The 236,459-nt window shown below is 40.1% G+C and overlaps 3 protein-coding genes and 2 pseudogenes across 3 annotated transcripts; 1 reads left to right on the top strand and 4 right to left on the bottom strand.

Annotated features, from left to right (window-relative positions):
- Window positions 1–28,912: 28,912 nt before the first annotated feature.
- LOC130839985 (uricase) lies at window positions 28,913–122,117 on the top strand. The gene is made up of 8 exons (XM_057714910.1): window positions 28,913–29,010; window positions 93,327–93,545; window positions 100,023–100,139; window positions 100,237–100,315; window positions 114,907–115,093; window positions 116,663–116,786; window positions 118,765–118,848; window positions 120,985–122,117. Exons 1-8 carry the CDS (start codon window positions 28,960–28,962, stop codon window positions 121,057–121,059), a joined length of 936 nt encoding a protein of 311 aa, XP_057570893.1. The 5' UTR covers window positions 28,913–28,959; the 3' UTR covers window positions 121,060–122,117.
- DNASE2B (deoxyribonuclease 2 beta) lies at window positions 70,785–82,671 on the bottom strand. Its single transcript, XM_057745210.1, has 6 exons — window positions 82,559–82,671; window positions 79,456–79,633; window positions 77,052–77,133; window positions 74,585–74,746; window positions 73,031–73,228; window positions 70,785–71,134 (listed from the first exon to the last, which is right to left on the bottom strand). The coding sequence occupies exons 1-6, from the start codon at window positions 82,669–82,671 to the stop codon at window positions 70,785–70,787; spliced, it is 1,083 nt and encodes a 360-aa protein (XP_057601193.1).
- Window positions 122,118–126,776: 4,659 nt separating the features above from the next.
- Window positions 126,777–129,267, bottom strand: LOC130860412 (phosducin-like protein 3; annotated as a pseudogene).
- An 11,124-nt stretch (window positions 129,268–140,391) lies between these two features.
- Window positions 140,392–179,955, bottom strand: SAMD13 (sterile alpha motif domain containing 13). The gene is made up of 4 exons (XM_057702748.1): window positions 179,878–179,955; window positions 175,045–175,129; window positions 156,009–156,120; window positions 140,392–140,535 (listed from the first exon to the last, which is right to left on the bottom strand). Exons 1-4 carry the CDS (start codon window positions 179,885–179,887, stop codon window positions 140,392–140,394), a joined length of 351 nt encoding a protein of 116 aa, XP_057558731.1. The 5' UTR covers window positions 179,888–179,955.
- A 24,151-nt stretch (window positions 179,956–204,106) lies between these two features.
- On the bottom strand, window positions 204,107–204,684 carry LOC130860459 (60S ribosomal protein L9-like; annotated as a pseudogene).
- Window positions 204,685–236,459: the final 31,775 nt, after the last annotated feature.

The following is a 236,459-nucleotide window of genomic DNA, read 5'->3' on the forward strand; positions in this document are numbered from 1 at the left end:
TGTTAATCTGAGAAAAGCTGGTTATCTAGGAGAAAAGCTGTCCAGGCAAAGGAAATTTATAGCTCCAAGGCTCCTAGTGAGTAGTAAGCCTGGCTTCTTAAGGAAACACCTCGCGGAAGCCAGGAGTCAAATGAAAAAGGAGGAGAGTAAGTCCGGGTGGAGGTGGGGCTGGGGGGTTAGGGTGAAAGATTGTGTAGGGTTTTGTAAGAACTTTGGCTTTTATGTGAGATGCAGATTTCTTTGAGGATTTGAGAAAAGGAATGACTTGACTTACATTTTAAAAGTATCACTCAGACTTCTTTTGAGAAGGGACTGGAGGGGAGAGAAAGTGACTGGAGGGGAGAAATGAATGTCCTGAACCTGGGTGGTTCTAGTGGAGGTGGTAAGAAGTGATCAGATTCTTTTGGAAAGTAGAGTTCCCGACGATTGAATAAAAGTCCTGAGAGAAAGAAAAGAGTCATGGATGACTCCAAAATTTTTGAACTGAGTGACTGAAAGGATGAGATGGAAGAGACTTCAGGTGGAGCAAGTTTGAAGGGTAAGATCAAGACTTCAGTAATGGAAATGTTAAGTTTGAGACATTTATTTGTCATCACGTTGTCAGGTAGTCAGTTGGGATGTGTGATTCTGTAGCAGGAGAGAGGTGTGGACTAGAGATCAAAACCAGGGAGTCATCAGGGAATGGATAGTATTTCAAGCCATTATAGTGAGTGTGGATAAAGGACTGAAAAAGAGGAGATGAAGGACTGAATCCTGGAGCAGTCCCACATGAAGAGCTGGAGAGAAAAGGAGGACCTAATAAAGGAGAATGAGAGGGGCAGATCAAGACAGTAGAGTGACATGGAAGCCAAGTGAAGAAAGTGTTTCCCCAGTGGTTAAATTTTGTTATATTCCTCATTTTAATTTTATAAAAATGCCCTCCAAACAGAGTTCCCTTTGGTTTACTGTCAGCACTTGATTTTCCAGAAGTTGCGCCTTAATTTCAAGTTAATATATTTCAATATTGACATTGGGTGTTTTGATAATCTGACATTTTGGTGTCCATACTACATTTTTCACCTCTTCAAGTTCTTTTAAACAGGATATTAAAAATATCCAAACTGTCTTTTAGAATAGGGGCCCCACCAAAACCTACTACCAAGCCACAAGTCGAAAATAGTGATTAGAAGACAAAACCTATCATGTTTAGGTCCAAAACTGGATTTAAATTATACAATACAATAGAAAGGAAAAAATAGTGTTGAGCTAAGAAATCACTGACATACAGGTTTGACTGCAATAAATCATAAAGAATTAAGTAGTTTATTTAAAGAAGAATAATCAGATCAAAAGCAAGAAGGTAAAGGAGGAGGAGGAGAGACAGCAAGAAGAGACAAACCAAACTTTATCTAAAAAACATAGACTGAAAAAATACTTTGGAAGTCTCTTTTAGCCTTAATATTTTATCTCCCTACATATAATGCATTCTTTCCTTATAAGAATACAAAATAATCCTGAAATACATAACTGTCTTAAATTTATTCAGAGGTGCCATATAAATGAGACCAAAAGCTGTTTATAGAAACTGCCTTCATTGCTTATTGGTAATAATAGCTGTGTGAGTTGAATAAAATGATTTTTATGATCAGAATAAAATTCTTATCTGAAAGAAATCACAAAAGCATTGATCTATTCAGCAAATTTGTGTTTAATGCTACTCAATAAATGAATAGGGTAAGTGTGATGGAAACAGTGGGCTCTGTGTTCAGATCTGTGTTCAGACTTTGATTCAGTAATATGCTATAAGATCTCAGTTAAATCACATAATCTCTGTGAGCCTCATTTTCTTCATGTGTAAACTGGGCTAATTATATTTCCACATAGGTTGTTGAGATGATGTACATTAAAGAAACACACACACACAATAAATGCTAACTAGCTATTTGTATTACTTCTAGCTCTATAGACTAAGCTAAACATTGTTGAGAAAAAAGAGACATCATATTTGCCCTCAAGTAGCTTATAGTTCAGAATAAGATAAAACACAATTCTAGTGTGAGTATTCAGTAATGGCCAGTGTAGAGTGCCTTAATTTGAGGTCCAATTCTTCCATTTGCTTTTTCTCAGTAACCGCTTCATTGTTCATTATTTTCAGGGCCCACTCCTAATAGAGTATACATTATTTTAAAATAAAACACTTATTTTTGATATTTAATAAATATTTCTTACTTGTTTTAGTTCTGATATTTGGGAGACCCTGGAATACAACACTTTGACACCAGATGAGTTCAGGTGGTCCGAATACATGACCTAAGATTCTGTTGAGAAAAGTTGATCTGTATTTTACAATATGACTTAAGCTCTTTACATCACAGAAACCATGCCACAAGTACAAAATATTAATCCATTACATGAAAAAAAGGAATACCAGTTTTAGGGATGGAAGAATTTTTATTTACAATAACCCTTGACAAACACAAAGTAATAAATTAATGCTTTCTGAGCTTGAATTACGCCACTCAGTTTGTCGCGAAGAACTGTTAAAAGAAGAACCAAGACAGAGGCCACATTTTGAACATACTTTCAGACCAAACACTCAGTTATGCAACCAAAATTTAAACTATCCCGATTTCCCCAAAGTACTGACTCTGACCTAAAACAAAAAAGCTTTCTTCAGGTCAACATGATCTTATAGCTTCCCAGCAAATCGTTGTGGGCAATTAAGCTTACGTAGTGCTACTACCGTAAAAAGACTGAAGGTTCTAGTAATCACTACACACAAAAAAGGTGCTCCCTCATCCATGCTTCATAAACTTAGCTGTAACTGCCAAATGCTGAGCTTCTAACCGCGTTTCAACTCAGATTGCCCTGTTTGTGAGTAGTGTTTCTTGCTTGATAAAATGTTTATATCAAGTAAAGCTCTCTGAAATTTCTTTTGACAGAACAATAGAACTATTACAGAACTAGCATGTCATCTGTGAATGTTTCCTTGGTGCCGAAGACCTGTTTTTGGCACTTAAACTACTTATCTCATAGCAGTCTGAGAGTTCTCTTTTTTGTTTACAGTATTTTATACCCTAAGTTATCTTAGTGACTATTGAGGTTTGTTTCCCAGACTGCACTGATACAGGAAGTTGGTTGAGAAGTTATTGCAAGGATTTCATAGTGTCAATATGACTCTCACAATGTCAGCTCTCCTTTGAAAGAAGTTAAAGTCAACAGAGTAGAATGAATACAATTTTGTGAAGAGATAGTAGAGCCACACCCCCTCCTATCTGAAACTGAACTAGAATGACTCAAATACCAGGACCTCTCAGATACCAAAAACCTGGAGAGTGATTGTGTGGTAAATACTATCAACTCTATATACTCCACACTGTGAACTAGGCATAATACATATCCTGGCCTTTCCAGAAACTAGAAATATATTAGGAAACCAGAAGTTTTCTTCCAGAAATAGTTTGTGTCTTTGGAATAATTTCTAATCATTTCCCTGAGATTTTTAACGTTTTTCAGTAGACTATAAACTTGGCCGTCCGTGATGGTGTTAGCTGCAAGGACAATCCTCACTTTATTTTACAAGTAGCTTGATCCTTAGCAATAAGGTGAGCTGTTTGGAGAAACGGGTTTTTTTCTGCCTGTTAATATCCCCAGAGCACATATAGTTCCACCATATCAGAAATGGTGATACACATTTCTGATCCATACCTGACCAGGGAAAGCAACACCGCAATTAAAATGCCGTTTCACTAAAATGTTTCTTATTGTTTGAATTCATCAAGGGAGGTTTTGTTTATATCTTTGTAAGGTATATGGTGCCTCTGGGTGGTGGTTCTGACTATGGAGCAACCATACATATAATTTAAATATCAGCCTGCAATGGCTTTTGTATATCTAAGTAGTTGGTATTCTGTTGATTCATTCATTCAACAAATATTTATTAAGTTATATGTTATGCCAGATCCTCTGGCTATAGTATTAAAAAACAAACAAACAAACAAACCTAACTCCCTGACCTCAAAGAACTCCAGTGCAGAGATCCCAAGCACAAAAACAAATCCCAAAAGTATATAAGAGGTTCTATGACCACCACCTTGTTTTATAATCAAGACCAAATTTCCTCTCACATCTTCTCTAAAGAGCCAGATTAGGTGTATTTGTAAGTCCCTTGTTGGTAGCTCAGAATGTATTTTCCATAGATATTAACCCATGTGTAGTGATTAGATCACCCAGACCAGAGACACAAATATTTATTTATTTTCAGCCAATACTGTTTATTTTCCCCCATATTTATGTCTTAATTTTCCATAATGAAAGAAAGAATTACTATGTGAAATAAAATATTCTCTACTATATCATTTCATGAACATAAAATATAGCAAACATTCTGTACAATTATCAGAGTCACAGTATTAAAAATGAAAGCTAATGAAGTATAGTCCTTAGCTTAGGCTAGCAGTTTTCAAACTTTTTGTCTAAGAACTTTTTGTCCTTAAAAATTATTGGGGACCCCAAAGAACTTCCGTTTATGTGATTTATATCTATCTACATTTACCATGTAGAAATTAAAACTGAGAAAAAATATTTTACTTAAAAATAATAATAAACCCATTATATGATAACATATACACTTTATGAAAATGACTGTATTTTTCCAAACAAAAAAGCTAATGAGAAGAGTGACATTATTTTACATGCTTTGCAAATCTGTTTTATGTCTGGTTTAATAGGAGATAGCTGGGTTTATATCTACTTCTGTGTTTAACCTGTTGCGACATACCATTTTGGTTGAAGTATGTAAAGGAAAATTTGGCCTCAAACAGGTGTGTGGTTGGAAAAAGGAGGAGTATTTAAGAACTTTTTCAGATAGCCATGGATGTTATTCTTTGATATTACATTAAAATTTGACTAGTTGTAAGTTTTTTAAAGATTAGTTGCAATGTATAACCTGAAATCATATCAACAAGCTCTTTGTGCTCTATTACATTAAAATCTGTTGGTCTGTTTTGCATTTTGAATGGATCTTTTACCCTTGCATGGTTTTGTAACATCATGCCTTCATTGGTCATCTGGAAAATATTGGTGCACTGAGTTATGCATTCCTTCTAAAAGCTGACACACTATATTATACAATATCAAAAAATCACACGTTAAAACAACTGCTAGTCTCATCAGAAAAGTCTTCAGGTACTAGTAAGCTGTGAAGCTTACAGTGGTGGATAGAAGTTTTCTGAATTTCTGATTTTCTTGAATAGGGGATTCCTTTGGCTTCCAGGTCACTGATGGTAGTGCCCATAATGCAATGCAGGTGATACAAGCAGGGAATTAGTAGATTTGTGGGTGGTGAGGGCCTCTTGTTGATGTATACCTCCCAGGGCTATTTCTCAGGCTAGGCCATCTCACTGTTACCTCTTTTCATCTATGGACCCCTGAAACTCGCCTGACTTTTCCATTGCCACCATTAGTCAGCTAGAGCCACCTTATCATTAACCTGAATATTTTTCGGGAGTCTACTTATAGAGGCAATCCGAGGGGTGCTTTGTGGGGGTCCTTCTATCCTATTCATTTGTGCAAGATGCACATCACCATCCCACCCTATGATGCATCCTCAGGCAGCATCTTGGGAGAGCCAAAGTTTATACTATTAGTTGTTTCTGACTAAGGTTTTTCTTCTTTTCCACCCCACTGTGGAAAAAAATGCATTCTCATAGCCACTCCTCTTCTTGAGGCAATCAACAAACCTTTTCCATTTTTCTGAAGTTTCCTTTTTTTTTTCTTATAGCAACCAGATGAAATAGAGATAAAAGACTCCTTATCCTTTATCCCTTTACACTCTAATAGGGATGATAAGGTCTTATATAATGTTGGTCTTTGGCTCCACAAAAAATTGAAAGAAAGCTGTCATTTAAGGGGAGTAACAAAAGTCGGTGGCTTTGCTGGATTTCCATCAGAAGAGCTAGGAGGACCTCTGGGACAGAGAGGTAAGGAGTGGAAGAACAGTCTGAGGAACTGAAGATGTGTTCATAAGCTCAGCATTCGCAGCAGTGACATGGGCAGAAACTGCAGAACTGGATTATACTCTTTTCTGTTTTTTCCCTAAGTCACTCCTACTTACTAGATTAACAAGAGTAAAAAAAGTGGATAAAGGGTAAAAAAAGTGGGATAAAAGCCAGGTTCCAAAAGTTTCCACCATGTTCCAGTGCACTTCAGGGAGATTTTGTTGATTTAGTTTCCCTACAATTATCCCTTCTTTATTCTAAAGTCTAGAGTTTATGATGCAGATTAGTATATTCCAAAATTTACCTTAGTCAAAGGCACTATTTCTATGACAGAGACATGCTAGGAAGTTCCAGGGTTCTTCAGGGAACACTAGGTGCTAGAACATCTCATATTTGCTAAAACCTTCAAAAGGCACATAGAGCTAACTTGAAATATGATCCATGGCTCAGCAGCAATGACATCATCTGGAAGCTTGATAGAATGTAGAATCTCGGGGTCCACACCCAGACCAGCTGAAAGATCCCCAGGTAAGCCATAAATACATTAAAGTTTGAGAAACAGTGCTGAAGATGTGTTATATGCCCCACTTCTAATAATTTCCATTGGTCAAGCAGAGGCCTTGTTTGAGGCCAAAAATTTATGGTTGTTTATAGTAATATTTTATTGTTGTTAAAAAATATTATTTTTAAAATGATTGCATTGCTTGAAGGGAAGGTAGACTACTGTGGTGAGAACTACTGTGGAAAGCTAATATATTTGTTGGATTTTTCTAACTTAGTCCTTGCACAGACATGAAATGAGATTTAACAGATCACTTATCTGACTGGTAGGCAACTGATAAATCTAGGGACCTATGATTATACCTTGTCAGAACAAAATAGCCTTATTTTTCTTTCATGCGACTATCCACAAAAGTGATTCCCAAAGTTTAGTACCAGGACCAGCAGCATCCAGTCATCTGGGTACTTGTTAGAAGTGCAAATGCCTGGGCTAGCCCAAACCCTCTGAGTCAGAGACTCGGGATGGAACTCAGAAATCTGTATTTTAACAAGCCCTCTAGGTGATCCTGGTGCATGCCCAAGTTGGAGACCCACTGGTCTTGATCCATAATTATCTTCTGATACATATAAGCAGACCATTTAAGGTTTCGTTTCTCTAGTGTCCAAGGTAAGCTTCCTTAATTGGGAACCAAATCAGCCTCTTCCTGGGTCTTCGTTTGGAAAGTCTAGGTGCTCACACTAGGTGATAACAAAAGAATGATCACGTCAAAGTGTTCTCATGAATGTACCAAAAGAAGAAGAAGAAGAAAAAAAAAAAAGCCCCTCAAACAAAAACAAACAAACAAATGCTCTAGAAATGATGGTAGAGCTTGTATTGGTACAATCATCATCTTTAGGTAAATAAAAGAGATTAATGACTGCCTACAAAATCATCTTTATTTTTTGCCAGAATTAGTTAAGAATCTGATACTATGGTGTGCGTAGGTGGCTCTTGGACACTCAATTCATTTTTACTACTGCTCACATTAGTATTTTTACTGATTAGCCTCATTGCCCAGAAACGGCTGATTTTTTAATCTCAGCAGTGAAACATTTGACACTACTGCAAAATGCAATGTGGCATATGGATTGAATCCTGAAACAGAAAAAGACACTAGTGGGAAATGAATGAAATTAGAATAAATTCCAAAGTTAAGTCAATAGTAATGTACCAATGTTTGTTGTTAGTTTTGAAAAATGTACTATGGCAATGTAAAATGTTAACATTAGGGGAAACCGGGTAGGGTATATAGGAACTCTCTGTATTATTTTTGCAACATTTCTGTAAATCTAAAATTATTCCAAAATAAAAAATTTCTTAAAACTCTTCCTGACCTTTCACCTAACAAAGCTGTTGAAGTATTACCAGGTAAAAGAAATTAAAGAACTGCTCTACACCAACCCAGGCCACCCATTTGTAAGCAGACCGACATTGTTTAATTTGGTTGGGATGCCAGCAAAGGTACTAGGAGTCACAGAACACATTTACTATATATATAGGACAGGCAGTTAAAGCAGGAAAGGTGCTTCCTTTATTCTCCCTTTCTTGAACTTTTGTGCATAGAGTTTCCACTTGAGTACTTAGTACTTGGCGATATGTTGTGTTAATAATAATCCTTAAATCATTTCATGATGACTGTTCCCATCCACCCCCGCCCACCTCCAGAGCCCTGAATGCAGTGTGCTGCAGGAAGTAGGCAATCAGAGCTCAGATTTCTCTGACTAACTGACTGACTCAATGTGCTACCTGTAATTATATTTTAAATTTTAATCAGAGCAGTTCTAGGAACTCAAGGGGATAAAGTCAAAATCAACTATTCAAGTTAGGTTTGCATAAATTGTCTAGAGTGAATAGACTTCATCAAAACTTGTCAAAATGCAGAATTCATCAGTGGAAGCCAGAATATCAGAAACTTGAATCATCCCTATGAAATACACTTAAGGCTGAAGGTGAATAGTTTGTGGTGAAGTCAACATTTCTAAAATAAATTTTGAGCTGAACTGAAAGTTACCAGACTTACTTTTGTGCTTTTTAAAAATTGTATCTTATTTTTCAAAGTATTCAGGGATCACAAATATTATCTTGCTCTGGTTGTTGACATGTGTTGAGAAATTATGAAAAAGGCTTGTAATGGAAGAAACCATTTATTTCTCCAGTCTTCCTCCGTAGTATCTATGTAAAATAAAGCCAAAGCTATTTAAAAATACCAAGAATCATGAGACAGCTAACCTTAGATATTCTTAAAGAGTTTCTGATATATCATCTCAGTCCTCCTAAAATTCCTATAAGTTGATGCAAGGCAGGAATTTTCACCATTTTTCCAGTGGGAAAATGGAAATTCAAAGAGATTTAAAACAGCATCCAGATTAAACCACAAATTGTAATTCTTAGGCCATTGCTCTTTTAACTTACCATGTGTCAGGCCCTTAAGTCTGTATTACTTAGAATAAATGATTAAGTGAACATAACCCCATACAGCTGCATATAACTCATTTTCTTTTCTTGACTCTGCAGTGAATGTTCAGGAACAAAGCACTTGATGAAGTGAAATGTGGATCCTTTAAAAGAGGCAGATGCATGAAATTTGAAGCTGTGAATGTGAGAGCAATATTCTTTTTTCATTTAATTATTTCAACCCATGCTTTCTGTTGTGGAGATGGTAGAGCTTGTTACAATTTTGGCAAAATGAATTTAAGCAAAAAAAATATATATTTGAGGTACTGTTTCCCGTGTCGATAACAGAATAGGGAGATTTATCTCAGGCGTTCCCAGTTGTAGAAAGTGGGAAAGAATTATCTTTATGGCTTCCAGACGTGAGGTAATAAATTGACAATTATTTGGTTGATACAATTATAAAATTGTTGGTCAGAAGCCAGGAGAATTATTGATTTCTCTTCTACCTTTCTTTTTCAGGAACAAAATAGTTTTCAAATACCTGAATAAGATTTTACATTCATACCATTCATGAGGAGATTTAATATTTGTGCTGCTAAATGGAGGTTTACTATTTGAACAGTGCCTTCTAGCCTTATACAAAATGAAGATGCACCTAATGTACTTTACATAGCTGATAAAAGGTATTGTTGAGGGGTAGAGTCAAGATGGCAGCGTGGGAAGACTCAGAGATTGCATCTCCCCACAAATAGATTGGTTGCCGGAGGTGGGCAGGGGACCTGAGGCCCAAGGGGGACCTGAGGCCCAAGGAGACCTGAGGAATCCCTTAGCAACTTCGTAGGACCAGGGGGAAGTCAGGGGGGCAGGAAAGGGGAAGCTGGACGGGACTGGCACCCCTGGGGGGTGGCTGGGTGAGGGGGGAGGTTCTTACCTGGAGGGACCCTTGGGGGCTGGGGAGATCAGGAAACTGCAACTGGGTTTCTCCTGCCCAGGAGGCCAGGAGGCCTGCTGAGCTCCTGGGCCTGGGAGCCTGCTGGGCTCCCCAGAGGGGTCCTCCACTCTCCAAGGCCCCGTTTGCGCTGCCTGGGCCCTGGGGGTGTGGGAGGGAAGGAGGAGGGGCAAGGAGGTGGAGAGGTGGACTGGTGGAGGTGGGGGCTTTGAGATTTGGGGATGGGGAGGCGAGAGGGCCTGTTGCCTGCCCTCTTGGCCAGGGTGGCCGACTGGGCTCCCGGACCTGGTCCTTCATTCTCTGGACCCCTCTCCAGCACGTGGGTCCTGGGGTGTGGGGGGAGGGAGACAGGGGGAGGAAGAGAGGCAGACAGTGGGGGTGGGAAGGGATTTCTCCAGGTCAGAAAAATAGGGAGGCACCACCAGGTATTTCTTCTGGGTGGGTCCTCCACCCTTCAAGGCCCCTGTGGGGCATTAGTCCTAGAAGTACAGGAGGGAAGCAGTGGGAGGAGAAGAAGAAAGGCTGAAGGGGGGAGGAACCCTCTGGGATCAGAGGATCAGGGAAGAAGCGGAAGGCATTTCCACTGCCCACTGGCCCGGGAAGCCTGCTGGGCTCCTGAGCCTGGTCTCCAACTCTCCAGAGTCCCCTCCCAGACACATTGGTCATGGGGGCGTAGGAGCGTGCAGGGGAAGAGGAAGAGAGGCAGACCGGTGGTGGGATGTTCCAGGATCAGAGGACCAGAGGAGGTGCAGAGGACCTTCTCCCCTGCCCACTTGGGCCCAGCGGGCCTGCTGGGCTCCTGAGTCTGGTCCTTCAGTCTCTGGGGCCCTCTCCGGCTGAGTGGGTCATACAGGTGTGGGAGAGAGGGAGGAGAGGGGAAGAGGAAGAGAGGCAGACTGTGGTGGGGAGTACCTTGCAGGATGGAAGGATCAGGGAAGACATTGAGGGAAATCTCCCTACCCACTTGGCACCGGGAGGTCTGTTGTGCCCCCAGGCCTGGTCTTCAGTCTTCCAGGGGCCCCTCTCAGTCTCACTAGTTCTAGGGTGTAGAAGGAAAGCAGGGGAGAAGAGGAGAGCCGGGCAGGGTAGGGGGCCTTCTGGGATTGGAGGATCAAGGGAGGCAGGGAAGGTATTTCCCCTGCCCACTAGCCCTGGGAAACCTGCTAGGCTCATGGACCTGGTCTTTCACATTCCAGGGCCCCCTCCAGCTGCTTGGGACCTAGGAGAGTCAGGGGGCAGGGAAGAGGAAGAGAGGTGGACAGGGACCCTATGAGACTGGGAGATCTGGGGAAGAGCCGCAGGCATTACCCTAGCCCAGTTGGCCTTAGGAAGCCTGGTGGGCATCAGAGTCTGGTCTCCTGCCTTCCAGTGCCCCCTACAGCTGTGAGGATCTTAGGGGAATAGGAGGGAGGGGGTGAGGAAGAAGAGAACCCAAGGGAGAGGGACCCTCCGAGATTGGAGGACTAGGGGAGGTGCCTAGCATCTCTCCCACCAACTCAGGCCCAGGGAGCCTGCTGGGTACCTGGACCTGGTTCTTGTCCCCAGGACCAGAGGCATTTCAGGGCCCCTCTGCCTCATTGGCCCTAAGTCCCATTCCCCACCACCCCCAGGGCCTTTTCTAAGCATAGGCCCTGCCCATTGCCTAACTCCCACCCCCTTGTCAAAGCCCCACCCCCACAGCCAAGGCCTTTTCTGGCTTCTTTTTTTCTTTTCTTTTTCTTCCCACCTCCTCACTTCAGCTATTGCAGTTGTTTTACTTTCCAGCCGTTGCTCCATCTATTTTTTAAAAAGAATTTTTTCTAACACATCTGTTAGTTTCCTATTCTCATCATATTTTTTATCTTGCTATTGTCCTGCTGTTCTCGAACTTTTTTTTTTTTTCTTCTTGTTTTCCTGTTCCACATGGCTTGTGGGATCTTGATTCACAAGCCTGGGGTCAAGCCTAAGCTCCTAAGGTGGGAGTTCTGAGTCCAAAACACTGGACTAACAGGGAAACCCAGTTCCCAGGGAATATTCATCAGAATGAGGTCTCTCAGAGGTTCTCACCTCAACACCAAAGACCCAGCTATACTCAACAGCCTACAAACTCCAGGGCTTGAAACTTCAGGCCAAACACCCAGTGGGACAAGAACACAATCCTGCCCATCCAACGTGGGGGGAAAATGAGATGACAAAAAAAAATGTCACAGATGAAGGAAAAAGGTACAAATACACAAGACCGTATAAATGAAGAGGAAATAGGAAACTTGCCTGAAAAAGAATTCAGAGTGATGATAGTAAAGATGACGCAAAATCTCGATAACAAAATAGAGAAAATACAAGAAACAGTTAATAAGGACTCAGAAGAACTAAAGGGCAAACAAACAGTAATGGACAACAAAATAACCAAAATTAAAAATACTCTAGATGATATAAACAGCAGAATAACTGAAGCAGAAGAATGAATAAGTGAGTTGGAAGATAGAATGGGGAAAATAACTGCCACAGAGCAGGAAAAAGATAAAAGAATAAAAAGAATGGACGACAGTCTCAGAGACCCTGGTGACAACATTAAGCACACTAACATTTGAATCATAGGCATCCCAGAAGAAGAAGAAAAAAAGAAAGAGTCTGAGAAAATATTTCAAAAGGTTATAGTGGAAAACTTCACCAACATGGGAAAGGAAATAATTAATCAAGTCCAAGAAGTGCAGAGAGTCCCATACAGAATAAACCCAAGGAGAAATACACCGAGGCACATATTAATCAAACTAACGAAAATTAAACACGAAGAAAAAAATATTAAAAACAGGAAGAGAAAAGAAACAAATAACATATAAGGGAAAACCCATAAGGATAACAGCTGACCTCTCTGCAGAAACTCTACAGGCCAGAAGGGAGTGGCAGGATATACTGAAAAGTCCTGAAAGAGAGAAACCTACAGCCAAGAATACTCTACCCAGCAAGAATCTCATTCAGATTCGACAGAAAAATCAAAAGCTTTACAGACAAGCAAAAGTTGAGAGAATTCAACACCACCAAACCAGCCTGACAACAATTGCTAATGGAACTTTTCTAAGTAGGAAACACAAGAGAAGGAAAGACCTACAAAAACAAACCCAAAACAATTAAGAAAATGGTAAAAGGAACACACATGTCAATAATCACCTTAAATGTAAATGGATTAAATGCTCCAACCAAAAGACACAGACTGGTTGAATGGATACAAAAACAAGACCCTTACATGTGCTGTCTACAAGAAACCCACTTCAGACCAAGGGATACATATAGACTGAAAGGAAAGGGATGGAAAAAGATATTCCATGCAAATGGAAGCCAAAAGAAAGCTGGAGTAGCAATACTCATATCAGACAAATTAGACTTGAAAGTAAAGACTATTACAAGAGACAAGGAAGGACACTACATAATGATCAAGGGATCCATCCAAGAAGAAGATATAACAATTGTAAATATCTATGCACCCAACATAGGAGCACCTCAGTACATAAGGCAAATGCTAACAGCCATAAAAGGGGACATCGACAGTAACACAATAATAGTAGGAGACTTGAACACCCCACTTACATCAATGGACAGATCATCCAAACAGAAAATAAATAAGAACACACAAGCTTTAAGTGACACATTAGACCATCTCGACTTAATTGATATTTATAGGACATTCCATCCAAAAACTGCAGAATACACTTTCTTCTCAAGTGCACACGGAACATTTTCCAGGATAGATCACATCTTGGGTCACAAATCAAGCCTTGGTAAATTCAAGAAAATTGAAATCATATCAAGCATTTTCTCTGACCACAACGCCATGAGACTAGATATCAATTACCTGAAAAAAACTGTAAAAAATACAAACACGTGGAGGCTAAACAATACACTATTAAACAACCAAGAAATCATTAAAGAAATCAAAGAGGAAATCAAAAAAGACCTAGAAGCAAATGACAATGAAAACACAACAACCCAAAACCTATGGGATGCAGCAAAAGCAGTTCTAAGAGGGAAGTTTATAGCAATACAGTCCTACCTCAAGAAACAAGAAAAATATCGAATAAACAACCGAACCTTACACCTAAAACAATTAGAGAGAGAACAAAAAATCCCCAAGGTGAGCAGAAGAAAAGAAATTATAAAGATCAGATCAGAAATAAATGAAAAAGAAAGGAAGGAAACAATAGCAAAGATTAATGAAACTAAAAGCTGGTTCTTTGAGAAGATAAACAAAATTGATAAACCATTCACCAGACTTAGGAAAAAAGGGAGAAGACGCAGATCAACAGAATTAGAAATGAAAAAGGAGAAGTAACAACGGACACCGCAGAAATACAAAAGATCATGAGAGACTAATAAAAGCAACTATATGCCAATAAATTGGATAACCTGAAAGAAATGGATAAATTCCTAGAAAAATACAATCCTCCAAGACTGAACCAGGAAGAAATAGAAACTATGAACAGACCAATCACAAGTATGGAAATTGAGACTGTGATTAAAAATCTCCCAACAAACAAAAGCCCAGAGCCAGATGGATTCATAGGTGAATTCTATCAAACATTTCGAGAAGAGCTAACACCTATCTTTCTCAAACTCTTCCAAAATATAGCAGAAGGAGGGACACTCCCAAACTCATTCTACGAGGCCACCATCACCCTGATACCAAAACCAGGCAAAGATGTCACAAAAAAAGAAAATTACAGGCCAATATCACTGATGAATATAGATGCAAAAATCCTCAGCAAAATATTAGCAAACAGAATCGAACAGCACATTAAGAAAATCATACACCATGATCAAGTGGGGTTTATCCCTGGAATGCAAGGATTCTTCAATATATGCAAATCAATCAATGTGATACATCATATTAACAAATTGAAGGATAAAATCCCTATGATAATCTCAATAGACACAGAAAAAGCTTTTGACAGAATTCAGTATCCATTTATGATAAAAACTCTCCAGAAAATGGGCATAGAAGGAAATTACCTCAACATAATAAAAGCCATATATGACAAACCAACAGCCAACATCGCTCTAAATGGTGAAAAAGTGAAAGCATTTCCTCTAAGAACAGGAACAAGACAAGGGTGCCCACTCTCACCATTATTATTCAACATAGTTTTGGAAGTGTTAGCCACAGCAATCAGAGAAGAAAATGAAATAAAAGGAATCCAAATTGGAAAAGAAGAGGTAAAATTGTCACTCTTTGCAGATGACATGATAGTATACATAGAAAATCCTAAAGATTCTACCAGAAAATTTCTAGCACTAATTGATGAATTTAGTAAAGTAGCAGTATATAAAATTAATGCACAGAAATCTGTTGCATTCCTATACACTAACAACGAAAGGGCAGAAAGAGAAATTAAGGAAACTCTCCCATTTACCACTGCAACAAAAAGAATAAAATACCTAGGAATAAACCTGCCTAAGGAGGCAAAAGACCTGTATGCAGAAAAGTATGACACTGATGAAAGAAATCAAAGATGATACAAACAGATGGAGGGACATACCATGTTCTTGGATTGGAAGAAGCAATATTGTGAAAATGACTATCCTACCCAAAGCAATTTACAGATTCAACACAATCCATATCAAACTACCAAGGCATTTTTCACAGAACTAGAACAAGAAATCTTACAATTTGTATGGAAACACAAAAGACTCTGAATAGCCAAAGCAATTTTGAAAAGGAAAGACAGAGTTGGTAGAATTAGGCTTCCTGACTTCAAACTATACTACAAGGCCACAGTGATCAAGACAGTATGGTACTGGCCCAATGGTCTGGCACAAAAATAGAAAGGTAGATCAATGGAACAAAATAGAGAACACAGAGGTAAACCCACACACATACATGGGCACCTTATCTTTGACAAAGGAGGCAAGAATACACAATGGACAAAAGACAGCCTCTTTTTTTTTTTTTTAATAAATTTATTTATTTATTTTATTGGCTGTGTTGGGCTTTTTGCTGTGTGCGGGCTTTCTTTTTAGTTGTGGTGAGTGGGGGCTACTTTTCGTTGTGGTGCGTGGACTCCTCATTGCCGTGGCTTCTCTTGTTGTGGAGCATGGGCTCTAGGTGCGTGGGCTTCAGTAGTTTCAGCAAACGGGCTCAATAGCTGTGGCTCACGGGCTCTAAAGCGCAGGCTCCGTAGTTATGGCACACAGGCTTACTTACTCTGCGGCATGTGGGATCTTCCTGGAGCAGGGATCGAACCCATGTCCCCTGCATTGGCGGGCGGATTCTCAACCACTGCGCCACCTAGGAAGCCCAAAAGACACCCTCTTTGATAAGTGGTGCTGGGAAAGTTGGACAGCTACATGTAAAAGAATGAAATTAGAACACTTCCTAACACCATACACAAAAAGAAACTCAAAATGGATTAAAGACCTACATGTAAGGCCAGACACTATAAAATTCCTAGAGGAAAACACAGGCAGAATACTCTGACATACATGAAAGCAAGATGCTTTTTGACCCACCTCCTAGAATCATGGAAATAAAATCAAGAATAAACAAATGGGACCTAATGAAACAAAAGCTTTTGCACAGCAAAAGAAACCATAAACAAGACAAGAAGACAACCCTCAGAATGGGAGAAAATACTTGCCAATGAAGCAACAGACAAAGGGTTAATTCCAAAATATACAAGCAGCTTATGCAGTTTAACACCAAGAAAGCAAATAACGCAATCCACAAATGGGCAGAAGACCTAAATAGACATTTCTCTAAAGAAGACCTACAGATGGCTAACAAACACATGAAAAGATGCTCAACATCACTAATCATTAGAGAAATGCAGGTCAAAGCCACAATGAGGTATCACCTCATACCTGTCAGAATAGCCATCATGAAAAAATCTAGAAACAATAAATGCTGGAGAAGATGTGGAGAAAAGGGAACTCTCCTGCACTGTTGGTGGGAATGTAAGTTGGCACAGCCACTATGGAAAACAGTTTGGAGGTTCCTTAAAAAACTAAAAATGGAACTACCATATGACCCAGTAATCCCACTACTGGGCACATACCCAGAGAAAACCATAATCGAAGAAGAAACATGTACCATAATGTTCACTGTAGCACTATTTACAATAGCCAGGACATGGCAGCAACCTAAATGCCCATCAACAGATGAATGGATAAAGAAGATGTGGCACATATATGCAGTGGAATATTACTCAGCCATAAAAAGGAATGAAATTGAGTTATTTGTGGTGAGATGGATGGACCTAGAGTCTGTCATACAGAACAAAGTAATCCAGAAAGAGAAAAACAAATACCATATGCTAACTCATATATATGGAATCTTAAAAAATGGTAGTGGTGAACCCAATGACAGGACAAGAATAAAGATGCAGATGTAGAGAATGGACTTGAGGACACGGGGCTGGGGGGGGAGGGGGCAAAGGGGAAGCTGGGACAAAGTGAGAGAGTAGCATAGACATATATACACCACCAACTGTAAAATAGATAGCTAGTGGGAAATTGTTGTATAACAAAGGGAGATCAACTCGATGATGGGTGATACTTTAGAGGGCCAAGACAGGGAGGGTGGGAGGGAGTCGCGGGAGGGAGGGGATATGGGGATATATGTATAAATACAGCTGATTCACTTTGGTGTACCTCAAAAACTGATACAAGAGTGTAAAGCAATTATATTCCAATAAAGAGCTTAAAGAAAAAGGTATTGTCTATTTAATGTTTTATCTCAAATTAACATAAACATTTTAGCAATTGTTTTGAAACTAACATCTAACATAAAGTGGTCAGGTTTGATGTTCTAGATAAGAAAATAGTGTGTTATCTTTTCCAGAGGAACATTATATTGTCATATCAAACACTTAAATAGGGGTCATGGCATTGATCCACAGGCATCTTTATTAAAAATACGAGTCTCCCTAAATTTGGAATCATGTTTAATGAATATAGCACATTTAGTCTATACAAGCTATTAAGTAAGGTGGTTCCAGTCCTCGTTTATTCATTCATTCTATGTAAATATTGCTGAGCCCTCACTACCAAGCATGGGCCATGTGAGGAAGCCAGAGAAGCAAAACACAATAAAAGACCCCTCTCTGCAAGTAACTTAAAATTTAATGAAAAATCAAAACATACAAACATGAAGTGTTGTATCTCAATCCAGGTGTTAAATAGCCCTGGAAAAGAAGAGTACTGTAGGAATTAAAAGATTATATCTCCAGACATAATCTTCAATATTAAATAAAGTGAGAGCCCTGTGTTTTGCAAACAATGTATTATAATGGTTAGGAACACAGGTTTCTAAAAAAAAAATTGTAGTACAATATTATTATCTCAAATCATTAAACTGTGCTTAGATCTCTATGGCTTATTTACTACTCATTGTAAGTTTGTACCCAATGACACCATCTCTTTTAACAGCACCTCCTCCCCCCATGCCCTAGTAACCACCATTTTACCCTGGGTTTTGTTGTTGTTGTTATTTATTTATTTATTTATTTATTTATTTATTTATTTATTTATTTATTTATGGCTGCATTGGGTCTTTGTTGCTGTGCACAGGCTTTCTCTAGTTGTGCCGAGCAGGGGTTTTTCTTCATTATGGTGCACGGGCTTCTCATTGCAGTGGCTTCTCTTGTTGCAGAGCACAGGCTCTAGGTGCATGAGCATCAGTAGTTGTGGCACTCGGGCTCAGTAGTTGTGGCTCGAGGGCTTTAGAGCACAGCCTCAGTAGTTGTGGCCCACAGGTTTAGTTGCTCCGAGGCATGTGGGATCTTCCTGGACCAGGGCTCGAACCCACGTCCCCTGCATTGGCAGGAGGATTTGTAACCACTGTGCCACCAGTGACGTCCCTACTCTCTGTTTTTAATAGGTGTAACTGTTTTAGGTTCCACAAACAAGTTATACCATACAGTACTTGTCTTTCTTTCTGACTTATCTCACTTAGCATAATGTGCTTAAGGTCTACAAGGTCTAACCATGTTGTCACAAATGGGAGGATATCCTCCTTTCTCCTGGCTGAATAATATTCCATTGTGTATATGTACCACATCTTTTTTTAACCATTCAGGCATTAGTGGGCGTTTGGATTGTTTACATATCTTGACTATTAAGGAACATAGGTCTTAGCGTCAGCCATATCGGGGTTCCAGTCCCATCTTAATGCACATTAGCTGTGTTTTGGGGCATGTCCTAACTTCTCTAACCTTCTATTTCCTTCTCCTTAAAAAAAAGTAGATAATAAAAGCACCTAGCCCGATTAGATAAGATTGATAAAGAATCTTTAGCACCATCTGGCACTCAGTATGCTCTCACTAAGTACCTCCTATTACTACTAGTAGTCTATTATTATAATCAGAGAAGATTTCCCAGAGAGGACAAGAGCTAAGGTGGACTTGCTGAATGTTTGGGTTGAGTGCAAGCACTACCTCATTTGTCACTGACACGGAGGATAAGATATGATCAGTGATGCCTAGTTGGAGATGTACTCAATGACATTGGTAAATGCATAGAAATGCATTCATTCATTCACTCATTCATTCATTTATTCATCAAATATTTCCTGTGTGCTTTCTCATTGCTAGCTACTGTGCTAGGAGTCAGGAGTACAAAGGTTAAGTAAAACTACTCAGGCTCTTTTTTCATTGAACAAATATATAAAAATATACAATTATTATGGTAAGTGTTATGAAGGTATACACTGTGTTATGAAGGTATATACTGTGCTCTGAGTGTGGGTAGCAAGGGAATACCTACCCGGTTTAGGGAACAATTTCCTATAGGAAGTGACATATGAACTGAACTCTGTAGAGGAGTGGGAAGTGGGAAAGGAGGGGGTGGAGAAGGCTGTTCAGGTAGGAGGAACAGCATAGTTGAAGACTGATCTTGGTGCACCTGAGACCTGGACAGACCAGAGTGGGTGGAGTGCAGGGAGGGGAAGCGGGGCAGGTGAGACTGGAGGCAGGGTTTTATGGGCAGTGGTTAGTAGTCAAATCTTTATCCCAGGTGTGTTAATGGTAAGTCACTAAAGAGTTTAAGCAAGAGTGTGATGTGGTCAGATCTGTGCTTTGCGAGAGCACTGTAGCTGCTGTGTGGGGAGGGCCAAGAGTGCTGGAAGCAGAGCAGAGTCTCTATGATTGACTGTGTAGCCAGGTGACTGAAGGGACTGAATTCAGCAGGATGTGAACATGAAAAGATTCTACTTTTGTTGCTAACCACTGTCCTCAAATGTGTGATACAGTTTCCCTTCAAATGCCTTAATGGCATCTCCAGCAGATTATCATAGTTTGCAGATCATTTACTGTTATTAAAAAGTCCTGTCTGGCCTAGTCCAGTCTTATACCCAGTTTAAACCCCACTCAGTCCAGTTATAACCCAAGGACTGAGAGATGTCCCTGGAAGTTGGGCTGCTATGTGGTCTGTTTTCTTACCTTCTCTATTATTGGTTTTCCTCTGTTTCCTGGCCTATGGGGCCTGAATGTAGGGCTGGGGAAAAGTTACAAATGTTTCCCAATTAATTGGAGCTGCTGATGATATACTCTGTTTAGTAGGCATCCAAATGCTGCCTCTGTCTGATGAGACATTCTTCACTGGGTCCTGCAAGAGCTTCTGCCCAATTCTCTGATGTGGGAGGGGCCCCTCTTTTGACACCCTGCTTTAGCAATGTACACCACAGAGTCTTGGTGCTGGGGCCCCCTCACTTGGGCTGTGGCCCTCTTGGACACACACCAGCAGTTCCCTTCAAGTGTGGCTTTTTTCTTTGGTGTCTTCTGGGAAATCCAAGCATTGTACCACTCTAACTGATGTCACTTCTTTATTCTCCAGTTCTGTTTTTCTGTTGCTCAGGGTGGTGCTAAGAGTAAATTAGCAAGTCCACTGCCTAAGTAGATATCCAAGCCAGCAAGGAGATGCTTGTATTTCCTTCTTCCACATGTTTCTTGTCTTTACAAGAAAATTTTTTTAATATTTATTTATGTATTTATTTATGTATTTATTTTATTTATTTATTTATTTATTTATAGGCTGTGTCAGGTCTTTGTTGCTGTGCACGGGCTTTCTCTAGTTGTGATGCGTGGGGGCTACTCTTCATTGCAGTGCGTGGTCTTATTGCGATGGCTTCTCTTGTTGCGGAGCACAGGCTCTAGGCACGTTTGCTTCAGTAGTTGTGGCTCACTGACTCTAGAGCACAGGCTCAGTGGTTGTGGCGCACGGGCTTAGTTGCTCCGAGGCACGTGGGATCTTCCCAGCCCAGGGATCTAATCCGCGTCCTCTGCATTGGCAGGTGGATTCTTAACCACTGCGCCACCAGGGAAGTCCTACAAGAAATCTGATTGGTTTTCCTTACCTTGGCATGTGGGGAGGGAAAGAGACACATCATTTATCCCCAGGGAGTCTCTTCATGTTACTCTAGTGTGTGTGTGTATGTGTGTGTGTGTGTGTGTGTGTGTGTGTGTGTGTGTAAAATGCAAAGGGGAGGGTAGGGCAAACTAATGCTTGTAGTTGCAAAGCTAGTTCTGCTGCTTCTCATTAACCCACTCTTTAGATGATAGGGGTTCCTTGGTGCCTGTTGTTGTCAGCTTTGGAGCTTTGGTGGTAATTCTGAGAACACAGGGAGAGAACAATTTACCAGCCTGAAATATTGGCTATGGGAGGTGAGGGGAAAGAGAATCAAGGAAGATTCCCCATTTCTGACCTAGAAAATGGATGGATGGCAAGACAGTGAAAGATTAAAAAAAAAAAAAAGACCTCGTAGTTGGGGTAGAGGTCAGGCCCTGAGTTTGCTTTTGCGCACTTCAAGTGTGAGGTGGCATCTAACTGGAGTTATCAAGCAGGCAATTAGACATATAGCCTGGACCTCAAAAAAGTCTTAGCTGGAGGTATAATATGGGAGTCATTTGTGTATAGATAATAATTGAAAGCATTCATATGCATATAAACAACTAAGGAGGTTGTAGCATGAGAAGAACGGTAGGGCCAGGATTGATCTTTGAGAAACTCCAACAGTTAAAGAGTGAATAGAGGAGGACAGAAAAAAAAATGGCAAAAGATGCTGAGAAAGAATGGCAGAGGAAAACAAGTAGCGTGTGGTGGAATAGCATCCAAGAGAAGAGAGTGTTTCATAGAGGAGAGAGTCATCAACATGTTGAGTGCTCCTAAGAGATCAGGTTCAGTGAGAACTAAAATGTCCATTGAATTTAACAACCTAGAGACCATTGGTGACCTTAGTGACAGTCATTTCAGGGGAGTGGAAATGGAAGTTAGATCATAGGGGTTTAAAAAGGAGTGTGTTGGACTTCCTAGGTGGTGCAGTGGTTAAGAATCCACCTGCCAATGCAGGGGACATGGTTTCAGTCCCTGCTCCAGGAAGATCCCACATGCTGTGGAGGAACTAAGCCCGTGTGCCACAACTATTGAGCCCGTGTGCCACAACTACTGAAGCCTGCAACTAGAGAAAGCCCGTGTGCAGCAAAAAAAGACCCAATGCAGGCAATAAGTAAATAAATAAATATTTTTTTTAAAAAATTTAAAAAAATAAAAAGGAGTGTGCAGTGAAAAAAGGAAGACAGAGTAGAGAGAGTAGACAAATCTTTTGTCAGTTTGTTTGTGAAGGGCAGGACAGTGATAGGGTGGTATAGAGTGGAGGAGGTGGAATTGAGGGAGGATGTTTCAGAGGTAAAGAGACTGAGTGTATTTGAAAGCTGATGGAAAAGATCCAGTACACAAGGGCATTAGGAACTGAATATACAAAATGCAGTTGAGGTGGGATCCAGAGTGCAGGAAGAGAAATGGGCTCAGTTAGGAAAAAGGAAAGTAAGAAATAATTGGTATAATTTTATGTAGATGCGTAGGCTTCCATTTGGGAAAATTGAGGGAGTTTTTGACCTTTTTGAGTAGTAGAAGTAAGATCATAGGGGGAGATTTTAGCTAAATTGAAGACATGAGTATTCATTATTACTGCTTTACCATCATCTGTAGAAGCCCTTTGTAGGAAAAGGAGCCTTGGGAGACATCCTGGGGAAACAGGTCAGATGGGTGCCAGAGAAAAACAAGAACAGGGAGTCTAAGGGAGCAGCACATGGCTCCAGGAACCGCTGCAAACAGCCATGTGCTGCAGACAGCATAATGTGTAGGGAGTACATGCTTTGAAGCATGAGTTTAGGGAACAGACCCCCTGGCCTGGATCCCAGGAGATGTTTATCTGCTAGGCTCAACAATTAGAATTGTTTCTTCTCCTTGTCCAAATGTAAGCTCCTTCTCTTAAGATATTTACAAATTCATGTCTTCCTGGTCCTGGCAAATAAATATCAAGGACAAAATCTCAGAGGGACAGAGTCCACTCTTGGTTAAACTACTCCAAGAGTCAGTTTCATTTCTTCATTGCCACGGCAGCCCTTAGATTCCAAATTCCATTTGGCTTAAGACATTTTCCAAGGTTACATATGTCTCTCACCTGCCATGGCATCCTCACGTACTTTTCCAAACATGCTGGCATAGCAGTATTTTTCTCTAGCCAGGAATCTGATTTTAATCATTAATATACATCCCATCGAAAGCTAAACCTTAAGAGATTAGGGAGGAGCAAAGGTAATATTTTAGGATTTCAACAGTCTTGTCTTTTTTTATATAAATTTGTATTTATTTATTTATTTATTTATTTATCTGTGTTGGGTCTTCGTTGCTGCATGCAGGCTTTCTCTAGTTGTGGCAAGCGGGGGCTACTCTTTGTTGTGGTGCTCAGACTTCTCATTACGGTGGCTTCTCTTGTTGTGGAGCAAGGGCTCTAGGCATGAGGGCTTCAGTAGTTGAAGTGCGTGGGCTCAGTAGTTGTGGCTCACAGGCTCTAGAGCACAGGCTCAGCAGTTGCGGCACACAGTCTTTGTTGCTCCACAGCATGTGGGATCTTCCCGGACCAGGGATGGAACCTGTGTCCCCTGCATTGGCAGGTGGATTCTTAACAACTGTGCCACCAAGGAAGCCCCCAAGATTTTTTTAAACTCCTGCCTTTGCCCCAAACTAAAAGGCAATCCCCTTCCTCTCTCAGCCACTTCAAATTAAGTTACCTCATTGGACTCATATTTGGTTATTTCCCAGTCCCTAAGCTTTTGTGTGAGAAAGTATGTTCAAGCTTCCCTGGGTGGATTTGAATTTGTGTTTATCCTATTTCCCCCATTCATTTATTAGTTCCTTAAGGGTTGTTCTCTGCTCCAATGGTTTTGAACTGTTTCTTATGTCCTGATGATTATTTCATCAAAGAATCTGAATCCTAGTATGATAGAAACATGTTTTCATGCACTTTTTATTATACTTCTCATTTACTGTATTATTTTAATGGCCAAAAAAATTGTGGTAATATGGTAGGGTGTACATTTTATTGCAATAAGAATGGTGGCTAACACTTATTTAGCACTTTTTACATGCCAAGTGATGTTCTAAGTGCTTTACATCAGTGACCTATTTAATCCTCTCAACTATTCAATGTGTTGGGTACCATTATGGACCTCCCTTTTATAGATTAGGTGTCTGAGGCACAGAGAAGTTAAAATATTCTCGCCCAGAGTCACTTGGCCAGGGTAAGGATCCACACCCAGGCAATCTAGCTCCTGTACCCACATTCTTAGGGACAATGCTATAACATGATCCACCATATAAAACCAATGTTTTACTAGTAATTAAAAATATATAATTTGAACTCTGAACTTTACCACTACAGAAATCAAATGAAGACAAATAAAATCTGCAAAAATAATATCAGCAAATAAAATAGGGAGAAAATTGTGCATTGGGCTTGCAAGTGGACATGGGAATTAAGGAAGAGTGAATATTCAGCGATTCTAATGAAAACCTGTGTCCTACACACAGAGGAGAAGGTGATGTGAAGATGGAGCAGAGTTAAAGATGCTGACCTTGGGGACTGATGTAGCCACAAGCCTAGGAATGCTGACAGCCACTAGAAGCTGGCAGAGGGCTTTATCTTGAAGTGGTCATAGCCTTGAATACCATCCGTAGGCGACAGACCCCAAGTTTCTATCTCATCTCCCCCCTGCACCGCTCTCCCCGACTTCAGACTCCTTGCTGACTGCCTGCTAGACGTTGCTCCTTGGATGTCTAAATGGACATCTCCAGCTCAACCCGGCTCATCTCCAAGAGAGCATTCATTCGTCGTTGTCACCCAGGCTACTTGCTTCCTCATTTGTAAATAATAAATTCCTCAAGAACAAAAAAAAAAAAAAGAAAAGAAAAAAACCTGTGTCCTGCCTAGAACACTTTTCCTTCCCCACTAAGAGTCTGCATACCCCTAACAGAGAAATAATGTGGTGGTAAACATTCTGTATGTCTCCTGACTATACCTCCTGTATATGACTCGAAGCAGAGTGGGCCCTGGATGAGTATTAGTGTCTGATTGGGAAGTTCATTAGTTCATTCAACAACCATTTATTTAGAATCTACCCCCCAAAAGGTCAAGTATCTGTATGGGGAGGCAAACATATAAACAAATAATTACAACAGTAAAATAAATTTATCTGGGGATACCAAGATGAAGAAGAGAAGTGGTGGGGAAAGGATGATAGGGAGAAGGTATCCCTAAAGAGGGAGTGCTCGAATTGGGTGAGTGGGTTCTTCAGGCAGACAAGGAATAGGGAAGGCCATTTCAAGCCCAGGGAGTGGCATGTGTAAAGACTCGTTGGTGTGAATAAGATGATGTATTCAAAGAACTGCATGTCCCTTAGTATTATGGGGATGTATGGTGCCCGGAAGGAAGGGAATTGAAGATGAAGCTGGAGGGATAGACAAGGACTAGAAAAATATAAAGGAATTTGGAGCTTTATTGGAGAGAATGAAGGAAGAGTCAATGAATAGTTGTAAGCAGGGGAGTGACACGATGAAGTCAGTACTCAGACAAATTGAACTTCAACTTCTTCCAATTGATTTTCACATATGAACAATGTATTAAAAAGTAATCAAGCATATGAGATTTATATATATATATAAAGTGGCTGCCTGTAGTTGGCATATATTGTTTATGCCTGCCCGGCATCCATTCTTTCTTTCTGTCATTTTCTGTAATAGCATTTGATTTTCTTTTTGAGGGTTAACCCTTCCAATGCCTACCATTTCCTGCAAGTATCAGACAAGTTATTCTACCTTCTTTAGCCAAAAATTGACCAAGGGATCTGAGTAAGTTTCCTCCAGCTCCTCCAGGAATTTAAATTTTGTGAGGTGCGACTCAAGGGTGGGAAAAGATTGTAGCTGATGTACTTGGTGTCAGCACCCTGAAGGAAGCCCATACTTCCTGTTACTCAGGTCATCAAAATTACCGCAGTCTTCCTCTTCCTGAAACTAGATCTTCCCAGTTTTGGTTCCTTGAACTTCCCTATAACCTTCCAATAAATTCCACTTTTGAGGTGATACATTCTTTTCCTGCTCAAACCACATGCAGTTTGCTTCCAAGTGAAAAACCTTAATTTATACATCACCTGTAGGGATGATCTGCTTTACTTTTACCTGCTAACATTAGCTGGAAATTTTGTACTTAGTTTGGTATGCTCTTCCCAGCCTAGACACGGCAGACAGCCCTTTTCTCTCTGGGTCTCACCGCTGCACTAGAATGCTGGCAAGACATAGGCTCAGGTTTGCTTTGCTCTCAGAACCTGCAGACCTCCCTCTCTCCCTCTTCTCCCCTCAGCCACCAACCTGGAACAGAGGGAATCTCTGTTTATGACAGTCTTCTTCCCATTTTATTTCTCGCCAAGATACTTTTTCTATGTTTAGCACAGAAACATTCGTCCCCTTCACAAAACCATTGTGTTCTCTTAAGATCCCGGAAGAATAATGAAAAAGAATTGCAGGCCTCTTCTACTTTCCATCTTGTCTCAAATTTACTGAGAGGCAGTAATTACATCATTTTCTGTGTGCCCGAATTGGGAAGCAGGTTGAAGGTAGAAGAAATATGAAAAGACAAGGAAGAAAATAAAAGAGGAAAAGAAAAGAAATTAACACTTCAAAGTATTCCAGTAGTTTAACAGTAAAAATAATGGTACCTTTCAAGATATCTTCATTATCATTCTTTGTTTTTTCTGTGTGTGTATTTTGTTTCATTTTATATTTTATTCATGGATGGAGAGTGTACGTTTATTACTAGATGTATTGGGATGTTTTCCTGGGTACACAGTGCTGTACATAGTCACTGTAGTGCCAGCAATGATTACGTAGTGCTGTACATAGTCACTGTAGTGCCAGCAATGATTATGCCTGTGTCACAAGGTGAACAATATTTATGCATTTTCCAAATTATCGGAAAGAGCTCTGGGAAGCCACACTTCCCGGAAGAATGTATGGGACACAGCCTGTCCATCTTAAACATTGGCTTTTGGCAAGGTGGTGGTGTTAGTCATCTCCTTCACGCGTACCTTCTGGCGTTCGAAGCTTCCTGTATGTTCTTATGTAATATCAAATCCAGATGGTGGAGTGTATGGAGGTGGAACAAATGACTGTGAGTGTTTTAACATGTTTCATGACTGAACTTTATAATGGTTGGCTTTCTTTCCTAAGTCTCCATCTCTGCCACATTCTGTGACAGTTTTTACCAGGTTGTATAGAAATTCTTATCGAACCAGGGCTCAAGGGAGATAAATGGTTCAGCCTCTAATCCTGGTCACACTCTCAGTCTCTCTTCTCATATCCTTCCTTTCTTAGCCACAGAAACTTGGAGCTTTGCAGTGCAGAGAAGATGGAAACAAAGAGGAAGGAAAAGGAAAAAAAGCCAATAAAGGAAGCTGGAGAGAAGAATGAAAACTTGAAAGAGAAGAAGAGAATCAATACTCTTAAAATATTTTGAAAGTTTTAAAAAGCAAAAGATTAGAATTAGTCAACAAAAAAATTTTACAAGTGTCATTTATGCCTCCTCTCCTTTTACATCTTCCCCCACCCCACCCCACCCAAGCTCCCTGTCTCTCTTCTCCTCCCGGAGCCTTTCTGATACAGGACATTTTAGTGAACGCAGGACATTTCACAAAAGTAATGATGGTTTTGTATGTGTTTTTTCAATATATGTATTAGATCTATTGCTCATCATTACTCGGGATCCTCTAATTAAACAAGAACTGCTTCTAACTGCTTTATCATTACAAGTAATGAAGTTACCCTTCTTGGGAGATACTGCATGAGAGGGAGGGGGGAATCAGGATTTGAACCATCCTCGTACTACTCTCCTCAGCATGGAGGTAGCTTGTATCCTGGACCTCATAAAGTCATTTTCTAGCCTTGTTCATGTTTATATTTTGTTTTTTACAATTTCTTTTACCTGCACATCCTTGGTATTATTTGAAAACTTTTAACTGGCTTCAGCTCTTTGCTTGGTTATGAATGTAGCCAATAGTATTATAAATGGTACTTTGTTCAAGAGTGATGGCAAAGAAAGCCTAGTTCATTCCTTTTATTATAGATTTGCCTTCTAAGGAGAGGCTACCCTGAGATAGCATTATTTATGCTAGCAAATGTTACATGCTTTTGTGTTCTGGTATTTCTTTCTTTTCTCCCTTTCTTTCTCTCTCTCTTTCTTTCTTTCTTTCTTTCTTTCTTTCTTTCTTTCTTTCTTTCTTTCTTTCTTTCTTTCTTTCTTTCTCTTTCTTTCCTTCTTTCTTTCTTTCTTTCTCTTTCTTTCTTTCTTTCCTTGTTTCTTTCTTTCTTTCTTCCTTCCTTCCTTCCTTTCTTTCTTTCTTTCTTTCTTTCTTTCTTTCTTTCTTTCTTTCTTTCAACTTCCTGAGATAATAAATCTCTTTCATTCAGTAAGCTTAGGAGAGGAGGGTGAGAGGTGGCTTCATCCAATGATGGCATTTCTTTCTTTGGAGATTTGTTTCAGTAATTACCCAGGCTTTGATGTCTATGTTGCCATATTTGTTGACATTCCTAATGCTAGAGGTGATTTCCATCGTAAGCTTTTATCCTCATAATTTTACTTCCCGGAGGCCAAGGACATGCTCTGTGCCTGACTGAATTATGAAATACTGGGTTTGTCCAACCCGTCCCTCCACTGGCTGCACCACCCAGGACGCTGTGAAAATAAAGCTGCCACTGCCTGGAGGTCAGCAGTAATCCGCTGGTTCAGATTAGCTTAAACCAACATGAAACCCCAAAGTCCAGGCTGTGGAAGGTCACCTCTGAACCTCCTTGAAGTAAGTGTTTAACCAGGTTGTTACTTATCTTAGTGTTGGTCTCTGAGGTTCATTGGGTTTTAAAAGATCTGATGCCTGGTATAGCCTGTAGGACTTCACTGTATGGGGGTGATCATTACCGGGCTCTCCCTTCTTTTCTCTTGGTAAGAGCCTCTTTTTCCTTTGTTGCTATTTTATACTCAGTACCTTGGGAGAAACACTTCCTAGGAATTTCCTCTATTTTATGTCGTCTAGCCAAATATAAAAAGAGAATTGAATGGGAATGAGATGAAATTCAAGGATCGATTTATAAAATATATGTATTTTGTCTTAGGTTTTATGTAACTCACAGCCCATCTTTTTACTGTAATTCACCTAATTCTCACAGGTTACCCCCAATACTATTTATCATTCATTTATTCAATAAACATTATTAATGTGGGCATTTTGAAAATAAAGTGGGAGAGATTTCAACCAGAATATAAGCGCCATGACCACAGGATTTTGGTCTATTTCATTCAGTGCCATATCCCCAGCATCCAAAACAGTACCTGGCACATCGGAGGCACTCATAAGTATTTGTTGATGAATGAATAAATGAATATTAGTGCAATTTTTTGGAAAAAAGTTTATTTTAGCATAAGAAATATACTATGTATATTGGATCTGGGATTGTGAACAGCATGAAGACAATGATTAAGAAAATGACCCCTTGGGAGACTTGAAGCCCCTGAATGCCAGAGGAGGAATATTCCTTTATGTTCAGAGTGGGCAGCTATTTTATTGTTTTTTAAGGTTTATTATTTATTTATTTATTTTTGGCTGTATTGGGACTTCGTTGCTGCATGCGGGCTTTCTCTAGTTGTGGCGAGCTGGGGCTACTCTTTATTGTGGTGTGCGGGCTTCTCATTGTGGTGGCTTCTTTTGTTGTGGAGTATGAGCTCTAGGTGCTCAGGCTTCAGTAGTTGTGGCATGCAGGCTCAGTAGTTGTGGCTCTAGGACTCTGGAGCACAGGCTCAGTAGTTGTGGTACAAGGGCTTAGTTGCTCTGTGGCATGTGGGATCTTCCTGGATCAGGGATCAAAGCTGTGTCCCCTGCATTGCTAGGCTTATACTTAGCCACTACACCACCAGGGAAGTCCCTGGGGAGCTATTTTATGTTCCAGATCGCTTTTACCTCAAAGGAGACATGTAGTTAGTTTCATCTTTTCATTTTCACTCTTGTTTAGAAGGTAAAAAGACTCTGATCTATAAAAACAATGAATTCGTTTTATTAGTCTTTTCTGTGTTCATTTAATCCCTGTCTCGAAGGAATTCCAAGGTACCCACCAGATGGTCAGCTCAGCACAGAGGTTGTGAGCAGAGCCAGCCCTTGAGGCAGGCAGCATGTATGTCTGCACATAGCTCCTTAGCCAGTGCCAGCTGACTCTCACTAGAGTTTCCATGTTTGAATTTTCTATTCACTGTTCCTCTATTTGTGTATCCTTCTTAGGGTCAGCAGTAAAGAAAGAGGGAACTGAAGACGGGGACCTAGGATGTTGGTGGAGGACTTGGCTGGCACCGTCCGTCACCCACTTTCTTTCCTGTCTGCCTAGCTCAGAACATCCTTTTTTTTCCTTTGGTTTTCCAGCAGAAAAGTCAAAGTGGGAACCAACTGCCATTGGCACACCCAGGTAGAAAGGTACCGTCTCTTTCCTTTTGTAGTCACGGGAGCTGAGACTTCAGAGCAACTTTTTTGAGGTTATGCAGTGTCTGCAGTGGCGAGACCAGGAGTTTTGTTTGAGGCTTTTGCCATTAGATTGCTCTATAAAAATCACATAACACATTCTAATATTTTTGTATCTCAGTTGAAGTGTTATGAGATTTCATTATATAAGAACCTTAAGTTCTACACATAAATCTCTCTCCGGTCAGTGAGGCTTTGTGTGTTTTTTTGTTTGTCATTTGTTCATGCCCCGCCCCGGTAACTCTGAGTTCATCCAAGGCAAATGTTTCTAAACCAGCCTGTTAGAAAAGACACTGTGGTGCAGTGGGAAAAGCACAAGATTGCAAATCGGGGTCTCAGCTCTACAGTGGATTTTATTGCTGACCAGCTGAATCCAGACCCTGTGCTTCATTTTCTTGGTTTTTAAACTGAGGAAATTGCATGAAGTGAGCTGTAGCAGTACTTTCAGCTTTACTGTTCTACTTAGGCTCAAGACCTTTGGTCCCTCCTTTCTGCCTGTTTGAATAATGGAGTATAAAGCATTAGAAAGAACTGTTCAGTAAAAGTTCAGTAGCTGTTCAGCATCAGTTCAGTAACAGTTAAGTCTCAACTGAATAGAATCTAGACAACCTACCTGGTCTATAGAGGAGGGAACTAGGTGAGCTCAGAAAAGTCAAGTTACTTGCCTAGGTCAACAACTAATTAAGAGCAGAAACCTGACATTTTTATCAATCATGAACTTTTTTCTCAGAAAATTTCCCCTCAGGAGCTTGTGGTGGTGGTGGTTGTGGTGATGGTGGTGGTGGTGTTGCTGGGTGTAGAAGAAACAGAAGTTTTCACCAAAAAATGGAACTTCTATTTCTGCTCAGATGGCACTGTCCATTTTGATATTCCCTGCATATCTCTTTCCAAAGTGTTGGTGGCTGTTGTGCAGAAGCATGTGTTGGTTGCTTTAGGATTAAACACAGACCAGAAACTCCTAGAGAAAAAGACTACCCCTTTTCTTAAGAAACTAGCACCTTTCTTTAATTTCTTTTCCTTCTCACCACTTTAAAAATCATGCTTATTGTTCAAATGGTAAAGGAGGTTAGAAAAATCTGTTCAGACAGTCGAGAAGCAGGAGTTCTAGTCCAGCCTCTTCACTGGGTTTTGGAAAATCTGATGGATGACTAACATAAACTAATGTGAAGATAATAAAATTCTGCTCTACACACTGTTTTCCTGCTCTGGAAGGAGTGTTGTCTAACTATGAACTCATTATGCTGTCACAGGCCAGCTCTTCCTGACTTTTCTCTCTCTTTGATCCCAGTCCCTATTTTCTAGGTTACTCACACTTCAAACCTGAGTCATCTTTGGCTCGCCTCCCCCCCACTTCTCTGATACATTGGAGCAGTTGCTAAACTCCATGGATTCCTTCCTTGCAATGTCTCTTGCGTCAGTTTTCTTTCTTCATGCCTATTTTTCACATACGTCACATAGAGTCCTATTTTGTGACCAGTTAAGAACACATTTGGAGTCACACAAAACTGATCTGAGTCCTGGCTCTGCCACTTACCACCTATGTGTCTTGGCTTAATCTCCCTAACTCTTCATTACCTTATCTGTAAAATGGGAATCATAATTTTATCAGCCCCCAAAGATTTATTGTGAAAATTAAAATGACAGAATGTGGGTAAAATACTCAGTAGAGTGCCTAGCACATAGGCTTTCCACACATAATAGCAGTTATTACTGTTCACTCCTCCGCATCCATCCTACTTCCTGCTAGCAGATTCATCCTCTGAAAGCCTTGTTCTGACATTCTCTCTTCCTTACTCTCGAAGAGAGGCCACATCTGTAGCTGGACTGCCTGAGTAACCATTTACTAGCCGCGTGCTCTTGAGCATGTTTACTGACTTCTCTCTGCCTCAGTTTCCTTATCTGTGAAATAGCAATAATTGTATCTACCTCAAAGGGTTATTGTGAAGTTTATATTATTTAATATTAATAGTTCATATTTTAAAGTACTGGCACACAAGTTAATATTAACTTTTGATAAATAAAAACCTATGCCATCTTCTTATATTTCCTCTTTTATAAACATGCTCTATATTCATTTCTTTGGTCTTGCTGTTCCTTTCACCTAGAATGCAGGGTGGTTTCATGGAAAGAGTACTTGTAGCCCAGGGAGAGTAATAGGTTTTACTTACATGCCAGCTTTGACTTAGTAGTGGTTACGTGGATTACTTGTAAAATACTCTGAGGCTTTGTATGTTTTCAGTGAGAAGTCATCTAGTTTTGTCTCCCATGAGCCCTGAAGGGAGAAGTGGAGCTATATTCTTGTATTTTGCCACAATAAGAATCACAATGTTTTCATAATAAAAATACACAGTTTAGAGTGAAAGATAAATTTTCTTAATACTGAGGGCTAAAGAAAAGAATTTTCCATGGCTGTTCTCTTTATTTCATTTTATAATACTCTTCTGATTGTTTTATATACTCAAATTCATTTATCCCTCATTTACACACAACATTATAATACAGCATTTTCTGAGGTGGGTACTGTTATTGTCTGCATCTCCTTATTAAGATGAGGAAACAAAAGCAGTAGGAAGTCAAGTAACTTGTGTAAGATCATGCAATTAATAAATGGGAGGGCTAGGATTTGAAACCTGGTCAGTCTAGCTTCAAAGTCTACACTTTTTTTTTTAAGAACTTTTATTGAGATACAGTTAACAGACAATAGACAGCATACATTTAGAGTGTACAAACTGGTATCCCAATCTCCCAATTAATTCACCAGCAATCCTCCCCACTTTCCCTACTTGGTGTCCATATGTTTGTTCTCTACATCTGTGTCTCTATTTCTGCCTTGCATTTCCTCTTTCCTAGTTGTTAGCATTTGCCTTATGTACTGAGGTGCTCCTGTATTGGGTGCATATATATTTATAATTGTTACTCCTCTTCTTGGATTGATCCCTTGATCCTTATGTAATGTCCTTTCTTGTCTCTTGTAACATTTTTTATTTTAAAGTCTATTTTATCTGATATGAGTATCGCTACTCCAGCTTCCTTTTGATTTCCATTTGCATGGAATATCTTTTTCTATCCCCTCACTTTCAGTCTGTATGTGTCCCTAGGTCTGAATTGAGTCTCTTGTAGATAGCATATATATAGGTCTTGTTTTTGTTTCCATTCAGCCAGTCTGTGTCTTTTGGTTGGGGCATTTAGTCCATTTACATTCAAAGTGATTATTGATATGCATGTTCCTATTACCATTTTCTTAATTGTTTTTGTGTGTGTGTGTGTGTGTGTGTGTGTTTTTGTTTTTGTAGGTCCTTTTCTTCTCTTATGTTTCCCACTTAGAGAAGTTCCTTTAGCATTTGTTGTAGGGCTGGTTTGGTGGTGCTGAATTCTCTTAGCTGTTGCTTGTCTATAAAGCTTTGGATTTCTCCATCGAATCTGAATGAGATCCTTGCTGGGTAGAGTATTCTTGGTGGTAGATTCTTCCCTTTCATCACTTGAAATATATCATGCCACTCCCTTCTGGCTTGCAGAGTTTCTGCTGAGAAATCAGCTGTTAACCTTATGGGAGTTCCCTTGTATGTTATTTGTCGTTTTTCCCTTGTTGCTTTTAATAACTTTTCTCTGTCTTTAATTTTTGTCAGTTTGACTACTATATGTCTTGGCATGTTTCTCCTTGGGTTTATCCTGCCTGGGACTCTCTGTGCTTCCTGGACTTGGGTAGCTATTTCCTTTCCCATGTTAGGGAAATTTTCAACTATAATCTCTTCCAATATTTTCTCAAGTCCTTTCTCTCTCTCTTCTCCTTCTGGGACCCCTATAATGCGAATATTGGTGCATTTAACATTGTCCCAGAGGTCTCTTAAGCTGTCTTCAGTTCTTTTCATTCTTTTTTCCTTATTCTTTTCCACATCATTGATGATCACCATTCTGTCTTCCAGGTCACTTATTCGCCCTTCTGCCTCAGTTAATCTGCTATTGATTCCTTCTAGTGTATTTTTCATTTCCGTTATTGTGTTGCATATCTCTGTTTGTTTGCTCTTTAATTCTTCTAGGTCTTTGGTAAACTTTTTGATCTTTGCATCCAGTCTTTTTTCAAAGTCCTGGACCATCTTCACCATTATTATTCTGAATTCTTTTTCTGTAAGGGTGCCTATCTCCTCTTCATTTAGTTGTTTTTCTGGGTTTTTATCCTGTCCCTTCATCTGGTACAAAGTCCTCTGCTTTTTCATTTTTTCTCTCTTTCTGTGGCTGTGGTTTTCAGTTCCACAAGATGAAATACTACAGATACTGCTTGATGCTGCTGTCTGCCCTCTTGTGGAGGAAGCTATCTAGGAGGCTCATGGGTGCTTCCTGATGGGAGGGACTGATGGTGGGTAGGGCTGGGTGGACAGAGCTCAGTAAGACTTTGATCTGCTTGTCTGCCAGTGGGTGGGGCTGTGTTCCCTCCCTGTTGGTTGTTTGGCCTGAGGCCACCTAGCACTGAAGCCCACAGGCTCTTTGGTGGGGCTAATGGCAGACTCTGGGAGGGCTCACACTAATGAGCACTTCCCAGAACCCCTGCCACCAGTGCCCCCATCTCCTCAGTGAGCCACAGCTGCCCCCCACCTCCGCAGGCAACATCCCAACACCAGCAGGTAGGTCTGGTTCAGTCTCCTATGGGGTCACTGCTCCTTCCTCCAGGTCCTGGTGAGCACACTTTTTTGCGTGCCCTCCAAGAGTGGAGTCTCTGTTTCCCCCAGTCCTGTGGAGGTCCTGCAGTCAAATCCCGCTGGCTTTCAGGGTCTGATTCTCTGGGGATTCCTCCTCCTGTTGCTGGACTCCCAGGTTGGGAAGCCTGACATGGGGCTCAGAACCCTCACTTTAGTGGGTGGACTTCTGCGGTATAACTGTTCTCCAGTTTGTGAGTCACCCACCCAGCATTTATGGAATTTGATTTTAACGCGATTGTGCCCCTCCTACCATCTCATTGCAGCTTCTCCTTTGTCTCTGGATGTGGGGTGTCTTTTTTGGTGAGTTCCAGTGTCTTCCTGTCGATGATTGTTCAGCAGTTAGCTGTAATTCCGGTGCTCTTGCAAGAGGGAGTGAGCGTACATCCTCCTACTCCACCATCTTGATCCTAACTCCTCCAGAGTCTACGCTTTTGACCACTATACTAAATATGACTCTTGGTCCTTGGGTTACTTTTTAAGTAAATCTAATTTAATTAAAAAATAAGGTAACAATGCAATTTGAATACATTTAACTCCATACTTTCAGACAATTCTACAAAGGTCCAAATTCCTTTTTCAAATATGTATCTCTCTGAAGATTGGTTTCATCCAGTAATAAAATTAAGAGTATCTTGAGCAATGGATTCAAACTACTGCTTGCAAAACCCTAGGGTTGCACGGAAGTTTTTCTGGAGTCTGAGGGCTGATAAGTGGTGGGTGTAAAAGTGGCTCTGAGCCTGCATGCTCATTCCAACCCAGGTAGCCTTATCTTACCTACTTAAAATTGGGATTCTAAGTAAGATTTGTTTTGAAGAAAGATCTTTGCCTTTAAAAAGTGAAAAATCACTAATCAAGAGAAATAAATGGACAGCATATTTTGGGGGCAACTCTTATTAAATATTTATTTCTGGTCAGTGAGCTGCCAATGTGAATTTGGCAGTGGCGTGTGCAAAATTACACTACTGGAAAGAACCTGGAGTACAAATAATGTTGCAGTTATGGTCAGATACACACTCATTAATGGTCAGTGGCACAAAGGCCAACAGTAATATTCTCTAACAAAAACTGGAGCATGCAACTTAAACTCACATAATAGTCACTAGGATATTCCTGTACTCAGTGGCTCGTTTCTTGAATTTTAGTGATTTATATGTTGAAGCAAAGTATTAGGTCCTTGTAAACATCCCCCTCATTTCCCCTCCCCACTGCCCCAGTTTCCTTGTCTTTGTTGTTAGTTGAGAGTACATGTTTAAGCTCTCTTAACTCATGCATAATAGGAAAAAAATCATATTTGGCCTCAATTATTTTGTAGTATTTTTAGTGTTCAACTTTTTAAATTTTAAAATTTTATTTATTTTTTTTAAAAGATTTTTTTTTTAATGTGGCCCATGTTTTTTTAGTAATTTTTTTTAAAAAATTTATTTATTTATTTATTTTTGGCTGTATCAGGTCTTAGTTGCGGCTCACGGGGTCTTTCATTGTGGCACGCAGGCTTCTCTCTAGTTGTGGCATGCGGGTTTTCTCTTCTCTAGTTGTGATGTACAGGCTTAGTTGCCTCGTGGCATGTGGGATCTTAGTTCCCAGACCAGGGATCGAGCCCATGTCCCCTGCATTGCAGGACCAATTCTTTACCACTGGACCACCAGGGAAGTCCTTGATATGAACCATTTTTAAAGTCTTTATTGAATTTGTTACAATCTTGTTTCTGTTTTATGTTTTGGTTTTTGGCCATGAGGCATGTGGGATCTTAGCTCCCAGACCAGGGATCGAACCCTCACCCCCTGTATTGAAGGGCTGAGTCTTAAATACCGGACCACCAGGGAAGTCACTTGAGTGTCCAACTTTATGCCCAGATTATCCTGAGATTGGAAAAATTTCTTGTAATCTACTTTTCATTAAGTTAAAACACATGTCAAATGTCAAACAACAGTCACTATCAAGGCTGCAAAGAACAAAGAGCTTTATTTGGAGTCTTAAGAATTGCACTTCAGGAGATACAGATTTGGTAAAACCAGAAGAGTGTTCCAGGAGAGAGAAAAAGTCAGGGGCTTACAAAGGCAAAAGTCACATAGTTGTTAAAATTGTCTGGCAGGAATTATGATTGACTATGACTCAAGAAAGGAAATATTCATCCTTAAGGGGTAAGCTGTCATGAGTTATTTTAGGGTAAGGGTCCAATAAGTATTTTGAGTTTCTGGAACATTGGGAAGATGTTCTGGATGCCTGTATTAAGACAATAAGTGGTCAAAGTTCACATTTCATCTGGGCTGAGACACACATTTTCACACTTCCTCAGTGGCCTCCAAGCTCTATTTTAGAGAGCTCTGTTAGCAATACTGACACCATTTTAATTTTCCTTTTACACAACTTTGGTTTGGAATAGAGGAAAAATTGAAAAGCAACAATTGGAAGAATGCTCCTTGGATTTACTTTGAATACAATGAGGGCCCTAAACTGCCCTTTTCTTCTCCAGAATCCACTTGTGACAATGCAAGTATTGGGTCACTCAGGGTCTTTGATTAGACTTTTAGAAGTATGCTTCCAAAATATCATCTGTCTTCAAGAAAGGTACAGTTCTACCAGCAATCAGTTTTTCCATATCATAGGAAGCAGGACTGTGGTGCTAATTATTCAAAACTTTGAGTAAGTAGCTTATTTGGCCTTGGGATGCATTGCATTCCTGACCTGTAGAGGATTTCCCCTACCAATTATGATTTGCTTTAGGTGAGTGGCATTTAAAATGACTTTACTTTGAGAAGCACTCACCAGCTGGGGATAGGCTGAGTGGGTATGAGAGAATGCTGATAGCAGGAGAAAGTCTGCCTGGTATTAATATTCCATGTAGAAAATCTACCAAATAGAAATCCACATAGGGAATAAATGAGAGTTGATTTTACAAGTAAAACTCATTACTCTAGTTGATTTGTGATTTAGTTTATCTGTAACTCTAATCTCCATGGCATACCTCGTCAATACCTTTGTCTATAAGAGTGAATTAATAAGATACTGATAGAGCAGGAGAAGGGAAATCCTCAGTCCTCACCGCTGGTGCTGCCCACAAAGCCCTGGATACCTGCAGACTTAATTTAAATGAAGATTTCAATTCCTACTGAAACAAGTTGTAGAATTCAAAAGCTGTAGAATTTAAATGGCTACCTTTTTCATTTAAAGTTACCATTTTAAAAGCATTCCTGAAAGAAAACCTTCCTATGGAAGACAAAATCCTGATCTGAAACAAGGTTGTATTGAGTGAATATTCAAACAGAGCACCTTCCAGTGGGGTTTTATAAATGCATTTGTGTTGGGTTTCTTGCAACTTTGGTTCAAAGGTAATGAGTTTTGGAGAAGTTGGGCCAGTAGTCAAATGGAAAGTTATGGCTCTTTCCTTAGTGGTTTTGGGTGTATGATGATAATTCACAACCATGACTTAGCTAATGAAGTGGACTCTTTAGTTTTTCTGAGCAACACTGCCTCCTTGTGTAATGAGAATTACCTTCTAGTCCATTAATTATATAGTTTAAAGACATATTTTTTCATTTGAATTTAGGTGCTTAAACAACCCAAACCAGATAGGGTGCCTCATTGAAGAAAATCTCTTTGTGCCCACGTTCGATAATTTCCATTGATAAGAACAGCTGTCTTGTTTTCAGGGACTGTCTGCTCAATTTGACATTATCTATATTTTTTGCTCTTACTCCTAACCCCTCTCATTATGACTTTAAAGTGGTAGAAAGCAATAGAGAAAGTGGATGAAATACAAAGCAGTGTTTTTGCTACTCACTACATCATCTTTGGAAGTTTCCATTGGAAAGAAGATAGAAACTTTTGGATAAGTGACACGATCCACTAATCAGAAGATTCAAATTATACAGGTATTCTAACTGTATCAAAATCAGTTGATCCAAAGTAGTAAAGCCTGATGCATTTGTCAACGTATTTTCTCACCCTTTCCTACTTATTCTTGGTTCAAAAGATTGGTGCTGTTTGACTCCATGCAATTCATTCAACAAATATCTCTGTGCATCTGTTAGATACCAGGCTCTGTTTTAGATGCTGGAGATCCTGTGGAGAACAAAACAGATAAAAATCCTGCCCTCATAGAGATTATCTTCTAGTGAGGGAACAGATAAGAAAGATATTAAAGTAAAATATACAGTTGATCCCTGAACAACATGGGTTTGAACTGCATGGATCCACTTTTTATTTGGATTTTTTCCAATAGTAAATACTATTGTACTACGTGATCCATGGTTGGTTGAATCTGTGGATACAGAGGAATTATGTGTTACACACCAACTTTTGACTGCACGGAGGGTCGGTGCCCCTAACCCCCCTCTTTTCTCAAGAGCCAACAGTTCATTATTTTAGATGGTGATAAGTGCTAAGGAGAAAAAATAAAACAGAGAAAGGGGGTAGTGAAGGTGCAGAGTGAGGAGTGATATTACAGTGTTAGCTAGGGTGGCAGGGAAGGCCTTACTGAGGAAGAGATATTACAGTGAAGTGAGGGGAAGAGCAGGAATTGCAGACCACACCATGAGGATGTTTGGGAGAAGAATGTTGCATGCACAGGTAACAGCAAGTGCAAAGGTCCTGAGAAGGGAATGTGTGCCTGGCTTATTTGAGCGACAGCAAGAAGGCCAGCATGGCTAGAGCTGAGTGAACAAGCAGTAGAGTCATAGAAGGTAAGACCAGACAGAATCTTAGAGCCTTTGTAAGGAAATGAGGTTTTAGGCCATTGGGGGTTTTGAGCAGAGGAGTGAGATATTTTAACGTATTTTTTAAAAGAATAGAATGAAAACAGGTAAGAGTGAAAGTAGAGTGGATGGCTAGAAGACTGGATTTTGATTTTGTAATCATTCCATCATCTATTCTGGAGTGTGCATACCTTCATGAACCAAGAATTTGTTAGTAATATACAAGGTACTTGTCATGATCAAGGGTTTTGTTATTAATAATGAGTTACCATATAATAAAGTTGAAATACTGAGTAGGGAATAATTTTAGAATTCTCAATAGTAATCAACAAGGAAAATTTTGTTTGAACAAGCAAATGATTAGATTTGGGACTAGAAATGCAAATATGATTCTAATTCACATTCTGTGTTTGTAGAAACTTACCCCATTTTATAAAATTATGCCTTATGTAGAAAGCAACTTAGGACACTTAGGAATAGTTCATCTTCTAAGAGAGCAACCCTTTCCTGAAAGTGTTAATCTAGCCTAAAACTTTCAGCTAGGAAGATCTTTTGATAAGAAACAGAATAAAAACTTGCTCTCTTTCATACATAGGCACTCAGCCTTTGCACCAGTTCTACTTCCCAGCAGTCTTTGTTTACATTGCAACTGTTTGTATTTTCCTAAAATTACTTTAAATGTACTGCGTCACCATTGTACTCAATTCGCTTCTTTTAAAATTGGTGTTTGGAAAGCTTTAACATTATTACCCAAAAGCTAGTCCCTGAAAGCAAACCGTGATTTCTGTACACACTATTAATAAGGGCTTAACACATTTTTAGATTTGCAGAGATGCCTTACATAACCCTTCCACTCAGGAATCATTAATTTGAGCTTTAACATCTTTAATAGTGTGATGTTCAGCTAACACTGATGTGGCAACTCTCAAGGACACACCTCATGCCCCCAAAAAGATTCTCAGTGGCCTGAGGTAAGAAAAGCCTTCAATGATCCCATGACTTAATACTCACAAAAATCTTTCATTATATGTTCATTTGACATATATTTGCTGAACACCTACTATGTGCAAGCTGACGTGGGAGGATACAGATATTGAAGAATCAAAAGAAATAGTGTAGTAAATGTATGTATTATCTTCAGCTTATAGTTTCCTACTAATAACAACTTTATCCTGTTCTTAAGCATTACTATTCATAAACTGAAAATGAATCCCAATAACATAAAATATACACATATAGAATGTTCATATTCTGTATTGATCCTGGATTTGAGCATCACTGTCTTTTCTCCTCAGGCTTAGAATAGAGAAGGATCTATTGTCCCTTGTCCTTCCACTTCCCGCCCATGCCCAAGGTTCTTAAACATTTATTTCATCTCGTCTGATCATAGTTGCTGATTCCCTCTGATTAGCCAGCCTTGTTTGTTTGATACAAACCCAGTATTCAAGCCTTTGAGGAATTTCCCTGTCAATTCTAAGATGGATTACCACCTGTGTTCCCTCAATTATGTTTCCTTGGATACCAGAAAAAAAATTCAAGCGCTTTGCCTAAGCTGTGTTTAGGGCCAGTCTTGCTAAAGTGTGGAATTTACTAGGTGCTCATAGCCTTGTTCAAGGCGCTTCTCCATGGCAGGGCTTCAGGGCCCCCGTGATGTCCCTAGGCTCCTGGTGGTCCCCTCAGGATCACTTGATAGGTCTCCTTCTTCCCTAGAGCAATCTGAACCTCTCTGAGCCACCTTTCCTTCTTCAATTCTTCATCTAGAATTTTATAGTAAATTTTTGAGCAAACAAATCCTCGTGGATCTCCTCAAACCACAGTAAATCACAGCATTCCACCTATGGGGTAACTGCTCTGTAGATTTATAACCACAGTGTATTTTTAGAACTAGAAAGGACTTTAGCACTTTTCTGGTTTTAGTTTTGGTTTTGTTTTTTTAATAATCATGATCTTTGCTTAAAAGAAACCTTATTTGGAAATCTAGTATATAAAACAAGTAAGAGTAGAGCTGCGCCAGATGGAGGAGTAATGGGTCCCCACATCCTCCAACTTCTCACTCGCCACATCCCCAGAGCACCCCAGGGACTCTGTAGAAATACTCTCCCACAGGGACCTCTGAAAACCGCCTGATTTGCTAGATGAGGATTGCCCAAGAGCTTCATTTTGTATACTTCCTCCTGCTTCTTGGAGGTCTGACCTCTGTTCTCATAACCTTGAGGCTGTTATTTACCTGCCCCCAACCTGCTTGGAGGGTGAGGTGCCATCCCCCTGGCATCACAGTCTTAACAACACTTCGCCGTGGTGGTGGGTGTCATGAGGCTAGGTTTGATGGATAAGGGTCCTGGAAACTCTTCCAACAGCCTGCATACAATGCTAAGTTTTCTCTTATTACAACATTACACTCTTAAAAATATTTAACAAAAATAGAGACTTGTGAAAATGTTCTCCTTTGCAGTGACTGTGGTGAGAAAGCACTTCCCTGTGAGTTTGCAAAGACACAAAACATTTCTCATTCTCACTTCAGCTTTTGACCAGCAAAATCCAGCTGAATTTCCCTTCATATTAATAGTCTCTGTCCCTGGAGGAATCTAAGCCCATTTTCATTACTTTAATGGAAGTGGAGGGATGATTGGCGCGAGGCTGAGAGTGGTGATCATGTTTTGGAAAAGTCCATGTTTGAGAACACATTGTTCTATTTACTTGGCCCACAGGACAATTAGGACAGATAGAAGATAATCAGGAAGCTTGATGTAGGCAGCTTAATTTAGTTTAGGCTGCTGATTTAAAAATAAAACCCCATGTTTAATGGTGGGGGAAGAGGAGGGGAGAAAATAGAAGGCTCCTTTGTTTTTCATTGCTGGCAATTAGATTTTGCCATCATATTAGACCACACCTTTCTGGAGAGGCAATGGGGTATAGAGGAAAGTATGGGAGCTTTCGAGTCCTTTATTCATATTTTGGGTATGTGTCATTAATCTGTGCTTTCCCCTCTCTCCCTCCCTCCCTTCTTTCTTTCTTCTCTTGACAGTACTTTTAGACTCCTAAAACGTGCTTGGTGCTGTTAGTTGCTGGGTCATGACACTAAATTACACAGTATGGTGCTCACGGCTTGGGGAGGATTCCCATTCCATCTTTGCCATTTACGAACTGAGTGATTTTTGTCAAACCACTTCATGTCTCTGAGCTTCAGTTTCACCTTTTGTAAGATGGGAGTAATCGTAGCTCCTCACAGAGCAGCAACAAATAGATAATTAAATGAGATAGCATGTGCAAATTACCTCCACAGAGTGCCTGACACAGAGTAGGAACTTAAACAATGGGAGCCTATTATAGAGTTCCATCTTTATAGTCATTATAACCTGATATTTGGGTTCCTCTTACTACATTCTATGAGGAATTCTCTGAGGGTTTTGGCGTATGGACTCTTAATTTCATTCTGCCTCAGTCAGCGATTTGTAGGCCAACAATGGCTCCATCCCAGAGATCCTGAATTCTCAAAACTCTTCCATACTCCAGCTTCTGGCCTTCAACCTCTGTCTCCAAGTTTGCTCTCCCACTAAATGGGATTTTCTGCTCCTTTGACATCGCTGGCCTCTGGATCTCATCTCAGCTTCCCAAAGTGTTAGCCTTCCACACTCCACCCCATCCTTTTCTCTGCCAGCTTCATTTCCTTTCACGTTCCTCCTGCACACCACAGCCAAACATTCACTGCCCCAGTCTCACTAGAATATTACTCATTGCATTTGCCGCAGCAAATTGTCACTCTTAATCAGCCCAGTTATGGTTTTTTTTCCTCATACCTTTGGTTTTCTTATTGCTGCTGGAGAAAAGTATTCAACCATGCTGACACTCATCTCCTTCAGTTTATATTTCCAGCTTCACTGTCCTCTCAGTATTGCCCAGGGATTCCTTTACAAACCTTTAGTTGGTCTAATTTCTTTTCCTCCTATGGAACTGCTCTAGCATAAAACCTTTACTGTTCTCCTTAAAACTTCATCTCAATGCTGTCCTCCTAAAATCACCACCATCCCCATCCAAAAGTCATTTGTACATCTTTTCTTAACTGTCCATCTGTCCAAGAAGAACATGTGTGCTTAACTCTTTTCCAAGATTCAACCTGTGCTCTTAATCCTTTCCCCTCCCAGCTTCTTTGAGCTTGCCTGAACCAATCATTTCTTTTCCCATCTGTCTCTCCCTCTTCATTGGCTTTTCCTTATTAACCTTCAAATGTATTCAAGTAAGCTATTCTTAGGAAAGTTTCCCGTGCCCCACTCTCTTCTCTGGGCACCACCCTGTTTCTCTCTTCTGCTTCAAAGCCAGATTTCCCAATAGTGTTGTTTATCCTCATTACTTTTACTTTCTTATCTATCATTTAAACTGTCACTAAAATGGCATTTTGCCTCCACCACTGTACTGTCTTGGGGTCACCAGGGATCTTCTAAACAGCAAAGCCAAGAGGAAATGACATGATAGATTTGAAAATACCTTGAAAGATCAGGAAATATGCATGTATACAGTAATTTACACAAAGATCCAGTTTGACACATATATATCTGTATGCATGTAAGTTATAGTTAAGTTCTCATCTTTCTTAGCTTATCTTTGATTTTTGACACTGTTGACGTCTTCTTAAAATTTTCTCCTACTTTGATCAATGTGATAATTTGTTTTAGTTTTCCTCCAAAACCTCTGAGGATTCTGTCTCAGTGTCCACTAGTGGTTCCTCTTCTGCCAATTCTTTAAATTTTTGGTGATGTTCCCCAAGTTTCCATGCTCAGCCCTCTTCTCTTCATTTTCTTTGTTTTCTCTTCGGATCATCTCACCCGTACCCACAATTTTAACTCTGATATATAGGTTGGTGATTTTTAAATCTATAACTCCATTTCCAAATCCCTCTCCTAAACTCTACTTTTTGTGGTAATAACTGAGTGGATAGGTTATAGGCCCTTCAAATTCAGTGGAGCTTACCTGACCTATCCCTACCACTTCTCAGTTTTAACGTCAGATGCTTTCAGTGATTTCCATAGTGAAATAAACTAAGATCTTCGTAGAATTCCCTTTCTTTCTCCCTCTTCTCCATTACAAGTAACTAGTGATTAGCAAAAATCACTAGTTAATAGTATAAGCAATTTCCCCTAGACTTTTCAAAAATTCAAATTGAACACAGAATTTAAATTATCAAGGTGAGAAAATTCTTAATCAACAGGTTCACCCTGAGGTGAAGATACACAACAAAGAAATAGCCCTAAGAAGTGAGAAACCTGGCACCTAGACAGAATTTGCCTTATGTCTCGTCATAGGTAACAGGAAGGGGAATTTCCAGTGTCATTTAAATAAGTTTCTAATATCCTTGGAATACAATTTTGCAGGTAAGGTCTAAAGTTATTTACTATGTCCAATTGCCTTATTTTTTGTTTTATTTTGAAATGAAAAAACAAAGAATAACCTGGGCTTGTCGGTCAGCAGGGGGAGCACTACTCCTTTGCTCTGGGAAGCTTTTCACCAAGGCAACAACTATCTTTAATATAGACCATGTCCTAGCAACGAGGAGGAAAAAAACAATGATACGATTGATAAAATTGCTCCCTCGTGGTTCCAATTTTTAAAAATAGCTTTTTTCTGCCCCTTTGTAGTTCAGTAGTGTTTGTTTAGGAGGGTGTCATCTGCTGCCTTCTCATCTTCTCTGTCCTGCCTCTCGGTCACATTCTAATTAAATAGAGAGGTGTTTAATCCAGGAGACAGGGTTTAAAATGGGTCGTGGAGGCTGGTGTAACAGCACCTAGTCAGTATTTAGGCTGTGTCTATGTGACACAGAAGCAAAGACACTGATTTGCTCGTTCTATTTAAACTGGTCAATACAGTGAAAGAAATCTGTCAAACCAGATTTCTGTCTAAAATGACCTTTTGTTTGAGTGAACTGATTCAAGGATATCGAAATGGGAACATAGTGTCCTTCTCAGACTCAGCTGGAGTGAAGCCTATCAAGCAAGGGTGGCAGCATTGTGACCAGGCTCTCATCTGGATTCTGCTCTGTGATTGTGGGCAAAACATTTAATTTAACTCTTTGTACTGTGACTTTTTCTTTTATTAATTTCACACACTTTCATGAAGAGGAAATGACATGATAGATTTGAAAATACCTTGAAAAATCAGGAAATATGCATATATACAGTAATATACACAAAGATCCAGTTTGACACATATATATCTGTATGCATGTAGGTTATAGATGCATACGTAGTGCATATATACCCTATGTGCATATATGTATGTATGTGTGTATGTAACATATATATATAGCTAAATAGATATATCTGTAAGATATATGTGCATATATATGAAATGTATATATACACAAATAAATAGATGTGTATAGATTGGTGTATATATGTGTATACATAAGTATGAAATCTATACACATATGGAAGGTAAAGAGGTAAGGACAATTCTTTCTGAAAGTATTGTACTGTTTGTAATAATTATTCCACTCACTCAGAATAATAATACTTTCTGCTTACAGGCAGAAATAGTAAAGAATCCAGGGCTCTACTGATAATCATTTACTTCCTAAAATTCTTATTTGGTGAGAAGTTTGTATCTCTTATTTCCAATGCACATTTTATAAGGAAAAAAATTAGTGATGATGCTTTGACTAAAGCTTATAATATACACCCATCCTTACCTAATAATATATCTGATTAGACACTTTGCCATTCACTTTTCCCTTGTCTCACTTGTACCTTGAATAGAAGCACGGCATCAAAATATTTTTGTAAGCATTTAGAAAGAAATAGATGATTAAAAAATATACATGATTCCTAATAAAGAGAAATCTAGTTCAGTAAGATGAAAAATGTGCATTTTATTCACTTAGTTTCTAAAATGGCTGATTTTTTTTTTCAGTAAATCTTTCCCTTTTCCCAAATGACAACAAATAATTTAGTATGTGACGTTAAGATTATTGCTTTTTTATGTAGTAAGTTTTAAAGGAACAAATGGAATAGCGTTCATTTTTACCAGTATAGTCCTCCATTTTAAATACAATTGGATCTAATTTGATCTGTGACTAGTTAACTCAGTGGTTCAAAGTGAGGTGCTAATGAAGTCAAAGTAATAAATTTAATTCCTATGAGGTTTAGGTTTATGCATTACTATGGCCACAGACACACACATCCCTAATCCTAACAGTATTCGTCCTACAAATAATTGTTGCCTTCCAGAACTGAGACCAGACAATGAAATGTCATCTATGTAAGACAAAACTATCTTCATCAATAAGAGGCAACCAACTAAAGTCCCTTACCCTAATTCTAAGTGTTTTTGGTATCATCTTGGGACAGTTCATTCACAATTATATTTTGTACTTATGTAGTGCTTAGGAAAGATTATAGGTCGAAGAATTCCAGGTATTTTTGTTGAACCCTGTAGGAAAACTGGTATCATCTCAGACAAAAAGCTAAAATGCAGTGAAAAATATCCTGGACTGGGAACCAGGCATACTGTACTTGAATCCCAACTCTTCCATTTGTCACCTTTGAACACTTAGGCAGGTCGCTTAGCATTTTCCAGCCTCAATTTTCTCCTAGAAGAAGGGAGAGAAATACCTATCTTCCAGCTTACTGCAGGGATTAAATAAGGTAATGCATGTAAAGACAAGCATAAGCCTTGGCACAGAGTAAGTACTCAGTAAATAGTTATCATCTTGATCCTCCTCGTCATTATTATAACTCCTATAGAAGAGGTATTATAGGAATTAAATGAATTCTTTCTTGAACTGAAAATATTTTACATACCATTAAGCATAAAATTCATGTAAAATATTACTATCTTACTAGGAGGAAATGATGCGAAGAAAAGTTAGATTATTTCTTTGTTCATGAATTAAAAATTCATTTGGCAAGTTATTGTGTATTACGTGCAAAACACTGGGATAGGGATCAAAAAGTCTCATATGAGACTTTCTCTTCTGGGTAAGATATAGTATGCCATGGGAAGGCCAACACTCCTCCCAGTACAACAACTAGGGTAACCTGGATAAATGACAAAAATCATGTTTTAAAGGCATCAAGTTGCTGTGGAAATGATAAGGATTAGATGAACTAAAATTTCAGAGAGAGTAGAGTCCTTTCCAAAGTGAGTTGACACTATCTGGTATTTGTTCCCAAAGGCATTTGCTGATTCTATGTGCAGGTTTAGGGGTTTGTTTAGGCAGAGAACCTCTGCTGGGGCAAAGAAAAATCAGTAAAGTTCTTACCAAGTATAATGGCGTGATGGGATAAATAGGAAGGAGAAGACTCAAACACATGACGCATTTCCCCCATAACAGATTTGCTGAATACTGGCACTGCAGGAGGCTACAGAGTTAGGGCAAAAGCTTCAAAAGACAGAATTAAATCTACCTCCCTTAGTCTTGAAATGCTCAGGAAACAAATGCCCTCTGAGGAAAACTTTGCCTCCAGTATCTCCTCAAGACATTTACCAGGTGTTCAAGCTGTATGCGACAGAAGGCTGAAGAGCTGGGCTGGAATTTCTGAAGGGCAGAGCTGGATCTCTTATAATCTTTCAGGGTTGAGGAGTTGAACATCCTTAGGCTTACAATCACCAGCCCAGGAAAGCTGTATGCTAGGAACAGGGGCAGGTCAGAGGTAGAACAAGTCTTCGTAAACCACAGTTTAGGCTTAATGCACCTCAATTTCTCATGCAATGGAAGTGACCAACTTCTTACCCTCTCTGCCTAAGAGAAGAAAGGGGGAGCCATCTTTGGTAGAAGGTAACATTTGGAATCTATATTTTTATGCCTAATGTCTGGCATATGATATAAAATTAGTGGACATTTGATAAGTCAATAAAATGTGGCTAACAATCAAGAGAAAAGGCAGACTTCCCTGGTGGCGCAGTGGTTAAGAATCCGCCTGCCAATGCAGGGGACACGAGTTCGAGTCCTGGTCTGGGAAGATCCCACACGCCGAAGAGCAACTAAGCCTGTGGGCCACAACTACTGAGCCTGTGCTCCAGAGCCCGCAAGCCACAACTATTGAGCCCACGTGCCAAAACTACTGAAGCCCGCATGCCTAGAGCCTGTGCTCTGCAACAAGACAAGCCACCGCAATGAGAAGCCTGTGCACCACAACAAAGAGTAGCCCCCACTTGCCGCAACTGGAGAAAGCCCGTGCACAGCAGTTAAGACCCAAATCAGCCAATAAATAAACAAATAAATATATATTTAAACAAAGAGAAAGGCAGATAATAACAGTAGGCCCATTGATGATCTAGATATTGAAATCAGCAGTTGAGAACTATAAAATAATTCAGAGCATAAAGTGGAGGCCAACAAAGGCACGAACAATTCCAACATAGAGTAACAATCACTTCTGACTGATCTATGGTTTCTGGGGGAGTGTCCTCAATCAAGGGAAATTATGCTGTTTCTCTCCACCTTACAGAGGGTGGTGGGAAGTAAAAGGGAAGAATGATCTTTGGACTGTACAACAGGACTGGGGCCTCATGTCCTGGATTGTGAGTGAGAATAAATCCAGATTACCAAATGCAAAATTCCAAAGAAGAGCCAAGGAGTACAAGCAAAAAGTTCAGGAATCATGGAAGTAACCTAAATGCCTGTCAACAGATGAATGGATAAAGAGGATGTGGCATGTATATACAATGGAATATTAGCCATAAAAAGGAATGAAACTGAGATATTTGTAGTGAGGTGGATGGACCTAGAGTCTGTCATACAGAGCGAAGTAAGCCAGAAAGAGAAAAACAAATACAGTATACTAACTCATATGTACGGAATCTTAAAAAATGGTACTGACGAACCCAGTGACAGGGCAAGAATAAAGATGCAGATATAGAGGACTGACTTGAGGACATGGGGTCGGGGGTGAAGGGGAAGCTGGGACGAAGTGAGAGAGTAGCACTGACATATATACATTACCAAGTGTAAAACAGATAGCTAGTGGGAAGCTGCTGCATAAAACAGGGAGATCAACTCAATGATGGGTGATGACTTAGAAGGGTGGGATAGGGAGGGTTGGAGGGAGTCGCGGGAGGGAGGGGATATGGGGATATATATATAGATACAGCTGATTCACTTTGTTGTACAGCAGAAACTGGCACCACAGTGTAAAGCAATTGTATTCCAATAAAAAGCTTAAAAAAAAAAAGAAGAATGTCAAGAAAAAAAAAGTTCAGGAATCAATAACTGATGTGTGCAGGTGAGGAATGAAGAATTACCTTGATCCAACATGCAACTAAAGCAGCGCGCAGGAGGCAAGCTGGAGGGCATAGACATGAGAGATATTAAGGAAGCAGAATCAAGAGGAGATGGTGGTTGTTTGGATGAGCGAATGAAGGAAAGGGAAGAATCTCTGGTGTCTCCAAAACTGGGTTATTGATGAATGGTTCCTAGACAGGGAAAAACCAAGGAAGAGGAGGTCTGAATGGGCAAGACTTGAATATGGGACATTTTAAGTGCCATCCAGGTGGAGATGTTCACTCACATTGGTTTACACATTCACATGCACATAAATGAACACAAATAAGAACTTTGTCAGAAATATAGATATAGGTGTCATCAAAGAAATAGTGGAGAAGATTGCCCAGGGAGAATGTTTCAAATGAGACCATATCCAGACATAGAACTCTAAGAAATATTGACTTTGAGGGTTCAGATGGGAAAGGTAAACTTGAAAGGGGACCCTGGTAGGACAGAGGTAGGAAGAAAATAAAGCAAAGAAGTATCACAGGGGCTTGGAGGAAATCGTGGCTTAAGAAGGGGGGCACAGTCAACTGTGCAAATGCAGATATGCAAAAGATAAGATTAAAACTTAAAAAAAAAAAGCATTGGAAAGTAGCAAGGAATTTCTTGGAGAAGTGGCCACAGGATTCAGAGCTATTCCTAAAATTTTGATTATGAAGGAAAGGAAAGGCATAGATCAGTGCTGGGAGAGGGTGGGGTGCTGTAGGACCTATGCAGGTTTTTTCGTTTGTTTTGTTTTCAAGCTGGGAGAGATTTGAATATGCTTGTAGGCTGAAGAGAAAGATCTAATAGAGAGCAAGGGGCTGAAAATGTGGGAGAAAGTAAATAATGGTGTCAGTTCCTGGAAGAAATAGGAAGAGAAGGGACTTGATTTAAAAATAGGTGTATAATGTCTGTATGTATATATTTATATATCAATGAGACTATATAGATAAAAATCAATTCTCTGCATGGGATTTTTAATACAGTGATATGGTGTATACCTAATATTTTAAGTGGAGGTGCTACTAACAGCCAACATGATACAACCCAAACTTAAATGCCGACTTTAAAACTTTATTTTGGTAAGTGATTTTTCCAAAATGCTTTACTTTGCCTTCTTAAACAAAATGTTCTGAACATAATTTGGCCTTTGCTTGATGACTCGCTCAGAACATCAATCATCGTCCAACGCTATGATACTGCCGTGCCCTCAGGAACATCTGAGGTCCTCAGGGCTCTTAGTCCAACGCTAAATGGCTCCAGACAGCTGTGCATTTACAGTTCCTCTGTCTTCCCTCCCTGTCATTTGTCACTTCTCTGCTCTTCTCAGTGTGTCCTGTCTCTCTGCTTCCCATATGTTGCCCTCACTTTGTACACACTTGCTGAGTGAGGGCCTGAGAGTGGCTCCAGCCATCCCCAAAGTGCAGACACAGACGTGGGGACAGCTTGTTCAGCCACTCAGGTGCCTTTATGTGGAGCCCTTGGCTCAAAGGAACTCGGGCCTTCCTGCCTCCAGGTCCCTACCCCAGTGTCAGGTGGGAGCTGTGGCGCTGCAAGTCTGACTTCTTGGATATAGAGACACAAGTGGCAAGCCCTCCAGCTTGGCTCAGCCTCTCCTAGGTCACCAGGCACTCTTCCTTCTCCTGGAGGTATGCACACCTGAGTCATCAGGAGGCTCTGATTTAACCCACATTTGCATATGGTACTGCTGTAAATGAGTCATGAAATCTGACTAATGTTTTGTTTTTCTGTCAATGAGGCCAAATTATGTTGTCCTTGGTAAAAGTGGCTGGATATTAATAGCTTCCTTTCTTTTTTTTAAAAAATAAATTTATTTATTTATTTATTTTTTATTTAATTGGCTGTGTTGGGTCTTTTTTTGCTGTGCATGGACTTTCTTTAGTTGTGGTGAGTAGGGGCTACTCTTTGTTGTGGTACATGGGCTCCTCATTGCAGTGGCTTCTCTCGTTGTGGAACGTGGGCTCTAGGCGCGTGGGCTTCAGTAGTTGCAGCACATGGGCTCAATAGTTGTGGTACATGGGCTTAGTTGCTCCGTGGTATGTGGGATCTTCCTGGAGCAGGGATCGAACCTGTGTCCCCTGCAATGGCAGGCAGATTGTTAACCACTGCGCCACATAGGACGCTCAGCAGCTTCCTTTTTTATTCTTTAGGAACCATCTACTCCAGAGGTAGATTATCCCATAGTTAGAATCTTTGTCTAATATCCCTAGCAGGAGATATAACTCCCTCTCTTTGACTGAGTAGCCCACCTACACACACAGGTATCCACAAAAGCAGACGCAGAAATTTTTGGTAATTGCTACTGCTTTCCCTGCAATCAGGCCTGTACAGTGACATCCATATTACCTGTTGGGATGGTTTTGACTTTAATTCTTTCAGCTCCTTCCCCGTTCCTGAGGTCTCACATAGGTAAGTTAGTTGGCTCTTGGGGGTTCAGAATTATGAAGGAAACCAGAATGTTACTCCAAAATATGCCACTTTGGCAGAAGGATTATTTTAAACTAAAAGCACTTGAAAACAGCAAGTGCAAAAAGGCTGCTCTGACCTCCCCTTTTCTTCCAAAAAGCAAGAGCTAAAACTTCCATGTGAAAGATGTCCTCCCTGTACCAAGAGGAAAGAAACATTCTTATCACCTGAAGTGGGGAGTCCAGGCTGAGAGAATTCTGTACAAACAGACCTTGTTATAATGACTCTTTTCTTCCCTCAGCCTCCTCATATTTTTTAAGTTACTTTTTTACAATTGCCTCTATTTGTTCAACCTGATGTAAAAGCATTTAGGTTTTGCCACTTGGGATCTCCATTTCCTTATGAAGGCCCCCATGTCACGTAAAACTTAAGTAAAACTTGCATGATTTTCTCCTGTTAAATATGTCTTATGTCAGTTTACTTCTTAGACCTGGCTGCAAACTCTAAGAAGAGAGAGGTAAAGTTTTGCCTCCCTTATAATTACCTCGGGAAAGTGATAGCTTTGCCTCTGAAAGAAGTGGTCAGAATTTTCTGTTGTCCTCTCCTTTACAACGTCCAGTAAATCTCTAGAAGCAGAGGGTTGTGTAGCTGTACATCAGGCATAAACATACAGGTGGACTCACATTTTCAGAGGCAGATGTGATGTATTCAGGGGAATTGGCAGGAGCGGACAGGGGGTTTCTCCGTAGTTAGTTGCCGTGACATTACCGATGGCAAATGTTGCTATCCAACGTTTATATAGCACCTGTTATGTGTGCAATGATTGTTGAATCATCAATAATGAGATCCTGGAGGCTGTAAAAGTCAAAATAGCTTCCTGTTTCTCTTTCTCCAAAGCAATTTTTCCCCTTCGTTGATATGTAATAAGCTTCATGGGAGCAGTTGGTTATGGTGGTAAAATCTACTTCCAAGTAAGAGAATAAAAAATTGAAATTGATAAGAAGTAGCTACACTTAATCAAAAAAATGACCCCCTTTTTGGGTAAACAAATAAACATGTGTATTCATAGATACATAGAAAAATCATTTGAAAAAATGTAAATAAGGTTATTAACAGTCATTTTGTATGGGTAATGACAGAAGTACTTTGAAAAGTATTAATTGGCTTTATAAAGGTATAATTTGTGTATGATAAAATACACCCATGTTGAGTATACAGTTCGATGAATTGTGACAATGTGTATGCATTGGTAATCATTACCACCACAAAAAGTTTCTCCGTGCCCCTTTTGATCAGTTCTACCTGCCTACCCTCCAGGCCCAGGCAATCACTGATCTGCATTTTTGCGAGAGTACTTTGAATTTCCTTCCTTTTGCTTATCTGTATAATATTCTTCAGTGAACATATATCTTTTTTTTAATAAAGAAAAAAAGTTATTTTAAAATTTAAAAACTATGTTAAAAAACAGAAAAGAAATGTAAAAAATTAATCTATGAAATAAAGTTATTTCCAAATTGATTTATATATTTCTCCCCCATAACATATGCACCAAAGTGTAGGATTTTTGTTTTCCTTCTTTGCCCCTGACTCTAAAGCGGCAGTCCCCAACCTTTTTGGCACCAAGGACTGGTTTTGTGGAAAACGATTTTTCCACAGGTGGGGTGGGGTGGGACAGGGGGAAGGATGGTTCAGGCGATAACACGAGTGATGGGGAGCCGCAGAGGAAGCTTTCCTTGCTTACCTCCTGCTGTGTGGCCCAGTTCCTAACAGGGGGTTGGGGATCCCTGCTCTAAAGGACCTCCCTCATCCACCCACCCACCCATCCACAGTCCAGTCATTTAGCTGACCCAGAGTCACTCAGCCCAACCCTGCCCCCACCCCTTTCATGATTCAGTAGCCTCTAAGGGTTATGACAGTCTTCTCACCCAAAACGGTAAAAAGGGAGATAGCCCCTTTTCAGAAGGTTGTAGATATATGACATTGATATAATGTATTGTATGGGACAATCATTTCAATTACTCCTTTTCCTTCAATTCTCTTCAAAATACCTTCCAACCGCAGAGTGATAATTAAACACAGTGGAAGCTTAGCACAGTCCAAATATGTCAGAAAGATTGCCTTCCACGGATAGCTCTTCTGCCAAACCACTGGAAACATTCTGAGACTACAGGAAATAAAGACACAGTGGTGAATGAAATAGATAGGATCTTGGGATTAGGTAAGGATGCTGTAGACCTAGGAAGCTGGTGGCTTCTCTGCCTACAAAAGTTATGAAGAAGATCCAAGATTAGACGTCGGGTACACAAAGTACTTCCATTAAAGCCAAAACAAATTATCAAATATTTATTGAACACCTACCTGCCTAATATCAAGATACAAAGTCCTCCTTTGTACTATGTACACTTCAAGCGATGCAGCCTAATACCCCTGATTAGAACAAACAATTTTATTTAGCTAACATTGCCCTAAGCAAGTAGGGACACAATAAACACTGATGCTTAGCTTGTATAAGAACTTTACATATGTTATTTTTCTTAATTTTCTCCATTTCACAGATGAGGAAATCAAGGCTTTGAAGGCTTAAGTAAATTGCCTGAGGCTGCATGGAAAGCAGCAGAACTGGAATTTAAACCTCCAAAGCCCTGCTCTCATGAAGGCCTCATGTCTGTTTGCTCTGCAAACAATGGCAGGAGTGCCCTTTAGTCTACTTACTAATCTTGTAGTGAAAGCATTTGCAAAGAATTCTCATGGATGTTTGTAAGGCTTATGTTTGCATCTTCCTCTTCTCTGAGAGTATTTCTTATATTCATTTCCTCATGATTCCTCAAGTATGAGATAAAGTGAAAAATGACAGGCTTTTATTTATTTTTCTGTTTGTTATTGAGAAAACACTGTCACCATGGAGAAAGGGAACAATTCAATTAAATGGCATTCTTGGTTCCTTTATTCTATTTACACCAATCTGTTAGACTGATTTCTTCACAGGATTGAGTAGTTGTTAGAATGTGGTACAGACAGAGCAATTGCTTTTCCCTCAATCTCTGAGTTAATAAGATTAATTTAGTTAATATTTATTGTTGTTCTGACAGTTTTAATTGGAAGGTGGGGAAATTTTTTATGTGCTAAGCACTAAGAGTTTTACAAAGATTACCTTATTCCTATTATAACATTCTTGTCTTTCAGTTTAGAAAGTGGCTTAGAGAGGTTAAATAATTTGTTGAAGGTCATACAGCTGGTAATTGCTCAAGATCAACAGAGCCAGCTTTCAAATCCAGGCTGTGTGATTTCAGAGCTGTTCCACTGTGCCTCTTTCCAGATTCAACTGGGCTCTCGTAGGGTGGCGGCATTCTCAACTCATTCATGTAACACGAATGCATTTGACATTTCCTTCAAAGAGGATTGCAAAAAAATGTGGGGGAAAACAAAACAAAACAAAAATCAAGCAATATTAGAAATAAATGAGTCAAATGGAAAGAGAAGGAAAGAGAGGCCAGTTAACAAGGGAGAGGGAGTGAAATGGGGTTAGGGACAATGCAGATCTTGATCTCTAACCAGCACTGCCTACGGCAGGGAGTTGTGTTGATGCTTTAAAGGAGATTTGGCAGAGAGTTACATGGCATGAGCCAATGCCTATGGAGTGATGAGTTATTTTAATTGTTTGGCTAGTGTGTGGCTTCTAAAAGTCTTTTGTAGAGTGAAGTGTCAGAAAGGATGGGAAGAATGAGACTAAAGGGATGGGCTTTTAAAGTGATTAATTGGAAAGCACTATATTCATTTGAATGTGTAAGTGCTGGCAAGATGGGTAAGAAATCATTTTAATCCCTTTATGGTGCTGCCTCACAGAGACCTGGTCACATAAAGTTATAACAACTGGCCTGAATGGAACATGGTTCTAATAAGGTCACAGTTATTATATACGGACTGTTTACAGTAGAAGACATCTTTTTCACCTGACCATGCTCACCCAGCCACCTGCAGGATACAGGTGACAAAGGATTCTGAGTGAGAGAATATGTGTAAACTCATTGCCATTGTTACACAAAGGCTTCCAGATATCTTGCCAATGTTTAATAATAGAATCTTTTTATGATACATAAGCAAACATTTATTGAGCATCTACTACATTTTGGTTTCCCATTATGGAAATAACTGTAGTTGTTATTAATTTAGGCATGAAATCCTGATAGCTTTTTAAAAAAAAAAGTCTCTCACATTGATCTTTTCCTGTTTCACTTGTTACTATCTTAGGTCAGGACCTCATATCACACATCAGGATTATTGTTAGAGCCTTCTAAAATGGAATAGAATAGAAAAGAATAAATCGTTTTATAGTTGAAGGGATATCATTTAGTTCAAATCAATTACAAGGCTCTGATTCTAACAGAGACTAATTTCTGTTAAATCCTTGCCTTTATTATGGTGTTCATCTATCTTCTCAAGAATACTCAGGGTTTGTACATTAATTCATAGTTTGGCTCTAAGGTCCCACCTTGCATTGTGGCTGTACTTTACCTGTCCAGTCTCATTTTTCTCAAGTTCTCAAAGCACATCTTCTCCTTTATTTTATTTTGTTTTATTTTATTTTATTTATTTTAATTTCAGGGCTACTCTGCGTTGTGGTGCACAGGCTTCTCATTGCGGTGGCTTCTCTTGTTGTGGAGCATGGGTTCCAGGTGCACGGGTTTCAGTAGTTGTGGCGCACAGGCTTAGTTGCTCTGTGGCTTGTGGGACCTTCCTGGACCAGGGATCGAACCCATGTCCCCTGCATTAGCAGGCAGATTCTTAACCACTGTGCCACCAGGGAAGTCCCACATCTTCTCCTTTAGAAAAGCCTGACTTTTTACAGTTGTCTTCTCCTCATATGGTACTCAGGTCTGCTTCTGAAACTTTGCTCATGCTATTTCTTTCTCCTCAAACATCTTTCCTCCCATTCCAAGTGTCTAAATTCCACCTATCTCTCCCTCTTCAATGACGCCTTCTTGGCTATTCCAGTCTTCATTTATCAACCCTCTCTGAACCAATAGTGAAATTATAATGCATCCCATAAATTAGTGCTTAATTATAGAACTTCAGGACTGAAAAGGAATTAAAGATCTTCCAGTTATGCTTCTCAATCTGTGTGCGAATCTACCCTACCACAGCCTTCCCAATGAGCTTTTGCTCCTCACTCAAACACGTATTTTGGCAGATTCATTCGTTCATACATTCAACTAATATTCACTGAGCACCCAATGTTTCAGGGATTGCACAAGGGACTAGGAATTCGACAGTGAACAGGATGCAAAAATCCACGTACCATCATGAAGATAGTATCATATGGTGATAAATGCTAAAATAAAATAAAGTGTTGCGTTGGAAAGTGACTGGAGATGCTAACTTAGATAGGGTGACCAGAAAAGGCCTCTCATAAGAAATTACATTAATGCTGAGGGCCTTAATGATAAGAGGCCAACCATGCACACATCTGGGAGAAAAGTTTTTCAGAGAGCATGGCTAGCAAGTGCGTGACGTTGAGGTGGAGTTGGTGAGTTTGAGGAATAGGAAGAATGGCAGTAGGTGAAGTATACTGAGTAGGTGGGAGAGCAGTGGGACAGTGGCTGGAGAGGGAGCCCGGGGTAGATCCTGTAGAGCTCATTGGCCATGGCAAAATGTTTGGACAACGTGATTTGTACTTAATTTGAGCTGAATGTGGTTCACTCTGTTTTTCATTCCTTTATCTTACCACAGCCTATAGATGTCATATAGAACAAATGTAGACCTTCCTCCATAGAATAGTCTGTTATATAGTTGAAGATATGTATCCTGTCCTCACTGAACCTTTTTTGGGGAATAGACATTTCCATTTCTTTCTACTGTTCCATCTGCTGTAGCAGAAGCCATCTTTATTCTGGCCAATTTCTTCTACACATCCTCCACTCTTTCTATGTTCCTCATAAAGATGGTAACTAGGCCACTAACATAGGATACAGTATGCCTATTTCCTTACTCTTTAATATATGTTCTATCCATACATCCCAATATTATAGTATCTTCTTTTTTCTCTCTTTTTTCAGCCACACAGTTTAGTCATATTGAGTTTTCGGCCAAAACCCTTGAGTCGTTTTCTATATCATCTGCTGTTAAATTACATTTTCCATTAACCTATACCTCTATGATGGCCATTGTGGGTTTTTGTTGTTGTTGATTTTGGATTCAATGGAAGAGACATTTATCTTTATTATATTTAGTATTATTTAATTTACTTTATTACACCAGCCTTTCAAGATTCCTTGGGATTAAATTTCATCATGTGCTGGATCTGCTATTTTTTTACCTGCTTGTCATATAAAAATAAAATAAACATATTTTCTGGATACTCACCAAATTCATCTAAAAATGTTTAGGGCTAAGGACAGACTCATGTATAAGATCTTTAAGGGCAGAGACTGTCTGTCTTGTTCATCGTTCCTTTCGCTCATCACAGTGTCTAGTACAGGCTATGTTTGATGTATTAAATTGGAAAAAGTGCTCAGGCTCTTTGGTATGACACCAAGAACCTCCTTTCAAACTGATACAAATCCATCTTGACTATCCTTTGAGTAATGTATAAATTCATTGGACTACATTCACATTCACCCAATTATCATCTTGACCACGGGATAGCAAGAGAGACCTTTGTTTCATTGCTGCTCAAGGATTTCCTAACTACTACAATTTTATGATCCACCCGTCTTGCAACTCCTGTGCAAATGGAAATGAGGTAGTCAGAGATGCCTGACTCGTAGAGAGCCTGGTTCACGCTGACACCTGCAAATTGTCCAGTGGATCATTCTCTAAGTGCTTACAATCTGGCCCTTTGAAGATCCACTGCAGGATCATTCTGGGGATTACGTTTCAGAACACACCTTCCATTCAGTTTTGGAAAGTAAGATGATATTTGTCTGTCTGCCATGTTTCCTCAAAGATCTCTGGCCTTTCAATAGTTTTCGCTGTCATTTATTGGGCCTGGAAACATGAACTCATTGTAGGGAGCTGCGTGCTCTCTTAAAATTGCTTTGCAGAAGTCTTGCTTTAGTTATCCCTGACCATTTTCCCCCTACCTTCTCAGTTTGAATACCACTCATCATTATTGAAAAGACAGAAATAAAAGAGACAAAGATTTTTTTTGGCATTCACAAACTACTATTTGTTCCAATGTAATTCTGATCAGATATAAGTATAACACATTTTTTGTTAACCTTAGTGTTTTTTGCAACAAGTAGCTTTTGCTGTTTCATGTAATTCTGTGTACAGATTGGTGCCATTCTTTTATTCTTCTTTGTTCATTGGCCTTTTTTCTTATGCTTTGTATGCGACTCATGTATAAGCTCATGAGAAAATTGTATAATTACATTGCTTTTTCCCTTTCTTCCTCATAGAGAGATCACATAGTCAGAATTTCATTTTTGATAACTTCTTAACCTCTTGAGGTGTATTCTTGTTAAGAGTCTTCTGCCATGGAATCATATTTTCTTCAGTACCTCAGTCTCAGACTTTCTAATCTTATATCCAGCTTTGCTTTTCCTAATGATCATCCAGGGACATTTTTCTCCTGGGGTACCATTACTTTCATTTCACCAACGAACTTCTCCTTTCTGGCAAGTCTTAGGTTTAGAGTTGAGATTCTTCTAGATATTTCATCTACTCTTTGGGAGATGAAATTTTCTGTGTATTATGCCAAAAGTTAATCAAGAATTATTTTATCTGGAGGAGACCCTTAGTAAATGTCTGATTATCTGAAGCTACATCATAACTCTTTCTTATTCCATCCCATCAAATACTTCCTATTGCTTTCTGTGAAAGCCTGTTTACCATGTCATGCTACAATATCAAATTTATTTCCTTTACAACCTATATTCTATGTTAGTATGTAAAACACCTGAGATTATGAGACTGTGAAACTTGTTTAGAACACATTTCTCTATTATTTTTATTGAAATGACCTGGCACCACAGTCACACTGTCATGTTTTTTTCTACATAATTTAGATAAGAATTGTTTGCTTGCAAGAATTATGTACCTATTTAAGCTAACTTAAACTAAAAATAGGGGACTTAATGACAGAATATAAGGTTATGTCATAGAATATGTGACCATGGAGAATAGCTGGGCTCCATAAGGAACTCAACTGACATCTGGACACTTAGGAACTGATATTGCTCTGTGTTCCTCTGATTTTGAGTTTCATTTGTACCATTCTCCGCTTCTGTAGCCCAGCATTCTTCAGTGTGCTTCAGTGTGCACAAGGCAGAAAATGGTGATATCATCTCCAGGGGACACGACCCTCCAGATCCAGTGCCACCCCCCAAACAGTCTTGGTACCCCTACTGTAAACTCTCTCCCATATCTAATTGCCTTGGGATGGTCTATGGCTTATGTTCTTTGGTATCACAAGCTCACCCAGTCCAGCCATTTGGAGCTAGAGAAGAAAGGACCAACCCACTTGATACCCAAAACTGGGTAAGATAGCTTTTCTAAGAGGGGGGTGTGAAGGCACAGCAGAAGAATGACTTGGAGCTTCCATGTTAGAACTACCATCCTCCACTCTATTTTTGCTATAGGTCTATTTCTATTTTTAACTTTTTTTTTTTCACAATTACATTAAGTAGTTTATAGACAAACACAGTCTTACACTTCTTTGAAAGATACATTCCTATTTTAGACATGGGTCTTTAATTTCAGTGTTTTCAATCATGGTTTAGGACTTCAATTTCATTCATTGATATCTCCCATATTTTCTTCTTTCTCCCAAAAGGAATCAATGAAAATATCACCTATATTCTCAAATATTTCAGTTTCCTTCCAATGGTGTTATTACCCTAAAGATATGTCCCCATTGTCTCTAAGGGAATCAGCATGACTGGGTGGCACTCCTGGGCACAGGCTTGAGAAAGATAGCAATACTAGCTCTCCTTTGGTTTATTATAGCTGCCTCTAAACTCCACCACAGGGAAATACCAACACCAATATAATTTCTTCATCCCAGGGTCAGTATTTGATATCTTGAACTACCAGGACTGTTCAATTCTGACATTTTTTTTCCTTCCTCAAGGGAGATCTAGCCACTTCCCATCTCTCCCTCAATGGGAAGCACATCTTTATATATGTATTTCCAATGGACCAGCATCTTCTTTTTCTTCTCTCTGTCACATTCCTGTATTCTTTATTCTATGGATTCTGATTTTGATTCTCTTCTCCTACGGGTTGTTCTGTTGAGTTTGGGATGAAACTACTTTTCTAAAAGGTCTGGATTTACTTTGGGGAGTAAGCTCATACCTATTGCCTATGTTTAGTTCAATAGAATTTCCTCACCTTTGCTTTCTGCTTTTCCTTTTCATTAATTCCTCTTTATATTATTGGATCAAGTATTTGTTACCAAGCCCAAGTGCACTCTACCCGCCACATAACAGGCCAATAAATCAAGAGACAAGTTGTTGGGGCAAGGAAGAATGACTTTTATCAGAAAGCTAGCAGACTGAGACTGCAGAGAAGTGTCTCAAAAAAACCCCCCATCTTGTCTCAATCCAAATTCTGGGTTCCTTTTATACAGAGGAGGGGGAGGAGGAGGGGCCAACTGTGGCACTGACCAATGGCTGAGTGGGGCTGTTGTAGGTCATGCCTGCCTTGCCCCTATTACAATTCCCCACTGTCAATGTCCATTCCACAATCTTGTGGGAAAAGGGGCAATGATCTTTCTGGTTACTTCCCACTGAACAGGGGCAATGAGGGTGTGATCATGAGATAGAATTGAACAGCTTTGGGTCGGGATTATTCCTTAAAATTTTTAGTAAGCAATTCAATTCTCTCTTTATCTACAGCTATTTGAACCTAATGAAATTCCTTCTACAATGAAAATTTAATCTTAATACTTATTCTTTTTGAAAAGCAAACTTGGGCTTCCCTGGTAGCACAGTGGTTAAGAATCTGTCTGCCAAGGCAGGGGATGTGGGTTCACGCCCTGGTCTGGCAGGATCCCACATGCCACAGAGCAACTAAGTCCGTGAGCCACATCCACTGATCCTGCGTTCTAGAGTCTGTGAGCCACAACTAATGAACCCACATGCCACAACTACTGAAGCCCACGTGCCTAGAGCCCATGCTCCACAACAAGGGAAGCCATCGCAATGAGAAGCCTGCAGACCACAAGGAAGAGTAGTCCTTGCTCTCCACAACTACAGAAAGCCTGTGCACAGCAACAAAGACTCAATGCAGCCAATAAATAAAAATAATAATAAAAAAGAAAAGCAACCATAACCCTTCTAAGGGTTCACAAATCCGTTGCTCTCTAGACCTCTCAGGAGTTGAGTCATTTTCTAATGAGAGTGGGGCTACTTTAATCTAAGTGTGATGAAACCATGGCTTTCCTCTAGCTAAATTGACAGATAAGTGCCCGTGTGGTTCTGTCCACCTTGTAGTCAGCTGGTGCTCAAGCCCTTGTTCTCTTCAGATTTTAAGGGGGACTTGGCTGGAAAGGATGTAAGGCTACCTTGGTTGGATAGGCAGACCTGCTGGAAGCAAACTCATGAACAGAGCTTAGTATTACATCCAGAGTTTTAACATAATCAGCAACTGCTAGAACTTTCAGAGCATTTACAGATTCCCCTGCCTGGGCAGACACCTGGAATGACCTACCATACACTATTTCAATGGGGCTTAATTTAAGCCTGCTTCTAGGAGTCACTCTGATCCATAGCAGGGAAACTGGCAAGGCCTTATCCCAAGTTAAATTAGTCTCTTGACATATTTCAGCAAGGTGCCTTTGTAATGTACAATTCATTTTCTCAGTTTTTCCTGTTGATTGTATTCTCTAGGATGAATGTAGCTTCTGATTAATTTGCAGTGCTTTAGGCACTTGTTGAGTTATGCTAGAGACAAAAGCAGGCCCATTATCTCTTTGAAGGGAGTTAGGCAGTCCAAATCAGGAGGTAATTTCCTTAAGGAGGACTTTAACCGCTTTGGAGGCTTTTTCTGTCCTGGTGGGATATGCCTCCTCCCATCCCCAAAAAGCATCCCCAAATACTAGCAGATATCTGAAATTTCCTGCAGCTTGAGTCATTTGAGTAAAGTCTATTTGCCAGTCCTCATTGGGGCAGCTTCCTCGGTATTGAGTCCCCATCTGGGGAATTCTGACAGCAGACTCAGGGTTATTTTTAGCACAAATCATACAATTTTGAGTGACTTGCTGGATGGTTCTTTGTAGGTTAGGCCCCATTATATATTTTTGAATCCATTGTAGGGTGGCATCACTCTCATAATGGGTACCATTATGAATGTGGTGTAGCACAGTGTCCAAGAAGGCCTCAGGGCTCAAAACAATTTTTTGTGCACTCCATTTCCAGCCAGGTGAAGTGTGACCAAGAGTGAAATCCCACTTTTTGGCCCTCTCCTTGTCCTTTTCTGAATACACTGTCTGGTATTTTGACAAGTTGATCTGTGGGAGAAGTGACCGTATCAGGGCTTGATGGTCCCCTTCCTTTGCTGCTTTCTTTGCAGCTTGATCAGCTAACTGGTTGCCTTTTATTATGTGAGTTTTGCCCTTTTGGTGGCCTGGGCAGTGTATTACGGCCACTTGTGAGGGCTTATGGACTGCTTCTAAGAGTGACAGGATTTCAGAAGCACGTTTTATGTCTTTATTGCTTGAAGTGAGGAGCCCCCTTTCTTTCCAGGTTGCCCTCTGAGCGTGCACCATGGACAATGCACAGTGAGAGTCTGTGTATGTATTTACTCGCTTGTCTTCAGTGAATAGTAGGGCTCTTGTCAGAGCAATGATTTCTGCCCTCTGAGCTGAGATCATTGGGGGCAGGGCTTTTGCTTCAACAATCCTTTCAAGTGTTCCCACTGCGTACTCAATGTGCCACCTACCTTGGTCCATCAAGCCACTTCCATCGGTGTGAACAATTCCATGTTCTGACTCAGCCAAAGGTTGGTCCATTATGTCTGGTCTGTTAGAGTACAGAAGCTCAGTGATGTGTAGGCAGTCGTGCTCTGGGATTGTGCAGCATCAATCGGGAGCAATGTGGCTGGATTTAGAGCTGAAATGACCCAAAGTCCTATGTTGGGATTGTCTAAAAGAATGGCTTGGTCCATCTACGTCTCTACAAATGACCCAATTTTGTTCCTTTTTGTGGCTGAGTAGTATTCTATTCTATATATATATATACCACATCTTCTTTATCCATTGATCTGTTGATGGACATTTAGCTTGCTTCCATGCAGAGTGAAGTAAGTCAGAAAGAGAAAAAACAAATATCATATATTAACACATATTTGTGGAATCTAGAAAAATGATACAGATGAACCAGTTTGCAAGGCAGAAGTAGACACAGATACAGAGAACAATCGTATGGACACCAAGAGGGGAAAGGAGGGGTGGAATGAATTGGGAGATTAGGATTAACATATATATATATATATATATATATATATACACACACACTAATATGTATAAAATAGATAAATAATGAGAACCTACTGTATAACACAGGAAACTCCACTTTGCTATACAGTAGACACTAACACAACATTGTAAAACAACTATACCCAAATAAAAGCAGAAAAAACAAACATACAAACAAAAAAAACAAAAAAGCAAAGAATGGCTTGGTACTTTCCTATTCTCCCAAAAGTCAGCCAATAGCCCCCTTTTTGTTCCAGACGGGACATGGTTAGGGACATACACAGTGATGGCTTGCCCCAAGGCAAACTTCTCAGCTTCCTAAAGGGTGTCACCAGTAGCTGCTACAGCTTGAAGGCAAGGGGTCATCCCTTAACAGTCTGTTCTAGTTGTTTTGAGAAGTAGGCAGTGGTGGAGGGATATTCCCTAGAGTTTGATTTAATGCCCCGAGACTGATACCTTGACTCTCATGGACAGACAATTTGAAAGGTTTCTTTAAGTCTGGTAGTCCCAAAGCCGGGGCTAAGACTAACTTTGTTTTTATTGTTTCAAAGGCTTTTTGGCACTCTATAGTCCAAGTAAAGGGCTTAAAATCATGTCCCTTTAAAGCCTCATAAGGCTTTACTATGAGCCCATAGTTCGGGATCCAAATCCAACAGAACCAACCCTGCCATTCCCAGAAACCCCCTCAGTTATCTGCAAGTCTTAGGTGTTCCCAACGCTGCAATTGCCTGTTTTCTATCAGGCAAAAGACCCTGCTATCCTTGGGAAAGGACGAAACCCAGGTATGTGACTTGTTGCTTCACACTTGGGCCTTTTTCTGGGAGGCCTTATATCCACAATTGGCCAAATAATTCAGGGTTCTTATTGTATTTTGTAGACACTTATCATATGTAAGGCTTGCTATGAGCAAATCATCCACATATTGGAGTAAGAGTCCTTCATCCAATATTAAGTTTCTAAGATCCCTAGCCAACATTTCCCCAGACAAGGTAGGGGAATCCTTAAATACTTGAGGAAGAACTGTCCAACAATACTTGTATTTCTGGGTCCTGACATTCAAAATCAAACAGCTTCTGTGATTCTTCTGCAATAGGAATGCAGAAAAAAAGCATCCTTCAAGTCCAAAACTGAGAACGAGTTGTATTCTCCCAGAATAGGTGTAAGCAGTTTGCATGGATTAGGTACCAGTTTGCATGGATTAGGGTGCAAATCTTGGACTATTCTATTAATAGCCCTCAAGTCTTGGACAAAGCAGTACTCTTGTTGAGTCTGGCTTTTCGACTGGGAGAATAGGGGTGTTATATAGGAACCTGTGAGGTTTAATCAGTCTTGTTTTCAAAAACTTTTTGGGAGTTGGATGAATTCCCTTTTGGGCCTCTTGCCTTAGAGAGTATTGTTTTAGATTAGGTGTCTGAGTGTCCCTTTTTAACAGGATTTGTACTGGCCATGTGTTTTTGGCCTTCCCTGGGTGCCATCAGCCCACACTTCCAGCCTTACCTTTTCATAGACCTTGAGGCAGGGGTGGGGGAAGAGCTCTGTCTCCTTTTCTGGGGCATTCATGAGTGCCCTCTGTAGGCGTATAGCATGCTCTTGCCAGACCCAGATGTCAAGCTGTCCTGGTGAAAAAGTTACTTGGGCACTTAATTTACAAAGGAGATCTTAGCCCAAAAGAGGGATTGAACATGCTGGCATATATAAGAAACTGTGTTTCAGGGTGAGGTCCCCTAATTGGCATTCTAGAAGTTGTAAGAAATAACAATTTTGTACTTATTCAGAAACCCCCATAACCAGGATAGACTGAGATGTTTTCTGTGCCACCTTGGTGTTTACCACAGAGTATGTTGCACCTGTATCTATCAGAAAGTCAATCAACGTGTTCCCCCACTGTCAAAGTTACCTGGGGCTCCTGTGGGGAAATTGGAATTGGACGCCTCAAGTCCAAGGAAGCCCCCAGGCCTCTTCTGTCATCATCAGGGTGTCCTTCTCTGTCCACCATATGAGAGGCTCCTGTCTTTCCTTTATTGTTTTCTTTCTTATTCTTTAGGCTAGGTCAGTCTTTTTACCAGTGCCCTTCGTCCTTAGAGTAAGTGCATTTTTCCCTCCCCAGTGGTGGCTTACCACTCTTTGGGTTCCTTGCCTTTCGGGAATCCAGGGCTGCTGCCAGAAAAGTCGCATTCCGTCTTGCATCCATTGTTCCCTTTTGTTGAACACTTTACAAGCAACATCTACTAATTGAGAAGGGTGCGTTCCAAATGCACTAGCTAACTTTTTTAATTGACTTCTTATATCTGGGGCACTTTGCCCAATGAAGGTCATAGTTACCATTCTCATTTTCAGGGGACTCAAGGTCTACATAGTGCAGCATCTATAAGCTTGATAAGTTCTTTATAGAAATTCTGATGGCTCCTCATTGGGTTTTGGTGTATCTCCTGAATTTTGTTTAAGCCCTTTTGCCTATGTACTCCCTTTTGAAGACCTGCTAAGATATGCTTCCTGTAATGTTTTAGGAGGGGCATATCTCCATTGTTAGGATCCCAGTCAGGCTCAGCAATAGGAACTGCCAGATTTGCATCTGTGAAGCTGGCATGCTTCCTCTCTAGCTTTGTCAATGACCATCCTTCTTTCATCCCCAGTAAGCATCATATTCATGAGTGTGAATGTCTGCCCAAGAGGGATGGTGAGTAGCAAAGATAGAAGTGAAGATTTCAGTCATATGGAGGGGGTCCTCTCGGTATGTAGGGTTATGGTTTTTCCAATTAAACAAATCTGAAGTTGAGAATGGCCTGTGCATCCAAAGAAACCCAGCTGATTGGTCATCTGCACCAAAGCCTCCTACAGGATATCAGTGCAAGGGAAATTGCCCTGCTCTGGAAGTGGCTCCTAGTCCAAATTGGGTGCCCTGTCGGGTCTTAGATGGTAACACCAAACCAGGCCTCTGTGCCCCAGGGTTAACATAGAAACTTGAATTGATCCCCATACGTAGGGGAAATAGGAGGCAGCAAGGGGGTGGTTGGAACAACTGCTGGTGCAGCCTGCTCGGCCAGTGGGGGAGCCAGGTTGGCCGGAGGGGGATTTAGGTTTTGGAATAACATGCCCTCACTCTCACTGTCTCCCTCTTCCTTTTGTAGAACAGGTTTTCCCTTGGTTTTCCTTTCAGACTGCTGTACCATAAGGTGGCAGCCCTCTTGACCTCTTTTCCTCCTGATGCAGTAGCATAAATGCTTCTATGTATGGAATCTCACCATTTTTACCTGTTTTGTTTTTCACAAAACAATTCTAATTGTAAGATCATATAATAATAAAGTCAGCCATTCAAGGGCCATTGCCGTCCTGATCCTAACATATATCGGCACCACACACTATTACAATAGAATATCATCTCTCCCACAGCTATATTTTGCCCATTTATTTAAGATACACCCCAAAGGGCTTTCCTTAGGGACAGATGAAATATTTCCCATATTTATAAGTTCCAGAACAACAAAACACAAAAAGCACAAGCAAATTCCAATACCAAAAGCACAAACAGATTCTATTATGAATGAACGCAAAACAAAATCCTACGAACCAAACTGGTTCACAAATCAGGCAGAGTCCAACAACAATTCCCCTCTCCAACAAGGTACCCCAATCAAATGAACAAACTGGCTTTTCCCTTAAAGGAGAAGCCCTAATTGAGAGGGGAAAATGTTCCTAGTTGTACACACCAGAGCAACTTTCCCTACTATATGTAGCCTGTTGACTCCCAAATATTGATTCCTTGCTCCAACTGCCAAGTGCTGGGGCAGCCAGTGCTGCTTCTGGGAATTTCAAAGCGAAGATCCTCAGGACAAGTGGTCATGGCAGCCGCTAGGGCCTTACACGAAAATTTCCCAGTCAGGCCAGCTGGCCAAAAGCAGCAAGGCTCCCAGCTGGCTTCGCCAAAATTTGTTACCAAGCTTGGGCTCAGTAACATTTTCACTCTCTTCATTTTTAAAGTCAGGATTTTGTACTTTTAAATTTCTCTTCTAATCTGATTTTATTGGAATTATTTATGCTCAGATGCGCTCTGCAAAGCTAAAACATATTTTTCAAACCTCCTTATATTTTCAAGCATGTAAGTTAGCTAGCTAGTATTCAACATTCCCATAACTTACGCTTGCTTCTGATAGGAAGACAAACTTTGTTTTTTTTTCTCAGCTTTCCATTGAACCAGTGCCATTATGTCTCATGAATTTTGGTTGATTAAGACATCAAGATATAGAGAACAAAACATGTGGATACCAAGGGGGGAGAGTGCTGGGGGGGCTGTTGTGATGGGATGAATTGGGAGATTAGGATTGCCACATATACATTACTAATGAGAAAAAAAATATCAAATTGTACACTTTAAATATATGCAGTTTATTATGTCAATTATATCTCAATAAAAATTCTTTAAAAATGTAAAAAAAAAGACATTGAGATACATATTATTCTATATCACATCATTTTTAAAAACATCTCTTGAAATAGAAGTTGAGCATAGTCTTAGAGGTCAGAAACACCTCTGTGATACCGGACAAGTTACTGAAACTCTATAGCCCTGTTTCCTTGTCAGTAAAATAAGGATTGTAACAGTTCCTACTGAATAGCATTGTTATGAAGATTAAATAAGAAAGTGTGGGTTGACTGTTAGAGCTTTAGTTATTTTTACGATTACTTTTGTTAGAGTGTAAGCCTCTTCAAATTAGGAACCATGTTTCAGATTTTATTAAACAATGAGTACTTAATACAAATTTATTATTATTCATTTATATAATAATTATATTCAGTGATAAAATTTCCAGGAAATGAAATACACTGGAACTAATATTACTAGATTTGATTCTGGTTTCTTTATGCTACAATTCTTTCCCCCCAAGTCGGTGGGTTGTTTTATTTCTTTCTCCTAACTTTTTTCTTTCTGAAAAATACTACTCATTTCTAAACTTTCCTTTGTCTTCTCTCACTGTAGGGGGATTCACATTCAAATTCCATGAGTATTTTCAGTGTCAACTGTGCCAGGCTCTGTGCTAGGTGCTTGAACATACTTAGATATTATCTCTATTTCATGGAGAAGAAAACCAAGGTTTAGGGAGTTCAAATGAATGGCCCAAGATCATACAATTAGTAAGTAGTAGCTGCAAGAATGACCAATTAAACTTAACCATAAACCATTGAAAAGAACTCTAAGATGGAAATGACTAAGTAGCTTGAGATACAGAGATATATAAATGTTTTTTCTTCAAAAAGGGGTGAGGAGGAGAGTCAGGGAATTCTTTGTGAAGATGAAATTACTCTAGGAGATGGCCAGTCAACCCATGGACAATTGAGAGCTGACTGATTTGGAACAAAATTTTTTCCTTTCACTCCCTCCATTTTCACTTTAGGTATATATAATGGTGTGTGTTTATGTCATATAAATGCAAAGTAGATAAATTGCCACAATTTGGAAGATAAAATGGTAAGCATGGGAGAAAAGCATTTTATTTGATGCTATGTGGACCATAAGTAAATTCACAGGCTTTTAATGTATAAAGAATGGATCTAGTAGAAGAAGACCACTTACCAGTGTTGAAAATGATAGCACATATGTCCTTTCACCAAGTTGAGTTACAGTTCTCATAATACAAAACTAATCCTTGAAATGCTTGGTAAATATGCTGATTCTGGGTACAAATGAATCCTCCGCTTCTGAAGGCTTGGTATGGGCTCCGATTTAGGTCTCCAATACATGTCCAGCGATTTTTGGTGCCCTTTTGGGAAACACACCATTTGGCATGATCCTGATAAGAGCTGAAATAAGATTGTTTAGATATCTTAATTGCTTTGATGTTGTAGACGTGGTAAGGGAGGGAGCAGTTTGAAGGAAGCTCTTGTCTCTTTCGCTGCCAGGTTTCTGTTAGCAAATGTGTCTTCAACCGTTGAGCCATCCAGGCTGCAAAGATGTCTAGAGTTTTTAAAGAGAAAAATAGTAAGGCTAGGATTTATACTTAGCTAAATCCCTGAAAATATCCTCAGGAATAGAATCATCACTCATCCCTGATATGTGGATGTCACAAGCACAATAATAACAACATGATTGAGAGAGCGGACAGGAGAAAATTTTGTAAATGCTACAGTGATATGCAAATGTAAGTTATTATCACTATTAGTAGGATGACATTGGTGTCTGAAAATGTCTTCTATTCCACACAAACAAGGGAGCAATATATGTTTTTGTCCTAAAAAGACCTTTGGAAAGAGTGTTAGTAGGGAATTAATAGCAACTGATTTATGATCATAAATATCAATTGAGAAACAATGTACAGGATGAATTGGGAAGGCTACATTAGATTGGAGAGAGGAAAAACACCAGGTTGTCAAAATAACTGTGATAACAAACATAAGTATAGACTATGGCCATGGCAGAAAGTTTAGAGAGGATAAGATAAATGTGAGAGTTATTAAGGACCTGGAACTGATTGAATTTGATGATTTGATAAGGAGGGGTGGTGAGAAAAAAGAGGGATTGAAAGTTCCCAGGTGACTGTGCAGCATATGAGAGAAAGAGTAAGATATGTGAGGGAGCATGATGAGATGAGTTTGGCATGTTGAATTTTATGTGGCTGTGCCACCTGCAAGCAGAAACGTCCCACTCACTGTTGAATACATCCATCAGAACAGATGTCTTGGTTGGAGATCTAGACTTAGGAATTCTCTGAGGGCTTGCTGGATTTGCATAGCATGATTATGTAGATGAGATAAGGATGGGTAGAGGACCACAGGGCAACCTAGTCAAGTAAGGAGTATGCAGAGGAGGAGGACATGGCAGAAGAGAATTATAAGAAGTGGGAGGAAGACCAAAAGACTGTAGACTCCCAAAACTCGGGGAGGGGAAACTTTCAGAAAGGAAAGGGTTCCAACTGTGCTGAATTCTGCAGAAGCTATTTCTGTTCTGTTAATTTTTGGATCTCTAATGCCTAACACAGGGCTTGGCAAGTAGTAGGCATTCAGTAAATTTTATTCAATATTAAAGGATGGAAGGGAGCAAAGAAGGAAGACAATGAAGTCAATTAGATGGTCATTGGTGATTGGGAAGAGATTGTAATGTCTACAGACAGAAAAGCAAAACTGCAGTCAAGGAGCAGTGAGCAAATAAAGACCCTGAAGAGTTTTCTAAAAATAAATTTAGAAGAAAAGAAAAAACAGAGATATAGAGAATCTAGAATTGAAGGAGGGTTTTTAGGAATGTTTGTTTTCTAAGGGGCTTGTTGAGCAGGAGAGCTGAAGTAGAAGAGGGAGAACAGATTGAATGTATGAATCAAAGTATTCTGAGGTCGGGACAGGTTCCAGGGCACAGGGGGTGCACTGCTTCTGTTTGGATGAGAGGAAACTGGTAAAAAGGAATGAAAATAGATTAGATTGTTGAGGGTGTGATGTGCTCTGGAAGTAGTTTCTCCCTGGTGATCTCGATCCTCTCTATGAAGGAAAAAGTGAAAATGAAAGTGAAGAGGGAGGGTAAGGCAAAAGACTTCAGGGTAAGGAAGGCTTAAAGTAACCACTTAGGGAGTGAAAGAAAAAGGAGACAGCTTGACTCTTTGCCCATCTGAGGCTGGAGACCGTGAGTTTTACTTGACCTCTGGCTCAATGGTTGTGAGATACTTTTGTGGTTGGATCAGCAACACTTCTATTCGAGTGACTAATGTCTGAATTGGTCCTTGGCGTCCCTTCTCTCTTTCCTTCCTTTGTCCTCCCTCCTTTTCTACTTCTACTCCCCTGAATATTCAGAATATTTCCTCTTTGCAACCCAAAGTGAGTCCAACAGCAGTGTTATAGTGTATTGTTTGATGATGGTCTTTCATACCGTCAAGAAAAGAATCAGACTTTGCAAAATGGAGGAATTTTTGTCCCTGGGCTGACTGAAGTGTGGCGAGGTGCCGGCCAGGGGTCTCTGATGAGCTGAATCTGGCACACAGCTGGGGCATGTGAACAAGCTGCTGGTGAAAGATTTCTGGGATGGAACAGCTGTAAATGTTTGGGTTGCACACCAAGAGCTGAGAATCTGAATCAAGAAACAACAAAGAGAAGTTGGGAATTAACACACAAATGGAAGTGCTTTTTGATATTTTAGATCTTCTTGTGAATTTAAAGACTAAACAAAAGACAGAAACAAAAGTATTTCCTTCTTTAAGCCAATAGTGTTTAAAGTTTTGGTTAAAATAGTTGACACCTATTGAGCACTCCCTACTTCTCAGGCATTGCTTTGTGAGCTTACTAATTTAATCATAATAACAATGTTATTATTAGGTCAGTTCTTTTATCATCATCCTCATTTTATAGCTGAATTAATGGAGAATTTATGTCACATGCCCAAGGTTATAAAGCTTGTAACTGAAGGAGTCAGTATTTAAGTCCAGGCCGTCTGACCTTGGAGGCCATGTGTTTTTTCTCCCGTGTGTACACTTATGAAAGTAGAGAACACCCATGTACTGATCATCCAGCTCCAAAAAAGACCAACTCATCTGCACGCACACCTAATCTTATGCTATTCAGCTCTCTAATCATTACAGGAACTCATCTAGTTAGACTAGGGCTTAATTTGGGTGAGAGGCTCAGTAATCCTTTCCATAAGATGGAAATCTGATTAAAAAAAAAAAACCCAACATATTCTAAACCTCCTATCTCCAGAGACAAGTCACTCTTTACTATTTAGCAGCTTCTTCAGTAAAAAGTGATTGGTAAAATACCATTCCTACTTCTCTTCCCTATTCCTACTTTGGATTTTCCAAATCCAAGTATTTTCGGCCCTTTGAGCTTGAGTTCTTCAGGGAAGAGCATCTGGTTTAGGCTCAGAAGTGTCACATTAGTGGCCTATAGGCAACATGAGGGGGGCACAATTTAAAAAATAAATAAGATTGAGATCATATTTGAAAATCAAAGGATCTATCTCTTTCCCTCCCTCTCTTCTACTTTTAGACCCTCCCCTAGATTTCTGCTTCCTCTAAAAAGCATGGAGATGTAGGTCTGCATGCCCACAGAGCCACAATATAATGGAGCTGAAGATTTTGAGGGATGTGAGGGGAGAGTCAACACCCCAGTTTGCCATTGTCCCTACCGCCCATGCAATGTCCACCTGTGTCACCCATTTTTGTTACCTGCCTGCCCACTGTAGACATTTGAAACTACTGCCTCTGATCAAGTTCAAAGACTTCATTGCTGGACCAGGAAACCAAGGTCCAGTAAGTAAGCCTGCCCAAGATCTAACCATGGCAAAGCCAATATTAGAATCTAGGTAACAGAGGCTTTATGAATAGAGAAGTAAATGAAGTGATAAATTTATTAATCCATTTCCAAATCCCTTCTTCAGTATTGTTATCTCTCTCTCTCTCTCTCTTTTTTTTTCACACTCTAGTGTTACCTATTGCTTCATACTGGTTGTACTTGAAAGTTATGCAGATGCCAGTTTGTCCATTTCGTCTCCCTGTGGGTGGGTAATCATAGCCTTCTTCAGGAATTGGAGGAAAATGGGGAATGGAATGAATCAGCCAGAACCCCTGGACTCTGTTCCACAGGAGAAAACCTACCAAAGATACAGTTAATACAGATAAATTAGAAAAACAAAGCTCCTTTAAAAAAAATAGAGTTCAAAGCTACAACATTTAAGCCCTTTATACTTCAGGCTAATGTTTTATTAGGCTAATAATTACAAGGATCATGCTCTTTTTTCAACAATTTCAAAACCAATTCAGATATACATCACTTTGCCCCATTACTGATAATAACCCACTACAAAAGGGAGCTAGGGCAGCCACCCTATGAAGAGTTAATAGGCATTTCATGTTGAAAGTACAAGCAAAATTTGTTTTGGCAGAATGCAAATTTGCTAAACTGGAATTTGACCTTGTTAGGCTATATAGTCACCTGGAAAGCTTCAGATAACTTCTTTACTGCTAAGAAGCTAAGCTATTTTCAAAAGCCAACTGAAAAACAGAGTTGAAAGAGAAAATATCAAATGAAAAAATGTACTTGCAGTAATTTATTGTGAGAAACGGATGCTCATTTATGCACAGAAGTCACCGTATTCACAAGTTTGAAAAAAAAGAGGCAGAGAGAGAAAAAAAAAGGGAAGCCATATTCTAAAGCATCCCAGTTAATTGTATTTAGTAAAAATCTCTAGAGCGGAGTAACGTGAAAGCCGGAAAGGAAGAAAACAGAAAGATTTTTATCATCTTGTGACATGGCACAAAGAACCATGTCCAACAGGCATCTATGACTATCTCTGTGCTTATAAATATATCAAGATAGTTTTGGTATGCTAACTAGACTCTCCAGTTTGCATATGACCATGCAGACATAAAAGTCATGTTTACCTTAGTGTTAGAGTAGAAACTAAATGCCTGCCAGTTATTTCTTTTTCAAAGAACACACTTTAAGAAAGCACACTATTGCTCTGTCAGTGGCTATGGAATCAATACCTGTGTCGAAATGGAAAATGTTCAAAGTTCAGTTGCCTCACAGAGCTGGATGACCTTCAGGGGCTCTCTTCTGCCCAGACAAGGATGCTGTTTGTCTGAAACCCTAACTTCTTGGTACAAATGCCACAGGATGTCAGGGCACCTATCGGCAGGGAACTCCCCCATATGACATCAGGTCTCACTCCTTTCCTAGTCTTTTTTCTAAACCCCTGTATCAACTAACAGGGTAGAGTGAAAATGGTGGTGGGAGATTGGTAAAGAGAGGTTACAGAATGTGGTATGTTATAAAAATTGTTGGATTTCATGCAAGTAGAACCATCAGGAGGACAGCTTAGCTAAATCAAAAGCTCTCAGTGCTCATGACATCTGACAGACATTACAAAGTATATTCTTAATCAGAGGTTGCAAACAGGCAGCCCACAGGCCAAATCTAGCCTGTAGCTACATATTGTTATGCTTGCAGAGTATTTTTTAAAACTTCGAATTCATTGCCAACATTTAAAAACTGGGGAGATTTTCCACACACTCTAATTTTCTCTGGAAAAATTGCATTCCCATAAGGCAAGCTGAGTAGTAACTTGCTTCTTCGGACCAAGCACGTACTCTCCGGTCCTCTAGTTACCTGCCAGTTCAGTCCCCTTGGCTTGCTGACATCACTTGCCTGCCCCTGAAGGCATTTGAGTTTGGAACCTTCTGAAGAATACTCGCTGCCGGTGAAAGCTATTCACCGTATATTAAGTTGAAAAAAGTTTAAAGTAGTCATTACAATAGTTTCATAAAAATGTTTCAAAATATGGATTGCAGAAAAAGTAGAAAGTATTACGTGTAATTTTCTAATGAGTATTAGGATTACAGATTTTTTGTTTACTATCATTTTGAGTTTTTCAATAACACATATACATATATACATAGTTTATAAATAGAAAAATACCCAAAATCACTATAATAAAAATTATTGTGGTATAGAATTATATAACAAAATATATAACACAAATTACTATAACATAAAAATTATTTTGAAATGTTTTTTCAAAAACATTTATTTCAAATTGAACTTTATACTGAGAAGAGTTAATTTTACTCTATGTAAATTATACCTCTATAAACATGACAAAAATGTGTATACACACAGAGTCTGGCTGGTATTCCCAGTAGTCAATACTTGAGTTTCTGCTTTAAAGCATACATTAAAAGATATATTAAGAAATAAAATGGGATTTGTGAAAAGGATATTGCAAAGTCAAATCATATCATTATAATCTGTGATACAGAAATCATTCATTTTGATAACTCAGACCATTAAAAAGAAAAGCTATCTTTTCAGTGTGGAATATAAGCCTACTGAAGATGGAATGTTTAAGAATATGCTGATTTCCAGTAGGAAAGAGAAAATAAGAGCCTTTGTCATACCTTTGGTGTGTCCGTACTTTCTGCTGTAATTCATGGATTTGGGGACTCCATCATTGTATATTAGATAGGCTGTGCTGTTATCCTGCAGGAACATTTTAGGGTTATAATGGCATAAATCTTTTACTCATAAATGCTCACAACATTTCTACCAGCTACCCAGCCTGCAATACAGAACTTTCATTAATACACATGAGAAGTCATCCATCCCCCTAATAGGCAACTTTCCCATCGATACAAATTCTATGACAGGCAAGACAGGGCACAAGAAGTCCATTCTCAACCATGCATGGTTCTGTCTTATGTGAGAGGAGCCCTGTGCATTGTGATGCATGTGTGTGTGTGTGAGGGCAATATTCCTATTTCTCTCAGTTATTTGGGACCCATGCTTCTGATTTGGCAACTAGTGTATAATAAAGGAGTACTTAAATATTTGTTCAGGAAATGAAGTAGGAACAGCTAGCCAAGCATTACATCTAAGCTTTTTCCATTAATATTATAGGCATAGTGCAGAACTGACTGTCAGGGTCTAATTTCCTCTGCCTACTTTGTGCTTCATCGCATGGTCATAGCTTCCTGTTTATTCAGGATTTCTCTTTCTCTGCTTCTGCTACCTCACTGATAGGGGAGGATTTTCTTCAATCCATTTCTCCGTGTCACCTCACCTTTCCAACTTGACATTTCCCTGCTTAAAAAAACTGGTGTAATTGAATGTGTGATAGTGGATTTCCTCTGGTAAGGCAAAATGCAAGTAAATTGTCCAAAGAGTTGGCCAAATCTCTGAGTCAAAATGAAGCTATTATTTTGATAGTGTCTCTTTGTCATGTTTTGGAGACTTGCTTATATTTGTTCTATGTCATTCCATTTTAGTTGTGTTATGATGCAGTGACTTTTAATGAAGCCAATAACATCAATATTAAAAAGTCTCAGTGACATAATTAAAAGCAGGAAAGGACAACCCATCTCCTTAAAGAAAAGGCCCTTGCTTGTCTCTCAGAAAAAAAAAAAATGAATAACTGTCTTACAGTTGCTTCACTATTTGATATCTAAAACCATTTTTTTTAAAAAAGGCACAACATAGTATGACTAGCATCCTTGGCTACTATGTTTAGGAATATTCAGGAAAGTAAGCTGTTTTCTTACCTGCATTTTCCATAAATGACCATAGCTACCATTGATATTCGTATTCTCCACTAGAGAACTCTGACAGTTATTCCATGAGCCTGTGCTGAATGCGGTAACAAGGTCATTGTGTGCCTTTGGGGTACAATGTGGAGGGCCTCTGGGAAGATTCGGTGAGGAACTTAATTCTTCTAATAGGTGAAGTTTATCATTCTAACCAGGGGTGTAACAGCCAGCTAAAGTTAAATGCATTGTAACTCTAGTGAAGAGAGACTTTCTCATAAAGGGGAAAAATCATGAACTAAGAATAGGACCTGGAGATTATCACACTAAGTGAAGCAAATCAGACAGAGAAAGACAAATAGCATATGATAACACTTATACGTGGAATCTAAAAAAAAAGAAACAAACAAAAGATACCAATGAACTTATTTACAAAACAGAAACAGACTCACCGACTTAGAGAACGAACTTATGGTTACAGGAAGTAAGGGTGGGGAGGAGGGATAGATTGGGAGTTTGGGATTGACATGTACACACTGCTGTATTTGAAACAGATAACCAACAAGGACCTAATGTGTAGCACAGGAAACTCAATATTCTGTAATAACCTAAGTGGGAAAAGAATTTGAAAAAGAGTGCATGTATAAGTATAACTGAGTCACTTTGCTGTACACCTGAAACTAACACAATGTTGTTAATCGACTAAGCTCCAATATGAAATAAAAATTAAAAAAAAGAATAGGCAGACTTCGGCACCTAGGCCTGTGCCTCTGGCCTTGAACTAGAGCCCTAGCTCCTAACCTACTCTTTTGAAAATGATTAATTAAAAGGAAGACCAAGTGGAACCCTTAACTTTTCCCACCAAACTCATCCAACCATGGCATGAACAACCCATAACTCATGGACATATTGATCGCAGATCTATACTGCATTGTAATGGGAGAGGGTTTTTCTCTCTATTTCCATTAAAGGGGTAAGATAGCAAGTATTGAGCAAATTGGTGGAGTTTGGCAACCAAAAGATTTCAATATGTAATTAGTTCACACTTTGCCCAGTGATGCCATTGGACATAGTACCGAATGTATCAAAAATCTGGCATTGCTGTAAAGGCTGTTGACATATTCCGTAAGGTCTTGGTTAGACGGATTCAGATTCTGAGCTAGCTTACTTCCAGTTGCAAAGATTGGGGGTTCGGTGAGTGAATAGTTAAAGTATTTTGGAAGCTTTGGAGTCTGTATTGTGCATTTTATATGATTCAAATAAATGATTAACTATAACATACCTCAGTGGCATATGCTTCATATAGCTGTTGTAATGTCCTTCCCAAAACACTCTTGGTGGTATTCATTAGTTGCTTACTCCTTCTCCAGCTTCTGGTTGTAGGGTCGAGGTATAGGTACTCTAGCCCGGTCTCTCTACTTTCCTTGTCTCGCCTTTTAGGCAACTTATAAAAGGTAAACCTAACAAAGGAAATAATTATGAATTGCTAACATTTACTAACTGTTTTTGTGATGGCAGCCACTATGTCAAGAACTTAAGTGTATCATCTCACTTGTGTTTCACAGAAGGCCTCTAAGTCTAAGGAAAGGGATTTGCTCAAGCTCTCTGCCTCTTTTTCCACCCTTACTGTTGCTCCTTCCTAATGAAGGAAATGCAAATCTGACTGCATGTTCTAAAAATATTTACTGGCCTGGTGGGTGGGATCCCTGTAGCAGGAGTTTGCATATGTTGAGAATGGCTTCTCTGTCCTTTCCACAGTCTGTAAGGCTGCAGCTGGGAGAAGGCCAAGGCCCAGGCCTGGAAGAGAGAGGTCGCAGACGTGTGCTTCTCTGCTGCCTTAAGTGCTTGGCCTGTTTATCTCTTTGCAGCTGGCTGGCTGGGTCTGAGATTTGGGTTTGGGCATCAGAGTCAGTGGAGGCTTTCTTGAGCCTCTGGCCTAAGCCACATTCTTTAGCTCACTTTATCAGAATGCTCTGCATTGAGGATTCAGGGCCAAGACCAGCCAATTAAGTAAATGCCTTGCTTTCTTTACTATGCATCTCCTATTAGTACATCTCCTTTGGTTATCTCACAGGAAGGAGAGGTGGTTAGGCCCGCATGGCATCCAGACATTCTTGGATCATCTAGCCCAGCGTTTCTCAACATGCTCTATTCACATTTTGGGCCCCATTGTTCTTTGGGGGCCTGTTCTGTGCATTGTAGTATCGTTGTCCTATTAAATGTCAGTAGTACTCCCCCCAGCTGTGCCAATCAAAAATGTCTCCAGACATTGTTGAAAGTACCTGGAAGGCAAAATTGACCTAGTCTAGCTAAGTACTCTTTAATAGCACGGACACCACAATTAACCCTCAATACTCACAGTGAACCAAACATTGTAGTGTACTCACTATTCCCACAAAACTGTGTCTCACACTGCCCAGAAAAGCTTCAAGTTTCACTTGGTTCTCATCAATCTTATGCTTTTATTTCTGCTCTTTTCTGCCCTGTCCAGGCTTTCTTAATCTCAGGGCCAGGTCCTCACACGTGACAGGAAACATGAAATTATTCTTTGACGTTGACCTCATGATCCTCTGCCTTTTAACCCTCACAGGTAGTCACAGCAGCTCAAGACTATGCCTCCCTGTCTGCTCCGCTCAGCATTCTCTCTGACAGATATTGCTAAGTATAACAATATGTCCATTCTGTTGTAGCAAAAACAAATTTTATATATTGATCACAATTTGATGGCCCACCAGTGAAAGGTTTGTGAACTGTCATGGCATACCAGTTAAGGACTAGTGCTTTTAAACATTTTTTTCCTGGATGACTATCTCCAATTATAATCTGAAGTTTTCTGAATCTGTTTCTAGCCCAGATCTCTATGCTGAGGTCTAGGTAAACCCAAATGCAAAGCTGTCTCAGAAACCTCCAACTCCATATTTTTGAAACCAAGTTTGTAGTATTTTGTGACAAATCTACTCATCCCCTGCTCTTAGGGAACATATCCACACAGTCACAGAAGCCAGCAACCTGCAAGTCTTTCTTAACTTCTTCCTCTCTCCTACTACCCTCTGCGCATCCATTACCAAGTCCTCCCAGGGTGTTCTTCCTCTCTAGTTCCTCTTCTTTAACTTGAGTCCATACCTCTTCTCACTTGGGTCATACCTCTTCTCACCAATAGGACTTCTCACCAAAGTCCTATTGGTCTCCATGACTCTAGACTAGCCCCAGCCAGTTGGCCTTCACAGTACTGCCAGTGGGCTTTCTAAAATGCAAATCTGACTTTATCAATTCCCTACTTGAAGTCCCTCCGTAGCTCCCTTTCAAGGTCAAGTTCAGTCTCTGCAGTTCAGCACATGAAGCCCCTCATGACCTGGCTCTCACCTATCTCTCTAGCTCCTCTTCTGCCATTTCCTGAAGCATCAGTGTCACTTAACTGCTTCCAAACTCTCCCCATGACTTATTGCCTCTGGTCCTCCTCATTGCTTCTTCATTGGCCTGAAATGCCCTTGCATCTCCCTTGTTTTTCTAACTAACTCACAATTGTTCTCAAAACTTAGCTCAAAACTATTTCTCCAGAGAAGTCTTTTGGGCGCTACCCTTCCCAGTGCCCCAACTAATGCCCCCTCTATGCTTCTCCCGCATAACTATGAGTTCCTTGAGGGTAAGAAGTATGTTCTGTTCATATTTGTATTTCTAAAACTCAGCTGGTGTGAGCTCAGTAACTGCTTGCTGAGAGACTGATTGAGTGTATTTGTGTTCTCTAGCCTGAAGTTTACACAAAGCTTGATGCCAACGATAACGGCAAACTTAAACACCCTAATTAAAGAGTGAAAAAAGTGATCAAAGCTTTTGGAGAATCCACGACTATAATGTAAAGCTGTGTTTCGTCTCTTTGACGCTGCAGGAGACCGATGACCTACCACACTGTGCTGCCCGGTAAACAAGGTTAAGCAGACAGTGCTGTGGACCATCAAGCCCTCTTTCTCCTTCGCATAAGGAGACATTCCAGGGTCAGGAAAAAAGTAACCTACTTTCTCTCCTTTGTCAACTCTCAAAGGATGTTGGAAGGGTTCTGTTAGGAAAGCCACAATGCAATTAAAGGAAATCGCCAACTGAGAGAAGCAGTCAGCTCTAAGGCACCTCTGCGGCCACCAGCCTTGCCCTGCTGAGAGCGTGAATCAGGCCCGCAAGGGGCTGCTCAGCTCTTTCTCAAGGGGAAGCTCCCTCACTCGGAAACCTACCCCTATCTTGATACGTGGCCCACTTACAAACTTTAACTTCCTTTCTTTTTAAGGGGAGAGGTGGAGTGGAAGTCTCCTTTAGAACTTCACAGCGAACCAGTTAGCCACTAGTACTCAGGCTTTCTATTTGCATGCACCAAGCCTTACATTTCATTTACCTACCAGTCCACAGCTTCACCTTCTTCATTTCTGCACGATATTGTTGTCGCCTCCAGCATCCCAAAGAGGCCAAGGAAGAACAGAGCCAGGGGTGTTGTTAGACGCCTTACTGTCATTTTCTACCCGTCACCTTTATTCCATAGCACAGCAGGAAACTTTCCCCGCAGACTGTGGAGTCTGAGTTTCAAGTCTCTTTCAGACTGTGCTGGCTCTGACGTTTGATTCCATTTACCTCTGCCATTTGCTGTTCTGGCATTTTCAGAATGGGACGAATCCCATGTAATTGTGTGATTCTGTCACAACACACCAGCGTGACTCTGAATGCCTTTGTGCTGAATTGTTGACTGGTTTGCAAAGTCATCAAAAAGTCCTGGAGAGAAAAAAAGGGGATGTATAGTTAACTCTTTGGCGTGAACATCATGTAGTATGAAATTCAGTGGACAGGAAAACTCTGTATTGATAGATGCTGAATTAAATCTATTTCATGTCTTTTTTCCCCTTATAATTGGCCCTCTATGAGTGAGGGCAAATGTTTGTGGTTCACACATTAAAAAGAAATGACAAAATTTTTTATCTTAGTAATAATTAGGATCTATCACTTGTAATATTCTCTATCTTAAGGAAACATTTCCTAAAGGGTACTTCAAAGACTTGCTTCAAAGAAAGAGCAAATTCAGTTGTATTTTTACCGAAGATGTTTACATTTCCTCTCCACCTCCTGGTTTTAGCCACTCAAAGTGTTGCTTTACTTCAAAGAGGCTTTGGAGTCCGATTGGTTGCAGTGCAATTAGGTAAACATATTGACCACTCGTGCTTCAGATCAAATAAATATGTTACAAGTGTCTGTTTTGCCCAAATTATTCTTTCCCATTCTGGAAACTGGATCTGAAGTTGAAGGCAAAGGGAAAATGGCTCATTACCTTGGTGACTGTAAAAAAGGTGAGCCCATTTTCTTTTTGGAGGAGGGAAGAGGTAGATGGGCATATGAAAACATTTCTTTAAGTGCATGATGCCTTTGAATCAATTATTAAAGATGCTGTCATAATAAAGAGCAGTTTACTTTCTGCCTGAAAATCACTATGGCTCTGATCTGTCTCTTTGATTAGTGATTTGCATCAGAGTCACTTAGGGATTCAGACTGAACTGGACCCTTGCAAATTGGACCACTTCTATGGCTGAGCTGGAATCGTGCAGGATTCTTGGGGTTCGTAAAAATGGGAGGGCTTAGGGCTCTTTCTCCTAAAACAGAATTTTGTGAGGAATGTTCTGGACCACCTGCCCACATTTTCCTGTGGTGCCTGCGAAAAGGGACCTCAACACAGACCTGCTAAATAAGAATTCTTCCAGTTTGGCTCAGGAATCTACACTATTTGCAAGGTTTTTGGTGATGCTGCTGGACCCTAAACTTTGAGACTTACTGCCCTGAGGCCAAGGGTGTGCTGTATATCTGGTTTCACAACCTACAAAATTGGTAAACCAAGAAGCATTTTTCTGACCATTCCTCCATGGGTATCACTTTAATGTATGTTTTTACTCCACTCAGAAAAAAAAGGATTTCAGCAACCCTAAACTTTTCAATCAATTTTTTAAAAGTTTCATGGCATGAAGTTTACTTTTCTAAGTTAAAGTGAAATAAATTTAATTTTATCTTGTGATGCCTTTTGGTATTATAATGATAATAGATGAGTACACTAGGCTTAGGAGTCATTAATTCATATAGAGAATATAAGAAACTTGTTTTCAGTTATGTAGGCTAAAGAACATTTGTTGAACAGGATATAAAATAGTTACTGTTGTTTTCTCCTCATTACATGCTTGGCATAGTGCCTGGCAAATAGTAAATGATCCAGAAGTGTTTATTTTTACTACAACCTGAGCCCTTCCTGTGATTGGGCTGCAGGATATCTGTATTAGGATGGTTTTGCTAAAGCCAATTTTATTTCACATTCTGGGAAAAGCGCAGTTAGTTTCTTTTCTTTCAGATGTCACTTTCAATAAGCTTTCTTATCTCCCATTGTTGCTGGCCTGGTTATGCTGATTGTCAGTCAACAACCTTCCTTATGCAATCACTAGGTGTCAAACGCTGTACCCGAAGTTGAGGGGCTCCAGGGATTTCAACATTACCCTAAAGCCTAGGTTCCAGTGTGTCCTGGGCTTTTACTAGAAACAGCAAAGTAATGTCATGGAAGGAAGCACAATGAATTCAGTGGGTGGAGAAAACACAAACTGGGCAGAATGTTTTTTCACATTACCCACTTTTGAAGTCCAAGTAGTACAATGTTATGAAAATATCACGTCTCCCTCACAACATAATTACCTCTATATAGTAGAAAATGGTAGAAAATCTCTTCATTGTAATTTGGCCACGTATAGTGAGTTCTTTACTTGGTAATGGGCTTCTTATTTTATGGTTGAAAATTTGCATTCATTCATCCAATAATCCTAGAAAATATCAGTCTTTTTTTAATTTAAGTGTAGTTTACAATGTTGTGTTAATTACTGCTGTATAGCAAAGTGATTCAGTTATACAAACATTCTTTTTTTTAATAGTCTTTTCCATTATGGTTTATCATAGGATACTGAATATAGTTCCCTGTGCTACACAGTAGGACCTTGTTGTTTATCCATTTTCTATATAAAAGCTTATATCCGCTAACCCCAGCCTCCTTCTCCATCCCTCCGCTAACCCACTCCTCTTTGGCAACCACCAGTCTGTTCTCTATGTCCGTGATTCTGTTTCCATTTCATAGATATGTTCCTTTGGGTCATATTTTAGACTCCACACACACAAGTGATATCATATGATGTCTTTCTCGTTCTAGCTTACTCAGTTTTGATCTTTTCAAATTTTGCCTCTTCCACATTCTATCATATCTTTCTAGTACATTTTTTATACTACTCTTTAAAATATTTTTACTTGAGGTATAGTTGATTTACAATGCTGTGTTAGTTTTAGGTGTACAGCAAAGTGATTCAGAGATATGTATATATATTTCCAAATTCTTTTTCCATGTAGTTATTACAAAATATTGAATAGAATTCCCTGTGCCATACAGTTGGTCCTTGTTTATAAATTTTATATATAGTAGTGTGTATATGTTACTCCCAAGTTCTTAGTTTATCCCTGCCCCCAACCTTTCCCCTTTGGCAACCATAAGTTTAGTTTTCTATGTCTGTGAGTCTGTTTCTGTTTTGTAAATAAGTTCATTTCTAGTACATTTTATGTCTCTTTCATATATTCTATCTCATGTGTGTCTGCTTTAATCTCTGACTCTTTATTTGGATCAGTCTCCCAGTTCTCTAATTCTCTCTTTGGCAAGATTAATCTGTTACTTTATCTCTTACAAATAAGTAATTCTTTCTTCAGCTGTGTTCAGTCTGTTCCTTAATCCACTTATTAGTGCATTTCTAGAAGTTCTGTTGGGTTCTTTTTCAAATGTTCTTGATCTTTTTTATAGTTCCTTACTTCTTGCTCAAGAGAAGCTATTCAATCTTCTCTTTCATTTCTGTAAATATATTAAATACATGATTTTATATTTTGTGTCTGATAATTCAAGTACCTGAAGTCTTTACAGGTCAGACGTTGCTATCTGTTATTTCTATGACTCTCTCTCATGATACCTTGCTACCATGTGTAACTTTGATTTTTGGTTGTGAGTTCATGTTCCTGAAATCCTGTGTGTGAGAACTGAGGTTGAGATAAAGTTGGGTTTCTCCAGATCCTGGTCTGTGCTGACTTCATAAAAGTGCAATCATCCTGTGAGCACTCCTGGGAGTTAGACTGCTGGCTTTATTTATCCTCAATAACTTTTTGAAATATGATTTACATACCATAAAATTTTCATATTTAAGTTTATTTCTGTTCAAACTGTTAAAAGATGGTTAATATATGGAGTAAAATCTAGAATGTGACAGACTGAAAGAAAAGGTTGATCTGCTTGTTGCATCATTTTCATGAAACGGGATGAGACAAAATGACTCAGGTATTTATAAAATAAAGAATTGTTTGTGAAAAATGTGGTTAAAGGGAAATATAAGTAGGATAAATGGAAGAGGACCAGACAATTTTATTTGGTTAATTCCTTCTCATCATTCAAGGGGCTTTGTGGATGCCAGTTTCTCCTGGAAGCCATCCTCCATCTCTCTCAATCTGGCTTAGGTGTCTCTGCAATATAGTTCCAGAACCCACTGTATTTTTTCAATTAGACTAATTATCACAATGTGTTCTAATTACCTGGTAACTTTTCTGAGGTTGCTCCAGAGAGCAGAGGTCAGCAAATTCCTGTGGGTCAAATCTGGCCCACTGTCTCTTTCTGTAAATAAAGCTTTGTTGGAACACAGCCACACTCATTCATTTATGTACTTTGTATAGCTACTTTATGCCATTATGGCTGAGCTGAGTAGTTGTAACAGAGATCATATAGCCTGCAAAACCTAAAATACTTTTTGATTCTTTACCAGAAAGGTTTATTCTACTCTAAAGTTTATTCTAATCTCTGTCAGGGCAGAATAATGGCTGCCTTGTTTGCTGTTGTATCTCCAGCACTTACCACGGTGCTTGTCACTGGAAGGGGCTACATAAATAGAGATGAATGTATGAATTGAAGGCAAAAGGTTTCAGAAACTTGTATTTTGGGGTTATGCAGATTTTAGAATGAATTAAATCTAATCAGAGAAATAAGTAAAAGTGGGTATGTAGGTAAAATCCCATTATAAAGAACTTCATTATAATATTATATCAGGGAGCATCATAAAAATAATCAGGCAAACCTGGGTTCCATGCCAGGCCTTACCTCTCATTAGCCAATGGTTTTGACCAAACTATTTAACCTTATGAGTGTCAGCTTCCTTTTCTAAAGGTGGGACTCATGAGCTGTACTGTATAAAATGCTATTAGGATTCGGTGAGACGCTATGTACGTAGCCTCCAGCACATAATTGGTGCTCATTAAGTGTTGGTTCCTTCTTACCTTGTTTTCTTTTCTCCCATGATGCATTTATTTCTTTGTCCTTGCAGATGGACTGAAAACAGTCCTTTAGTGATATGGTTCTAATGACCACAAATAAGCCTCCATTACTCATGTTTTCAGTGATCCTGATCCAGATAAAAGTCAATGTTCAACTCAAAAGTGGTGCCCTGTTGTTGAAGGCTTGAAGCTGAATTTTCATCCTGCCCTAAAGGGCAATCACGCTTTTTTCCTCCCCTAACTTTATGGTTTAAGCATCCCTGCAATAAACACAGAATCTATCTGAACTTAGCTTTTATCTGTAATTTAGAAAAATGACTGAAGTGCTAGAAATACCAATGGTTTGAGCAGGGGGCATCTCTCCATGTTGGGTAAGTTCTGCCTAGTATAGTGTAGGCAGAATAAGACTCTTCAATCTCAGGAGGGCCCTTTCCACTATACCAGTCTGCCTGTCAGCTGTGTGACATTGGGAAGCTCGCTTAACATCACTGATAAAATAAGAGTTCTGTCCACCAAATCACAGGGCTTTGTGAGGAATAGATAAGATAATGTAGGTCTTTAATGGATGGAAGATTTTTAAATGTAAAGAAATGCAAGTTTCTGCAGTAGCATGCCCACTTCCCTCCTTCTGTAGGGACTCTGATGTAGTGAGAAAGCACGTCTCACTTTGGGGCAAATGGGCTATTTTCTCCTCCTCCCTCTGTAACCCAGTAACTGTGTGACCTTGGCAAGTTACCTAACCCTAGTGTCTTCCTTTGTAAACTTGGTTAAGGATATCTATTTCACAGGGTTCTTGTAAAGGGTTAGAAGAAATCATATATGCAAATTTCCCATCAAACCCTCACTACATGGTTGCTGTTCTTATTTTTATTTTCAAGTCTTATACATTAAGAAAGAGAAATCTTTCAGTGTATACATTTCAGTAGAATTTCCTTCCAACTGCATATGTGGAGGTCTCCATCAATTCTTTGTTGTGGTTTCCTGCCCCTAACCCTAGAGGCTTCTGAGGACTTGTTCCAGTTCCCTGCCCTAAGGCTGTTGGTACTATGGAGAGACTGGCAAGAAGAAAATTAGCATTTCCCTTGGCATTTAGTGATGTCTCTCTTCCTTTGTAATAGGCAGAAGTATGAAAATAACTGAGCACCTGTAAATGCAGTCTTCATTAGGCGACAGGTCACCCTTTCTACAATAATTATGCATGAGTCATTATATTATGCTTGAAACATCTGCTTGACAAATCCCTTTAGAGCCACACTTTGAACATAACTCAAGGCATATCCCCTCTTGAGAGTAAAAATAAGCCACTCTACAGCCTAAAGCAACATGACATTTCCTAGCAGATATCAATATTTTCCATCTGACATTTAGTTGATCCTAAGCAACCAAAAAAATACCAGATGCCTCTAAAGTTATTATTCATCATTATGGTTCTTATCGTTACGTGTTATTAAGATCTACCAAAGTGGTATTAAGGTGGTTCATATGAGTGCTTCTTTTCCTCTTATTAGTTCAACATTTTTCTCAGAAGTCTTCTTGTTCACAAATGCCCAAGAAAATAGCCAGGCAAAGGAAAAACCTAGGCAGAGAACTGAAAGAACTTCTCCAGCACATTCCAAAGATAGAGAGGGAGGCATGTCTCCACATATAGTTCTTCTATCTTTCACTGCACACTGCAACTGAATTGATATTTATACATGCATGATGGGTCCAAAATAGAAACACTTCTGTATTTTCCTCTGTTATGGAGGGTAGAGATATGCTTACAAAACTCTTCTAATATTTGAGAGAAAATTCTAGTCATTTTAAAATTTAAATTTATAAAAGTTTTCCCTTATCTTTCTTAATATTTTTCCACCTCACATCCATCTACTGGGGCTTACAGACCTTAACAGACTTCAGGCTAAGAACTCCTAGACTTGTAGTGACAACCTACATCGCTTTCAATATGACCTGGAAATAAGAGAACACTAAGTATCTCATTGCAGAAGTGAAAATGCCTAAGATTTATTTAAAATGTCTTGAGAGTTCTCGCCAACATTACTGAGGCAATCAGTGTTTCTCTCTCCCTTTATATTTCAAGACATAAGAAAAGGGAATTTTTCTTGTGTAGAGCCAAGTATAGATTTACTCCTACTGATATTTTGTCCAGAATATTACTCTAGGAAATTGTTTCCTTTTATAACTTTGTTCCCTCAAGCCACACAAGCCTGAGGAAAGACAACCAAAGTATGAAGGCGGAAGTAGGCCGTATCATAGCAGCAGTCTTTGATTTTAGCCACCCAACTCTGGATTGGTGTACAGTATGAGTATTTCTCTCTAACAGTAACTGGAAGGACTCTTTGATGCAAAATATGATATGTAATTATTGTTTAGCAATGATAATCATAGCTAACACTTATTGAACATTAATTATTTGCCAGGCACTTTTCTAAGTGCTTTTTTTTTTTGTCATGTAATCCTCACAGCAATCTTGATAGATGGGCACTAATATTATTAATTTTATAAATGAAGAAGTTTGCCTCCATTCACAGAGTTACTAATGTGGCAGAACAGAGACTCACACTTGGCCTGTCTGACTCCATCCTCTCAGCTCCTGCCCACCCTCCAGATGAGAGCAACCTTGGTATTTTACCGTACGGTTATCTAGGACGTGGATCTCTGCCCCACACTGTGCATTACACACCATAGGATTCTGGCCCCTACTTCTGGTTTCTCAGACTACAGAACTGGGGAGGCCTTGCTGAGGAAAACAGCCTCAGTCTGGCCTGGGCCATTATCTGCTCTGTCAGGGCCTGTTGAGGGACTCTAGGGGGTCCCACGCCGTTCTTGTGCCATCCTGCTCCAGCCTCAGATGGTTATGTCTTCTTTATTCTGACTCATTGCTCAGTAAACATGATTACTCAGCCTTTGCTGAGGCATCAAGGCCCAGGAAGGAGCTCGCTAAGGAGTGTTGACTTCTGCATGTGTCACGCATGAACCCCAGGATAGCTGCACAGTGCTAGAATGCTCTGTTTCATCAGCAGTGTGAACACTTTGTGCTGTGGCACTAACTTTGTCTCCCTCAATTCTGCCTGTCCTAGTCCTTTATTCTCCAGCCAGCTGTGCCTGTGATTTCCAGGCTGTGGTGATCAGAGGGCAGAAGTTGCCTTCCCCACTTTTCTAGGAAGAGGAACTTCCTGATTGGGGTCTGAGCTGAAGCAGCTCTTCCTGTATTGAAATCTTTGGGGTATTTTCATGAACTACTCCGTGCCACTACACAAGAGGTACAGGTGGTGGGGCAGTATTCAGTCATTCAGGATACATTTATTAACCACCTATTTATGTTCCAAGAACTCTACTGAGCAGTGGGGTTGCCATGGCAATGAAGATAGACATTGTTTCTGCTTTCCTAGTTTACTGTTTTTGAACAAGTCAGACACATGAAGAGGCTATTGTAATTCAGTCTGATAAAGACTCTGATAAGGTAATAACAAAGCATTTTGAGAGCACATAGAAGGGTCACCTACTCCAGACTTGAAGGGCTGGGGCAGGTTACCTAGTAGAAGTGACATCTGAGACTTAAAGAAGTCGAGTCACAAGAAGTTAGGCAAGGAAAGAGATTGGTAGCTGGGTAGCGAGGAAGAGAAAGAATGTTTAAGAAAGAAGTAACAGCATATTCAAAGGCCTTCAGGCAGAGAAGAAAGCATGCAGAACCTGGGTGACCACAATTAGCTCAGGATAGCTGAAGCAGAGTATGAAATAGGCTGTGGCAAGATATGAAGCTGGATCGATGAGCAGGGGCAGGGATATGAAGAATAGCTGTCATTTACTCTTTCTCTGTATCTCACGGATACCACTTGCTTTCAACTTGGGTACTTAGTGGCAGGGGATGGGACTGAAGAGTAACATTTGTTGAGTCCTGCTGTGTGCTGCGGATGATGGAAGGTCTCAAAGATGTTTGGTCCTGGACCCCAGCCCATACCATCCAGGGATTTCAAGCCAGCCAAGTGCCTCCCTGCCCTGGGTAGAATCCTTTGTGGTTCAAGACATGCCAGAGTCTTCCTTCTGCTGTTTGCAGCAATGCTCCCCGCTCTAAAAACTAGTGCCCTTACTCAAGTTCCCCTCCGCTATCTCTGCTGCTGCTGCATCCACAGCTGGGCCTGACATGGCCCATTTTACTGGGCTTGACCTCACTGCACCACCAGGTACCAGGGACTGAGCCAGCCCTTTCACATTCACCAGCAACTCTACTTGTAGGGGTAGTTGTCTCCATCTGTACAAAGAGGGAAACTGAGGCTCGGGGACATCAAATGATTTGTCACAAGCCACAAAGATATAAGTGGCAAGGCAGAGTTTGGACCTGGTCTGATTTCAAAGCCACTACAGTCACACAACTGTGCCTCTTTCACTGTCTGCATTATAAGTTCTTATTAGGATCCTTTAAGTCTACTCTTTAGGTTTTATTATTGATACTTTTCTTGAAGATGAATCCCCCAAAGATTGGGTCAGAGGCTTCTAAGGGGCCTCTCCAAGAGTTGTCCCTTACATGTGTCCCTCCTACAGAGGGAGCACTGAATTCAGACACCATAGACCCTCAGGGTATGTTCAATAACCAACAGCAGCATGCCCCACCAGGCTCTATCCCCAAGATTTAAGGCAGCCTTCACCACCCCACTTTGATTAAGAGTATGACAATAATTTCTGATGTTGGCTAGTATTTTTAAATTCCTCGCAAGGGATCTGGTGATTTTTTTATGCAGGTAGATATTTAGGCAGCCCTTGGCCTATCTGAGCATATCGCCTACGTGTGATTAGTGGGTGAGGCTTCTTCTTTGTGACCCTCTCCAGACGCTTACTGCATGTTGTCTTTGATTTACTTTTATTTTTGTCACTTTTTCTCATTCCCGTTTTCATGTTAATTTTCATGCTAAATAAAATAGGTTTTCCTGTCCCTCTGCTCCCTCCTGCCTCTTCTCTCAAATACCAGTAAAGCCCAGGGACAAGTCTTATAGAGCCTAGCAGTAGAGATGGACCTATTCACTAGTGATGGCTCCAGTTTCAGACAGGGGTACTAATAAATCAATCACAGGCTTTTATTAAGTGCTTTTTCTCTAAAAACATAGCTTTCCTCCCAGCCAGATGGCCCTAGCTCTGCACTGCTGAAGGTCGCCTAGACCCTGTCACTAATTACTCTTCTTCCTGGTAGCAAGTAGAAGAAGCAATTTTCAAATTGCTTTTTATTGATCACAGGGCAGTTTCTCCAGAATACTACTCTATAAAAAAAAGGGATATAATTATTTCCAGTTAACACAGTCAAAACATTTTACAGAAGAAGGCAGTTTACATGGTAGTTAGAAGTACACATGTTGGAGTCAACAGAACTGAGGGTGAATTCTTATCTCTATCCTTTACTAACTAGGGCAAGTCACTTAAATTCTTTGAACCTCAGTTTCTCCCTCTGCAAAATGGGAATAATATTAGTTTGTAGAGCTGATATAAAGATTAAATTCATAGAGATTAAATAAGACAGAGTAAATAGTTTGGCTCAGGAGGTACTGTTATTATTATTGTTGCTTATTATTAGCAAGAAAGCCATCTACCTGTCTCTCTTCAGGCCAACCTGATATATTTTCATCTGTTCCTTGGGATTCTCTTTTCTCCATACAAATTCTCATCCTCCTTCAAAGGTAGGGCATGATCTTGCTTTCATGAATACTCTGACTCTTACCCTTCATAACTACATGATAAAATTAAGGCTTAAAGAAATTGCAGTTAACTTCTGTCTTCATTTAGCCTTCTTCATTAAGATGACTGTTTTCATTGCAGAATGATGAGGTGGAGTTTGTCCGAACTGGCTATGGGAAGGATATGATAAAAATTCTCCGTATTCAGCGAGATGGAAAATTTCACAGCATTAAAGAAGTGGCAACTTCAGTGCAACTTACTCTGAGCTCCAAAAAAGAATACCTGCATGGAGACAATTCAGACATCATCCCTACAGACACCATCAAGAACACAGTTCACGTCCTGGCAAAGTTCAAAGGCGTATGTGTCATTCTTCTTCTTAGATGCTGCCTGCCTAGATGCAGAATTCACTGTACCATAATATGAAGATAGTACTTGCTTATTTCAAGTTCCTTGTACTTTTTAACCCTATTTTTACATTTAAGCCACTGAGAAACTTTCTTTTCTATTCTAAAATTATCAGCTTTACAGAAAATTTTGCTTTTTTTTTTTAAGTTCTTTATTGGAATATAATTGCTTTACACTTTTGTACCAGTTTTTGAGGTACACTAAAGTGAATCAGCTGTATATCCCCAAATCCCCTCCCTCCACAACTCTCTCCCACCCTCCCTGTTCCTGGCCCTCTAAGGCATCACCCATCATCCAGTTGATCTCCCTTTGCTATACAGCAACTTCCCATTAGCGAATTATTTTACAGTTGGTAGTATATATATGTCTAGGCTACTCTCTCACTTTGTCCCAGCTTCCCCTTTGCTCCCTGCCCCCCCAACCTCATGTCCTCCAGTCCATTCTCTGCATCTGCAACCTTATTCTTGCCCTGCCACTGGGTTCATCAGCACCATTTTTTTTTTATTCCGTATATATGAGTTAGCATAAAGTATTTGTTTTTCTCTTTCTGGATTACTTCACTCTGTAAGGCAGACTCTAGGTCTATCCATCTCAATACATATACCTCCATTTTATTCCTTTTTAAGACTGAGTAATATTCCATTGCATATATGTGCCACATCTTCTTTATCCATTCATCTGCTGATGGGCATTTAGGTTGCTTCCATGTCCTGGCTATTGTAAATAGTGCTGCAATGAACATTACGGTACATGTTTCTTTTTCGATGATGGTTTTCTCTGGGTATATGCCCAGGAGTGGGATTACTGGGTCATATGGTAGTTCCATTTTTAGTTTTTTAAGGAACCTCCATACTGTTTTCCATAGTGGCTGTATCAACTTACATTCCCACCAACAGTGCAGGAGATTTCCCTTTTCTCCACACCCTCTCCAACATTTGTTGTTTCCAGACTTTGTGATGATGGCCATTCTGATTGGTGTGAGGTGATACCTCATTGTGGCTTTGACTTGCATTTCTCTAATGATGAGTGATGTTGAGCATCTTTTCATGTATTTATTGGCCATCTGTATGTTTTCTTTGGAGAAATGTCTATTTAGGTCTTCTGCCTATTTGTGGATTGGGTTATTTGCTTTTTTGGTATTAAGCTGTATGAGCTGCTTACATATTTTGGAGATTAATCCTTTGTCCATTGTTTTGTTGGCAAGTATTTTCTCCTATTCTGGGGGTTGTTTTCTTGTCTTGTTTATGATTTCTTTCACTATGCAAAAGCTTTTAAGTTTCATGAGGTCCCATTTGTTTATTCTTGATTTTATTTCCATTATTTTGGGAGGTGGATCAAAAAGGATCTTGCTTTGATGTACGTCAGAGTGTTCTGCCTATGTTTTCCTCTAGGAGTTTGATAGTGTCTGGCCTTACATGTAGGTCTTTAATCCATTTTGAGTTTCTTTTTGTGTATGGTGTTAGGAAGTGTTCTAATTTCATTCTTTTACATGTTGCTGTCCAATTTTCCGAGCACCACTTATTGAAGAGGCTGTCTTTTTTCCATTGTATATCTTGCCTCCTTTGTCAAAGATAAGGTGCCCATATGTGTGTGGGTTTACCTCTGGGTTCTCTATTCTGTTCCATTGATCTTCCCTTCTATTTTTGTGCCAGTACCATACTGTCTTGATCACTATGGCCTTGTAGTATAGTTTGAAGTCAGGAAGCCTAATTCCACCAATTTTGTCTTTCCTTCTCAAGATTGTTTTGGCTATTTGGGGTCTTTTGCATTTCCATATAAATCGTAAGATTTCTTGCTCTAGTTCTGTGAAAAATGCCCTTGGTAATTTGATAGAGATTGCATTGAATCTGTACATTGTTTTGGGTAGTACAGTCATTTTCACAATGTTGATTCTTCCAATCCAGGAACATGGTATGTCTCTCCATCTGTTTGTATCATCTTTGATTTCTTTCATCAGTGTCTTATACTTTTCTGCATACAGGTCTTTTGCCTCCTTAGGCAGGTTTATTCCTAGGTATTTTATTCTTTTGGTTGCAATGGTAAATGGGAATGTTTCCTTAATTTCCCTTTCTGCTCTTTCATTGTTAGTGTATAGCAATGCAAGAGATTTCTGTGCATTAATTTTGTATCCTGCTACTTTACTAAATTCATCGATTAGTGCTAGAAGTTTTCTAGTAGAATCTTTAGGGTTTTCCATGTATAATATCATGTCATCTGCAAAGAGCGACAATTTTACTGCTTCTTTTCCAAGTTGGATTCCTTTTATTTCTTTTTCTTCTCTGATTGCTGTGGCTAACACTTCTAAAACTATGTTGAATAATAATGGTGAGAGTGGGCACCCTTGTCTTCTTCCTGCTCTTAGAGGGAATACTTTCAGTTTTTCATCATTTAGAGTGATGTTGGCTGTTGGTTTCTCATATATGGCTTTTATCATGTTGAGGTAATTTCCTTCTATGCCCATTTTCTGGAGATTTTTATCATAAATGGATGCTGAATTTTGTCACAATTTTTTTTTTGCATCTATTGAGATTATCATATTGTTTTTATCCTTCAATTTGTTGATATGATGTATCACATTGATTGATTTGTGTATATTGAAGCATCCTTGCATTCCAGGGATAAACCCCACTTGATCATGGTGTATGATTATTTTAATGTGCTGTTGGATTCTGTTAGCTAGTATTTTGTTGAGGATTTTTGCATCTATATTCATCAGTGATATTGGCCTGTAACTTTCTTTTTTTGTGACATCTTTGCCTGGTTTTGGTGTCAGGGTGATGGTGGCCTTGTAGAATGAGTTTGGGAGTGTCCCTCCTTCTGCTATATTTTGGAAGAGTTTGAGAAGGATAGGTATTAGCTCTTCTCTAAGTGTTTGATAGAATTCGCCTGTAAATCCATCTGGTTCGGGGCTTTTGTTTGTTGAGAGATTTTTAATAACAGTCTCAATTTCAGTGCTTGAGATTGGTCTGTTCATATTTTCTTTTTTCTTCCTGGTTCAGTCTTGGAAGATTGTATTTTTCTAAGAATTTATCCATTTCTTCCAGGTTATCCAATTTATTGGCATATAGTTGCTTGTAGTAGTCTCTCATGATCTTTCGTATTTCTGAGGTGTCCGTTGTTACTTCTCCTTTTTCATTTCTAATTCTGTTGATCTGCGTCTTCTCCCTTTTTTTCCTGATGAGTCTGGCTAATGGTTTATCAATTTTGTTTATCTTCTCAAAGAACCAGCTTTTAGTTTCATTAATCTTTGCTGTTGTTTCCTTCCTTTCTTTTTCATTTATTTCTGCTCTGATCTTTATGATTTCTTTCCTTCTGCTCCCTTTGAGGTTTCTTTGTTCTTCTTTCTCTACTTGTTTTAGATGCAAGGTTATGTTGTTTATTTGATATTTTTCTTGTTTCTTGAGGTAGGACTGTATTGCTATAAACTTCCCTCTTAGAACTGCTTTTGCTGCATCCCATAGGTTTTGGGTTGTTGTGTTTTCATTGTCATTTGTTTCTAGATATTGTTTGATTTCCTCTTTGATTTCTTTAGTGATTTCTGGTTGCTTAACAGTGTATTGTTTAGCCTCCATGTGCTTGTATTTTTTACAGTTTTTTCCTGTAATTGATATCTAGTCTCATGGTGTTGTGGTCAGAGAAGATGCTTGATATAATTTCAATTTTCTTGAATTTACCGAGGCTTGATTTGTAACCCAAGATGTGATCTATCCTGGAAAATATTCCGTGTGCACTTGAGAAGAAAGTGTATTCTGTAGGATAGAATGTCCTATAAATATCAATTAAGTCGAGATGGTCTAATGTGTCATTTAAAGCTGTGTGTCCTTATTTATTTTCTGTTTGGATGATCTGTCCATTGATGTAAGTGGGGTGTTCAAGTCTCCTACTATTATTGTGTTACTGTCGATGCCCCCTTTTATGGCTGTTAGCTTTTGCCTTATGTATTGAGGTACTCCTATGTTGGATGCATAGATATTTACAATTGTTATATGTTCTTCTTGGATGGATCCCTTGATCATTATGTAGTGTCCTTCCTTGTCTCTTGTAATAGTCTTTACTTTCAAGTCTAATGTGTCTGATATGAGTATTGCTACTCCAGCTTTCTTTTGACTTCCATTTGCATGGAATATCTTTTCCCATCCCTTTACTTTCAGTCTATATGTATCCCTTGGTCTGAAGTGGGTTTCTTGTAGACAGCACATGTAAGGATCTTGTTTTTGTATCCATTCAGCCAGTCTGTGTCTTTTGGTTGGAGCATTTAATCCATTTACATTTAAGGTGATTATTGACATGTGTGTTCCTTTTACCATCTTCTTAATTGTTTTGGGTTTGTTTTTGTAGGTCTTTTCCTTCTCTTGTGTTTCCTGCTTAGAAAAGTTCCATTAGAAATTGCTGTAAGGCTGGTTTTGTGGTGCTGAATTCTCTCAACTTTTGCTTGTCTGTAAATAAAGCTTTTGATTTCTCTGTCAAATCTGAATGAGATTCTTGCTGGGTAGAGTATTCTTGGCTGTAGGTTTTTCTCTTTCAGCACTTTCAGTATATCCTGCCATTCCCTTCTGGCCTGCAGAGTTTCTGCAGAAAGATGAGCTGTTATCCTTATGGGTTTTCCCTTATATGTTATTTGTTGCTTTTCTCTTGCTGCTTTTAATATTTTTTCTTTGTGTTTAATTTTCATTCACTTGATTCATATGTGCCTTGGTGTATTTCTCCTTGGGTTTATTCTGTATGGGACTCTGCACTTCTTGGACTTGATTAATTATTTCCTTTCCCATGTTGGGGAAGTTTTCCACTATAACCTCTTCAAATATTTTCTCAGACCCTTTCTTTTTTTCTTCTTCTGGGATGCCTATGATTCAAGTGTTGGTGCACTTAATGTTGTCACCAAGGTCTCTGAGACTGTCTTCCATTCTTTTTATTCTTTTTTCTCTTTCCTGCTCTGTGGCAGTTATTTCCCTCATTCTGTCTTCCAACTCACTTATTCATTCTTCTGCCTCAGTTATTCTGCTGTTTATACCATCTAGAGTATTTTTAATTTTGGTTATTTTGTTGTCCATTACTGTTTGTTTGCTCTTTAGTTCTTCTGAGTCCTTATTAACTATTTCTTGTATTTTCTATATTTTGTTATCAAGATTTTGCATCATCTTTACTATCATCACTCTGAATACTTTCTCAGGAAATTTTCCTATTTCCTCTTCATTTATTTGGTCTTGAGGATTTTTTTCCTGCTCCTTTGCCTGCATGGTGTTTCTTTGTTTTCTCATTTTGTCTAATTTATAGGATTTGCTGTCTCCTTTCCCTATGCTGCCTAATAGTAATTCCTCTTGTTTCTGCCCTCTGCCCCCTGTGGTGGGGTTTGTTCACTGTCTTGAGTAGGCTTCCTGGTGGGGGGGTCTGGTGTCTGCTTTCCAGTGCGTGGCTCTGTGTCTTTTCTCTTTGATGAGCAGGGCCATGTCAGGTGGTGTATGTTAGGGCATCTGCGAGGTTAATATGGCCTTAGGTAGTCTGTGTGCTGATGGGTGGGTTTGTGTTCCTGCCTTGTTTGTAGTTTGATGTGAGGTGTCCAGCACTGGCAGTTGCAGACAGTTGGATGAAGCCGGGTCTTAGACTCTGATACAGGGCTCCGTGAAAGCTCTCTGCAGTTAATCTCTCCTGTGTCTGAGGACTCCCTAGTAGTGTAGCATCCTGGATTCAGTGCTCCATTGTAGATAGAGTGACGATATAATTTCTTATCCAAACCAGGATACTTTTGAGAGTGAAATGGGATGCTTATTAATAATTATTCTGAGACAACAGGTATAAAACAAAACTATCCTGGGGAAACCTGTATAGTCTACTTTAATTATAGGCAAAGCCATAAATAATCTGTAGACTGTACTAGGACCATAAAACATCACCTAGAGATTAATATGAAGAGTCTGGGTGGAATTAGGTAGCAGCTTTATAGGGGTAGAGAGCTGGGGATGGTCAATAGAAGGCCTATTTGCAAGGCAAGGAAGCTGAAGTGACCCTTCATTAACATTTTTTCCTTGGGGAACTGGGAGGTCTATTTGCCAGCCTCATAAAGAGGGCAGAGAGTTTTGGATTATACTGCAGTACTTTAGCTGGCATGGGTGATGACTGAATTCACTGTGAGGAGAATCTGAATGTTAAGTTCCTTTTTGCTCATCCATTGATGGACACATTCTCACCTGCACACAGGTTTCTTTTAAAAACAGGGTGGTCTCACCTGGTGATGGTGTTCCCTCAACTATACTTAGGAGCCCTTGTGAAAAACTTGGATAAAGACCAATTTATTTCTAAGATTCTTTCTAATTCTTGGTTTCTCTGATTCTAAAAAACACTTGATCAGGAAAGAGAGTCCCATGGATATTTAAAAATGATTTTTAAGTGGGGCAAGTATTTCTGGTCATTCACATTTGTTTCTTTTTACAGATCAAAACCATAGAAACTTTTGCTGTGAGTATCTGTGAGCATTTCCTTTCTTCTTTTAACCATGTCATTGGAGTTCAAGTCTATGTGGAAGAAGTCCCTTGGAAGCGTTTTGAAAAGGTTACCTCACTTATTTGTGTTCTCAGTTTAATTAAAGAAATTGGCTTTATGACATATGCTGAAATTTTACTGGAAACAATTTTTTTCTAATTTTCAGAATGGAGTTAAGCATGTCCATGCATTTATTCACACTCCCACTGGAACGCACTTCTGTGAGGTTGAACAGTTGAGAAGTGGTGAGAAAATGTTTTTCATGTTTTGATTCTGCAATAGCAATTTCAGGTTTTGTTTTGTTTTGTTTTCTCCTAAACAACTCTGTTTATTAACACCAAGGAAAACTGTGGAGAATTTTGAAGCATTTTAAATCTGAGACGGGAATGAACATTGTGACCTTGGATTACATTAAAGAATTATCTGTTATCTTAAAAATATAAAAATGAGATAATACCCTTTGCAACAAATCTGGGCATTGAGTGGGGTAAATCATTTTTATTGCATGATCTTGAGGTGAGGGCAAAAAAGTCCCAGGCTGATAAAAGCTCAAATCTCTGAATTTTTTTGACCAGTACTTTTTGTACCATACCATGCTATGATTGTAATAAACTTTATAGGAAATACCTAGAAAATAACAATCATGTTTCCTTGAAGTTTTGTCAAAACAATAAAATCACTAATGATATTATAATTACTATAGAATGAACCTCATTTAAAATAGCAGTGACAATTATACAATTCTTTCTGTTTGCCAAGAAATCTAAAAATTAACTACAGAACATAGCAAATCTTCCACTGATTTGCTGAGGTTGTCAGAGCAGAGTTCAATAATTGGCTATGAGTTAGACCAGAAGACCTCTAAGAACCATGGAGCCACCATGGTAGAAATGTCTCTATCCTAACAAAAAATAAAGTGTAATGATCATTACAAATTGAGAGTGTGGACTCTGAACTTTTTTCTTTTTCTTTTCTCTCTTCTCTTCTCTTTTCTTCTCCTCTCTTTCCCTTTCTTGCTTGTTTCTTTCATTATATTTCTTTTCCTTTCTGTATCTCTCTTTCTTCTCTAGCTCTCTTCAGTAAGAATTTGAGGTGATGTCTCATAAATGTTAGAAATATTAAAAGGTTAGTAAAATATAAGTTCCTTTCATTCTGAGTTCTGTTGTAAAATGGCTTCCCTTAGAAAGTCCTAGTGTTTTAGCTATCATTTAATATTTTTCCCTATCTGTATTAAATTCTAGACACAGCTAGGGCCTTCTCAGTGTTTGATTAATAGTTATGAAATTATTATTATATAAAGAAGACTGAATAATTACTTAAGTTGAAAAGATAATGATTTTTTTAATCCTCCAAATGTGTATTTATTTTATACATTAACTTGTTGACTGAGCTGTTTGTTAGTTAAAATGCAACTTCCTTTCTTTCCTTCCTTTTTTCTTGCTTTATGCATGTGACTTTGGAGGAGAGAGAGAAAGGTTTCCTGATTCCCCAGGCCAGCATTTTCCTACCTAAATCACACTGAATACCCCTGTAAAATAATAAACTCTATTAAACTGGCACTTCCCAGCAGAAATATAATGCAAACCACATATCTAATTTAAAATTTTTCTAGTAGTCACATTAGAAAAGTAGAAAGAAATTAATTTTAATAATACACTTCATTTAACCTAATATATCCAAAATACCACTTATATATGTAATAAGTATAAAAATTACTAATGAAATATTTAATATTATTTTAAAATTAAGTATTTGAATAACTGTGTGTATTTTAAATTTATAAGATGTCTCAATTCTCATTTACCATATTCCAAGTGCTTAATAGCCACATGTGGCTAGTGGCTACCATATTGGTTAGCTCTAAACCATTTTGAGTGATTTTTGCGATACTTAACATATTCCTTATTCCACTTTTAGTTAAGTAAAATAATAGCAGGGGCTAGAATTAGATTTCAAGAGAGCTAACTAAAAAAATAAGAGCCTGTATAAAATATACTTTTGTCATTCATTGAAATACTATTCATTCAACAATGATTTTGAGGACTTATGTATTCTAGGGGTGGTAGATTCAGAAGTGAAAAAGACATTCTCTGACCGTAGTGAGTTCACAGTAGATGAATAGTAGGAGACAGACTTATAAATAGATTTATTGCTATATGAGGGGCAAAAGACCACTATGAAGGAATTAAACATATGCTATGGGAGCAAAGAGGTGTAGGAGATTAACTCTTCTAAGGGCAGTCTAGAAGGCTTGGCCAGGGAAGAGGAAATATTCCAATTGAGTTTTGAAAAATTATTCAGAATATGCTGGGCATAGAAAGGGGAAAGGAATTACAGGTAGGAAAAACAGAGTGTACATGGGTAGGAGTCATGAAAGAGTACAAGAGGGAAACAAATATTTTGAGAATCTGCCTTATGTGGATCACGGTACTAGGCAAATAATTGTAGTGTTGAAAGGGCAAAGCATGTGACCAACGACAGCAGGGTTGAAGGGTCCAGTTTTTAGAATGTAAGGTGTATAGAGGAGGATGAAGAGGTTGGTTTGGGCCCAATGAACCATACTAGCAAGGCTGGTATAACTAGCGAATTACTGGCGGTCCAGTGGTTAGGACCGCCTACTTTCACGGTCGAGGGCCCAGGTTCCATCTCTAGTCAGAGAACTAAGATCCTGCAAGCCACGCAGCATGGTAAAAAAAAAAAAAAAATTGCTGTAACTAGAAGGCAGTTTTTGCATGGAAGTTAAGTCCATAGGTCTTGTCACATTAAACATTTTTTGTTTGTTTTTTTACTGCTTTTCTATTTTCATTAAAATTTTAAGTTGAAGTATAGTTAATTTACAATGTTGTGTTAGTTTCAGGTGTACAGCAAAGTGATTCAGTTATACACACACACACACATATATATGTATATATATATATATATATATATTCTTTCTCATATTTTTTTCCATTAGAGGTTATTTTAAGATATTGAATATATAGTTCCTTGTGCTATACAGTAGGTCCTTGTTGTTTATCCATTTTATATACAGTAGTGTGTATATGTTAACCCCAAATCCCCAATTGATCTCCCCCCAACCCCTGCTATCCCCTTTGGTAACTGTAAGTTTGTTTTCTATATCTGTGAGTCTATTTTTATTTTATAAATAAGTTCACTTGTATTATTTTCTTTTAGATTCCACATGTAAGTGATATCATATGATATTTGTCTTTCTCTGTCTGATTCACTTCACTTAATATGATAATCTCTAGGTCCATCCATGTTGCTGCAAATGGCATTATTTCATTCTTTTTTAAAATTTTATTTTTATGTATTTTTTTGGCTACGTTGGGTCTTTGTTGCTGTGCCTGGGCTTTCTCTAGTTGTGTCAAACAGGGCCTACTCTTAGTTGTATTTCACTCTTTTTTGTGGCTGAGTAATATTCTTTATCCATTTATCTGTAGACGGACATTTAAGTTGCTTCCATGTCTTGGCTATTGTAAATACTGCTGCCATGAACACTGATGCATGTATTTTTCAAATTAGAATTTTCTCTGGATATATGCCCAGGAGTGGGATTGAAGTGGGATTAACTCTATTTTTAGTTTTTTAATGAACCTTCACACTGTTCTCCATAGTGGCCACACCAAATTACATTCCCACCAACAGTGCAGGGGGGTTTCTTTTTCTCCACACCCTCTCCAGCATTTAGTATTAGTAGACTCTTTAATAATGGTCATTCTGACCTTTGAGAGTGATACTTCATTGTAGTTTTAATTTGCATTTCTCTAATAATTAGCAATATTGAGCATCTTTTCATGTGCCTGTTGCCCAGTTGTATGTCTTCTTTGGAGAAATGTCTATTTAGGTCGTCTGCCCATTTTTTGATTGGGTTCTTTGTTTCTTTGATATTAAGCTGTATGAGCTGTTTGTATATTTTTGAAATTAATCCCTTGTCAGTAGCATTGTTTGCAAATATTTTCTCCCAGTCAGTAGATTGTGTTTCATTTTGTTTATGGTTTCTTTTGCCATGCAAAAGCTTTTAAGTTTAATTAGGTCCCATTTGTTTATTTCTGCTTTTATTTCTATTACTCTAGGAAATTAATCCAAAAAAATATTTCTGCGATTAATGTCAAACAGTGTTCTGCAAATGTTTTCCTCTAGGAGTTTTATAATATCCAGTCTTACATTTAGGTCTTTAATCCATTTTGAATTTATTTTTGTATATGGTATTAGAGAGTGTTCTATTTTCATTCTTTTACTTGTTGCTGTCCTGTTTTCCCAGCACCACTAGTTGAAGAGACTCTCTTAACTCCATTGTAAATTCTTGCCTCTGCATGGGTTTATTTATGGGTTTATTTATGGGCTTTGTATCCTGTTACATTGATCTATATGTCTGTTTTTGTGCCAGTACCATACTGTTTTGCTTACAGTAGCTTTGAAGTATAGTCTGAAGTCAGGGAGCATGATCCCTCCAGCTCTGTTCTTCTTTCTTAAGATTGTTTTTGCTATTCTGGGTCTTTTGTGTTTCTATACAAATTAAAAAATTTTTTTGTTCTAGTTCTGTGAAAAATGCCGTTAGTAATTTGATAGCGATTGCATTGAAGCTGTAGATTGCCTTGGGTAGTATGGTCATTTTAACAATATTGATTTTTTTGAATCCAAGAATATGGTATATCTTTCCATCTGTTTTTGTCATCTTGAAGTTCTTTCATCAGTGTCTTACAGTTTTTGGAGTACATGTCTTTTGCCTCCTTAGGTAGGTACTCTTAGGTATTTTATTCTTTTTGATGCAATGGTAATGGGATTGTTTCCTCAAATTCTCTGTCTGATCTTTTGCTGTTAGTGTATAGAAATGCAACAGATTTCTGTATATTAATTTTGTATCCAGCAACTTTACCAAATTCATTGACGAGCTCTAGAGGTTTTCTGGTAGCATCTTTAGGAAGTTCTGTGTATAGCATCATGTCATTGGCAAACAGTGACAGTTTTACTTCTTTTCCAATTTGGATTCCTTTTATTTCTTTTTCTTCTCTGATTTCTGTGGCTGGAGCTTCCAAAACTATGTTGAATAAAAGTGGCTAGAGTGGGCATCCTTGTCTTGTTCACGATCTTAGAGGAAGTGCTTTCAGCTTCTTATCACTGAGAATGATGTTAGCTGTGTGTTTGTCGTATATGGCCTTTATTATGTTGAGGTATGTTCTCTCTATGCCCACTTTCTGGAGAGCTTTTATCATAAATGGATGTTGAATTTTATCAAAAGCTTTTTCTGCATCAATTGAGATGATCATATGATCTCTATTCTTCAATTTGTTAATGTGGTGTATCACACTGATTGATTTGTGGATACTGAAAATTCCTTGCATCCCTGGGGTAAATACCACTTGATTATAGTGTATGATCCTTTTAATGTTCTGTTGGATTCTGTTTGCTAGTATTTTGTTAAGGATTTTTGTATCAATGTTCATGAGTGATATTGGCCTGTAACTTTCTTTTTTTGTGTTATCTTTGTCTGGTTTTGGTATCAGGGTGATGGCGGCTTCATAGAATGAGTTTGTTCCTTCCTCTGCGATTTTTTGGAATAGTTTCAGGAGAATAGATGTTAACTCTTCTCTAAATGTTTGACAGAATTCACCGTGAAGCCATCTGGTCCTGCAATTTTGTTCATTGGGAGTTTTTAAATTACTGATTCAATTACAGTACTGTTAATTGGTCTGTTCATATTTTGTATTTCTCCCTGGTTAGGTCTTGGGAGATTGTACCTTTCTAAGAATTTGTCCATTTCTTCTAGGTCCAATTTATTGCCATATTGTATTTCCGTGGTGTCAGTTGTAACTTCTTTTTCTTTTCTGATTTTATTGATTTGGGCCCTTTCCCTTTTTTCTTCATGAGTCTGGCTAAAGGTTTATCAATTTGGTTTATCTTTTCAAGGAACCAGCTTTTAGTTTCGTTGATCTTTTCTATTGTTTTGGGTTTTTTTTTTTTTTTTTTTTTTTTTTTTTGTCTCTGTTTCATTTATTTCTTCTCTGATCTTTATGATTTCTTTCCTTCTACTAGCTTTGGGTTTTGTTTTTTCTTCTTTCTCTAGTTGCTTTACACTTAGGATTAGGTAGTTCATTTGAGATTTTTCTTGTTTCCTGAGGTAAGCTTGTATTGCTATAAATTTCCCGCTTACAACTTCTGTTTCTGTGTTCCATAGGTTTTGGATCATTGTGTTTTCATTTTCACTTGTCTCTAGGTATTTTTTTGATTTCCTCTTTGAGTTCTTCAGTGATCCATTGGTTGTTTAGTAACATATTGTCTAGACTCCATGTGTTTGTGTTTTTTGCAGTTTTTTTCTTGTAGTTGATTTCTAGCCTCATAGCGTTGTGGTTGGAAAAGATGCTTGATATGATTTCAATTTTCTTAAAATTACCAAAGATTGCTTTGTTGCCCAATGTGTGATTTATCCTGGAGAATGTTTCATGTACACCTGAAAAGAATGCGTATTCTGCTGCTTTCAGATGGAATGCTCTATAAATATCAAGTAAGGCTAACTGGTCTAATGTGTCATTTAGGGTCTGTGTTTCCTTATTGATTTTCTATCTGGATGATCTGTCCATTGATGTAATGGGGTGCTAATGTTCCCCATTATTATTGTGTTACTGTCAATTTCTCCTTTTATGTCTGTTAGCATTTGCCTTATATACTGAGGTGCTCCTATGTTGGGTGCCTATATATTTAAGATTGTTATATCTTCTTTATAGATTGATCATTTGATTGTTATGTAGTGTCCTTTGTGTCTTATGACAGTCTTTATTTTAAAGTCTATTTTGTCTGATATAAGTATTGCTACTTTGGCTTTCTCTTGATTTCTATTTGCATGGAATACCTTTTTCTATTGCCTCACTTTCAGTCTATGTGTGTCTCTAGATCTGAAGTGAGTCTCTTATAGGCAGCACATATATGGATGCTGGTTTGTTTGTTTGTTTGTTTGTTTGTTTGTTTTATCCATTCAGCCAGTCAATGTATTTTGGTTGAAACGTTTAGTCCATTTATGTTTAAGGTAATTATCAATATGTATGTTCCTATTGCCATTTTGTTAATTGTTTTGGATTTGTTTTTGTAGGTCTTCTTTTTTCCACTTTCATCTTTTGTTCTCTTGTGATTTGATGACTATCTTTAGTATCATGTTTGGATTTCTTTTTCTTTTTTGTGTGTATATCTATTATAGATTTTTGTTTTGTGGTTACCATGAGGTTTTTGTATAGCAATTACTATATATAGATACCTTGCATTTGTACTCTCCTCCCCTCATGATTACTATTTTTGATATTATATTTTACATTTAATTGTTTTGTGTATCCCTTAACTGCTTATTGTGGATACAAATGAATTTACTACTTTTGTCTTTCAACCTCCCTACTAGCCTTGCATGTGGATGATTTCCTACCTTTATTGTTTGAAGACTAAGCTGTTTTTGAATTTGGGCTCCACTACTTAATAACTTTGTGACTAAAAGCACATTAAATAAACTACTTAAGTGTTTTTTTTAATTTGTAAGATGAGGATAACAATGTCTATGTCAACAATTATCCAGAGAATTAAAGGAGATAAATGTTAATTTAAAGCATTTAGCACAGTACCTGGCACATAAGAAGCACTCCTTGAAAGAAAGCTGTTATTATTATTTTGAATGATAATAGAGATCCAGGGAAGGTCTTTATGTGTATGTGTGTACTGTTTAGTAATTCTGACCAAAGTTATGATGAACTGGCTGGAGAAACAGGCAGTAGTGAGATATTTGGAGACTTGTTGCGGAGATGAAAAAATGATGGAGGGACTGCAGAAGTTGGGGAGAGACATTATGTGAGGCATTTCTGAAGTGTGTTTAATAGATCTGAGTAGTTGCTTAGGGATGGAAGGTTAGAGAGAAGGAATGGTTGAAGTTACTCTAAAGTCAGGGGCCTGGGGGTGTTGACTAGGAATAATACAAATAATGAGGACGTTTCCAGAGGAAGCTGGTGAGTTTGGGAATAAGGAATAGTTTTGGAGACTGATGGTTGGTGAAGCCATGGGGAAGAAGAAGGAACAATCCAGAAAAGCATATAAAGTGAGAAGAGGAAAGATGAGAAGGCCCCAGGGAAAATTCCCCAGTTTAAGGGTTGGACAGTTTAAAGAGTGAGACAGAAGAATGGTCAAAGAGACAGGAGGAGGCTTGGAGACAGTGGTGTCATAGAAGCAAAATAAAAATACATTCCAAGAAATGGATAGTTATTGAGATAACAGAACGGATAATAAATAGGCTTATATGTAGTAACTTTGCACACGAAGTTTACTGCATTTTGTCAAAGTCGAGTTCTGTGTGTGTGTGTGTGTGTGTGTGTGTATTGGGAGGATGCTCTGCTCCAGGAAGTTATTCAGGAACCCAGGTTGATGCAACCAGACATTTTTTCTCCTTACTTCCTGGGGTCACCTTGAGAGTAGATCCCCATACCAGACAATGAGGAGAAGAAAAGAGCTTGGAGAAGAAAAGCATAACACCAGGCCTGAAAGCAGCCCAGAGCACATCAAATGAAGAGAACCCAGTCACACAGCCACACCTAAGTGCAAAAAAGGCCTGGAAATATAGTCTAGCTGGGGACCCAGAAGGAAGAGGACCTGCCAGTGGTCTCTGCCACAGGAAGGTTAAGAAGTTTGGTTTAAAAGAAGACTGAAGAGTGTGTGCAGTTTGGCAAATAGGCATCATTGGTGACCTCCCTCCACAAGAATATTCAGCAGATCCCTGGAGGTGGAAATGGAGTGGCCAAATATAGGGCTCAGCTGATCATAGGAAGAAAACAGGCTGCTCTTCACACCCTTGTTCTTTCCAGGAAATAGCAGGAGCTATTATCAGCCTGAATTCTAGTCACCTGGCTGCTGCTGGGTGGAAAAACTAATCAACAGAATCAGGCCAAAGTTGTTTCTTTCTACAGAAAGCTTCAGGGGGTTGCAATCACTGTAGCAGTGTTCCCAGAGCTTCAGCTTGACTCGACTCTGAGTCCAGCACCTTGCCCCGCACCCCCCATAGCATGCGGGGCTGGCAGGGATCTGCAGGGGAGGAGGCATCTGCTGCCTTGGGTGTGTGCAATGTGTGTGTGCACTCGTCCCTGAGTGTGTGTATCTTCCTGTGTTGTCTCTTTGAAGATGACAGGTGTACTCTGTCCCTCTTCGGAGAGTAGGGATCTATGCTTTTTTTTTTTTTCTTTTTTAGTAACAAAGTTTAATTCTTAATTCACTTATTTTCCAAGAGCTAAAATTGCAGATATCGTGAGGTGATTCAGTGTACAATCATTGTCATAGCAAATGCCCTTACCTAGGCTGAAGAAAATAATCATTATCTTACACACATGTACACACACCCTCCAATTCACACGCTGAAGGCTTCTGTTACAAACCGCTAAGTAAGGCTTTTGGTGGGGGGCTAGTGAGAATTCTGCCCCCTCAAACACATGTGCTTAATCACACATTCAGCCTGCAGCTATTCCCAGCAGGATATGTAACTGGGTTTCTCCTTGTGGACTCGCTTCATTCTTATCAATTGAACAAACATTTATAGACAGCCCACTGAATCTGAAGCACCCATTTTAGGCCCTGGAAATTGCTAGAAAACTCCCATTACACTATTTTTTCCTAGTGTATCTTTTATTTTTTTATTATTTTTTTTAAACTTTATTTACTTATTTTGCTGCGTGGCATGTGGGATCTTAGTTCCCCAACCAGGGATCGAACCCACACCCCCTACATTGGAAGCGTGGCGTCTTAACCACTGGACTGCCAGGGAAGTCCCCTCCTAGTGTATCTTTTAAAGCTACATCATTAAGTACACTTTTAGCTGTTTCAAAGTCTGCTAGCTCCATGGGAGAATCTGGAAGAGAGAGAGAAATGTTTTCACCAAAGTGATGAGGTCTGGCGTTATGTTTGTGACTTCCTCAGCTCCAAGAGGAGAGCTAGGCTCTGCATTTGTGGTGTAGGCTGTTGGTGTAGGTGTTATATGGAACCTCGATTTCCAAACTCTTTCTCTCATGAGTCTCTGTGAACTACACACTCAGCCAAGCCTTGAAGTCACTGGGTTGGTTGAGTCACTAATTTAAACCAGTTGAACTAAGCAGAGCATCCCCTCAACACACACACTCTCTATTTGAATTATAGTCCATAATTCTTTAAGCATCAAGTTTCTCCCAATCGGACACTAATTATAAAAATTCAACGAAAGCCTAACCAAATAGAGGAATGAAAGAGAGAGAAAAAATTTCAAATGAGATACTATCTTCTAGTGGTGAAAAAAAAAATCTATTGACATGGAGACTAGCTGGGGTAGGAGGATGGTTGTAAGGAAGGGGATTGATGAAACTAAAGCCCTGGAGGAGAAGAGATTTAAGAGGTGTCAAGCAGGACAGATGGAAGAAATGAGATGGGGAAAGTGGGAGACTCAGGACAGAGATGGCCACTGCCAAGAAGGCTGCTTGTGTCATTTTGATATTAAGACGAAAAACACTCTTCAGTTGTTCCAAAAGAAAAGTTGTTGGCAAGCGCAAGATCTTTTAAAAATCATCTTGACCATCACCTTATTATACAAAAGCCCAGTGAACATCCTTCCATCTGGGTGACGCCATCTCTGCCCATCCAGAATTACACACAGGGAGCTTTCACCCTCCCTCCATGAGCTAAATGGACTCTCAGAGGTAAATGATATTTATTTGATCTTCACTTTTTCTAGCGCTTTACAAGTTTGAGGTTTGCTGCTAGAATGATTTAATATAGCTTTAAAATACCCTCCTTTTAGCTATTTGTGTCCTTTTTGGAGGTGTTCAATGTGGAAGTAATTATCCTCTTCATGACAGGACTATTTTTTCTTGACTCAGTAAAGCTTTGTGCTTTGTGACACCTGATGCGTAGGTAAGGACTCGGGCTTATTTTCTATTAATTTTCAGTGAGTTTCTTTCCCTTACAGACCTGAAGGGGTAGGATGTATGCTCCTCTGAGAGATAAACCACAATCTGTTAAGTGTGTAGGAGGACACTAAAAGCTAGAAAAGATTATGTTCTAGCAAAGTAAAATGTGAAAATCTTCCTTTTGCATTACTCCATAACCATGGCAGAAAGGCAAAAAAGAGCTGATTAAGTGGTTTCATGGGAAGTAGCCTAGAAAAGGACAGTCTTTTGGGTTGAATTACTTCTTGTTAGTCTAAATTGGAACCTTTTTTAGAGTGCGTGAAGCATCATATTTTTAGTTGATGGGCCCGTGAATTTGAAAGACTAAGGTTCCTACCAGTGTTCAGAAAGCTGGGGCACTGCCAACAGAGAAGATAAAATAAGCTCCTAGATTTCATCCAGGGTGTCTAATGTGTTCCAAGAAAATTTATTTTTCACATTCAGAGAGAATAGGTTTTTGTTGTTGTTGTTCATAGAATGATGAGCACCCAGAGTAGATGCTGTGCGTTCTGCCTGAACTATGACAGTAGTGAACTGTTTTGAGAATGTGAGATGTTTTACTCTGTGTGAAACTGAGGCCAAAGCATGTTAGAAAATGCAAATGCTTTCTCCATTTTCAGATTCTAGCAAGAAAGTAGATCATTTCAAAGTTGCCTAGCTGACTGATACTCCCCAAAGATCAATAAATCTCATCCCAGGGCTGGAGGTGTATAGGCATGGCATGTCAGAAGGAGTTTTCAGAATCCAACAAGCCTTTGTGAAATATGGGAAATATTTACAGGTGGTTGAAGTCAATAAGAAAAAGCCAATTAGGGCAAAATCATCATAATAACTTTTACAGAGCGTTTCCTCCTGGGCAGCCACTTTACTGTCTTCTATGTGCATCATCTTAGACACCTATCATCTCTAGGAACTAGTTAGGGTTATCATCTCCTGCAGAGGAGAAAATCAAGGTAGAGAGAGGTTAATTAGTTTTATCAAGGAAGTACAGCTCATAAATAGGGGAGGAGAGGCATGGAGAGCACTGAGATTGAATTCAAGGAATCTGAGTCCCAAGACTGCGGACTCAACCATGGGTAACACTGCATCTGGAAATCCGTTTAGAATTGAGGCAGTTAAGGAGTCAAAGTAAGGTTGGCTCACGTAGATGCTGGTGATCAAGGCCAGCTGTACAGGAAAAGTAGAAATGGAGTGTGCCTTTGGTTTCCCTTGCCTTCTCCTTATCCCCCTTCGAGAGTTCCCACCACTTGCGCTAATCCCACGTCTGACTGCAAATTCAAGTTTCATTTCTATAGGATTTTTTCTTCTAGAAGGGATTACTGTTGGAAGTAAATTATGATATTAGTTTATAAAGGCTTAGGGAGTCACTCCTTTAAAGGGGTCTTGGTATTTCAATAGGAAATTTTTACGTGATAAAATGTTTTCAAGAGACGTAGAGGTCATTTCTAAAAGTGATGCTTCAATCTTCATTTCAAACCAATGCAGAAGGTATTTTTCAACTGGGGGTTCTCTCTGAAGCCCTCAAAGCACGTTGTGGAATGACGGTGGCAACTTTCTTGTCTCTTGGAAAGTCCTCTTTTATTACAGAAATAGGAAGAGAGAGTTAAAGGGAGGAGGAAACATTATGAGGATGGGGAGTGATACAAAAAGGGGGAAGAAAAGCATGAAATCTCGTAATGGGGTGCTGAGTTCAACCCCCCCCCCCCCGACCAGTGTCTAGCCATATGACTAGAATATGTGCTGGAAGTCAGGACATTCTCAATCAGTGTTGATGTCCTCCCCTTCTCCCCCTGCCACACTGTCTGTGTGTGAGGGTTGAGGGGAGGGGGCAGATCAGGAAGGCAAATGCTAAAGATTGATGGAGAACTGTCTAGAAGAAAAAGACACTAAGTTGTGAGGCTAAGTTGTTAAGGTGAATCAATTTTATTGCACTCATTCATTCATTTAACAGATACCTATTGATTGCTTCTGCAATTCTCTTGGGTCTGGGACATAGATTCATTTGGGTCAGCTCTACACTGCATTTGGAAATGCTGATTTTGCAGAATTGTGTCTTGAAACACTTAGAATCTGATAAACCCAGCCAACTTAAGGCATTGTCATTAGTGTTATGTTTCTCTTGGCTCTGCTTCAGATATAGCTTCCAATAAGAACTGCGGAATGTTAAACAAATACCATTTTCTATCCTACCACATTATCCTAGAACACTCTGACCAGAACACCTTATTTAATCAGCACATATTTAATCAGCAGATCTACCACTAACCATGGCCACTGCTCTCTGTGGTAGGTACACACATGTAGTTGGGAAAATATCAAAATATAGTTATTATTTACCTACTTCTGAAAGTCCACAACGGCTGAGTTAACCACAGCGATTGAAATCACACAGGAAAATGTAAACCATTGGATTATTAACAGCTGCCCTGGATTTGACTTGAGGATTGCGGGTTACATTCTTGTTCTTCCACTAAGACCATGTACAACGTATACCTCCAGCTCATGACTTAAGGTTCAGCAGGTCAAAAAGGATAGATATCAGTCTGGACTAATTTCAAGACTGAAAAGAGGTGACCTAAGTTATCCTGCCTTGACTATGCTATTGAGGGTTTGTGCCCAAGTGTCCCCTAAGCATCCCAGCCTCACCAGACTGCACATAAAAATGAGGTCATGGCATTGTTAACTCCTGAGTTTCCCTGATCTTGTGGCTCTCTCATTACAAAACTGCTGTACCTCTCCAGCCAAACTCTCCCGCCTTCTCCCAGCCTAGAGGTCTGTCTCATACATGCTCAGGGAGATTTTGCACCCATTGAGTACAACTGCTGCTTCACTGGCTCTGCCCAGAGTTTGCTGTACCAGTTGCCACTGCTCCTTGGGAAGAAGGCTGCTCTCCACGGACATTGTACCCTGGGGTTTCTCAGTGTGTCCCCCAGTGCCATGTTCTCCCCAGGCTTCACCAAACAGCTGGAACTACAGTGTGTTCCAGGAAGAAAAAGAAAGAGAGAATCTTTCCCTCACTAACTCTGTACCCTACCTGTCTCCTGGGCCCTGAGCTAGAACTGCCTGGCACAAGTAAACAGCTTTTTCACATTATTCCTCTCTCCCCTCCACCTCCCAGAAGCACCTCATGAGGTGATGTAGGGACTGCAGGAGAGCCGTGTCATCTCCTCCATTGTTTTCAAGTCTGTCCTCTCTCCCCCAGGTCCCCATGAGCCAACTTTGCCCCTTCTCAGTTCAGCCAAAAGACAGAAGCCTTTATGGATGTCCACGTAGACAATCTATACCTTGTGGGTCACTGGCCTCACCTTCCCAGTCCCTATTTAGGCTCATCCAGGCCCATGCTGCTACTTATTCATGAAACTGTCTGGTTTTGCTGAGTTCATAAACACAAGGGAGCTGAGGGCTCTGGTGGTGATTGGAGCCATCAGCTGTGTAGACAATCCGCTTGAGGACCACCCCCAGTGAAGGGCATCACAGTAGTGGACAGAGGAAGAGGAGCTGCTTTTGAGGAGTTTATTAACTCATTCCAGCATGATTGCCTGCTGAATGAAATGGAGGTCAAAATGTGGAAGGTAATTGACCTAGAAGACACCCCTGCACATAGCTGAGAAAAAGGTATTTGTTCCTGTGGGCTTCAATACCGCAGGAGGTTTAGTTTCTGACCTTCAGTTCTCCTAAGGCATGAGAAAGCAAGAGAGCTGTGGAATTCAGATAGAGGGAAAGGCACACTGTCTTCATCATGTGGACTTCAGAGGAGACAGGGAGACAGAAAACATGGGCAGTGATGTAGCTCTTTGTACAAACATAGTGAACCACATCTTGATGACCACGATCCTCAAGGCTAGGCAGTAAGAAGGCAATTTTCTTTATGACCTCATCCCCTCTTACCTTTTGACTTAAAACAGGACCTCCAGTCATTCATTCCGGAATTAAAGACCTCAAGGTCTTGAAGACAACCCAGTCTGGATTTGAAGGATTCATCAAGGACCAGTTCACCACCCTCCCTGAAGTGAAGGACCGATGCTTTGCCACCCAAGTGTACTGCAAGTGGCGCTACCACCAGGGCAGAGATGTGGACTTTGAGGCGACCTGGTATGAACGAGTGCTAGGGCCTGGCACTGGTGCAGGTAGGGTCTGCCCTCTTTTCCAAGGACGTAGAGTTCACAGAGTCTTCCATCTGAAAGGAGAACTTGGAAGCCATTCAATGCAACCTCCCCACTGTAAGAAATCCCTTCTGATGGATAACAGAAAAAACCCTGGTCTTACTTTGAGTTAGTAAATCTGCACTTGAATCTCAGACGCTATTAGCTATAACGACCTTGAGTGGACCACCTGATTTCCCTGATCCTGTTTTTTAATTGACTAAATCAGTAGTACTCAAACATGATTGTGTATCAGAATCACTTGGAGGGCTTGTTAAACTGCAGATCATGAGCCAACCCCCAGAGGTTCTGATTCTGTGGCCCAGAGAGGGGCCTGAGAACTTGCATTTCTAACAAACTCCCAGGTGATGCTCATGCTGCTGGACCAGAGGCCACATTTTAAGAACCACTGGATCAAATGAGGGTAATGGCCTTGCTACTCATAGAAGATGCAGAGAGGGCTGAACCAGGCTGACCAACTGGTCCCAGTTTGTCAAGGACTTTCCTGATTTTAACACTGAAAGTCCATGTCCTAGGAAAGCCCTTGGTCCCAGGCAAACTAGGACAAGTGGTCACCCTAGGATAAACTCAAAATGAGGTGACAGTTACAGAGCATTTTATAAATGATAAATGCTTTAACATTGTAAAGGTATCACTCTTAACATCCTTGACAAGCAGTGATTAGGCCTCGGAATTCCCAGTTTGCTTTTCGACCAGGTATCTCATTCCTTTGCTGAAGCTCTAATTGTTAGAAACTTCTACCCTGTGATGAGCTGGAATCGTCCCCTGGTAGCTTCCTCCCACTGGCAGAATGTTGCTGTGCTTCTTTTATTGTGTGATAGGTTGGAAATGCTTCAAGAGAACCTCACCTCAATCTCTTATTCTCCTTTTTTCAAGTGTTCCCCATGGGCAGCAGTCTGATGTATTTATGCTGAAAAGAGCATGAAATTGAGCCAGTCAGGGTACCAGTTGGTCCTCCCACTGAAGAGAGGGACTGTGAGTGGATCATTTAACTCAGTCTCAGATTCCTTATCTCTAAATTGGAGATAATAATAGTACCTGCCTCAGGTATATTGAGAGAATTTAATGAAGTAATCACATAAAATACTTAGTACACAGCCTGGTACAGTAATACCTCTGAAAATGCATCAATTCAAGCAATGGGCCAAGCCAAGCATTAGGAAGGCTAGAGTACGAGGAAGTCCCCTTCATAAATTCTTCAAGCATGGAGGGAAACTTACCCTGGAATACCCCCTGGGCCCTGGTGCCAGATTACGAAGATACCCTAGTTATGCTCAATATGTCTGTTGACCGAGGTGTGTGTGTGTGTGTGTGTTTGTAGGGAAATGGGAAGTGAGGGTTTTTTCCCCCTTTTTGGCATCACAAGATACTAATCCTCTCTAAAACCAGCAATAAAATTGTTTTCTGGGAGACAGAGAGGTCACTGCTTCTTAGCTTCATAATACATTCCCAAAAGACCACCCTGTGAGAGCCCTCAGTTCTCCTTTCTGTGTTTTAGGGACACTGTTAGGGACATTGTCCTGGAGAAATTTGCTGGACCCTATGACAAAGGCGAATACTCACCCTCTGTCCAGAAGACCCTCTATGACATCCAGGTGCTCTCCCTGAGCCAGGTTCCTGAGGTATGTTTTGTCATTTGCCATTCCAAGTACTGAGAGAACTTATTGTGTCTCCTGTCAGCTCGGAGAAAGAGTTGAGAGTTAAAATAAAGTGGAAGACACATGAAAAATGACATCTGTTGTTGCTCTGAAGCTTGTTACAGCAAGTGAGAAGAGAGAAGAAAATGGAAAAATCTGTCCAACCTGAAAACACAGGCCACTGCTGTAGTTCTTTATTTTTGTTGAAAATTCTGAGTCTCTTCAACCTGCTACAATTTAAGTCTCATATTTAGGACACTTGAATGCCTTGAAAGAGGAGTAATCCAAGGGTCTGTGTTTTAGGAGAGCCAGAGAATGAAGGATAGATGCAGAGAGACTTCATCCACACATTTGAGATTATTGGTTATTATGTCTCTGTCAGCACATGAGGAAATCAGAGATAAATGAGGCATGGTCCCTACCCTCACAGAGTTCATTATTCAGTGAAAGAAGAAGATAAGTAAACTAACAATTCAATACAGAATACAATATTATAGAAACTCAGAGGAAGGCACCTAACTCTGGTATAGGGGAAGGCGCCAGCCAGACTTTCTGGAGGGAGAGGTATTTGAGTTGAGTCTTAAGGGACAAGTAGGGGTTATCTGAATTCATATTCAAGGGTGAGGGAGGGGGTAGGTACGGAGATAGGAGGCAGCATGGAACAGTCATTTACTGTTGAGGGTCTGCCACACGTGAAACTGCAGAAGTGAAAGTCTTTCCATGTGCCTAGAGATGAGGTGGGAAGCAGATCGGGAGAGCTTTTGTGGGCTTCTTCATAGAGTCTGTATTTTATCCTGAAAACTCTTAGGAGCCACTGAGGGGGTCTAAGCAAGGCATGGTGCTACCAGATTTTCACTCTAGAAAGACCACTCTGAAAGACATGTGATAGATTAAAAGGACGATGGGCCCTAGACAAGGAGACCTGTTGGGAGGCTGTTGCAGAAAACTGGCAAAGAGGGTGTGAACTAAGGCCATGATGGGATGGAGAGGAACAGAGCCATCCTTAGACCTGGGCAAGAGGGACTTCCGCCAAGCCCCAGGGACCCCCTTCAGGCCTTCCTCTAGCTATGCCTCTCTCCACTGGATGAGGAGTCCAGTAGGGCCAAGGCAACAAACACTTCAGAAGCTCATGCTTCCCCTTCTAGACCAGTCTATGGATATTTTCATCCCAGAATTTCCTGCCCAAATAACCCCGAGACTACTTCCAGAACCTGTGCAAGCCTCTTCCCCAGATCTATGCCCTGAATGGCAGGTCACGCCATCAGCATACCCTCATTTCTGAGAGTGAGCAAAGGGGCAGAGTTTGCCGGAGGTATGAACGGGACTTGACATCCAAGCTGGGGTATCCACCCACGTGAATCCAAGAGAGAGGATGGGATGGCCAGGGGCGGGGGCCTGGCTCTTTCCACGCTGCCAGGTCCTGGCACAATGCTGCAAGGAGTCAGAGAGCTTTCAGTTTAATCCTGGCCTTCCAGATTGTGACGAAGGAATATACGTCAAGTTAGAGGGATAGAATATATTTCCCTTGAAAGTATTTTAGCTTGATTCATAACTTTTAAATCTTTAAACATTGGGTATAAGGACTTCCAGATAGTTACTCCAGGGTCTGCAAATGTTCAGGACAGGCCTGGAGAAGAGGGAATGGATGGAGGGGGAACTTAGGTTTATGGGCCGGCACCAGGAGGCCAGCTGGATGCTGAAGATCTCCCAGGTTTCTAACCCAAGGAGATTTTACTTTTCTGAGAAATGGATTTCATACACAGAGGGAAGAGTGGGTCCATCATTTAACCATGGTACTAGCAGGAAAGAACAGTGTCAAGCAGTAGCGGAACATGAGAGGGTGTCTCAGACACAGAGGTGGAATCTGAATAATGAGCTAGTGCGGAGCTGGGGATTGGAGGGAAGGCGTGACAGAGACAGATGCACAGTTTCCCAATGTGATGCATATTGTTGTGGATTCCAGATAGAAGATATGGAAATCAGCCTGCCAAACATTCACTACTTTAACATAGACATGTCCAAAATGGGACTGATCAACAAGCAGGAGGTAAGAGAACTTTAAAAACATTCACAGCACATCTCCCCCCGACCCCACTCTTTACCCTTCTTTATAAACTTGAGGTGATACTCTCATCTGCCACAATGCTGAACAGCTGCTGCTTTAGGAATATTTGTAGTTGCCACTCTTTAGAGCCCTCCTAGACTCTGGCCTTTCAATATCTGAGGCTGGTGTACCTGAGAAGTGGATGAATACTTATAGAGGAGGCTTGGAAGTTGCAGAGAGTAAAAGACAAAGAAAGAACAGAGTGTGCCCGAGGAAACAGCTCTGAGATCTACTTCTCCGAAAAGTGCCCCAGAAGGTCTCAGCTTCATTATTCTTCCATCATGAGGCGATGAGGAGAAAAAAAAAAAAAAGATTCTATTTTCATTTTCTTCTATCATCCCTAAGTTTTAAGTAGTCAATTTAAGTAGCTTACAATATACACACAAAAATGAAGATATCTGTGTTTCTAATTGCAATTATAGAAGGCAAGATGAGGAAGTTTCTTTTCTGAAAGGAAACCTTGCCTGGAAAAAAGCACTTACCCTGACTTGTTTTTAGCCATGGCAGAAGGTTAAGCCAAGTCAGTGTATCTGAGTAGCCAGCCTGAAGTCTCAATAGGTAGCCTGCTGTGGTCAGTCCTGGGAAATCAAAACTGTCCTTCCCCACGTGGACCACTCTCAGAATGGCAGGATTTCTCTATTTGATCCATCTTTCCACGGACTTCTAGAATGCTAAAATTGCCATTCTATTGGCTGCTTTTAACGTGTAGAGGGAGTGAGATAGGAAGAGACTGTCATTTTCCATGGTTCTGCTGCCAGAGGGTCATATCCTTTGGTGGATAAAGGCCAACGAAGGGTATCCAGAAGGTCCTACATTCTGGGCTTGCTGACCCGGGAGCCTTATTAGTCACAGCCCTCTGGCCAGGTACCTTGTTTCTGTTCTGTAAATTATGTCGATGGCTCCATCAGGCTCTGTACCACTATAGCTGTAGGTGGAGGCTGAGGAACAGCCCTGGGTAGCCGAGGTCACGCTCAGGTGCCTGCTGTAGCTGGTATAGAGCCCTGAGTTGCAGAGGAGGGCAATCTTGATTCCACTTGCTGTCCATTCAGCTGGAAGGAGAGGCAGCACTATCTCCTTCAGAGGAAGGAGAGGATGTAGATTCCCAGGATACCGTTAATTAGAACGTAAAGACCTTTTTGATTGTTTACTTTCTAAAGGGCAGGAAAGGGACCTGGTCAAGTTCAACAAAGGTGAAACCAATGGGCCCCAAACAGAGAAAGGGTCAGGCATCATGACTAGAGCACTCACGACCCCTGATGGAGAGAGGAGGGTCTACCAGGGCCCCCTGATGCCTCAGGCCTGCAGTGATCCTAGCTCAAAGGTATGCCAGCAGACCAAGTTAACACTACTGATGTAGTGGAAGCTTTGAGTCTGACTTCTTAGAACAAAAGACACTGTGGCCTCCGGTGGAGACCTGGAGGCAGGAAGGTTCTAGTTCCTTTGGGCCAGGGCTCTGCATAAAGTCACCTGAGTGGCTGAACAAGCTGTCCCCACGTCTGTGTCTGCACTTTGGGGATGGCTGGAGCCACTCTCAGGCCCTCACTCAGCAAGTGTGTACAAAGTGAGGGCAACATATGGGAAGCAGGGAGACAGGACACACTGAGAAGAGCAGAGAAGTGACAAATGACAGGGTGGGAAGACAGAAGAACTGTAAATGCACAGCTGTCTGGAGCCATTTAGCGTTGGACTAAGAGGCCTGAGGACCTCAAACACTCCTGAGGGCACGGCAGTATTATAGCATTGGACAACGATTGATGTTCTGAGCGAGTCATCAAGCAAAGGCCAAATTATGTTCACCACACTCTGTTTAAAAAGCAGGGATATGTAACGCATTTGAGAAACATTTATATCCTGATGATTAAAATTTTTTAAAAAACTCTCAAATTTTCTGGAAAATCACCTCATCTCTCAACTATTGCCAGAAAAGTAAGGCATTACCTTGCTTGAAGAAACTACTGTAGGGGCTATACATTTTCCTGTTTAGCAAGTTGTCTTTTGTTGTTGATTTAATATTGATTTGTAGAAAAAAGGAGAGGTCTGTTCTAATGCCTCTGAAGTTACCATGTGGTTTTTCTACAGGTCTTGCTACCGGTAGAGAATCCATATGGCAGAATTACCGGTACAGTCAAGAGGAAGCTGATTTCAAGACTGTAACATTGTGGCTACCAGTGGGAGTCCATGCTCAGCTGGGGCAGTCCTTAAGCCACTTGTGATGCTGCAAATCGCAGTGTGTAGCCATGCAAATTTTCAACCTAGTATATTGATTTATAGTGTTCATTTCCCTCCTCTATGAAAGAATTCTTCTACACCTAGCTCAGGGAAGTGTTTCAGGATTAGTAATTATAACATGTTTTGTGGATACAGTTTACTTCACAAATGCTGAGCAGTATTAGAATAATCATAAATCAATATTTCATTTTAGTGGTCTTGTGCCTTCCTGTTTTAGAGAAGCTTTAGAATCCACTCATGAAGAAGATAATCATGAATCAGTGGAGGTGTGATATCAATTAATTTTGTGCATAAATTTAAGAAGCCAGCATTGCTTTTGTCCTGCTGATGTTAAAACGTGCTCCTTGGTAATGCATAAAATGTAATGATAAAATCATATTTTGAAAAATACCACCATTGTGCTTCAATTAGACTGAATGCTTGAGTTCTTAAGAATGCTCTAGCATCTATATCATTGGGAGTTTATTTCTACTCTAAAAGTACTTTTGTAATTTTAATGTATTGGTTTTATGACTTTTACAACCCTTAAAGAATATTTAGTACACACTGAAGCATTGAAAAAAAGTGTAAATTTCTTTTCTTTGAATAACGCATCACTTTGGCACAAAAAGCCACATTTAATAAATGGTAAGTCAATATCCAGCTGGATGAGCATATACATAGAAAGAAGACTAGAGACTGTATATATGAAAATATCAGCAACAATGATTTCTGGATGATGCAATTATGGGTGATTTTTATTTTTTGTCATGTGATTTTCTGAATCGTCCAGATATGAACATTTATTACTTTTATAATCAGAGAAATAAATATAATTGATGATTTAAAGATGTATGCAGATTTGAGTGGTGTTTATATTAGTTAACTAACACTACTGATGTATATATACTATAAACTTCATAAACTATAATTTTAGAAACTCATGACAAAAACTTGTCTACATTAACAGTCTAGATAACCTTCCTCCACTTAAAAAATCTCCATTTTTTAAATTTTGTCTCCATTTTTCATAAATGCTTACCTTACCTATGAGTGTGTAGTATTATTTGATAATTCTGCATTCGCCTTTATAACACTACTGCTTAAGGCGGCATGGTGCCGTGTTTGATTGCACAAACTCATTTAAATCCTGGGCCCATCTCTTACTAGCTCTATGACAAGATTCCTCATCTGTAAAATGGAGGTGAAAATAGAACAAACATCATAGGTTTTTTTTGAAGATTAAATGAATTAATGTTTATAAAGAGCTATGGTAGTATTTATGCCTAACACATAGAAATTTCTGTGTGTGTTTGTTGAATGAAATATCCTGCCTTCTTTTCATTTATTGTTAGCCCTACACGGAAAGTCATCATTGGACTTCATGGGTGAAATGAGAGATGGGAGGTCTGAGAGCAGCAAACCCTAGAAGGTGCTTCAGGCCATTCTCAAGCTGTTGCCTGCTTGCAAAGAACTTGAGATAAGAAGGATAAAGTAATGTGATAAGGAAAGTTTTGTGCTATGTTGAATACTCATGTTACAAAGTGTGCTTCTACATCATGTAACTTGCATGGCCAAATGGCTAGTACATTTTATTCCTCTGCTGATTTGGTAATTCTGTGCAAAGAGGAATTTGGAATCTAATGTGATATTTCCTAAAAAACAAACAAAACAAAACAACTCCCCCCCCAAAAAAAACTTAATTAGGCCCTTTTTACTTGGTCTTTTGGTCATATAAATTTTAGAAACTGTTTCAGAGAAGAGCAGAATTCTTAGAAATTGTGGATTTTTTTTAATACATATATGCATTTTGCTTCTCCTGAGCTCTTAAAACATTTATTGTAATGAGTTGCAAATGAGCTATTGAAAATTATATCCCAGGTGTGTGGCAGGAGAGCCTGTAGTCTATGAAAATTTCAAGAATCAGGTTCCCATTTTGTGAAGGATGTTATATGGTCAAGACGCTCAAGGTGGCTGTTATCTCGCTTTCTGTTCATTCCCTGCTTGGCCAGTCCCTATTCAATCCTCTGAATCATAGGGCTTAATCAGTAATTGCCTATGTGTTTGCCTCCTGCCCAGCTGCTGGTTTCCCTGGTAACTGATGAGCCAACCTGACATCAATTCCCCCTAAAAATGGTAGCCTCCTCCGCCAAGTAGCAAAGACTGCTGCTGTGTCCTTCCTGCTGTCTGCCAGACACAGTGGGGTATCACTCCAGGACCCTTTGTTTTGGACGTGTAAGATCGCCTATCCAATAAGCCACTGATGTCTCTGTCGCTGTCTCTGGACTCTGTCTTCAGCCTTGAGGCTGGGGTGCAGCCCAACAATTGGCAAGTCAGCCAAGAGGCCAAGGAAAGTCCTGTGAGCGCTGAGATGTCAGGAACTAAGGATGCGGAATGGAAAGTTGAGGGGGTAACCCCGAGGTGGCTGTCCACTAGCATGTGGGATCCTGTGGCAGATGACCACCATGAGAGATGTCTTTCTCTTCCATTGTATTGATGATATTCCGTTAACCTTAGAGTCTTCTTCCAGTTTAAAAGGAACAGCCCTGAGCCCACAGCTCATCTAACTGCACGGTGGTGGCTGGTGAATACAGACAAAACGCAAGTACCTGGATTATCTATCAAATAATTGGGTGTTATCTGGTTGGGTAAGGCAAACATAGCCCCAACCCACCACCCCTAAACAATAAGCCATTGACACAGGCTTTAGGGATGTTAACTCAGGGACAGGCTTGTAAATTGGATGTGGCCAGTTACCTGGGAGGGTTTGGTTGGGGCCTGTGGTAACAGCAAAATAACAGAGTGCCCTTGGTCTTCTGGCATCAGCTCTGGAAGGGGGCAGAGCAAGGATACAGTGTGATGGAACAACAGCCATATGTGGCCTACATGCCTTGCAGCAGGAGGAAGACATTACAGAAGGCCTACCCTAGTCATCAAGCAACAAGAAAAAACCACTGTAGGGTCTAGACACACAGGACACCCATGCAAATCGATAGTGACAAAGGACCCTACTTTACCATGAAGTTCAGAAATGGGCTGATAAAAAAGCCACACACTGGCATTTCCACCTGCCTTACAAGCCCATCGCTGCCGGGCTAGCTGAAAGAATGAATGGGCTATTTCAACAACAACTGAGGCAACAACACATGGACACACCCTAGGAGCAGTTGTCCCAGTGCCTTCGCCATGTTAACCCAGAGGCAACGGGTCCACACCATCCAAGTTCAGCTGTTGACCACCGAAGGACTGCTGCCAACTATGGGTCAGGACAACAACTCGCTTCTGCCCCAGCCACAGGGTCTACTCCCAGGGGAACACACTATAGCCAGGCCCTGGAGCTGGCAGGTAAGGCCCCGCTGGTTTGGGTTTGCCACCCTGTGGGGAATAGGATTAGGAAGGGACCTACAGATTTCACCTGTCTCCTACTTGGCCCCACCTGAGACCATAAGGTTACTAACCCGGGTCCCTCCTGGAGAAAGGCAGTGTTATTATGAACCCTGTGGTCTGCTCTCACACTGCCTCTCCTGGATTCAGCCCCTGCTGTGGGCACGGAGGGTGGACAGGCGGGACGGTGTTGCCGGCCAGGACGAGAACCACAGGCGGGGCGGTATGGTCCAGAACCCTGTTACTGCGTGTAGTTTGCTTAAGGGTCATGATCTTCCCTGTACGGTCCCTGTTAAACAGCTCACATTCAGTCTCTAGTCTGAGCAGAGGGATGTTTTGATTGAGCAACAATGGTGGCCTCACTGCCAAATGAGTCTAATTACTGAGTCTAAATGCTGTTGTCGTCCTCCTCTGGACTTCATGGAAAACTGACACACGCCGGGCTTACTCCTGATACTCAGCTGCTGGTGTCTGTATTGCATGTGTGGTATCTGGGTTGCTGTGCACCTCTATACACCTGACCCCAGGGATACTGCAGAAGAGGCGCGGACCAAGATGGAAAGGGTCGTGCAGGGTGTGTAGGAGTGGAGTGTATGGTCAGGTCATTCAAGATGGCTGTTCTCTTGCTCTCTGTTCATCCCCTGCCCAGCCAGTGCCTGCTTTACTCACATGTCTATCCAATCCTCTGACTCATAGGGCTTAATCAGTAATTGCCTACGTGCCTGCCCCCTGCCCCAGCGGCTGGTTTCCCTGGTAACTGATGAGCCAACCTGACTTCAATTCCCCCCTATAAATGGTAGCCTCCTTCTCCCCCAAGTAGCAAAGACTGCTGCCGTGTCCTTCCTGCTGTCTGCTGGACGCGGTGGGGTGTCGCTCCAGGACTCTGTTTTGGACGTGTAAGATCCGCAATCCAATAAGCCATTGATGTCTCCGTTGCTGTCTCTGGGCTCTTTCCTCAGTTTTGAGGCTGGGCAATGACAAGGCTTGCAGGCCTGCAGGGTGCTGCCCAATAGATGTCTTCTTGTGGTTAGAATTGTAAATTCTATGCAGAAAACCAGGCTTCCTGTTTCACCTGCTCCTCTCAGCACTGGCAGAGGAGCAGGTCAGCCTGAACTGTAAACATCTGTGAGGTAATTTGAATCAAAACACTGTAATTTTGTTCTGGAAGGTCACATGGACTCTATTCCAATTTTCTGGGAAGCAGAGCTGCTCTCACAGCACTTTTCCCTCTCATCTCCCCATTTTTAGCCCAACCCCTCAAGTATTTTCATACAGGAATAAAGCAGGCGATTCTAACACATTTGCTACCTGGGAGGCAGTCTGCATGGTACTTGGTGGAGCAGCTGTCATATGGGGCTTGGGGTTTTGGCAGCCAAGATTCTGGCTAAGAGTTATTCCAAATCCTCTAAGTCTCATTTCATAGGTTTTCATAGAGACAGGCTCAGAAAATGTCCCTTCCCTTCCTGTTTACAGTCAGACTTCATACCATTCTACTCTTACTAACCTGCTTTTTCTCCCTTTTTGCCCCCAATATAATAAAAATAACTCTTGATACAGCATTTTACTTTGTCTTTGAAACAGAATATACCCTTTTCAATCACCTGCAAGTTTCAACCACAGAAATCTGAATTTCTCTAACCTCCTAACCCTCTATTTAGAAAGAGCATTCCCTTTCCTTCAGACTTGGGGCTCTCTGGACTTCTCGTTTTGTAGTCTCCTTTATAAAACTTTTTAACTCCTGCTTCCTCACCTGCATGTATAAGGAAATTAAAACTTATTTCTAAAGACATGGATTTCCAGTCTTCTAACCAGACACAGTGGGTTATTCCTGCTTCTGAATACTGGAAACTTCATCTCCTCATTTATTTATTTAGTTTCCTAGCAATCATTTTTTTAATTTTTATTTGAGTTAATAATTCTGCTACATCTATAAAAGAATAAAAATAAATAACATAAATGCAAAACTTAGCTTGCAATTTTTCCACTGTATGATTTATTCACATTATTAAAAAAAAAACCCGTATTTCTTTTTTTATAGTTTTATGTGAACAGTGAATAGTTTTACAGCTTACCTAAAATATAAGTGAGGAAAACACAGACATCTGCCATACTGATATATGGCTTTTATTTTTTTCTTAAGGAAATAGTATTAATTTAAAAAGAGAATTCTAAGAAATGTAAAAGGATTCCCAGCAATGATTATTTCTGAGACCTAAGAGATTTGAAACATAATTATAAAAGGCTAAAGGCCAAAGTATACACTCCTGCTCTTTCAGACGATGTCACATCAAGAAAGTTCAGCAGGTTACCACGGCCGCAGCCTTAGTCACCCTCGGAATCATTGTCCCTCCTGGCGGGGACGGAGCTCTGCACAGAAGAAAGCAGCACATCTTCTATGGACTTTTTGGGGTTCTCCTCCAGGCTCGTCTTGATTGCTCCAGACTCAGACAATCTCCACTCCAACGCGTCCATTGTCAGGTTCATGCCACCAAACACCAGAGGTCCAATAAATTGAGCCTTGATATCACCTTCAAGTTACACAAATATCGTGGGCAGTTTCCTATCAGGATAGTTGGGTATGCAGGTTGTTGAAATGGCTTTGATAAATTTGACATCAGGAAACTTCCTGGCAAGTCCACTGAAGTGCTGATTTATCAGGGCACAGTGGGGAATCCCTTGTTTGTGAAGGTGCAGGATGATCCACAAGCCCTCACTGGCTTTGGTAACTTCTTGAACGTAATCCTTTCCTGAGATTTCCAAAACTTCTCCAAACGTATTCCTCAATTGGGTTGCTTTCCACTCAGCCAGTCTTTGCTGCCTGTACATTTCAATCGCACGTTCGTCTTCCTCGTTAAATCCGTCTCCGTTATCCTCCAGTTCTTCCAAAGTCATGTCTTCATATGTTTTCACAATGGACTGCTGGAGGGCCCGCTGCTCCTCCTCTACTGCCTCCTTCTCCAGATCTTTCAAGCTTTCCTTGGAGGGCAAGATGGCCTTTTTGCGTAAGATGTCATTCCACTCAGTGTCCGCATTGGGGTCCTGCTGAGGTGCTCGCCAAGAGAGTTAACAAGGGGGAAGTAACTCCGGCAGGTGAGATCCGGAGAGGTCTTCACAGGCCCCACGGGAGCCGACCTCAGGGAGCGACAGCCCCAGGGACTGAGATTTGGGGGTGGGACAGCCGGGGCGAGGACGCCCAGCCCGCCCGCTGCGCCCCCGCCTCGCGTGGCCTCGCCTGCTGGCGGCGCCCGGCGCTACCCTCGGCCCGGCCAGGGCAGCCCACCGCCTGCGCGGACCCAGCCGGGCAGACGAGCGGCCGCAGCCTCCAGACGTCGCGCCCCCCGCCCCCCACCCCCAGACTTGCTCACCTGCGTTTCCTCTCCTCTTTTTTTTTTTCATAGTCTTTGTTCTTGCTTCTCCCAGAGCTTAGTGCCTCTCATTTTTCCATTTGCCCAACTTTTTCTCAGAAATTCTTAAAGTTCTTTGGATCCTATGGAGACCCTACTATAAATAGGATGGCTATGGACCTCCTTCTTGGGAAGGCATTCATTCACATCTCTAAAGGTGTTCAGCATCTGCGAAGGAAATAGTTTATATGCTAGCTGTAAAGTATAAAGGATTCCATTAGAAATTTACCACATAAGGAATATATTCAACCAAATGTAGAAGAAAGGCATATTAATTACCTTTATGTGAGAAAGGAAATAAGGGTATTTAGAATAAAAGAAAGATCACAGATGTATTAATTTACTAAGGCTGCTGTAAAAAGTAACACAGACTTGGTGTGTGTATAACAATAGAAATTTATTCCCTTATTGTTTTGGAGGCCAGAAGTCCAAAATCAAGGTGTCGGCAGGGCTGTGCTCTTTAGAGGTGCTAGAGGAGGTTGTCCTTACTCTTTCGGCTTTGGGTACCTTTAGGGATTCCTTGGTTGTGGTTGCATCATTCGAAGCTTTGCCTCCATAATCACACCACCTCTTCTGCCTGTCTGCTGCATGACCTTGATAAGGACACTTGTCATTAGATTTAGGGCCCACACAGACAACCCACGGTGCTCTCATCATCTCAAGATCCTTAACATAATGACTGCTACAAAGGCCTTTTTTCCACATAAGGTCACATTTATAGGTTCTGGCAATTAGGATGTGGACACAGGATTCTGGAGCCACCACTCAGGGAACAGTGAGCTTCTTGAGGCAGCTCTCTTGTAAATATTGAATCTTTAGCTACACACAGGCTACTATTGCTTTCAGATCTGGGGATGTCACATCCCTCTTCCCAGTTTGATCACTTAGATGTTTTTAAAACAGGAAAGAGCATGGACTGTGAATTTAGATAGTGTGATGTTTTAGACTAGGCTCCACCAATTTCTAAGCTGTGTGACCTTGGGGAAGTTACCCTAAACTTTAATTCTCTAATTTTGAAATGGGAATAATAATACCTACTTCAGAGTAACCGAGGATAAACTGAGAAATGAAAGCATGGATTAGGATGCTTTTGGTTGCAAGCAACTGAATACCTTACAGTGTCTTAAACGGATAGGCCATCTTATTAAGTTTAGAGATAAATTGATTTGGCAACTTGGGCTCATGCCACCCTTTGCTCTGCTGTCTTCAGTGTGTGATAATGTTTCCCCCATGGACACGAAATAGGTGATAAAGTTCCTAAAGATGCTTTGGTATATCACCCACCCAGGTCCAGTTGGGGCCAAAGCACTCAGGTACCAGAAGTGTTGGCCTCTGATGGCTCATAGTTGGCTCCCTCTGCAGGCATTGCCCTTGACTAAAGGAGGCTGTCTCACCCAAGTTTACACCCAGTCCCTGGGAGCAGCTCATATCCAGTGCTGGTCAGTGTGGGAGATACAAAATCCTGATCCTCTTGCCTCAGTGAGGACGACCCATCCAGCCCCATAGCTCCTGGCTGGCTGAGGCTTCAGCGACTGCATCATAGTTCAAATCCTCCCTCTGCCCAATCCTATGCTCACAGGCATTGTTCCAGAGAGCACTCCTCACTAAACCTCCTGCATGAAAATCTCAGGGTCTTACTATGTGTTTCACGGGCAAGACTATCTGTGACACCAGGAGTATAGGAAGGGGACTTTAAAATGAGATTTTAGGAGCTGGACCACCCGTTGGCCAGCTGGCAATGAGCCCCTGGAATGTTGTAGTCTTGCAGTTGTTAAACCTTTTACCAGGGTTGAATTGGGATGGGATACTAGAGGAAGGGCATGTACTGGCAGGGGCAATATCTCAGAGCTTGAGAGATTTGGAGAAAATAATTATAAGGATAATGGCATCTGGATGGGTGTTGCTGGGGGCCATTAGTGCATTAAGAAAGGCAATGAAAAGCTGAGGATGATTAACCAATATAAGGCAAAGCGTGAAAGCAAGAGGGACTCCTTAGCAGCATATAGAGATGCGATAGCCAGGTGACAGGAAAAGTTAGGATTGGGCCCGGGACTTTTATCTAAGAAAAGCAGAGCTCCAAGAAAGATTGAGTTTTCAGCCCTGACAGGTCTGCCACACCAAGGTCAGGGTCCTGATTGATGCGTCTGAAATCTTGAATCCTTAGATTTCCCTCAATCCTCTGGGCCTGCAGAAGTAGCCTGTTCCTCCCTGTTAAAAGCTAGTACTGCGCCCCTTGCTTGAAGACAATGCAGAGGCTTCCGCAAGGAAACACATGCCCCGCTTGAGATCTATCCCTGCCTCCCCTCCTGGCTACCAGACCTATAAATAGGATCATGTCACATTGTAAACCAGCCAGAGACATGCTGGGCCTGCTGTGAGAGGAAAGGGACTATAGGCCAAAAGAGTGGCAAAGACTCAGGATATACAGGAGCTGGAGGCTTGTATATGGGACTTGATCCTGAGAGTGCTAATGGGATAAAACCCATCAGATTTTCAAATCAAGGAGGAAAAGTGGTTTCCATTCACATGAGATGTATCATTGCATATATTTATGGTTTTGCCCTAGGACTACATTAACTCTCTTGCCATTTGTATATGTGACCTGGACATTCCTCAGAACATCATATTGGTCTATTTTATCCATGATATGTTAATTGGACTGAAAGACCAAGAAATGACATTTGTTCTCTGGAGAATGGTAGGAGTCCAGGGGGCCTCGGGCAAAATCTGTCCCACCACCTATTTTTGTAAATAAAATTTTATTGGAAGAGTCATGCCCATTTGCTTATATATTGACTGTGGTTGCTTTTGTGCTATAACGGCAGAGTTGGGTAATTATAAATATTTGGCCCACAAAACCTAAAATATTTCCTCTGGCCCTGCTTAGGAAATGTTTGATCCCTGGTCTAGGGTATTCCAGGACATCCCTTCCAAAATAAAGGACACATTACTGCATTTCAATTTTTTTCTACCACTAAGAAGAAAACACAGTGCCTAAGAGTCTCTTCAATTTTCAGGGGCATCGTGTTCCCCTGGGATATCCCAATGGGAATATTCCTGCAACCCATTTACTAGGTGACAAGGAAGGCTTCCAGCTGTGTGTGGTCCAGGCTGGGTACAAATACTCCTGCTGCTTGGGCCATATGAATCAGCAGACCCTATGCTATCAGAGGTGTCTCTGATTGTGGAAGATGTGGGACTTACAGTAGGAAAATTGCAAGATAGACGTAGGATTCTAGAAAATGTCTATATTATCTGTAGTAGAGAATTACTAACCATTTGAAAAATAGCTCCCAGTATGTTACTGGGTCTTGCTAAAGATAAATGTCTAAGGGAAAACAAGGGACTTTGTGGCAGAGCTGCTCATTATGAGCTGGTTTTTATCAAACCTATCAGGTATGACGGTCTGGCCGCCTAGAAGCAATACATTGTTAGATGGAGATGATAGGCCCAGGATTAGCCACAAGTAGGGCTAGAGGGCACAAGAAAGGCACATGGCCCCAGCCTCTATGTCATCCACCACTGTTTCTGTAGCACTTCTCATGACTGTAAGAAGAGAGTGGCTTTTATGGCGGTGGTGAAGGGAAATCCTCCTACTAACAAGTAAAGCTTTAGGAAATGCACCAAAGGGTCATCTACTTCAGGGGAAAAAAGTGGCTTTAGGTACTATATATAAACTTATGGGCAGTGGCAAATGGCCTGATTGGTTGGAAAGGATTCTGGAAAGGGAAAGATTGGAAGACTGGGGAGAAAAAAATGGTTCAGTGTATAATAATCATGTTTTTAATTTTCTGTATTTTATGTGTTGACATCGTGGGGGCCTTAAAGATCCAGGGAGAGACTGCTCCTCCCACAGGTAGCTAGTACCTAAAGATAGAAAAAAAAAACCTTACTTACTTGACAGCATGCCTCTCGTATGCGAGTCAACCACCTCCTTATTGAACTATCAAACACCAAGCCAATATTTTCCCTACCCTAAGTCAACCCAAGGCCAGGAGCCAGAGAGCTAGAGGCAGCCCCTATGCCCCAAAGTCTGCTGGAATTATGCAAACCAGCCGACCCTAAGCTCTGCCCTGCCTTGCCTTCCCAGTGGTTACCCCAGCAGAACCCGGGCTTTCCCCTAGCTTCTGCTGCTGCCTCCTGACCACAACTTGATGCTTCCCTTGTGGCCCTGCTTGGCATGGCGTGCCCCCTTTCCTCAGGAATTGTGGGTAATAGATTCTTCCAATGGCATTGACCTCTCCATGGTGTCACTCAGTCATCTTTATAAGTTGAAACCTGGGCACAAGTCTCTGTGGGAGTAGTCATTACATGTGATTATTTTTGTATTGCATGATATCTACCAAAGGGCATCAACCATGGAGGAGGCACTGGCCAATCAAGTAGACAGGATGACTTGGCCAGTTGATGTCAGTCGGCCTCTGTCATTGGTAACCCCAGTACTGGCACAATGAGCTCATGAATAGAGTAGTCATGGTGGCAGGGGTAGAGGCTATGCATGGGCCCAAAAGCATGGGAGCCTGCTTTCCATTAGCGATCATAACTGTTGCTAACAAATATCCAACTTCCTAGCAGTAGAGACCAACATCAGGTGAGACCTGTATGGCACAAATCTTGAGAAGACTAATCAGCTACTTGGCAGCAAATTGAATACATAGATCCCTTTCACTCTGAAAGGAGCACTGACTCATCTTAACTGGAATTAATATATATTTTGGGTATGAGTTTCCCTTTCCTGCCAATGGGGACTCAGCTAGCAGTACTATCCAAGGGCTTACACAATCTCACATAACATTACTCAGACGAAGGGACCAAAATGCCTACTTTAAAGGAGACGTGGCAGTTTGTAAATGACCATATGATCCACTTGTCCTAGCACATACTGCACTGTCCAGAAGCTGCTGGCCTGATAGAGTGATGGAGTGTTTCTTTAAAGGCACAACAGGGGCTCCAGGTTGGAGATGATACTATGTGATGATGGGGTATCATCTCTAGAGAATGTACTATTAATACATTCTAAACACTTGATTCTTATATGGTGCTATGTCCCCCAGAAGTAGAACACATGGATCTGGTGAGAAAAGGGTAAAAATAGAAACGGTCCCACTTACCATCATTCCCAGTGACCCACTTGGGAAGTTTGTGTTTTCCCATCCCCTCAAGTCTAGGCTCTGACTGTGTGGAGGTCCTATTCATGGAGAGGAGACACTTCCACCAGGGGTTTAAAGTGAGAATAATTTAAAGTGAAAGCTATTGGGTTGTACAATAAGCAAACTCGGCAATTCTCAAGAAAAGCAGCTGTTTTCAGCCCACTACACGACCAAGAGAGAATCATAATCAGACTGAAACCATAGGACATTTATGAAGGAGAATTGACATTGTAAAATGTGACAATGCTGTGAGCTCTAATTGAATAGTGGAGAGAAGCAGTGACACATATGAATCAAGTAATTAGGTTCTTAGAAATCAGACACTGAGTTCTGAAATAAACTTCTAGTTGGACTTATTTATTTTACGTGGGAGGCAGTTGAAGCAAGAGAGGTTAAGAGGCTTGCACAAGGTCTTACAGATAAGTCAGCAGCGGATCCAGGACTAGAATCCAGGTCTCCTGACCCCTAGTCCAGTGTTCCCTTCCTCCTCTGTGGATTCACAGCTCCAGTTTTCCTTTTTAACCATGTGTGGATTAGGCCAATGTTACCTTTGCATTCTACACACACACCATTTAGAAGGCTGATGAATAACCTACAGACATTCTGGTGGCTGGGAGAAGTCACCTTAGCGTTAAAAATTCATTATAAAATCAGCCCAAAGAGACAATTAAACAGACTGACGTCAACCTAATTGGCTCAAATTAATGAATGCAGATCTACTGAGATTTTTAAAAATTTTATTACAAAATTTTTTTTTGCTGTTTGTTATTGGCCCACACGTGTCTTCATTAAAATCACAAAGGTATCAGAGGTCTCCCTTTCATCTGTCTCACAAAACTTTTGAATGTCATTGAATGTTCATTTTGGATTAGGAACAGGATGTAGTTAGAATGCACCAAATGCCTCAGACTAACTTCTTTAGGTCTTTGGAGACCAATAAAAGCTTATATACATTTTGCTCAGCACATTTCCCTTAACTCAGCATAACAATTTTTCATGGAGCTTAAATAATGCAAGTTTTTTCCTTTAATGTGCTTTTATGAAGATAAAGCCTCTAGAATCACCCAATATCCAAGGACCTAAGAAAGTAATTATTTCAGCAATATTAGGGTGCATCAAATGAGCAGTATTTGGGTTTAACATATGTTTGTTCATTCAGACTGGGCTGGGTTTAAAATGGATTAAGGTCATAGTAATAAAACCATATTTTAAAGCACTTGTCATGCAGTACTAATGACTGTACAATGTACTCTCATTCAATCTCCATCAACCTTATGAGATGTGCACTACGGAAGGATTGCTAGCTTCCCCCCAGTACCCATCCTCCTGTCCTTGTTCAACTGAATACTTGGCTGCCTGAAAGAAAGACTGGAGTTCGCAGCCTTCTCTGCAGCTAGGTATGGCCAAAAGACTAAGTTCTGGTTAAAGAGATGTAAGCGGAAATGCTGTATGCAGCTTCTCATGACAGGTACCCTTCTTTCCTCCTCCTCCTCCTCCTTGGCTAGAATAACATTGTGATACTGAAGCTTGAGCAGCCATCTTGGATGACACACGAAGCTATGTGCTGAGGAGGGTAGAGCAAAATTCTAGGAGAAGACAGGCACCCGGCGATTATGGAGTGGCCATACCAACTCTGATCTCCTTACCTTGAGACCTCATACATACTGTAGAGAAATTCTGTCTCGGCTAAGTCACTGTTATTTGGGTTTTCAACTGAAACTAATCCTAACCGATATACTTGAGCTGTCTGTCCTGAGATGTACTGTAAGTATAAAATATACAGTGGATTTTGAAGACGAAGAAAAAATTGTAAAGTACATCATTAATAATTTTTATGTTGATTACATATGGAAAATGGTAATATATTGGGTATACTGGATTAAATATATTCTGTTTCCTTTCGCTTTTTAAAATGTGACTACTAGACAAATTTAAATTACATATGTGGCTCACATTTATATTTTTATTGGACAGTGCCAGGCTAGTGCTGCTTTGCTCTGTATCTGCACTAGAGAATAGATGAGGGACCTGAGGCTAAGAGGAGCTGTACAACTTCCCCAGGTTCCTGTGTCAAGTCAATGGTGGGGCTGGATTCAAGCTCAGAACTACTTGGAGCAGCCCTGGTGCTTCCACCGCTGTACCACAGTGCTTTTCAGCTGGTGTCACTGGGTTCTGGCACAGCAGAGAGGATACTGTCCCAAACCTTCATTCTTAAAGGCAGGGACTGCTGGTTACCTGAAAAGTTTTACTGAGTTTTCCTCAAAATACATTTATAATCTGATAAGTTTTTTATAGTCTTATTTTCCAATTGCTTATTTCCCAGTGCATAAAAATAGAGTATAATCCACTGAAAAAGGAAATGAAACACAATTTACTGAATGATTCTGCTGTCTTTAATTCAGAAAGAAGACATTTAAGTTGAAAACTTGGCCATAAATACATTCCACAGATGACAGAGCTCGAGACCCTCGTGGCAGATCTTTCCTTGACTTTTCTGGAGGCTTAAGGCCTCTAAGCTCTGTGACCTAAGGTGGCCTGTGGGTTGGTGCCTAGGTGATAGTATGTGCTGTGTATGGTTGTTTGCTCCCTTATCTTGTTTTCAGATCTGGCTGCCTGGGCAAGGGCTTGTCCCACAGGTAACAATTATGTTCAGTATTATGTACACATTTTCTCACTGACCTCTTTCCCACCTCTGCTATGATAAAGGTGGTAGGTCTGCCCATGTACTTATTCTGTGGAAGAGGGACATATTTTCTATTTGGAGACTGCCTGGCATCCCCAGATTTTGTGATTTCTCCCTAAAGACAACTGTAGACAGGAACACCTGGCCCAATTAAGGTAAAGAGACATCGACCTAGCTACCTACTGTGGGTAGCCAAAGACTGCTCTTGCTTTACTCACAGTGTCCTCCATTATTCTGCCCCCGTGTTAAGCTAGACACTATTTTCTTGAGGTTCACAAAGACATGGCAGCCACAGTCACCAAATAAGCCTGGATGCAATCATTTTAATCTCTTTCTCTCTGTATAGAACTGCCAGTACTGGCTAGAAAAGGTACGCAAAATACTTAATTGCCTACAGAGCTACAGCATGAAGCTAACAAGCTGCTCGTCGATGCACCCATTGCGCGCTCTCTCCTTCCTGTAGATTCTGTTCCTGCTTTAGAAGCAGAATTAACAAGCTTTTTGGTTTTTTTTCTCTAAGAGGCACATCAGCCCTATAGCAGTCAGCTCTTTGAATATTTAACTTCATCTTCCAAATCATTACAGAAAACACTTAATGGCTCTGCGCCCAGACCTGACCCCTGCAGATCCCATTTGTAATGACTGTTCAAAGACAGATGGATCACCATCAGCAAGTACTTTTTGCATTTGGCTTCTAAATATGGGAGTGGTTGGGCAATTCTGGGTCATTAGATTTTTCCAAATTAAATTCTTTCAATTGCATTTCACTCATGCAATAGAAGGACAGTGTGTGACAGTGTATGCTAAGCTCAGAGGGACAAAATTCATGCTTACATAGGATATTTGTCAAGGACAAAATGAAGAGACTGCTACCAATTGGTCTCTTTTTCATTGTCATCCTGTCCACTCAGTATCAAAAAATGATGCTTAAACCTGCTGCACATTCCAATGCAATATGCCAGCTTGTTTTCTTTTCAACTAAATCTACTTGCAAACTCTAGTTCCTGAATTAACTTACCCTAGGGAGGCTCTTCGTGTGTGTTCTTTGCTTTAGATCAGAGTCCAGACAGTTAGTGTAAAAGTGTGCAGCTGCTGGCTGTAAGATATTAGAGAAGTAAAGAGACTGTAATAAATTGGAGCTTTCAGCCTCACCTAGAAGAACACAAATGTAATTGTAAAAACATACACACACTGCACTGGTCAAAGGAAAACATGTCAGCTTAGATTCTACTGAAAAGCAACTAGTTTGTAACCTTGCCTTTAAATCAATTCATTAAATGTCCTTTGCAGAGTCTGAATCCGAGGTTCAAATGTGGGGAGAGGAGGTGGAATGGCAATTACTTTTTAAAGTCCCTCATGATTCCGACATCCTGTCTGCCCCTCTGATTGAGAATAATCAAATTCAACATTAAACAGTTCTCACATAAAATATATTGGCATCAAGGCAAGCTCATTCCCACTTATACTCATGAAGTGTTTCCTTAGGTGGCATGTGTATTTGCTGCTAGTTACAGACCCAGATCACATTAATAGAAATCCAGTGTGATCTGAAAAGGAATCAGACATCTCTGGTTTTACAGCTGTCTGGAGACAAAGGCTGCTTACCTGCTGAATTTCAAGTACTTCCAGCTTCTCTCTGTGGCCTATTTTGGTCACACTGCTTTTCCCTGGATGGGGTGGGGGAAGGGAGCAGGGATGAAAGCATCTTCAGATATTGCCAAGGCACTCAGGCCTGCCTGTCATAGGCCTTTATTCTGGGTATAAGAAAGGCAGACTATCTTTAATTTGCTAATTTTGCCTGAAAGCTGTCAACAGAGACTAAGGAATGATTTGGGGTTTTTTTTCAGTTTGCTTTTCAATTAAGATGTTTTCCTCACCACCCCATCCCTGCCCTTTTTTTTCCTGACAAGCATTTATAGAGTAGTCCAGGTCTAAAGCTTAGTTGAGTTAGGTTGGGGGTAGTGAACAAGGCTTCCAATAGATCTGAAAGGTGACTGTGATAAAAAAAAATATGCAGAGACTAAAGGGAGTGTGAGCCCAAGTTCAAATCTAGAGAAAAATACATCTAGAAGATATATAGAGACAAATACATCCTTTCACTGTCATTTGCTCCAAGTGTTCAACAGCCAGCTGACAGTAGTAACAGGAAGTTGTGCCCTAATATCCCTTTTCCCTTCTCTGCAGAATAATGGGACTTTTGAATTTTAGTTAGGCCCATCGGCTCTAAGAAATAAGCCTCCCTTGCAGCTTAGGTATGGGAATGTGACTGAATTTTGGACAGCAAAATATAAGAGGAAGTAATACTACTTCCTACTACAATTTCTTGGAAGTGTTCTTAAAGGAAGGAGATATGTTCCTTTTCTCTTTTCTTCTCCCCACTAGTCGGAATTCAAGTGGTGATGGTGACAGCTGAAGTGGCCATCTTGAGCTGTGAAATGATTCTGGGATTGAATAGCTGCGTGATGGAGCAAAAAGATAGGAGGAATTTATTTCCCTAACATCATGGAGGGCCTTACCGTCCTTAGCCCCTCTATCTGGACATTTACGTAAAGAGAAGCAAGCTTCTGTTTTGTTTACATTACGTGGCCAGGTAGTGAGCGAGGAAATTTTTATCATTCACAGCCAAATATTTTCTAAACTAATACAGAAGGAATCAGGTAGATTCACAGAAACAGGGCTTGGATGTGCCTCATGCTATCCTTTTGAAGTAGAGAGGGTTCAAACGTCATCATTATTTCACTTGTGGGAAACTCCTTCAAAGAGGTTAAGTTCTTCCTTCCATATTCCTTCTATTTGATCTCCTGTCCCTTCTTTCCAACGCAGGTCTCCAGCAGGTGTAGTCCTCACCTTTTATCACTATCACATCTCACAGTACTTAACTATATTCTGCCTTTTGGTCTTACGTGTTTTGTAGACTGAAAACTTGGGGATGGAGAATGTCTCTTTTGTAAATCCTTCTCCCGCTTATGCAAAACAAAGCATTACTTAAGTTTAAGGGAACTCCCCAGCGGTCCAGTGGCTAGGACTCCACTCTCACTTTTGGGGGCCTGGGTTCAATTCCTGGTCAGGGAACAAAGTGAGTTAATTTGGAATACATTTTTGAACCTCATTCACTATACCATTTCCTCTGTTTTTTTCCCTGTCATTTTTTTAGACTTCTTTTTCTTTAGAGAAAATATCTCCACAGGGGATTGAATTATAACACTCTCTAAAAGAAGGACTATTAACTTGAGTGGAAAGAGGGAAATTTGGGGAGTCCATCAACTCTGCAAAGTTTTGTATGTGGGAATATGAGCTTTCATCTGGAGGGGAGGTCCAAAGCTTTCACCAGAATTTCGATAAAAAAAAAATCACAATACCCCTTCCCCACTCGCCTACAGCAAAAAAAAAAAAAAAAAAAAAAAAAAATCTTTGGCTGAAATGACACCTAAACTCGGTTGTTGGATGGGGGGTAAGGAATAAGGTCTACTTAGGCAACTCAGTTTATAAAGAAGGTAGATCTACATACAGATCTATATGTTTTCTATATCAAATGTTTATTTTTTTAAAGAAGGCTTCACTTTCTCTCCATGGTTTCAAGGAGTGACCTTAATCCTTAAGTCCAACCAAAGAGGCAACCAAACTGAAAAGATCAAAAATAAACACACTGGGAATAAACCGAAGCAATGCTTTATTGTGACCACAAAGCACCAATTCAACAAGGCATTGACACACAGAGATTGAACAAATGTCTCTTTGAACAGAGATGTAGCAAGCCCACTTTTTCAAGTTCTTAAAAACAAGTACTCAAATCAGAAATCTAACAAAGCGTTGGAGCAATTAAAAAAAATATGACACCGTCATGAAGGGATATGTATATAAAAATATTCTGTACTAGTAACAAGGCTTTTTGATCTATAACTCTTGACAAATTTCTTCAGAAACAACTTATTATAAATACAAACCATAAAGTGAAAAAAATGCTTTCTTCAGAACAAAGAACCAATTTAAAAGCAGATCTATGCAGAAAATACCATTATCCCCCATGAAAGCTAGCTGAAGATGGATGGAGAGCCCCCAAACACAATAGAGTTTCTCTTTTCAGAGCCACAGTCTGCTCCTGAAGGGGCCATGATGCACGTCCGTTTCAAACACCGCAGCATATCCCAGTGAAACCTTAATAAGGTCAAGTGGAGGACCCTCTATAAAAAAGGGTGTCGGCAATTCCATCCAAATAACACAAGCTCTAAGGAGCAGAGGAATTCCAGGGAGGCACAATCCCTTTCTCTTTTCTCCCCCTCCCCAAGTTTTCTTGCTTTTGATCTTCCCATATCTGTAACCGAAAGATGCTCATTCCATTCGATTCTTTTTTCAGGAATTTGGGAAAGCAACCTATGAAGAAAATCCTCTTTGTGGGGAGGGGTGTCTAATCTCGTCAAAGATCATTCTGTTTGACACACTCCACAAGGTAAACCATCCTGTCCACATGTCCTCACTCCTCCTGGCTGAGTTCAGGTCAGCCGATGGATTGCCTAGTCTATCCAATAGGATAACGTTTCATTTGATTGAAATTCTTTACATATACACATGTATGTATTTTGCTTACAAAGTTTCATCACATGAAACTAAATTATGTCATTATGTATTTTTTGAGGTCCAAGACCCCAATTTGACTATACTATGAAGAGTTGTTCTTTAAATGCTTTGTCTGCAGAGGTTTTACGTGATACTCGTAGATTTTCAGAGCAGGCCCCAATTTTAACTGAAGTCCTGTCAACACATCATTTCTTGTCATCAGTAGCAGGGATTTTCCATCAATTTCCTATAATGGAAGCAGAGGGTAAAGCCGACTCGTCAGGCCAACAGCTCAAGGATGATGAGGAAAAAGGAAGGTCAAAGGGAGAAGTCATACTGGTTGTCTCCAAACTAAAAACATTACTTTTCCACTAGTGCCCCAAACGGAATCTTCTATTTTTATCTTCCATCTTTCACATTTACTTTGGAGTTAAATATAATCTATAGTTGATCTTGATTTTAAGATCACATCGCAAGTGTCACATCTTAAAAAAATGACAGCAAGCTTGGACTATGTACTCTGAAGGATCAAACATGCTGCTTCTGAAAGGAATAATGACACTTTCCACTTATAAAATCTATTGAAGTTTATGCAAAATGTTTGTCTAATTCCAAAACAAACTCTATAAATTAGGACAGGCCGGGATTATCATCTTAATTTTACAGGCAGACCAAGGATCAAGGCAAGAAGTTCACCTGCCCAAGAAGTTAGGAAAGGGCGGCACAGAATATGAACTCCCATCTGCCTACAGCCAAAGCCAATGTTCTTTTCATAACTCACTTCTGTTTCTCTTGACACTTAGAAGTAAATATGTGTTGTCTAGATGGACCAATGGAGTCCAGAGTCTTGGGTTTTCTTAAACCTTTTCAATCCTAACCATGGGCATCAGAAAAATGACTCACTCTGTGTGAACTTCTTTCCTGTCCTTTAAAAGGAGAACCATCCTGCCTCAACTAAATATCGACTGTTATTATCCCACTTCCTCTCAAGATCCAACTAAGGTAGCAAGGGGCAGAACAGTGCCCACCACAGATTCCCTCCCCTGTTCTCCTCACAGTCCACTCCCCACTCCTCTCAACTACCCAAGCAAGTAGACTTCACCCCAGGTACCCTACAGATTACAAAGCTTTGGGGCGAAATAAAAACGGGCTTCTTGTGAAAGAGATGAGGACCCCAAATATACAAAATATATAGTTTGAAAACCTTTGGAAAGGAAGCACTGAGAAGAGTGCCAAATACCACCTTCTTTTTGCTATTGTTTATTGTGGGCAGAAGCTGAGCCAGTTCTTAGGAAACGTGGGTTCACGAGATGGACCAGCTGCGCATGCTCAGTAAGCCTTCCCGCCGCTGTTCATGATTTTACGCACCTCCCCCCCACCAAGGGGCAGACAAGGAGACACACAATGGGCACACAAGCTGTGTGCAACTGCAGCTGCATAAAACTCCCTCCCTCCTACACTGTCCCGAAGAGGGCCATTCCTCCAAAGTCTCTCATGTGAGGAAGATGTGCTCTGAATGTCTGAGTGCGTGGGAGAAACAGCGCTGGGCTAGGGGCTGAAGAAACCCCACTTTGTGATCTTAGGCAAGTCCCTTCCTCCTCTGTCTCCTCGGTTGATAACATGGGATATTGGGTTTTGACAGGATTTCATGAGATACCACTCTTGCAAGTGCTCCCTGAGCTATAAGTTACACAATCATGCGTTTATATTCCTTGACAGACCACGGCCCTCTTTTTACAATTATTTAAGGACATAGGAATTGACCTCTCAATCCTAAAGTATTTTTTCCTATTTAGGCAGCTAGTAATCCCAAAGATTGCCCATCAGTTAAACCTGCAAGTATGAGAGTTGGCAGAGGAGCCCTGACACCTGGAAACCACAGCAGGAGCTCTGAAGGCATTGTGAGGTCACAGGAATCTGAATTACAGGTTACATCAAAGCTCATGCTCTGTCTTACACACTGAGATGAGTAGTGATTCACCCGGGCTGCTTCAAAAAACAGCAAAGCCCTTCCTGCTCTCCATCTTTCTTTAGCTGTTGTTTGCTCATATTTAACTTACCACATATTTTAAACAGGCACCAGGAGGAGATGCCACTGCCTTCACTTCTATACAAGAAAACTTCCTTGACTGACTGAAAATGAATTTTTTTTTTATATCTTTGTTGGCAAAAAAGTCCTACAACTCAGCATTTCTGTCAAAAGCCAAGTACGTCTGTGAAAAATGCTGAAATTTGGGTTTTATTTAAGACAAAATGGAAAATCACGTTTCATGCTCCAATTTGATTTTCCTTTGTTTGGTAGCCACACTGCAGTTCACCTCAGATGAGGGCTGGTAAAAGAAAGCTCCATCTGCAACTCCTCATTTAAAATTTTTTGAAATGAATATAATTCATATGTACAACAAAACTTTCCTCTTAAACTGTGACTACAGCAGCTCAGATGAATGGGAGTGGAGATGGCATAATGGAAATGGGAGCTTCCTGGTCAAACTGCAGTCTGAACCCTATCTCCACAACTTATTGTGTGGGTCTCGGTGAGGGACTTAACTTCCCTGAGCCTCAGTGTTCAAGCTTGTAAAATGGCAACAAACCCCTGAAGGATTCTGGAGGTTAAAAATGATTCATTTCTGTGAGGCACCTAGCACAGTGTCTGACATATAGAATGTTCTCAATGACTATGTGGAAATGTACAGGCTTTGAAAGACATGGGATGTGTTCCAATTCCAAATCCATCTTCTGCTTCCTTTCTGGAAGTGTGCTCCCTGCCTGAAAGCTACCTTTTGCCAGAGGGATGCAGGCATATTCTTGTTTCAAGTTCAGAAAATTCACCGAGATTAAAAAGTTCAAAAACTACATAAAAATGTGTCTCATAAAAATCGCAAACATAGGAAAGTTCCTTGATTAAGAAGGCTAATCATTTGTCTATAAAAGCTTGCAAGGCAAATGAAATCCAACTTTTGCCAGTCAGCATGGTATACTAGAATGTGTGTGAGACTGGAAATCGGAAGACAGAGGTTCTAATGCAGACTCCATCAGTAACTTTCCACAAGGAACCACCCACCCCCTGGAGCTTAGTCTGTGGATAAATGAAGGAACTGGAGTCTGACCAGATCCAGTTGAACAAATGAAACCCCATGGTTTTGCATTAACAATCCAAAATCCAAAACAAAAACATTATTCATATCTTGGGATTTTGTTTACATTTCTGTGTTAAGGGATAATCATGTTAGTTTCAGTGAAACGTTTTACATTGCTTCTGTCTTCTGTCTTCCTGTTAGAATAACCAAGTGCCTGCTGGGCAATAATACTCAAAATGCTTGCCTACTTAAGTTCCTGCAAGTACTCATCATGCATGGAAGTAAGGGTTAGCGAGGACAGGTGTAAATTTCCAATGAGGGCAAGACCCTAGATCTAAAAATAAATGAGTAGAATCCATAGATGTTATAGCTCAGTAGATAAGCATGGGTTTTAGAGTAAGACACTTTCTTGTTGCTTATTAGGAGGGGCCTGGGGCAAGTTAATCTCACTAAGCCTCATTTCCTTATCTATATGATGGGGGGAAGTAGCTACTGTATTTCACTGCTGAAAAGATTATTGGGATGACACATGTGAAGTAGAATTCCTGACTTCCACTAAGCACTCGATAAATACTAGCTATCTTTAAAAGTATATTTAAAAAATCTTAACCCACTTAACTTTTCACTCTTTCTCTCTGACAACATTAATCTATATATGTAGGTGACTCTTTCAATCAGGTCCAATTGTGATATGGTCCGTTGGAAATGTATGGGGAGAAAGAAGATGAGGTGGGAAGAGAAGAAGCAAAGAGAAAGAGGCTAGGAAGAGAAAATGGGGGCCATCAAGACAGAGGCAATGGATACTAGCAAGGTAGGGCAGGAAAAAGATGTCAGGAAGAGGAGTTGGTGGGATTCATGATGGTAGGGCCCTGCAAATGTCTCAGAAGGCTGTATCTGTCGTGGTCCCCACTGTCCCAAATAGAGTGCAGGGGAAAAGAAGGCTCAGTTTAGAATCAGGAGACTTGGGCTGAAAGCCGAACTCGGCTGCTTCCTAGCTCCTTGTGGAGCATCCGGCCCATCCTTCCCTTCCTCTGTGAAAAGAGAAATTTGGACTAAACTGACCCCTCTCCGTGCCGGGTCCATACTCTCAGATTCCAGTTCTGTCTTTGCTAAGCACCAGACTCACCGGCCTCACGGCAGAGTCTCCTCGGGGAAGAACACGGCAGCAACTCCTTACCAGTGGCATGGAGGAATCTGATGAGACAGGCGTTCTTTTCCCACTCCAGTCTTCTGCCTCACATTTTCTAGAACTTTCTTTATAACAACTTTCTTGCCGTTCACTATCTGGCTACAAGTGGTGACCAGTGTGAAGTTTCCCATTCCACTGCTTACAAAGGGTACACATGTCCCAGAGAAGGGGGATTTGGTTCGGAGCCCAGGGATACAAAAGTGGAAAATCCTGTGTCCAGTATGGGGGACCGAGAAGGAGGAGCGGAATCTCCTGGCCCTACCCACACGGCCAGTGGGAAAACAGTCTCCTGAGAAGAAGTCTTAATCTCTAAAGACGTTTTGAAAGCCACAGTGTGGCATCTCAAACTGCAGTTCCTCCTTCAAATAATCCTTGTCCCTGTCGTCTCCTCCGTTTTCCCTTCTGATGCAGTTCCTTCTGGACTTGTCATAGTTGTTGCGTTTCTCGGCATCAGACAAGACTGCATAGGCCTCTGCTACTTGTTTGAACTTCTCCTCAGCTGCCTCCCGGTTTTCTGGGTTCTTGTCTGGGTGGACCCGAAGAGCTAACTGGTGATGAGCCTTCTTAACATTAGAGGAGGAAGCATTTTGAGGCACCCCTAGGACTTGGTAGTAATTCACCATGTTTCTTTAAAGGACTTTTCCTCACCAAGACACAGAGTTTATTTTCTGAAGACTTTCCATATAACTTTGGAAAGGAAGGTGGTGCACCTCTCAAGTCTACACCAAGACCTTTTGAATCTTATCACATGGTTCTGAGGACAAAGGCTCTTCTGGGGGAGGACTCCCTCTCTGGGGCTGGTACCCTCTGCGATGCCCGGACTCCCTGCCTGCCTCTGCAGCTCCTTGTGGGTGGAGTCATTATGACCTCAACACTGTCAGCCAATGACCATCAGCTGATGCTGTGCTTGCCTTGCAATCCTATTGGTGGAAAATTGGGGGTGGATAATATACATATTGGAGGGACTTCACCTAGTTTAAAAAACCAACACTGAGCAGCTTGTTAACAGAGAGAAACTATCTGTGTGGCTCAAAAAGAAGTCTTTACCTCATTTGTTAAAGTAACAGTTGGAAGCAACATGGGTCTTGCATTTATATCAGACACAAAATCCATTTTGGCTCCTTATGCAGGCTAATGCCTTCAGTAATGTAACGGAGCTCCCTGTGGATATCTGCTGCTGGCACGAAGTGGGGGATAAAGAGGCTCTATGACAAAAAAATCACGTCCACATTTCTTATGAAGGAAAGAGAATGAAATTCACGTCATCAAATGAGGAAACTAGGTTACAGAGATTTCTGTCTAGATAGGAAAGAAAGAATAGATTGCAGGAACAATTAGAAGTGAAGGCGTCCCATGTATGGTCAGGTAAGGCTTCGTAACTTCAGTTGATCTCTTAAAGACAGAGCTAAGTAGCAGTGTCACGACAGCCAATACTTTAAAGAATGGCTTTAAAGCTCAAGTATAGCTAGGCCTGCTCTTTTTCCCAGGACACACAACTACACATTTCCCAGACTTCCTTGCAATTCGATGTGGCCGTGTGACCACATTCTGGCCAATGACATGTGAAGGGATGGCAGGCCCCTCTCTCCAGGCTGGCCCATAACACCACCCGTGTGTGCTCTTTCCTGCTCTTTATCCTTGCACCAACTGGGTGTCAGTGCCCAAGCGATCTTGCAAGTGTCCAGCTGAAGATGACAGAGCTCCCATCAGCCTAGGACCTTGAATTACAGTGAAGAAGAACACCCCCACCACCCACCGTGGACTATTTATATGAGTAAGAAACTTCTACCGTAGTTAAGCAGTTATACCTATGTTCATCTACTTGTGACAGCAGTTGATGTCTACTCTACTCTAATACACCAACCATTTCTACAACTTCACCTTTCCGTTTAGAACCTACTCCTATAATGTCATCAACCAGAAGAGCCCCACCTCTGCAACAATGAAAGTCCAGTATCCTAGTCTATTGCTCACTCTTCCCTCCCATTATACCCACATTTTTATTTCAACTCCTCTTTCCCCAGGGTAATGTGTCCCGTGCAGACTCCTCTTTTGTATCAAGCCTGCACCCCCTGGTTGGCCCTGGGAACCATTCTTTTACATGCTCTCTGAATCACCCACCCTCTTAGGCTATTAGCCCCCCACTGAGCTCATGCCACAAATACTCCATCCAGGAGCAGTCTAGCAATCAATCCAGCTTCTCTGATTCCTATACCTGGTGCAGCAGGGGAAAAAAATCAAGAAACTATGAAGATGAACATTCAACATGTGCAGTGTACCAGCCTCGGCTGGGTCAGGAGAATACATCGACAATTTTTTCATTTATCTTTGCTTACCTCTCTCTCCTGTTCCCTTTGGTGGCCATTCTTAACCTTCACCGCTCTCCTCTAGTTCCTTATTAAACCTCTACCCATCCTGTCCACTCCAAGCAGAAGAGCTTGCCTTTTGGTTAGCAAAGAGAACAGAAACTCAGGAACTCCCTGAATGTCCCTGAGGACAAGGGCCATCTCAGCTATATCTGCACACATCCTTACCTATGCTCCCAGAGCACAGGAAAGACAGGAAGATGTCCCCGTCTTGCTCAGAATTAATCTCTTCATATTCTTTTTTTTTTTGTAATAAAATAGTTGAATGTTTTATTGACCAAACTGAATCTTTATCTATATTACTTGACATTACATTTTATTACAGGAAAATATATGTAACGTAAAATAGGCCATTTTAACTATTTTTAAGTGTACAATTCAGTGGCATAGTTATATTCACAATGTTGTGCAATTATTGCCGCTATTTTTTAAACTCTTCATCACCAAACAGAAACCCCATGAAGCAATAACTCCCTCCTCCCCCACTAGTCCTTGATAACCTCTAATCTGCTTTGTGTCTCTATGAATTTACCTATTTAAGATATCTCATATAAATGGAATCATACAATACTTGACTGGCTTATTCCACGGAGCAGAGTATTTTCAAGGTTCATCTATCTTGCAGCTTGTATCAGAACTTCATTCCTTCCTATGGCTGAATAACATTCCATTGTATGTTATATACCACATTTTATTTATCCATTCATCTGTTCATGGACACTTGGGTTGTTTCCACCTTTTGGTTATTGTGAATAATGCTACAAAGAACATTTGTGTACAAGCCTCTGTTTGAGTCTCTCTTTTCAATTCTTTCGTGTGGACTTGCTGGGTCACGTGGTAATTTTATGCTTAACCTTTTGAAGAACTGCCAAACTGTTTTCTATAGTGGCTGCACCATTTTATATTTCTACCAGCAATGCACAAGGGTTCAAATTTCTCCGCATCCTTGCCCCTCCACACTCTTGATCTCATCCCTTTCCTTGTCCGCAGGGATTTTGCTTCACTGAACTGTTCTCAATTTCATTCCATTTTAACCTGTCCAATTCTTTTGGCTACTTTCCTGCATGTAAATAAGTTTGAGCGTCTCCTCTCTTAGAAAAGAGCTTTCACATCTACGTGACCCTCCAGCTGCTGGTCCTCCCTCCACTTGCCTCCCACTCACTCCTTAATTTGAGAGAAAGGGTCCTCCACCTCCTAGTCCTCCCAGCTCCAGTGAAATTCCACTGTCATCGGCAGACCCCGTTGGGCCTCACCTTTTTGAGGTATTTGACCTTGCTGACCATTTCACTTTTCTTGAAACTCTTCCCCTCATTGGTTTCTAGACAACTTTTCACACTGGTTCTCTCCCCACGTCCCTGAGCATTTCCCAGATGCTTTTGCCAGTTCCCTTTCTTCTAACAATTGAAACCTTGGTGCTCCCTAGGGTGCTGTCCTTGGCCTTTTTCTTTTTTTTTTAAATTAATTAATCAATTTTATTGGCTGTGTTGGGTCTTTTTTTGCTCGGTGCGGGCTTTCTTCTTAGTTGCGGTGAGTGGGGCCTACTCTTCATTGCGGTGCGCGGGCTCCTCATTGCCGTGGCTTCTCTTGTTGCGCAGCACGGGCTCTAGGTGCGTGGGCTTCAGCAGTTGCAGCACATGGGCTCAATAGTTGTGGCTCACGGGCTCTAAAGCGCAGGCTCAATAGTTGTGGCGCATGGGCTTCGTTGCTCCGCGGCATGTGGGATCTTCCTGGAGCAGGGATTGAATCCATGTCCCCTGCATTGGCAGGCGGATTCTGAACCACTGCGCCACCTAGGAAGCCCTGGCCTTTTTCTTTTTCCCTTTTAAATGCCTGTCTCATCCTCACCCCTTCCTATGCTGCTGATGACTCTTGTGTCTCTGTTTATAGGCCTCACTCTTCCCCTGAGTGGTCTGCTAGATATATCCACTCAGATGCCTACAGGCCCCCAAAGTGAATGTGGCCCAAACTGTGCTCATTACATCCCTCTTAAGACTGACCTCTCACAAATGTCCTGGTTAATGGCACTTCTTTGTAACGAACCAATCTAGAAACCTAGCAGTCATCACCCAAGCCTCCTCCCCCTCCCACCCTGAGCAGTGAGCTCAGTCCTGGGATTAAGGCAGAAAACTGAGACAGGACAGATCTTCATCCTCCAATGCCAATGATCCACTCTTTTCTTTTAACCATCTTCCCCAGACTTTATAATCCATCTCTTCCTTTCCATCCCCAATGAAACAATTACACCAGCTTTCCCGTCTTCTGCCTCCTTGTCTTCCAAGCCACTCTCCACATTGCCACCAGACTAAGCTTTCAAAAACACAAATCTCATCATGGCACTCCCCACTCAACATCCTTCAGTGGTTTCCTAGTTCCTCTCACCCAAACAGATTGTTATCTGGACCCCGTTTATCTTCCAGTCTTATCCTTAGGCATTTCCTGCTCATACCTCTTACTTCAAGGTACTGGGAATTCTCAAGATAAATCATATTTTTTCATGTCCCTATGCCTTTGTATCTAATCCCCCTTCTGCCCAGAATCTCCTGTGCTTCCCTCAAATGATTCTCATACCTACAATAGTTTCAGGTGGCCTTATTAAAGAATTAAAGTAAAATAATACTTGTAATCATGACCATTTTTTTTACTCTAATAGTTTTATGTTTATTTTCATAAGTGTTAGAAAAAGCTGTAACAGCTATGAAAACAACTGAACAAGGGAAGAAAAGTCAAAGAAGCACCACGTCCCTGGCTATCTTATAATGTCCTTATAATTTCTCATTTAAAATGAATGATTTAAACAACCATTTGGGGTTTTAGTCTATAGAAATCTATTTCAATCAAAAAATTCAAAACATTCTCTATCCATTTTGCTTCCCATTCTCTTGGCTATTTTCTTATTGCTAGCATTACCCATTTCTTTTCCAACTCTTTTCTACATTTTGGTGGGCCAAGAGGACACATCAGCAGAGTTTGAGTTGCCACGTCCCCTGTTCATTATGCCACAAAATATTCTCAGCATTTCAGAAGCCTTCAGCTGTTAAGAGATATGAGCTGTCAAAGCACCTTGAATATTTTCAGTGTGTGGTATTATAATATGCTGATAAGGTAATAAAAGTTATTTTCAATTTGTGGAATTTTAGCAGGTCTAATTCAGAGCTGGATTTACCATGAAGCGAATGAAGCTTACATTTTGCCTTAGCAATTTTGTATCATAATTTTGTACTTGTATTCCAAAGGAAGGCTCTTAGAATTGTATAATCCTCATTTCCCTCTCTCCCCCAACCTCTGCAAACCTGGGTTTGTCCCAGGTCTCATTAGAACTATCCATCCAGAATCACTACTGTTGCGGTCCAGATGACCACAACTTAGGACACATGTGCTAAGGACTTAGCAACTTAGACACGGTTGCTCTGACTGGCCTTCCCACTTTACTACTCCATTTGAGGAGGTTAGTGTTCCTTGGCAATTTGTAGCAATAACATATTTTATTTATAGTTATTAAGTCAGTGGCCTCAGAAACGTTATCAGAAGTGAGCAACAAGCCATCTGAAAAGAAATGTCAGTCGTGGCATTTCAGGCGAACAGCTTAAACAACCAGCTCAACATTTCAGAGTAAAATACTGTTCTTATTCATGTGGTTTAGGGAAAGTGAAGAGATAATGGAGTAAAATTAATTTGTCGCCATGAGTCGCATGTTATTTTGTCATGATACTCTGAGAAAAAAGTTGTCTCAGTGATTCATGTTGTTCTAGAAACGGATTCCTGATGTTGCTCACTTGTGAGTTTCAGGGTCTGAACAATATGAATTACGTGACATTGATGAAAACGGCAGCTCTCCACTTCCGTCTTCATCACACATATTCTGAGTGTGTGAGTCAGATGAGGAAGACATGAAGTGATTCCCTGTCTTTGGGACCTGCAGTTAGGGTCCAGTTGGAGTGGTGAAAGTTGCTGGGATGGACTTAACCGGCAACTAAAAGCTTTGTCAATAGAGATGGTTTTCAGTTAACCTTCAGAGTTTAGCAAAATAAACCTTATCCTAAATGTTCTGTGTGAGGAAGTTGGAGATACTTTTGAATGAGTTAGTCCAAAGGTTCTTTCTTAAAAACTGAACTCTTATGAAAGTAAAATTCCTGAGGTACCTTTGACTCTTGAAAACCAGACAACCCACATCCCTGGGCAAATGCCAATTTCTTATCTAGTTGTGAAAATTCAACCGTATATACACCATACCTCAAGGGGTTTTGTGCCCTGTGTCATGCATTGAAGGCTTACTTCATGAGAGCCAGTTGCACAGTAAAACTTGACTCTTAAAGCAGGAACTTGAGCAATACTCTACTTGTTTAACTCAACATTCATCATAGAAATCTGAGTCCTAGAAAGGCAAACTCTGCAGGGTCATCCAATGAGCATGAGTCAATCAGGAGAAAAGACACCAGGAGTCATGGCTCTCACTCACGCCCTTCACCAGAGCCTAAGAGGTCTGTCTGCTGGAAGACACTTGGGAAAACAGCCGCCACACCACAGTGTCTGTGGATCATATGATAGTACTGACAATGCTGTAGTCACTGCCTTTTCTAGGAAGGGATCCCACTGCCTCCTGCTACTCTGGGCCAGTGAGTCCGGAAGGGGCACTATGTTAATGAGGCCAGTGGCCCAAGGGACAGCGATGTCTCTGGTCATGACAGAATGGCCAGAAAAGGAATACAACCCCAGACACACACACTGTTGACTCTGCATCATGGGTGCAGGGGTGGGGAAGGAGCCGGGCAGGGGCCTAGGCCTTCTCTCTTGATCATTCTTTTGGTGTGTACTTGTGGCTCACACAGAGGCTCCAAAGAGGCTGGTCAGAAGAAAACCTGATGGAGATGATTGCACCCGTGGGAAACTTAATGGAGATAACGGTTAGGTGTCAGTATGTCTGCACAGAGAAACGGAAGTTATACAAAGATCACCCGGTTATCCAGCTGGCCCTCCATTCCACAGGAACATGGGACACCACTTCTGCACTTTGGACAAACCTCACTCAATGGCCTGACATCTTCCAACGGAACACGCTGCTAGAAAGCCACCTCTGAGTCTGGTTGCTACAACAGAATATCCAGGAATGTACTGTGAGACCATACCAAGACAGACACTCTCCTGAAAGTCGGCACATGGGACGGTGGACACGCCAGTGTCAGTGTCAGCACCTGAGTCGCCTTAGGCTGCTATAACAAGACACCATGGGTTAGGTGGCTTAAACAACAGAAGCTTATTTCTCGCAGTCTGGACGCCCAGGATCACAGTGCGACATGTGGCTCTTGGTGATGGCCCTCTTCCTACCTTGCAGATGGCGGCCCTCTTGCTGTATCCTCACATGGCACAGAGAGAAAGAGCAAGCCCTCTTGTCCCTTCTTTTCAGGGCACAAATCCCATCATGAAGGTGCCAGCCTCATGACCTCATCTCATTCTATCTCCCAAAGGCTCCACCTCCAAAAACCATCACATTGGCAGTTAGGGCTTTAACATGAATTTTGGGGGGACACAAACATTCCATCCATAACAGCCAAAACACTAAGCTCTCACATCAACTGAGACACGTTAGCTTTGGCAACTGTGCTACCCTTTCTGAACCTGCCCTTTGCTAAGGTGGTTTAGGGGATGCTCACATCCCTGCCCTGCTTCTGTCAGATGGCAGGGCAAAGCCTCCCCTAAGGAGATTTCAGGATGCGGCCCTTATTGTTTCTTAGCTGCTGTGACCTCGAAGATGTGCCTGGAAGGGTCATGTGTTTGGGCTGGGGGTGGCCTGCAGTGTTCCCATCTGGGATGATTGGTGAGTGACAGCTGACTGCTTGAGGTTCATTGCCAGAAGATCATTGGAGGTGAAACACTGAAGGCCTTTGAAGCATGAAATGGAAGGGGTAGGTTAACACAGTAGAGGATCCTGATGGTCAGTTCCCATGAAAATCACAGCAGCTGCTTGTCGTATCAGCCTGAGCCTGGCAACGGCTCCCTCCTTGCCCTTTACCTCCTTTAATGAGAATAGGAAAGACGATGAGAAATTCAAAGCAGGAAGAAGATTTGAATCACTTCCAGAGAATAATTCAAGGCAGACTCTTTCCCCTCCCAATTACCTTTCCATGAGAATGAAGAACTTTAGTTTCTAGACCATGCTTGCAAAACTCCAGTCCCCTGAGAATTCATTTCTCAGGTTCCAGAGTTGGAGAAGCAAGATGCTGCTCCTTTCCTCCCTCGAAGGACTTCTGAATGAGACACTTTGGGGAAATGCTTTTCCTTTTGCCTCCCAGTGTCACTGGTGCCAAAGTGATGTCATCCCTGAGAGAAAGGGCCTGCTCCTGGGCTGAGCTCAGAGCTGGCCAGCTCCATTTCAGAATCTAGAAGGCCCAAAGAACATCCCTACCCCCAATCTGGGACATCTGCCCCACAGGAGTCTGAGCAAAAGCTCACTCTGAAAAATGCTTTCGGGCAGCCGGGAATCTGGCCAAGAGACCTTTTAGCTAAGCCCTTTTTTTGTTAACCTTTCACAATATTATTTAAATTTAATTTTAGAAGTGAGTTAATGCAACTGCAGTGACACAAATGGACATTATATCATTAAACCGAAATAAAATATTATGTTTCAGCTGATGAGGCTTCCACTTTCCAAGCTGAGCTATTTCCCCCACAATTTTACTGTAAAAATTTTCAAACATAAAGGTGTAAGAATATTACAGGGAACACTCATACTCCCACCGCCTAGATTCTACAACTAACATTTTCCATACTCTATTATATGTCTATCCAACTACTCATCCCTCTAACCAACCGTCAATCCATGTTTTGATGCATTTCCAAGTAAGTTGCAGAATCAGTATACTTCTCCCTTAAATACTTTAGTTTGCATACCATTAATTGATTTATTTTTTTATAGTTCCTTTCTGTTTGAGGAAAAATTTATTGGCTATGTAATACACAAATCTGAATCATTTGCGTATACCTGTGCATATGCAGTGACCAATGCATATACCCATAATCCAAACCCCCATCAAGACACACGACGCTACCGTCACTCAGAATGTTCCCTCAGGCTCCTCCCCAGTCATTCCCCTCTCCCACCTATCCAGAGGCAACCACTGTCTGATTTTTTCTACCGTTAGGGCATTTTCCTGTTTTCATCCTTTATCTGAATGGAACTGCTATGGTCTGAATGTTTGTGTCCCCCAAATTCGTACGTTGAAACCCAACCCCCAATGGGCCTTAAGGGTATTAGTAATGGTATTAAGAAGTGGGCCCTTTGGGAGGCAATTAGGTCATGTGGGCAGAAGCCTCATGAATATTTATGCCTTTATGAAAGTGGCCCTTGAAAGCTCTCTCATCCCTTCCTCCATGTGAGGATACAGAGAAATGACAGCTGTCTAGGAAGCGGGCCCTCACCAGACACCCAATCTGCTAGTGCCCTAATCTTAGACTCCCTACCTGCAAAATCATGAGAAATAAATGTTTGTTGTTATAAGCCACACGGTTCATATTTTTGTTATAGCAGCCTGCATGGACTAAGACAGAAACCATGCAGAATGAGCTCTTTTATGTAAGGCTCCTCTCACTCAGCATAATGTTTTGAGGCTCATCCAAATTGCTGCATACAACAGTAGTTCATTTTTCTTTCTTCCCTTGTATGACTAGACCACAGTTTTTATATTCACTTTCCTGTTGATGGACACTTAGGCTTCCAGTTCAGGACTATTATGAATAACGCTGCTTGAACAATGTTGTACAAATCTTTGGTGGAAATATGCTTTCATTTCCCTTGGGTAAATACTCAGGAATGAAGCTGCTGGATCATGGGGTGGATGTACAAGTGTTTATTTTACTCTCCCACCAACAATGTAGGAGCGTGTGGTTGCTCTACATCCTCATGAACATTTGCAGTCTTTCTAATTTTAGCTATCCTGGTGGGTGTGAAGTGATTTAAGCTGTTATTTGGGCAAATTTTCCAAATTAACAAAAGACACATATGCATCGGGATCAGGTTGAAGGAAATATTGGTTGAAGGAAATCTAGAGATTGGAATATATGATATTAGAAAAGTGCACTTATCCAAACCCAGCTTGAGAGAGTAAGAAACAGCTAAAGGGATGTGCAAGAAGCAGCCAAACACATTGATCAGTTTATAATGCTCTCAATTATGTTACAATTAGAAAAGTAAAGCTCATGCTTAGGAGACTGCAGACTTCATTGATAGGGAGACGGGAACTCTGTGTTTCCCCACAGAGCTGGTCTGGTGTGGACTATGTATACCCCAATTTGCTTGGTCATCGTCAAAACCCTTTGAGCACCATCCCTACAGAGCTGGCCCAGCCTGGAAAATGGATCAGGAATCACCCAGACATTTGGGAGAGACCCCCTGCTCTTCCCTCCCTCTCTCCAGTACCAATCCTGGACCTGAGTGAGGGAATTAACGTTTGGGGGCATCAACATTGGGCCAGCACCTACCCTAGGCACGGTGCACTCCCTGTCCTATAATCCTCACAGCACCACCCTACCAAGTTACACACTGAGAGCCTCATGTTACAGATGTGAAACCAAGACTCAGAAGTGACAGTAACTTGCCCAGGGTCACCAAGCATTATAAAAACCAGGATTTGAGTCTAAATCCTGTGCTCTTTCCACTTGACTTTGCTCAGCACCCACGAAGCAAATTGGAGGAGGCTTAATTAACAGCTCAGGCCAGGCGCAGACAGGGCTGCAAGATTTGTCCCTCCTTTTTTTCTCTTTTCTGTTTTCTGCTTTCTAGTGTGTTTGTGTGGAGGTAGGGCTATGCAGTCTTTTAGAAGATGCAGATGTAGAGGAGCCTTCGCCCTCCTCCCTGCAGCTGTGACTGGGTCTCCTCCCCTCTAGGGGCTTGGGTTCTGCTCTTGCAGGAAGGAACCATTAACTTGTCACTTCCATCCTCGCCTTCCCCACCCCCTCAGTTTCTCAGGAGCTGGGAGGATCAGGAGCCTCCCTGATCCCCCACCGCTCTCTACACCTCTTCCTCCTCACTCCCTTCTGTCCATTGTCGGGGAGGGAGGTGATGGTGTTCATCGTGTGCGTCTCTAGACCAAGTTACCTGTTCCTGAAATGCACTAGCTTGCTCCTCAAATCCCGCGGTTCGGAAATAATTGACGACGTCCATCACGGCCCAGTCTGCAGGATCGGGTGGCCTCCCGTTCTCCAAGGAACTGCAAAATAGCAATCAGGACGGCTGTCAGGGCAGAGCGTGTGAGCGGGTGCAGCCGGCCTCCGCCGCCCGTCTCCCGGGGCCGGCCTTGGCCAGCTCATTGCAATGGGAAGCCCAGATCCCAGCGTGCCTGCCTCAGGACAAGAATCAGTCCTGTGTTTCTTGGGCTCAGCAGACCATTGCTCTCACTGGCTCAGTCTCTGCTTTCTTTATAAATCTTTAACATAAAGTATTTCCTCAAGTATTGTTTTTTAATCCAGAGATGTTAAGAGTGGTCCAGTGATTTCCGGTGGCCCACAATATGATATTCATACCCCTGAGCTAAGAATACCAGGCCTTTTACGATATGGCCCCAACACGTCATCACTTTTCCGGTCCTCATCCCTAACCTCCAGGGCTAACACCATTCCCCAACATGCCATGCCCTTCCTATGCTGTTCCAGACGCCGAATGCCCCCTCATTTGTCTCTGACAAAATCCTATCCTTCCTACCAGTTCAAATGCCACCATCTCTGAGGCATTTTCTGGCTGCACCCAGAAAGTGTTTTAGTTAAAACCTCCGTTCTAACTCCCACTGTAGCACTTTCTCCACTGGATTATACTCTGCTTATTAGACAGTCTTTAGACTTTCTGCTAAAGTGGGAGACGTGGCTGAAGATGCACATTTGGACCTGGACCAGTTCTCACTTTATAATCCCTCGTGTTAAGCACATAGTTAGGAATTCAGTCAATGTTCAGACAACTACATGTTGATCAAGTATTTGTTTAAGAGGGTCTCCGAGTAACCTCATCGGATTTAGCAAGGAGGAAACATGGAATAGAGAAAGAGTGTCAAGGGCCTGCTGTTACCGTGACTCTTATTTCCATGTTTCAAGAGTATTTGTCCGGATTTCTCCATGCCTTGTCCATGGTGATTCTTCCAGAGTGTACATCCTATTACATTGTTCCCTGCTTCTGATCCTTCAAGCGCTTCCCACTGCCCTTTGGATATATTCCAAATAGCTTCACTTGGCTCAGGAGGTCCTTCAGGACAAAGCTCCCTCCTAGCCCTCCAGCTAGGAATATACTGGTGAGTAAAACAGAATGGTCCTTACTCTTGCAAACACACAACACTGTAGGGGTAGACACTGACTGGTAATCATACGACTAAATGCACAGCTACATAATGTAGCTGAAGGACAGGTACTGTGTACTTTGGCCATTTGAGGGGCTCGCAGAGGTTTTCTTGTGGAAGCTTCTTTTGAGGTAAGGTCTAGAGAGCAGCCAGAAAGTTAACCATATGAAGAAGTCGGGTGAAGATTATTCCAGGCTCTGTGGTGGGAATATACAATCCAGGGAGCCATGCTGGTCTCGGAGGCCACACTGAGGATTCTGGATTTTTGTCTATGGGCAATGGGACTTGTTAAATGGTCTGATGTAATTGGCATGACCTTATCTGACTCTCATTTCTAAAAAGAGAGTATTGGAGAGGAGCCAGAGGAGAAGGGACCAAGCAAGAGATCGTGGCAACTAAGACTATGGTGGAAAAGGAGAGAACTTTTAAAAAATATTTAACCGATAGAGTCAGCATGACTTAGTGGTGGGCTAGACAGGAGAACAAAGGAGATGGAAGTGTCCTGGAACTGGGTGGACGATGGTAACTGCACTCAGACCGCACCCCCAGGTTTCGTTAGACACACTGAATGTGGGGTACCATCTATATGCAAGTTGAGATTTAATGTGGAACGTGGGTCTGGAACTCAAAGCAGACGAGTGGTCTAGAGGTACACAATGGGGAGCCAGAAGCATTTAGATGGCATTTGAAACCTTGGGAGGGGATGAGAACAGAACTGGGTCTAAGAACTAAGCTTGGGAAGGTTCAACATTTAGTGCAAGTTAAAAAAATTCATGTTACTTTTAATGGAAATGAAATTGCCCAGACTTTGGGGATTCCGGAAAGTCTTCAAACATCCTCAAGTCAGGGGTCCTGACTTCAAGCTGTACCTCTGCCTTGCTCCCAGGATAATGTTTTGCTCGTAGTAGGAACTTAAAATAGTTGATTAAAAAAACAAACTTCTCTCCTAAAGAAAAGGGAGTCACTAATCAATGGCATGTGATCAATTACTTATCAACACAATACTTAATATAAAAACATTTAGAGCCAATGCTTACTAGTTATAAGTATTTTCCCTTTTGGGCGTAGAGATTGTGAATGTATAATTACTGCCCGTGTACATACACACTCATGTACATGCGCCCTCACACACACCACATGTCCCCCCTCCTACCGTTTAACAGGCGGTATACATGGAGAAAAACTATTTTTCACCCTAACATTGTTAACATGTATTTTCAAATCAAAGCTAAATTTTTGTAAAAAAATTATCCACGTGCTGGGATTTTCCATTATCTCTTTACCATAAGCAATCATGAGTTGACACTGCACTCTCTTTTAGGCACCGTTTTCCTTCCCTCTCTTGCTTAAGCTGGGCTTGAAAAATGTTTGGAAAGGATTCATTGTTTTAACAAATCTTTTAAGTTTTCTAATCAGCTTACTCCTAGCAGTGAGCACAGTGTCCCATCGGATATACTTTTAAGTGCCCCGGAAAACATCTGAATTCACTCTCCTTGTGCCTAACTTCAATTAGCTGCCTTTTTTCATAAAGAATCGTTTCCTAATTATGATAAAAAAAAGTATGCTACGTTGTAATTTTTGGATGGGAGGGTTTCCTGATTCTTATTCTGCTGGGATATGACATCATCACTTCCTCAGTTCTGAAATATTCTTGAGAATTAGCATCGCAGCAGAGAACAAAGGCTTTGCAAAACCGCTGGCAGCGTACCATGAAGAGCAGGAGTAATGAGGAATGTCTCATATTTAGGGTGAGGGGATTCACACAGAAGAAGCCAGGGCAGAGAAACCAATCAATGCATTTAATGCCTGATGCACCTAAGTTTCAGTCTGATAGCTGAAAAGACAAAGTAACGTAAAATCACAATGTTAGACCACTTACATCCTGAGAAGAGAAACTGTCTCCATCTCTGCATCTCTCCAGCACCCAGCACAGGTTGGACTGGTGTGTACAGTTGATACACAGCAAAGATCTGTTACATTAAGGGACTAACAACCACAGAGCATTTAGAGTCTACAATATGCTATTTCACACATTATCTATTATCAGCCTCCCAGCTCCTCATGAACTGGCTACTGTAACCTGTTTTCAGCAAACTAAGGCTCAGAAAGGTTAAGAACTTATCCCAAATCATAGTAGATAAAGCCAGGATTGGATTCCACATATGCTTGCCTCCAAATCTATGCTTTTTTTCACTCCTTACTCATTGATACAACAGATATTTAATAAAAGCCTACTGTCTTCTCAGTGCTGTGCTAGAGGCAGGGTTACGAGGAGAGGAATGCATATCCTTGAAGGAGCTGGCACTCTGGCGAGGGGAAGCAGATACGTAAACACCACACTCTAAGTATTAGAACTGGGTGGTGAACTGGTGCCACTGAGGATGCATGCACTGGAGATAGTTCTGCCTGACTAGGATCTGTAAAGATTTTTAATGCAGTTCTGAAAGACATCAATTGCTTCAAACACATGCTAAGTTCTGCCCTGAGAGGAGATGGCTTGCAGAAGCAGAAATATGCTGGCACACACTGTCACTTTTAGGTTGTTCATGTTAAAGAATGATGGATGATTTTTCTGGACCCGTGTAGTGGTTTCAGCAACAGTTTTAACAAGAAACCTGGAGATGATCCAAGGCCACATGATGGTGGGGGCTGGGGAGGCCAGAGTGCCAAAGCCAGATAAAATTATGAGAACATTTCAGAGGATGGATTTAAGCATCACCTTTCCCCACTGGGAAAGCCATATGTCTCCTCAAGGACTGTTATTTGTGGTCAACCTGAAACGCTTTGCTCCCTTTTAAATGGACCATTCTCTCCAAATCTTTTCTTATAACTCATACACGTCAAATTCCAGGAGGAATTTAAATGGTGCTGTTTTAAAACACCTCCCAGATGGTGATTCCCCTCGTGGCTGCTAATTTTGAATTGATGAAATGAGATGGCAGATATAAAAGTTCCATTATCATTCAACATTTATTATTCATTATTGTCATAGCAAAATATTTCCTACAATATAATGTATAAAGATAAATTCATGAATGTTTTTCTAGGCATGGAGGCTATAAAATATATATATGTATTTTACCTTATTACAAAAAACTAGCAAGAAATGAAGGGCAGAATTTGTCTCCAATCCCATCACTTAATCAAATCAGTATTTCCATTTAACACAGTCACCTTTCAGTCCCTGTGTATATGGTTGGGTACATCATGTATGGATAAAAATTACATCATGCGTGAATAATTCACACTAGGAACTGATCATCCCTTAATTAAACAATCACCTCACTTTTAGAGAGAGCTAAAGAGACACAATCATGAGGACAGAAATGCAATAAATAACACATTTGGCAGATACATGCCGATTGAGACCTTATGATGAACATTTTCACGTTGGACCATGATAATTTTAAGTGTTAGCAGCAAAAGTCTTCATTTCCCCTATATATGTGTGTCTGTGTGTGTGTGTATATATATATATATATTAGGGGAGGCAGGTGAAAAATAATTGAAATTCTTTCTTGGAATTTAGCATGTGTATATTTTATGGTACTTATGGTATTATAGATTCTGAGGGTTGATCAGACCAAAAGGAAACTGGATAAATACAGCCCGTATGTGAGTTCAAAACCCCACTATACTTATTAATTGCATTTCTGCTTTAAAGTTCAGAGCAACAGTTACTTTCTACTAGTTAATATATTATGGTGATATATTTATTTATCATGCTACTCCTTTTATAAAACTAATTCTCAATGTTACTTGTGTTTCCACACAGAAATGCACTCTAACTTTGTACCACCTTGATATTTATAACTTATTTTCAAAAATTAAATTAAGCTACTCTTTGCTCAGATCTTAAAACAGCCTTTGGCTAAAAGCAATACAATTCTGATTGTAATAAATTAACATTGCTCTCTTTGCCTGTGACATAGCTAAGAATGAAGAAACCAAATGAGGTTTAGTTTTATCTCCAATTTTTTCTCCCTCTCCCTTCATGCTAACAAGCAGGGATCTGGCTGAAAGATAGCCGGAAAAAGAGAAAGGATGATTCAGAGTTTCTTGACAGGACATTTTTCATTTTTTAATACCCAGCTAAATAAGAGTTGACTGCATTTAGCTGCAGCATAGTCAAGCAATGAAAGTGTTGAAAAAGCAAATAACTCTTCTGTATATTCCAGCTTCTTTAGCTTGGTGTTCAGGGATTTAATTCAAACATAATTTTCCAGGCTTCTTTCCAATTCCAAGTTTGTACTGAAATCCAACCAGTCAACATCCTGGACCTTCCCATATCCACAGCTTTAGTTATGCTACTCAAAGCCCTGTCTGTTCAACTGCCAAGGATGAGAACCCTACTCATTTTTAAAAGATACTGGTTAAATGTCTCCTTCCTAATAACCCCAATCAATCTCTCATTCCAATCATTAATTAATTTTAACTTGCCCACGATGAGCCAGGCACTTGATAAGCCTTGGGGACTAGTCTGGTGAAAAGGAAAATCTCAAGTCAACTGCATGGTGAAGATGGTCATATGTGTTCCCTGCCCTAATCCAAAAAGCAGGTAAGGAACAGGAGGAACAGCTAGATGGAAGGAGGGCAGTGTGAGTCAGGCTGTGCTAGGTGTGTGCAGCCCTGAATCAGCAGCAACAGCAAGATCAGGTCCCAGGAACAGACGGGCCATCTTCCTGCATCATTTCTTTCCTCTGTAACAGGCATCTTCCCTCAGGCTCATGGCTTTCCTCTGAAATCACATGGCACTCTGTCCTTGGCATATCTCTGCTGGGAATGTCTCACAAACACCCCACCCCATCTTTCTGAAAACAAATCTGCCCCTTTCCCCACCTGTTCTCAACTTTTAATACAAATAAAGACATCTGAACTAGTGTAAATAAGGACACTCCTTTCAAGAGGACTCATGAATTTCTGTTTTTTATTCACTATCAGATGCCCACACTCATGCTAAACACAAACATATAAATGTTTCATATCCAGCTCAATAATACTAAAGACAACTGCACACGGATTGCTGGAAGAACTTTCCCTCTCTGCTCTGAGCCACAGCACAGTGGTCACTATTCCAAAGGACTTAGTGCGGCTTTAATGCTGAGACAAACTCGGGTTTCCTTCTGTAGGGATATCAGTAGCATGCCAGAATCTATGTGGGAAACAGCAATCCTTCAGAGCTGCTAATGTATAGAAAATATATAATGCATGTTTGTGAATTCTGCTGGCTTTTACTGGAACTCCTATTGTTTTTATGTTAAAAATATGATGCTATGCTTAGCTGACTCTACAGTTTTACTCATTTTACTCTTCTGAAATGTACACGTCCTTAAGGAAATTATAATGGACAAAATGGTACAAGTCAAAAAAGTGAACAAACTCAATCCTTAACCCAAGTTGTCATTTAATTTAAGGGAATAACCAAATATAACCAACCTTTTATCATAAGACCATATGATAAGACTAAATTGTGTCCCCCACCCCACCCCCAAAATTCATATGTTGAAGCCCTAACCTCTCAAAGTGATCATATTTGGGGCTAGGGCTTTTAGAAGAGAGGGCAATTAAGGTTAAATGAAGTCACAAGGGTGGGGTCCTAATCCAATAGGATTGGTGGCCTTGTAAGATTTGCATGCACGCAGCGAGGGAAATCCATGTAAGGATAGAGTGAGAAAGTGACCACGTACAAGCCAGGAAGAGAGCCCTCTCCAGGAACTGAATCAGGCAGCATCTTGATCTTGGGCTCCCAGCCTCCCGAATGGTGAGAAATACATTTCTGATGCTTAAGCCAAGCAGTCTATGGTATTTTGTCAGGGCAGTTGAGTAGACAATACACCATATGTCAGAATGAGCAGACAGCCATAACATACTAAGGAATTAACCTTAGCTTCACTAAGAGAAATAAAAATGTACGAATTACAAGCATCACTGTTTACTACCATATATTCTCTGTATTCAAGAATCCATACATACAGCACTTTGCAGAAGGGTTAAGACATCAGATCCTGATCAGAAAGGTCATTTTTCAGGTTAGAATTAGTGGTTCAGTTTACTCCCCTCCCTTCCTCTCCTTTTCTCTCTTCCTCCTCCTCACTTCCTCTTCCCTCCTTCCCTCCCTTCCTTCCTTCTTTCCTTAACTTCCTGTTAAGAAGTATTTCGTATTTAACCACTTAAACTGTCTTGGGAGTTTTATTTTCCTATGCTTTTAGTATAGTGGTATCTTACATCACAATCACTCCCTGTTCCAGATTGCTGTTCCCTGGAACCATCACCAACTGTGTTCAGACAGAATCAGGCAGTGTGGCTGTGGGGTCTGGGAAAAGTGAATGAAACAGAATACTCAGGAATTACCTAGCAAGCTGGTTACAGTGTCCTCATTGCTTTCGAAGAACATACATCTAAGGACTGATGATTATTTATTTGACAACACAAAGGACAGGAATATGAGTAAATGAACAAAAGCTGAAGTGATCAGACACAGAATTACTTCTAACAGTTTCCTCTTCCTCCTTCCCTAAGGAGTCTGGCAAGACTGCCAGGCAAATAACTGTGAAGTTATTTATTTAACCCTAGATGTGATGGCTTCTCTTAAACACCTGACTGATGTGTGGGTTGCTGTACATGTAAACATTGTTGGATTTTTTTTATGAGGTAAGTTATAGCAGCCATTGTTATTTTTGTTATATGAAAAGTCTCTTTGATAATTTTACAATGAAGTCAGAGTCTTAAAATTCTAGCAATACCAATAATAATTTCTAACTCCATCCTAATATTTTACTTCTATCATTCACCTCTTAATCCTCTAATTCACATGGGCAAAAATGACAACTTCTTTAAATTAATAATTAGCTTAATATTTAATACTTAACAGCCTTCAGAGAGGGCTATTTCAAAAGTTAGCATTAATGCATTTATGGCCAATTAATTTATGACAAATGAGTCAAGAATATACACTGGGGAAAGAATAGTCTCCTCAATAACATGGTGCTGGAAAAACAAGAGAGCCATGTGCAAAAGAATGAAACTGGACCACTATCTTACACCATACACAAAAATTAACTCAAAATGGATCAAAGATTTGAATGTAAGACCTGAAACCATAAAACTTGTAGAAGAAAACCTAAATGGTAAGCAGTTTGACATCAGTCTTGGAGATGATTTTTTTGGATCTGACTCCAAAAGCGAAGACAACAAAAGCAAAAATAAACAAGTGGGACTACATCAGACTAAAAATCTTCTGCACAACAAAGGAAACCATCAACAAAATGAAAAGGCAACTTACTAAATAGGAGAACATATTTGCAAATCCAAAATATATAAAGAATACATATAACTCAACAGAAAAAAATATATAACCTAATTAAAAAATGGACAGAGGATTTGAAAAGACATTTTTTCCAAATAAGATATGCAGATGGCCAACAGGTGTATGAAAAGATGTTCTACATCATTAATTATCAGGGAAATGCAAACCAAAACCACAAGGAGATATCACCTCATACCCTTTAGAATGGCTATTATCAAAAAGAAATAACAAGTGTTGGCAAGGACGAGGAGAAACGGGAACCCTTGTGCACTGTTGGTAGGAATGTAAATTGGTGCAGCCAGTGTGGAAAAAGAGTAGGGAGGTTCCTGAAAAAAATTAAAAATAGAACTACCATACAATCCAGCAATTCTACTTCTGGATATCTACCTGAAGAAAACAAAAACACTAAATCAAAAAGATATATGGACCCCCCCCCACCCCATCCCCGGAATTAATTACAGCATTATTTACAATAGCCAAGACATGAAAGCAACCTAAATGTCCATCGAATGATAAATGGGTAAAGAAAATGTGGTATACATATACAATGGAATAGTATTCTGCCATAAAAATGAAGAAAGTCTTATTTCTGAAAATATGTAGTGGACCTTGAGGGCATTATGCAAGTGAAATAAGTCAGACAGAGAAAGACAAATACATCATCTCACTTGTATGTGGAATCTAAACACAAAATTTAAAAAAAAAATTAAAAACCAAAATCATAGATACAGAGAACAGACTGCTGGTTGCCAGAGGCAGGGGGCGAGAAGTGCACAGAATGGGTAAAAGTGCCCCAAATGTACAAACTTCCAGTTATAAAATAAATAAGTCATGGGGATGTGACATATAGCATGGTGACTATAATTAATAATACTGCATCATATATTTGAAAGTTGTTAAAGACAGTAGATCTTAAAAATTCTCATCAGAAGAACAAAAAAAGTGTAACTCTATGGTGATGGATGCTAACTACACTTGCCATGGTGACTATTTCACAGTATACAGAAATAATGAATCATTATGTCATACATCTGAAACTAATATGTTACATATGTCAATTGTACCTCAATATTTTAAAAGTTAGTGTTTTAATATTAATGTGAGTTCAAAACTTTTCAACATTCATTACTAAGTATTACTTTCCTGATTATAAAACAAATGTTAGTTCCAAAATTTAAAAAGTCTTTGCTTCATAATAAAACAACAAACTGAACACAGAGGCAGAGGAACATGGTGAGATACACGTGCAAGAAAAGGCATGGTTTTAATAAGAAATAGTTTCTTTTGAAAGTCGCTAAACTTTGTTGCTGTAAACTTTCTACTGCAGTAGAGCTTCTCCACTGAGGGATGAGGGGCGTGGTGGTAGTGGTGGGGAGACAAACTCCTTGCTGTTGAAAAGCTGCTAACTTACTATAACCATCTATTGTGTGGGAACATTGATTCCTCCTCCATCCTAGGAGAAAACAGAAGAAGGGAAAAAAGACCAACTGATGAAAAAGGGAGTAAGACTAACTGGGAAAAAAAAATTCACATTGTATACTTGTAAGTTGTACAGATATGCACATACATGTAAAACACCTAGAATTTTTTTTAGAATTTATTGAAAATTCTAACATGGATCTATCATAGCTAAACATAGATCAATGGTAAGAGTGTCATGTACCAAGGTTTTGATTAATTCCCAAATCTGTGCATCTGAAATCCACAATAATAGAACACTATGATCCTATTTGTTCAATAAAGGTTTATGTGTCCTTTATATACATATTATATATATGGATACAGAGAGTATTTATATAGAAACTGTCTAGAAGGACATATTCCAAACTATTAAGATGGCTCCCTCTTAATTACTTAGTTATTTTAAAATTTAATAAACACCATAAACCTACCAGGCAAAATAAAAACTATAAAATTGACAATAATTATATCTATCCCACCCCTATATCCCTGACCTCAGGTAATCATTATCCTCAACCTTGTATTCATTTAACTTTTCTCCCTGTGCACATGTGCAAGAGCTTGTCTTGGCTACATACCTGTGCAATATGGTAGTCTCTAATCACATGTGGCGGCTGAGCATTAAAAGTTTGACTAAGAAACTGAGTTTTTAATTTTCTTTCATTTTAATTAGTTTAAATTTAAATTTTAAAACTTGAACAGGTATAAAGGATGTTTCTGATAAACACAACTTCACTGTTTTGGTGTGACAACATTTTATTTAACCGTTGCATCACCCAGGATACTACTGTTGAACTGAAGTCCTATCCAGAGGCATGTCTCCTCTCTAGTTTTACACATAAACATGTGGCCAGTCTAGCTGATGTCTAAACACTGATTTAGGTCAAATGATCTTTTCTATGCACCCATGTAATACTGAAATATGTTTGATGCAGATAGCACAAGTTATAAGAATCTCTTCATATGTTGTAGTTGATAATTGTCTTACTATTTTAATTATAATGTAATTAAATATTTTTAGTTAAAAATAAGTATAGGTAAATTTTAAAATTTAAAAAGGAGGTGTACTACTGATGCAGAATTTAAAAAAGATGCAGAAACTAGCACTAGAACCAGAACAGTAAAGAAAAAAGGAGCCTGGCTGAAAGTATGTTAGAGATTTCATGATGAACAGCAATTGCAGTTTGTTGGAGCAGAGCAAAAGGAAAAAAGCTGTTTGTTTGTTGTGTAAAAAATGGACAACATTAAGAGACATTTTTAGCAAAGACATAGTGAATTTGGTAACTTGCTTCTCAATAATCAAAAAGAATTGATGACATTAGTCACCTGTAATCAAAATTAAACGTACAATAAAACATTTTGAAGTGATTTTAAACGGAATCTGAGCTTATAAATTTGTCCAGTTATAAACAACTTGGATTCTTGAACAAAAAAGAAAACATTTTTTCCCATAGATATGTGGTTATATTCAGTTTTGTTAGAATATTATGAGAAAATAATAAAAAGGCAGTTCACCAAAAGTGATAAATTTTTCAATCAAGCCATCAAACAATTGCCCAAAGAATATAAAATCTTTTTAACAATATCTAAGATCAATTGACTCAAATTTGGAAAAACACAACTACTTTTCTTCAGCTTAAGATGAGTAGTGCAACATCAAAGACACTGCCCAATTAATACTGGGGGTCTGCTTTGTCTCAAAAGACTTCCAAATTTATGAAGAAATGTTGTCAATTTATGGCATGAAAAGCTAACCTCATAGTTTAAATATTTAAAAAAAATTTATATCTGTCAAAGAATAATTTCAGCTATATTTGAAAAAATTAAATCCTATCCTGATGGATGGTACTTCAGCCACATTAGGTTTAAAAAAATCTGGATTTAACGTAATTTTAAAACAAGAGACATGTTTCATTGCTTCATTCTACTGTACAATACTCATGTTCAGTTCTCTAGAACAGATTCCTGAAGAGTGGCATGGAGACCACTGCTAAATCATTCAGTAAATATTTGCAAATGCTATGGATCAACGCCAGACAACGGAACTCTTAAAAGAAATAGAATACGATACATTTAACGATCTGTGTTCTTTGCCAATACTTGCTGGTTAAGTCATGCAGGAAATATACAAAGATTTATTGTATTGTTAAGTCCAATTCAAGATGTCATTAAAACAAACAAACAAAAAATGCTTCCCAAATATTCAATAATTAAAGACAAAAAAATGGCAGAGTAATTTATATTTTCTCATTGATATCAGACTACGTGTATATGGGCTTAATTTGAACCTCCTAAAAAGAAAAAAAAAAGGAAATACTGATTTGTAACCTAGCTAAACAGGCACAAAATTTTGTGTTGAAATTGAAACCTTTCAGAGTACAATACAATAAAAATAATTTTACATTTTTCTAACATAAATCAACTTTAAGAAAAATTTGAAGAATGACTTACTGATATTGATAAATTTATAGTTGCTAATAAATTTATGCAATACCCTTTTGAATTAATGTTAAAAATATGACTTAAAGGTTGGTAAATTTATTTAATTTGGACAGAGGGAGTTTTGAAATTGATATGCTATTGCTTCAAAGTCAGATCAGATCTTCTAAAAAGAAGAATCAAGTTATGTCAATGTTCATGCATATATATTAAAAGAAAATAATTTCTGGTACTTGATTAATTTATTGGGATTTTAGGTATGTTTGGAATTATTAGGGTATGTGATTCTACTTTTTCAATTGAAAATTTTATGCAATCTAATAGAGATCAAGTATTTCTAATAAAAATTTTGCATCCAAATTGAGATATACTTTATAAAATACATATTGGATTTACAAAATTTAGCACAAAAAATATAAACTATCTCAATATCTCAATCAATCAATATATTGCTTACATATTAAAATGATAACATTTTGGGTATTTTCATTCAAATATAAAATATATTAAAATTAATTTCATCTGTTTAAATATGACCCCTAGAAAGTTTTAAATTACATATGTGGCTCAAGTGTCAATTCTATTGAGCAGCACTGGTATATATCCAGAAACAGAGTTAAGTTATAAAATATTTTATGGTTCAACACTTGGAAATAATGCCAAATTGTTTCCCAAAGTCTCCTGACATCAGCATCAACATCACCAGAGAACATGGTAAAAGGCAAATTCCCAGGCCCCTGAGGTGTACTGAATCAGAAACTCTGGAGCTGTGGCCCAGCAATCTGTATCGCCAAGTGATACAAACTCAACTTTGAGAAATTACTGGCGTAGCGTACTTAGAAAAGACTTTAAAATACTCTGAACTTAGAAGAAATATGCCATTTTGGAAAGGGAAGTCCTGTCTTTGTTAAGTTACAGTCATATTATTGAATGTTTGCATCATCTACAAATCTTGGAGACAAAGATAGGCTTTTATAGCCTCCTGGTAGTGACAGCCATGCCTCTGGTAAAAGATACTGAAAGCCACCTTTGACAACCTAGTCACCCCATTGCAGAAGAAAAGACTCAAGCTTCAGAGTCAGACTTAAACCTAAATTCCAAAGCCAGCACTTATTAGCTGTGAACTCTTAAAAGATCTTTTACCTCCTGAAGCTTTGGTTTTCTCCACTATAAAATGGGAATTATAGCACATACCTCAAAATATGGTTGCGAGGATTAACAAGGTTCACACAAAGTGCTAGACACAGAGAAGGGACTCTGTAAATAACAGCCTTGTAAAACAAAAGCTTTGATCAGGGGCACATGGCTAGTGAATAAGGGCCATATTATCCTAGGCTTTTTTGGAAATGATCCTTTGTAAAGTACATTCCCTAGTAAAGCAACTATATTTTCCATACTTGGAAAACAAAATGGAAGCAATTGTGAGCCCCAATTTGGGCAGATCTCAGAAAGAGCCTTAAGACTCCATGTTTTAGGGATTCTGTATTATAATCTAACTCTACTCTGCCCATCAGGTTAGCCCATAGCCCCTTGGTTATATAAATTAACTGGAACTATTTCTGATCAAGATGGAGCAACAAGGCCCAGATTTAACCTTCTGCCTAAAACAACTAAAAAAATAGACAAGATGTATGAGAGTGGCACTCAAGGCATTGGACACAGGCAATAAAGAACAGTGATCCCTGAAGGATGGGAAACAAGAAAGGTAAGCCCTATCCACTTACTGCCTGAAGAGAGATTTTAGGCTGTGCCTGAGGCAGAGTTCTAGAGAGGAGAGAGCTACACAGAGAGAACTCTGGAGATGTGTAGAGACTTCCCTTCAAGTGCTCAGCAGAGTACTGATTATCACATACATGTGAGGAAACAGGCTCACGTGGCGAAAGAACCATGAAAAAGCATTAGAGACCACAGTCCTTAGAGATTACACAGAGGTGGGAACAGTGCCTGTTTCTATCTGCCAGAGAGGAAAATCTCATCATTCAGGAGCATTGGTTAGAGTACAAAGGTGAGTCTTACTTCAATAAGAGTAAGATTAGATTAAATACAGCTCTGGTCCTACCTAACAATACTTAAAATCAAGCTTAAAAGGATCAAATTGCTTGTTTCCCAGTAATTTAAGCACACCCCAGGACAAAGATCAGGAATATTTATTGGAATACAAAAAAATCCAGCCTGAACAAGGTAAAATTCAAAATAACTGACATTCAATCAAAAAATTACCAGGCATTCAAAGAAGCAGAAAAATATGACCCATAATGAAAAGAAAAACCAATCAACTGAAACGACTGAGAAATGATAGAGTTAGTAGACAAGGACATTGAAACAATTATTATGACATTTCATATGTTCAGAAGCTAGAGGGAAGATATGTTAAGTGAAGATATGGAAAATATAAAAAAAAAAGACCAAGTTAAACTTTTAGAGATGAAAACTACATTGAAATGAAAAATGCATTGGGTGGGATTAACAAGGGATTATACATTTCAGAAGAAAAGATTAGTGAGCTTCAAGGAAAAGCAATAGAAACTAACCAAAATGAAACACAGAAAAAAGACTGGAAAAAAATTAACAGGGCATCAGTGCATTGTGGGGTAATATCAAGTGATTAAATAAACCTATAATTGGAATCTCCAAAGGAGAAGTGGATGGGGGCCAAAAAAATTTGAGAAATAATGGTTGAAAATTTCTAAACTTGATGAAAACAAAGCTCACAGATCCTAAACAAACAAACAAATACTTTAAATGCAAGAAAGATGAAGAAAACTACACTAGGTCTCATAATCAAATTTCTCAAAAATCAATGATAAAGAGAAAATTTTAAAAACAGACAGACGGACTTCCCTGGTGGTGCAGTGGTTAAGAATCTGCCTGCTAATGCAGGGGACTTGGATTCAATCCCTGGTCCGGGAAGATCCCACATGTTGTAGAGCAACTAAGCCCATGTGCCACAACTACTGAGCCTGCGCTCTAGAGCCTATGAGCCACAACTACTGAAGCCCATGAGCCCTAGAGCCCATGGGCCACAACTACTGAGCCCATGTGCCGCAACTACTGAAGCCCACGTGCCTAGAGCCTATGCTCTGCAACCGCAGTGAGAAGCCTGCTCACCACAACAAAGAGTAGTCCCCACTGGTCACAACTAGAGAAAAGCCAGCACGCAGCAATGAAGACCCAACACAGTCAATAAAATTAATTAATTAATTAATTAATTTAAAAAACAGAAAAAAGACACATTGTATATAGAAGAAAAAGAGTGAATGTTTTCTTTAAGATCATGAACAAGATTAGGATGTCTAATCTTACTGCTTCTATTCAACTTTTTACTGGAGGTTCTATTCAGTGCAATAATGTAGAAAAGAAGAAAAGAAAGGCATCCACACTGGAAAGGTAGAAGAAAAGAAATGAAAGGCATCCACACTGGTAAGGAAAAAGTAAAACTGTCATTACTCACAGGACATAACTGTCTATGTTAAATATCTGATAGAATCTATGAAAAAGCCACTAGAAGTAATAAGTGAGTTTAGCAAGGTTGTAGAACACAAGGTTGATATAAAAAAAACTGTATTTCTATATACTAGCAACAAACTATTGGAAATTTAAATTTAAAATGCACTACCATTAATAACAGCATAAAAATATGAAATATGAAATATATAGGGATATATCTGACAAAAGATGTGCAAGACCTGCACACTGAAAACTACAAAACATTGCTGAGCGACATTAAAGAAGACCTAAGTAAATGGAGAAAAATGCCGTGTTAATGAGTTGGAAGACACAATATTGTTAAGATGTCAATTCTCCTTAAATTGATTTCTAATTCAATGCAATGCCAATCAAATCACCAGCAGGCATTTTTTGGTAGAAATTGACAAGCTGATTCTAAAATTTATATGGAAATGCAAAGGACCTAGAAATGCCAAAACAATTTCCAAAAAAGAACAAAGTTGGATGGATAATATTACCTGATTTCCAGATTTATTATAAAGCTATAGTTATCCAAATAGTGTTGTATTGGCATAAATATATACACAAAATATCAATGGAATAAAAGAGTCCAGAAATAGATCCACACATATATGACCAATTATTTTTCAACAAAGTTGCAGAGACAATTCAACAATTGCATATCCACAGGCAAAAAAATCAACCACCGTGACCACCATCAACAGAAAGACTTTAATCCTTATCCCACACCATACACAAAAATTAAATAAAAAAATCATAGTCCCAAATCTAAGAAAACATAAGAGAAAATCTTTGTGACCTTGGGTGAAGCAAATATTTCTCAGATGTGACACTAAAAGCACTATCCATAAAATAAAAAATTGACGAACTGGACTTCATCAAAATTTAAAACTTCTGCACTTTGAAAGGCACTGTAGAGAGAATGAAAAAAACAAATCACACACCACAAGAAAATATTTTCAAATCATGTATATGATAAAGGACTTGTATTCAGAATGTATAAAAACTCTACACAATAATATATTAAAAAACCAGCCCAATAAAAACTGGGCAAAAGATTTGAACAATAGTTAAGATGATCTATGGGTAAAATAAGCACATGAAAAAATGCTCAACAGCATCAGTCAATAGGGAAATGAAAATTAAAACCACACCTAATGAAATAAAGAAGACTGATCATACCAAGTTCTTGAGGATATAGAACAACTGGATTGCTCACACACTGCAGGTGGGAATGTAAAATGGGACAACTAGTTTGAAAAACAGTTTGACAATTTCTTACAAAGTTTAACATACACCCACCACATAGCCCAGCCACTTCATTTCTAGATATTTATCCAAGAGAAATGCATATGTCCACACATAGACCTGTACACAAGTGACCAAAGCAGCTTTGACTGTAATCCCTAAAAAATGGAAAAGACCCAAATGTCTATCAACAAGTGGGTAGATAAACAGTGAACAAAGTATTGTATATCCATACAACAAAATATTACTCAGTAATAGAAGCAACGAATATTGACACACACTATAACATGAATAAATCCCAAATTAATTATTCTGGCTGAAAGAAACCAGATCCCTTCCCTCCCCCAACATAGTGCATTCTGAATAATTCCATTTATATAAAAAGCTAGAAAAAATAAACTAATCTTCAGTGATAGCATATCAGTGGTTGCCTGGGGACACGAGGGCAGGGAAGGGCAGGAAGGAGAGATTACAAACGTTTACGAGGAAGCTTTGGGGGTGATTGATATGTTTGTCATCTTAATTTTGGTAATGGTTTTCGTGGGTGTATACAAATGCCAAAACTTATCAAATTTTATACTTTAAATACATGCGGTTTATTATATGTCAATTATATTTCAATGATGCTGTTAACTTTTAAAATTGATTTAAATTGAGTATAATTAAAAGTCCAGTTCATCAGTTACATTAATCACAGTTCAAGTTTTTAATTGCCACATGCAGCTCGGGGCTACCATTGTGGACAGTAAATGTGTAGGCCATTTTCATCACTGCTCAGAGTACTACTGGAAACAGCTGATCTAATACATTAAAAAAAGCATCTGTTCCTTTCATTCCTCCTCCATCCACCTACCCCAAACTTCAAAAATGGGAATAAGCGTGGCACTGATATACAAATTACAGGAGAGTTTTTAAAAGCAGATTTTACTAAGTTTAGTGTAACTTTAATGTGAAATACACCTTCTATTCATAAACATATATAGCACACTATTTCCTCATTTAGGCATCACAGCTTCTATGGCTTACATTTAATTAGTTTCTTCCATAGCTCAAGTTGAAGGCAATTTTAAACTAAATGACGTGGAAAAAATGAAACAGACCACACTGTCTTCGAATGTACTTTCTTCTTGTAAGCAAAGTGGTTATAGCTAAAATATAACTCCTGAAAGAGAATATAAATTTTTTCATATACTTAGATATTTTATGAGTTAGTCTGAAATACGTAGCATGTTTCAGAATACGCCACATAATGCAACTAAATTTTCCTATGTAAAAGAACCAAGCATATAACTCACAATAAATATAATCAGAAGTTTCAACTATAAGAACAGATATAAAAAGAGAAGAGAAGACGATGGTATATACGGTAATGTTTCACATTCAAGAAACAGTTCATAAAATTAGGACAGAGAAGTTGTTAAACTTAGTATCCTTACTGATGCTTTTTTCCTTCCATCCCTATAGCTTTCAGTTTTGAGAGGGGTGATTTTATTCAAAAAGACTCAAACTCTCTTTTCTGCCTCCCCCCACCCCCACCCCACCCCTCCTTGTAGCCCATAGACTTGGGAGGCAGAGTCTATGTTTGCTCTGTGTTTTTGTTTCAATATACAGAACTCAGGGCTGGGATCTTCAACCATCCCTGTTCCAAAGCCTGATACACAAACCCTTTATGCACAGTTTGATGTCTGAGTCATCTCTGTCTTAGAAATGGATACAGAAAAAGGCAATTGGGGCTGGCGGGGAGAGGAAAGGCTGGTGGCCAGCGCAGACCAATCAAGCAAGACAGCCCCCAAACAGTGTACTGTAGTAGATAAGCAAGAAGTATAAAAATAGAACCCAAGTCCCTCTGTTGTTTGCAGAAGCAGAACTCACAAGCCAGTTTCACTTACTTTTTTACACCGACAGAGCCATTTTCCTTGTTTTCCATGTCAACAGATAGCATGGGGAGGCTGCAGGGTTCCTTTACTTCAGCAACTAATCAATAAGGGAGAAAAGCTTGTGTTTAATTCTTAGAAAGTGAGAGAAGACTATATATTCTGAATCGGAAACATAATGGTCCCTTTTACGGCCTCACACCAGTTCACGTATGTTTGCTTAAATCTCCAGTTCCCTCAGCGATTGGAGAGATGTGATTAAACCTAAAGAATTGGAGGAGACGGATTGGGGTGCTTTCATCTGTACTGGCACTCCCTGCCTTGACAATAAGCATTTGCAAATGAAATTGAATCCTCGTTCAAAACAAGTGCTGTGTGAACTGGCATAGCTTCCTCCGGGTGCCAGGCTCTCACTTAAGACACTGCAACTCATAAATGAGTCAAAGTCGAGAAAAACAATCCCCCTATTCCTCCCCTTCCCACCAAGGGCTGTGATTTCTTTTTTTCTTACTGTATTTGTTTTTTTTTGTCCACTCCCACTGCTCCTCTATTTTTTCATTGTGATGCAAAAGAGCACTTAAAGCTTTTGTCAGCAAGTATTCCCCTACCTCACATATTCTCAATAAAAACCTCAAAAACCTGTCTTTGAGATGGCCATGCTATGGTAAAGCTGGAAGCTCACAAAAATGTCAGATAGCCCTTAGCACAGAAAGGTGGTGCTGGGGTGTGTGTGTGTGTGTGTGTGTGTGTAAGAGAGGCTAGGCAGCTCGTTAGATTTATGTAAAAATCATCAAAACATTCAAGGAGATATAGTAGCATCCATCACTTTGCCTTTTTGTTTAGTAGGAAGAGGACTGAAAAAAACAAAATCCTTCCACAATTAATATGCAATTAGGAAGATGAAAAAGCTATGAACAAAACTGATGGAAAAAAGAAAAAGAAAAACTAGTTCTGAAACGTGCTTGTTCTTCTACAGCTGAAGCCATAAATTAAATACATTTCCTCTCAAATCACTTTATACTTCGGCACTCTTTCCCTAGGGATTACTCTAACATGACAAGTGCATCATTTAGTATATTCACAAGATTTTATCACTGTTCAAGAAGTAGATGATTAACAAATAATACTGTGTGGGATAATCTTCACGGCTGATATATACACGCACGCGCGCACACACACACACACACACACACACACACAAACTTCCAGTTGCTAAACCACTTAGATCATTCATAGAGAAATCCAACATTTAATAGAGATATTAACATACATCCACACACCGTCACAGAGTAGACAGAGGCTAGTGCTGCTTGCTCCACGCCAAAAGAATGATTTCACTTCAGTTGGAAACTGTTACACATTCACCATTTTCTAAGCATCTCAGAAACAAAACAAAACAAAACAAAACACTCACAATGATACTCTGCAACACCACACTACATTGTCTTATTATTATTATTTTCTTTTCTGTGGAAGAGCAAAAAGAAAACCTACCTAGAAGCAACTAAAACATGTCATTTTTTATAGGCTTATCAAGAACAGCCAAAGAAACCCCAATGTTTTCTTTCACAAAGTAGGCTGGCAAAGGAATTCAATAAGGAGGTACAATTTGACACAGTGAAATAAAACCAGGCTGGCTCTCAGCCAACATGACGTTAGGAATCACACACAAGCTGCACCAACTGCCTTCTAGTTCATGGCTGACTTTTTAAAGCTACAGTGTGCCTGTTCACTTTTGCTAACTACCTTCAGCACAATTAGTGGAAGTGAATGAATCAGGAGTCCCCAGACTGCAGAATTCTCCCTGCACCTGTCTTGTTCAAAGAAAAACAAGCTGTATCAAGAGCCTCTTATTTTCTCCCTGCCCTTCGTTATTTCTGCATCATATGTCTTTGCTGTTGTTCTGAGCATGAATGCCATGTGTCAAGCTATTTCTTTTTCTTCCCTGTGGGAGAAAAAACAAGAGAAAATGGGAGAAAGCCTAGTGCTTATGGGCTATACCTAGTGAACACCCAGAAGCTGCAGTCCTGTGTTACTCTTTCTTCCTAGTAGAGACTCACCGAAAAGTTCGCAAGGCGGGCTTTTAAGTAATCTCTTTGTGAGAATAAGGAAAGCACTGCCCAGCTGAAAATCCTTTTACTTCATTATGCAGGAAGTAACATATTTCAGAGAGGATGCAAAGTAGATGACCAGATCTCCTGAGAACGCCCACATTCTTTAATTTTGGCATTCATCCCACCAGATGAAGTCAGCAAAAAATTCAAAATAAAACAAACCTTATTCTGCAAAACAAAAACAATTAGTCTGGGAGGTTTCATTTTAACTGTTTATCCCAGTTGCGTAAAAAGCATAATTCAACAAATTCAACACTTATTTTCTATAAGCACCTGGTACTATATTAGTTACATAAAAAAAGATCTTGTGCCAACCCCCCAATTCATAGTATCTTCCACCACCATCCTAAGTCCCAGTTCTGGAAAGTGGGAGGTAGAGTAGAGGCTGGGTGTGATCTTTTGATTAAGTTGCCCTAGTCAATCTCACAGTTCTCTTGCTTGGCTGGGAAGTACTGCTCAAGGGAAACATTCCCATTCCATGAGTGCTGTACATACACTAGAAAAATAAATGGTTGTCACTGAAATAAACACCAGTCAATATCTGCACACTTTTAGGTCAAGATGTCAACAAAACCTCTCAAGGTAGGAGAGAGAATACAGGTTCCCAAGAAGGATCCTAGAAAAAGTCATCTGCTACTGTAATACTGTATAGACTTCAGACAGAACTGAGGGAAAGCTGCTGGTCTCCCTTTTCTTTAGTAATTTTTAAGGATACTAGAAGATCAGCAACTATGATCTAAATTTGCAACCTGAAATTCAAAGTCAATTTTTCCCCTTACTTATTGCAGAAATTATATTAGAAATTTTCAACTTCTTGAAAGATCGATAAGAAAAATTTCAAGTGCTCTCTCTCTGCCCGTCTTTGCAATTGCCCCCTTGAAAGAGCAAATAATAATAATTTAGGAAAGAATTCTAAATGTTCTTGTATTTTTTGAGTACCATTTTCTTGAGCATGGCTCAAACAGGTGGATTTTTTGTTTGTTTGTTTGTTTTACCACCACTGATCAAAATGAAGAACTTTTCTAGAGACAGAGCACTCTTTCACCAACAGATTCCATAATGCTTTTGGACTTGATCTGAAATTTCTAAACTGTTTTCCAACTAAATTCAAATGGAAGGGGGCTGGGCTGTGAGTCCTGGGGGCAAGGGATAGACAAGAAGGTGTCCTGACAGCACTGTCATGTCACTGCTTAGAAAAAAATCAGGTTCTTGAAAGGAGAGAGGTAAAGAATATGTAGTTATACTGACTCTTCCTTAGACACACTCACAGGAGTAAGGATTCTGTGAAGTTTCTCCAAGAATTTCTTCCTACATATAGAAAAGAACATCCGTTTCTGTCGTCTGCTGTGATCAAAAGTTTGCCTGTTAGACAAGGGTATGGGTTGCAGAAGGTGTTGTGAAAAATCAATCCCATTTTATAAAAAATGAGCCACAAATTCTGACAACAGGAGGTCTCAGTCATCAGCTAGTTTCTAACTTTGGAATAAACTGACATTTTGTGGGTATAAGTATATATACTAGTACTCAAACACTTCACTCCCTCCAACAAACTGATATTAACCCTCTTCTCTAATAAAACCTATCTGTATTTGCGTGTAGTACGGTGTCTGATGTGCATGTAGTACGGTGTCTGATGTGTGTGTAGTGCGCAGCATAAGTGTAGTGCGTATGATGAGTGTACGTGTATGCTGTGTAATGTACGGGTGTTGTATGTGCAGTATATGTGTGTTTGTGGTATGTGTAGTGTGTGGTATTTGTGTGCTTGCAGAATGGGTGTGCACGGTGTCTGTGTGTGTATGTGCAGTGTGTAAGCCTAGAGTAAGAGAGAGACAGATGCAAACCAACAAGACCTTCTGATCCAGGATATCATGGGATGTGCTAAGATAACGTCGGAGATCCTCGTGCTGGGATTCTGAGCAGAACTTCCGGGGACACTTGGGAAAGGGCTCAGATAGGAGGGAAGATGGGTTGCAAAGGACGGGAAACTGGTGCCTCGATTGGCTTATTTTATTGATCAGCACTCTTCGCCCAGAGAGCCAGTGCCCTCCCAGAGAAACCACCCGCCCTGCCTCGCCTGCAGGAATCAGCCCGCAGGCACATCCAGGCCACATCGCAGAGCAGACCTGGGTGCACAGGGCTGCAGAAGTAATCTCTAGAAGTCGCCCGAGGGCAGGGCCGAGCTCAACGGGTCCCCCAGGGCGTCTCAAGGGAAAATGAGGAGGGCCTGGAGAGGCGGCGGTGGAGGCAGAACAGAGGGCAGCAGAGGACGTGCCAGAGACCCTCTTGGACCAAAGGTGCCGTCCCATCGCCAAACGACTCGCTTGTGGCACTGGTGACAGAGGGGAAAGTTTCTGGCTAAGACTTTCAAGAAGAAACCGTTCGTCTTTGAGACTGGGGACTCGTCTTTGGAAAAGAAGTAGGGGAGGTGTGGCGCTCGCTGTGCGCCCAGCCGAGACGTGCCGCCTCCTGGTGCCATCCTGAGAGCTCTGCCCCGCAGCCCCCGGTGAGCCGCAGCTCTCCGCGGGGCCGGGGACGTTTCTACCCCCGGTTCCACTCCAGGGCGACAGAGTCCACGCTCGGGGGTGCAACAAGCTGCAGGAGCACCGGACACACAGCAGAGACGAGGCACGGCAGGGCGGTTTTTATTACGGCTTTCTTCGTTTCCTTCCATCCTGGAGAGGGGGGGAAGATGGGTGCGTTCCCAGTGCCCTCGCAGCACGAGCGGATCACTTACCTCCCCGCATGGCCGGCGCCGGGAGGCTTTCCCCCGCGCGGAGCTCGCCGGCCGCCACGCGCCCAGCCCCAGAGCAGCCGGCGGGGCGCGCGGGGCACGCCGGGACTTGTAGTCTCCGCCGGGCGGCGGGCGGGCGAGGTGGGGGTCCAAGGACTGGGGAGGCTAGGAAGCCGAGAGGCCCGGAAGGGACGGGACAGGCACGGGGGCTTGAGGAGGTGAGGGAAGACATTTGCGAGAACTTAAAACCTCCTAGGAGCTGGAGGTGGGAAACACTTCTAGAGAGACTTTTAAGTTGGGGGTTTTCATTTTAAGACCATTTTTCTTTCTGTCTTACTCGCATGTGGCAACTCTGATGAAGTTTTTAGCTGGGTTTTGGCAGTTATGCCAAGTAGAGATTTCCCGGGCCAAGTCCATATTATTTAGGGCCTGGCTCCCCCTTCACCCTGAACACACACATGGCCTTCTCAGCTTGGAACACCTATTCTGTGGCTCACTAAGTTGAAGCCCTGGGAATGCAAAGGGAGAGTGAATAATTGCACCTTACATTTGTAGAGCACGCTACAGTTTACAAAGCACTTTTTACTTGCTTGTTCATTATATTGGAACCATAAAGCAACACTGAGTTACGCAGAGAAAAACTCAAGATGCAGGGAGTTTTTTGTTTTTGCACCTGCTGCGGTTGGAGTTCCCCCTCCTCCCTTGGCCTACGCAATTCTTTTCCTTCTCCACCCCTTCTCTAAGCAGCTGGGAAGAAAAGTGGGGAGAAGGAGGCTGTGTCAGATGTGGTGGGCTCAGTGAAAGAGGGGAGCCTGCTGTGAAGGACTTCCTTGAAATAGCTGGTAATAAATCTTTACTAAATATGGAAATAAGTAAAATCAAAATGAAGAACCTATGGACTGGAAGAATGGAGTGGGAAGAAAAAGGCAGATGGGCCAGATGTAGAGACTGAATAGGAGGTTGTGATTAGGCTAGAGACAATATGAGAAAGTTGTATCCAAAAAATAAAAATTAAAAAAAGCAAAAACAGGGATTTTTAGAAGCCAGATAGACATAGAATCCTGGTGTTGTCACTTTGGAGCTAGTTCTGTGATCTTAGGTAAGTTATTAGCCTCCCCAAACCTCTTTTTCCTCATCTTTAAAATTTAAATAATAATAACTCCTACTATAAATAATGAATAGTTCCTATTTTGTCATGTGGCTGTGCAGATTAAAAGAAGTGAGAAGCTCTTAGTATAATACCTGGCATATAATGAACACTCAATTAAACATTATAATTAAACTTTATAATTGAGTGCTTATTATATGCCAGGCACTATGCTAAGTATAAATAACTATTTATAAATACTAATAAATATTATTATTGTCTGCAGTAATTCCTTTTGTGGAAGTATCAAAAGATAAATTGAAGAAGTACCAGTTAGGAGGCTGTGACAATATTCTAAGTTATAAGTGATGATAGTTTGAACTAGTGTTAAAAAGGAAGCAGATATGAGATACTTCAGGGAGCAAGTGGACAGAGTGGTACAATCATATGGATGTGAGATTGAGGAGTAGGGATCAAAGATGGCTGTCATTTCTAGATTAAGTGGATGATGTCATTCACATAAATAGGTACAACTGATGGAATAACAGTTTTTGGAAGAAGATGACTGATTTTGGACATGTATAACTGGAGGCTTTCTGTGTCTGAATGACAAAGTGACAGTTGGAAGTGTGACTTTGGATATACTGTGTAGAAATAGAACTGAGAGTTAATGACTTAGGAGAGGTAGTTGGCGATCATGTGGAGGGGAAAAAGGAAGGGCAGCAGAAGCGGGCAGGAGCCAGCGACGAGTTAGACGATGACATCAGGCAGGAATTGGGGGAGGGGAAAGGGAAAGCTGCAGGAAAGAGAAGTGAGGAGGAGCTTGTCAACAGGTCAGATGCCATAGTGAAGTGGCCAATGACAACAGAAAAGAGGCTGCTGGACTTAAAGATCAAGATCTGTTGGGATGGAAGTACCTCCAGGAGTTGGTTTGGAAATTTACCAGAGTGATTTTGTTTGTCCTGGTGATTGTGGATGGGGAACTACTGGACTGCATAATAGTTGATGGGGCCAAAGACACTAGACATCTTGCAAGGCCCAGCACAGTCCTGCCCAGCAAAGAATTGTCCCACATCCTGTGTGACTTGACTGTCCCACTGCTCATTCATGTAGATGAAAACCTGTTTATGTTTACCTGAACCTAGAATCTATTTTACTTATAAACATAAGCGGCACGGGCTCTAGGTGCATGGGCTTCGGTAGTTGCAGCACATGGGCTCAGTAGTTGTGGCTCATGGGCTCTAGAGTGCAGGCTTGGTAGTTATGGCAGATGGGCTTAGTTGCTCTGCAGCATGTGGGATCTTACCAGACCAGTGATCGAACCCATGTCCCTTGCATTGGCAGGCAGATTCTTAACCACTGTGCTACCAGGGAAGTCCCTAGTAGTAACTATTGTTAGCTATATCCTTTGCCATTTTAAAGTGACTCTGTTTGTCCCACTTAATCAGTTTTTAGAAGAGTTTATTTTATTTTACTTGAAATTACTTTAGTTAGGTATTTTTATTTTTATTTTTTTACATCTTTATTGGATTATAATTGCTTTACAACATTGTGTTAGTTTCTGCTGTACAACAAAGTGAATCAGCTATGTGTATACATATATCCTCATCTCCCCTCCCTTTTGAGCCTCCCTCCTACGCTCCCCATCCCACCCCTCTATGTTGTCACAAAGCAATGAGCTGATCTCCCTGTGCTATATGGCAGCTTCCCACTAGCTATCTATTTTATACATGGTAGTGTATATCTGTATATGCTATTTTCTCAATTCGTCCTAGCCTCCACTTCCCGCTGCTATGTCCACAAGTCCATTCTCTACATCTGCATCTCTATTCCTGCCCTGCCACTAGGTTCATTAGTACCATTTTTCTAGATTCCGTATATATGTATTAATAAATGGTATTTGTTTTTCTCTTTCTGACTTACTTCACTTTGTATGACAGTCTCTAGGTCAATCCATGTGTCTGCAGATGACTTCAGTTAGGTATGTTTAATCTTATCTGTTATGTTTGGTTCCATTTTGAATCCTTATCGTTTCTTTGTTTTCTCTTTGTTTTGCTTTATGAACTGTGTCTTTGTTTTTATTTTGGTTTGGTTTTATTTTTATCTTCCTCTGTGTATTAGTTATCTATTGCTGTGTAACAAACTACCCCAAAACTTAGCAGCTTAAAACAATACATATTTTTTACTTTCTGTGAGTCAAGAATCTTGGTATGGCTTTAGCTGAGTCCCTTGCTTCAGGGTTTTCACTGCTCCAGTTTTCATACACATTGAACTGGGCTTCATTCTCAGCTGAAGGCTTGACTTGGGGTGCACTTGCTTTCACGCTCACCCCTGTGGTGGTTGTCAGGATTTAGTTCCGCATGGGCTCTTGAGAGCCTCAGTTTCCTGCCATGTGGGCTTCTCCGTGGGGCAGTTCATAACATGAAAGCAAGCGTGAATTGCTTTATGAAAGCAAGCATGTGAGAAGAATCAGAGAAAGAATGTAAGCAAGACAGAAGTCACAGTCTTTTATAGCCTAATTTCAGCATCACTTCTGAATGAATCCATCATTTTGCCACATTTTCTTTGTTATAGTCCTGTCATTATGTTCAGCCTATACATAAGGGCATGAATACCAGGAGGTGGGGACTACTGGGAACCCCTTTCGAAGGCTACTTACCACACTCTGGCAATTTGGAAGTTGTAAAGTGTATTAAATAGTATGCTTACATTTATATTTCTCACTTTACCTTAGAAATGAAATGATGGGAGATGATGAAATTAATCTACACAGACTGTCTTCTTCTCTTCCCTTTTTCTATTAGTTTGGAGAGCAAATATGATTCTTCTTTAAGTATATTATCATCGAAACATTCTTTACATTATGTAATTTTTCTTTTAAGCATTATAACAATTATATTTAATCTTTATGGCTTAGAATACTGGGTTATTTAAATATAATATACATAAATATACATAATTTATGTATAAATAGATTCAAAGCTCATTGCCAAGCCTTTTGTACCCCTTGGCTTTCTCATTCATGAATTCATTATTGTTACTCATCTATTCATTATCTTGAATATTTTTCCTGATAAGTTTTTCAGAACTGCATAAGTGTTATGTTTCTTGAGTTCTTGCATATTTGAGAATTTCTTTCTCTTATCGTTACACATGGAAGGTAGTTAGACCAGGTATAGAATTCTTTTTCCCCTTCAATATTCGTTCAGCACTTTTCCATTTTCTTCTAGCATCTAACATTGCTTGGAATCTGTCTCATTTCTTTGTTTTTGAAGATGACCTTTTTCGCTCTGCCTAGATGATTGTAGAAATTTTTTTCAATCCTTGAAGTTCTAAAAAAAAAGCTTTTACTAAATTTTCTTGGAATGTGGTGAACGCTTTCAAAGTGTACTTTTAAGACCTGCTTTATTTCAGAAAATTCTTCTATTAAATAAGTTTTTACAGTTCCATTTATTCATTCAAATCTTCAAAGACAACAGTCATTCATATGTCACTTCTCCATTGTCTGTTGTCCATGTCTTTCATCTTCTCTGTGATCACCTTCATTCTATGTCATGGTCTGCTAAATTCTATGTGATTTTTTTTTTCAATAGCTTGCCATCCATGTTTGGTTTTCTTCAGTTTAAGTTCTACTCCTTGGTGCTTTTAGTGTGATTTTCAGTGATTTATTTTCTTTTCCTTGTTTGTTTCCTCTGCTTTTCCAGATTTCTTTTACTTTCTACTATTGCATGGGTCCCATGGTACTTTTTTGGGCTTTTTTTATTTTTTAATCATTGAAGGAATTAAGTGAGCTCTAATTTATTGCTCAAGAGTAAAGCGAGTCATTGTCTTGCCTCCCTCTCCCTGTTTACCTGTGTACTCTTTGAATCATCCACTTAAAATGTAAACTGGACTATAGAATGTTGATGGCTCATAATCTTGGATCAGTCGTTCAGTGATGGATCAGCTGGAACAATAGGAAAATCTGCTGTGAATGAGAAGGAGAGAGAAAGAAAGAGAGAGGCAGAGGGAGAGAGAGGGAGATTTACTTATTTCTTTTTTTTTTTCTTCTACCTTTTACCTACATTTTTAAACAAAGTATTCAAGTGATTTGTAATAATATAAGAAGGAATTTAAGAAATTATTTAACATCCAAATGAAAATAAAATATCAACACCAGAGGAGAAATAAAAATACAGATATGTGGCTGCAGCATCCTACAAAGTTATTAAAATTAAGTTATGGCTGAATTTTTAAGCTCCCTGGCAACCAAAGCAAGAAAAAAATCCATATAATTAGATATATGATTCCCAATGACTCTAAAAGAAATCCTACAAGTTAATCAGAGGGAAAATCTTTATAACACTGAGTACGGGGGAAAAAAAATCAAATGGGGCAGGGCTTTTTTTTTTATTCCTATTTATTTAAATATTTATTTTGTTTTTGGCTGCGTTGGGTCTTCTTTGCTGCGTGTGGGCTTTCTCTAGTTGCGGAGAGCAGGGAGCTACTCTTTGTTCTGGTTCGTGGGCTTCTCATTGTGGTGGCTTCTCGTTGCAGAGCACGGGCTCTAGGTGCATGGGCTTCAGTAGTTGTGGCATGTGGGCTCAATAGTTGTGGCTCTTGGGCTCTAGAGCGCAGGCTCAGTAGTTGTGGCCCACGGGCTTAGTTGCTCCTTGGCATGTGGGATCTTCCCAGCCCAGGGCTTGAACCCGTGTCCCTTGCATTGGCAGGCAGATTCTTAACCACTGCACCGCCAAGGAAGCCTGGTGCAGGGTTCTTAATGAATTTGGTTGGTAAATACAATCATGACACTCTTTAACCTATTTCTTATAGCATTGCTTAATGAAAAGTGAAAATGGTGCATTCAAAATAGTCCAAAGAAAACCAGTTCCTATGGTTCTAAAACAGTATGATCCAAGCCTGTTTGGAAGATAAAATTTTCTCTTTGAAGGAGTAAATGCTGATATTGGCATGAATTGTGTCCCCACAAAAGATATGTTGAAGTCCTAACCTCCAGTACCTTAGAACGTGATTTATTTGGAAATAGAATATTTGCAGGTGTAATTAGTCATCTGGAGTAGGTCCTCCTGGAGTAGGAGGAGGGCCCTAGTCCTGTGAGACTGGTATCCTTGTAAAAAGAAGTAAGACACAGGGAGATGCTATGTGAAGACACAGACACACACAGAGGGAAGAGGGACGTAAAGATTGGAGTTGTGCTGCCTCAAGCCAAGGAATGCCTGGGGCTACAAGAAGCTGTAAGAGGCAAGGAAAGAACCTCCTCAAGACACACCAGAGGGTACTTGACTCTCCCAACACTTGATGTCAGACTTCTGGCCTCCAGATTATAAGAGAATACATTTCTTTTGTTTAAACAGTTTGTGGTAATTTATCATGGCAGCCTTAAGAAACTAATACAGATAAACTGCATTTCTCTCAGCAATGTTTTATTTATTTAACTTATTTTATTGAAGTATAGTTGATTTACAATATTGTGTAAATTTCTGCTGTACAGCAAAGTGATTCAGTTATACATATATATATATATATATTTTCATATTCCTTTCCATTATGGTTTATTGTAGGATATTGAATGCAGTTCCCTGTGCTATACAGTAAGACCTTGTTGTTTATCCATCCTGTATGTAATAGTTTGCATCTGCTAATCCCAAACTCCCAATCCATCCCTCCCCCATACTTCCACCCTTGGCAACCACAAACCTGTTCTCTGTATCTGTGAATCCATTTCTGTTTCGAAGATAAGCTCATTCAACAATGTTTTATAAGTGTTAATTCTCTCAATCAAGATTTGATATGTGTTGTATGGTCAGGCCACCCAAGATGACTGTTCTTTTGCTCTCTGTGCATCCCCTGCTCAACAAGTTCCTGCTTCACCTTTACCCTACTCGCAAGACTGACCTTCCCTCTCAGTGCTAGAGCCTAATCAGTAAATGCCTATGTAGTTGCTCCTGGCTCCAGCTGGCAATTGTTCTAATCTTTAGATCAGAACTATCTCCACTTTGATAGCTTATCAAAGGGGTGGTGAGGGGTGTGTTCCTCTGCAGGTTTCCCTGGTAACCAGTGAACCAACCTGACGTCAATTCCCCCTGTAACTGGTAACTTCTCTCCCCTTGCCACTTTAGACATGTAAGATCTTGTATCCATGAAACCACTGATGTCTCTGTCACTGACTCCAGGCTCTTTCTTTGGTTGTGAGGCTGGGCAAGTACAGGACTTATAGGCCTGTGGAGTGCAGCCCAACATTTGGACAGTAGAAGGTTTGATAAGGGACTAATGCAGCTTTTATGTGTTGACACTGAGGTTGGATCCATATACTTTAAAAGAAAAACCTGTAAAATACTCGTAAGCTAAACATTCCTTGTGAACTTTGCCATACCTAAGATTCACACCTGTAATGCTGGCCCTCACACCTGTAGGAAGTGCCAAGTGTATATTTGAAAACGAGTCCAGGATTTTTGGTTTTGTTTTTAACAGTGTGGGCTCTGTTTTGTCACATGAAATAAATGAACATTGCTGATATTATTTAGTCTAGAAAGTTTACAAAAGAGGTGATACCTGTCCCTGAGTGCAAGAATTGGACTGACATATGATTACAAGCCATAAATCAGTTAGAAAATGCAGGTTAATCTTAGTAGCGTTGATAAGCCAGGATTTATAACAATGAGTAGATAGCAGTTCTGCTCTCTGTTCAAACTACCCGTAATCATTGAAACTCGTCATTGGAATACAGGATACCTGCCCTCACATTCTCTATAGTGGGAAGGACATATATACAGATTTTCCAAAAATTGTCTTCCTTCCTTTCTTTATTGCTTCCCCTCCAGAGATTTTTATTCCCAGGCAGATGGTGTTAAGAAACAAAAGTTTGTACAGTCTCATCTCCTTATCCAAAGGTCAAACTTTTGGACTTTCTCCAAAGCACAGCAGCTGTCTAGAGATATGAAAAGGAGAAGGTAGGTCTCTGAGAGAAATAATCATAGATCCCTGAATTAAAATCTTGAAGTTTGCAGTAGAACTATGACTAACTGGAGACAGACTCAGCAACAGGAGAAAGACACACTGATTAGCAGACATACAGTGATATTGGCTTACCTACAATAATGGATGTTGTATAGTGAAAGCTGGGCCCACAGTGATAACTGAACCCAGAATTACACATCTAGGGGCAGGGAAGGACCCAGTGGTAAGTTTCTCATATCCTAAGTTGTAAGCATTTAGAAACAATAAAAACATTAAGTTAAAATATATAGAGGACTTCTCTTACCCTGAAGCACTTAACATGAGTGATAAAATATATGCCATTGTTTAAATGCATGGATAAATTTAAAAGTAAATGAGTGTGTTTAGTATATTAAAATAAATTATAAAGGATATTAAAATGTGAGGATGGAGAAAGAGACTATATAAAAATATCTATTGGGACTGCCCTGGTGGCACAGTGGTTGAGAATCCACCTGCCAGTGCAGGGGACATGGATTCAAGCCCTGGTCCAGGAAGAGCCCACATGCTGTGGAGCAACTAAGCCCATGTGCCACAACTATTGAGCCTGTGTGCTGCAACTCTTGAAGCTCACATGCCTAGAGCCTGTGCTCCACAACAAGAGAAGCCATCTCAATGAGAAGCCCGTGCACTGCAATGGAGAGTAGCCCCCACTTGCTCAGAACCAGAGAAAGCTCATGCACATCAACAAAGACCCAAAGAAGCCAATAAATAAATTAAAAAATTTATTTTGTAAGAATCTATCATATTTTAAAAAGAACAAAATAAAACTTCTAGAAATGAAAAATGAAACGATTGAAATTAAAAGCCCAGTGGAAGAATTAACAGCAGAGGATCCTGCCGCTGAAGAAAGAATTGGAGAGTGGTGAGTATAGGTAGGAGGACCTTACACAGAATGCAGCATAGAGAGATAATTGCTGGAAAACATGACAGAGATGTTAAGAGTTATAGAAGACAGAGTGAGAAGGTTCAATATGCCTCTAATCAGAATTTCAAGAGGAGATAATAGAGGAGGAGACAAAAAATATTTGAAGACACCATGAATGAGACATTTTAGAATTGATGAAAGATAGTAACCACAGATTCGAAAACCCAAAGGATCCACAGTGAGATAAATTTAAGCAGAAGCTGTTGTAAAGCTTCAGAATGACAAAGACAAAGAGAAGATATTAAAGTTAGTCAAACCAAAAATACAGTAAAGGATCAATAATGAGACAGCTGAATTATCAGCAACAAAAGTAGAAAACAAAAGATTGTAGGAAAATATTTTTAATGTGCTCAGGGATAGTAATATATAGAATTATTTACCCCTTAAAACTATAGGTAAGACCAAAAGTTAGATTATGCTCTTGTAATAAATTAACTCTGAAACCTCTGTGGCTTAACACAAATGTTTCTCTCTCACATTATGCATCCAGTATAGGTCAGAGGATGTTCTGCTCCACACACTCACTCAGGGACTCAGGCTGACTGATAGAAGCTCTGTCCTCTGCAGTGGCATCACTCAGAGCTACATGACCTATGACATCATGAATTTCATGAGAGAAAGAGGGACACTGCAGAGCGTAGGTTCTAACTGCTTTTGTCTGGATGTGAAACATATCACTTCTAGTCACAATCCGTTGGTCAGAATGAGTCACAAAGTCCCAGACTATCTGCAAGAGAGACTGAGGAATGAAGAGAATTGTGTGGATATTTGATAAATATTAATTTTCTCTGCCACAACTATTTTCCAAAATGGGGATGAATTAGAGGTAGTTTAGATAAACAAACACTGAGAAAGTTTAACTTCAATAAACTCTTAATAAAGGAACTTCCAAGGATGTCTTCAAGAAGGAAAATGATCTGAGAAAGAGTCTGAGCAAAAAACCCAAAAGTTGAGTAAGGGAAAAAGGCAGACTGTTGGGTGAATATAAAGGGTAAATAATATTTAACGTACTCTGAAAGAAGAGCAAGGGTAATAGAGATTTGTCTTATCAAATGATGAGATGTATTACAAAGGTATAGCACTGAAGACACTGTGATATTGGCATAGGGAGAGATAAATGGACCAAAAGAATGTTATAGAGTGCCCTGAAATAGACCTGACATATGAGGGAACTTAATATATGATGGAAATGGCATTGCAGATAAGTGTAATTGGCATTGCGACAATTGGTTATCCATGTGGGAGGAAAATATAATACACTTGGATCTTTGCCTTACATCATATCAAAAAACATCTACTTCAGGTGGATTAAAGACATAAATAGGAAGGAAAAACCTTAAAAATTTTGACTGAAAATATGAGACTTTATGCCAATAGGATAAGAAAGAATTTTCTTTAAACAGACACAAAAATGTAATTTATAAAGAAAAATATTGAAGAAATTTGAGCACAATAAAATTAGAAATTTTGGTACATCAGAACATACTACAAATAAGACACTTGTAGCACATTTAACTGACAAAATATTAATATCCAGAAGGAGAAAAAAATCTACAAATTTCAAGAAAAAAAGCCTACAACCAAATGGATAAACAGGCGTGTCACAGAAGAAGAAATCCATATGGCCAAAAAAATATTAAGATATTCAATCTCAATATTAGGAAAATAGAAATTCAAACCCTGACATGCAGTTTTACACCCAACAGATTGGCAAAATTTTAATAGTTTGAGGAGCTGTGAGGAGTGGAACTATCAGAACTCTTATTTTGCTGGAGTGTAAATTAGTGTGATTATTTTGGAAAATGATTTGACGTCATCATGTAAAGCTGAAGATACATACACTCTATTACTCAGCAATTCCACATCTTTGCTTACACTCTGGTAGGCAGAATAATCCCCTCCACCCCAGGATATCTGTCCACATCCTAATCCCCAGAACCTGTGAATATGTTACATTACATGGCAAAGGAGAATTCAGTTTGCAGATACAAGGAAAGTTGCCAATCATTTGATCTTAAAATAAGGAGCGTATCCTAGATTATCCAGGGGGGCCCAATAATCACAAGGAACCTTAACAGTGGAAGGTGGAGGCAGGAGAGCCGAAACCAGAGAGATGACCCTTAGGAAAGACTTGATCAGCCACTGCTGGCTTTGAAGACTGAAGGGACTACAAGCTGAGGACTGCAGGCAGTCTCTAGAGCCTAGGAAAGGCCAGAGCTTCCAGAAAGGAAAGCAGCCTTGCTGACACCTTGATTTTATCCCAGTGAGACCCCTTTCAGATTTCTGACCTCCAGATCGTTAAGGTAATCAATTTCTGTTGTTCTAACCACTGAACATCTAAATTTGAGGTAACTTATTACAACAGCAATAGGAAACTAATACAATATTCTAGAGAAACTCTTGCACAACGGCAGTAAGAGACTAATGCCAAACTCTATATAGCAGCATCATTCCAAGTCACAAAAAAACTGAGGATAATCCACATCTTCATGTTAGGAGAGTAGATCCATAAATACTGTGGAATAATAAACATCAGAGAAGTGAATAAACCACAGGTACATGGGTCGATGTGGTATTGAGTGAAAAAGCAAGTGGCAGACAAATACATACATTGGAATATCATTTATATAAAATTCCAAAAATTAAATGTCCAATGTGTTGTTTAAAGATACATGATAATACATACTATATAAATAAAAGCAAAGGAATGATAAATACACAATTCAGCATTATGGTTGCCTCTGGAGGGGAGGGTGGATGTGCAGATTGGCGAGGAACACTGGCTTAGTCGTTCAGGCTGCTATAACAAAATACCATAAACTGTGTAGCTTATAAACAACATACATTTATTTCTCACAGCTCTGGAGACTGGAAGTCCAAGGTCAATGTGCTGGCAGAGTTGGCGTCTGGTAAGGGCTCATTCCTGGTTCTTTTCATTATGTCCTCATAGGGATAGGGAGGGATAGGGAGCCCTCTCTGAAACCTCTTTATACGGACCCTGATCCCTTTCAAGAGGGTTCCACCTTTATGACCTAATCACCTCCCAAAGGTCCTACCTCCAAATAGCATCACTTTGGGGGTTAGGAGTTCAATGCAGGAATTTGGGGAACAATAGCAGGCATACAGGGAGCTTCAGCAGCATTGGCAATGCTCCAGAATAGTGATTTCACTGGGCTTGTCGTGATGCTTTGTAACATACATATTGCATATGCTATTTTGTAAGCACTGAATAATTCATATATTAAGAAATGGGAATTAAAAAGGAAAAAAAAAAAAACCCTAAGTATGACAGAATGTAGATTTGTCCTATGGTGTTTGAAATAATTAACTGAGCTGTTTGAGGCATTATAATTTATTTGATGCTCAATGAGTATTAAAAATGCTATTTTTACATAAACTGAGTAACTGGGAGTTACTGTGACCCATGTGGCTTAACTGGCAGCTGATCCTTGTCCATAGGGTCAGAGCCAAGAAGTCAGTGAAGGTGACCATCTCATGGAGAGTAGCTTGGAGGCTGAACAGCCTTCCAGCACCAACTCCACCCCTAACGACAGGTCAACACTAGTGAGTGCTTGTTCTATTCAGGCAGGGTTCTAACCACATACAATCCTCACAGCTACTGTTTGAGGCAGGTACTATTATTATTCCTGTTTTACAGGTGTGCAAAATGAGGCCCGCAAACACCCTGCTCAAGGTCACCCAGCAGAGACTTGTTTCAAACACGGACAGTTTGACTCCAGAACATATATTCTTATCCATCACTCTATACTGCATCTCAATTGTTCTTCAAATTGATTGTCAATAAGATTTACACTGAGGCACTAAATTAAAATGCCAGTTCTTACAACATAGTTGCTCTGAAGTACGTCTCTAAGTGAGCCCTGGAATTCATGTTGTCAGCTGGCAGTTAAGCATTTGCCACGAGTTTGACCTCTGTCCAATTTACCCGTCCCACAAATATGATCATCCTTCTCTACTTAAAATGCTTCTGTGTTTCTCCCCAGCATCAAGACTCAAGTCCAACCCTCTTAGCTCAAGCACACAGGCCCCTCATGCTCTAGCCCCGGCCATCCTTTTTGGGCCACAGCCATCCCCTTAACCCTTTCTTTACTTCCGTGGGCCTTCTAATGGCATTGCATGCCTCTGTGCCTCAGTACATGCTGCTTTTTCTGCCCCCAAACACTCTGCCCACCTCTTTACCTAGCTACCTTCTACCCATCCTTCAAAATTCTGCAACTTCACTTTACACCTTTGCCCAATGTTGCTCTGCTCTATCATAAGGCCCCATGATTTCTGAAATATCATATAAATATATCATAGTGCTAATAGCACTACATTGTAAACTTCAGTGTACTCAGATGTCTCCTTCTTTAACAGGCTGTAATAAGAGTAATAAATGTCACTTATGGAGCAGTTGTAGGCAATTTACGTATTATTTCTAATTCTCTATCCAACCGTATCTTCAGCTGCATTTTAGGGTTGGGGACACTGAGGCTTCGCGTGTGAGGCAGCACGTTCAGCCTCAGACTGTTATAATGGCAGGAACCTCACTCACATCTGGTTCCACCATGTCTTTGACTCTTTCTCTCCAGCGCCTGGCACTAGTGCTAACACCTTCCTGATTAGATGAATGTGGATGGATGGATGGATGGCCTGGGTTCTCATAGACCCAGGTTTACAACAAAGACAAACAAAGTCAAATCTGAAGTCAGAGTGTGAAAGCTCTTGCTTGGGTTCTGCCTCTGCCTCCACCTATCTGCTAAGGTAGAGTTTCCAAATGCTGAGCATGTCCAGAGGCGATTAGTATGGCAAGCAGGCTTCTCTGGCTGGGAAAGAACTTAGCATTAGGGGCTGTAGATCAACGGAGAGGCCAGAAAGAGTCTTAACCCAGAGGCAAAGTGCTCACTGCTGCAAGTTTTCTTTGTGGAAGAACTATGTTTTCATGCAGTCTTTATCGTAGTTCCTCAGATGGGGAAATAGCGATTTGCTATCTCTGTGCACAGCTGTGACCAGAGATTGATGTGGGCTTGGTCTCAGGGCCAGGGCCTGCACAACGCCTGCCTTTTGGTTTGTGTCCAGGGCTGCTGTTTTCTGAAAATAGAAGCTGATACTGCCTCTGACTCAGTCCCTTTCACCTCATGTTCTTTCTGGTACATTAGTCCTAAAACTCTCTGATTCCTTGCTACATTCCATATTTGCAAAATCTGTGAGTTATTACTGAGAGATTTAAACTTTCTTTTATTAATTCCTGGAATTTGGTGTCTTGTGAATCAGAGGAAATATATATCTTTTTTATGTTACCCCTCTAATAATATACAAGGTCAGGGGCCTCCTTTATGCTGAGTCCTTTGAATAAGGTAACAGAGTTCTTTTAAAGCCACTCCCTTGGGGTCCATCCCCCCTCAGTTAGCGGGGAGAGAGGTTCTGCCTCTGAATTAGCCTTCTTAACTTGCTGTGACTTTCTGACCCCTGCTTCACTCCCTCTCCAAGGCTCCTTTCCACCCTCCCTCCTTTAATGTCTTCCCCATGTGACCAGAAGTGGTAATGCTGCAAGTGATCAGCACCTACACAGGCTCCCTCTGTGTTCTAGCCAGTGGGCCCTCCCCCCCAACCCCCATTCTATACTCTACAGAGAAGCCCCGAGTAGGAGTCTTCTTCCCCATCCCCCACCCACCTTCCTCCCCACCAAACTGTGAGACTTAAAAAGAGATGACTGCTTTCAGCTCTTTTTGTATTTTCATCAACTGGTTAGACTTTGCATGCATATTTAATTCCCTGTGATGCAAACACTTTTAGTTGTATGTAGCTAAGTCTGTTTATTTCTCCCTGACACTTTCAGGCTTACATCATCCCAGATCTACCATCTACTAGTTGGGTAACCCTGAGCCCATCACTTTGCCTTTTTAAACTGCAGCTCTGTCCTGTATGTGAATGCCCTTGGGCTCGCTCTACTCAGCCTCTCCCTGTGGCCCCCAGGCTCATGCCAGGTGTGGAAGCTAGAAGTCCAGGAAGCAACGAGTCTCACTGCTCTGCTGCAGGTCCCTGCAGGTGCAGAGGGCAGTACTCCTCCTGGGGGATGAACAAGACCATGTTGTTGGAGGCCACCTGAAGGCAGCATCTTGGAGTCCATCTCCTCTTACCTGGGCCTGGTCTTAGGGAGCTGGGCCTTCATTTTATTGGATGCACTTTTGCGGGTAGGGGAAGAGCCACTCAGATTATAAGTCATTGATCGAGAGTCTCTCTCAATAGCAAGCAGCTCAGGAACTCTCCCACTGCATTTCTGGGACTGAGGCCGCTCTTCTCAGAGTTGTGCCTCATTATTTCAAAATTACGCTTCAGAAACCCTAACACACTGGTGCCCATAGGTGGAGTTTTCTTAAGATTCCTGAGCCCTACTGAATTAGTAGATCTGGGGTAAGGGCCAGGAATCTATACATTTTAAAAGTAACACACTTGATTTTATGATCAAACAGATTTGGGAAGGACAAACATATAACTCTTCCTGCATAATTCTCTCTGTGTAACTTTACCTTTCCAAAAGGTAGCAGCTGGGCAGGTGTTGGCTCCTTTTCTGTAGCATAAATGAACGGCCCTCTCCAGGTATGCTTAACAGGTAGGTGTGTCCAAGTCCCTCCCTGACTTTTACTCAAGTCAGTTATTTTTATTCTTAAGACAGGTCTACGATGGAATGTTCTTCCTAAGCAGGGGGGAGATCTAGGTTTTGTTGGTCCCGTAGCTTATGCAATTTGGAGAGTCCCTCTTTAAGGAAAGAAAGATCAAAGTACAAATACAATATTAAAGACAGAGCCTTGGAAGAGACCTGTGCACATGAAAAACCCCAAAGCTCTAACTTCATCATTCTGCCTCCACACAGCTTCCTCTTTCTGGAGCAAATCGAAAGAACACTTTTGCTCAAATTATCTACACCTTCTATATGTATTAGATGAACTGTATTTGTGGAAATAAAAAGGGGAAAGTAAATCCCACAGGAATAGATCATTTTGGCCTAGAAGAGTCTGGAGCTGTGTTTTAACCACAACAAAGTGGCCTAGGCTTGGTTGGTGAATTTACTTGTTATTCCCTCTATTCCCTGAAGTTGGAGAAAGAGCAACATGGTTCCTTACCACCCATTTCCCATTACTTTCTGACCACATCTCCTCCTGCTTTCCTTCTTGCTTTTCTTCCTCAACCACACTGGTCATTCCTGAGCAGACCTGGTCCACTTTCACACTGGGGCCTCTGCATTGAGATCCCTTTTCCTGAAATGGTGTCTCCATGTTACAGGAAAAAAAAAAAAAGCTCAGTGCTTTGACCAAGTGATTACAGAAAAAAAAAAAAAAGCTCAGTGCTTTGGCCAAGTGATTAAAACCCATGAAAACATCCATAAGGCTTTTCTAAGAGTCTCATTCTTTTTTTTTTTTAATTGAAGTATAGTTGATTACAATATTATATTAGTTTCAGGTATACAACTTAGTGATTCAATATTTTTATTGATTATACTCCATTTAAGGTTACTGTAAAATATTGGCTATATCCCCTGTGCTGTACAATATATCCTTGTAGCTTATTTACCTTACACGTCGTAGTTTGTACCTCTTAATCCTCCTCCTATCTTGGCTCTCCCCACTTCCCTCTCTCCACTGGTAACCATTTACCAGTGGGTAAGTTGGTTCTCTGTATCTGTGAATCTGTTTCTATTTTGTTATATTCATTTGTTTCTTTTTTTAGATTCCACTTATAAGTGATAACATACAGTACTTGTCTTTCTCTGTCTGGTTTATTTTACAAGGCATAATACCCTGCAGGTCCATCCATGTTGTTGCAAATGGAAGAATTTCATTCTTTTTTTTATGGCTGAGCAATATTCCATGGTCACATTCCATATATGTCACACATCTCCTTTAACCATTCATCCGTTAATAGACACTTAGGTTGCTTCCATATCTGGGCTATTGAAATAATGCTGCTATGAACATTGGGGTGCCTGTATTATATATTGAAATTATAATATTTTGAATATATTTGATAAATAAAATATGTTATTAAAAATAATTTCACCAGTTTCTTTTCACTTTTTTAGTGTGGCTAATAGAAAACTTAAAATGACATATGTAGCTCACATTTCTGGCTCGAATTATGTTTATAATTTATATCAGACAGCACTAGGCTACATTATCCAGTCTCTCCCTAAAACCTTCCTCATCTTGTCTCCTGCTCACTCCAGTTTTCGCTCTCTCCAATCCAGCCACACTGGCTTCCTTGCTATTCTTCAAACATAGAAACATACCATGCACCTTCCTGCCTCAGGGCCTTTGTACTTGCTGTTTCCACTCCTAGAAAGATTTCCTTCCAATTATTTGGATGATTTGTTTTTTAACCATACCTGGACTTTACTCAAACTTCACCTTTCCAATGCAGCTTTCTCTGACCACCCTGCTGAAATGAAATGCCTCATCTACCTCCACTTCTGTATCCACTCTGCCCCTTTCCTGATTTATCGTCATCCATAGTATTTGTCACCATGTAACATAGTATATATTTTTTGTATTTGTTTTGTTTATTTTCTAACTTCCCCTCTAGAATCCATGAGGGCAGAGAATCTTGTTTAAAGCTGTGCTCCCAGCATTGAGAACTATGCTTGGAACATAGTAGTTGCTCAACAGATACTTGTTGAATGAAATACTGAATGAGTTTTAATCAACCACTTAATTTTATAGGTGAAGAAACTGAGAGTAAGTGGCTTCTTCAGGGTCTCATGCAGAGTTAAGGGCAGAGTGGAGGCAGTCTCTGTAAATCAAATGCTAATGACTGAAATGCAGGAGCTACCACCTAGATCCCAGCCCTTTACTTACATTTGTGTTACTCTGTTGGACTCTACCCAAAATTTCATGCCTCTTTTAGGACTTGCACTTAAGAAGAGAAGGATCTACTCCAGAAATATAGTCAGTCATTACACCCAGATGACCTCTGACATTCTCTTTGGCTCCAAGGATAAGAGATTTTTGAGATTTTTTTTTCTAGACAGGAATTATATTTCTATGTGGATCTATGAACACGAGTGACATTTTACCAGGAAAAAAAAGTTGCTTGAAGGAAGTCATCACCTTTGATTATCTGCAGATGAGGAACCCATGGATTCAGAGGGCAAAAGTACCACACCATTTGATAAAAGGGACTTGAGCATCTGAGGACTTTGGTGTCTGCGAGGGCCCTGCACCCAATCCCCTGCAGATACTGAGAGACGACTGTATACTGAAATATTGAAACTATAACCTGAAGAGTTTAGACTAGTTCATTGATTTGACTAACAGACGCATATTTATTGATATGTGCCAGGCATTATTTTAGGTCCTGGGAACAGATGAATGTGACACGATCTTCAAGGAGTTAACAGTCTACTGTATATGGAGGAGGTGGGGCTGATGGCAGGATAAAGAAAGACATATAGGATGTGTTAGTTTTCTATGGCTGCTGTAACAAATGACCACAAATTTAGGGGCTTAAGATAATGCACATTTGTTCTCTTACAGTTCTGGAGGTCAGAAATCCAAACTGGATCTTATTTGGCTAAAATCAGGGTGCCAGGAGGCCACATCCTTCTGGAGGCTCTAGAGAAGTATCTGTTTTCTTGCCTTTTTTTAGCTTTCAGTGTCCGCCTGTCTTCCTGGCTTGTGGCCCCTTCCTCCATCTTCAGAGCACATCAGTCCAGTGTCTGCTTCCATGGTCACGTCACTTTTTCCCCTCACCTGCGCCTCCTGGGTCCCGCTTATATGGATCTCTATAATGATATCCAGGTAACCCCGGAAATCCAGATAATCCAGGAAAACTCCCCATCTCAAGATCCTAAACTTAATCACACGTGCAAAGTCCCTTTTGCCATATAAGGTATCATATATAGGTTCTGGGGATGAGGACATCAACATCTTGGAGGGACCATTATTCAGTCTACCACAGAGGACAATGTGACAAGGGTCACAGTGGAGTTAAGTACCAGGTGCTGTGTAAATACAAATGACAGTGCAGACAGGGTGTGGAGGAGGAGTGGGACTGCTTTATAGAGTAAGTGACTTTTTAGCTGAGGCTTGCATGGTGGCAATGATGGGAGGTATGTATCACGTATAAAGGAACGTACAAGAGAAAGGTTTAAATGAAGATGATTTTGTGTTAATTATCTTTTGCTGCATAACAGATTACTCTAAAACTTAGCAGCTTACAATAGTAAATGTCTGAGATCTCATATAGTTTCTGAGGGTTGTGAATCCGAGAGAATTTTTACTGGATGGTCCTGCCTTATGGTGTCTCATGAAGTTGCTCTCAAGTGTTGGCTGGGACTGCAGGCATCTGAAGGAGCTGGAGAAGCAGGCTCCAAGCTCACTCACGTGACTCTCAGCCAGCGGTCTCTGTCCCTCACCACACATGGCCTCTGCATAGCATTCCCCACATGACATGACAGCTGGCGTCCCCAAGGGCGAGTAGTCCAAGGGGAAGACCGTCCAAGATAGAAGCCTTAGTCATTTTTACCTACTCTCAAGAGTGATTAGGTTATCATCATTCTGCCATTTTATTGGTCACCCAGACCAACTCTGGTACAATGTGGGAGAAGACTACACACGGTTGTGAGCACCAGGAGATGGGGATCATTGGGGACCATCTTGGAGTCTGGATCCCACAATATTCTTGAGATTACAAGAGTTTCTCATTGTTGGAGTGTTCGACGATCATGAAGGATTGGTGGGGACGGTGGGGACGAGGCTGGTGTGCCAAGGGAGGATTAGAGCATTGAGGACCTGTACACTTAGCCAGAAGTTTGGAGATAATCCTTTTATTGATAGGGAGCTATTTCAGGGGCTTACTCAGAGAAGTGACATGACCAAATTGCTTTTTAGAATGATCATGTGTGTGGTAAGGATGTGTGGAGGGTGGAGCAGAAAGCAAAGAGATTAGAGAGTAGGAGTGGCTAGGAGGTTATTGCAATAGTGCAGGAGAGGGGATGAGGCTTTGTATAAGGCAATGATGATATGCAAAGGCCAAGGATGATGGATTCAGGGCATATTCAGGAGGTGAAAGATCAGGGAGGCAGAGGGTAGGGGAAGGCTTCAGGGTGACTTTCAGGCTGCTGTTTTGCAGGATGCATAGGTAACATCAAAATACTCCAGAAAGAAGGACATGGTTGACATGAGAGTCAAAAAGAGTTAAGATGCCTAAATTTGTATATATTGAGTCTGAGCTGCCTGTGGGACATACAGGTATAAATACAACTGATGGGTAGTTAGAGCGGAATAAATTTAGTTTAGATTAACTACAGCAAGGCCTTTTGGGCATTTTTCAAGAGAAACTGTATTCTGGCCAGAGGAGAGCTCTTCTCACTCTGTGTTGGTGTAATGTCCTAACCTAAACTGAAGGTCATTTTCTAGATGCCATCCTCATATTGTCAACATCCTTGTAACTATCATGTTTTTTTAATGCCTGCTATATACCACACTCTGTGCTGTATACCTTGAGTTCTTTATTTCATTTTCACACTAACCCAGGGAGATATGTAATGTTATTATTTCCTTTTAACAGATGAGGAAACTGAAGTAAGTACCACTATTATCCCATTTTTTAGATGAGGAATCAGGCTTAGCTAGTGCAAATAACATCACCTGAAGTTATATAGTGAGTACGTGATGGAGTGATATAGTGAGTACAGGTCCCAAATCGAAATCTTTTGACTGCAGACTCTGTGCCTTTAACTGAACGGTCACCTACAGTGTGCTTTTGAGAGTCAGAGACATTTTCCAGCAGGGCTGGGGTGCGGCAGAGTGATGATTTACAACCCGGCATACAGGAGACAGCAAATAAGAAAATCAGGGGCAAGGTCAGAAATCTACACATGCAGAGGTATGGAGAAGAAGTCAAATGCCCTCTTCCTGTTGAATATGGAGAGACTTTGGCATATTGGCAATGTTTGCTAGCTCTTTCCTGAGACGCTCTTCTAGTTTTTTGCTATATCTGAAAAAAATGTCAGGAATTGCTTTCATTCATTTAAAAAAATTGTTCATTTTCTTGTCACAAGAAAGTACAGTGTCCTGTGTTAGCCAGATGGCCTTTGGAACCTAAGATTGATGCAGAGGGAGTTTCACCACAGCACATTTTTCATTAGAAAAGAGAAAGGGGAGTGGGTGGATGAAGGATGTCAGACAGATGATGTCTTTTCCTTAAAGAGGGTTTCCATAACAGCAGATAAATTGGTCTGGAAATAGCTTCCAAGCCATTTCTTTATGTAAAACTCATACTGAAAAAAAAGAGGGAGAAAAAAGTTCCCTTCTCTAAGGTTGTACTGTAGAATTTAAGAGGAGATAGAGGGACTGGTGGTCATGCCCAGCTTTGTAAATGACTCCTAGACTATTCCCTGTCCTAGAGAAGAGCCAGCCTCTGGACCCGCTTCTCGAAGATCAGAGTGTGAGACAACAGGGTCTCACCCACTGGCAAGAGAAGCTTCACAGCTTCTCTGCAGCCATCTGGAATTTCCCCCAGAAAGCGAAAGACAAGGCTAAATATAGACTTTCACCTTGAAATGCCATAAAGGTAATAAAACAGAGCATGGTGGGTTATGACACCTTGCTTTGCAATTCTCCCACTTCACATTTTATGTGAGTTTCCAAGCAACAAGCTTATTGAAACGAGAGAAGTAGGGAAGTGAGTGATAATTTCAGAGAACTCAGCCATGGAAGTGCCCAGACAACTCTGGACATCAGAGAAGGGCTTTTCCCATCTTCCTGACCTGACCGCCTCCCCACCCCAATGCTCCCAGACCCTGGTGAAATCCCAGCACACAGTAGCTCTTTAATTAGGACTCATGCCCTTGCCTCTATTGATACCTGACCAGACGTCAGACCTTTCTGTATTTATCTAGTAATTGTCAATGTTGGTAAGAAAAAAGGTTCCACCCTAATTTCTTTTGACATTCGTTGGGTAAATAAAGCAACTCAGTATTTGGGGGAGCCTTAAGTCATTATTCAAATTCTTGGACACAACCCTCCCTGTTGTGTATAGCTCATATGCCTTAACGGAATTCTAGTTTTGGGTTTCCAAATATTAGCACTTAAGTAAAATTAATTTAACTAAAACAACTGAGTTTTCTTTCTAACTAATTTAACACAATGCGTTTTCCTTCTAATTTGTATTTTTCTGTACAATGAAATATATATTAAGTAAAAGAAATAAAATTATGTAACTTCTCTGGTCCAGGTTAACAATTAATATGGTGGTTAGGTGCCTACCCATATACTTCTTTGCTTGAACATGGTAAAAGTGCACAACTTCACACAAACAGGCTACGGAAAGCAAAAACTATGTAAAGGCTGCCTAACAGGAAATGAATCCACACCCCAGGAGGCCCACAATAATATAGTCAGTGCTAAATATATGAAGATTTATATGACATGTTAACACATTATTACCACAAATTATATTACTTAAGTCAGTCATGGGAAATCAGTTCAGGGCCAGAAGGAAGTCAGTCCATGGACAAATTCAGCCTTTAATCTAAAACTCTTCCAGCTGCTACGATCACAGAAATCTTACCATCCAGCACCGACTGGACATAAGATCTGGACATTAGCAAATGTTGGCAGTATAAGACCTTAGTGCCAATTTTCTCTTTGCACAACGGTTGGAGTTTTCTATAATTGTCTTTCTAATTCTATTATAAACTATGATATTACTGAAATGAACGTTGTCTGCGAAGTTTCCAGAGAACTGAAATTCCATAACATCTCATGTGTTTGGTATTCTCCCGCTTTCCAGGGACACATGAAGCCGTCTCTAGGGAGAGGAAGGACCCTGTACCCACGTGTGACAGGACTCCTCGGGCTGGCGCTCTGTGCGTCCTAGGGACAAACGGAACCAGGCAGAGAAGCCCAGCACCTCAGTCTGACTCTGACTTAACTCTTATCTTTCCTCCTGAAATTCGTCATTTTGTAAGTTCTTCCAGCGTAGTGACTCTATTCCAACTGATGGGCTTCCTTCTTCCTTCTTCCATATCCTCTGTCTGTTTCCTCAGATCTATTCATTGACCTGATGCTTGTTTCAAACACCATCTTGGTAACTGACCTCTCCTACTCAGTCCAGGGCCACTGCCACGATCCACCCCTGGGGGTGCTGCAGTGGGCTGCTGGCCCTGCCCCGGTGAGGCCCACCGCAATGTATCAGGGAGACCTCAGCCAGCTCCTGGGTTTCTTTAAAGACTTTTTTTTAAGAGAAATTTTGGGTTCATAGCAAAATTGAGAGGGAGGTAGAGAGATTTTCCATATACCCTCCTGCCTCCACACAGGCACAGCCTCTCCCATCATCAATATCCCCACCAACGGGCTACATTTGTTACAGTTGGTAAATCTGCATTGACACATCATAATCACCCACAGTCCATGGTTTCCATTAGGGCTCACTCTTGGTGTTATGCCTTCTACAGGATCAAACATGTATAATGATATGTATCATATAGTGTCTTCACTGCCCTAAAAATCCTCTGTGATTCACCTATTCATCCCTCTCTTTTCACTAACCACCGGCAAGGACCATATCCATAGTTTTGCTATTCCAGAAAGTCATATAGTTGGCATCATATAGTATGTATCCTTCCCAGGTTGTCTTCTTTCCTTAGTGATATGTATTTAAGTTTCCTCTGTGTCTTTTCTTGGCTTGATAGCTCTTTTCTTTTCAGTGCTGAATCATATTCCATTGTCTGGAGTTATTTCAGTTTACCTATCCATTCACCCACTGAAACAATAGCTTGGTTGTTTCCAAGTTTGAGCAATTATAAGCAAAGCTGCCATAAACATCCACATGCAGGTTTTTGTGTGGGCACAAATTTTCAGTTTCTTTGAGTAAATACCAAGGAGCACAATTGCTGGATCATGTGGAAAGAGTATGCTTAGTTTTGTAAGAAACTGCCAAACTGTGTTCCATGGTGGCTGTACCATCTTACATTCCCACCAGCAAAGTATGAGAGTTCCTGTTTCTCTGAAGCCTCACAAGCATTTGTTTTCAGTGTTGTGGATTTTGCCCATTTTACTGGGTGTGTAGTGGAATCTCATTGTGGTTTTAATTTGCATTTCTGTGATGACATGTGATGTGGAATATCTTTTCTTTTCAATACAGGGCTTTTACTATATCTTTAAAGTGTTACAAATATGTCTTGGGAATTGTCCAGCATCTTGTTTCAGTAGCTGAACATCTTAAAACTTTTCAGCAGCCTGCTGAACTCTTCCTTTTTCAGAGACATAGATACTACTCAGAACTTTTCTGATATCCTTGTTTTTAACTGTTGTGGCTTGCTGAATCAAAGCAGCTAAATTTGATATAAGTTCACTATTGTATCTCCTTCAAGAATTAACTCCTCTTTCTGGGCTTGAGATATGTAGGAAGCAGCGCCTCATCTCATCCAAACTCTGTGGATCTATTTTTCACCTAAGAGATTTTGGATTTCAATAAGAGACCCATTCTCCAGAATAACAGCCTTGATGGGGAAGTGAGCGCACACAGCCTCATCTTGTGGTGCAAGCCCAGGTTGATACTCTCGGTCATGTGCTGCATGTGACTACAGATAGTGCGAAGGATAGCCAGTCCCTTTCTATATTTCCCCATCATTTGTCAGCCTGGACTCTCTTCTTTCCAAGGAAACCGAGTTCTACATTGATGTGATTGAAGTCCTTCTGCAGGGTTCCTCTGGGGCCCTTCATAGTAACTGCATGCCCCTTCAGAGTAATGTCAACATTTTCTAGAATGTGGACAGTCAGCTGAGAATGGTCTTCATTCTTGCAGTTGATGTGGCAAAGACTTCATATGTTTATTTGCCACCTGTATATCTTATCTGGTGAGTCTTGTTAGGTCTTTGGCCCATTTTTCATTGGTTTGTTCATTTTCTTATTGTTGGGTTTTAAGACTTCTTTGTATATTTTGGATGACATCCTTTATTAGATGTGTCTCTTGCAAGACATGCTCCCAGTCTCTGGACTGTCTTCTCATTCTCTTGACATTGTCTTTTGCAGAACAGAAGTTTCTAATTTTAATGAAGTCCAGCTTATTAATTATTTCTTTCATGGGTTGTGCTTTTGATTTGTATCTAAAAGAGATCACTCAACCCAAGATCATCTAGATATTTTTCCTGTGTTATCTTCTAGGAGTTTTATAGTTTTGTGTTTTACACTTAGGTCTATGATATATTTTAAGTTAATTTTTCCAAAAGGTGTAAAGTCTGGGTCTAGATTAATTCCTGGGTGGTGCAAGTATCTTATAATAACAAAACAATCCAAATCTCTCCCTCCCTTTTCTTGTGTCATTGCTGTCGTTTATTTTACTTATACATAAACATACATAAACATATATGTGCACACACATATTAAAGATATATACATAAGCATACCTAATCACATACATTGTTGCTTTTATTATGAATAAACATCTGTCAGATGAATTAAGAATAAGAAAAAGAGAAGTTTTTATTTTACCTTCACTATTCCTTCTTTGATGCACTTCCTTTCTTTATGTAGATCTGAGTTTCTGATCCATATTATTTTTCTTCTCTCTAAAGAACTTTTTTTTAACTTTTCTTGCAAGGCAGGTCCACCTGCAACACATTCCCTCAATTTTTGTTTGCCTGAGAAAATCTTTATTCCCATTTCAGTTTTGAAGGATAATTTTGCAGGGTATAGAATTCTAATGTGGTAGGTTTTATCTTTCCATATTTTCATATTTCACTCCACCCTCTTCTTTCTTGCATGATTTCTGAGAAGTTGAATATAATTCTTATCTTTGTTTCTCTATAAGTAAGATTCCCCCCATCCCCACATCAGCTTCTTTCAGGATTTTTTCTTCATCTTTGATTTTCTGTTGTTTGAAAATGATATACCTGGGTGGAAGATTTTTTGTTTGTTTGTTTTTATTTTTGTTTTCGTTTCTGTTTTCATTTATTCTGCTTGGTGTTCTCTGAGTTTCCTGGGTATGTGATTTGGTGTCTGACATTGACTTGGGAAATTCTTAGTCATTATTGTTTTAAATAGTTCTTCTGTTTCTTTCTTAGTTTCCTCTCCTTCTGGTATTCTTATTGCACATCTATTACATCTTTTGTAGTTGTCCCACAGTCCTCGGATATTCTCTTTTGGTTTCTTTTAGTGTTTGTTCTTTTTCACTTTTGGAAGTTTCTATTGCTGTATCCTCAAGCACAGAGATTCTTTATTCAGCTGTATCCAATCTACTAAGAAGTCAGTCAAAGGCATTCTCCATTTCTTTTGTAGTGTTTTGGACCTGGAGCCTTTCCTTTTGCCTTTTTCCTAAGGATTTCCATCTCTGTTTACATTGCCCATTTGTTCTTGCAAGCTATCTACTTTATCCACTAGATCCCTTACCATGTTAATCATAGTTGTTTTAAATTCCTGATCTGATCATTCCAATACCCTTGCCATGTCTGGTTCTGACGTTTGATCTATCTCTTTTAAAAAATGAAAGTGGGTTTTTTTTTTGTTTGCTTTTTCTTTTTAGTATGCCTTGTAATTTTTTCTTGATAACTGGACATGATGTACCAGGTAAAAGAAACTTCTGCAAATAGGCCTCAGGAGGTGAGGTGTGGGAAGAGATGGAGAGTTCTATAGCCCTGTCTTTAAGACTTGGGTTCTTGGTGAGCCTATGCCTCTGAACTTTGAACTTCACAAGTATTTTTCTCCCTGCTTAGGTGGGACAGAATGAGATGGAGTTGGGTATTTCCTTCCCCCAGGCCAGTTAGGCTCTGATGATACCTCAGCAGTTTAGCTCTAATTAACTAGTTTCCCCTGGGGGCAGGCCTTATTAAGAACAGCTGTATTCTGACACTGCCATTTCAAAGTAGTTCCTTTTCCCCCTTCTCCTGCTGGAAGACTGAGTGGATTTTTCTTGGATATTTGCTGTGAGAAACTGGTCAAGTTCTTGGAGGTAAAACTCACCAAAGTTGGGGGCTCTCCCTAAGACTGGGTCCCCTGTAGTATTAACTCAGACTTGTCCACACTGAGCCTTCTTTAATTTACTAATTACAGTTCAGATTTTCCTACCCTGGCACTAATTCCCACGGTAGTTTCTGCTCAAGAATCTCTGCTCAGGTAAATTGTGACTCCCTGTATTTGCCTGTTTGTCTCTCCAACATTAGGGACACTGGTTTGCCCTGTGTTCTCCCTCTCTTATGAATCCAAAAAACGTTGCTTATTTTTCAGTCCATTCAGTGTTTTACTTGTTAGCACTGAGTGGTGATTTCCAAGATCCTTATATGTGGAACTGAAAATGGTGTTCCTGGGTTTCTTGCCCTGGCTGGAGGGATTTATGAATCTCCAGGCTACCTGGGTTCCAGCTAAGACATACTGTGTGCTATAAGTGGTCTTCCACCTGATCAACCAGGCCCAGGAAAGACTCACATGCAGGAGAGTCTTCCCTGCTCAGAAAATATGATGGGGTCCTGCCTGAGATTAGACCTATGTATAAACAGTGGTTCCTTGGTATCTGCGAGGGATTGATTCTAGGACCCCCTGAAGATGCCAAAATCTAAGGATACTCAAGTTCTTTATATAAAATGGCATAGTATTTGAATATAGACTTACACAATCCTCTTGCATACTTTAAATCAACTCTAAATTACTTATAATACCTCATACAATGTAAATGCTATGTAAATAGTTGTAAATGCTATGGAAGGCAGTTCTACTAACCACTATACCACCAACGCCTCTGTAAATGCTATGCAAAAGTTGCTATAGTACTGCAAATTCAAGTTTTGTTTTCTGATATTTTCTGAAATTAAAAAAGTATATATTTTTGTCCATGGTTGAATTTGTGGTTGTGGAACCCGTGGATACAGAGAGCTGACAGTACAATGTGGTCCAAACAATGAATGCTCACCTGGCCAGTCACCAATCCTGTGAGCCTGGAGAAAGAAACTCATATTCCCAGAAATAACAGCTGGAGTCCCTGAGCTTTGTCATTTATATCCCCTTTAACTGCATTGGTCCTTTTAATCTTAATCTTTTTGAAATGTCATTGTAGGCTTCTTGGCTGGCATAGTAATCTACTGCTTGGACGTGGGCTTACTTGAGCCCCTGTTCAGATGCTTCCTTTATTGTCATGAATATGCTGACTGAGAGGATGTGGGCCCAATATCACTGCCTATTCTTATCCTATTTTTTTTTCCAGGAAAAATTGGTTATTTATTTGTTGTGGTAAATATGTATAACAGAAAAGTTACCATTGTAACCATTTAAGTTCGGTGGCGTTAAGTACATTCACATTATTTTGCATCTTCCCAAACGGAAACTCCATACCCATTAAACACTAACTCCTCATTCCTCCCACCACCCAGACCCTGGCAACCACCATTCTACTTTCTGCTTCTGTGAATTCATCGCTACAGGTAACTCATATGGGTAGCATCATAACATATTTGTCATTTTGCGACTGCCTTGTTTCTCTTAGCATAACGTCTTCAAGATTCATTCATGTCATAGCATGTGTCAGGATTTCCTTGCTTTTAAAAGGCTGAATACTATCATTGCATAAATATACCACATTTTGTTAAACCATTCATTCCTCATTGGACATTGTGTTGCTTCTGCCTTTTAGCTATTGTAAATAAAGCTTTTTGAACAGATATCTGTTGAAGACTTTGTTTTCAGTTATCTTCGGTATATACCCAGAGATGGAATTGCTGGATTGTATAGTAATTTTATTTTAGTTAGTTTTTTTTTTTTTTTTGAGGCATTGTTATGCTATTTTCCTCAATGGCTATCCCATTTTACATTCCCCCCAGCAATGCACAAGGGTTCCAGTTTCTCCACATCCTACCAGTACTTGTTATTTTCCTTCCTTCCTTCCTTTTTTCTTTCTTAATGGTAATAGCCATCCTAATGGGTGTGAAGTGGTATCTCACTGTGGTTTTGATTTGCATTTCCCTCATGATTAGTGATATTGTGCATCCTTTCATGTGCTTATTGGCCATTTGCATATCTTTGGAGAAATGTCTATTTCAAGTCTTTTGTCCATTTTCTAATCAGTTTGTTGGTTTTTGAGTTGGGTCAGAAATCTAATTCTTTTAATGGTCTTCACCAAATGTTAAATAGTGGTTACCAGATACACGTTTTTTTTAAATGCTGTGAAAAAGCTATGGAGATCAAATGCCATCAGCCACGTGGCTGCGGCCGGAGTACTGGCAGGTCACTGCTTCTGCTTTAGACAGGTGTGGGTGGCTCTGAGGGGCGTTGTCCAGAAAACAAAGCAAGGTGGGAAGGACCAAATGAAGGGCACTCACTGTTTAACACACAGTGCTTTCCAAAATCCCATTTCTTCCTTTTTATTACCAAAGCCAAAATCCATATGCCTTACCTGTGCTCACCATGGCAATGAAAGCAAATGATGTATTTGACTTTATTTAAGGGAGGGCCTCACCTGGTGCGTACCCAGAGAAATCTTCTCATTAACTGAATGTAAAGTATTAAAGACCTTTGTCCCATTGTACAACTTTGCCCTGAAGAATATTCCTTTGTAAAACATCTGTTGATTCACTATTTACAAGAAGAGAAAATGGCACATTGATATGAAAGTATATTAACTACATAACTCAAGGAGACAGCAGCTGACCTCTGCGCTAATCTCTTCCAGCCTTGCTGGGAAAGGTGCTTCAAGTGGGCTCAGTGGAACTGACCTGGACTGGAAGGTCCTAGGACTAATTTCTTCCCCATACGACTATCTTGCTGTGTGACCTGCTGTACCAGCGTCTGTTTCTTCCCCTATAAGATGGGCTTCATTGCACCTCTTTGGCGGGGCTCTTGGAAGGAGTAAAAGTTTTTTTTTTTTAAAGTGGAAGTGCTTTTTGGATGTAACGTTCTAGGCAGCACTAACCTTCAAACTGTCCTTTTTCCAAGTCCCCTTAGTCCTGGGAACAAGCGTGGGAGTGGGTGACACTTGCCCTGAAGCACAGTCTGGGCCTCCTTGAGTGTTAAAACTGAGCACCAAGCCCGTGGACCTTGCTCTCTGAGGGTCAATCAAGTTTTTCCTGCTGTAAACAATATTGTCCTTGACATTTCCCACTTGGAAGCTCGCATGCTTCCTCCTGACTTTCTGGAAAGCCACAGCCATCCCTCTCTAACATGTCCGTGGCAAAGGCACCGCTGTGGTCAGCCAGGGGTGGCCCCGGTCTTTTTCAACCCACACCAGGACAAGCTTATTACTCGCCCCTGAGGCTTCTTCCCACACCCACTTGGGGCTCAGAGGTGCCTTCCCACAAGCTAGCACAGTTCTCCAGGGCAAAGTCTCTGAAACGCAGGCAAAGTACAGGCTCTTTATTATTATTATTAATTATTATTATTATTAATTTGTTTGCTTATTGGCTGCATTGGGTCTTCATTGCTGTGCACTGGCTTTCTCTAGTTGGGGAGAGCAGAGGTTACCCTTTTCGCAGGGGTTACTCTTCGTTGCAGTGCACGGGCTTCTCATTGCTGTGGCTTTTCTTGTTGTGGAGCATGGGCTCTAGGTGCAGGGGCTTCAGTAGTTGTGGCACATGGGCTCAACAGTTTGTGGCTCGTGGGCTCTAGAGCACAGGCTCAGTAGTTGTGGCACATGGGCTTAGTTGCTCCACGGCATGTGGGATCTTCCCGGACCAGGGCTTGAACCCGTGTCCCCTACATTGGCAGGTGGATTCTTAACCACTGCACCACCAGGAAAGCCCGGTAGAGGCTCTTTAAAGAGAGAAAACTCTCTCACAGATCCTGAGGATACATTTGAGGACCTCCAGGAATCTTTGGGTCCCAGTGGAGGGGGCAGTGTTCTTGGCTACTCAGTGATGGAAACCACGAAGTCACATGACAGAAAAAGACATGGCTTTTCCACACCCCAGACCCTCTCCCTGCTGTGATTGGAGAGAGCTGCTGGCTGTGTTACCTTGGGCAAGTTTATCAGCATCTTGAGCTTCAGTATCCTCTTGTCTAAAATTAGAGTGCTAACATTCATCTTATCAATATGATGAGAGGGCTAAATGAGATATCAAACTTAAAGAGCCTGGTATTTGGGGGGAGCTTAAAAAAGATAGTTCTTCAACAGCTTAGAGGTGGAGAAAAGCAGCAGGGCAGGGCTGGGAAGCGTTTGCCAGGTGCCAGCCAGGGGAGCAGCCTGCACATTCTCCCTCTCCAAGGAGCCAGGGTCCAAACACTGGGCATCCTCTTACTACCTAGTGAGTCTCCTGTCCATGGTGGGTGGTTCCCTGAGGCCTGCGTGGGAAGGCTGACCTAGAGTCAGTGTCCTACAGGCCCATGCTCTGTCCTTCTTCACCACTCCTCCTAGGAGACTTAGGAGCCCTGGTACAAATACAGCTTCTGGGGGTCTGCCGGATGGCCTTGTTGTCCCAGAGTAGGTAGGAAGATTGGGCTCCTGGCTGTGCGTTTCTCTGCAAATGACCCCAGCTGTCATTATCCAGGGCTGAGCCTGTGGAGAAAATTGTGTGACTGTGCAGATTAGGGCCATGACAGATGCATGGTTTTCAACCCTTAGAGATCCTTTTGTCAGCTCCTTCTCCTGTTTCCCTCAGCTGCTCATCCCAACCTTAACCCTTGTCCACACGTCTCCTAATTCACCGTGGCCCCCACCCTCTCTACACACGCACCGGCCTCTAGCTTTTCAGGAAAACCAGTCTGCTACACACCGACCTTCCCATTCTCACCGCATCATCAAAGTTGGCCACCTGGCAGCAGTCCCTCCCTCCTCCCCTCCGGCCTGAAGAGATGGGAAGCCTTTCCTTTTCTTCAAAGGCACTCCTTCAGTGAACTCCCGTCCCCTTTGCCTCCTCTGCGTCCCCTCTTCTGTTCAGGAAGCCCAGTTGCCTTTTTGGAACCTTCCTTTCCCTTTATCAGTCCGTGTGGTGGAGTTGACATTGACCCCACCCCAACTCCTGCTCCAGAGAGGACATGTGGCCAGTGTAGGGCCAATCAAAACACCCCAACTTTCTGGCCACAGAAATAGGTCAGAATGAGCACATAATGGAAACTTGGGCCCCTCAGAGTCAGTCCAGAGACTCTTGGCAGAGCCATTGAGATGTATTTTATTTTTCTGAAACCATTGGCCTTAGGGGCCATATAATGATGGAGATGGGGGCACCATATTTGCTACTACATGGGTGCAGACTGCTTGAGAAAAGTGAAACTAGGGGTGTAGAGAGAGATGCCTGACAACATTTTGTTGAGTTTTTGGAGGCAGCCATGCCTGGATTTTTTTTCAATTACGTGAATTACTCAGTTCTTTTTCTCTTAAGCAGGTTGGGTTACCAGCACCTCTAATGAAAGAGGACTGAAAGAAAACACCCTCTCTTCTAAGCCCTAATGTCACTAGGAAAGGACTATGTGTCTGTGCTGTTCATTCCAGCACCTAGGACAGTACGTAGCACATGGTAAGTGTTCAATAACTATTTATTAAGCAATGCTACCTGTGACTAGTGTTGATGATTCCATCTCTTCACTCACCCCCATCTTTGTCTCTTGATCATTTTCCTTCCTGTGTTTTAAGGCTCTCCCTTCCTCAGACATTGTATATGTTCAAGTCCCTTTAATCCTAAAAATAGAACCAAGCACATAACAACAAAACAGAAACCTTCCTTCCTTATGGCATTTCTTTCTAGCACCCTGACCTACTTTCCCGTCTCATCTGAGCTTTTCAAAAACATATTCTTAACTCATTGCAACCTGGCTTCTGTCCCGACTATTTCAAGGATGTCACACTCATCACTGATATGAAAGCATGTAGTCAGACTCTCCACCAGCCACCCATTACTATCTGCACAGTCGACTGATCCCTCTTCTTCCTAGCAGGCAGGCTGTCCCTCAGAATCCTAGACTCCACCCACTGGATCTCAGCTCACGGCTCTTCCTTTTGCCTCAAAGTTATGCTTGAAGCCTAGCCTTCCTTTAGCAGAGTGTCTTCAATTCTTTTTCTGCATTGGAACTGCTGCAGCGCAAGCTCTTCCTCCTTGGCCTTTGTATTTTGCCCCAGGTGGCAAAGTAGGCCTCTGTCATCCGGTGTGTCCAGGGCCCACACTGATGTCACATTTTGACCTTCAGACTTATACCAAGTGGAGGCTGGTCATTGTGGCTCAGCCCTCCCCCATGGCTGGCACTCTGAGCCCAATCATTTTCAGAGGCCAGTCTTCTAGGTCAGCCCCTTAGGTGTGGAACTGGGACTATTCTGTGCCACCTCTAGGATTAGCTTAGGGACAGGTTTCTTTTTATTTTGGTTACTGTACTATTACCAAAGGCCATTTTAGGAATGGAACTATGAAAGCAAGTGCCTTGTCGCACTGATCCAGGAACCCCTCTGAAGGCTCATCCTGGCTGATTCTGATGACCTAACAAGTAGTGGAGGATTCCAGGCATCTAAGTCAAAAATTAGGACTTTATCCATATAACAAGTGAACGTGCACAAATGAATTATTTAATTCATAGAGGCTTAAGAGCTAAATGCTCTCTGTTCATCCTGCCAGTTTTGGAAAACAACAGAGTCCTCCAGTGGCTCCATCCCTTTCATTGATCCATTCAGCAAACATTTGGCAAGCATCTATCGCCTGCAAGGAGTTTATTATCCACATAGGGACAAAAATCATGCAGATAAATGGCTTTAATAAAATGTGCCATTACATTTCAAATAGGTTTCCTTCTGTTAAAGGCCACATGGAGCCATAAGAGTAAGAGTTAAGTCAATAAGTGTGAAGTACTCATTTAATCTGGTAACGGACGAGGTCATCTCATTCTGTGATGAGTTAACTTGGCTCCATATCAGAGTCTAGAGTGGTAGCCTGGGGTGGACCCTGGGAACTAGAATTTCTGACAATGTCCCTGAGTGATTCTGATGTGCCTCTAAGTTTGGACCTCAGAACTGGACTTGACATCTTGGTGTCACTTGATGGTATCTCCTTCTTGTTACTGGATGATCTCTTGATTCTCTAACTACACTCCACCTGCTTCTCTCTTATCCCTTTTTTCTAAGCCTCTTTCCCTGCTACTTCTTTTCTATCAGCTGCATATTAGTTTTCAAGGGCTATCGAAATCTCAAACGTAGTGTCCTGAAATAACACAAATTTATTATTTTATAGTTCTGTAGGTTAGAAGTCCAACGTAAGTCTCCCTGGGCTAGAACCAAGATGTCAACAGGGCTGCATTTCTTTCTGGAGACTCTAGGGGAGGATCCACTTCCCTGCCTTTTCCAGCTTCTAGCGGCTTGTGGCCCTTCTCCATCTTCAAAGCCAGTAATGGCTGGTGGAGTCTTTATCACATTGCATTGCTCTGACCATGTGTCTGTAGTCACATCTCTTTCTCTGTCTCTACTCCTTCCTTCCTCTTCCACTTTTAGGGGCTCTTCCCTTCCTCCATTTTCAAAGCCAGCGGCATGAGGCTGGGTCCTTCTCACATTGCATCACTCTGAATTTCTCTTCTGTCTGCTGCTTCCACTTTTAAAGTTTTTTGTGATCATATTGGGCCCACTGAAGTCTTCTACAATACTCTATTTTAAGGTCAGCGGTTGCACAACCTTCCGGGGATTTGGATGTGGATGTCTTTGGGGGAGGGCATCATTCTGCTGCTGCAGGGCCCTTTGTGGTTATTGTTGTCTAGCCCTCTCTTTGCAGATTCAGGCCTTCAGGACCCCAACAGGCCATGTAAGTGAGTGAATCAGGACAGGGAGACAGAGTGGTGAACTAGATGCTCCCCCTCCCCCTCTTTTTAAGCTCTTTATTGGAGTATAATTGCTTTACACTCTTGTGCCGGTTTTTGCTGTACAACAAAGTGAATCAACTATATTTATACATATACCCCCATATCCCCTCCCTCCCGCGGCTCCCTCCCACCCTTCCTATCCCAGCCCTCTAACTCCTCACCCATCCTCGAGTTGATCTCCCTGTTTTAATGCAGCAGCTTCCCACCCTTTTAAATGGGCAGCGGCTGATCCACTCTGGCCATTTTTTGCTATGTGAGAATGTGGTCCCAGTGTTGCCAGATCTTTGATTTTTCAAAGAAGCCAGAATTTTAGATTTCCTTTCTTTGTTATATCCCCCAACATTTAAATGTTGGCAATGAATTTATTTTTTTAATTAATTTTTATTGGAGTATAGTTGCTTTACAATGTTCTGTTTCTACTGTACAGCAAAGTGAATCAGCTATACATATACATATATCCCCTCTTTTTTTGGATTTCCCTCTCATTTAGGTCACCACAGTGCATTAAGTAGAGTTCCCTGTGCTATACAGTAGTTTCTCATTAGTTATCTCTTTTATGGATAGTATCAATGGTATATATGTGTCAATCCCAATCTCCCAATTCCTCCCATCCTGCCCCCATCCCCCTTGGTATCCATACATTTGTCCTCTACGTCTGTATCTCTATTTCTTCCTTGAGAACCGGTTGATTTGTACCATTTTTCTATATTCCGCATATATGTGTTAATATACGATATTTGTGTTTCTTTTTGACACACTTCACTCTGTATGACAGTCTCTAGGTCCATCCATGTCTCTGCAAATGACCCAATTTTGTTCCTTTTTATGGCTGAGTAATATTCCATTGTATATGTGTACCACTTCTTTATGCATTCATCTGTTGATGGACATTTAGGTTGCTTCCATGTCCTGGTTATTGTAAATAGTGCTGCAGTGAACACTGGGGTGCATATGTCTTTTTGGGTTATGGTTTTCTCTGGGTATATGCCCAGGAGTGGGATTGCTGGGTCGTATGGTAGTTCTATTTTTAGTTTTTTAAGGAACCCCCATACTGTTCTCCATAGTGGCTGTATCAATTTACATTCCACCAAAAGTGCAAGAAAGTTCACTTTTCTCCACACTCTCTCCAGCATTTATTGTTTGTAGATTTTTTTAATGATGGCCATTTAGATTGATGTGAGGTAATACCTCATTGTCGTTTTGACTTGCCTTTCTCTAATGATTAGTGATGTTGAGCATCTTTTCATGTGTTTGTTGGCCATTTGTAGGTCTTCTTTGGAGAAATGTCTATTTAGGTCTTCTGCCCATTTTTTGATTGGGTTGTTTGTTTTTTTGATATAGAGCTGTTTGTATATTTTGGCAATTAATCCTTTGTTTCTTCATTTGCAAATATTTTCTCCCATTCTGAGGGTTTTCTTTTCATCTTGTTTATGGTTTTCTTTGCTATGCAAAGGCTTTCAAGTTTAATTCGGTCCCATTTATTTATTTTTGTTTTTATTTTCATTACTCTAGGAGGTGGGTCAAAAAAGACCTTGCACGATTTATGTAGAAGTGTGTTCTGCCTATGTTTTCCTTTAAGAGTTTTATAGTATCTGGCCTTACATTTAGGTCTTTACTCTGTTTTAAGTTTATTTTCATGTATGGTGTTAGGGAATGCTCTAATTTCATTCTTTTACTTGTAGCTGTTCAGTTTTCCCAGCACCACTTACTGAAGAAGCTGTCTTTTCTCCAGTGTATATTTTTGGTTGGCAATTAATTTAAATATTTAAAAGTATTACACAGCCAACCAAAAATATCTACTGGTGTATTTGGCCTTGCGCTATCCATCTGTAACTTCTGCTCTGTACATTACCCCTGAAACAATCACATTATGCCTAAAGAGTAAACCACCCCCAGGCTATGTGGATAACTCCCAAACCTATGAGTCCATCTAGACCTCTCTGATGAGCTGAGAACGTCTCTGGATACATTCCCCATGGCCACACCCACTTGTGATCTCCCTGCACAAATCTGCTTCTCAAGCCTGAAACCTGGGGTTCTTCACTTTCTGATCCAAGTGTCACCAAGTCCTGTAATTCATCCCTTCCTTTGCACTTTATGGGGTGGGCAGGAGTCCTGATTGTCCCCTTTACTGGATTATTGTAACACTTTTTATACTCATCCTTTGGATCTGTTCTTCATCCTGACCTGATTCCAGCCTAAGCTGTAAAATGCGACATTGGGCACATCATCTTTCTCTTCTTTTTAACATCCTTCAGTGGTTTTCAAGAACACACAGGGTAATGTCCGAAGTCCTCAGTATGGCCTTCCATGCCTCTCGTGATGGGAGCCCTCATTACCTCTCCAACCTCATTTCTTACCACTTCCCCATTGCTGTCTGGGATGCCAGTATTACAGAACAGTAACTGTAGTGCCCAGTGTACATGATGTGGTTTAATACCCGCTCTTCCCTTTGCCTATTATGCCCTTCCCCACTGATATCCCCAGAGACCTACTCATCCTTAAACCAAAGCTCAGGTCTTACTCTGTGAGATGTTCCCTTACTCTTTCCCCTCTGCCTTTCTGCAGCCTGTCCTCCCAGCTGTCACTGCTTTACTTATGCATTTTTTTTATTGAACCTGTCTCATGTGACTTTAAGAATTTGTTCATGTATATATCTCCCATCTTTGTGTTTTATCATATTTGTGTCAAGAGTACTTGACACAGGGCCTCACAACAAACACGCCTAATAATACTTCTGAATGAACAGTGAATGAATGAAGGAATCGTGCTAGACAGATGGCATCTGTCCTATTTATAATCAAAATTACCCCAAGGAGTTGTAATTCTTTGATGAGTTTCTCGTTCCTCCCTTCAAACAAGTTTCTATCTTCCGCCAGCTGCAGAAGCTCTTTGAATGATTTAAAATGCAGAATTCAAAATTGGCTGCAAAGAAATGACACTTCATTTCCTTTCTAGAATAACATGATTTTCCCCGTGACCCAGACGAAGCAACCCTTGGCTAATGTTTCATATCAAGGGAATTTTTTTCAGGGAAGAAGAGGGCTAACCAGAATGGATTTTAGCTTTTCTCATTTGCTCAGTCTTCACTAGATGTTCCTGTCCAGGTGTGGAGACTCTCACGTCTAGATGCACAGGGGAAAGCCACTCCAGGTCAGGTGATTAAAATCCCATGGTGTTGCCATCTCAGGAAGTGCCAGGACCCTGTGAACCTTCAGGCTCTTGCAATAGTCATAGATCTGGGCAAGAATGATAATTTACAAGGCATTTCTCTCTCAGACAGAGAGAAGATTAGTCATCTTTCTAAAAATGGAAGTAACAGGCACAAAGGGACACTTGTCTTTTCGAGGAGCCTGGCCAGCAAAGCTTGTAGACCGACTGGAAGAGCTGGGCTGAAGATCAGCCTCAAGGGTAATCTCACGGTCACTTACAACTGACCCAAGTGTAGCAAGGTAGATGCCAGGGGCAAAAAAGAAAATCCAGCCCCTGGACCCACATTGCTTTTCGGCTAGTTACCAGACAGCAATCACCTTTTTGATGTCGGACGTTCTTCTCTTCTCCTATGTCCCTGGTATATCAGGTCCCCCTACTCCTTTAGGGAAAGGGACAAGAGGAAAAAGAATTAACATCCACTGTACACCTATGGTGAGGCGTTAGATGCTTTAGAGCCTTTCCTTTTTTAACATATTTTCATTTTATTTGCATTCTTAAATCTCCATTTAACAAGTGAGGAGACAGGACCAGTGTGACCAAGTAACTTGCTCAATTGTACACAACCAGGAAATGGTAGGGCTGAAATACTGTTCCAGGAAGGTGTTATTTTAAAGCCCATGCTCGTTCCATTTATGATGCTGCTGATATAGGAAAATAGTTGTAAAATCTAATTTTTGTGCATGTGTACCCAAATTGACAGCTTATGTTAGCTCATCCAGTTCATGGCCTTATAGGACGAACGTGTCCAGAGTATTCTCAGGCCAACATTCAGGCAATCAATGAACACACATGCTGTGAAGGGGCTACCAAATTGATCCAAAGGGGTGTACAACTCAGCCCTGACCTGCCAGGACTTACAGGCTGTCTGGAGAGATGAAGAACGTAAAGAGTAACACAAGAGCACCGTCATAGCATAGGAGCTGTGATATGTAAGCGTGTCAGCAGCTCTGGCCATTTCTATCATGACACCCGTGATGGTGATGATCTCATGTATGACACAATACCCTGGGTGTTTGTGGGGTCATAGCTGTCACATCTCCTCTTTTGCCCACTTAAAGTGTGTTAGACTACAAGTAATTGAGAGGATGTTGTCAAAGAGGTTACTCGAATCAAGGAGGAACTTTGGTATTTTAATTAATAGTAACTAAATATCAGTTGCCACCTTACAATAGGTGAAGCACATCTGTGTGTTTGGAGCTACTGTACCTGAGAATCACTGCAGGGGGGCAGCCAGATGTCTCCTGTGTACAAAACATGCTGTGAGCTGAGAGGAGGGGGACCTGGATGGGCTGGGGCAGATGGGCATGTCTTACAGGAAAGAGCAGATGATGTAGACTCAAGCCTAGCATCGTGCCTGACATGTGGAGGAGATTCATGAATGAACTGAACTGAAAAATGCAGGGCACACAATGCCAAAGACCTATAGATGCTGGCTCATCACACCCAAGGTCCAGCACAAGGCAGGACCCCCTTCCTCCAATGCAATGAAGATACACAGGTAAGCCCTCCCCCTCCCTCCCTGCAGATACGTTACCTCAGGTAAAGAATCAGGCAGACTGAATTTTCTAAAGGAACTGCGTGATTTATCAGACCGAATTATGTTTTAAATTGAATAACATGAAAACTGTTTCCTCCTTTAGCCAGAGAGTAGGGGCTAGAGGCAGGGTGGGGTGGTGGGAGAGCAGATTAACAAGGGATAAAGGAAAGAAGTTACATATTCTCTGCCCTAAGTGGAGTGTGAAATAAATTTTGATTCCATAACATTTATATTGCTATTTGCTGGTTTTTCAATTTAGATATTCTCTTATACCACTCCATGGTGTTTTCTTCCTTTTCATCTTAATTTTTGGTAGTTAATAGCACTATCTTTAACTCTTCTATTGGTACCTTTGTGTAACTTCAAATTATATACTTAAATCTCCCTTTTTTCTCCCATGAACTTTCAGTGATGTCCCCAAATTCCCATCATGTAAGATAAGGGTGCTTTTCTATTCATTACACCTTCTACTTTCTAATTTTTTTCATTTGGAAAATTAATGTTTATCTTCTCTTCTGTAACTATGTTCAAGTCCTATTTTACATTAAATGTAGGCTGATTCGAAATGGTTAAGAATCAAAAATAAATTTGTTACTCTGCGTATGAAATACTTTTCACTGCAGGGCCACATGTCAGAGCCATGACACTGGCACCTCCAGGAGCCCGTTGGTACCCAGCTGCTGTTGTAACAAATTAGCCTAAATTTAGTGCCTACTACACAACATGGTTGCTTACTAAACAACACAAATTTATAGTTTTGGGAGTCATAAGTCCTCCATGAGTCTCACTGGGCTAAAATCAAGGTGTCAGCAAGGCTGATTTCTTCTGGAAGCTCTAGGGGACAGAATTTGCTTCCTTGCCTTTTCCAGCTATGGAAGGTCACCTCCATTCCCTGGCTTGCGGCACCTTCCTCCATTTTCAAAGTAGGTAACATTGCATTTCTCTGGTCCTTCTTCCCTCATCACATTTCTCTCTGACCTAGCCCATGAAAGTTCTCTGTTATTAAGGACTCATATGATTTGATTGGGTCTACCTGGATAATCTAGGATAATCTTCCCATCTCAGATTCCATAATCTTAATCATATCTGTAAAGTCTCTTTTGCTGTGTAAGGTAACATGTGCATAGGTTCCAAGGATTAGGGCATGGATATTGTTGAGGAGTGATTATTTTGCCTACCACCCAAAATTAAATGTTCCTGATGTTGAGAAAAAATGGATTCTACTTCTTATGCTCCATCAATTGCTCAAAATCCACACCACATTTTAATGCTTCATTTTTGGACTGCAATTTTCTTATTTAGGTTTTTTATAGTTTTTAATAGAGCCTTTGTTTTTCTTTTTCTTTTTGTTAGAAGTACATTTTCTCTTTACTAAATCCTTAATATCTTCTCCTCTTTTTTTCTTCTATATGTTATTAATATCATCTAAGTCCTTTTTTTTTTTTTTTTTTTTTAAAGATTAAGGTAAGCTTCAGTCCTCTTATTTTTTAAAGCCAATTTTGGTTTTTTTTTTGGCTGTGTTAGGTCTTTGTTGCTGTGTGTAGACTTTTCTCTAGTTGTGGTGAGTGGGAGCTACTCTTCATTGCAGTGCTTTGGGTTCTCATTGTGTGTTGTGGTTCTTTTGTTGTGGAGCATGAGCTCTAGGACCTTGGGCTTTAGTAGTTGCAGAACGTGGGCTCAGTAGTTGCAGTGTGTGGGCTCAGTAGTTGTGGCACATGGGCTTAGTTGCTCTGTGGTATGTGGAATCTTCCTGGACCAGGGATTGAACCTGTGTCCCTTGCATTGGCAGGTGGATTCTTAACCACTGCACCACCAGGAAAGTCCTTTTTTGGGGGCTCATCCAATTCTTGTTTTAGTTTGGACCAGTTTTTCTCTAGGTCTACTGTTCTGTCTTCACCTTGGGTTTCTTGTCCTTGAATTCTTGGTATGAGCCCACCATCTATATCTTCACATTAGTTGTTTTTCACTCCAATTCCCAAGCAATGTCTCATGAAACAGTGCATTGAAGAGAACCTCTCTGAGTTCTTAAATGACCTCTTCCAAACTTTTGCATTGCTTTATTGTCTGGTATTCACTTGTACTACCTTAATTCTGATTCCTAGTATGATTTGACTTTCTAAAAAATAGTCATTTATATTTGTTCTGTGAATTATTCATATTCTTTTTTCAAAATTTTAGTTGGATTATCTTTTGCTAGTGCTATATTTATATGCAGTGAAGGTTAATCCTTTGTAATACATATTGCAAAATTTTCTTCAAGAATAATATTTATTAAAAAAATTTTGTGGAGATTTTTGTTTCATATTTTTTAAATTTATGGTTGAAATTTATAGTGTTCAGTCTTTTCCTTTGGGTTTTGTTTAGGAAGACTTATGTATTTCAAGTTATACAAATATTCTGATTCTAATAAGTGTATATTTTTATTGTTTATATTTAATTTTTAATCCATCTTGAGTTTGATTCCATGTTTGTTATAATTTGTTAAAATTTTCAAACAAATCAGCACCATTTGGATATTTAGTTTATCTTTTCCCCCACTGTTTGAAATACAATCTACATTAGATTATAAATTTGTATAGTCTTGGGACAATTTCTGAAATGTTATTTTGTATTGATCTATTTGTCTGGCCCCTCAGCAGTAGTGTATTATTTTAATTACAGTAGTTTTACAAAGTCTTTGTATACTCAAGACAACTTACTTCTTGTTATTTTACTGAATCATCTTATAGAATTTTATATGTGTACTCTTATGAAATCTTGAGAATAAGGTTGATAAGCTCCATAAAAATTCACTAGGATTTTGATTGGATAACACTGACTATAGATTAACTTGAAGAGACTTCACAATATTGACTCTTGTTAAGAAAAAATTATTCTGACACTTTTTAAAATGGTAATGAAGACTTTATTCAGGACTATTGCAATAGGTGTCAAGACTATCACAATAGAGGAGACAGATCAGGTTCAACTCCGAATATAACAAAGACAAGTGGAGATTTATAGCCGATGAGCTGAGTGAGAGGTATCAGTGGATGAAAAATTATTAAGAAGAGACATCAAGAGGAGCAGGTGTTCTTATAAACCAACTGAACAGGATTCTTGCTGAAGGAAGGCAATGGTGATAAGATATCAAGCATGGGGGGATCCTCACTACACTGACTCTGCAAGATTCTTCTAAAACTGGGCTAAGCAGGCTGAAGACAGGTCCCAAGGATGAGGCTGAGTGAATGGGAGGAGGAGCTTGTCTAAAGTTTGGTCAAAAGGGGAGTTTTGTCACTCTTTCCATCCAGAAGCATAATGGTTCTCCGTATTATTCAAATTATATACTATGTACTTCTAAAAAAGATTCACAGTTTTCTTTAATCAGAACTTACTCCTTTTTTAATTACATTTATTCTTTAATATGATACAGTTTTTGTTGATATTGTGAGTGAGGCTTTAAAAGTTACATTTCCAATTTTTTTATTTGACTTATATTGGAAAACTGATTTTTGTAGGTTGATTCTGTGTTTAGCCATCTTTCTCTTCTTTCTTATTAAGTTCAGTCCTTTTTCAATTCATTGTCTTAGATTTTAAATGTAGACATGTTTTGCCCCTTCAGTGCCAATATTTAAACCTCTGTCTATTTTTATGATATTATTGTGTTAAGGTCTCAAGAAAAGGTTAAATAATAATTGTCTTATTCTTCACTTAAATGTCAGGGCTTCTACTATTTCACTGTGAACTAAATGTTTTGTGATAGGTTTCTTGTGGTTACTACTCTCATGTTACTAAAGCTTCCTTCTGTTCGTAATTTACTAAGATTTTTTTTTTAATTTTAAAATGAGGAGTGGATGCTAATATTGTGAAATATAATAATAAAATAATTGATTTACTAAAGTTGAACCTCCTTTGAATTATTGGAGAAAAACCTATTTGAGTGTTTTTCAAAGTGTAGTTAGAAATGGCTTATGGCTTCAAAGGGTTATCTATTTGTGCTTATTAAGATATTTGCTGTTTTCTTTGCTCACTATTGCTTCTCATATCCACTCCTTCTCCTTGGTTTATTTTCTCTCTTATTGAAGTACACTTAAAAAATATTTCTGTCAGGGAGAGCCTGAGTGGTTAGTTCTGACTCTGAAAATGACTTTCCTCCTATCCTTCTCTTGAAGGGTATCTTAGCTTGTAATGGAAGCATAGGTTGACAGATACTTATTCTCAGCACTTCAAGATATTACTCTGTGATCTTCCAGCATGTACACTTGCTAATTAAAAAAAAAAGTCTGTCTCATTGCCATCCTTGTAGGTAAATTTTTTCTTTCTGGTTGCTCTAAAGATTTTCTCCTCTTTGATGCTCTACAGTTTTTTCTGCTGTGTAATGTAGATTTGCTTTTATTCACCCTTCTTGATGTATTTAATCTAAAAACTAATGTTTCTTCAATTATAGAAAATCCTCAGTCATTGTTGCTATGAAAATTGAATATCTGCTACTCTCTCCCTTTGGTGTATTTTGGATCTTCTCATTTTATCCTACAATTCTTTTAAACGTGTACACGTTTTTATTTCTCTGTGCCACATTCTGAGTTATTCATTCAGTTTTCCTTTCCAATTTTCAAATTCTTTCTTCAGCAGTGTATAGATTACTATGCAATGGTCTTCTGTTCCTCTCCTCAATGGCTATATACATATATTTTAATGAAACTTTTTCTTTATTGAGGTATATTTGATGTACAATATTATACAAGTTACAGGTGTCCAACATAGCGATTCACAACTTTTAGAGATTCACATTTATTGTTATTATAAAATATTCCATGTGTTGTAAAATATATCCTTGAGGCTTATTTATTTTATACATAATAGTTTGCACCTCTTAATCCCCTATCCCTATTGTGTCCCTTTCCCCTTCTCTCTCCCCACTGGAAATGACTAGTTTGTTCTCTTTAATTGTGAGTCTGTTTCTCTTTGGTTATATTCACTACTTCTTTTTAATTTTTAGATTCCGTGTGTAAGTGATATCAAATAGTATTTGTCCTTCTCTGACTTATTTCACTTAGTGTAGTACCCTCCAAGTCTACTCATGTTGTTGCAAATGGCACATTTTCTTTCTTTATGGCTGAGTAGTATTCCACCATGTATACATACCACATCTTCTTTATCCATTCATCTGCTGATGGACACTTAGGTTACTTCCATATCTTGGCTATTGTAAATAGTGCTGCTATGAGCATTGGGGTACATGCATCTTTTTGAATTAAAGTTTTCCTTATTTTTCTGGATACATACCCAGGAGTGGGATTGATGGATCATATGGCAGCATTACTTTTAATGTTTTAAGGAATGTCCATACTGTTTTCCATAGTGGCTACAGCAATTTACATTCCCACCAACTGTGTATGAGGGTTCCATTTTCTCCACACTCTCTCCAGCATATATTATTTGTAGACTTTTGAGGATAGCCATTCTGACTGGTGTGAGGTGATACCTCATTGTGGTTCTGATTTGTGTTTCTCTAATAATTAGACTGATGTTGAGCATCTTTTCATGTGCCTATTGCCCATCTGTATGTCTTCTTTGGAAAATGTCTATTTAAGTCTTCTGCCCATTTTTGATTGAGTTGTTTGTTTTTTTGATGTTGAGTTGTATAAGCTATTTGTATATTTTGGACGTTAACCCGTTGCTAATTGCATCATTTGAAAATATTTTCTCCCATTCTGTATGTTGTCTTTTTGTTTTGTTGATGGTTTCCTCTGCTATGCAAAAGCTTTTAAACTTCATTAAGTCCCATTGGTTATTTTTGCTTTTGTTGCTTTTGCCTTGGAAAACTGATCTAAGAAAATATTGTTATGATTTATGTAAAAGAATGTTTTGCCTATGTTCTCTTCTAGCAGTTTTATGCTATCATGTCTTATATTGAGGTCTTTAAAACCATTTTGAGTTTATTTTTGTATACAGTGTGAGGGAGTGTTCTAATTCCATTGATTTACATGTGGCTGTCCAGCTTTCCCAGCACCACTTGTTGAAGAGACTCTCTTTTCTCCAATGTATATTCTTGCCTCCTTTGTCATAGATTAATTGATTGTAGGTGCCTGAGCTTATTTCTGGGCTCTCTATTCTGTTCCATTGATCTATATGTCTATTTTTGTGCCCAATACCACATTGTTTTGATTACTGTAGCTTTACAGTATAGTCTGAAGTCTGAGAGGGTTATACCTCCAGCTTTGCTCTTTTTCCTCAGGATTATTTTGGCAATTCTAGGTCTTTTGTGGTTTCACATAAATTTTAAGATTATTTTTTCTAGTTCTGTAAAAAAAAGTCTTGTGTGTTTTGATAGGTTTTGCAGTAAATTTGTAGATTTCTTTGGGTAATATGACCATTTTAACAATATTATTAATTCTTCCAATTCAAGAGTGTGGGATAACTTTCCATTTCTTTGAATCATCTTCAGTTTCCTCTACCATTGTTTAACAATTTCTAGTGTTTATGTCTTTCACTTCCTTGGTTAAGTTTATTCCTAGGTATTTAATTTTTTGACTTGATTTTAAATGGGATTTCCCTTTTACCTTCTCTTTCTGATATTTCATTATTATTGTAAAGAAATGCAACAGATTCCTATATATTAATCTTGAATTCTGCTACCTTGCTGAATTCATTTATTCTATTATTAGGTGGGCCAAAAGGTTCATTCTTTTTTCCCCCATAAAATGGCTCTAGTAGCACTTAGTTGTCTTTAACTTCATTCTAAACAATTTTGTTAGGTTGTATGTGACAGCTGTCATAACAGTGTGCATTTAAAAAAAAGACATCAAAATTGGCAAATTTTTGTGTAGCCATTTTAATATTGAAAATGGAAGAAAAAAGCAACATTTTTGGCACATTATGTTTTATTATTTCAAGAAAGGTAAAAACACAACTGAAATGCATAAAAAGATTTATGCAGTGTATGGAGAAGATGCTGTGACTGATAGAACATGTCAAAAGTGGTTTGCAAAGTTTCCTGCTAGAAATTTTTCACTGGACAATGCTCCATGGTCAGGTAGACCAGCTGAAGTTCATAGCAATCAAATTAAAACAAAAATTGACAACAATCAATGTTATACCACGGGAGATAGCTGACATACTCAAAATATCCAAGCAAGCATTGAAAATCATTTGCACCAGCTTGGTTATGTGAATTGCTTTGATCTTTGGGTTCCACATAAGTTAAGCGAAAAAAACTTTCTTGACCATATTTCTGCATGTGATTCTCTACTGAAACATAAAGAAAACGTTCCATTTTTAAAACAAATTGTGATGGGTGATGAGCAGTGGATACTGTACAACAATGTGGAATAGAAGAGATTGTGGGGCAAGCGAAATGAACCACCACCAACCACACAAAAGAACAATCTTCATCCAAAGAAGGTGATGTTGTGTATATGGTGGGATTGGAAGGGAGTCCTCTATTTTGAGCTCCTTCTGGAAAACCAGATAATTAATTCCAACAACTATTGCTCCCAATTAGACCAAGTGAAAGTGGCACTCAACAAAAAGCATCCAGAATTAGTCAACAGAAAACACATAATCTACTGTCAGGATGATGCAAGACCACATGTTTCTTTGATGACCAGGCAAAAACTGTTAAAGCTTGGCTGGGAGGCTCTGATTCATCTGCTATATTCACCAGACATTGCACCTTTGGATTTCCATTCATTTTGGTCTTTACAAAATTCTCTTAATGGAAGAAACTTCAATGCCCTGGAAGACTGTAAAAGGCACCTGGAACAATTCTTTGCTCAAAAAGATAAAAAAGTTTTGGGAAGATGGAATTATGAAGTTACCTAAAAAATGGCAGAACAAAAGGGTGAATATGTTGTTCAATGAAGTTCTTGGTGAAAATGAAAAATTTGTCTTTTATTTTTACTTAAAACCTGAAGGCACCTTTTGGCTCACCCAATAGTATTTTTGTGGAGACTTTAGGGTTCTCTGTATAGAGTATCATGACATCTGTAAATAGTAACAGTTTTACCTTTTCCCTTCCAATTTGGATACTTTTATTTCTTTTTCTTGTCTGATTGCTGTGGCTAGGACTTCCAATACTATGTTGAATACAAGTGGTGAGAGTGGGCATCCTTGTCTTCTTCCTGAATTTAGCAAGAAGGCGTCCTGCTTTTAACAGTTAAGTATTATATTGACTGTGGGTTTGTCATAAAACGGCTTTTATTATGTTGAGTTATATTCCCTCTCTACCCATTTTGGTGAGAGTTTTATCATGAATGTATGTTACATTTTCTCAAATGCTTTTTCTGTATCTATTAAGATGATCATGTGGTTTTTATCTTTCCATTGATTTGCTTATACTGAACCATTCTTGCAATGCTGGAATGAATCCAAGTTGATTATGGTGTATGACCCTTTTTATGTATTGTTGGATTTGGTTTGCTAATGTTGAGGAGTTTTGCATCTATAGTCATCAAAAATGTTGGCCAGTAATTTTCTTTCTTTGTGGTGTCTTTGGTTTTGGTATCAGGGTGATGGTGGCCTCATAGAATGAATTTGGGAGGGTTCCCTTCTCTTTGATTTTTTGGAATAGTTTGAGGATAGGTAAAAGTTCTTCTTTGTATATTTGGTATAATTCCCCAGTGAGGCCATTGGTCCTGAACATCGGTTTGCAGGTAGATTTTTTTTTTAATTAAAGATTCTATTTCACTTCTAGTGATCAGTCTGTTCAATTTATTTGTTTCTTCTTGACTCAATTTTGGCAGGCTGTATGCCTCTAGAAACTTATCCATTTCTTCTAGGTTGTTCAGTTTGTTGGTATATAGTGATTCATAGTATTTTCTTATGATTTTTTTGTGTTTCTGTAGTATCAGTTGTTATTTCTCCTCTTTCATTTCTTATTTTGTTTATTTGAGTCCTCTCTCTTTTCTTGGTAAGCCTAGCTAGAGGTTTCTGTACTATGTTTTAAAAACAAAAAACAAAAAAACAGCTCTTGGTTTTATTGATCTTTCCTATCATTTCTTTGATCTCTATTTCCTCTCTGATCTTTATTATTTTCTTCCTTCTGCTGATACTTTGGGTTTTGCTTCTTCTTCTGTTTCTAATTCCTTTAGGTGATGGGTTAGGTTGTTTATTTGAGATTTTTCTTGTTTCTTGAAGAAGGCCTGTATCACTATGAACTTCCATCTTAGACCTACTTTTGCTACACCCCACAGATTTTGTAAGGTTGTATCTTCATTTTTGTTTGTCTTGGTATTTTCTGATTTCTTCTTTGATTTCATTGTTCACCTGTTGGCTTTTTTAGTAGCGTGTTGTTTAGTGTTTATGCATTCACTTTTTTTCCGATTTTTCTTTCTGTGGCTGATTTCTAGTTTCATACAATTGTGGTCAGAAAAGATACTTGAAATAATTTCTGTCCTCTTAAATTTGTTGAGGCTTGTTTTGTGACCTATTATGTGGTCGATCCTAGAGAATGATCAGTGTGCCCTTGAAAAGAATGTGTATTCTGTTTTTGTTTTTTGTTTGTTTTAGATGTAGAGTCCTGTAGATATCAATTAAGTCCTATTGGTCTGTTGTGTCATTTAGGACTACAGTTACCTTATTGATTTTTTGACTGTGTGATCTGTCCATTAATGTCACTGGGGTGTTAAATTCTCCTACTATTATTATATGACTTTCAACTGCTCTCTTTATGTCTGTTAGTATTTGTTTTATACATTTAGATGCTCTCATATTGGGTTCGTATATGTTAATGAGTGTAACACCCTCTTCTTGTAATGATCCCTTTAATATTATATAATGTGCTCATTTGTCTTCTTTATAGCCTTTTTTAAAAGTCATTTTGTCCGATATGAGTATTGCTACCCCCATTTTCTTGTTGTTTCCATTTGCATGAAATATCTTTTTCTATACCCTCACTTTCAGTCTGTGTGTCTTTAGATCCAAAGTGAGTCTTTTGTAGGCAGCATATATATGGGTTTTGTTTTTGTTCCTATTCAGTCACTCTATGTCTTTTATTGGAGCATTTAGTCTATTTACATTTAATTTTTGCTATGTGGTATATTCTGTTTGCCATTTTGTTAATTGTTTTGAGGTTGTTTTGGTAGGGGTTTTTTGGTTTCTTTTTTTCTTCTTTTGTTCTCTTGTGATTTGATGGCTATTTTTAGTGTTATGATTGGATTCCTTTTTCTTTTTTGTGTGTGTATCTATTATAGATTTTTGGTTTGTGATTCACACAAGAAATCTATATATATATACACACATAACTATTTTGAGTTGCTGATTCTCTTTATTTCAAATTAATTTAACAACCCTGCATTTGTACTCTCCTCCCCTCATGATTACTGTCTTTTTTTTTATTGAAATACAGTTGATTTACAATGTTGTGCTAGTTTCAGGTGTACAGTGATTCAATTATGTGTATATATAATATATATATATTCAGATTCTTTTCCCTTATAAGTTATTACAAGATATTGAATAATAATGACTGTTTTTGATATCATATTTTACATCTGATTGTTTTGTGTATCCCTTAACTGCTTATTGTCAATATAGATGATTTTCTTACTTTTGTCTTTTAACATTCCTACTAGCTTTGTGCATGGATGATTTCCTGCTTTTACTGTATGTTTGCCTTTATCAAGGAGCTTTTTCATTTCATAATTTCCATGTTTCTAGTTGTGGCCTTTTCTTTTTCACTTAGAGATGTTCCTTTAATATTTCTTGTGAAGCTGGTTTGGTGGTGCTAAACTCTTTTAGCTTTTGCTTTTCTGTAAAGCTTTTGATCTCTCCATCAAATTTGAATGAGACCCTTGCTGTGTAGAGCATTCTTGGTTTAGATTTTTCTATTCCTCATTTTATTTACTTATTTTTATATATTTATTTATTTATTGGCTGCATTGGGTCTTCATTGCTGCCCACAGCCTTTCTCTAGTTGCAGCAAGCAGGCGATACTCTTCATTGTGGTGTGCAGGCTCCTCATTGCAGTGGCTTCTCTTGTTGCAGAGCACGGGCTCTAGGTGCATGGGCCTTGGTAGTTGTGGCACATAGGCTCAATAATTGTGGCACATGGGCTTACTTGCTTCGTGGCATGTGGGATCTTCCTGGAGCAGGATCAAACCCGTGTCCCCTGTGTTGGCAGGTGGATTCTTAACAACTGTGCCACCAGGGAAGTCCCCCATTCCTCACTTTAAATGTATCATGCTCATCCATTCTGGCCCACAGAATTTTTGCTGAAAAGTCAGCTGATGGTCTGATGGGAGTTTCTTTGTATGTTATTTATTGTTTTCCCTTGCTGCTTTTAATATTCTGTCTTTACCTTTAATATATCCATTTTAATTACAGTGTGTCTTGGTGTGTTCCTCTTTGGGTTAATCCTGTATGAGACTCTCTATGCTTCCTGGACTTGGATATCTGTTTCCTTTCCCCTGTTAGGGAAGTTTTCAGCTATTATATCTTCAAATATGTTCTCAGCCCCTTTCTCTCTCTATTCTCCTCTGAGACTCCTATAATGTGAATATTAGTGCACTGGATGTTGTTCCGGAGGTCACTTAAACTGTCCTCTTTTCATTGTTTTTCTACCCGGCATCAGTTATTTCTGCTACTCTATCTTCCAGCTCATGATCCATTTCTCTACTGTATTATTTAATCTACTGTTGATTTCTTCTAGTGTATTTTTCATTTCAATTATTGCATTCTGACAAAGGAGTTTAACTCATCCTGAACAAGTTTCTCTGTTAATTCCGCTGATTGATATTCCACACCAGTACATTGTGACCTCATGTTCTTGTGAGTTTCAGACTTTGAGATGTGATATCTCAAGGTATTTTTTTCCTATATGTCCCCCAAAATGATCATTTTATTGGCCAGGGATAGAGATTGGATTAATTCTAGTATCCTTTGCATAGAAATTCGGTCTTTAGGCTGTATATTTAATGAAGTATCTACTACTCTCCTTGTATGTGCCTAAGGCCACATCTTCTCTCCTGACCTTAGTGGGCAATAAAACTCCATTGGCCTGGGACTTCCCTGGTGGTGCAGTGGTTAAGAATCCACCTGTCAATGCAGGAGACATGGATTCGAGCCCTGGTCCAGGAAGATCCCACATGCCATGGAGCAATTAAGCCCATGAGCCACAACTACTGAGCCTGCACTCTAGAGCCCGCGAGCCACAACTACTGAACCTGTGTGCCACAGCTCCTAAAGCCTACAGCCTGTGCTCTGCAACAAGAGAAGCCACCACAATGAGAATTTCACACACTGCAACAAAGAGTAGCCCCTGCTGGCTGCAACTAGGGAAAGCCCGCGCAAAGCAACAAAGACCCAATGCAGCCAAAAATAAAATAAATAAATAAATTTATTAAAACAAACAAAACTCCATTGGCAGTCTGTAGGGCCTCAAGCTAGTCCAATATTCCCATGAGTCATCCTGACATTGGCTTCTGCTCATACCAGGCTTTGACTTCCCTCTTTATTTCTAGCACCTTGTTGTTGCATTTACTTATTTATTTTTTAAATTATCTGTAGTTTTATATTTCTGAGGTTGATCCATGTTGATGTTTGTAGCTCTAATTCATTCATTTTTGTCTCCTGTATAGAACTCAACCTGGTGAATATGCCTCTATTTATTTATTCATGCTCATTTTGAGGGTTAGTAAATCACTTCCAAAAATTTGCTATTACAGGTAATTCTGCAATGGATATTTTTTATACATGTCTCCTACTGGACAAATGAGTTTCTCTTGGCTGTATTGTATGAGTGAAACTGATGCTCACAGAGCATGTGCATGGGCCATTTTACTAGATTTTTCCAGATTTGCTTTCCAAAATGGTGGACTAGTTCACATTTCCAATGGCAGTGTATGAGAGTTTTGATTGCTCCACATCTTTGCCAGAATTATATTTTAAGCTTCCTAGCTTTTGCCCAGCTGACATGCATGTGATAGAGTCTTGCTATGGTTTTAGCCATTACATTCTTAACACTTTATGAGGGTATGCCTGCTCCATTTATCTCTTCCTGCTTAACAAATGATCCCAAAATTTAGCTGCTTAAAGCAACCAGTTTATTAAGTTTAGATGTTTCAGGGATCACAAATTCAAACAGATAGGAGCAGAAATGGCTTGTCTCATCACCAAGATGTTTGGGGTCTCATCTGGGAACATTACAAAGCTGGAAATGACTCCATGGATGAGGCTGGTACCATCTGAAAGTATCTTTACTTGGAAGGGACATAGACCTCACTTCTTAATGGGAAGAAAGTCACAGAATTTGTGACCATGTTTAGAAGAGTCATCATGCCCCAAAAGTGCTGTTTGGTTATTTTCTCTAAAATAACATTCAGTTAACAGGGTGTAGTTTGTTTTGAATAACGCTTTATATGTTATTGTTAAATTTCATGTTTTTCCAGAAAGGTATTAATGTGAAGGGTAAAAGTAGTGATGAAAATAACAAAATAAATACTTTACCATATAAAATTTTAATACCTTAAAAAGTGAAGTAGATTCCAGTGAAAATGTTAATTGGGAATCCACATATCAGAACAAGTAAATCTTTGAGTTTGATGATTTCCCACAAGCAAAAGAAAAATAAAAATGGGAAGAGGGAAGAACCAGGTATCTTTGAAAACAGAATTTTGTACGATTGGTCAGTCATGTGCCCCTAGCCCATGATGTTGTTTATTAGGATAATTTCTTTTTTTTAAAATAAATTTATTTATTTATTTATTTTATTGGCTGTGTTGGGTCTTTGTTGCTGCACACGGGCTTTCTCTAGCTGCGGCGAGTGGGGGCTACTCTTCGTTGTGGTGCGTGCACCTCTCATTGCTGTGGCCTCTCTTGTTGCAGAGCACTGGCTCTAGGTGCGTGGGCTTCAGTAGTTGCGGCACATAGGCTCAATAGTTGTGGCTCACGGGCTCCAGAGCGTAGGCTCGATAGTTGTGGCGCATGGGCTTAGTTGCTCTGTCGCATGTGGTATCTCCCTGGGGCAGGGATTGAACCTGTGTCCCCTGCATTAGCAGGCAGATTCTTACCCACTGCGCCACCTAGGAAGTCCTAGGATAATTTAATAAGTGGTATGGTACAAGTGAAGTTTTTACACCTATCATTCTGGTAAATCTATAAAGTTTTTCCACAATGCACAAAATAATTCTTTTTTTTAAATAATTCTTTTTCATACAAAATTTTTTGTTTTTGTTGGTGAAGATGTAGAAGAGATTTTAGTGAACATCAGCTTTTTTTCCTCTCTGACCCACATATCTTTCTTTGGAAAACTACACCTTCCACAATCTGTATAATTCTAGTGAGACTGGCATCATGTATATTCCCTTACCTGGGCAGAGAAGTAGGTCTTGACCCAGGCTGGACCATCAGAGTCCTGTTTGGGGATGGATGTAGTGCATGAGAGACCTCCTTCTTCATTGAGGACAATGAACTCCTCTGAAAGTGCAAGCCTAGTGTGGCTGGTAGTTTTATTTTCTGTCCCATGGAGAGTGCCTACTGAGGTTGAAGTCACGTCTGAGGAAAGCAGGGTTAACTGGTGGAGTGAGAGGCAGAATTCTGATAATGTAGTTTTATCTTTTAGACCTTATTGTAACAAAAGTCCACCCTTGGACTTCCTGGTTATGTGAGTTCACTGCTTCCCTTTTTTGCTAAAGCTACTTTGCATTATGTGGTCTGTCATTGCTACTGAGAGAACCTTGACTAATCTCAATTCCAAAAGTACAAAAGCAAGATTCAAAGTCTTCCTCCTTACAGCAAAGATTGTACTAAGCACACTAAATTAAGAATTGTGCACAACCAGCCCCAAATAAATGACAACTACGTATGGAGGGAAAGCAAAATGAGAAAAAAAATTGGTGGCATACCATTTAGAACAATGTAGGTAAGACCACTGATGAGTAGATTCTACATTGGGTTTTAGGTGTTAAATTATACGTGAAGGACAAGGGCTCAGCACCTTTTTATTTGTTTATCACAGGGAAGTAAACTTTTGTTTGGTTAGTGATTATTTTCTGAGCCACGATATAGACAGGAATGAGGTTATCTGACCAGTAAGTGACAAAGAAGGACATTGCTACTTGAATGAAAGAGGCTTTTTTCTGGATGCCAGTAACCATAATATTTATTCACAGAGAACAGTCTGCACTTAACTCAGCTATGTGCATCCTAATTTTGACTTAGTATTACAGAAAATGGTGAAAAAATTAATAACAAGTTGGTTGTGGTCACTGAGTATGAGTTTTTAGCATACTGTGTGAAGAAATGGGCAGCAAAGACAAGAGTCTTTTCTCCACATGACAATGGTGTTGGCTGTTAAAAGGAAGGGTGCTCATGAATTTAGGAAATGAGGAATGAGATGAAAACATTTCTTCATGGTAATAATACTGCTAGTGAGGCCAGTTCAGTGACATGAGGTGGCTTGCTCAAAAAGTAAAGAGTGAGTCTCATAATATTTGATGACTTTTTGAAAAATGGGTAAAGATATTAATGCTTTGTTAGGAGCATTTTTTTTGTTTTGTTTTGGCTGCACCATGCAGCATGTGGGATCTTAATTCCCTCACCAGGGATCAAACCCGTGTCCCCTGCAGTAGAAGTGTGATCTTAACCACTAGACTGCCAGGGAAGTCCCAGGAGCATATTTATTTTTGATTAATTACTCTATCATTATAAAAAATGCAAGCAATTCAGCAAAGTACAAAGGAGAATTTATAAAAGCACCCCAAATCCCATACCGTTAGTACCATGCTAGGCTTCCGTCTGTGCACAAACAGAAACAGAAGGTTAGAGACACAGACTAGATGAGTGCTAAGTAGATAGCACTCGTTTTATAAAAATTATATCATACTTTTTAATAGAAAGTCTTCAATTTAATTTTAGTTATAAAATCCAATTTAGAGGAAGAAATGGAAATGAAAATGAATGTAACTGGATCCAACACAAGAAGTTGAAGTGAAAATGAAAACTGCTGATACATGTTCCTTCCCCACAAAATAATTACAAAATTATAAAAAATCATTGAGAAGTAAGAGTCATTATCTTATTTAACCACATGTACTAATTTTAGATTCTATTAGTTGACTTCCTGACATAAAAGATAAGGAAGTGACTAGCCTTGCTTCCTTTTCCTACCTTCCAATTTTGTTACTTATCTTTTTCTAATTTTACCAAGGTTTAAAACACTTACATTTGGTTCTATAATTATTATTACCATCATTGTTTGTGGTTAGTATGACATTTAGATAGATTCAGTGTTTAGCATTATCTCTGCTTCCTCTTTACTGACTTCTTTATTTTCATAGATCCAGTTGGATGTGAAGGGGCCATAGGTTTTCTTTCTTTTGATTATTCAAAGAGACCTGTCTAGTGCCTTTAAATTAAATGCAACTTGGCTGAGTATAATACTCTTGGCTCACATTGTCTTCCCCTTAGAACTTTATACCATTGCTTAATTGTCTTTTGGCACTAAGTAATATTGTGGAGACATCTGAGACCAGCCTGATTCTGCCATCACCTTGGGAGTGACAATTTTATGCATAAAATTTTAATCCTTAAAGTTCAGAACCTTCACTAGAATATGGTTTGGTGTTGAAAACTCTGTGTCATTTTTTTCCTGAAAAAGTGTTCTTTCAACATGTAAATTCATTTTTTCCCTTCATTTTAGTGAAAAGTCTGTATATTTGATTGCTTTTGCTATTTCATCCATAGTTTCCTAATTCAGGGATGCAAATAGTGTATTGTCATTATTCTCAGTATCCATTACCACCTCTGAATTTTCTTTAATTTTGCATTTATTGTAATTACCTCACTGTAATAAAAATCTTTTCTGTGTATTAGTAAGTCTGTGGTTTCAGCCCCCACTTGCCACTTTGTATTTTCATCCTTTCTAGTCTGTGGAGATGTTTATCTTGTCCTTAAAGGACAAGATATGTCTTTTAGGACAATCTATGTCCTTAAAGGTACTTGGAAACATATTTGGAAATATATTCTATCATTTATATGTGTTTGGGAGAGAGGGTAGGAGGAGAAATAGAGGATTTTGTGTGTCTTTTAAGTTCCAGCCTGATGAAAATTCTCTTCTAATTTTTAAGATCTCTTCTGTGTCTATCTCATTTTTTATTCTTA

This window comes from Hippopotamus amphibius, chromosome 1, assembly GCF_030028045.1.
Source record: "Hippopotamus amphibius kiboko isolate mHipAmp2 chromosome 1, mHipAmp2.hap2, whole genome shotgun sequence".
Classification (NCBI taxonomy): Eukaryota; Metazoa; Chordata; class Mammalia; order Artiodactyla; family Hippopotamidae; genus Hippopotamus; species Hippopotamus amphibius.

Coding starts and splice junctions, on each gene's coding strand:
- LOC130839985 (XM_057714910.1), top strand. CDS start 28,960: ATGAAACCCCAAAGTCCAGGCTGTGGAAGGTCACCTCTGAACCTCCTT. Junction 100,316..114,906: donor GGTTGAACAGTTGAGAAGTG/GTGAGAAAATGT, acceptor GACTTAAAACAG/GACCTCCAGTCATTCATTCC. Junction 115,094..116,662: donor GTGGACTTTGAGGCGACCTG/GTATGAACGAGT, acceptor TCTGTGTTTTAG/GGACACTGTTAGGGACATTG.
- DNASE2B (XM_057745210.1), bottom strand. CDS start 82,671: ATGACAGTAAGGCGTCTAACAACACCCCTGGCTCTGTTCTTCCTTGGC. Junction 77,134..79,455: donor ATGAAGCATATGCCACTGAG/GTATGTTATAGT, acceptor ATGTTCCTGCAG/GATAACAGCACAGCCTATCT. Junction 71,135..73,030: donor GTCTGATTCTTTTCTTGACG/GTATGAAAGACC, acceptor TAAAAACTCTAG/ACATCTTTGCAGCCTGGATG.
- SAMD13 (XM_057702748.1), bottom strand. Junction 156,121..175,044: donor GGCTCTGTCGGTGTAAAAAA/GTAAGTGAAACT, acceptor GCTATTTTGCAG/TTCCTTGGAGAACGGGAGGC. Junction 140,536..156,008: donor CTAGTGCATTTCAGGAACAG/GTAACTTGGTCT, acceptor CTTCCATTATAG/GAAATTGATGGAAAATCCCT.